At 38.9% G+C, this 288,358-nt stretch overlaps 3 protein-coding genes and 1 pseudogene across 4 annotated transcripts in view; all 4 read right to left on the minus strand.

Moving 5' to 3' along the window:
- The window catches only part of LOC140514555 (actin, alpha cardiac muscle 1), an 8,020-nt gene extending 4,651 nt beyond the window's left edge, over positions 1–3,369 (minus strand). The window contains exons 1-2 of the mRNA XM_072625028.1: positions 3,177–3,369; positions 2,024–2,174 (exon numbers count right to left, since the gene is read on the minus strand). Coding sequence (XP_072481129.1) covers positions 2,024–2,152 — 129 coding nt within the window. The 5' untranslated portion in view covers positions 2,153–2,174; positions 3,177–3,369. The remainder of the gene's footprint in view (positions 1–2,023; positions 2,175–3,176) is intronic.
- Positions 3,370–55,895: 52,526 nt separating this feature from the next.
- On the minus strand, positions 55,896–57,810 carry LOC140514961 (heat shock cognate 71 kDa protein-like; annotated as a pseudogene).
- A 17,463-nt stretch (positions 57,811–75,273) lies between these two features.
- On the minus strand, positions 75,274–203,225 carry AQR (aquarius intron-binding spliceosomal factor). The gene is made up of 36 exons (XM_072622850.1): positions 203,033–203,225; positions 183,049–183,287; positions 178,655–178,711; positions 177,218–177,258; positions 164,790–164,825; positions 161,216–161,336; positions 159,342–159,482; positions 158,912–158,980; positions 157,786–157,886; positions 153,421–153,497; positions 151,931–151,995; positions 151,008–151,124; positions 146,702–146,815; positions 146,065–146,168; positions 143,636–143,738; positions 140,965–141,085; positions 138,672–138,813; positions 136,175–136,353; positions 130,638–130,805; positions 127,686–127,855; positions 121,789–122,030; positions 120,133–120,279; positions 119,035–119,104; positions 111,266–111,376; positions 109,523–109,632; positions 107,206–107,341; positions 104,657–104,866; positions 104,004–104,141; positions 101,535–101,606; positions 99,578–99,765; positions 98,158–98,329; positions 95,554–95,724; positions 83,706–83,791; positions 80,128–80,302; positions 78,461–78,574; positions 75,274–75,743 (listed from the first exon to the last, which is right to left on the minus strand). The coding sequence occupies exons 1-36, from the start codon at positions 203,223–203,225 to the stop codon at positions 75,489–75,491; spliced, it is 4,755 nt and encodes a 1,584-aa protein (XP_072478951.1). The 3' UTR covers positions 75,274–75,488.
- On the minus strand, positions 194,239–203,160 carry ZNF770 (zinc finger protein 770). Of its 2 annotated transcripts, none has more exons than XM_072622851.1 (2): positions 203,033–203,160; positions 194,239–196,803 (listed from the first exon to the last, which is right to left on the minus strand). In XM_072622851.1, the coding sequence occupies exon 2, from the start codon at positions 196,728–196,730 to the stop codon at positions 194,676–194,678; it is 2,055 nt and encodes a 684-aa protein (XP_072478952.1). In that variant the 5' UTR covers positions 196,731–196,803; positions 203,033–203,160; the 3' UTR covers positions 194,239–194,675. The 2 variants fall into 2 exon arrangements, with proteins under 2 accessions (XP_072478952.1, XP_072478953.1); XM_072622852.1 differs by lacking the exon at positions 203,033–203,160 and adding an exon at positions 198,258–198,481.
- Positions 203,226–288,358: the final 85,133 nt, after the last annotated feature.

Here is a 288,358-nt window from a genome sequence, read left to right on the forward strand (position 1 = left end):
ATCAACTGTAAGATGGAGATAATACATGTACTATCTACTTGAGACTTTTTTTAGGAAAACATTTCATAAAGTGTCACATAAATGCAAGTCATTGTTAATAATAATACTATTTTGTGTATGTGTATATATGTATATGTATATATATATGTGTGTATATATATGTATATATGTTATATATGCTAAATAAGTGCAGAACTTATCTTCCCCACTATAGGAATGGATGAAGGAAACAAACTATAGAAAATCATTTCACTGAAGAAAACATAATAGGGACAGAACTACAGATATCACATAGTAATAGCTAGCATTTATGCAGCACTTTAAGGTTTGCAAAGTACTTTATGAATGTTATCTCATCCTCACAAAAGCCCTAGGAGATAGGTGCTACTATTATCCCCATTTTGCAGAAGAGAAAACTGGAGTTAAGTGACTCCAGGGTCACATGATTAATAAATGTCCCAGGCAGGATTTGAACTTATCCCCATTCCACACCTAGAGCTCTTGTCCACTGCTCCACCTAGATGCTACTAGGATATCTCTCATTTTGTAAATGAGGAAACTGTAATGAAGAGAGTTGAAGTGACTTGTTCAAGTTCCCATAGACAAAAATAGCAGAATTGTCATTCAAACTAAGGGAAATTATGTAAAAAGACTACTTTAATTCAAATGAATATATATACATATATGTAAATATATACATATATTTATACATGTGGGGGGGTATAAAACTTCCTTTATGAATGACACCTAAGGGGAAAAACTTTAGAATTCCCAGAAGGAATAAAAAATTACAAAGAGCTGGGCTATTATCACCCTAACAGTGAAATTTAATCTCCACAGAACCAATATAGCATTCATGTGTTATAAGAAGTTCTAACTAGACCAGCTTGGCAGCCTTGCCTGGTTGGCATGGTGCAGATACTCAGAGGGTGACATTTCTTGTAGTAAACAAGGTGGTATATTACTAGCACCATTTCAGTCACTTATTCAACGATGCCTGGATTTTTAAGAAGCCATAGTTAGAGATACGAGATATAACTGAGAGTTAGTACTCTCTTGAAGGAAGAAGGAAAATGGGGGTGCAGGCTGAAAGGAGTTTTATTTTTGTAGAATTCTGGTAAAAGACAGAAAAAGGAAGAGAAAGCAATGTATATGGGAAATGGAAAAGAAGCTACACTTTTGCCTGATAATTCCAGAGGGCATTCCAGTTGGGAGACAGTAGGTAATGGGTTAATACTTAGGAAATGGACTCCTTCCTGGTATATATCTATAGGGAGAGCCAGAGAAAGAACTTTAAGTTCACTGGGAGGATTTCAGTGAATCTGTTTTTGCTGGTGTTGATTTTGGTTTAAGTTTTTGCTTCCTTGGCCTTGGGACCAGTTAAGCCATCAAGGTTAGTTGGGAGGGTCAAAAGCCAGATTTGAAAGAAAGGAAGGAGATGTAGTGGAAAGAGCTCAGGATGTGGAGTCATGAACTCCCAGCCTCTGGCATTAGCTGTGTGGCCATAGGAAGTCTCTGAAACTCAGTTTGCTCAGCTGTAGTAAGTGTCTATCCCCAAGGGCTATTTTGAGGCTGAAATGAAATAGTTCACATAAAGTGCTTTTCAAACCTTCAAGTACTATACAAGATCATAGTTCTAGAGCTGAGCTGGATCTCTGAGGTTATCTAATCCAATCCTCTCATTTTGCTGATGAGGAAACTGAGACTGAGAGGTTAAAGTAACTTGGCCAGGGTCACATAGGTAATAAGAGGAAGAACTAGGATTTGAACCCAAAACCTCTGATTAAAAAACTCATACAAATGTCGAGCTATTTTGTTATCGTTCTTCTCCTTTTTGTTCTCGAAGACCAATGGCATCATGAGGGTGATGTCATTATTATTAAAGATACCGTGAGATGAGGGTGAGGAGGATCTGAGTAAGAGAAGAGGTATGGAGGTCAGAAGAGATGGGGGGAGGGGTTGCTGGTGGAGTAGAAGCTCCTCCAGGCTGCAGATTTGGATTAGAGATGAGTGCAAAGGTTACCTGGTGGCGGGGGCGGCCCACGATGGATGGGAAAACAGCACGGGGCGCATCATCGCCAGCAAAACCAGCTTTGACCAGCCCAGAGCCATTGTCGCAAACCAGAGCGGTGGTCTCCTCGTCGTCACACATCTTGCTGAGGTCTCAAGGAGTTCTGTGGGTGGAGGAGAGAGAGGGGAGGGTCACTCTCCAGAAAGTGAGATGGAGCTGGTGGGGGGTGTAGACATCAACCAAGGAGTTTCCCTGAAGGGGGGGGGGGGCTCTAGGGATAAAATAGGTGGGAGGGGGGCTGCATTTGGGCTCCCCAAAAGGAACCAAAAAAGCGATTGAATTGCAGGGGTGGGGCGTCTGAGAGAAAGAGGAGAGGAAAGCAAAGCAAGAGAGGATGAAAGACAAAGAACTGGATGAAAAAGCATTGGCTGGTGCTCGAGGAGAGGGTCACCCTTCCTTTCTGTGGGGTAACAAAAAGCTGTCAGGGACCAATGACAACTGTACTGAGCATTCCTCCGACTTCACTCCCTGGCGCCTGCCCTCAGCATCCCCAGTATCCCCATCCCCTGCTCCTGGACCAGATGCTGCATGGCCCTGGCTTAGGACAAAGCTCCTCTAACTCAGAGCCCACTCTTAGGCTGGGTCTTAGAGTCAGCCCATCCAGATTCCAGCCTGGGCTCTAGAAAGCTTGCTTTTCTCTATACGGGACGCAGGACGGTAGGCACCCCCAGCCGTCTATGCTCCCCAGTCCCGGTCTAGAATGGGAAACCGAGCAGCTTGCCAGACCCCTGCGCCCACTCAAGCTGAGAGAAGGCTGGGGAGTGGGGCGTGGGAGGGGTCGTTCCCAAAAGAACGAGAAAATAAAAGAAAACGAGAAATTCTCTGTCCATCCCCTATCCTATCTCCAACATCGCCCAAGTGGAAAGACCAAATAGGAAAGTCGGTACAAAGTCAAATACGTTTTTTTTTTTTCGGGAAGGGTCGCAGCAGGGAGAGAGACAGACAGAGAGAGAAGAAAACAGCAGAGAAAAGTAACTAAAAGGCGCCAGGAAGTCAAGCGTGCGTCCCCACTGCCCTGCTCACCCTCCCTCCCCAGCCCTCTGTCCCGAGCCTCTGGTGCTACTTGGATGGATGCGACGCTGCGCCAGGTTCTGCGCTGACTCACCAGTTCAGCACCCGCGGCTCCAGCTCCGGGGTAGGCAGACGCTTGGTGTCTGGGGCACGGCAGCCGCGCCGCTTTATACTGCTTTGATGGACGGTGTCAGTTGGGGCCGAGTGGGGCCAGGGGGTGGGGGGACCCAGGCTTGCCACCTTGCCCTTATTTGGTCGCCTTCACGCCATTAGGGAGCGCTGAGTCCATTCATGGAGCCAAAAGAAGGGGAGAGGCAGAACAGGGGGCCCCCAGACCATGTAAGGTAGGGGAGGGGGACAGTCAAGGGGATAGCCAAATAGGGAGTCCAGGGAGGGGTAGGAGAATGGGAGGAGGGGGAGGGGGAGGGAAGGTCACACATACCCTTTTCCTGGGGGATCACTGGAACGAGGGAGAAGGGTTTCTCATTGAATTTGGTTTGACTCTACAGAATCATAGATTTAAAGATGGAACAAACTTTAGAGGTCCTCTAGTTCAACACTTCATTTTACAAATGAGGAAACTGAGGTCCGCAGAGGTAAAATAACAAGGTTACAGTGGTGGTACCAGAATATTCAGGAAAGATCTCTTGCCCCAAACTTGGCACACTTGCCACCATGCCACTGTAAATTTTCAACCAGTCATAACTATGTAGCAGGGTTAAGGCCAATAAGTTATATACAGATGATTAAAGAAAGTCTGGCATGAGGTCCTCTTCTAGGAAAAACCTGGAAGCTGATCCATGTATGAAGAAAGTGGCCCCATCCTTCTGGTGTTCCTAAGCAAGAAATGGGGAAAGAGATAAAAGGTACGGTTTTCATGAACATTATAGTCTGGCACAATAAGGCCATTGAAAATCTGTATCTTCATGGCAAAGAGGCAGGTAGCTGGGTAGGAAGAACTACTGGGTTTCTGGAGATGAATAACCCTAGTGTCGCTATATACACTGCTGAGTGAAGATAGAAAAATAGAGCTGACTGCTTTGTGGTGAACAAAACCTCTTATTAATCAAATTTATCAGCTGTTATTGTACCCTATCACTAGAGGAGTGAGAGAGGAAGAAAGAGAATGAGTGATTGCAAGGTGGAGAGAATTTTCAAGTTTTGCTCAAGAAAGAAAAGCATTTATATTCCAACCCACAATTAATTAACTAGTTGAGCCCTAAGCCTATATCATACGTGAACTAGCTAGACTGTATTTGTGTGATTCCAGGGTCCTGGGAAGAGCTCGTCCCCCTATCTCTCTCTCCCCCCACCTCTGCCCCTGCAAATATTTCTCCCACCCATTCTCCGATGTTTGCTGGACATCTTTTAATGGTATAAAAAGCTTTCATTTCAGTTAGAGATGTCTTAAAATGTAAGTTCCCTTTGAGAAATGCAACACACTAACTTAAATTCACATGCAAGAAGACTGCCTTAGATCCTTTCTTGCTAAGAAGTTTCAGTGAGGATTTCAAAGAGAGGTTTTCGGTAAAGAAGGGTGTGAAAAGTTAAGGAAAGATCAACTTCATTCATAATTTTACCCAGCACTGATCCCCTTGGATCTATAAATCTTTAAAGGAGTTATATTTTGTTGTTTTGTTTATATGCAGTTTTCTTCTAGTCCATACCAGTTAAAAATAGAAGACCAGGCAGGCATCCCTCAGTGGAGTGGGCTTGGGAATGCTGAGGAGGCATTCAGAGTAGAGATATGGGTCCTAACTGAAAATATCTAAGGCCTGCCCCTTTTCTCCTCAACCATGTTTGGGTTGGTCTATGTAAGAAACAGATTAAGCCAACTTTGGTGTTGAGCTTGGCTTCTTTTCCTGGAAAAGACACCAGATGCTCATCTATTTGCATTCATATTACATGCAATGAGTATGTTATACAGGGTGTCCCAGAAGTCTTCAGTATGAATTCTGGGACACTGTGTATTTAAGGAAGGAGGAGTAGATGTAAAAGATTAGTTCTGCTTAACCATGTATACATGTAGACACAAGATGAAGTGAGGTTATAATCATGGTCATTCTTTCAGGCTCTATCAATTGGTCTTCCTTTTTTTAGAATTAAGACCATCTTCCCATTGCTTTATGGTATAGTGAAGCTACAGTTTGTTCACTTAGGACAGTAATAGAGCTTATTCCTCACTCCCATGATTTCCAATTGCAAAGTGCCCCTTAAGAAATCCCACACTGAGGTAAATAACATGGGTAGAAATGATGGCACCGTCTCCCCTTCTTGGGAGGCTCACTGGAAGCCTGTTCAGCAGCTTTTCAATCTTGTTACATAGAATCAACTAACCTAAAAATCTCCACCCAAGGAAGGACTAAAGGAGAGAGAGAGGAAGAAGGAAAAAGAATGATTGCAGGGGAGAGAATTTTCAAGTCTTGCTCGAAAAAGAGAGCAGTTATATTCCAACCTACAATTAACTAACTAGTTGAACCCTAAGCCTATACCATATGTGAACTAGACAGACTGTATTTATGTGATTCCAGGGTCCTGGGAAGAACCCATCTCCTTAACTCCCCTCTCCCACGCCCCCCAAATATCTATCAATTCCTCTTCCTTTTGTAGAATAGGCCCCAGGAGGTGACGTAGAAGACCACTGGAAGATACCAGATAGATTATAGGATCACATTTAGGGCTAAATGTTCTTATTTACTTGTTTGGGTCCTCAGTGCTTAGCACAGCACCTGGCATATTAGTAAGTGCTTTATATAGTTCAGCTGCCTCATTTAACAGATAAGGAAACCAAGGCCCCTGAACGGTTTAAAGTGACTTCACACAATTAGTCACACAATTAGTAACTGGCAAAACTAATATTTCAACCCAGGTCCTTTGACTCCAAATCCATTGCTCTAGGAGTGTCGGAGACCTTTCAGATGACCCCAAACTGGTCCAAATCACCTGGAAAAGAACAGAACTTTGACCCTTTGGCCTCCCCATACCTCTGTGAATAAGAGAGTAGAATGTCCTTTATCTGCACATGTACAGAAATTTGCTGAATGCTGCCTGTATCATCCTAGGTTAGATCCAATGTTCTTCTGTGACTACAAAAGCCAAAGGCCCTACATTCAGAATGTCCAGAAGACTGTAGTGCTGAAGTCAGGCCCTTTGCAGTGATAATGTGGTGAACATGCCAGGGGGCAGAGCTAAGTAGCAAAAAGAGGCAATGCCTCTTCGGATCCCTGTTTTTATTCTCTGATTAGAAGAAGTCCACATCAACCATCTATAGGGAACAGAAAGAATCATAATAATATTTATAGAGTCCATTCAGATTTGCTTAAAATAAAATATTAAATAAATATTGAATATAAATATTAAAGAAAATATTAATAGAAAATAAAATAGACTTAGATATTTTATCCTATTTGATCCTCACAATAACTCTATGAAGTAGGTGCCATTATGATCTTCATTTGACAGATGAGGAAACTGAGGCTGAAAAGTTCATTGACCTGCCCAGTTAGTAAGTGAAATAGAATTTGAAATCAGGTCTTTCTGACTCCAAGTCTAGTAGTCTCTACTACAGCACCAATAGAATGGACTGATAGATTAACAGTCACTTATCTCAGCTGTTCCTGCTTTCAGAGGTGCCACAGTATTTACATAGAAGCTGGTAACTGATAGCCCTGGTTGAATTCCTCTCCAATCAGACTCTCCCAGTCACATCCTGCATTCCCCTGACTGAGGGAGAAAGACTCCTGGGTCCAGATTGCCAGAGGGAGGAGGGGGGAGACAGCCCTCCCGAACAGGGACAGCTGATGTCCTTCACACACGTGTTTCTTTTTATTTCCTTCAGTTGGCATGTCCCCACTCACCAGTGCCCTCTGGCTGGAGCTGGTTTTTCACTTGAATTGAAAGAAGAAAGTGTGTGTAGGAATGGGAGTGGGGGTGGGGGAAAAGCACAGAGGGGAGGTCACATCATGAAACTGAGAATTCAATACCAAGGGACTGGCATTCTCTGAATATATTTTCCCACATTTTACGTGCAGCCCCCAAAGAGGCTGAGCACTAGGGAGAGCATTCCAAACGCAAATGGTTGTCTTCCCAGATAGCACATTCCTGTGGTCACTGTCATTTGACATGTTGGGGCCAACTGCAATCAGCTATTTACTAAGACTCAGAAAGAGGGGCTTAGAGGGGTGGGACAAAGAGAGGGAGAGAAGAGAGAGAGAGAGAGAGAGAGAGAGAGAGAGAGAGAGAGAGAGAGAGAGAGAGAGAGAGAGAGAGAGAGAGAGAGAGAGTCAAGATTCCAAAGTAGGTTGAGTCCAATTCCAGTTACTTCCTGGCTATTACCCTCTACCCTTTCAGGAGTCAGAGTCAACACACAGGGATTTCTAGGTAGTGTCCTAATTCCTTAAAAGGAGCTTGTCCTTCAGGAATGTTTCAAGAGCTAAAAAGCTCACAGGTTTGCTCCTTAATTTAGTAAGCTTCCTCTCTAGCTCAGACTTAACTGACTACCATGCTGGCAGTCATTTTATGTATGGAATTTCCATTTTTTGAGGGTTACCTGCAGCAACCCTACCTTTCTTGGACAGCCCAAGCTTGGTGTTAGCCTGCCCAGGTTTGTGTGTAACACCTTATTTACAATGAACAGAAGCATTAGAATGAACCAAAGCAATCAGTTGTCAATTCAGTGGGTGCTACCTCATGAGTTGGGAGGTTCTGGTGTTTTCAATGCCTTTGCTGACACAGGTAACCAATCAATTTTTAGGTACCAACTATGTGCCAGCCACAGTGCTAAATGATGGGAATAAAAAGAAAGGTTAGAAACAGTCAAGAAACTCACAAGCTAATGGAAGAGACAAAATGCAAACAGCTGGGTACCAACAGAGACACACACACACATGCATATATATACATATGTATGTGCATATACATACATACATATATACACACACATACACATGTACATCCATACACATATGTATGTGCATATATACATATATGTATATATATGATAAATTGAAGATAATGTTAAAAGGAAGGAACTGTCATTGAGAGAGACCAGGGAAGACTGCAAACGTATAGCAGCCAGAAGATCACCGTACTCAGTACTGTGATACTGCCTCAATACATTTCCCCCCACGTCTGTAATGTACTCTCTTCTTCCTTTTGTCTCTTAGGATACCTAGTCTCCTTCAAGACTCAGATCAAACATTGCCTTTTATGTGAAGCCCTTCATCTTTCCCAGTTCCTCGTGCCCTCTTCTGCCAAATCTCCTTGTATCTATTTTGCATATATATATATATATATATATATATATATATATATATATATATATATATAGAGAGAGAGAGAGAGAGAGAGAGAGAGAGAGAGAGAGAGGATGCTTTACCTACATATATGCACAAGTAACACCTGCCAATAGAGGGTAAGCTCCTTTAGGGCAGAGACTGTTACATTATTGCTTATTTTTCCCCACTGCCTTGAAGAGCACATAGGAGATGTTTAATAATACTATCTTTCATACCACCATTCATGTTTATCAGATTTGTAGATGACACAAAGTTTGGTAGTATGGCTACCATACTAGATGACAAAGTCAGGAATCAAAAAGATCTTGACAGGCCGAACATTGAGTTGGATAGAGTTAAAAGGAATTTAACAGGGATAAACATCAAACATTACCCCTAGGTTCAAAAATTTCCTTTGAAAGTACAAGTTGGGGGAGGCACATTTAAAAGGTAGGTTGTCTGAAAAAGATCTGAGGGCCTGAGTATACTGCAAGCTATTACAATAAAATAGCATTTTTGTCCTCATCCACCATTTTGTTAAGTTTCAGCTTCTGGGAAGTCATTTGATTTTGAAGAAGTCATAAGACTACTCCGTCTCCCAATTGTCACCAACTTAAGGAGTGTCACAAAAATACTCCTTTCCCTCTCACCTCAGTATCTCCCTCTCACCTCACCAATAAGAAACCAGATGTTTCAATCCCTATAACTCTGTTTTTCCTGTTTTTCCCTTCCCTCCAAATTATATATTAACTTTGTAGAAGACAATGGTCAGAGTCCTTGGCTACTTGTTTCTGCAACCACATGCAACCACAACAAACTGGTTGTCTGGATGCAACTTGGTTTCTTTATTCCACCATAACAGTTATATCCCACCATAACAAAAGCTTAGTATGAATCAATATTGTGATATAGTAAGCAATAATACTGTTGTACTCTTGGGCTACATTAGAGGAAACATAGCTTCTAGGAAGAAGAGGTGGTGATCCTACTATACTTTGTCCTGGTCAGACTACATCTGGAGGATTATGTTCAGTTCTGAGAATTGTGTCAGACATTAATAATCTGGAAGGTGATAAATGTTAAAAAAAAAAAAAATTTAAAAAAGGACCTTGAGTCCATGCCATGCAAGCATTTGTTGAAGGAACTAGGGATGTTAGTCTAGAGAAAACACTATGGGGAAAGGGGGACACATCAGTCAATCAATAAATATTTACTATGCACCTCACATGTGTCAGGCACGATGTTAAGTGCTTCGAAGTGCTAGGAATACAAGAAGTCAAAGACAATCCCTGACCTCAAGGAGTTCACAATCTAATGGGGTCAACAATGAGCAAAAAAAAAAAAAAGTTTGCTGTCTTCACACATCTGAAAGGGCTGCCAAATGAAAATGGAAATGGATTTGTTCTTTTTGACTCCAAAAAGCAGAAGTAGGAGAAATACATGGAAGTTATGCAGAGATGCATTTAGGTAGGGAAAAATTTCCTAACCATGAAAGCTAACCAAAAGTGTAATGGACTATCTTAGTAGATATTAGAATCCCTTTCAATGGTGGTTGTCAAACAAAGGTTGGATGACCACTTGTCAGGTGTGTTCTTGAGGGGAATCTCTTCTTTCAGGGATGGTTGGGCTAGATGATCATGAGGTCCTTCACCACTCTACACATCCGATTCTGTCACTTGTGATTTGCTTGGTTGACAGATTCATGTCTCAAAACATGGAGGAAAGAATTAAAGGAACTACTACCCTGGGTCTAATTCTAACCATGAAATGGAGGTGGTATGAATCTTGGGGAGGGGGGGGGAATGATTACATTATCTATAATTTACAACAGCCACGTAAGAATATATTACATGTGCTCCAAATATTTAAAAAGTAATCTTCAAAAGCCTTAGAGAAAAAAACATTGGCATGATGTTATAATCAGAAATTTTCTGAAAGGAAGAAGGGATAGAGAGAGGAGGATTTCCAGATCCTCTTGTGAAATTTTGATGGCATAATCATGAATCACTTATGCTCTCTCAGTCTCACTTTCCTCATCTATAAAATGGGGATAATACCCGAAGGAGTTATCTCACAGGATTGTTGTGAAAATTCTGTGTCCTCAAATAAGAACGTACATAAAGCACTTTGTGAAAGTTAAAGTTACTACATAAATGTCAGTTATTATTATAAATGAACCCTGAGGGAGGCAAGAGAAAAGTATTTAAAGAGGCCAGTATGACTTTACAGGGAGCTCTCAGATGAGCTCATGTCAAAAAATAAATGAAAGAGTGAAACAAACCTCTCCTATATTATCCATAGAAAGCAGGCACAGGAAGAGCTGAGGTCTGTGAAAATTTCTAAGGAGAGCTATTGAGGACTCAGCTTTTTAAGAGGCTAGAAGGATGAACGCCAAATGGATAAAGGCACCTCTTAGGAAAGATGCTACATGATAACTGATGATAGAAAGTAAAGGAGTTATCTAATTTGCCTCCAATCATTATCCTCAAGGAGTATAACTTTCAGACTATAACAAGAACAAAATGGGTAAGAAGGAATAGGACTCGAAGGTAGATGATGAGGTAAAGAACTCCCAGAAAATTTAAATAAACTTCTCTTGGCCATTCAGACAGTCAAGAAGAACTTAAGTGTCTACTTTGTACCAGGTGGGCAGCTAGGAGGTGAAGAAAAAGTTATGTGATTGCTTACTAGTAATATTTTATAAGGGTCTCATGGCCAGATTGTAGCAGCTAGGTAGTACAGTGGACAGAGTAAAGTCAGGAAGCACTCCTCTTCCTGAGTTCAAATCCAGCTTCAGCCACTTACTAGCTGTGTGACTCTGGACAACTCATTTAACCCTGTTTGCTTGAGTTTCCTCATTGGTAAAATGAGTTGGAGAAGGGAATATCAAACCACTCCAGTATCTTTGCCAAGAAAACTTCCAATGGGATCACAAAGAGTCAGACACAACTGAAACAACTGAATGACAACAACAACTTTGTGTCAGGTACTGTGCTAAGTTCCGGGGATGTGGAGAAAGGCAAAACAACACTATCCTTCCTCTCAAGGAGCTCACAATCTAGTAAGGAGACAACATGTAAACAGTTATTCTTTAAAAGCTATATAGAGGGTAAATGGGAGATAATCAACGGAGGAAAGGGAGTAGCATGAAAGGGGGTTGGAAAAGTCTTCCTAGAGAAGGTGCAATTTTAGCCAAAATGTGAAGGAAACCAGGGGAGTCAGAAGGTTAGGAGGGAGAGTATTCCATTTGGGGGTACAGTCAATGGAAATGCCCAGAGTAGGGAGATCATTGTGACAAATTAGATCTCAAAGCACAGAAAGAGGATTCTAAAGTGATATTTGAATGACTTAGTGATCCTTGAGAAATTGTGGAAAATAAGAAAAGTGCCAACAGATTAGATTGACAAATATAGTCTCAGTTTTCTAAAGGAATGTGGGGCAGAGCAGGGTAGGAGGAGGGGAGAAAGGAAAGTGGATTCAAGAAGCTACAGACTGGTCAGTTTGACTTCAATACACATAGGAATAAATTCTAGGATGATTTCTAAAAATATCATGTGAACATTCAGGTAAGCTAGATGCCAGGACAGATGGATTGAGATTCCCTTTTACTTTTAGCAGTTAGGAAACACATAGGATAAATAAATGATCTGGAAGGGACTCGAAGGTCATCTCATTCTAATTCCTCATTTTACAGTTATTACAGCAAACACCCTAGCATACGCAGGATGACCTGCTAGTACAGATTCTTTAATGTGCTTTTCTAAAGGAAAGCAATCTTAAAGGGGTCAACAATCTTCTTTAATTACATTCACTAGGGGAAAAGTCAGCACCTGGAATGTCAAGAAAATACAAACAGAGAAGATACAAGTAGAGAAATTAGCACAGAGACCAAAGGACAGGCCTCTGACAGCCTGAAATCAAAGCAATATTGCCATACACTTTACATACACCACAGAATCAGGAGAGCCTTTACATCTGAGCAGGAGGTGGGGGGCAGGGTACCTGAACATACAATTACTCACAGTCTCAACCAGGGAATAATAAGGTTCTTCTCATAAAGGAGTCACCAAAGCAAAATACTAACTCAGAGTATATATACACTTCTCAGAGCCAGAAGGCATCACAGCCCTCCTGACTCCCTGCCTAACTAGAAATTAGCAAAAGGTGTGAAGCTTTCCTACAAGCCTCCCTTAATGGGCTCAACATGAGGCCCATTACTGGGTAGGGAAGATCTTAAATCCCACTAACTTTACAACACATGAAGTAACTCAGTCCCAGAGAGATTAAGTAATTTGCCCAAGATGATCCTGACAGTAAGGGCAGAATGTATTCTATGCTGATCTTTATATGATGTGCCTTTTGGCTCTTTCCTAACTCTTTTCTTTCTATATACTCTATCCTTTGGTGATGTCATCTACTATTGAAGTTTCATTTTTACATCTGTGTTTGCATTTAACTCACAAAGACACCTGAACTTTTCCATATTCCTTAAATATCTTTGGGACACAAAGTTCCAATCTTCAGACTAGACTTATATTCCTGCAAATGCTAACGGGGTAACTCCAATCCTATGTGCCTCAAGCACCAACATGTCCCAAATTGAACTCACCATCTTCCCCTCTTTCCCTCAAACCTCCTCCTTTCACTTTCTTGATTTTCACATACTCTGCAATCCAGTATCACTGACCTCCCTGTTTTTCCTCTATTGCCAGACTCAGACATTTTTACTGACTATCCCCATATCTGAGATAGGCTTCTTTCTTGATCCCTTTCAATGTTAATTTCTTCCTTCTCTTGATTATCTCTGATTTATTCTCTACGTACCTTGTTTGTACATAGTTGTTTCCATGTTTCCTCCACCATTAGACTCTGACTAATCAAATAAGAGTAGAGGATTTTTTTTGCTCATGTTTCTTTTTTTGGTTTTGCTTTGCCTGGCTGTATATCCTCAGCATTTAGCCCGGTATCAGGCACATAGTGGGTTGATTAATGTTTGCTGACTTGCTTTGACTTTCTCTTGATCCTGCTGCCATCTCCCTAGTCCCTCAAACTCTTCAGCTTGGAGCCATCTTTACCTCTTCCCTCTTCTCCAATAGCCACATAAAATTAGTGGCCAGATCCTGTTGATCCTATCCCATCCCTCATCTTTCACATTTGTCCCTTACTTTACATTCACCCTGCCAACACCCTGGTTTCGACATTTATTGTCTCTTTCCTAGATTGCTATAATGGTCTCTTAAGTGGTTTCCCAAGCTCCAAACTCTTCCTCTCACTATTCCATCCTTCACTCATCCTCCAAGTTCTATCCCTCCTGATCAAACTTCAGCTAAATCTTTACTCTGTAATTCTTGGATTCATCCTTTCTTAATGTAACTTGGATTCTCCCAAGTAGGAAACTCATCATGACTTCCCTGAACCAAAAATTGCCTTTGGCCTATAAAATACTTAGCTGTCAAAATGTTTCAGGACAAATGTACATCCAAAAGCCTTCACTGGAGGCTTTACTCCAACCTCTAACTACCTGCCTGGAGAGAAGCCGCTAATGTATATTTTGAGCATACCCTCTTTCCTCCAGATAGAGGTTATGCCTTTGTCTTAAATGGTTTATGTCTGTTTCAGTCACAGTAGAACAGGAGATACAACATGGTAGAAGAGAAAAGGGTTTGGAGGCCTTGGGTTCATAACATATGAAGATCTCTTGAAGTAATTGAGCTTGTTAAAACTGGAGAAAAGAAGAATGGGAATCACTATATTCAAATATTGGACAGATTCTTTTGTGAAGGAGACATTACATTTTTTCTGTGTGGTCCCAGATTGCAGATCTAGAAGCAAAGAGCAGAAATTACAAAGAAGTCAATCTGGGCTTAATATCAGGAAAACTTCCTACCAATTGAAGTTGTCCAACATGGAATGTCTAGCCTTAAGAGAAGGTGGGTTTCTCTTCCGAGGAGGTCTTCAAGCAGAGGCTGAATAAGCACTCATTGGCTATGTTATAAGGGGGATTCTTTCACGTCTGGGTTGGATTAGATGGCTATGGAAGTCCCAATTTTTGCATTCTGTGACACTGTCATTTATTACCTATATAACCACTCTGGTATCAGTTTTCTCATCTGTAAAACTGGGGAGTCAGACAAGATGAACTCTATGACCACTTTTCAGCTCTGTAACACCTGCCAAAATATTTTTTCTACTACTTGCTCTGAAGAAGTCAGGTGGCATAAAGTGTATTGCTCTGGAATTGAAATGAGGAAGACTTGTATTTGAATCTTACCTCAGACCTTTTATCTGTGTCACTTAATCACTCTGTGTGCCTCAATTTCCTCATTGATAAAATGGGGATAATAATAGCACTTTTCTCACAGGGTTGCTATGAGGATTCCATAAGGCAGTCTATTGAAAGAAAGAATGAAACAGATTTGAGAGATATTGTGACATATGAAGATCTCTTGAAGTAACCAGGCTTGTTAAGACTGGAAAAAAGAAGAATGGGAATCACTATATTCAAGTATTTGAAGGATAAATTTTGTGGAGGAGGCATTAGATTTGGTTATTTGCACAAGATTTGATAGCTGTATATGTTGGGTAAGGAAAAGTGAGCCTTCAAAGATAAGATTAAACTTTCAAATCTGAGTGATTGCAATGATGTTGGTAACTTCCAAAGATGTAGGAATGTTCAGAAGAAGAGTGAGTTTTGCCTGCAGAATTGCCTTAGGTGCCTAAGTCAGGTTAGACCTAAGAGGCCTACTTGCTTGGGTGCAAGAAGGGACAGAATAAAGGAACATTGAACCAGGTTGAATAATTGTGTTGGAAACAAACCTGAGACTGGCTATGAAAAAAAAAAAAAGAAAGGGATCTAACTCATCTTCCCACCCTTCAACTGCTTGATCATAAACCTCTTGGAATAAAGCCACAGGCCACTTGGGGCCATTCCATGGCTCATAATTTGGAGACCCCTGTTTTATAGGATGAGATATGAATGTTTTTATCGGTGAGTGTTAAGGCCCTCCACAAAAGTATAGATTGGTATGCATTTCAGTTCAAGGAATCTTTGGGAATGTCTGCATTCATGTGGTTCTTAGAATTTTATCTATAGACTAGATGAATACCCCCAGGCTCTGCAATTTACTATCCATGTGGTCTTCAGTTCCTTTTCTTCTCTGGGCTTCAGTTTCCTCATATATAGATAAATTGGGATAGGTGGTATTAATTTCCTATTTCTAATATTCTGTAATTCTACAGTCTGACTACAATATACTTTTCCAGTCATATTCACGTCTACCCTTGTTACAGTCTCTGCATGTCAGCTAAATTATTTCCAGATTTCATCCTGCCCTCTCCCACCTCCCCATGTTGACACAGGCATTACTCCATGCTTGGAAAGCATTCCATCCACTTCTCTCTCTCTTGACATTCCCTGAGCCATGCAACAGAATGTGATATTTTCCTCTCCATGTTTCTTATAATATATTGTCTAGTTTATTCTTTTAACATGTCACATTTATAGGGCTTTTTAAAGTTGACAAAATCATTCCCCCCACAAGCTTATAAGGTGGGTGGCAAGTATTTCATTTTGTTGGTAAGGAAACTGACACCCTGAGAAGGTGTGATTTGCTCATGATCACATTAAATGGTGAGACTTGGACTTAGGTTTTCTGATTCCAAAGCCCGCACTCTATCTGCTGTGCCAAACTAGCCCTCCTTTGTCCCCTGTCATAGCTCATCTAGTATCATACTTATTTGATACTTCCATGCCCCATTAGAATAAAAACTCCTCAAAATAAGGACCATGCTGTTCTCCTTTGTATCCTCAATGCCTTACCCAGAAACATTTATTAGATTGAACCAAATTGAATTTGTTAATAAATGTAGCAACTTCATAGTGTCAATTATTTGGATATTTTGATCTCATGGTAAATACGTTGGCTGTAGAGTTGTGTTTTTAGGCACATGTTATAGCCTAACAAAAATAAGACTATATATGTGTGTGTATGTGTGTGTGTGTATATATATACATATCACAAAATCCAAGGGGCATTAACTTTCCTATCTAGTTACAATCATTGTATATGAGGAATAGACAAATAGCCCACTATTTTGGTACTTTGAAAGAATGTCCACTTGCTCTTCAAAGAGAGACATGCAATGTCTGGAATTCATGTCAAAAACATTGCTTAGGTTCTATGGTATAATCTCTATCATCTCAAGTCAACAACTGGAATCACACAGTATTAAACTGGATAGCAAGCCCTGTGACTTAAGACTCCACCACCTCTACCTTGTGTGTAAATTTTAGAGTGTGGATTTTAGTTTCTGCTTCAGCTGTTGAACTCTTTCAAAATGCCAACCTAAAAACAGCTAAGAAGAGACACTTACAAATATGGACTAAAAAATGGCACATAGAGAAATCCCATCAAAGCCTTGGGGCTCATCTTGTGGGATTCAAAGAAGCCAGCTTTCTAGTAATTCTTCCAACCTCTCTATCACTTTTTCTGTATGGTACAGGTAAGACCTCCTTAGTCAAATTCATGGTTTTTCCTGGGTCAACTTTTAACCATTCACCATTATTAGGAAAATGCTTCATCAATTCTACTTTTTCCAGACTGGAAACAGTCTGGAATGAGAAGAATACTGAATTAGTCTTTCAATTTTAGATCTTGATCAACTGAAGAGCAAAGAGGTTACCTCTTGGAGAAAAGACTCCTGAATTTTTTTCATATTCCTTAGAAGTCTTTGGAACAAGAAGGGAGAGAGAGGAATATGAAGGAAAGGAAGATACAGAGCAAGATGTTCTCTGATGCAGTTTGGATAAGAAAGAGAACATAATGTAACTTTTTAAATGGATAGAAGGGATCATAGATTCATAGACTTTTTTTCTGGAAGAGACCTCAGAAGGCATCTGGTCCAATCCCCTCATTTTACAGATGAGGAAACTAAGATCCAAATAGGTTAAATTACTCGATCTAAGGTTTTACAGGTAGTAAATGGCTGAGAATGGATTTTAATTTAGTCCTCATGACTCTTAAATTCTTTAGAAAAGTTCAGCTTGCTTTGTACTGTACCATGTCACCTACCTGGGTACATGGAGGTCAAAACGAGGAAAGATGTTACTAAAGGAAAGTGAGGAATGAAAGTATACTCCTCCAAAATCAGAAATGCCAATATCTAGAAATTTTGAAGATTTAGATCAGAGAATCATAAAAGTATAGAGCTGCAAGAGGCATCAGAGATCAACTATTCTGGCTTCCTTATTTTGCAGATGAAGAAGCTGAAAACTGGAAGGGTTAAATGAATTGACTAATGCCCCACAGAAAAAACATCAGGTAAAAAATCAGTGTTGGGCAGGGTTTCATTCAAAATATAAAAATACCCTTTTGGGTTTGTTGATGATTTCATCCAAATAAATTAACAGGTCCTAGGAAATTAATCATTAAAATTAAAAGTAGCATATCTGAGATGTGCACCTCCCCTCACAATTTAAGTGTAGTTCAAAAAAGAAGGGACTGTTGAGGTACCAAGATAATGGGTTAATTTCACAGATGTCTTCAAGCTGGTGGTCACACACTAGGATGAGATCAAATTTAACCTTAAAGAAGAAAGCAGGGGGAAAAACAACTTACTATAGCACTTAAAGTTAGCTACAATACAGAAAATGTTCTAACTATTCTTCACCAGCTCACAAATTACCACAATTGCCACAAAGTACTCCTGAGAGGGACTGTTCTTTCTACTAATAGCCATGTCTTTATTTCTCCCTTCCTTCCCCTTCCACATCACTTCCACCATCCTTCAGAGCTGAAATAATCTAGGACCCAGCTCCAGGGACTCAACCATATGCAGATGCAGATGCCCAAAAACCTTAAATGACCTGAAGAAAAAAATCAGTGACCAACTAGTTATACTGATTACATATTGAAGTAACTGAAGGATCACATCCAAGAGTTATGAACTTGTTCAAAGGCAGGCATAAACAAGGCAAAATAGTGATTTTCAGCAAGGTGTCCCATTTTCCTTTCTTCCTTCTTTGCCCTGCCCAATTCCACTGTTCTCTAAATACAACTTGGCTAAACACAAATAACTAAGCAAATTGTGGTATATGAATGTAATGGAATACTATTGTGCTGTAAGAAATGAAGAAAAATATGGTTTCAGAGAGAAGCAAGAAGACTTGCATGAACTGATGCAGCGTGAAGTAAGTGGAACTAGGAGAATGATTTATATTACAACAAACAATTGACCACAGTTAGATAGATGTAAGTTCAATATCTTTGAGACTAATGTTAGATAGGAGCTCAGAATTAACAGATATTCTCTGTTTTTCTTTCTTAAGATTTAAATGAGAAAGCATGGCCTCATAGATAGAGAGTTGGTTTCAAAATCAGTAAGTCACATCTCTGGCTATGTGACCCTGGGCTTAACTTCCACATGCAACCCAGTTGCAAAATAGTTGCCTATCTGTACAATCTAAATTGGTGGAGGGAGTTTCCTTACTGAGAGTTCCCTATACCAGTTAAATCAGCATAGGAGAATCAACAGAGGAGAAGGAAAAGAAGGAGGAGTAAGGAAGAGGAAGAAGGAAGGAAGGAAGGAAGGAAGGAAGGAAGGAAGGAAGGAAGGAAGGAAGGAAGGAAGGAAGGAAGGAAGGAAGGAGGGAGGGAAGGAAGGAAGGAAGGAAGGAAGGAAGGAAGGAAGGAAGGAAGGAAGGAGGGAGGGAAGGAAGGAAGGAAGGAAGGAAGGAAGGAAGGAAGGAAGGAAGGAAGGAAGGAAGGAAGGAAAGAAGGAAGGAAGGGAGGGAGGGAGGGAGGGATGAAAGGAAGGAGGGAGTAAGTAGAGATGAGAAGAAGGAAGAAAAAGAAGAAAAAGAGGAAGGTGAGAAAGAAGAGGAAGAGGAAACTGAACCAAGAGAGAGGAAATGACCTACCCAAGGTGATACATGGTATATGTATAAGAGCCAGCATCATGAATTTAGATCCTCTTGACTTTAATCCAGTGCTCTTTTCCAAGGTGACACAGTGTATTCATCTGTAAAATATGAGATTAATAACACCTGGAGCACTTACCTCAAAAAAGTTACTGTTAAAATCAAATGCAATGGTGTATGTAAAGCACTTTGCAAACATCAGAGTACTATATAAATATCACATTTACAGATAAAAATTCCTAACTAGGAACCTGTAGTTACTTACATTCCAGCATTGCGGTTCTCAGACTTTTTGCAATGTTAGAGCACTTCACCTGAATCAAAATTTCAGCAGCATCGCTCCAGAAAAAAAAGAAACTTTTCAAATGATTTTTTATAATTTCCACTACTAAAGAAGTAGAAACAAAATAGATGGCCATTGATTGAGAAATGGCTGAACACATCCATGCCGGTAACTGAATTAAATGGAATGAATATGACTGTACTCTAAGAAACGGAGATTATGAATCCAAAGAAGCATGGAAAGATTTACATGAATTAATGCAAAGTAAAATCAATAGAACCAGGAAAAATATACATTATGACTAAAAATGTTAATGGAAAAAAATCACAAAACAATCAAAAATGACTAATAAAAAATTACAAAGAATAAACTGGGTTCCAAAGAAGAGATCTGAGAATATACCTATCCTCACTCTTGCAGAGATGGTCCATGGATATGGAATATTACATATAAAGTCAGATTTTTTTAAATGTATTGATTGGTTTAGCTTATTTTTTTCTTCTTCTTCCTTTTCTCCTTTTTCTTTTTAAAAAAATTCTTTTGTTTAAAGATGGCTCACAGATTGGGGAAGTGGGAAAGGAATAGGAAGTATACAAGGAAAATCTAAATGACATAAAACAAATACAGTAAAAAAATTTATTTTAAAAAAAATCCCTCCTAATTTTGGTACCAAATGACTTGATACTACACTTCAAACATCTGAGGTTTCATAGGTGTGGGCATTCCCTTTATGCATATTTATTTTCTGATCTCTTGTGTTTGACATCTGTTTTTGCATTTGTCCCTTTTCCCCATTGGTTCTTTGAGAGCAAGGCCAGTATCTTCTAATTACTCAAGACAACCCCTATAGTTTAGTACGTAATGGGACCTATTGATGGACTGAAGCCAACAACCACAAAATGTCTGAGAGAAAATGAAATATGACTTCAGAAGGAAGGCTTGCTATATGCATCTATTAGAAAGGCTATCTGAATGAGGACAGAATTTTTATTATTTTTTCCCTTGCTACTGTTGTGACTCATTTTCCACTTTCTCTTCTAATCTTAGGTGAAACATGCCAGACATTACACACAGTGAAGAGCATGTCTAGGCTGGGGAGTGGGGAACACACTAAATTAGGTAAGCGTTGAAATCTTAAAAGCACATACACATCCAAAATCAAAGAATTATTCCTACTGGTTCCAAATTCAGAGAGATTTATTCTTTTGTGTTGTCAAGGATACTTGTCAGATTCCCTTGTCCAATTTCCAACATATATCAAATGTGCCTGTATCCTTGGTCTCTCAAGCAACTGATTAAGGTAGGAATATGCATATGTAACATGCCTATATTACTCCATTTAAAAATAATTAGCTTTCACAAAGTGAAAGAAGGTCTACAATAGTTAGAAACTTCACTCTAAACCAGCCTATCACTCTACTTTAGCTTGCTTTTCTCCTCAGACCCAGATTCCCCATACTGTGCAAATTTATGGAATCCCATCAGAAGGATGATAAATATCTCACCTAAAGAATGATAATTAGTGAGATATCTGATTAACAGAATTTATGAGAATATAGCAGAAATGAGGAGCACTTACCTGGAATCAAAATGGTTTTGCCACTACCACACATCTGTGAAAAGAAATATGATTATGAAGAGATTACTTTTCAGATGTCCCTTGTCTTGTTAAGGATTCTGGAAACTGCTGCCTCCCATTCTGTAAAAATAAAGGGCGCAAGATCTGGTGACAAAATACAAGAATGAACAAACGCCTTTTTTTTATTAAAAAAAAAATCTCATTGAGGAGATTTTTCCATTCATTCATTCATTCTTTTACTGATTATGTATTGAGCACACACTACACTATTGAGAGTAAAAGGGGAGTAGGAATAGAAGGGTAATAAGAGAAGAGAAAGACAGGGTATAGTGGAAAATATGTTGAGTCTAGCTTAAGGAGACCAGGGTTCAGTGTAATAAAGTCAGTTGGTTGGTAAACATTTATTAAGCATGTACTGTGTGCTAGGTACTGTGTTAAGAACTAAAAAGGAAAGGAAGTCCCTGTCCTCAAGTATTCTAATGAGGGAAGACAGAACACAAAAGGACAGTGCCTGCCACTGGTGGGGGTAGGTGCGGGGAGGACGTAATGGAGAAGTCCAAAGGAGTGCAGTGCAGCCTGATGGGAAATGAAGCCATGGCTAGCCTCAGAGCCCTCCTTAAGAGGAGGTTCTAGGAGCTCTCCCAATCCACTCTCCAATCAGCGGTAGGGTCCCAAGGAGAGAAGGCACTAAATGGACAGGGCAGTGTAGTGGATGGAGTGCTGGATGTGGAGTCAGGAAGACCTGGTTCAAGCTCCTTCAGCCATCTAACCCTAATCAGGTCTCTGGGATTCAGTGACCTCTGCAAAAAGAGGGAGTCTGGACCTCTAAGGTGCCTTCCACCTCAAAACCTAAAATTTTTACTTGTGTAATTGGGGACAAATTATTTAATCTTTCTGACACTTTTTTGAAACTGGGATAATAATACTTGTACTCCCTACCTCTTGGGATTGTTGCAAGGAAAGCAATTTATCATTAGTAAAGCTCTTTCTAAATACAAGGCAGTTCTCCTTTTACATAAATTTGAATTATGCAGATTTGACTCCCAGTGCTTTGGCAGCAGCACCCCCTCCTCCCCAACGCTGGCTGGGGCTCTGGTTCTGGCAGGCAGCAGAAGCAGTAGCCCCAGTGCAGTACCACACTAAGGATGGGGAGTGGGGGTCAGTCACTAAAGCTGTTCCAGGGCTGCAGAGCCATGGAGGAGAAAGGACCACATGGAACCCCATGAGAGGAGGGGGTAGTCTGCAGAACAACTATTTACATTTGACAAGAATTGACTGTATAACTATGTTTCACTGAAGCACAGACCTAGCCCTGGAAAGGACCTCAGAGGCCGTTGGATCTGAGCCCCTCATCTTACAGATGAGACTGAAGCCCAGGGAAGTTAAGTGATTTGTGTATTGAACGCTATTATACAGACCTTTCTTGCTTTACATAAATTCATATTATGCAAATTTGACTGTATGTGAAAAATTCTGAAAGAAATTCACATTCAAAAAACATCTATGCTAGCATTGTTGTTCTGTTTCTGCCACTGGGCTGGATGCTTTGAGGCTTAACCCCAACCCCACCAGAAATTTAACCATTAAAAAAATCCTCCAAGTAAAATTTGCTGTTTTTCATCCTTCACTTTCAAAGAGGACTGATGACATCATAGGGTGATGTCTTGACTTTCGGGTGAATTAGATTTAAGTGAGACAGAGGTCCACAAAGCCACCAGCTTCACTGTCTCTTCCTGAATCATTGAAGTCCAGTGGCAGGACAATATCAAGATGGTTAACCGTGGTCCAGAATGCAGTGGATGGCCATGGCAACTTCAACTAAGCACTTCACAGTGCCTGCTTCAGCCACCTTCATGGTTGTTAGAATAACAGCTAGAGCTAACCCGTACTAGAAAGGGCTTCCTAATGAAAGGGAGTGAACTCTCTCTAATGCTGGAAGGATTAAAGTAAAGAAGTTGGACAGCTGTGTTAGGAAGGGATTGTTTTCATTTAGGTGGGAGGGAATGGATAAATGGTCAAACATGATATATAATCTATAAAGAATCACACACTATTAACAACTATATGTAAGATTATTCCATATTGAATATAATAAGAGAAATTTTTGTCAAAACAACTCCAAGGTTTCACAGCATATGACAAAAATTATTGATGAGGTGAAACGAAAGCAGAATGGAGAGATTGCCACTGCCAGAAGGACGTTAAGTGAGGAGAATTTTGCCTGTGCTCCTCCCTGAAAATGCTAATGTCATCATAACTACATTGGACTTAAAGGTGTGCAAAGCACTTTACAAATATCTCATTCAATCCTCACATTTACCCTGGGATATAGCTGCTATTTCTATTCCTATTTTACTTATGGAGAAATTGAGACAAACTGAGGTTAAAGTGACTTGCCCAAGGCCACTCAGCTAGTAAATGTTTGAAGTGGAGTTTGAGTTCAGATCTTTCTGATTCCAGTTCCAATTCAGTACATCACCTGCATGCCTGTGATGTGCCAGGGAAAGAAACCCAAATGAATAAGGGGCACTGGGAACACCACACAAATAGCTATAATACACAGTTCACCTATTAGAAGTTCAACTCCTCTTAGAAAATGCAATGTCAAGGAGTGGTGAAACCTAATTAGACGTTAACATCTTACTGTGATTTATTCGGATTGGATCATTAAATTGCCTAATTCCTGAGAAACATGAATACGACTCTTGATTGAGGAAGAAGTATAGCCAAACAGTTCTGGAGCAAGGAGAGCTTCTGGGAGATAAAGAGTGTGGTGTCTCAGTTGGAACTCTGAGACAACTGGAGGATTAGTATGAAATCATTAGGCGCCTTGAGGGCAGAGGGAGTAAGGACAAGGATGCAGAAAGGGAGGTAGAAAGGAGCCATCCAACATCAATTTATTTGGCACTGTAATCATCAGTGTGAAGCTGCTTAAATGTAAAGTTGAAAATTTGTCACATTACATAAACCAGGAATATCCAAATCCCCTAGCAACCAGGGATCTACAGTTACATTCTGGCTTGACAGTTCTCATGTTTGGCGGGAGGGAAAGGAGGAGGAAAGGGCAAGCATAGATTCCTTCGCTTTAAACAAAACTTCAACATCACCACTGTAGAAAAGCTAAGAAAATCCTTACTACTTATCGTATAAAAACATACATTTCCATGGTTATCTATGCCAGAGCTTTTACAGAAATCTCCTCCTTTTCCTCACAGCCCTCTTTTTTTTCTCAATGGAAAGGGGTGAAAGAAATTATATTTTTGTTAAGTAAAAATAAAATAAAATTTTATAAAAGGAAGAAATTTGGTCCTTTTGCTCCTAGGCAACGCCCCTTTCTTACCCTCTTGGATGCACAAGAACAGAGGTGTGGGGGATTTGAGTGTGTTATCTTCCAAAATGGGGTGTAAGAAAAGCAGTCCACCCTATCCAAAGATTCAAAGACTGTCATTATCTTCAGTGTGAATTGGAACTAATTTTACTTTATCATCTAGTCAATGTATTATCTGGACAATTAAACTGAGAGGAGAGATGATTAGAGGAGCAACTCAACGAGCAGTTTTTAAGATTTTGAACTTATCCCATCTTTTCCCCTGACTCTGGAAAGCACTAGACTGGGAGTCAGGAGAACCTGGTTCTAGTCCCAACACTGTTACTGGTTAGTTGTTCGACCTTCAGCAAAGCACTTTCTCCTCTCTGAAAGTGAGTTTTCTCATATGTAAGATAATGAATGTAGACTATGATCTCTAACGGCCACTTCTAACCTCCTCCTAATGTCTTTCTGTAACTTCCTAAAAGGAAGCCATCTGATCACTTGGAATGAGAATGAGAAAGTTGTCCCCTCTTTACTTAATAATGACCCTCTTGCCATGCCATTTCAATATACTCTGAATTAATATTAATCTTTGATTCCAAATGGACAACTTCAGAGATCCTTACTCTCTACTTTCATATTGTTTATTAATGTGGGTTTCTATCTAGATGATTTATATACGTTTATTCTTTTTTTCACTTAATTTATTTCCTGTTACATTTTAAGTTCTAAGCTATCTCTCTCCTCCCTCCCTCCCCACCCTGAACTAGAGAAGGCCACCATTTGACACAGATGTACAGATATAGATATCTATGTACATATACATACACACATATATGCTTATATATTACATATATGTAAAACTATGCGACACATACTTCTATTTATCTGTTCTTTCTCTAGAAATGGATAATATCTTCTTTTATAGGTCCTTTGTAGTTTCTTGAATATTGGAGTTTTTAAAATAATTTATTTTTCATTTTCAACATTCACTTTCATAAGATTTTGAGTTTTGAATTTTCTCCCCCTTCCTCTCCTCCCCAAACAGTGTGCAATCTGATATAGGCTCTACGTATACACTCATATTAAACATATTTTCACATTAGTCATGATGCAAAGCAGAATTAGAACCAATTGGGGGGAAACCACGGGAAAGAAGAAACAAAGTCCAATTTGAATATTTATAATATTCTTCAAACAATATTGCTGTTACTGTATCCAAACTTCTCTTGCTTCTGTTCCTAATATTTCAGGCAAGTCTTTCTAATTTTTCTAAAATTAATCTGCTCATTTCATACAGCACAGTAGTATTCCCTCACAATCATATGCCACAACTTGTTTAGACATTCCCCAATTGATGGGCATCCACTCAATGTCCAGTTCTTTGCCACCACAAAGAGAGGGGCTATAAATATTTTAGACTGTATAGGCTCTTTTAATTCTTCTCTGAACACTTTGGTAAATAAACCTAATAATAATATTGCTGGGTTAAAGGGTACACATAATCTTTTTTTTTTTTTTTAGCACTTCTGGCATTAAATACTCATTGCCACCAGATAGATGGCTCTCCAAAATGGCTGGATCAATTCATAGTTCCACCAACAGTGTATTAGTGTCCCAATTTTTCCATATCCCCTCCAACATTTGTCATTTTCCCCTTCCATTATTTTAGCCAATCTAATCAGTATGAGATGATATCTCAAAATTGTTTTAATTTTCATTTCTCTAATCAATAATGATTTAGGGCATTTTATATGACTATATATAGCTTTGATTTCTTCATCCAAAAACTGCCTGTTCATATTCTTTGACCATTTATCAGTTGGGGAATGACTCATATTCTTGTAAATTTGACAGAATTCTCTATATATTTGACATGAGACTTTTATCCAAGAAAATGTCTATAAAAATTTTTCCCCATTTTCTGCTTTCCTTCTTATCTTGGCTATACTGGCTTTATTTGCACAAAACCTTTTTTTAATTTAATGTAATCAAAATTATTCATTTAATATCTTACAATGCTACCTCTTGCTTATTCATAAATCCTTCTCCTGTCCATAAGTTTGATAGATAACATGTTCTATGTTCTAATTTACTTGTGATATTTCCCTTTATGTCTAAGTCATATGTCATTTTGACTTATCTTGGTAAATGGTATGACATATTGATCTACATCTAGGTTTTACCAGACTGCTTTCCAGTTTTCCCAACAATTTCTACCAAATAGTGAATTCTTATCTCACAACTTAAATCTTTAAATTTGTCAAACATAAGGTTACTATAATCATTTAGCACTGTGTATTATGTCTTCTCTGTTCCTCTCATACACCTTTCTATTTCTTAACCAGTACCAGATAATTATGATAATTACTCACCTCATAATACACCTTAAGATCTGGTACTGCTTCATCTCCTTTTTTTATTTTTTCATTAATTCTTTTGATATTCTTTTTTATCTTTTAGCCCTCACTTGGACAACTCTGGAGTCAGAAGAGCTTGGCTCTGCTCTTGTCTGTAACACTTAGGGTCTGTGAAACCTTGTTAAAAGTCATTTAACTTTAACAAGTCTCAGTTTCTTTATCTGAAATATATGGGGGGGGATGGTTTGAACTAAATTACCTCTGAGGTGTCTTCTAGCTCTCTATCCATGAGCCTCTGATATTCCAGGTAAGAAAAAGTGCACAGATATCTTGGCTCAATTCCAGAGAATTATTTGTTACTTGTCAGTATTCCAGGAGTGTTGCTATGTATACTTCTGGCTAAATAAAGAGATGTGCTCAAAAATTCACATTCTAAAAGCAACAGGATGGGTTATAAAGGTTTCACAGTAGACAAAACAGCATCATTAACTGGGAAAACCAAAATGAAGATAGTTCTGAAACTTAGGAAACTGCACTTTTTGCCTTAGTTTCCATATATACAGACCCACAAAATTTATCTTGCCAACAAACCTTGATTCCCCCCAAATTTACATTTTAAAAAAACATTTTATTTAAAGTTTTCAGTTTCAAATTCTCCCTCCCTCCCCTTCCCCTCTCCCTGAGATGGCATGCAATCAGATATAGGCTATACATTTGCAATGATATAAAACATTTCCATATTAGTCATTTTGTACAATAAGAATCAAATAAAAGAAAAATGAAAGTGAAATAACAGTATATTTCAGTCTATATTCAAGCAATATCAGTTCTTTCTCTGGAGGTGTTAGTATGCTTCATCATTAGCTCTTTGGGATTCTCTTGGATCATTGCATTGCTAAGAACAGTTAAGTCATTCACAGTTCTTCACCAAATAATATTGCTGTTACTATGTACAACATTGTCCTGGTTCTGTTCATTTCACGATGTATCTGTTCATGTAAATCTTTCCAGGTTTTTCTGAAATCATCCTGCTATTATTTCTCATAGCAGAATGATATTCCATTACAATAATATACCACAGCTTGTTTAGCCATTCTCCAATTGATGGGCATCCTTTCAATTTTCAATTCTTAGCCACCACAAAAAAAGAGCTGCCATAAATATTTTTGTATAAATGGGTTCTTTTCCCTTTTTTGTATGTCTTTGGAATATAGACCTAGCAGTGGTCCTGCTGGATCAAAGAGCATTGCTGCACATTTTTATTATTATATTATATTTTGGGCATAGTTCCAAATTGCTGTCCAGAATGGTTGGATCCATTCACAAGTCCACCAACAGTGCATTAGTGTCCCATACATTGACTTTTTAGAAAAAAATTTAATCATACACTAAAAAAGTTTCATTTGGAAAAATCCTTTTTTGAAAGCTTTTACCAAAAAAAAAAAAAAAGCTAGTCCCTAATTTATCTTTCAATGAGTCTAGATTTTTATACACTGTACTGAATGTTTGAAGTGTGAAACATCTGTAATGAAAACAGTCAAAATTGCTATAGAAACAAGGGACTTGTTGGGCAATAATGATACTCTTTGATGGGTTCATATGACAATCACATTCATCAGTTCAGATCACAAGATACTGATACCTTCTAATCTTACACCCCTCTTCTTGTCTACCCATAAATCTTCTACCAAGGATCACATAAATAAGCTTTCCTCTAGCTCTTTTAATATTTTGTGGATACCAGTGCAAAACTTGGACCTCTGCTCTGTTATCTCTCACTATCATTACATATTGGTCCAAATTCTTCTTCAGTCATACATCTTTGCCACAAACATCATCACCGGTAATACACTAGAGACCACTTGGACTCATTTTCTATCATTCCATTACCATTACGGTTACTGACAACTATGCTATGTGATGGGGTTACTTGATTCTTAGCCATATGGCATTACCAAGAACATATTAGCATTTTTTTAAAAAAAAAAAGATGGAATTTTTGTAACAGTGAGAAGTTCCAGATAATTGAAAGCAATTTCCAAAATGTAAATCTGATTGATCTGCTATTCAATTCTGGACCTACTTCATCATCTGTCTGCAGTTTCTGTTCAAGATATTTGTTTGGTTGAGTTGGTTTTGTTTTTGGGAGGGTGGTCCAAGCCTCAGATTTTGTTGGTGTACAGAATCTTCCATGTGAAAACTCAGATCAGTCAACGCATCAGTAACATGGTTTTAGATAGCTACTGGGACCCTGAGAGGTTGTGAATTTTCTCATGTTAACACAACTGATATGTCAGACACAGGACTGGAACCCAGGTCTTGCTAATCCCTAAGTCAACTCTTTAATCTCTATTGCAGGTCATCTCAACTACTGATATGGATATACTAACTCAATGGAATTTCCACCCAACTATCATAAGAAGAGTGATATAGCCATTCTGTTGACTTTGTTTTTCTAGTCTAGATGGGTAGACCATTCTCTTTTGAAGTAATGTGGATATTACTGAGGAAGGTCTGTACCATTCCAAGCTTGATGCAATCAGCATATGACCAGCCATGAAGAGAAACATCTGGAGAACCTCCCCCATCAATAAGAAATTCCTCCTTTATTTGGACTTTAGGCAACACATCCAACCTTGAAGGCAGTGGTAAAACCATTGAGTAAATATGGCTTCCTATTTTATGGCACAATGGATAGAGTACCATGCCAGAAATCAGGAAGATTCATCTTCTTGAGTTCAAATATGGCCTCAGATATTTACTGGCTATGTGACCCTGGGCAAGTCACTTAACCCTGTTCACCTCAGTTTCCTCATCTGCCAAATGAACTAGAGAAAATTTCCCACCATTTAGTGATGTGCAACTGAAAAATCAGAAACTCTATGAAGAAAGTCAGTATGTCTTTTGAGAAACCAATACATATTATACAGTGCTTCCCTTTATTCTGGAATGTTCTTCCAGTCTTTTCCTTGTGTTTGCCTTACTGGTTCCTCTTGTGGCCTTCTCATTCCTAGGAATCATACCTAATCTTACTCAGAGAAATACATCTAACCTGATTTTCCTTAATGGGCTCTAATATATATGACAGTTAGGTATAAAGGAAAGAGGGACATTTAGGTGGCATAGTCAATAGAGCACCAGGTTTGGAGTCAGAAAGACTCATCTTCTTGAATTCAAATCTGGTCTAAGACACTTACTAGGTATGTGACCCCGGGCAAATCACTTAACCGTGTTCTCCTCAGTTTCCTCATCCATCAGATCAGCTGTAGGAGGAAATGGAAACCACTCCAGTATTTCTGCCAAGAAAACCCCAAAAGGAGTCATGAAGAGTCAGACATGAATGAAAAACAAGTTAATGACAAAATACCAGAAAGCATAGCACAGTAAGGCTGAGAAGACCTCAGTTCAAAGCCCAGCTCCAAACTTTACTATCTGTGTGACCCTGGGCAAATCACATAAGGTCTAGGAACCTCCATTTTGTTATCTCTAAAGAGGGGTTTAGCATCAAAGGACCTGAATTCAAATTCCAGTTCTGTTGGCACGAGTATTAACATGTCAGTTAATGTCACTGGGCTTCAGCTTCCTCATGTGTGCAGTGATGGGGCAGATGAGATAGCCTCTAAGGTTGCTTTCAGCTCTGAAACTGATGATTCTCCTTCCACTACTACCTCAGAGCATCACTTTGAGGAAAGAGCTTTTGTAATTATTTTTACCCTCATATGTGGTTGCTTGCAATCCATGACAACAGTATATTCCAACAGAAAAGGATTTCATTCATTTAGGGTTGCCATGAAGGTGGTAAAAGTGCCAGGACAAACTAAGGCCTGCTTGGCCCTGCACGCGATATTTAGTAGTTCTCTATCTGCTAAAGGAATTTCCTGGCTGCAGTGAGTTTAAACTTGCCATCGTAATGTTAGACTGACATGCTCATTTGCACTGAAATATTTAAAGGAGGAAGAAATTTCACTGAAGCTGTGAAAGACACATCACCGACGTGGGAAGTAGTTCAAGGGGTGCCATGTGTTTGTCAGAATGTAGGACGGAAATAGCCTCACTGTGTTATTTGAGGTGTCTCACATGGAGTGTATATATATATATGTATATATATATGTATGTATGTATGTATGTGTGTGTATGTATGTGTGTATGTATTTATATGTATATATAATCTATCTGATATCACACATAGAAATAGATGTGTGTCCTGTGCATTTAATTGAGAAAATGATCATAGAGTTATGTCTGAGTGTACTGTTCCAACCTATGAAAACAAGTGGAAACCCCTCAAATAATTGTGATCACAGAACCAAAACTTTCAGTTTATCAAGGAGTGTGGAAAGATTACTGGAACTCATGGAGCCATGCCTTTAAGTTAAGAAGAAAGAGCTGAGTCCAAATCTTGCCTTAGACACTCCTTAGTTATGTGACCCTGGGCAAGTCACTTCATTTCCCTAGAAATTATTTTCCTTTATCTGCAGTGAGGTAGTTTGACTAAATAAGCTTTGAGGTCTTCCTGAGCATTAAATTTACACTCTTAGGATTGAATTTTTATTGGGGACTGAGTCCATTATACATTTGATGTCCTACGTACGTGGCCATCACATAATATGTATATAACTTCAGAGGGAGAAATTATTTCCAATAAGAAAAAAAATCTTAAAAAGAATTGAAGTGAATTAACTCTGTAAATCAAAAGGTCTATTCTTGGGAAAAGAAAAATAGAACGGTTTTTATGACATTTTTGACAGGCAGTTGGAAGGGACCTTAGAGATCATTTAGTCTAACCCTATTGTTTTACCAAAAAGGAAACCGAGGCACTCAGATGCTTGTACACAGGTAAATAAATAGCAGAGTCAGGATTTGAAGTAGGGGGCAAAAAGATTTATTGTTGTTATTCAGTCGTGTCTGACTCTTCATGACTCCATTTGAGGTTTTCTTGGCAAAGATACTGGAGTGGTTTGCCATTTCCTTCTCCAGCTCATTTTACAGATGAGAAAACTGAGGCAAACAGGACTAAAGGACTTGCCCAGAGTCACACAGCTAGTAAATGTCTGAGACTGGATTTGAACTCGGGTGCTCTGTCTATTGAGCCACCTAAATGCCCAACGGGGCTGTGGTTTAATCCCAAAGAACATTTGATCCACTAATCAGAAGACAAGAAGATGGAGCATATTCTTTTTGCTATAATAGTTGTGAGGTTGCCTCCAGTATAGTGAAATCTACCCTTATTTCCCAGGCCTTCTCAACCCTGCCCTCTCCTACTCTGGGGCAAACTGCCAATGTGGTCATTTTAGAGCCAGCCATCAGCCTCTCAGGGCAGTTATAGAATTACAATCTAGTCTTTCCCTGGGCATCCACAGCAGCTGCTACACAAGTGTCACTGGGAAAATCCCACACCTGTACCCCTAACATGACCAGACTATGACCCTCCAGGTCAATAGGTACCCGTTGAGGGGTGAACCCCACAATCTGGGTCTCTGACCTGTAGGTAAGGGTTCTTTATCCTCTTTTTGTTTTGGGTAAGACAGGATGAACAGTTATTAACAAGCTGTGACCTTCTTCATCACTGATTTCATTACGTAACTGTGTCCCCAAACTTGAGCTTCCCCCAAGCATCTCTCATCCTTCCAGTCACCTCAGTTCACAACCACAGTGTCATCTTTGATCCCTCCCTCTCCTTCAGTCTACAAAAACAATCATCTTGGTGTTCCTCCCTCCAAAGCATCCCCTTCCCCCTCCTCCTGTCTCCACTCACATGACTACAACCCTGTTTCAGATTATTGCCGTACCATCCTTATTAACTTTCTTGCTTCAAGTCTCTTCCCCTCTCCAATCCATCCTCCACATACACAAAGGTAATTTTCCTGAAGTCCAGGTCTGATCATGTCCCCCAATAAACTCCAGTGGCTCCCCATTAACTCCAGTGTTGTTCAATCCATTTTCAACCCTTTGTGACCCCATTTAGGATTTTCTTGACAAACCCTTGACAAAGGATTTTCTGCAGTGGTTTGCCATTTCCTTTTACAGCTTATTTTTCAGATGAGGAAACTAAAGCAAAGAGGGTTCAGTGACTTGCCCACGGTCACACAGCTACTAAGTGTCTGAAGCTGGATCATCAGGAAAATATCTCTCTTACTTCAGCACTCAATCCACTGCACCACCTAACTGCCCTTATTAACTCTAGTACTAAATATGATTTCACCTTTATCTTATTCTTCCTAAATTGATAGTTTGTGTAAGTATTATGGCATGAATAATTATTAATATAATAAACCCATGTATAATTTATAAGTAAGCAAATATATTTGGGGTACATGATAAAAAAATTTAACTGATAGGGGAGGAGATAAGAAAAGCTTGGGTTCTTGTTCTAGACTCATTCTATATTCTTCATTCCTCTCCAGGTGACACTCTGGACTTTCTCAACCATGCCACCAAAACGTCTTCATCTTGAAAGCTAAGTCCACCCTGGAATTCACTCAATAGAAATACCCTCCCCTGTGATCTTTCCCTTTGATTAAATGACTCCTCCCAGAACCCCTACTTAAGGAGAGCACCCTGGTCAGCCATTTTCTTCATCCCTCTCCAGACTACACTCTAGACTTTCTCTACTATGCCCCTACTCTGAAGCCTTTTTAACTTCCCTTTAAGTGCCATCTTCCTTTATTAGGATGTAAGTTCTTAGAGGGTAAGGACTATCTTTCTACTTGTATTTGAATTCCCAGCAAAGTTTAAATCTTGCCTTTGATGCATACTAACTGTGTGATCCTAGACAAGTCACTTTAACCCTGTTTGCCTCAGTTTCCTCATCTGTAAAGTGATCTGGAGTCGGAAATAACAAAACACTCCAGTACCTTTGCCAAGGTACTGCCAAGAAAACCTCAAATGGGGTCATGAAGATTGAACAATAAAACACTGTGCCTGACACAAAGTAAGTGCATAATAAAGGCTTGTTAACTTGACTTGCCTCTATATACAATGTTCATGTCAAAATATCAAGAAATCATACTTCTAAAAGACAGGCTCACAGAGTCAAATAATCCCAAAATACCCAGTACTACTTGGGAACTCTGTAGGACAGATCTTACCTCTTAATTCCACTCTTTTTTTCAGATTGTAGCACTTATAAGAATGTATGTGTAGAACCCATTTAAGAATGCATGCTGTCTGGGGAAGGAGGAGGGAGGTGGGGGAGAAAATGTAAAACATGGAAGTGATTGTTGAAAACTGAAAACAAATAAATTAATAAAAAAAGAGAGAGGATAGCACTTAGCACAGTGCCTTCCATCTTGTGGTTACTCAACAAATACTGGTTGATTCATTGGTTGTCTATCTCCAGGGGTATACTGGAACCAGGTCTTAACCTGCTTCCAAAAGCTGATGGTTAACATTTTCAGTGTGAGAATTTACATATAGGAAATCAGTCACCAAATGCTAAAAATCAGGGCTTAATTGTTTTGTTGATTGTCTAGACTTAACACAGTGATGGGCAAAATGTTAATAATGCAGATTAAACTTTATATTATGGTTTCTTTCCCTCCCCCCCCCCCTGCCCTCCACCCTCACCTGAGCTGGTTGTTAAATATTTACCATTATCCTCCTGTCTACACATTTCCCATGCAACATTAAAATCACTTTTCCCCTGAAAAGAAATATTAGTGAATTTTGCTCAGCTGAAAATCTAATAGGCTAGAATTTGTGCAAAAGATGTCCAAACTGCCATTTTTTTGCAGGCTACTGTTGGTATTAAAACATTTACTATGGCATTACTGGAAATCTCTACAGGAGCCCTTAGGGTTCACATTTTAAATTCTTTTACAAAGGTCAATTTTGTCACCTGAAATATAAATAGCTGGAAGAGTATGTAAAAGTAACCTAGTTCAGCTTCCTCATTTTACAGATGAGAAAACTGAGGCCCAGAGGGGCTGTAATTTAGCCAAGTCATTGAGCAGCAGAGTTGGGGCCAGAACTTAGGGCTTCTGACTCACTGTGGAATGCTCTTTCCAAATCCCATAGTTCGATCCCTGCTAATGTTATATCTGGTATGATTACTCATAAGCTGGAATCCACAGTGTTTCTACCTGAATTAATTTGATGAAATGGCATTAGTTTGAATGTCAGAAAAAAACAGATTATTGAGGTAAAATAGGCAACTTTAAAACACTAACTCAAAATGGGAAACAGTTCCATAGGTTACGTGGGTAGCAAGTTTCTTGATCTCATTTTTGTTTAGTTCTGCTTTTTTTCCAGCATATACAAAAATATTCTCTGCTACTGGAAAAGTCAGAGAAAAGGCTGTTGGGCTAAAATTACATTATACTGCATATATTAGTAAGTGTGCGTGAGTATTTTATTGTATTATCCCCCCAAATTATCAAACCCCCTCCCTGCTGTCTTGCATGTTCAGGATGGTGGTATCCACCATTCTGTCTTGAGCTTGCTGTCTCTCTAGTCTGCTATTTGTCCAACTATATAATCTGCCCTCCCTCTACCTCACCATGCGTAACCTCTCTCCCTCCTATCTTATAGAGTGGATGGAACCAACTTTATTGCTAAATTAGCTCATTACTTGTGAAAACTAGGGTAGTTAGATGCTATCAAGACACCTCTGTAGATTCATTCTTCATCTCTTTTCTACTTAAGGCACCAAGTACATTTTTGGTATTTTTTAAAATAAGTTTTTATTGATTTTTTTGCTCCTTAAATCACCATAATATCTCATGTGTCAGGGTTGTTTTGATTTGCATTTCTCTTATAATTAGTGATTAGGGTCATTTTTCATGCAGTTGTGAACAACATACAGTTTTTGAGAATTGTTCATATTTTTGACCATTTATCTACTGGGGAAAGACCATTAGTTATAGATAGGTAGATAGATAGATAGGTAGATAGATAGATAGATAGATAGATAGATAGATAGATAGATAGATAGATAGATATAGATGCAATAATGTTGTCTATCCAGAAGCTTTTCTAGTTCAAATAATCAGTTATTAATTTTATCTTTTTTAATTACCCTTGCTTTTATTTGGTTAAGAATGCATCTCTTACCATAGCTGCAAAAGATAATATGGTGTTTCTCTTTTAATTTTTTTATGGCATAATCTTTACATGTGTTCATTTAGAATGTATTGTAGAGTTTGGTGTAGAAGCTCTTGGTCTAACCCTACCAGACTGCTTTACAGTTTTCCCATTGTTTTATTTTAATCATCAAATAGGGAGATTTTCTGTAGGTAACTTGTGTTTTTCATTTTATCAAATCCTAGGTTCTTGAATTGTATTGTTCTGAATCTTCCTTTTCTAGTTCTTGGTACATTTTGCTCATGAAAGTTATGATGGCATAGCCCTGCTGTCTGAGGGCATGACCATATGCTATGCTTTGGGACATCCCTCAAGGGCCTAGTCCACTTACTATCACCCCCAGGATCAAATATAAAATCCTCTGTTTTGTTCAAAGCCTGAGATACTGTCCCAAAATGAAAGATACTCATATGAAAGAATATAAGACCAGCATATAGGCTAGATGCAACTGATTGAAACTCAGCAGAGCTATCAACTTGTAACAACAGCTCTTGTAGTTGGACTGGGATTTGAAGAAATTTACCTTTTCAGTAAGGGAAATAGGTTCCACAATTCTCACATTCTTTGGATCATCACCACCCTCTCAAATTTCCTAGGAAGCATTGCTAGATATATCATTCACTTAGTTCAGGGGGAAGAGTCAGCAGCCTGAACTTCAGAGAAAATACAAACAGAAATTACAAGCAAAAATTGTAAACAGAAAGACCAACAGACAGGGCTTCCAACTGTCTGACCATAGACAATACATACATTGTTACCAGAGAAAGAAGCACCAAAGCAAGGGGAGGGTGCTCCTTAACAGGTACCCAGATATATATAGATATAGATATAGGTATAGGTATAAATATAGATATATGTGTGGGCCTTCATACAAAACAAGCCTTTCCTAATCAAGCTTCCCTTAATAGCCCTACCTGAGGCCTATTAATGGGTGGGGAAGATTTTAAATTCCCATTACAGCAAACTACAATCCAAAGGCCAAATCCATGAACCATTCCCCCTCAATATGCCCATGAACTAAGAATAGATTTTTATTGTATTTAACAATGTAAATTCCATTTGTAGCTCAGCAAGCAGTACAAGAACAATCATACTTTGCCTACCCCTACTCAGAGTCATCCAGATACTACTTAAAAACTAACAGTGATGGCAGTCCATTCCACTTGGGGAATTATTAGGCATTATTAATAATTAATTAATTAGTGATAATTCTTAATAATTAATCCTAACTATTAGGAAATTTATCCTTGCATTGAGCCTCTCCATAATTTGATCCATTGCTCCTAAATCTGCCACTTAAGGCCAATTGAGAAGAGTCTAATAAAAAAAACAAGTCTAATGTTATCATTTGACCCTCTCTGCAACACCAGTTGAAAGAAAGAATTGAGCGTTTCAGCCAGGAGATGTTGGAAAGGACTCCACTAGCGATTCCAAACAAACAGTATTGGAAATTATTAGCTGGCAAAGCTACCAAGGAAAGGGGGATCAATAGCTAGAGAGAAAAGGAAGGCTATTAGGAGGAATGTGGTGCAGTGATTGGGAGTCCTGAGTCACAAAGGGGTGATCGGGCTAAAAGGAGGTGAGCGGAAAGGGACAATGGAAGGAGATTGGGCCGTGAGCCAGAAACAGGAGAGAAGTCTTCAACGGAAGGAGCCAAAGTTAACAGGCAGCGAGCTACTGTGCAAATGCCTGCCAGATAACTCTCCCACAGAGGCTATGTTATGAGTCAGCATTCATCAGCCATTCATCTTTTCCTCAAGCCAAGACTCTGGTTATTTCTGAAAAACAGCTACGAGGGAGTCTTCTCCTCTTTCTTGGAGTAGATGTGAGCAGGAATTAGTTTCCTCTTAATGAAAGCCGTCGTGTCATGAAAGCTCATGTGATTTATTTGGCAAAAGTCACTATTAAAAAAAAAACAACCATGTCCACCAACTATGCTACCACCACGGCATCTGTTTTAGTTTGGAGAAAAGCCAGAAGCAGGGATATGAATTCTCTGCCCAAGAACCACTACAAGGTCTAAATAAATTCAAATTAAAACAAGCAAGTACGATTTCACACATAGAAGAGCTCATAGTAATGTCAACCGATCAACACTGCACATGCTTAAAGAGCTATAATGAGGGTAGAATCAGGGCTTTGTCCCAAGGGCCTCAAATTTAGGATTTTATTAAGCACAGAGAGCAGTCCTCCAACAACGTAGAAACAATAGATATTAGCACCTGCTTAGCAACACTAGATAATTAAAAGAGGAAGCAACCAAACAGGGTCATCTCCTATTCTGACCACTCTGTCCTCCTGCTCAGTTGAACAGACTTGGTGATGACTGTGACAGGCAAGTTTTGCTGTACTTGTGAGAGTGGAAAGAAAAGATCAGGTTGGGATATGTTATGAAGGTAGAAATGGCAAGATTTTTGGTAACTGATTAGCAAGCACTTGTACTGAGGAGAAAAATTCCTAGTTGCCTACTTAGTTAGTGATTTACCAAAAAAAAAAAAAAAAATAGAGCACACAGGGGTGGGGAACCTGCAGCCTCAAGGCCATATGTGGCTCTCTAGGTCCTTGAGTGCGGCCCTCTGACTGATTCTGATTTGTTCTATGAAGGTTGAATTCCATCAAAGGGCCGCACTTGAGGACCTAGAGGGTCACATATGACCTCGAGGCTGCAGGTTCCCTACTTTTCATCCAAGGTTCATGAAGTAGTCAGTTGAGGGCCAGATTCTTGAGCAAAAAAAAAAAGAAGAAGAAGCTTGGCTTTCTACCATTTCCAGCATCATGTGGTCTTTCACCACATCTCAGTTCCCCTCTTCCATGATGCTATTTTCTTTCTAGACACCTGTGTCACTCTCTCTGACCAATACCATGTAGTACAAGTGGAAAGGGTATTGGCTTTATAGCCAAGGACCTGCGAACAAATCTTAGCTCTGCTACTTCCCACTTGTGCACCCTTGGGCAAGTCATTTAACGTCTTGGGCCCCAGTGGAGGACTAGATAACCTCTAAATTCTCTTCCATCTCTAAATCTAGGATTCTATGACTCTGGGCAGCGTTGCCTACTTCAGAGCTTTCCAGATACCATTTCCTGTCAAAATAAATCTAGTCAGTGTTTCATTCCCTCAGGATTCTTATGTGTGATAGCTAATCTATTAAGCCAAGGTGCTAAAGTGTTAATGACTCCTTGTTTTGCATTTTAGCACTGCCACAACCCAAAGGATTTAGGCAGGGGCAAACAGATGCTTTTGAACAGGGAACTTTTCAAACACCTCCAATAGCTATGATTTATTTAACAATAATAACTCAGATTTTAACACTACCTTCCAAAGGGCTTTTCTCACAATGGTCTTGTGGCAGGAAGGGGGAGAAGGGCACCATTACTCCTATTTTGCAGATAAGAGAAGTGAGTTTCAGAGAAATTATGTGACTTCCCTATGATTACATAGCCAGGATTCAAATTGACTTTGACATCTCCTAACTCCAAGTCATACACTCCATCCACACCTTCTTCCAATGTACCAAGCAGGGTATGAAAATACTTCTAGGTCTTCCTTGATTGGACTTGTGTATAGACTATCCTAGACGTTCCACTTCTGCTACCCTCCCTCTCTTGGCAAGCTCATCAGCATCCATGAGTTTAACTATAAGCTCTAGGAAGATCACACACGCATACACACACGTGCATATACACACATATACACATGTTGTGTGTTATACAGTTGTTTTTCAGTCATGTCCAACTCTTCATGACCCCATTAGTATGTGAGCTCCATAGGAATTGGGATGATTTGATTCTTTGTACATATTGCCCCAACCCCTAACCTAGTGCCTGGCACGTAGTAGGTGCTTATTAAGTATTTATTGATTGCCTGATCACATTGACATGGCAGATAGAACAGTTTCAGGCATCATGCTGAGTGTGCAGATGCAGACTCAGGAGACTCCTTTGTTCAGGGAACTCTCTCAGATCGGTCAGTATTCAAGAAGTAAAGGCAGAGCCAGCACATGGCATGACTGCTTGCCAAGCAAGGTTAGAAAGCTATGTGCTACTTCCAGGAGCTTTGTGGCAATGAGAATTGACATCACAAAACAAATATCCCCATGCCATGGGGAATGAAATTTCCTGACACTAAAAGATCTTTATTTATAAAAAACAGTATTCAAAGGGTCAGAATAATCCTATCCTTTGACCTAATAATCCCATTACTCTAATGTGTGATCAAAAATAAAAAAAGAAATGCCTTTCCAAAATATGTACAGCAGTATTATCTATAATCAGCAAAGAACTGGAAGTCACTTAAACATCTGATGAGTAGTGAATGGTAGAATAAACCATATACTAGAAGCCACTGTAGTGAAAGGTCCAAAGAGACTAACGTCACCTTTCCGATATTACTTTCCAAAGTTTGCCAAAATAAATCCTCCACTGCAGTTCAGGTGGTCTTGACTCAGAGGCAGTACAATATGGCAGATAACAGGCTGTATTTGGAACCATTCTGGGGCAGGTAGGTGTCTCAGGGGATAAAGAGCCAGGCTTAGAGTTAAGAAGACTCATCTTTCTGAGTTCAAATCTGACCTTAAACACTAGCTATGTGACCCTAAGCAAGTCACTGTTTGTCTCAGTTTCCTCATCTATAAAGTGAGCTGAAGAATATACTCTATATATCTTTGCCAAGAAAGCCACAAATGGGTTTATAAAGAGTCAAACATGACTGAAAAGGGCCAACCACAATAAAAAGTGATCCTTCTGTCTTACTGTTACCGCTGGCAAGTCATTTAACTTTCCTGGGACTCAGCTTCCATGTCTAAAAACTGATAATAATAACAATACCCAAATTAAATCCTCCCAGGCAATCAATAATTCAAATGCACTAATACACTATCTAATTATTCTTCACTCTTCTCAAATACATCTCATCCTTTATAGGCTCTGTGTCTCATATATCCCTTCCTGTCTTCTCTTTCCACCTTCTCTCAACCTACCTGTCATAGTGATTTGTGCTTTCTCTCAACTCCTACAAGCATTCCTTATAATAATCATTTAGGTTTGGATGACTTGTTTCCCTAGTGAGTTTATACAATCAAGAATAAAAACCAATTAGCCACTTAATTAGCACTTATTAAGCACCTACTATGTGCCGGGCAATGTGCAAAATGCTGGGGATACAAAGATGGGTAAAAGCTTGCCCACTTGGAGGCTGGGTGAAGCTGATGTATCACTTGAACTTGGAAGTTCTGAGCTACAGGAGGGCTAGGTTAATCCATTGTCTAAACTAAGGCCAGGACCAGTAGAGTGAGTCCACAGGAGTGAATTGGCTCAAGTTAGAAACAGATTGGGTCAAAGATCCCATGCTGTCAGTAATGGAATCTGGTCATGAGTCACTCTTGTACTTCCAGCCGGGGTGAAATAGAGGAAAGAGGGAGACTCTACTGAAAAAGAGAGAGAGAGAGAGAGAGAGAGAGAGAGAGAGAGAGAGAGAGAGAGAGAGAGACCATGTTTTATGACAATATGTTATAATGCAAAAAAAGCAATGGACTTGGAGCTGGATGATCTGGATTTGAATTCTGCTTCTGCTGCTTACCATATAACCCTACACAAATCATTTGGATATTTTTAAAAATAAAACTCCAAACCATGCACCCACAGTGAAGTATACTTTAACTTAGATAAACTAGAAATCTTGACCTTCACATAAACCATATTCAAACAGTGTGCATGTGTGTATATGTGTGCTCATGTGTGCATGTATATTTGTCCAAAGAACCATCTTCCTAATTATGACCGGTTGCCTAATTTTTCAAGCATCCATCTAGCTTCCACTCCTCTGTAATGGAAAAAGACTTTCAAAAGAATAACCCTGAGGCACTACAAGATCCTAAATCATCACAGAACAAAATTGGATTCAGTCAAAGGACAGCACTTAAGGACCTAGAGGGCCACATGTGGCCTTGAGGGCACAGGTTCCCCACCTCTTAAACTCTTTTCTGTATATTACTTTTACTGAGGCAGCAAAATTTACAGACATCAGGCAAGGTTAGGAAGTTGAAACGTTTTGTAGTCAACACCTCCAACTAACTCCTCACTGTCCTTCCCTAAACCCTGCTTTAGTGATGGAAGTCTTCCTGTTCCAGGGGGGGCCAGCAGCTTATTCATCTCAGGGAAGGACCCAATAAATTCATTCACATTGAAGTACACATGACTAATGAGGTTTATTTAAATTATTTTCATTTTGATTTACTAGATTATAACATCTACTCTCATATTTTTGTTAAATTGAGTTGAAATGCATTGAGTTAAAAAGGCAAACAACCTGAAGCCAGAAAGTGAATGGTCAATGTTCACCTTAGGTAAATCAGTTCTCTGGGCCTAGGCTCCTTACTGGTAAAACGAAAGCAATTGCCTACTTGAGCTTTAAGGTCCTATGACATTAAAATAGTAGGATTTCAGCAGCATTTGAAAGGCCAGGGCCACTCCCCTTATAGGGAAATAACAACAACAGTGACTGACATTTACGTAGAACTTTGAAGTTTGTAATGTGTTTTACAATATTAGCTCATTATATTTTCATAATGACCCTGTAAGATTGGCATTGTGGAAATTATTTTCCCAATTTTTGTAAATGAGGAAACGGAGTCTCATTCCTATGGTCACACAGTTAGTACGTGTATGAAGTAAAATTTAAACCCAACTTTTCCTGACATCAAATCTAGCACTCTGTCCAATACGAAAGATTTACAACAAAAGGCTTGAAATGCAAAGGAGCTTCTGGCTAAACCAGCAAGTAAACAAGAAATCCAGCTACCCAAGCACCCCTATCCTTAGCATTCTGGTTAATCGAGGTTCCACTGTATAATGCTAAATTTACCCAAATAGATTACACCTGATCCTATAAATGGACCTGTTTAAGGCTTCGAATGCAACCCTATTTTATTTCTAGGACCTTGCTTTCTGCCAGGCGATTGCCTGGTTGTTTTCCATTTCAAAATACAAATAGTTCTCCCTCCACAACTAATGGGAATCTTGGCAGGGTGTAGTACACTCTCCAGCCCTCAGTGAAGCCTTTTGCTAAACAGTGTTAAGAGCTCTTCCCCTGGGTTATGTAAGTAGGGCTGACAGAAAGCAAGAAACACCATCTTGGGGTCCTATACAGATAAAAGAGTTTCAGATTCCTGGTGCTTGACAGATTCTGGTTTGACCCTAGATAAATAATTAAAAAGGATCATAGCTGTAGTTCCTTCCAATGTGCTGGTGAAGAATAATTTGTTCTAAATTAAACAAAATGAACAATAGATGTCTACAGAGATTTAGAGATTTAGCCAACATGGGAGGTCTCCGAGGAGTCTAAGGCTCTTGAAGCTAATATGTAAATAAATTCCCAACTGGAAGCCACTGAATACAAATGGTGTTACTGAAGTCACAACCCGTAATAACTGCCCAAATCAGACCTAGCTGAAAGCCAAAGCTGGGGCTTCAGAGAGAGGCAGAATCAGATTGTCATCCTTAAATTGACCTCCTTGGAAACTGATCACCTCCTAAGCAAGGATGGCCCTGGACAACATAGGGAAGGAGATCCAGTTTTGCCTTCAGGACTTGCTACATGGCCTTCCTGTCTCAATGCTCGCTCTTCCTCCTTTTACTTCCCAGTACCCCAATGATTTCAGACTTTCATGCTTTCTCCTCAGCCTCTCTACTCTCTATATATCTAATAAATCACTCACATGTAACTGTTACCTCTAAGAGAACATATGCATTTTGTAGAAGTCAAAGCTTCAAGCCAATGGGACAGATCTCTAATTCCAGGAGTTTCAGGTGGAATGTCAGGTGTTAGTGATAAATGACAGATATATTTTGGAGGATGGAGGTCTTCCTGGGGATCATATGAAAGGAAGGAAGGAAAGAAGGAAGGAAGGAAGGAAGGAAGGAAGGAAGGAAGGAAGGAAGGAAGGAAGGAAGGAAGGAAGGAAGGAAGGAAGGAAGGAAGGAAAGAAGGAAGGAAGGAAAGAAGGAAGGAAGGAAGGAAGGAAGTTTTTTCTCCATGTATAGCCCATCCTTAAGGAAGACAGGACAGATATGTTCCTAACTGACTTTCAGTCTTTTCCCTGGGCCTCAGGCTATTCTACACTGGACTTTAAGTCATTTTCTTTTTGCTCTTGAAGGTTTCTAGGCTCTAGCCCCTTTGAAGTGCTACTCCGCTCACCCTTGGCTGCCAGGATGAGAAATATACTTCCTTTCTAGTAATCTTACCATCACCTTCTACACCTTCTCAGAAATCCTAATTCTGGTCCCTGACCATTCTGACTCATCTCTAACCTCATTATCTCTGACCTTTTTGGTTTACCTGAAGCAAATTCACCATCCAATTATGAAGGCTTATTCTACACTTATCATGAAGCTTGTTTCGTTCAATTCAATTCAGCTGATCTAAGCTACATCATCTAGGTCAGAGGTGTCAAACGTGACTGTTAGGCTTCATGTGGCCCACAACTGTCCCTGGTGTAACCCAAACTAAATTAAAATGTAATTGGGAAATAGTTAACAAGATACACAAAGTACAATAAAACCAAGATAATATCACTTTTTAAAACTATGTCAATCTGCAGCAGCAAGGATTCTTAGGGTTGAATTAATGGCCCCTATTTCTATTTGAGTTTGACACCACTGATCTAGGTCAAGTTTCCCTTGGATCATCTTTGCCATGGTTCTTCTGACATCTGTCTCTTTCACATCTTTCTTTTCAAAGTTCCTGCTTGCATATGTAGAATGGACCACTTTCCAGTTGTTTTGCAGGGCTGAGATGATTGAGACATGCCAAGGCCAATGGATGAATCTACCTTTTCCAGCTTGGGTTATTGATTCTAACTGCTTCCCCAGGTTGTCCTGAATGACTCATCTCTGTGATGCTGACACACAGTTAAACACTCGCACCTCTCAGAATCCCATCATTACAGCAGAAAAAAATAAAATGCCTTCACAAAGAGGTCTAATATAGACAATTCCCAACAACTGCAAGAGAGGTTTTTCTATCTGTCTCCCTGTCTCCCGAATGTCAATTATTCTAAAAATAAGTGTGCTTGTCCCATGAAAGACGTTATGAGATTTCTACACGAGCTTCCTGAAGTGCCTAGGAATATACAACATGTCTTTCCTTTGTAGATCCTTCTAATTTAGGAATCAAAGACTGACAAGTTAGCACCTTTAATCTCTTACAAGAGTGACAGGTCTGGTATCAAGGACCTGTTTACACTCTTTTAACCTGGGTTTGTAATGCTCCTGACCTTTCCCCAGAGTACAGGAGTTTCATATGTGACTGGAGATGTGAGAGAACTGCCCCTAATTATGCTTCAAATTGGGCCCATAACAAAGACCTCGACACATATTAATGCATTTTTGGTGGTGCTGTAAATTGGTCTAACCATTCTGGGAAGCAATCTAAATTAGTCTAAAATGGGACTAAAAATGTCCATATCCTTTGATCCAGAGAACCCTCTGCTGGGTGAACATACCACAAAAAGGTCAGACACAAAGAAATGTCCTAAAATGTTTATAGTAGCTTTGGTGGGGGAGGAGGGAGGAACTAGAAATAAAATTAATTCTCACCTATTAAGGAACAGCTAAACAAATTGTGGTATAGGGATAAAATAGAATATTACCATGATAGAAGACACAGTTATTATGAAGAATTCAGAGAAATATGGCAAGACATCTGAACTGATGCAGAGTGAAGGGAGCAGAACTAGGAAAGCAAAGTTCATAACCACTACACCAATGTAAATGGCAAGAATGACTAATTGAAATTAAATTCCGTGTAATTACAATGATCAAGAAGAGCCGAGAAAACATCCTTGCTTCTTAGTGGGGATGGGTGGGGATATATATGCTCAATACTGTCTATACTGTCAGACAAAATGGATGTATTGGTTATTTTTATTGGTTATTCCACTAAACTGGATTTTAAAACATTTTCTTTTTAAATATTTGTTTTAAGGGAAGGCTTAAGAGGAAGGAAAGGAAAAGACATGTTTAGAAATGAATGTGACATTTTTAAAAAAAAGGCATAAGTATAAATACATTTACAAATACATACTCTGACAAGTTAAAAGTTTAGTCTGATCAAAGTGGAATCTAAAAATTGCCATTGTCATGGTAATGGCACCAGCGATTTCCTGTTGATTTTCCAAAAGCCAGTTCTTTTATTGCTTCTCCGTATACCTTTGCCCCCTAGAAGAAACTACTCTTTAATAAGGGTTGATGTATAGGACCAGATCTTGAAATGGTGGCCTCAGCAAAACTACTTGTAGCTAATTTCAGAAATTGTTCACAAAGTTTAATTTTTTAAAGGTCAATGATTTCTTCAGGGTGAGCACTCTACCTACCAATTCAATTGGATTTAACCAGCATTTTTTCAGTACCTACTTGTGTTAGATTGATGAACACACAAGAACAAAAATGCCTACATTCTAGGAGCTTATGTTCTACTGGGGGAAACATGTATCTGAAAAAATAAATGCAAGATGTAAACAAAATACGAAGTGATCTTAGGGAGTTCTGATGAATGAGAGGCTCAGGAAAGCTCTGGAGGTAGGAGCTAGGAGGTGGTATAGCTTACATGTAGCTAGGGATGCCAAGAGGCAGAGCTGAGAGAAGGCATGCGGGACATTCCATTCCAGGAATGGCAAACAGCCTTGGAGCCTGTACAAAGGTACAAAGAGAGGGGCGACAAGCTTTCGTATGTGGGGAATGGCAAAAGGCTAACACGGCTGGAATGTAAAGTACAAGAAGGAGAGACAGGGCAGGGGAGTCTAGAAAGTTTGGTGGAAGACAGATTGGGGAGGGTTTTTTAAAAGTCACATGGAGAAGTTAAATATTATATCCTCTAGACAATAGGGAACCACTAGAACTTCTTGAGCAGGAGTGTGACATAGTCAGACTTGTCCTTTAGGAATATCAATTTGTCTCCAGGATTAAATATAAAATCCTCAAAGCCCTTCACAGCCTGGCCCCTTTCTAGCTTCCCATCCTTATTACAGTTTACTCCCCCTCCCACTAAGTCTGGGATCCAGTGACACTGACCTCTTTCATGTCTCTTTTACATGACACTGCATCTCTCAACTTGGCATGTTCAATGGATTTTCGCTATGGTTAAAATACTCTCCTTCACTTATGATGAAAAATGCCATCCATCTCCAGAGAAAGAATTGCTGGTGTCTGAAAATAGATTGAAGGATACTTTTTTCACTTTGTTTTTCTTGAGTGTTTCTTTTTCTTCTCTGTTTTCTTTCACAATATAACTATTAGGAATATGTTTTGCATGACTACACATGTATAACCTATGTGGAATTGCTTGCCTTCTCAATGGGGGTGGGAAAGGAAGAAGGGAGAAAATTTGGAACTCAAAGTTTTAAAAATGAATCTTAAAAATTTCTTTATGTGTAACTGGGGAAAAATAAAATATTAAAAGCTAAACAAAGCTTCTAAAATTAAATGAAAAGACTTTCCTTCCTCATCTCTGCTTTCTGGCTTCTTTCACTTTCTTCAGGATCCAGCTAAAATTCTTTCTTCTATGAGAAGCCTTTTCTGATCCCCTTTCATTTAGCGAGTCCATCGATTGACTGTCTGCTCTTTATCCTTCATTTGTCGTTTGTATATAGTTGTTTAGGTCTTCTCTCCCACGTTAGACTGGGAGCCCCTTGAGCAGGGAATGTTTTTTGCCTCTTTTTGTGTCCACAATGAGCATTTAGCTCACTGTAGGCACTAAAAAACATTCATTGACTGACTGAGCAACAAATCAGGGAATGGATCAGAGAGGTGAGATGGTTCTGATTGTAAGGGGACCATGTAGGAAGCTATTATTACATCTGAGAGCAATGATGCGGGACCAAAATAAGGTGGGAGCTATGTGAGTAAAGAGCAAATAAGAAAGGTAGAATCAAAATAACGTGGCAACTGATAGGATTATGGAGGGAGGGAGAGAAAGGGCTTAAAAAATGACTCTGAAGTTGTGAACTTGGAGGCATTTGACAGAAGTAAAGAAATTAGAGTAACATTAAGAAGAGGGGTAAACTTTGGAAGAGTTTATAAGATCATAGATTTGGGGGTGAAAGAGACCTTAGAAGCCATCTACTCCTACACCTTCATTTTACACATGACAAAACTGAGGCCCCTGAGGTTAAATGATCTTCCCAAATTTAATCAGGTAAGTTAAGTGGCAAAGCCTGGGTTTGAACCCAGTCCCTGAGTCTAACTCCAACACACTTTCCATCATAGCATACTAAAATAGACTTCTGGTGAATAGGGGTTATTTCACTCTTTGTATCTATATTGTTAATGTCTGGCACATAACAGATGCTCAATAAATGTTTATTGATTGATTGATCAATTGACTGACAGCAGAGTTTCCTCTTCTATAAAACAAGAGGGTTGTACTCCAATAGCCTTCCATCTCTAACTTATTATCTTAAATTCTGTTTTGGAAATGTTGCATTTGAGATTGCTCTGGGACATTCAGGTGAAGCTGTCCAGCAGCAGGTGGTTGATGGTGTATTTTTGAGACCCAGGAGAGAGATGGGGACAGAGCAGATGAGAGACAGAGAGAGAGAAAAAGAGAGACAGAGATACAGAGATAGAGAGAGAGACAGAGAAAGAGAGGGGAAGAGAGACAGAGAGAGATAGACAGAGAGACAGAGAAAGAGAGAGAGGGGAGGGAAGGAGGAAGGGACAGAAAAAGAGATAGAGAGAGAGAAAGAAACTTCACTCCTTTCAGCCTCAGTTTCTTCATCTGTAAAGTGAGTGAATTGGATTGTGATTCTTTTTTTTAAATCTTTTTTAAAAATTTTAATTTTGGAGTCAAGGACAAAGACACAAATACAGAAAAGAAAGAAAAACATATAAACTTAAATATTGGAACTTAAATACAAAGTAAGAAAGAAAGATATGTCATGTGCATAGCAGAATATAAGAGAGGATTCAAAGTATGTAACAATAAATTTGCATTTCAAGGAAAAAAAGAGAGAGTAGATGAAGAGTATTTATTGATACACTTCTATATCAGGCACTGTGCTCAGTGATATGCATACAAAGATGAGACTTTTAAGGAGTTTACCTTCTTATGAGAGTAGACAACACATGTTGCTGCTGTTGCAGTTTCTCCTTCATTCTTGAACAACACATAAAGGGGAGGTAGAAAAGGGGGGCAGTTGCCCACATTGGGGCAGCCAGTTTGGCAGGAGCATTGGCTGGAAGGAAAATGGGAAGCATGGGGTTACTGTGCCCTCCCCAAAAAGAAAAGAAAAGCCATTATTTAGAGGTTAACCTCCTCATTACAAGCCTCCCCAGACTTAACTAGCTCAGATGACAAGAATGCACTGGTTACTAGACCTGTGCTCAAAACATTTCCTTAGTAGCACCTTCTAGAGTTTGTGCCTTGCTGTCATTATCTTCCAGACCTCAGGTCACTTCCATACAATAAAAGGTACTAGAGTCATCCTGTAGTATAGAAGATGCACACATAATATGTGAAAAATTAAAGTGTTTTAAAGTACTTTGACATTTGAAGTATGTCACAGAGTGAGTGCTGGAAGTGGAGTCTGAAGACCTGAGTTTAAAATTGAGTTTAGAGTTTTGTGACTTAAACTACTCTGGGGGGGCGGAGCCAAGATGGCGTAGTAGAAAGACGCACATACACATAGCTCCGAACCCACAACCCATAGAACAACTACAAAGAAGTAACTCACGGCGAATTCTGCACCCAGAGGCCACAGAACATTGGAGCGAGGGAGATTTCTGTTCCGGAGAGACCTGCAAACCTCTCGTAAAAGGTCCTTCGTGCCGCGGACTGGGCGCCGGGACTGGGAGCTGAGTACAGCCCGGCCGCAGCACAGAGAGGAAAAGATCCGAGCGGGCTTCAGGGACGGGATCTCCAGCGGCCGCACAAGTACCTCCACCCACAGGTGACGGGGGTCTGTGAGAGAGTCCCTTTGGCGGGTCGAGAGGGGAGTGGGGTGCCCCCATGGCTCGGGCCCCCTCGGGAGACAGAAGCTGAGGGGCAGCGGCAGACCAGGGCTCCCCAAGCAGGCAGGAGCCTGGATCCATTGTTGAAGGTCTGTGCATAAACTCCCTGAGGGAACTGAGACTGAGAGGCAGCCCTGCCCTCACCTGAGCATCTGAATTTAATCTCACACTGAATAGCAGCCCTGCCCCCGCCCAAAGCCCTGAGGCTGGAAGCAGTATTTGAATCTCAGACCCCAAACACTGGCTGGGAGGATCAGGAGGTGAGGTGGGTGTGAGGAAAATATTCAGAGGTCAAGTCACTGGCTGGGAAAATGCCCAGAAAAGGGAAAAGAAATAAGACTATAGAAGGTTACTTTCTTGGTGAACAGGCATTTCCTCCCTTCCTTTCTGATGAGGAAGAACAATGCTTACCATCAGGCAAAGACACAGAAATCAAGGCTTCTGTGTCCCAGCCCACTCAATGGGCACAGGCCATGGAAGAGCTCAAAAAGAAATTTGAAAATCAAGTTAGAGAGGTGGAGGAAAAGCTGGGAAGAGAAATGAGAGACATGAAGTCAAAGCATGAACAGCAAATCAGCTCACTGCTAAAGGAGACCCAAAAAAATGTTGAAGAAAATAACACCTTGAAAACTAGCCTAACTCAATTGGCAAAAGAGGTTCAAAAAGCCAATGAGGAGAAGAATGCTTTCAAAAGCAGAATTAGCCAAATGGAAAAGGAGATTCAAAAGCTCACTGAAGAAAATAGTTCTTTCAAAATTAGAATGGAACAGATGGAGGCTAATGACTTTATGAGAAACCAAGAAATCACAAAACAAAACCAAAAGAATGAAAAAATGGAAGATAATGTGAAATATCTCATTGGAAAAACAACTGACCTGGAAAATAGAGCCAGGAGAGACAATTTAAAAATTATGGGCCTACCTGAAAGCCATGATCAGAAAAAGAGCCTAGACATCATCTTTCATGAAATTATCAAGGAAAACTGCCCTGAGACTCTAGAACCAGAGGGCAAAATAAATATTCAAGGAATCCACAGAACACCGCATGAAAGAGATCCAAAAAGAGAAACTCCTAGGAACATTGTGGCCAAATTCCAGAACTCCCAGGTGAAAGAGAAAATATTGCAAGCAGCTAGAAAGAAACAATTCAAGTATTGTGGAAATACAATCAGGATAACACAAGATCTAGCAGCTTCTACATTAAGGGATCGAAGGGCATGGAATAGGATATTCCAGAAGTCAAAGGAACTAGGACTAAAACCAAGAATCACCTACCCAGCAAAACTGAGTATAATACTTCAGGGGAAAAATTGGTCTTTCAATGAAATAGAGGATTTTCAAGCATTCTTGATGAAAAGACCAGAGCTGAAAAGAAAATTTGACTTTCAAACACAAGAATGAAGAGAACCATGAAAAGGTGAACAGCAAAGAGAAGTCATAAGGGACTTACTAAAGTTGAACTGTTTACATTCCTACATGGAAAGACAATATTTGTAACTCTTGAAACATTTCAGTATCTGGGTACTGGGTGGGATTACACACACACACATGCACACACGCACACACACATAGAGACAGAGTGCACAGAGTGAATTGAAGAGGATGGGATCATATCTTAAAAAAAAATGAAATTAAGCAGTGAGAGAGAAAGATATTGGGAGGAGAAAGGGAGAATTGAATGGGGCAAATTATCTCTCATAAAAGAGGCAAGCAAAAGACTCATTAGTGGAGGGATAAAGAGGGGAGGTGAGAGAAAAACATGAAGTCTACTCTCATCACATTCCACTAAAGGAAAGAATAAAATGCCTACTCATCTTGGTATGAAAACCTATCTTACAATACAGGAAAGTGGAGGATAGGGGGATAAGCAGAGTGGGGGGGGATGATAGAAGGGAGGGCATGGGGAGGAGAGTGCAATTTGAGGTCAACACTCATGGGGAGGGATAGGATCAAAAGAGAATAGAAGTAATGGGGGACAGGATAGGATGGAGGGAAATATTGTTAGTCCTATACAACACAACTATTATAGAAGTCATTTGCAAAACTACACAGATTTGGCCCATATTGAATTGCTTGCCTTCCAAAGGGAAGGGGTGGAGAGGGAGGGAGCTAAAGAAGTTGGAACTCAAAGTGTTAAGATCAACTGTAATGTTCTTACCACTAGGAAATAAGAAATACAGGTAAAGGGGTATAGAAAGCTATCTGGCCCTACAGGACAAAAGAGAAGACAGAGACAAGGGCAGAGAGGGATGATAGAAGAGAGAGCAGATTGGTCATAGGGGCAATTAGAATGCTTGGCGTTTGGGGGGGGAGGGGAGAAAAGGGGAAAAATTTGTAACCCAAAATTTTGTGAAAATGAATGTTAAAAGCTAAATAAAAAGAAAAAAAAAAAAAAAAAAAACTACTCTGGATCTCAATTTCTTCATCTGGAAAATGAGATTAGATTGTCTCTGATTCCTTCCAGCTCTCAGATTCTGTGATGTTGTGTGATTATTTTTTCCTCAGGATTTTTCTGTAACAAAACTGGTTTTCAGCTCCAAAATGTGTTAATGATGACAAACACCAAGAGACAGTGGCAAAGACAGTGATAGGAAGCTTAGAAACTGAAGCTCAGCCTTCCAGGACTGGTGGATTGGACATAGCAACACAAAATCAAAATGTCTGCTCAAAGTTGAACTAACTCTCCCTTTGAACAATTCACCAGATTTAAGGCAAATGTTGTTTCACCACTTACTGCCTTTGTTTTAAAACAAAACACCACGACTTTATCGTAAATAACCAACATTTTCACTGGAGTACCTCCCCTTGATGCTTCTGATTGCACCTATTTCCAACCCAAATTAAATGCTAATTTGGCTTCCACCCAGCAGTGTGAACACTTGTGCTGTTATTTCCAAACTTGATTCTGATATTCCAACTCTAAAAAGTAATTCTCTCGTTGGCTTTGTTTCACCCAAGAAGAGAAACTAACTTTGAATCATTTTATGTCTTCCTTGGCTAGGGAAAGGAACAGCATTGGCCCAGGGAGAATACTCCCAAACATCAATCCCATCAATCCAATTCTGCTGTTTATTGGCATAAATTTAGAGTTGGAAGAGACCTCAAGTCGGTCAATTCATCAACAAGTATTTATTAAGGACTTACTCTGTTTCAGACACTGTGCTAGGTCCTAGGGGACATACAAAAACTGAAACAGTCCTTATCCTCAAGAAGGATATTCTAGTGGAAGAGGAGGCAACATGTTCATATGTAGCACACATCCATCCCCTTCCACCCTCCAGAACCACTGCAACTGGCAGGTTAGGTTTCCAGAGAGAAGAGTATGATGGTTTCACTCAGGATCCTAGGGGTAACCGTGAAGGGACAAGCACACATCTAAGTGCACTCCCCAATATTAATTTACCAGTTGACATCAATTAGTTTTTACAAAGTTTTTGCATTAGTTTTTGCTATATTTACTGGAAAAAAATATAACAAGGACTGAAGCTACAAAAAAAAATTCCATTTGCTAAGGGCATAGTTTCTCCCCTTCACTCCTCATTCCATACATACACACAAGGTCCTTGGGGAGGGTGGCTTCCAACTTGAAGTACAAAGATGACCCTATGAGTCCTTTCCTCCCATCACAAATTCCCTGCCAAGCCTGTTTCTGAGCATGTTAGGGATGTGTCACTCCTTGCTCATCTGGGTTAATTGTAGAGGACAGTATTACAATTGATAGGTCAATTCATTGCTGGCCTGAGTCAAGAAGGTCACTTGGCTGCTTCCCTGGCTTTTCCCTGGACTTAGCTACTACTGCTGCTTAGTTTTGATTGTTGGTAGGATTTGGTCTCACTAGGAGCCTCTGTGTACTCCTACCTCAAGACACAGGTTCACCTAAGATCAGGAAAGATAAACACCGAAGAAACAGAGATTCCAAGCACTCAATGACACATGGTAGCTAGGTGGAAGGTAGGGTAACTGCTGCCCTTGCCCTACTTATCACCTCACAGCTATACATTGTAGAACGTAGCCATTCCATTATCATGCTATTTCAAAGAGAGTGTTGGAGTTACAGAGGAAAAAAAATAGCATTCAGATTATTTTAGTCTGAGATGTAATCGATAAGAGTGCTAGATTTAGAGTCAGGCTCAAATCCTGGCTCCATCACTAACAAACTTAGGGCAAGTCACAACCTTTCTTAGTCTCAGTTTCCTCATCTGGAAAACCAATTAATGCTAACAGTTCCAGCTCAGCACCTCCCGGGTTATGTGCACCTCTAGCTCTGCAGTCAACCAGAAGACTCCTATTCACTAAACAACACAAACTCCTCAGTCACTCATGGCCAGAATTAGGTTCACCATGCTTCCACATGTTGGGTTGGAACCAAACAGGGTGTCTTGGTCATGTTCTATAAAACCCACCAGAAAGGGCAAAACTCAGCATGTGCTCAAACTGAGCCTCATTGGGCTGGTCACCCTATTTTACTCCTATAAGTGTGTACAAAATAAATATAAGATAAATTGGGAGGAGGTGGGCACAAGCCCCTGAGAGTTCTGGGAAGGCATCATGTGGAGCAGAAATGGAGTGCCACATATGAGAAATGGAAAAGGTCAGACATAGCACTACAAGAGGAGTAAAACATAATAAGGTGGGAAAATTACTTTGGTCCAGGTTTTGCAGTACTAGGTCTAGAGTCCAGAATAAAACATTGACAACAACTAATACAGCACTATGTGCCAGGCACTGTGCTAAGTGTGTTGCAAAGATCATCTCATTTGATCCTCATATCAACCCTGTGAGGCAGGTGCTGTTATTACCCCCATTTTACAAGTGAGGAAACGGAGACAAACAGGAAACCTCAATTAAAATCTACCTTCAGCTATCTGTTAGCTGTGTGGTCCTGGGAAAATCACTTAACCTGTTTGCCTTAGTTTCCTCACCTGTAAAATGGGGTAATAATGGCATCTACCTTGGAAGGGGATAGATGCAAAATATGCTGTGGAACTTAAAGAAATGAGAGTTGATGACTGATTAAATAGGTGAGGTAAATGACATAACACCAAAGGATGATCTAGTGAGTATTCTCTGGCCCCATTCTCTCCATTCTACTGCCCCCGCCCAGGGTTCTAGGGAGACTTCTGAGGGTATAGGGTGTCTATTCTCTAGTGTCCTTGACTTGTGCCCATATTGTGCTGTGTGCCCCCACTATTAACCACTAATGACTAGCACCCTAGCTTCATGTAAACAATTAATATCATTTAGCTTTTACAAAGTGACATTTAGTTAAAAAATGTGGCAAGAAGAGAAGTACATATATTTCCCACCAGCATCTCAGGGGCCCCCTCCCTTAATCCACTTTGTTCCTTGCAGAGAATAGACTCAGACTCAGCACAGTTTCTTCACATCATTGGTCCCACTAAGTTCATGCCCAAATGTGACATCACTTCTGGAGGAACTCGTATCTCTTTTACTACTGGACTGGGTCCCAACGGTCATTCCTCAGTCCTTGAATCCTCAAAGCTTGGCCAGCTAGAAGCAAACCCTAGCATGGACTGTAGTCTTGGACCTTGAGTGACTTACTCTCTTGACTTCTCAAAACTCACAAGGTTGTCTTCATGTCCACTTAGCACAAAAGAACAAATACCAAGGCAAAAAACAAAGGTCTGTCTTCACAGACCATATCTTAGCCATGGGTCAGGAAGACAGGCATTTTTAGCCATTCTACAATCATGACATTTCAAAAAGAAACATTGTTGTGTTGGTCCTTCATTCTTTTTTTTTTTATGGTGCCAATTTTAAATAATTTTTATTCTCCAGGACAAGAATTGCATTTCCACTTGTTTACAGTACTGATAAAGTGCTGTGTTGTTCACTTCTCTCCTCTCTGCACACATTCAAGTACTCAGAATGCCCAGATTTACACAGTAGCTTAAATGTTACTTTTAAACTGCTACTGCCTTGGCTACAGATTTTGAGTCCTTCAATCTTTGGGAAAGCTGTGTGGAATGCTCTTTCTTCTGTTGTTTAGTCCACCTCTTCAACGGTGAGTCCAGAAGAAGCACCTCCAGATGGGGCTGCTCCACCCCCTGGGAATCCACCAGGTGTGCCTCCTGGCATGCCCCCTGCACTCTCGTACAGCTTGGTAATGATGGGGTTGCAGACCTTCTCCAACTCTTTCTGCTGATGCTCAAATTCTTCCTTCTCAGCAGTCTGGTTCTTATCCAGCCAGTTGATTATTTCATTACATTTGTCAAGGCTCTTCTGTTTGTCTTCTTCACCAATTTTGCCTTGCAGCTTTTCATCCTCCACTGTAGCCTTCATGTTGAAAGCATAAGATTCAAGAGAATTCTTGGAAGACACTTTGTCTCTCTGCTTCTCACCCTCAGCCTCCTGGACCACACGCTCAATGTCTTCCTTGCTCAGACATCCTTTATCATTGGTGATGGTGCTCTTGTTCTCCTTGCCTGTGCTCTTATCCACAGCAGAAACATTGAGAATGCTATTTGCATCAATGTCAAATGTGACTTCAATCTGAGGAACACCTCTGGGTGCTGGGGGGATTCCTGTGAGCTCAAATTTGCCAAGCAGGTTGTTATCCTTTGTCATTGCCCTCTCACCTTCATAAACCTGAATAAGCACACCAGGTTGGTTGTCCAAATAGGTGGTAAATGTCTGTCTGCTTGGTGGGGATGGTGGTATTACGTTTGATCAGAACAGTCATAACTCCACCAGCAGTTTCAATTCCAAGGGAAAGAGGAATGACATCCAACAGCAACAAGTCCTGCACATTCTCAGATTTATCTCCAGACAAAATGGCAGCCTGGAAAGCTGCACCATAAGCAACAGCCTCATGAGGATTGATACTCTTGTTGAGCTTCTTGCCATTGAATAAGTCTTGCAGAAGCTTCTGGATTTTCAGAATTCGAGTGGAACCACCCACCAGGACAATGTCATGAATCTGTGATTTATCTAGCTTGGCATCTCTTAAGGCCTTTTCCACAGGGTCCAGCATGTCACGGAAGAGATCAGCATTCAGCTCTTTGAAACGGGCTCGAGTGATTGATGTATAGAGGTCAATACCTTCATAGAGGGAGTCAATCTCAATACTGGCCTGGGTACTAGAAGAGAGGGTGCGTTTTGCACATTCACAAGCGGTGCGAGGACAGTGAACAGCCCTCTTGTTCTCACTGATGTCCTTCTTGTGCTTTCGCTTGAACTCCGCAATGAAATGGTTGACCATTCGGTTGTCAAAGTCCTCCCCACCCAAATGGGTGCCCCCAGCCATGGACTTGACCTGAGAGATGCCATCTTCAATGGTAAGAATAGAGACATCAAAAGTACCACCTCCAAGGTCAAAGATCAACACATTTCTCTCAGCACCAACCTTTTTGTCCAAGCCATAAGCAGCAGCAGTTGGCTCATTGATGATTCAGAGCACATTGAGACCAGCGATGGTTCCAGCATCTTTAGTGGCCTGACGTTGGGAATCGTTGAAATAGGCTGGTACTGTGACGACGGCATTTGTGATGGTCTTCCCAAGTAAGCTTCAGCAATTTCTTTCATCTTGGTCAAGACCATAGAAGACACTTCCTCTGGATAGAAACTTTTGGTCTCCCCTTTGTACTCCACTTGGACCTTAGGCCTGCCTGCATCATATACCACTGTAAAAGGCCAGTGCTTCATGTCTGACTGTACAACTGCATCATCAAATCTGCAACCATGCAGACGTTTGGCATCAAAAACTGTGTTGGTGGGATTCATTGCAACTTGATTCTTTGCAGCATCACCGATTAAACGTCCTGTGTCGGTGAAGGTGGCATAGCTGGGGGGTCCTGTTTCCTTGGTCATTAGCAATGATCTCCACTTTCCCATGTTGGAAGACTCCCACACAGGAGTAAGTGGTGCCAAGATCAATGCCAACTGCAGGTCCCTTTGACATGGTTGCTGGGGAATCGGGGGTCGTAGCTGACCGCTGTGGAGAAACAAGGGCTGCTGCTGTGCTGAGTAGCTGGTCCTTCATTCTTGAAGAGGACCATGATATCAAGATGATGTCATGACTTACAGTTGAATTTGATTTGAGTAAGGGATGGCTGTGCAAGATCACCAGCCTCACTTTCTTCTCCTGAGCCATCTGGGTCCAGTGGCCTGATATTCATCAGGATGACTACAGATGGTTCAGAATACAATAGGAGACCCTGGCCCTTTCAGGTTAAGATCTTATCACATTCTCACTTTGAATGAGATACACCCACTCAATGAGAAAGAAACTACAGGAGTTGTGAAAAAAATAATGTTCAGATCTTTTTTAGTCTAGGGTGCAATTGATGAGTGCTAGATTTGGAGACACTAACTCCATGGAAATTTGGGCAAATCACTAAACTTTTCTTGGTCTCAGTTTCTCATCTGAAAAATGAGAGGGTTAGATTAGATAACCTCTAATGTCCCTCTCAGCTCTAAATCTATAATCCTTTTCAATTTAATGGATCCCAAACAAAAGTAAATCATTTTCCCTTTTAAAAGCGCCCCTCCTTCAAACTTCACTATTTTTGTTGATGACAAAATCTTACCAGTTACCCAGGTTTGCAAACCTTAGTCATCTTTGATTCTTTCCTCTCCTCTTTCCCCTCCACCATGTAATTACTTACTAAGTCCTATCAATTCCACCTCCACAATCTCTTTTGATTCTATCTACTTCTCCCAATTCATACTGTCATTTCCTCCCACCTCCCCCCACGACACAGAGACACCTTGTTCAGGCTCTCATCACCTCTGTGCTGAGCGATCAAAATGGTAGGAGTTCATGCTGATATAGTTTTCAGGTCCATACAACACTTTCCTTACAGGAATGTTGCTTCATGGGTTATGTAAACATTATTATACTCATTTTATAGAGGAGGAGCCTGAGGGTCATAAAAGTGAAATAATTTGGTTAAGGTCCCACAACTAGGAAGTGACAGAACCAGGACTCAAACCCAGGTTCTGTCACTCCAAATCAAGTGACTTCCATTATAACATACTGCTTCTCACAACCTAATTACTGTCCCTGCTTCTAGTTTCTCCTCTCTCCATCAATCCTTTACACAGCTGTTGAAATAATTTTCCTAGTGCACAAATCTGACTGTCAGTCCTCTGCTCCAAATTTTTCAGTTGTTTTCTAAAATAAAAGACATACTCCTTAGTCTGGTGTGGAGGTCATATGTTATAATAAAGGGTACTGGTCTTGGAACTGTGTTATCCTAGCAAGTCATTTACCTTCTCAGTGCTCTAGGGTGAACTTCTAAGAATATGGTTCACAAAGAAGAGGGTAACCTGTCTTAGTAGATGGAGTTTTCTCATTATGGAGTTTCTCTTACTGATGAAATTGGAGGTGCTATCCCCATGCCATAATCAAGCTCCAACCAACCCTTTCAGCCTCATTTCTCATTACTCCTCCCCAAACCTCTTACATTCAGCCCACATTTACTATTAACTTTTCCTGGTTTTCTGTGCATTCACATAGGCTACTCCCCATGCCCAGAACATATTCTCTCCTCAACTTATCCTATTAAAATTCTCTTTCTTCAAGGCCCAACTAAAGTTCCATCTTCTCTACAAAACCTTCCTTTGAACTCTTAAGTGAAAGTGATTGCTTGCTCAGTTTTTCTTAGATTTTATCTGGATCTCTATTATGCTTTATGTTACTTATTTTTTGTGCACATGTCATCTCCTCTTTCGCATTCAGTTGTGGGTTTAGTTAGAGCAGAAACTATGTCATTTTAATTTTTGTATTCTTCAGTGTCTAGCACACTTTGAGGGGTGACTATAACTGCAATTTCATTAGTATAGAGAACTCCCAGAGAGAAACTTCCTCTACAGAGATGGGACTGGAGCAGGCCTCATGGCATTGAATCATTACACCATGGTTTCCAGATTTCTCAAACCACAAACTCCAAAGACAGCTTCAAAGCAGTAGGAAAGCTTTCTTACCTGAGTGAGAAAGGAAAGTGGTCTGTCCCTGGTCCCAGCCCAACCCCAGGGCAGCAGCAGCCACTGCTGCAGCAGCTGGCTGATTCTGGAGCTATTGGTCTACAGATATTGGGGGAATTAAGTGGCTGATCTGGGTCCCAGTCCTGGGTGGCAGCCCTGGAGCAAGGAGGAGTGCTGGCTTGGTAGAGCTGATGGTGGCTGTGGAGAGGGAATCTCACTCACAGATTCAGAGCAGAAAAGAGTGCTTGTGGTTGCTCACAGACCAGAGTACAGGCCAGGACAGGAGTAGACACCGCTTCTTTGATCAAACTACTTTGGAGGAGCTAAGAATTTATAAGTCACTGGAGATATCTCTGAAAGTAGCTGCAAAAAGCCCCTGAAACTTAGGGCAGTGCACCCTCCACTTAATAAGGAGCTCAGAGGTCAAGTAATTGGCTGGGAAAATAACCAAAAGTGGGGAGAAATAAGACCATAGAAGGTTACTTTCTTAGTGAAAAGGTATTTTCTTTCAAAGAAGAAGATCAAAGCATATAATAGAAGGAAAACAGCAAGGTCAAGTCTCCTATAATCAAAGCCGCCAAGAAAAATATGAAATGGTCTCAGGTCATGGAAGAGCTCAAAAAGGGTTCTGCAAATCATGTACGAGAAGTAGAGGAACAATTGGGAACAGAAATGAGAGGTGCAAGAAAATCATGAAAATCAAGTCAACAGTTTGCTAAGGAGACCCAAAAAATGCTGAAGAAGATAACACCTTTAAAAAGAGACTACCCAAATGGCAAAAGAGATCCAAGAAGCCAATGAGGAAAAGAATGCCTTCAAAAGCAAAATTGACCAAATGGAAAAGGAGGTCCAAAAGCTCCCTGAAGAAAATAATTCCCTCAAAATTAGAATGGAACAGATGGAAGCTAATGACTTTATGAGAAATCAAGAAATTATAAAACAAAACCAAAAGAATGAAAAAATAGAAGAAAATGTGAAATATCTCACTGGAAAAACAGCTGACCTAGAAAATAGATACAGGAGAGATAAATTTAAAAATTACTGGTCTAGCTGAAAACCATGATCAAAAAAGAGCCTAGACCTCATCTTCCAAGAAATTACCTAGGAAAACTGCCCTGATATTCTAGAACCAGTGAGTAAAACAGAAATTGAAAGAATTCACCAACCACCTCCTGAAAGAGATCCCAAAAGGAATACTCCTAGGAATATTGTAGCCAAATTCCAGAGGTCCCAGGTCAAAGAAAAAATATTATAAGCAGCCAGAAAGAAACAATTCAAGTATTGTGGAAACACAATCGGGATAACATAGGATTTAGCAGCTTCTACACCAAGAGATTAGAGAGCTTGGAATATGATATTCCAGAGGTCAAAGGAGACAGGATTAAAACCAAGAATTACCTATCCAGCAAAACTGAGTATAATACTTCAGGGGGAAAAATGGAATTTCAATTAAATAGAGGACTTCAAACATTCTTGTTGAAAAGACAAGACCTGAATAAAAAAATTTGACTTTCAAATACAAGAATCAAGAGAAAAAATCGAAGATAAACAGGAAAGAGAAGCCATAAGGAACTCATTAAAGTTGAACTGTTTATATTCCTACATGGAAAGATGATTTTTGTAACTCGTAAGATCTTTCTCAGTATTAAGGTAGTTAGAGGAAATATATGTGTGTGTGTGCATGTGTGTGTATGTATATATGTAGTGTGTGTATGCATATATGTCATGTGTATGTCTATGTATGTCTACATATGTGTAGGCATATGTATATATGTATGTATATTTATGTATGTGTCCAGAGAGAGTCAGAGAGATAGAGAGCACAGGGTAACCTGAATTTGAAGAGAGGATACCTAAAAAAATCAATTTAAGTTTTGAGAGGAATGTACTGGGAGAAAGAGAAAGGGAGAGGTAGAATGTAGCAAATTATCTCACATAAAAGAGGCAAGAAAGAGCTTTTACAATGGAGGGAAAGAGGAAGGAGGTGAAAGGGAATAAATGAGCCTCACTTTCATTGGATTTGGCATAAGGAGGGAATAACACACATTCAACTGGGTACAGACATCTATCTTACTCTTCAGGAAGGCAGGGGGGAAGGGGATAGGAGAGGGAAGATAATAGAAGGGACAGCAGATTGGGGAAAGAGATAATCAGAAGCAAACACTATTGTGGGAGGACAGGTCAAGGGAGAGAATGGAATAAATGGAGGGCAGGACAGAACAGAGGGAAATGTGGTTAGTCTTTCATAACATGACTGTTATGGAAGTGTTTTGCTTGGTTACACATGTGTGACCTATATCGAATCACTTGTTTTCTCAATGAGGGTGGGTGGGAGGGAGGGAGGGAGGGAGAGAATGTGGAACTCAAAGTTTTAAAAGTAAATGTTAAAAATTGTTTTCGCATTTAGACAATGGGGTATAGAAATCTATTTTGTCCTACAGGAAAATAGAGGGGAGGGGAGTGGGAGAAGGGGGAGTGACAGAAGAGAGGGCAGAGTGGGGAAAGGGGTGGTTGGGGTGCACACTGTCCTGGGGTGGGAGGAGGGAAGAGATGGGGAGAAAATTTGGAATTCAAAATCTTGTGGAAGTGAATGTTGAAAACTGAAAAGAAATAAATTACATTTTAAAATGTTTAAAAAAAGAAACTCCCTCTATAAATGGTAATTGGCACCTACCCTGCAAGTTATAGTCTTAGAAAGCTGCATGGGCCATTGAAAGGTTAGTGACTTGCCCAAGATCACACAAAAAGTGTGTGTTAGAAAGGAGACCTAAACCCAGATTTTCCTAGCTCCAATCCACTATACCACTATACCTCTTGCTTGGCTCATAGTGGGCACTTACTAAGTTTTTGATTAATTGAATGAGGAGTTTAGGTGGAGTTCTGGATTCTAGTTTAGCTTTATCACTTATTCTGTGTGACCTAGGACAAGTCTCAATCTCCTTGATCTTCAATTTCTTCTTTTGTAAAATGAGTAGTTTGGACCCCTAAGGTCCCTTCCTCTTCTAACATGTAATTTCAATAAAGACTTTCTGAAAGCATAGAAAAATAAATATGATCTTATCAGCTCCTGCTCAACTGCAAATCACTAACATATACAATATGACGAAGGCTACTTGACCTCTCTCTTGGGTAGACTAAGCTTTGAAACCTCCAAGAATTGATGATCACATCAAAGCACACAGTAGGGATGAAAATAAAATAACTCAGCTAGAAACCAAATATGTTGAAGACTCAGTATTTCCTCTGGTCAACACCTAGAAAGGACAAGTCTGTGAAGTAAGTCTATTTTTAAAAACTGAGTTTAGCAATCCAGTTTCTCAAAGAAAATGTTTCTGAGCATTAAACTAAGGTTCCATACTCTTTTTATGTCGGAGAACTTTTGCTTTCCTCAAGGCTTTATGATCTCCAAAGACCAATGTAGCATATGTGTATACAATGCAAGAAAATCATCGAGGGGGTGGGAGTGAAATCAGGGAAAGAAAGGACAAACTAGGAGCTACTTAGACCTCTTAGATGTTGCCCAAGTAAGGCTTCAAGATCAACTGGTAGCTTGTGATTGGCCCAATAGGTTTCCATGAATTAAACATTCCCAACAAGATGTTTCTCTCAGTATTCTGTATTTTCCTTAATTTCATTCTGCTATTCCTGGTCATGTTCCCAAGGGCTGTGCTAAATAATTCTTCTTCCTTTTTAAAAATATTTGCACCTTTTAAGGAAGCAAGACAACCAACGAGCTGAGAAAATGAGATGTGTAGGTAATATGAGCTATGTGCTTTCACTGTTTTGCAGAAAAAAGGGGGGAGGGGAGCAAAAGGGGGAAGAAAGGCTTAGTGTTAAATCCTGGAGCTTAAAATGAAAATGTAAATAGGAAATGTTCAGTGACCTTTTCCCAGGGGACTTATATGAACTAATGCTAATGTCATGGTACATTGGTCAAACTGCTTTACTCAGTTTATTCATTTTATTTCAAGGTATTACTTATGTATAGAACTATTAAGGGTTTGAACTAGATAATCTGTAAGGTCCCATCCATCACTAACATTCTATTAATCTATTATGAAAATATAACACATTCCCTTAGTTTCTTCCTCAGGAATGTTTCTGTCCATCTAAGATTATTTTTTAATTTTTTTCTTATTAATCTATCCCTCCCACTATGCCCTATCCCTCAATGTAACAGCAAGGGTCCCAGAATACACAGGAGGGTCTGCTGTACAGGTTCTTAGATCTGCTTTTCTAAAAGGAAAGCAGCTTTCGAGCTGCTTTAATCAAGCACATATATCATTCACTTAGTTTAGGGGAAAAAGTCAACACCTGAACTTCAGGGAAAACACAAACAAAAATTAGAAGCAGAAATTACAAACAGAAAGACCAATAGACAGGGCTTCCAACTGTCTGACCATACATCACAGATCAACAGACAGACCCAACTGTCTGACCATTGCATACATACACAGTTACCAGAGAGAGAAGCACCAACATCTGGGTTTTCAAAGCCAGGGGGCTTCTCAGTATCTATCCAGAGTCTCATGTGGCCAAATAAACACTTGCAATGAGTAAGCCCCAAAATGAAACCTCACTTCAGACTATATATACATACTTTTTAGAGCCAGAGGGCATCACAACCCTTGAGAATCAGTGCCTTATTAGAAATTAACAAAAGGTGTGGGCCTTCCTACAAAACAAATCTCCCCTAATCAAATTTCCCTTAATGGGCAGGTTCATTAACGAGTGGGGAATATTTTTAACTCTCATTAACTTAATTAACATGACACTTGAGTAAAAAAAAATTAAAGAAAGAACCTGACAAATGAAGGCCTTATTACATAGTTGCAGAGTCCTGCAAAACAAATTCTCACATAGTCCATATCTGACAATATGTCTCTTTCTATACTTTTAAGTTCATTATGTCTCTATCAGGTCGTTCTTTTGAACTTGTGTTGATCAGAGTTCTAATGTCTTACAAAGTTGTTTTTCTCTATGTTACTATTATTGTATAAATCGTTCTAATTCTGTTCACTTTACTTTGTTCATAGTGGCCTTTCCAGTTTCCTATACATTTAATTTCTATCCATTTAATCATTTCTTATAGCACAATTACATTCCTTTGCATTAATATACCACAAGTGGCATATTTACCAGTACATCAATTTATACTAGTCATTTCTTAAAATGACTTTTGGCTACCACCGAAAGAACTACTCTAAATATTTTTGTACATGTGAGTGTTTTACCTCTATCTTCAATTTCTTTGAGGTGCAGGTCTGGTAGTACTGTAGATAATTCAAAGGATCACAATTTAGGCACTTTGGGGGCATAGTTCCGAATTACTTTTCAGAATGGCAGGACCAATTCACACCGCTATCAACAGTACATAAGTGTATCTGTTTTGTCATCCAGGGGTGGGGAACTTGTAGCCTCGAGGTCATACGTGGTCCTCTAGGTCCCCAAGTGTGGTCCTTTGACAGAATCCAAACTTTACAGAACAAATCCTTTTATTAAGGAGCATAGATCCTTCTATATTTGTCATTTTATTCTTCTGTCAACTTAATCACTCTGATGGGTGTGAAGAGGAACCTCAAAGTTGTTCTAATTTGCATTTCCCTAATTATTAGTGATTTAGAACTTTTTTCATATAGTTATTAATAACTTGGATTTATTCCTTTGAAAACTACCTGTTCATATGATTTGACCATTATTTGAATCAGTTCCTTTTGGATATGAGAAACTTGCTGCAAAAACTTTTCCCCCAGTTATGCTTCCCTTCTAATTTTAACTACATTAAATTTGTTTTAGCAAAAATTTAAAATTTTTAAATCAAAATTGTCCACTTTATCTTGTGTGATTCTCTTGCTTATTTAGTCATGAACTCTAGATCTGAAAGGTAATTTCTTCCTTGATCCTCTAATTTATATCACCCAAGGTTACCAAAAAAAAGACAGTGGTGACACATTACCTTCCAAGAAGAATCATAAGATCATAGATTTAGACTTGAAATGGGCCTCTGAGACCATCAAATTTATTCACCTCATATTATTCATGAGAAAACTAAGGGCTAGAGAGATTAAATAACTTGCCCAGAGTCATAGAACTAATAGTATCTGAGGAAAGATATGAAACCAGGTTTTTCTGACTCTAGTTCAGGGCTGTTACATGCTATTTCAAAATTCAGTTGTTATAATGAAATTTTAACGGGTCTAGAAGAAAAGAGAGTATTGGCTAGGTCATCCTTGTATATATAAAAGGAAGAGAGACCAAATGTTTACCAGGAGACAGAAAATGTTTCACCAGACAAATACAGAGGATTTGTCTTTCAAGTAGGATTAGCCATAGACAGGCAGTATTATGTAGTGAATAGAAAGCTGGCCTCAGAGAACCAGGCAGACCTCTGATACATCGTATATGTGTGGCCCTGGGCAAGTCATTTAACTTCTCAGTGCCCCAGGCAACTTTTTAAGACTGTAAGTTGAAGAGACTTTCAACCATAATAAAAGTGCTACCTGCTGACCTGACCATTATCTCACTGGGAATTCCCTTATATCAATGAAATCACGTCTCTGGACAAAAAGAAAAGAAAGAAAGAAGGTTTGGATATAGAAGATGAAGGAAAGGAAGGGAGTGAAGAGGATTTCCATAGTCCCCAGACTAACAGAGAGGCAATATTTAATATTGGCTTAAAAATCAGTTAATGCAAGTACTTCGAAATTAACACCTAACATCTAGGCTTTTCATAGGAAACATGGCAGTGCTAGAATCCTTCTGTTTCTTTACCTAGCATAATCAAGCAATCAACCAATCAAAAGACATTTAGTAAGAACTTATAAAATACCATGAATTGCGCTAACCACTGGAGACACAAAAAAAGCAAAAGCAACCTCTGACCTCAATAAATTTATATTCAAATGAGAGAGACAACATATACAGAAACTGGCCCATACAAGAGAAATAGAGAAGATGGGAAGTAGTCTTTTACGGCAAGGGACTGGAGAAGGGGGACTGGGAAAAGTGTCATATAGCAGATGGCACCTGGGTTGAGCTTTAAAAGAAGCAGTGGTCTAAGAATTGGAGATTAGGAGAATGGTATTCCAAGTATATTCCAATAAAATTTTTAAAATAAGCAACAAAAATAAGCAATAAATCTTTTGGTCAATTCTGTGAGTAAAGATTTTGCTGATGAAAATCATCTACAAGAGGTAGGGTGGGAGGAGAGGGCAAGTCTACTCCATGGGTGTGAAATATAGTATATAATATCAAAATTTTTTCAATGATTCTTAAATCAGTTTTGCTGAATTTTTTAAAAAATCTGTTCTAAGGAATGGTTCTGTGATGGCAGGAGGAAAAGGAAGAAATCTAGGTGATATAAAAACATGAAATGAGTAAAATGCTATTTTTTTAAAATCATCTTCAAAAGCTTGCCTGTTCTATTTTCATCAAAGATGTCTTTTATATCAATGCAGAGCCTCCTTATAAAAATTTTAGAGATAAGTAAGACATAATTCAGTAGTTTGATCATAGTCTTTGTATGATTCCCCCTGCCAATCATTTGCTCTCTTCCACTCTTTTTCATATGTTAAAGATTAATCCATCAATACTTTCAAAATTATGTCACCTCCAGAATAGATTTCTTCCTCGCATATCTGGTCTGGTTCTACCATTCTTCCCAATTTCATCATCTTAAGTCCCAGCTCCAATTACTCACATAGCACATTGGGTTCTGAGATATGCGACAGTTTCACTGTCATTTGTGATGAGAGTAGATCACTATGGAAATTCTCATAGATGTTTTCTATTGTCCATTTATCTGATATCCTTCCAGTTAAATCTATAAATGTTCTTGGTGTAATCTGGCTTAGTAGGGTCTCACACTGGGCTCTCTGAAGGCTCTCTGAATTCCACCACCCCCCCCCCCCGTACTGTTTTCCATTGTTTTGATAGGTGGTGTTGCTTACAATATTCTTCTATCCTTCTTGTAATAATACTGTGATTGTATCAAGTTCCATAATACTATATAGACTCCCGATGAGATCCATGGCAACTTGAAAGTTGTCCAACAAGCCACACAGCAAAAAATAAAAGCACATTTTTCAATGGAAGAAAAATGCCTATTTCCCAGTTGGACAGGCAATCCATTGTGCTGATTCCTTAGCACTTATATCTTAGACAGTTACTCCATAATGTTATGGAACCCAAATTGGAGAAAGTGAGCTGATTGATTGAACTTGGAACATTAAGCGTTTTCAATGTCAAGCTATTTTGGGATAGACCAAACCACCTTTGTAATACCAGTATCCTAGTGATGTTAAATCAAAAATCACAGATGATTCAAAGGGTAATGGAGAGATGCATGGTGGATGTAATGTTAATGAGAAAGTAAAAGATCTTCCCCACCCAATGATGTGCCTGATCATTAAGGGAAGCTTGATTAGGGGAGGCCCACATCTTTTGTTAATTTCTAATGTGCTGGTTCTCAAGGGTTGTGATGCCCTCTGGCTCTCAAAAGTATACAAATACTCTGAGGTGAGGTTTTACTTTGGGACTTACTCTTTGGAAGTGTTTGTTTGGCCAGATGAGACCCTGGGTAGCAGCTAAGGAGCCCCCTGGCTTTGAAAACCCAGAGGTTGGTATTTCTCTCTCTGGTAACTATACATGTATTGCTTATGGTCAGACAGTTGGAAGCCCCATCTGTTGATCTTTATTTCTCTGTTCTCTGAAGTTCAGAGTGATGACTTTTCCCCCTGAACTAAGTGAATGATATATGTGCTTGATTAAAGTAGATTGTTGACCCCTCAAAAGTTGCTTTTCTTTTAAAAAATCAGATCTAAGAACCTGTACAGCAGGCCCTCCTGTATGTCGGGGTCCTTGCTGTTACACCATAACTAAGCTAAAGCACATTATTAATGATGAGAAGGGATTTAATAAAGTTGGGAAAGGAGATGGGACAGTTGTGTACTGAGAATGAGGGATGGATAGCCCAAGTACTACATTGGAACCTACAAGATATTATCGTGTTTGTCCTTCGTTGCCGAAGAAGACCATGCCATCAGAGAAATGATGACATGACTTGCACTTGACTTTATTTTGAGTGAAGGAGGGCTGCACAGGTCACCAGCCTCACTTCTCCTCCACAGTCATCTGAATCCAGTGACCTGATATTCCTCAGGATGACTGGAGATGGCCCAGGATGCACTGGGAGACCTTGGGTCCTTTAGGCCAAGTTCTTTGCAGGTACTCACTTAGGGTGAGGTAATGCCCATTCATTGAATATTAGAAGATCTAAAGGAAGGCCTTCAGCCTCCTGGGTAACTTTCATGGAGAATTTGTAGGAAGATATGGACAAAGAAAGCACAAAATAAGAATGTGTAAGTGGATTATAATTGGCACTGATGGAAAAAAGGTAGAAGTAATATGTACCAGAGATTCTGCCACATGGACTAGGGTTGGTTTTTTGTTTGTTTGTTTGTTTTTCTCTAAAGAGAAGGGAAGCTGAGACTTGACCAAACCAGAGGACTAGGGTACAAGTTAATGATGTAACTCATCAGTCATCAGTGCCCCTTAGACTTGTCAGACATCCTATGATGAGAATCAAGTTACTCTTCTGATCAGATCCATTTCCATATGGAGAGAGGGGAGTTGCATCTTTCTAAACCAGCACTGTACCCTAGATAAAATTTTTTTCCATTCTGTGGCTAAGGAAACATCTTTTAGATAAATGTTAGATGGTCTATTTCCTATATGGTTCCAAACCCAAATACACATCCCTGCCCTCAAGGAGTTTACAATCTAATGGGAGAGAAAACATGCAAAAAAATATACAAAGCAAGCTACATACAGGAAAAAAATGGGAAATAGTTAAAAGAAGGATCTAGCCACATGGGTTAGGCATTTTCCCTTCAAAGGTAGGGAAGTTGTCTCTGAGACTTGATTGGTCTAAGGATTTGAGTCATTGATGTGGTTCTGGTCACCTGGCATATCAAAAGGCCAGCCCACAAGGAGTCAGTGCCCTTTAGATTTGACAGATGTCTTATAAGTCAAGACAATCTTCTGACTAGATGTTTATGCATGAAGTTGAAGGCAGACACATCTACCTGAACTAGCTGAATATCCTTTTCACACCATAGCTAAGTAAACTTCCTTATTTAGACATGTATCTCATTACATTCCAATTTTGAATCTGATCCACCTGAAAGGTCTCAATCAGGCTTGGACCACAAAGTGGGTTACCAAATCAATGAGATTACAAATCCATGGGAACACTGAGCTCTTAGAACACTCGGACATTCGGGCCATCCTTCCAATGTTTGGGAATATCATTTCAACTTGCACCTTCCACTCTCCTAATAGATATTACTCTGTTTAAACAAAGAGCTTTTAAAAGTGCTATCTCCTCATGCTCCTAATCCCTAACAAAATTCTTGAACAGCTTCAGACTGCATCATTAAATTTCCACAAACAGCTTCTTAAATTCCTATTGTGGATAAAGCACTGGTAGAGATACAGAAATGAAAAGTAATCTAGCTGGAAGATGGAAGTAGGAATCATGCCCTTTGATTATGAACACAATTTTTTAATTGGCTCCTAGTTTGTAAAATTGAAAGTATCTTTATATGCATTTTTAATTTAAAAAACCTTGAGATGTTTTCACATATGCTTGCATATGGAAATGAGAAAGCTGTGGCAACCCTCATCTGAATTTGTCACACGTTGGCTGCAGGCTCTGTACTATTTAATTCTGATTAAACGACTCCTCAATTTATGAGCTTGAGTTCCTCATATAGTCCACTGTGTCTCATTGGTTCTTCCAGTAACAATTTAAAAATAACCCAGCAGTTATTACTTTGACAAAAATCAATAACTTGCTGCAAATCAGAGAAAGATGTGGAAAGATCTTGGATCAGCTAAACAGTAATCTGTATTACTGAAAAAAAAAAGCTTATTTAATTAAGAAGATTACTGGTTTCCTTGTTTTGGTTGCAGGTATCATGACCCCTTTCCCTGCAGGGCAGACAGAAAAATCAATCTTTTTCCAGGAAAGACAGTATTACTTTAAAGCTGCTTTTCAACTTTGTCCATCCAGATACTCTTCTGACCAATGAAAATCATTTCGCCAGGCTTCTGCCTCACGTAGATGCCCAAACACCTGCTTTCAAATTCTTATAATCGGTGAAATTATATAACCGACTGAGCAGTTCAATCCTGATAGAAAAAGCTCCCTCCCACATACCCTCTGGACCCTAGATTTATCCTGTGTGGTTTTCTCAGTATTTCACTTATCTCATCATTCCATCACCTCAATTTCTCATCTTCCCATTAAGTCAGCACTTTCCCTGCCTGTGATAACTTTCCTTTAAACTAATTGGGGAATGTAAACATGAAAAGCCAACAGCACCCAATCTTAGATGGGTTTACATTTTAAGCTACTTATCTGGACCTCTCATTTTAGCACATTTGTAACGGGGAAGAAATGCTGGACTGGTATGGTGAGTATAATTTATGTAATATGAGGAGGGTGTTGAAGTGAGTAGATAGACTTGGAGTCAGTATGACCTGGGTTCAGATCTCATCTCTGACACTCGGTTATATGCTGGGTCAGTCACACTGTTCATGAGTGCATGAGGAAGGATTGGATTCAATTCCTCTGGACTCCCAGAGCCCAACCCTCTAGCTAGCTAGTCTCCTAAACAAGTCTCTTGTAGACACAAAAATCCTCATAGGATCCACCAGTCTAATACATCTCAATAAGTACCTGCTGAGTTCTTGGGGCCCTAACACTTTAATAAGCTTAAAACTGCACTAAAACTTTTGGGATACACTATACAAATACTACAGGGGACCAGATACTTCTCACACATTTTTCACAAAGGATTGAGTTATATACTAGTGAAATCTTAAAAAAAATAAATAAAAGGAACTATGTAACCAGAGTATTAAAATGTGATAAAGATAATGAGTTACAACAGTAAAAAGGGAGATTATACACATGGGAAGAATAGTTTAAAAGTCTTTATCTAAGTGGCAGGGCTTAAAATGGAACTTGAAGGCTAGGAAGGAGTTGAACAGGTAAAAAGAGCAATGTGAGTGCTCTAGACATAGCAATTTTTCATTGTGAGGGGAAACGGACGTGATAAAAATGATACCTTGGGAAGATACAACTAGTAGTAGTATGTATGATGGAGGAAAGGCTGTAACAATCCAGGTATAACTTGAGGAAATTCTGTATTAGGGTGCTAGGAGTGAGAACAGAGAAAGGAAGGAATCAGCCTAAGCTAAGTGGTTTTAAAGTATCTTGGAAAGAAATATGATATAATGGAAAGAATACCGGACTCAGGAGACCAGGTTCAAGTCGCACTAAGTCTGGATTTCATTTTCCTCACTTATAAGACCAGATGATCTACAAAGGTTCTTTCCTGTGCAATTACTCTGTCAGAATGGATAGAGCACCAGTGAAGGAGTCAGGAGGATCTGAGTTCAAATCTCACCTCAGACACTTGACACTCACTAGCTGTGTGACCTTGGGCAAGTCACTTAACCCCAATTGCCACATCCTGAGTCATCTCCAGTCACCCTGATGAGTATCTGGTCACTGGATTCAGATGGCTCTGGAGGAGAAGTGAGGCTGGTGACCTGCACAGCCCTCCCTCACTCAAAACAAAGTCAAGTGCAAGTCATGTCATCATTTCTCTGATGGCGTGGTCTTCTTTGGCAACGAAGGACGAACACACACACTCTGTCAGAATGTGTAAACCCTGCTCTTCTTGGAAGAAGGCAAAAGTTCAAATGCCAGCAATGAGAGACCACTGTACTGTGATGACTGTACCACAGAATGTTGTGAAGAAAAAAGAAACGAAGGATGTTATTGGAAAGGGTGCTAAGAATCAGGTTATAGAACATTAATCAATTTTAATTTGACGATTAGTTCACCGAATGAGATTTCCCAATAACCAGTGGGTGAATATAGTATATGAAGAGCTAAATCTTTTCAGTTTTGCTATTTAAAAAAAGCACAAAAAAAGACAGCTTCAGCTCAACGTGACAGGCATCTCTTGGGGATGCAACATTAATTGGGGTAGTAGGTTTTATCATAAGCTCAGTCAACAAGAAACACTTCTTCATGGGATAGTTAGTCATTATGTACTTCAATACTAAGTAGCTGCAAAATGGCCCCCAATGAAAATAACTACAGCTTATAGCCATCCATTGCAAAGCATAAAATGGCAGAAAAATTCTGAAGAACTTGGTAAGAATTTCCACATATATATGGAAAAGCCTGGTACAAGTACAAGGAATAAGAGGCCAAAGGCTTGTGGATGACACAGAAGCCTCACCTATATCTATTTTAAAAACACTTTTCTGAGAAAACAGTTGCATGGCAAGTACCAAGTAACACCATAAAGAACAAACAAGGTTATATTTCAAGAGACAGAAAAGATTTGTTATTGATGGCAACTTATTTGTGTAAAAATCCAAGGATGGGGGAAAAAAATCACATACAATGGAAACAACTGAACTACTTAAACAAGTGAACATCAAAATTATTAAAAGAACTGAAATGCCGTCAAATTGGTTCTGGCATTGGGTAGAAGCTTGTCTGATACAAATTAACTGCTAGTACAAGGAGGCCAAGAGAACCTGGAAAGTGTCTTAACTAGAATTTACCATACTTGCCAAAAAGACGGCTGCCAAAGGCAACAAGCGGGGAAGACATATTAACTTTTCATAAAATCTTAGTGATGAACACAATCACCTCACAGAGCAATCAACTGAGGACAAAACCAGTTTAAACAAAGCTTTGTAAGGTATCAAATTTACCTCAAGTGTTATTAAAGATAAAAATGGAAAAAAAAAAAGACTACATGTAGAAGAAAAAAATGGAAAAAATGCAAAACTCCTAACTCATTATTTTTTGCATTAATAGGAGTGGAACCACGACACTTGGACCTTAACATCACGGTCCTAAATGTGCTCATACATGAGGGAGAAATAATACTGAAGGAACAAAATAGGAAAAGCAGTCAGATTGGACAAAGTTTATATAAGAAAGACCCGTGCTGAAGGCGATACAATCGTAAAAATGTTGAGACCAATACACCAGGAATCTGAGGCAAGCAAAGATACGAAAAGCATGACCAAGAGATAAAGAGCTACTGACCTATATGACTGCTCTCTCACCTACACAAAATATTTCAGAAGCTTTTATATATAAATTGTGGGCATCCTGGATGAGGGTATTAGTAGGGAACAAGAAGGCTTTTGCAAGAAATATTGAACCATTGACCACTATATTTATAATTTCATAATTAACTAAAAAGATGTAAAGCATATAAGAGCCCATTATGCTTACTATTAGTTGACTCAAAAACACTTGAAAAAGGCATCTGATTCAGGATAATAAAACACTTTCTTAGGGATTTTTTAATAAAGCGTCTCCCAATTATATGACAAACCCATTTAAGATTCCTTGGGACATATAATAACAGAAATAATCCTGTTCAATGAACCTCTGTTAGTAAACAACAGGTAATGTATGAAACAAGAAAACGCATGCTTGACATATGTATTTGCCGTTGTGACAAAGGTCCAGTAGACATTCCAGGTCAAAGAGGAATTCCTTCTTTGGACAGTGAGGTCCTCTAAATGTTTCTGTTTGTAGATGGTAATATACTTGTACTGCCGTGGGCCCTAAAACTCCATTGAGCATTATGGAAAATATTTACATAATAAAAGGTTTGGTGTGTCTATCTACCAAGTAGATGAAAACTATCTATTATCCAGCAGATTTTATTTATATATATTGTTAGGCTCATAACTGAACAAGAAAGAGACTAAGTTGGAAAGACTTTGGGAAACTGCAAAACTCTTTTACTGGCCCCAAAAGTGAAGGCTCATTTTTTTTTAAATACTACCATTCTGCAGGTGTTGCTATATGGCAGCAAGACATGAAACATAACTATCTATGAAAAATCCAACTGAATATCACACAAAAGGCAATGGAGAGCTACACGGTATGAGCAGGCTGCACTATGGAACTTGGAAGAACAGCAGTACAGAATAGCATTATGGAATTTTATAGCTGGAAAGGAAGACAGCCCAGCTAAGTGGTAAGAATGAGGGGTGACCAGTGGTTTGCCACTCCACATGTAATGAGAAGGAGGTAAGGCCTCCGGCATATCAAGTGCAAGACCCTTCGATGCAAATTCATAGGAGGACAAAGACAAGAGTCAAGAGGACAGCCAGGCATGGATGGGTTACAATAGGCATCACTGGAAGTTCCAGATCAATGAGATCACAGATTCATTTGAGTATTGGGAAGGGAGAAAATATGCTTCCCCATTTTAACATCTAGTTGGTGTTTTTTGTTATTTTTTTTCAATGTACTTTGTTCTGCTTTAGATTACTAATTTGTGTTACCCTTTGTGAGACTTAATAAGTGAAACAAAGCTGCAAAATATATATTTTTTTAATGGAACCATGGATCCTAACATTTGGAACAGTAAAAAAAAAAAAAAACTATATACACCAGAAAGTGTAGCAATAATAGGAATACAGTGTTAAGTCAGTCCTCTCAAAGTAGGAGACGCAACAGGAAAGCGGAAAAGTAACCCGACATTCAGAGAGCAAGGAATAAAGTGTTCTCTTCCAATGGGGATGCCAGCTTTACTGATGACTCTCTGATGCTATGGGTGTGACTTCTGTCTCTGCTGGAGCAGGTGTGGAATCTGTCTCTGTGCCCTCTGACGCTGCAGGGGTGACCGTGGTGGGAGCAGCCTCTGCCATTGTGAGAACAGCCTCAGCTGTGGTTGGGGTAGTCTCTGATGGTGGATGGCTAGGTTCTACTTCAACTTCCATTTCTGCTTCCTGATTCTGAACTGTATCACTTTCTTCTACCATGGCAGGTGGAGGTAGCAGAGCCTGATGAGAAAGAAGAAAATATTTCAGCATGCCTACAAGTTTCAAAAGACAAACAAAAAAACATCGTTTATACACCTTCGTCCCTACTGTCACATTTCCTTCCCCGGTTACAAATATTGTTTATTCCCTTCTCTGGTGCCACGTACCTAGGCTTCTCTGATTAGAAATATCAGAATCACAGGATACTAGTCTGACTCTCTCATTTTACAGATGAGGAAATCGAGGCTTAGAGAGGGGAAGGGATTTGCCCCAGGTCACAGGAACAGTAAGAACTGGAATTCAAGGCTAGGTCACTAGACTCCAAACTCCAATCTCTTTCTACTTTACAATTGTTGCCTCTAAGCAAACAAAATAGTAATGTAAAGATGACACTGAATCTTCATAACAGAACAAGCCTGCCAAGGTCCAGCACACAATGCAGGCGTTTTATTCCCATTAATATTTGTGAACTGAAGCGATAAGAGAGCAGCATTAAACAATAATAATTACTAAGTACAGAGAGCGCTCCGGACTTCAGAGTAAGTACGGACACAGAGGTCTGGAGCCTGCCTCTGACTCTTAGCTTTTCAGCCCCAGGCAGGGCACTTCACCTCAGACAATTAGCTGACCTCAGCAGTGAGCACAGCATTTTGTAAACCATAATGGCCAATGCCATCAGAGAGTGGGAAGAGGAAAGAGGGGCAAAGGGACAGAAGCAGTAACAGCAGCTTTCTCACATGGACTTGACGAGGCCCAAGCACTTTACCATCTCCAATAACCCAATGCATTTCCTCAAAGAGGCATAAACACATTTGTCATGACTGAATCCCACCACTGTTATCATTTTACATTGGGCGTTCTTAACCTGGAAGTACACAAACCTCCAAGGGATCTAAGGACAGATTTCAATGGGTGCGTGAAGTTAGGTGGGAAAAACATTAGAACTTTATTTTGCTAACACCTCATTGTAATTTAGCATTTCCTTAAGGGGTTCACCAGACTGCCAAACGAGCCCATGACACAGAAAAAGTTAAAAACTTCTGCTTACATTCACTGAAATGGTCCTTTATATGATTCTCAACAGAATTTGGTTATGTGCATGAGGGCAGCAGCAATGTGCGTTTATACATTTTCTTTCTCAATTTAAACTGTGACAATGTGAGGGGGCGGGGAACTTGATCGTAACAACTAAATGACAATAAAGGACTGGGCATTATGGATTCAAACATATTAAGTTAAAAATAACAATGATACTTGGCATAGAACTTGGTTTTGATGATAATTCAATTAACTATTGTTCCTAATTAATTTTTATAACACAGAATAACCTCTTTTTTACAGATATCAAAACTGAAGCACAGAAAAGTGGGCTGAGTCGGTGAGGATCACAGACTGGCAATAACGCATTCAAAAAGGGTGCTACCAGGGCTAGTAGGGTTGACTTTTGTAATTCTCATCCTCAAATATTCCGAAAGGCATAAAATTTTCATTTAACAAAATTTCCAACATTCTCTGGAAAGTATTCATTTTTTTTTTGATCGTTCTATATTGCCACATTTGCTTCCTGGGAAAATGGGCATTTAGGGTTTACAAAGGCATTTCCTCAGACCTTTTATTTCAGGGGGGAGGGGCAAGTGAGAAGAAAATGGGTAATATAGGCTTAGAAAAGTACAGGAGAAAGAAAGCTCACAGGTTCTGGAATCAGAGGACCTGAGTTGAAATCTCAGGTCAGCCACCTCTCTGAGCCTATTTTCTGAATTGCAAAATGAGAAAGTTGTACCCAGCAGTCTCTGGGGGTCCCTTCAGCTCTTGACCCTATCTGTATTACTTGTGTGGAGACCTCAGAGAAGGCATTCCTTCTACCAATACAGATCAACAGTTTAGTCACTTGTGGACTTCAAGAACTGCCTTGGGCACTACGAGGTTCCACAGCCAGTATACATGTCAGGAGGTTGGACTGGAAACAAATCTTCCTGACTGAGGCCAGCTCTCGATGTACTACCATCACGCCACAGTCTCCAGGGTTGTGAGCAGAATCAGATATGTGCTTCACAAACTATGCAAACTCTCAAGTGCCATAGAAATGTGAGTCAGTATCATCATGTTTAATTCTACTAATGTGTCATAACCATGGCAGGAGTTGGGGATAGTGAGGAGTCTGAACTCATGATCGTGTTGGTACAGAGAACCTTCCTCAGATCAGACACTGTTTCTTCAGTTTATAGTTTTAGTCACCTAGGGCTGAGACAGAAGATGACTTGCCCAGGCAGCGTGTATCAGAGGCGAGATTTGGATCCAAGTCCTTGGCCCTAAGACTTGCTCTCCCATCCATCACGTCATACAAAGTTTGTCCATGGAGCAGAGATACAATACTAATAATTTAAAAAACCCTTTGATCTCAAATTGTGAATTCAGAAGGTGCTCGAGGAAGACACTAAAAATTATCTTAAAGCATTCTTTAAAAGAATATATTCTTTTAATGAAATATTACAAAATAGTCTTTTTTTAGATAGTTGGAGGCATCTATTACAAAGGAATCTTCAATCTATTGTTTCACTGAACCTTTCCTGATAGAGAATCCTAAATGAACAGATGACCAAAACCCTACAGAATTAAAAAGCAACACCAGACTGTGCACATTCAGCTCCTTCCTTGAAAGCCAAGCACCCTACAGACTACAGAATGACTGCATTATGCAAGACCCTTCTCTAAAGAGAAGCAGGCTCCAGTCACCTCACCTGATTATAATGATGCGTGCTCTGGATCATAAGCATGTACATGTTGTACACAAAGTTCGCCATCTGAGGCATATTTTTTATTATCTGCACAGGGTGAGATGGGTTCTCTCCATTCTGGAAAGGGAAGAAAAAGGAACGTTAACAACAGTGATGCCCCTTTACCCACCATGTGTGAGAAAAGAATTAGCTTTCAGAGGGGGTGAGAAAAACGGTCAAAGGAAGGAGCTTAGAGTATCCACTAAGGGCCTTATGGGTAGTAACTAAAACTGAAAATTAGAAAGGGATTCAAAGAAAACTTTGCTCAGTGGCTTTTCCTATACTTAGAACACTGTGAATCAATTTATTTTGTTCCACTCATAAAATTAACATCACCATGAGTTTAAAATGGGTATTACGGCATAATCATTTGTTCAGACAAGACTATTCCAACTGAATTCATGCAAAAGAGAAAGAAGAAACAAAAAAGAAGTGAAATTCATAAAGGCTCTTTCTAAGCCAGCGGGTCAAATGCAAATAGAAATGGGGGGCCACTAACCCATGTAGGCTGCATGACTGGTTTAGTTTTCAAATGTAATATTTATATTTTATTATACTTTTACTTATCTTGTTAAGTATTTCCTACTTACATTTTTATCTAATACAGGCCACCTGTAGCCCATGACATCTCTGACCTAAATCATACTGGACAAAACTCTACCATACTCTCTACTTTTCTATAAAGACTCACTTAGTAAGATCTAATTCAATTCTGTCATTCAGAACAGTGACCAAGGAGCCTCTTCCCGTGTACTATACACGATAAAAAGGCAAAATAAATTCAGGGAAAAGAAAACATCATTTTATAAGACTAATTCTAGCACTGGGGCCATATTAGCACTGGGAGCTTTGGCAGGCTCTGGATGGACCATGTGGCCTCCGAGATCCCTTCGAGTTCTAATTCTACAGGCCGATGGGGGCCACCAAATATTCAGGGAAAACAAGTGCTACGAGTCTTATGAATAACTCAGAGTCTGTGCAAGTGGGGTATTCATCAAATCCAAGGACATCTCAGAGCTGCCAGGGGTATGTGGTTCTCCAGAACACTGGTAGGCATTCTTTGGGTTGAAGATCATTTTCTGCCCTGGGCACAATATCTCAAGTGAAAAGAACATGCAAGTTATTTACAGGGCGCTCTGCTTTGGGCCACCTTCAAAAAACGCAATGAAAAAACAAAAGAATCAAACCAATGTAATTACAAAAATGTAATTCAAACCTGAGGAGTAAATGGATTATACCATTTGTTCACCTTTTACCTCTTGTGCAGCTCTCTTTAAAACCAGCACCTCTTTGCACATGCTCCTTCCCCATCGGGAATGTCCTCCAGTAATTCATGCCCTGGCGTCTTTCTAGGAAGTTCTCGCTTATTTATTCATCTCCTACCTTCTTCTCCACACTCACATACTACCACCTACATTGCTGTCTGAGAGCAGACATTTGCCAAAGGCATGAGAAGACGAGCTCTTCAGGGATGAGAGGTGACCTGTGATTTTTTAGTATTATCTCAAAGCACTTACTTGAGTGTTCTTTCCACAAATAGTGTGCACAAGAGGAAAAGTGGGGAAGAAACATCTATATATATCCCTTAGAATGTTTAATAACTGATGTCAGTAACAAAATCATCCACATACCTTTCTGGTAGTAGGGAAATGCTCTGTGGGAATTATCTGTAAATGAAGTGGGCGGGCTGTGAGTTGGTTAAAAGCTGGAGTTAGTTCGAAGCAGTTCTGGAAGAGGGACACTCTTGCAAAGATATAAAGTCCAAGTCTGGCTCTTGACATGGCCACCACTAAACGACGAACATCTCTTTGGGAAACAGAGAAGAAAGAATACATTTCCACTTTATTGCTATATTCTTACATATTTTTCTCATTAGGCATAGCAAAGCCTGCCACTGAACTCTAGTAAAGGAAATATGTCACAGTACTGCACAGCTAGTCACACTTTAATAAAATCATGTGGAACTAAACAAGACAAGTTAGTGTTTTGCTACTGAGTTCTATCTATAGGGAACAAATCAGGATGCTTAATCAGAGAAATAAATCATTTCACTGATACAAAAGTCAAAGCAACTGGACCGTACCATGGCAAAACCATACAATTTGGTTTGCAATGACCCATCCGTATGGTCCCCATGAGTGATTCAAACATGCTGCCAACTCACAATGGTCAGCTCAAAGGTCTGGCCATGCTGTGACCCATCTGTGTGTAGACACAGCCTAGCTCTTGTTTCCTTAACAACCAGTAATGACATTTCAAATTCTAAACATAAATTCTGGAAGGTCTATGAATTATCTATAATTTATAAAATGAAAAATAAAACAGAGTTCACATAAACTCATCCACCATATTACAAAAGCTCACAGTCCATAGTTATTCCCTACTATAGAAGCATTTGTTTGGATTGGAAGAAGCCATTTCAATCTCAACAACAAAGGGCAGTTTGGTGGACCCCCATTTTCAAATGGTGAATTGAAAGTCAGAGACACTTGCAAATGTGCTTCTTAGAGTTATTGAAGTATTTGGTCAAAATCCAATTTTCCACTACTTTTCTGACGACTACTTATATTTTTGAGTACCCTGTCAAGATAGAAGGTATCTTAAAAAACATGTCTGGCACATTAAATTCTATGGCCTGAAATGACTGTGAGAAGGGAAATAGTATAAGCTGGTTAAAACTTCCTGTCACATCATGTCAGTCTTAGTCTCTGTTTGTGGCCTCTTATCAGATAGAAAAGGGTAGGGAGAAACGTGCTCAAACATCACCCACACCTCCAGAAGCATCTGGTCACATTCTCAACTGAACAAAAAAAAAAACAGAGAAAATCCTATCTTAAACCTATCCTATTCCAGGCTTTGCCTAATAACTTACGTAACAAGGCATTGCTGAGACCTAGAAGAAAAGGAGGACAATAGATCTTCCAACAATTCATGACTAGGCAGGAATACCTTTGTTATCTTCCCTCTTTCTACCTCCTTCTAAATACCTTCGCCACGTCCGTAAGAGAAGCTCTGCTTAGGCAATGACAACCCAACCCAGCAACCCTATTCACTTATTGACCCTGACAGGCACAATCGGGGAATGAGGGAACTTGAGACAATGCGCAGTTGGGCCTGCATCAAACAAAGCTATTTGCTGTGGACATATACCAAAAACACTGTTTAAAGACAAGGTTAGCCGGAATATCTGGAACCACCTAATACTAAAGTGGCCACCATTAACTGCTTTCCTAGTCTTCAAACAAATCATTAAAGCCATTTTAGCTCTACAGGAGAGGCAAGCAACAAACCACCACTCTGGTCTAATTCCAACACGTGAGTCATGATGAAAAAGTCTCACTGCTCTACTCTGGGCCAACCACTTCTATTTAAAGCTGCCTGGTCCCTCCAAATGAAGTTAAGGGCCTGAACTATGGATGTTGGGAAAGCAGCCAGAATTCCCTACTTCTCTGTCTTACAAAGAGCATCATCCAGGCTTAAAAGAGGTTTTTGGAAAAGAAAATAGTACAAGGTGGGGTGCCATCCCTTCAGCTTACCATGTGTGTTCTAGGATTAAGAAGAAGATGGTATCATGGTGAGGGTGAAAGAGTGGGGTAAATAGAAGATGGGTCTCCTCCTTGTATGTCAAAGATATGGAGTCAGACATATAATACATTAGTAAGCTCACTGATGAAATGTTATTAATATTTGGTAAAAATTAATTTCTTCCCAGTGACTAGCAAATTGTTTTTCTTTACCTTCAACTTTCATATTTACTTTCTAAATGGAAAAATTTTATTGAAAGTTCGTGGAATTTGGTGACCAATCTAGCAGTGGCAACTAGATAAATGAAATCATGAATTCCAGTCTAACATATTCTCCTCTACAAAATGACAGCACAAAGGAAAAGAGGAAGCTGGCCACTCAAAAGAACATTTCAGCAGACTCTCTGATTCATCATCTATTACTTAAGACTATGATTTAGTGTATACTGATGGTTAATGTAAGAAGAAACTGAACTCACATCTTTTAAAACCTTTTTATAGAATCATATTCTCGTTAGTGCCTTTCCTTAGAAAGTAGGTAAGAAGTACAAGAGAGGGAGGCTGGAAGTTAAGGAAGAGCTCAAGTAGAGATTGAGAATACAAAGGAACCAATGTTTATTGTGGTAAGAGCATCACTGAACTCAGCAAAGTAAAAATAAAGATAAGACCATTCAGATCTCAGTCAACAAATTCCCCCTACTTGAAGCAGGAAATAAATACAGACAGACAGACAGACACACACACACACATACACACACACACACGCAAGCACATGCACACACACGCACGCAAGCACACACACGCACACGCACACACGTCTGACATCTCCACGAAAAATAAAAGCAGGAACAACCTGTGTTTAAAAATAGTAAGGACTTGAAGCAATTTCTTGAAACAGCATTTTTACTTACCCTTACATAAAATGTTATCAGACTAATGGGACCTGATTACTAGGTTAAGCCCCAAACAGATCTTGACTACAGTGGTAACTCTATGGGAGCTTGATTTTATTTTTAAGTATGGGCATTTATTACTCATCAGACAAAACAATAAAAAGAATTCTTACAGTTTTACTGGTAAGTCATTTGAGATGGAGGTTTACATAAAACTAAACTGCTGCTTGATAATAAGAAGATGCTATTCCCATAAATCTCTAACACATAAATACACCGCAATAAATGACAAAAATAGATTATGGTTTGTTTTGACAATTCTTAATCCTAGGAAGGCAAATGGCTCCTTTATCCTTTAACGCTGAGGCTGAAACATTCAGGGGGAAAAGTGAGGAACCAAGGCCAACCACAGCTCACACACACAATTAAAAACTTTCATAAACAGATTATTTTTTCACCTTCCAACTCTTTCAAATTTTGAGTTATTATCAAACTTTTAACTGCTTTGAGATGAGTTTTTAAGGATATTATGATATAATTCTCTATATACATTTCTTTTAAATGATGCATTGTTAAGTACCAAGAGACTTGGTACTTAGGATAAGGAATCTTATTTTAATGCATTTCAATAACTAGGATTAAAGCTTACCGTCACACTGAAATGCACAATTCTAACACCCTTTTTATCTTTTAAAACATAACAATGATATTATCCAACTAGAAAAGCTCAAAAAAGGCACCAATGCAATAGAAATATACTCAATACCTTAATCAGATTACTTCTTTACCTACCTCAGGTGGCCCACTGCTCTAGTTCGTACTAGAGAAAGAAGAATATAGTCGTTCTGCTGACCTTGGAATCTGTCCACTGTTGTCACCTAGAAAGGAAACCAACATGGACTTTTCAAAACCATATTGGAAATAGTATCATTTCTTCAGATCACTAGTATATGTGAAAATTAAAATATCCTATATACTTGAACCAAGACCTGGGATGGGCAGAATCAATAATGCTAAGGAACACTGTGAATATGAAGAGTGATACACTGCATAAAGAAAGCCCTGGTCTTTATTCTATTGCCTTCTGAGGGTTTTGACTTGTTTCTTTGATTCTAATAGAATACACTGATATTATGCTATCTGGAGCCCAAGAAAGACTGGCATGAGAGTTTACTGCATTAATGCTAAAAAAAAGTAATATTCCAGACATACAGTATTATGAATATGTTTCACTTCAACAATGTAACAAACTAAGAGCCTGCTCATTGGTTTTCCATCAATGTCCAATCAAATCCAGAGGGCTAATCCTAATCTAAATGTTTCTATTTAGTACAGGATCTCCACCGTTTCTCTTATTTCTCTATAAGCTTAAAACTACACTCGCTTTAAAATTTTCATCATTTCCCTCAATTCTATTCATGTCCACATTCGTCCAGGGCCTGGAACTTCTACAGCAATCTTTAAAACATTTGGCTTTCCTTCATTCATTTCTTAATTTGAAAAGGAAGCCATCATCAGGCTACCTAAAGCAAAATCACTTTCAACCAGGATATCTAAGAAGCAGTGCTACAAACTCTTTGTTCTTTTTTAAAATAAGAAAGGTAAGTCTGTTATGCCCTAAAGACACCAAAATGAGCATACTATTAAATAATCACTATTACACTAAAATTTCTGAGTGATTCAAACTCTTACAATTTGTAGTTTCCTTCTACAATTACATCAGAATTAATATACAAATAAAGAAGATTTTACCAAAATAGCTCTCTGAATTATGTTTTATTTAACAGGCCATATCAGAGTGAATAGCAGAAAGCCAGAAATTATCCCATATGTAGGTACTGATTTAGGATAGGCCCTGTTTCAAACTTTCCTTTCTATAAAGTGAGAATAAAACTTTCTTTCAAGGGATAGGATATGAGCTAATTAATAACTACAACCTACTTTGAAAATGTAAATAGTTGGGGGTGGAGCCAAGATGGCAGAGAAAAGGCTGGAACTCACCTGAGCTCTCCCCAAAATCCTTCTCAACAACTTTAAATAATGCCTCAGAACAAATTCTAGTGGGGGAGAACACACAAAAGGACAGGGGGAAACAATTTGACAGTCCAAGACAAATTAGAAGGTCAGCAGTAAAGGTCTGTTGCACCAGGGTGAAAGTGGACCTCAGTCCAGTGCAGGCTATGCCCTAGAACAGCAGCAGGTTTTGGGGAGGGCGAGGGCAGGGGGATGACACTAAATCAGTGGTAGCGGTGGTGGTTTCTGAACCTCTCAGCCCACAGAGAGAAAGGGGGCAGAAAACTGATCAGAAGGAGATTATAAGGGACCCTTTGCAGGCACCAGGGGCGGATCCTGTTGAATTGCCAATGCTTAGATCTAGGTCACTGTCCCAGATCTCAATCCCAGGGCAAGGAGGAACACTAGCACACCAGAACTTGTGGCCACAAGGGAACTAGGACCCTAGTCACAGGACCAGGCCAGAAAAGAGCTCTTGTGGTCACTCATAGACCAGAAGAGTAGTAAACATACCTATCTGTATATCATTCCACCTTAGAAGAACCCAGATCATCTCTGAAAACAGTTGTATAAAAAACTTTTAAGCTTGGGGTAGTACCCCCTCCACCCACCTTAGCACAGTTAAAAATCAAGAAATAGTCTGGAAAAACAAACAAAGAACAGAAAAAGATCCTGACTTACAGAAAATTACTATGGTGACAGAGAAGAAAACACAAACATAGAAGCCAATCAAGTCAAAACTGCTACATCTAAAGTTTTATAGAAAAATATAAAATGATCTTGAGTCATGGAAGAGGTGGAGAAGAATTCTAAAAATCAAGTAAGAGAGGTGGAGGAAAAATTGGGAAGAGAAATAAGAGTAATGCAAGAAAATCATGAAAAAAACAGTCAGCAGCTTGGTAAAGAAGAACAAAAAAATACTAAAGAAAATAGCACCTTAAAAAACAGAATCAGCCCAAAAGGGAATCTGAATGGATTCTGGAGGAGCAGAATCCAACAGGAGACGGCCTGTGGCAGATTCACAGTTCAGGACAGACTGAAAGGTCAACAGGAAGAATCTGCTGTGCAGGGCTGCAAGAGCTCACAGTACACAGGCTGTACTAGTGTGTCCCTGCCATGGCAGGGCTGAGCAGGAAGCCCTGGGTGATCTGAGGCAGTGGCCACACTCCAGAATCTTGGGCATCTCAGCGCAAGATGGGAGTTCAATGGAACCCAGCAAGTCAGAGTCCAGGGCCACAGGTATCTGTAGCGGCTGCTCCAGAGACTATCAGCCCACAGATTAAACGTCTGTAAGTCACCTACTTGAACTTCCAGGAGCCAAGATGGCAGAGTGATCAATAAATACTCTCCCCTTCTCATTGCTGACCTTGAAAGACCCATAAAATATTTCCCCAGGAAAAATCCTGGAACAGTGGAATCAGCCAAAGGGGTTATCTGGCCTGTGAGGCTAGGAAGATCGCTAAGGAGAGTCCCTCTTGCTGTGGCTGAAGGGGCCAGTGCAGGACCAGAGCTGTCCCAGAAAGCCCCACCTCAGCAAACCAGGAGAAGATCCTGAGCCTCCGGGGCGGAGGGCGGGGGGGGGGGGGGCGGTGTGATACTTGCAAATGCCAACACCAGGACCCCAGGAGTGCCTCAGCACTGCAAGGGAATCAGGGAGACACTAGCGCAGATCGGATCACCAACTGTTGACCTGGCCTATGCTCTAGCACAGCAGAGACCACCTCCTGTGGGCAGACCATCCCTCCCCCACACTTAATGCAGGTAGCTACAGGGTAACTCCAGGGAAACACAGAAAGACCTCACCTGGCCTCTGTTTTCAAACACTAGTCAGTTCAGCACCAGGTAAGTTGCAGCATTTTAACTTCTAGCTGAAAGAACCAGAGGCTACAACACACAAAGCCTCAAGTTCAAGGCACAAGAGCTGTGGGACAGAGCCCCTTGTGCCCCAGAAGCAGGGATCTACTTTAGAAGTCAGGAAAAGGGTGATCATCATCAGTAAAACGCAAAGCAGAAAAGACCATAGAACTTTTCTATGGGGACAAGGACCAAAACACGAATACCAAAGAGGTCAGCATTGAGACTGTATTCCCATCAGAAACTTCAGAAAGGAATATGAACTGGTCGCAAGCAAAGAAGCAATCCTGGAAGAGCTGAAGAAGGATTTTAAAAGTCTAATTAGAGAAACAGAAGAAAAACTGGCCAATGATTTTAAAAATATGAAAAGAAAAATCACAGAAAAATTTAAAAGGTGAATTGGACAAATGGAAAAGGAAGTACAAAACCTAACTGGAGAAAATAACTCCTTAAAAGGAACAACTGAACAGATGGAAAAGGCGATGCAAAAGCTAACTGAAGAAAACAATTTGATAAAAATTAGAATCAGGCAGGTAGGAGCTAATGACTCTATGAGACATCAAGAATCAGTCCAACAGAATCTAAAGAATGACAAGACAGAAGAAAATGTAAAATACCTAATTGGAAAAACAACTGACCTGGAAAACAGATCCAGGAGAGAAAATCTAAGAATTACTGGTATATCAGAAAGCCATAATAAACAAAAGAGCCTGGACAATATCTTCCAAGAAATCATGAAGGAAAACTGCCCAGAAGTTCTAGATCCAGAGGACAAAACAGTCATTGAAGGAATCCACCGTTCACCTCCTGGGAACTAGGGATCCCAAACTAAAAACACCAAGGAATATCACTGCCAAATTCCAGAACTATCAAGTGAAGGAAAAAATAATGCAGGCAGCCAGATTCAAATATCAAGGAGCTACAGTCAGTATCACACAGGACCATGCAGTTTCTACACTAAAAGACTGAAGGAACTGGAATATGATATTCTGTAAGGCAAAGGAGCTGGAACTACAACCAAGGATCAATTACCCAGCAAAGTAGAGCATAATATTTCAGGCAAGGAGATGGACATTCAATGAAATAAGGGATTTCCAGACCTTCCTGATGAAAAGGCCAGAACTCAATAGAAAATTCGATCTTCAAACATATGTCTCTAGAGAGGCATAAAAAGGTAAATGGAAAAAAAACCCAAAAACTTGTTATTCAATATGGGCAAACTGTTTACATCCCTGTAAGGGAAGATGATACTTGGTAATCTTCAGAACTGCATATCCATCATGATATATAAAAGAGATATACATAGAGGGAATGGGTATAAAGTAAATGAAGTGATGATAAAAATGTGATTTAAAGGTACGAAGAGATTGTAACAGGAGATGTGAAAAGAAGGAGGCAGAAAATGGTCAATTACATGACAGGAAAAGGCACAAAAATATATTACAGTAGAGGGAAATGGAAGGGAGATGAGCATTGTTTGAGATTTACTCTCATCTGATTTGGTTCAAGGAGGGAACAACAAACTCAGTTAAGTATAGAAATCTAGCTTTATAGGCAGTAGGAGGGCAAGGGGGAAAGAAAAGGGAGGGGAGGCTAAAAGGGACGAAAGAAGTAGTAAGGGAAAAGGCGAGTAAAAGGGAGTGGGGCTGAAAGAAGGAAGAGAAGACTGAGGGACGCAGTAGTCAAAAATTAAAACTCTATTGAGGAGGGGATGAGAGAAGGAAGAACTAAAAGCACAAATGGGGGGAAAGAGGATGGAGGGAAAGACACAGACAGTAATCATAACTGTGAATGTCAATGGGAGGAACTCTCTCATAAAATGGAGGTGGAGAGCAGAACGTTTAAAAAACCATAATCCAACAATATATTGTTTACAAGAAACACATTTGAAATGGGGGGATACACAAGGTAAAGGTAAAAGGTTGGAGTAGAATATATATTGCTTCAGCTGATGTACAAAAAAAAGCAGGGGTAGCAATCTCAGACAAAGCAAAAGCAGAAATAGATCTAATCAAAAGAGAAAGGGAAGGAAACTATATCCTGCTAAAAGGTACCATAGACAACAAAGCAATATCATTACTAAATATATATGCTTCAAGTGGTATAACATCCAGATTCTTAGAGGAGAAGTTAAGGGAATTACAGGAAGAAATAGATAGCAAAATTACACTAGTGGGAGACCTCAACCTCCCCCTCCCTCTCTGAACTTGATAAAACTAACCTCAAAATAAACAAAAAGAAGTTAAGGAGGTAAATAAAGCTCTGGACAAGATAGATATGATAGATCTCTGGAGAAAACTGAATGGGGATAAAAAGGAATGCGGTACATGGCACATATATAAAAAATGACCATGTACTAGGGCATAAAAACCTCACAATCCAGTGCAGAAAGGCAGAGATAGTCAATGCATCCTTTCTCAGATCATAATGCAATAAAAATTATATCTAATAAAAGGTCATGAAAAGACAGACCAAAAATTAATTGGAAACTAAACAATCTAATCCTAAAGAAGGAGTGGGTTTAAACAACAAATCATAGGCACAATCAACAGCTTCATTCGAGAGAATGACAATACTGAGACAACCCACTAAATCTTATGGGATACTGCAAAAGCAGTTCTTTGGGGAAGTTCTATATCTTTGAATGCCTACATGAATAAAATAGAGAAAAAAGGGATCAATGAATTGAGCATACAGCTTAAAAAGCTCAAAAAAGAATAAATTGAAAATCCCCAAGTAAATATCAAATTAGAAATACTGAAAACCAAAGGAGAGATTAATAAAATTGAAATTAAGAAAACTATTGAACTAATAAATAAAACTAAGAGTTGGTTTTATGAAAAAACCAATAAAATTGATAAACTTTTGGTCAATTTGATTAAAAAAAAAGAAAGAAAACCAAATTAGCAATATCAAAAATGAGGAGGAAATTAAAACAATAATTAGAAATTACTCTGCCCAACTATATGCCCATAAATTCGACAATCTAAATGACATGGATGATTATTTTAAAAAAAATATAAATTCCCTAGATTAACAGAAGAGGAAGTTGAATACTTAAATAACCCCATCTCCAAAAATGAAATTGAATAAGCCACCAATGAGCTCCCTAGAAAAAAATCTCCAGGGCCAGATGGATTTACAAGTGAATTCTATCAAACATTTAAAGAACAGTTAATTCGAATGCTATATAAACTACTTGGGAAAATTGCTGAAGAAAGAGTCCTACCAAATTCTTTTTATGATTACCGATAACGGTTCTGACACCTAAACCAGAAAGAGTCAAAAGAGAGAAAGAAAACGATAGACCAATTTTTCTAACGAATATAGATGTAAAAATTTTAAATGAAATTTTAGCAAAAAGAACACAGTGACTCATCATGAGAATAATACATTATGATCAGGTAAGATTCATAACAAGAATGCAAGGCTGGTTCAATATTAGGAACACTATTAGCATTATTGACCACACCAACAATAAAACTAACAGAAACCACATGATTATCTCAATAGATGCAGAAAAAGCATTCCTACTGAAAACTCTGGAGACCATAGGAATAAATGGAACTTTCCATAAAATAACAAGCAATATCTAGCAAGCATTATATACAATGGGGAAAAAGTTAGATGCACTTCCAACAAGATCAGGGGTGAAATAAGGATGTCCATTATCACCACTATCAAGCAACATGGTACTAGAAATGTTAGCTGTAGTAATAAGAGAAGAAAAAGAAACTGAAGGAATTAGAATAGGCAAAGAAACTAAGTTATCACTCTTTGCACACGATATGATGATATACTCAGAGAATCCCAGAGAATCAAAAACTACTTGAAATAATAAACAACTTTGGCAAAGATGTAGGTTACAAAATAAACCCACATAAATCATCTGCATTTCTATATATTAGCAACAAAGCCTAACCACAAGAGACAGCAAGAGAAATCCCATTTAAAGCTACAATAGACACTATAAAATATCTGGGAGTCTACCTGCCAAAACAAACCCAGAGACTATATAAACACAATTACAAAACACTTTTTGCACAAATAAACTCAGATCTAATAGGTGGAAAAACATCAGCTGCTCATGGGTAGGCTGAGCCAATATAATAAAAATGACAATTCTGCCTAAATTAACTGACCTATTCAGTGCCACATCAATCAAACTACCAGATAATTATTTTCTAGAGCTAGAAAAAATATCAAAATTCATCTGGAAGAACAAAAGGTTCAGAACATTATGGGAACTGATGAAAAGAAATGTTAGGGAAGGTGGCCTAATCCTACCAGATCTCAAATTGTATTTTAAAGCAGCAATTATCAAAACCACTTGGCATTGGCTAACAAACAGAGGGGTAGACCAGTGGAATAGGTTAGGTACTCAAGACATAGTAGTCAATGAATATAGCAATCTACTGTTTGATAAACCCAAGGACTCCAGTTTCTGGGATAAAAACACTGTCTGACAAAAACTGCTGGGAAAACTGGCTAACAGTATGGTGGAAACTGGGCATAGACCAATGTCTGATACTGTATACAAGAATAAAGTCCACGTGGGTACATGATCTAGATACAAAGATTGATACTATAAACAAATTAGTGGAGCAAGGAATAGTGTATTTGTCAGATTTGCGGAGAACAGAGAAATTTTTGACTAAACAAGAGATAGGTAACATTATGAAGTGCAACATGGATAACTTTGATTACATTAAATTCGGAAGTTTTTGCACAAACAAACCCAATGCAACCAAGATTAGGAGGGAAGCAAAAAACTGGGAAAGAATTTTTGCAACTAGTACCTGTGATAAAGGCCTCATTTCTAAAATATATAGAGAACTGAGTCCAATGTACAAGAATACAAGTCATTCCCCAATTGATAAATAGTCAAAGATATGAACAGGCAGTTTTCAGATGAAGAAATTAAAGTTATCTATAGTCATATGAAAAAAACTCTAAATCACTATTGATTAGAGAGATGCAAATCAAAACAACTCTGAGATACCACATCACACCTATCAGATTGACTAACATGACAAAACAGGAAATGATAAATGTTGGAGAAGATGTGGGAGAGTTGGAATACTAATTCATTGCTGGTGTACCTGTGAGCTGATCCAACCATTCTGGAGGGCAATTTGGAACTATGCCCAAAGGGCTACAAAAATGTGCATACCCTTTGACCCAGCAGTATTGCTTCTGGGACTGCATCCCAAAGAGATCATAAAAATAGGAAAGGGTCCCACACGCACAAAAATATTTATAGCAGCTCTCTTTCTGATGGCCATCAAGGGGATGCCCATCAATTGGGAAATGGCTAAACAAGTTGTGGTACATGAATGTAATGGAATACTATTGTGCTATAAGCAATGATAAACAGGAAGACTTCAGAGAGGCCTGGAAACACTTATACAAACTGATGCTGAGTGAAAGGAGCAGAGCCAGAAGAACTTTGTACACAGCAACAATCACAGTGTGAGAGGAATTTTTCTGGTAGACTTAGTCCTTCATAGCAAAGCAAGGACCTAAAAAATTCCCAATGGACTTTTGAGGCAAAACACTTCCATATTCAGAGAAAGACCTATGGAACTGGATAGCAGAATGAAGCAGACCATTTTCTTTTGTGTTATGTTTTGTTTTATAGTTTCTCCCATTCATTTTAATTCTTCTATTCAACATGACTATGATGAAATTGTATTTAATAGGAATGTATGTGTAGAACCTATATAAGATTGCAAGCCGTCTCAGGGAGGGTGTGGGGAAGGAGGGGAAAAAAATCTAAGATATATGGAAATGATTATAGAACACTGAAAACAAATTAAAAAACAAAAGCAAAACAGGCCAAATGGTAAAAGTTGCACAAAAATCCAGTGAAGAAGAATGTCTTGAAAAGCAGAATTGGCCAAATGGAAAAAGAAGTATAAAAATTCACTTAAGAAAAGAACTCCTAAAAATGTAGAACTGACCAAATGGAAAAAGAGATACAAAACCTCATGGAAGAAAATAATTCCTAAAAAATCAGAACTGGGCAGAGAAACTAATGATTTTATGAGACATCAAAAGGCAGTCAAACAAAATCAAAAGAATGAAAAATACAAGAAAATGTGAAATATCTCACAGGAAAAACAATTGACCTGGAAAATAGACCCAGGACAGATAATTTAATAATCAGTGTATTACCTGAAAGCCATGACCAAAAAAAGAGCCTAGATATCATCTCTGAAGAAATTATCAAGGAAAACTGCCCTGCTATTCTAGAACCAAAGGGGAAAATAGAAATGGAAAGAATCCACTGATCATTTTCTGTAAGAGATTCCAAAATAAAGACTCCCAGGAATATTATAGCCAAATTCCAGAGCTCCCAGAGCAAGGAGAAAATATTGCAAGCAGCCAAAAAGAAACAATTCAAATATTGTGGAGCCAAAGTCAGGATAACACAAGATTTAGCAATTTCTACATCAAAGGACTGAAGAGCTTAGAATATGATAATCCGAAGGGCAAAAGAGCAAGGATCACAACCAAGAACCATCTACCCAGCAAAGTTGAGCATAATCCTTCAGAGGAATAAATACACATTCAATGAAACAGAGGACTCTCAAGCACTCCTGATGAAAAGACCAGAGATGAATAGGAAATCTGACTTTTAAATAGCAGACTCAAGAGAAGTATAAAAAGGTAAAATAGGAAAGAGAAATCATAAGGGATTCAACAATGTTAAACTGTTTACATTCTTACATGGGAAGTGATACTTATAACTCCTAAAATCTTTCTCGTTATTAGGGTAGTTAGGAGTACACAAAAGACAAAGGGCATGGGTGTGAGTTGAATATGAGGGGATGATAATCTAAAAAAAAAAAAATTAAGGGGTAAGAAAGAAGAATACGCTGGGAGAAGGAGGCAGCAGCAGCATCTGATAGAAGGGAGAGTGGACTGGGAGAGGGAAAAGTTAGAAGCAAAACATTTTAGAGAATAGACAGAGTGAAAGGAGAGTAGGATAAACAAGGAAATAGGACAGAGGGAAACACACAGTAATCATAGCTATGAAAAAATTTTACAGCAAATTTTTGTGATAAAGACCTCATTTCTCAAATATATAGAGAACCGAGACAAATTTATAGAAATAAGACCTATACCTCAATTGATAAACGGTGAAAGGATATGAGCTGGCAGTTTTCAGAAAAAGTAATCAAAGGTATCTATAGTCAAATGAAAAAATGCTCCAAATCACTATAGATTAGAGAAATGTAAATTAAAACAACTCTGAGCTAACACCACACACCTATCAGATTGGCGACTATGACAGAAAAGGAAAATGACAAACGCTGGAGAAGTGAGAAAATGGAGACACTAATGCAATGTTGGTGAAGTTGTATACTGATTTAAGCTTTCTGTACAGCAATTTGGAACTATACCCAATAGGCTTTAAAAAGCAATATCACTACTTACTAGCTTTATTTCCCAAAGAAATAAAAATCAAAAAAAGAAAAAGAACCTATAATATTAAAAAAAAATTATAGCCATGCTTTTAGTGGTGGCAAAGAATTGAAAATTGGGAGGATGTCTATTAATTGGGAAATGGCTGAACAAGTTGTTGTACATGATTGTGATGGTAAATGATGAGCAGGATGATTTCAGAAAAATCTGTTAAGACTTACCTGAACTCATACAAAGCAAAATGAGCAGAACAAGGAGAACACTGTATACAGTAACAGCAGTAATGTATTATGTTCAACTGCGCAGGACTTAGCTCTCCTCAGCAAAACAATGATCCAAGACAACTCTGAAGGATATATGATGAAAATACTATCCATCTCTAAAGAAAGAACTAATGAAGTTTGAATGCAGACCAAAGCATACTTTTTCTTTATTTTCTTGGTTTTATTCTTTCATCTATATTTTCTTTTACAACATGACTAACATGGAAATATGTTTTGCATGACTACAGGTGAGTAACCTGTATCAAATTGCTTGCCTTCTTAAGGAGGTGGGAGGGCAAGAATTTAGAACTCAAAAATCTTTAAAAACGAATGCTAAAAATTGTTTTTACCTGTAATTGGGGGAAAAAAACATTAAATTTTTAAAAAAGAAAAAGAAAATGTAAACAACTACACAGTCTATTTGCTAAATACAATCCTTAAATCCTCACCATGACAGATTAAGTCTTCAATCATACTGTATTTCTGGTTTCCTTTTTCCTTCAACCTACACAACCCTTATCTAGAAGTTAGGAATCACTATAATTAATGCTAGTGCTAACTCATCTCATCACATGAGATGTAAAATAAGTAAAATGGTTCAAAAGGTAACCATGCCACCAAACATCTTACTAGGAAATCAATCTTATTCTTAGATGTCAAAAATACTGGCCACAAAAGTACAAAATTTAATAATTTTTCTGCAAAACAGATGAGTACATAAATTTGGTTCATCACCAGCTACAAAACATAAAAAATGGGCATTTCTGACATCCTCCCAAATAAAATTTCAATTCAGTAATGTACAAAAGACAACTGCAAAAAGATTATCAATTGTTCCTTCTCTGAGGTTAGAAAGTTGGGAAGAAAGAGGTATTCACAAATCACTAATATGTGCGAATCCTTTTTACTCACTAATAAGATCAAGGAGAGAAAAAGAATGCAAAAGGAAACCAAGTGGAACAATTTGAATTCATTCTTAATTAAGTGACAATTCTGAGCATTTCTTCCATCCACTCCACATATATACAATTTCCCCCAACATGACAGCTAGAGCTTTTATTTTCTTAATGGAAAATTACCTTATTTGGCCTTCCAATCAATGGGTTGCTCCCACAACGCTGGTTAATTATATCCCGAATGAGATGCTTCTGTCCATTATATGTTGTTAGAATGCTGATCTTATCTGCAGGATAACCAAGTAGGCACATGTACATAAAGAGTGCCACTACATATTCTGCCTCCCCAAGGTTCTGCAAAGCAAACAATCCAGTCACGAATTAGTGTCTTTCTTATTTTTAAACTTTTTGGAAGAACAGGTTAATTACATATAGCATGCTCTGTAGACCTTAAGTAATGAGAATTAATCAACTGGCCAATGAAGTCTTTTATAAAACTCATGAATAACTTTACTCAAAGGATTGGATCATAGATTCTGAACCTGAAGGAGATTCTGACATCATTTAGTCTAACCCCTTATTAAAGAGGATGAAGAAGTAAGGCCTAGAGGTGTCATGTGATACACCCAGATTCACTGAGAAAGTAAGGCACAGAGACAGGGTTCTAACCTAGCACTCATTACAACATTGTGTATTCTCAAAGAGATTATTAAGTCCAAAACATAAATGGTCAGAGATGTCTGCTACAGAATCCCCAGCAAATGGTCATTTGGCCTCTGTTTGAAGAGCCTCCAGCAAAAGGGCAGGTTGAATGGATGGATGGATGGATGGACGGACAGCATTTAATACATACTGACCATGTGCAATGCATGGTGCTAATGTCAGGGATACAAACAGTAGTTCCTTACCATAAAATCGATATCTACAATACCAACATATGCAGACTGTTTGTTACGATGTACCTAGAAACACTAACTTGTCCCTAGAAGGTAGGCAGTAAGCACTGGGTCTTTCTGCTTTAGCATATATTTACCCTGATTTTAACTGCACAGCATTTGATTAGCTTTTTTTAAAAGAACCTTTGCTCTTTACATAAGTTTCTTATCACTTCTCACAAACAAACAAAAAACCCGAATAGCAGTTCCTCTACTTTGGGATAGCTCAGATTGGTGAGAAGCTTTTCCATATTTCACCTCAAATTCTGACCCTCTGCAATTCCTTCTTTTGCCTCTCATTCTTCTCATAACAGACCTTCGGGTAGTTGTAAGTATCTCTCGCTCCTTCAATGTGGCCTTATATATTCTAGCCAGGCCTCTGCTAAATTAAAACGTATGGCCATCATGGTGGATAAAAGTAAGCCAAAGTATCTTGCCAACAACGACTGGCAAGCAACAGGTGATGGAAAGAATATAATCAAGGGCATTTCTGACCAGAAAAGGCAGGCCAGTGATGTAGTGAAAGGCATGTGAGATGGACAGCACAGGTACTCAGCACATAGAGTACGATTTTCATGATAAGAGAGAGGACTCACACCATCGTGACCATGGCTTGATCAACATTTAATACTCTTCCTTACACACAATAGTCACTTAATAATATTTGCTGAATGGAACTGAGTATAGCACTTTGCATTTTCAAAAGGGTTTGTGTGGGTGATATTAAAATAAAGATATGATAACAACTACCTAATGGTCCTAGTAACATACTAATTAGTAGAGGCTAATACTATAACACTGTATTACACTGTACTACGGATGTGGTAAAAATATTTTTATCCAAAGTTGTAAGACAAGAAATCCCAGTGGAAGACTCGGACGCAGACAGATTTGGGGGTACTCGATTTTTTCAAGGGAAAACCATACAGGTTTCCTTATTTTTTTGCTTGCTTGTAAATTATTTACTCTTGATTAACATAGTTAATCTGAAGAACAATATTCCCTTAGATGTTTAAATTCTGGTACATTTGCTTTAAAAAGATATTACTTAACATTTACAGTATATGTTTTTTCAGGACCTTAAAATAAAAACTAAATTTTCTATAGTATTCTAAGAGCCAAACAACTGAAATAAAATGAGGAAACTTATTCATAAGCTTTGGATTTATACAGTTGCATGTGTGTGTGTGTGTGTGTGTGTATAAATTTAGTACAGTGACACAGAAAGGAATTCTCAAACCATAATATTCTTCCCTTACAACTTACTACTTTCTTTTACCTTCTGTATCAGAAATATATACTTCTGTGAAAAACAAAGACACACAGAAAATATCCAAAGCTTACATTGTGCTTTAAAGCCCACAAAAGGTTTTCCATGTTATTTCATTTGAGGTCCTCAACAATACCACAAAATAGGTACTCCAGTGAGTATTATCCCCATTTTGTGGACGAATAAAATAGGCTAAAAGAATTTAAGTGACTTGTTCGTGTTCCACAGCTAGCAATTGCTATGGGTGGGACCTGAACTGACATTTTATTAAGTCCAGAACTCTAGATACTATGTCACATTACATCCTACTTCCTCTCCTCTCTCTCTACACACATAACATATATATCATACATATGCATGTTTTACACATATACCTATATATTTTATAATACATACATGCGTACCTGTGTATACGTGACTGTGTGGACACACATGCATGTACACACACACACACACACACACACAATCACTCTAGTAATTTCAGAGTCACCCAACTCTGGTCCTCACTAATTTAGACACTGATAAAGCCTAGTAAGTAAGAAATACAAGTATGATTTCATGATACGAAATCATCCTTCTTACCTGGTAAAAGTAAGGGTTAGGTTCAGACTCGCCTACTCCATGGAAATCTTCCACATTAATGAGCTGGAAGTCATAAAGCAGTCCAGCATTTGCTGTTCTGAACTCTGGCATGAGCTGCACATGAGGCAAGTTTCCCAGATTCTTGTAACGCCAGTTGTACAGATTGCACAAGCTTTCAAAAAAAAAAAAAACAAAAACATCCCCACAAAACAAAGATTAGTGACTTAAATTCCTTTCAGATCTACCTGAGGCATTTTTCAAAGACAAGATTGCTTTTTGACATTCATCTTACCCATACTCATCTTAAGAATAATTCTTTCCTAGTTCTGGTTGGCCCTCTTTAACTAAGGGCACAGCCAGGTCCATGGGATTAGAGTGGCATCCCTATGTTCAATGAGTCACCAGTAGAAAAATATTAATGTGCCAGCTTCTGAGTGGTATCCAGTAGGCTTTCCTTCACTATGGTAGCGACTGGTGAATGCACTCTGCTGTATACTAAATACCAAACAGCCCATGTACCATACACAGGAGGCAGGTCACACCTATTTGCTAACTTCTGCATTAAATCTTGATATGAATTTACAATTATGTCACCTTTATGCAATGTTTGCTTCTTGTAGGGTTTTGGGGGTGGTTTCCCATTTATTTTTAAAAGAAAATAGTAAACTACTAAATCCAAGCAGGTGAAAAATGCAAAGTCTCCATTACGCTATCTAACAAAGTAGGCCGTCTGCTGCATAGCACATAACAGGGGCTCAAGAAATGTTTGCTGAATGAATTCAGACATTACTAAAGGGTCTACCATGAGCAAATCAAGAATTTAAAATAAGATGCCATTTTAAAAAGGTCAGGTTTGACAAGATAACACTGAAATTATTTTTTAAAAATTAAAAAGAATTCTTAAATGTTCAATTCTGTCCGGTATCATGTCCTACAAGAAACTTAAGTGTTTCAAACCCTTAAAAGAGAAAATTAACTTTAGAGAAAGAAAAGAGTTAATAAGCTGTCTCAGTCACTCAAAAAAATGTCAGCAGATAAGGACACAATCCATTTTGGCTAAAATGGATTGTCCCCAAAACATAGATGACGACCCTGGATGATTTTTCTGACAGTCAACTTTGAGCAAAAAAAAAAAAAAAGTTAAAGTTAAAAATAAGGGGAAATGGACAAGAATTTAGCAAATGCTATCATGTACTAAATCTCATAATCTGTACTAATATTAGAAGCTTGTGGGGGAAGATTAGAACCATCTGAGCCTAACTCTACAGTGCGTCTTCTGATTATGTACTCGCTATCAACTTTAAGTCAATCAATTCCTTCGTTTAAAAAGTCTCCCATCTTAGTTAAAACAAAAAGGCAAACTCAGAATGGAAGATTCAGTAAACAGACAAACCATTTTTCCTTTCTCCTTTTCATTTACCTTGCCCGGGCTCGTCCTTGAGCATCAAGGTCCACAGTGGGAACTCCCACTCTAACAAAGCGAGTAAAAAGTGATTGTTCCATGTTAGAATACTTTTGAAAGGCCATATTTTTAATGACTGGAGGCAACTGATGATGGTCACCAATCATAATCCATCGTTTAAGCCTGCTGAAACCATCCTGCGGGTTCTAGAAATGTAAAAGAGAAATGATAATGCCATCATTGAAATGAAAAAAGATATTTTACTTACAAATGCAGTAAGGCAATCTTATCATAAACCTGCAACTTCTAACCCCATTTCTCCTGCCTTTAGATCAGCATAAAATCCAATGGTACACAAATATGGCAGCCTTTAACACACCTATCTAGTGTATTACTTTGGAGTCCTGTTACAAAGGGTGACCCAATTAATAAAATGGCTTCTATTTTCTAATGCTCAAAATACATTTTGAAAAAAGAAGAGAACCAGTCATCAATGCTAAAATTTTTACAAGGGTTATTTAGAGATACCACAATTACATCAAGATATATGGCATAAAAAGAAAATAATTTGGGAATTTAAAGTTTGTGCAATCTAGATTCAACTAATCTCTCCAGACTTATCTCACATGACTCTCTAATTAGCCTAATTGGAATATTTGCTGTTCTCAATACATGACATTCTATCCATCTCCTACCTCTATGCCTTTGAATTTAGTTGTTTGGGTCTTAGACCACAGGCCGCTACGTAGCATAACCCTAGCTGTACTTTCTGCCTGAAATTTTTCACTTTACTGCTATTCTGGTTGAAATTCCATCAATGCATTTAGGTTAGTGTACATCCTGTTGTTAAATGTAAAATCTAAAAGTTAAGTAAGTTAACTGAAATTAGATTATTTCCTTCTAATATTTAGGACAGTTAAGGAATGGCAGTTTGGATAAGGCTGTAACTGTAACACATGGAATATACTCCAAGGAGTAGGGCAGGTCTGAGAAGGGAGCAACAAGAAAGAACAAGGGTAAATGTCAAAGGGAAGTTTTGCTTATTTCTACATTTTGTACATAGTTAACTCTGTGCCCAACCTTCATGCTAGAATTATGGGGTGTGAGTTTTTCAATCCATATAGTTCCAGGTTGAAGAGCAATGTGACACAGTGGATAGAGAGCTGGCCTTGGAAAAAGACAGACCGAGGTTTAAAATCTGCCCCTGAAAGATACTAGCTGTGTTATCGGGGACAGGTCATTTAGCCTCAGAGAATCCCAGGCAACTCACTAATATCAGTAGTTTCGTACCCCAATAAAATCACAGGTCTGGACAAAAAGAGCTCTTGGTCATGTATTTTTTGGGCTACTCTGGGGACTTACCAAACATGCATATCAGGTTAAAATGTGTCCTAGGTTCCAAACAACTGATTAAAAGTTAACTACTGGAAGAGAATGCATTGGGGTCTTGAGAACTGCTTGTATTAATAGATTTGGAATTCCAGATTTTTTTTTCAAAACTTCAATTCTAAAGGGCTGTTAAAAATTAATGCACAGTAGGAAACACTTGTATCTCAGCATTTGGCTTAGGACTCATGAAATAAAAAAGGCAATATAATCTGCAACTTCAAAAACAATTCTAGAAATAACTTTGATGAAAGGAGAGAATTAAAAATAGCTTGTCTCCAAAGCACATAAGAGTGTAATTTTCTTTATTACAGTTACCATGTCTTTTCAAAATACTTTGCACAGATAAAATATGAATTTTTAAGTGGAACTAAATACCCCCTACGCAGCAGAACTAGAGAGTAATCAGTGAATGCATAAATGGAAGTTTACAAACTTATTACAGAATATTGGAAAGGATGAACAAAACCAAGAATATATCATCGTGGCAATTAGCACCACAAACTACTGTGCAGTTGCTTTATTACTGATGACTCCCCCACCACAATCTCAAAGTACTGTGTTTCTTATTTCAAACTTGAATTATTACCTGCAAAAGAAGGGGTATAAAGGTTTCTATCTCCAGAATCTGAGCAGACTCTTCCATCAAGATGTTGTCATACTGAGAAGAGGAGATAAAAAAGCTTATCAATCAGAAAGTCATAAAAAAAAATCAGAAGAGCAATCACGTTAGAAAAACAGAACATTCAAACAGCAAACGTGGTTCTTGCTTGGCAATGTTCTTTTTCAATGTTTTGATTCTGGAATACATCAGAGTAGCTCTTCAGGGATTCAACTCTAAGATCTCACATATCTTTACTAAATATGGCATCTCTTTCATATTAGTACTAACCACTAATGCTCCAGCACTTAAAAACACTAGACTATCAAAATCAGTTTGCGACTACATATGCATCCAATCTTCTATGGGTGGTTCCTCAGGGCACAAAGAGTAAGATGAACAAATTACCATATACTTCTCTATTCACCTTAACGTCTAAATAGTTTTTAAGCAAATGTTAGATGACTACATAAGTGTTAGGATCTTAAGTCACTCAAACACAATGAATAAGTGCATCTATTATGTGCTAGGCACACTGCTAAGGCCCTAGGATTCAAAACCAAGAGTAAAAATCTTGTTGAGTTTTATGTTTAATCATGGCACCTGAAGTTCCAACTCTGAGATTCTAATGTCTCTCACTGTTTGGAGGGACTTATAGAAGTATACTCCTCCTAAGGCTACTCCCACTGACTGCTAAAGCTTAGGTACCAGATACAACATGGCTTACCGGTATATGTGGTCTCTCTCTAATTGGCTGGAAAATTGGTAGACCCACTAAAAACAATCAGTGTTTCATCTCTTGATCTCCAGTCAGATTATAGGGGTTAAATGATGATATATGTATGCATAGCATGGTGGTGGGTGGCTTAGAAGAGGAGGGACTACTTCCTGATAATAAAGTCTTTAATAAAATTCAACTATCAGAAATGGAAGAGCTAAAGCACATTTAAGAATTCTGTTTCTTATGCACAAATGCTTAAATTCAAAGTGGAAATATGGAAGAGGAAAATTTGGCTGCTGCTCCAAGAAAAACTGAAAGATTTTGAGAATCTCTAGCCTTAAGAGAACTCTTTAGACATTCAGGCTATATGTTTCACAGTGCTGAAGATAGGTGAGGTAAAACTCTCACTTCTCTGCTCATAAAACATAAATACTGAATAGGGAACATCAAAGAGGAGACCAGAGTTAAAGTTTTCACTGTCTTAAGGACAACTGTGCAAATTAATAATAGTATACAGTCTCTAGGAACAAAGTAAACTAGATTGTGGCCAAGTAAAATATCGACAAAACAAAAAACCTAAAATACATCAATAATACTGATACTTTTGGTTACAGCTCTAATGTAGAGGGACTAATTACCAAGATGAGAATATGGCAATAACTTTTTGGCCACAGCAGCTCACCATCCATTAAGTCGTGGAGGGATTGCAATCTTCATTGGTGGAGGAAGTACCCACACCAAATTAATGACAAATGTTGAAGTACTTTTGCCAAGATTATTAAGTTTATCACAATTTATCTTAGTTATTCAAACTAACAGGTATAGAATCTCCTCTGAGATGACAATAACTATGGTTTAATCTTGAATTTATCTTCCATTGAGTTCAAATTATTTTAAAGTTATCTCCATTAACTACCAACCACTTTGCAGAAAACCTAGAAACATTAATTATAAAGCAATACACAAAGCCTTTATAGACAGAGATGCTCAAAGGCAGAGAAGTTATGAGATTTGTATAAAAGCATAGAGCAAATAAACAGTCGGGCTTCAAATACAGTCCAAAAATCCCAACTTTCTACCAAATCATTAGAATATGGTTATAGACGAGTCATGCATAGACTAACAGACTAACTGGCTTCTCAAATTCTATATCTTTATCATGATTAAAATTCGTCATGGCTGCAAGTGCCCCTCCTACTGTATATTTACTGAATGAACAGACAGGAACTTGACTTGAACGTGTCAACAATACAAAGGAGACTGGTATTTGATATAATGGAACCCATATTCCAATGCTATTTTCACTGCTTTTACTTTTGGCATAGACATTTTTAAGAGTTATTTAGTTACAACATCCTTTTATTAATTACTAGCTAGCCATAATTAATAAAACGACTGTCTAGAAATTATGTCTCTTAAACTTTTTCTATATCACAGCATAACATTTCCTGGTTAATAAATATTAAGGACAACTAGACTTGGATAGACTAGATTCAGTGTTCACTAATAATATAAGCTTAACATTTAGCAAACACTTTCAAAGGGGTCAATGAAAACAGCTCTAAATATGAACTGCAACAAGAGGTTAGAAAATTAAATTCTCAAAGTATGAGGCTGCATCATCATCGTCGTCGTCATCATCATCATCATCATAGCGCAAAAAAAGGAAGAACAAAAATGAAAATTGCAAAATATAATTCCTGGAAAACTTTTTTTTATCCAATACAAGTGTCTACCTTGAAACCCAATTCCACCAAGTCATGTCGTTTTAAGGCAGCATGAGTGCAGGTCATGGCTATAATTTTAGCCTCCTTCACCAAAAGGTATTTAGACCTGTCCAGTCCACTGCGGAGTAGTTCAAATGCTCTGAATTCCTATAAAAGAAAAAGGTCTTTGAGAAAAATAGACACCACACTTCAACATTCCACTTCCTCTACGCTCTGATCAATATCTGAGAAAGACTTGAAAACAATATTCAGCCTCATGATGCCATCCTGAAATCATGCCCACTGAATCACAGCCTACACATTACCAGCATTAGGCACTAAACAGTTCACTGTACAATCTGGAACTGGATTTTTAAGCCACAGGATGCACTAAATATTTCTATGTAGGGAGGGCAAATGCAAAGAGGGGAAAAGGTCATCAGGAAGGACGGATCCTCCTCTGAAACAATGCAGATGCAAACCGTGAATAAACTATATCTTACTCAATTTTCATTTGTGTTTCCTTTCTTGATTAATCTTGCCCTGAAACCAACTGCATACTCTCAACCATTTCAAACACAGGTAGCAATCCATCTTTCCAACTCATGACACTTCTAAAGCTATTTTATAATAAACAACAAAAAACTTTTCAAAAATAAGCCAGTGAGCTTGGGAAATCTCACCTCAAGTTGAGTGAAGATTTTCTTAATATGTCTGAAGCACCCTTCAGCAATTTCCATATCTTCTTCATAGGACTTGCTTTTGAAAATGGGCTGAGGTGCGTTTGCAAAATATTTGTGAAAGGGGAAGAAGTTGGAGATTTCTGCAACATCAGGCACCTTATTACTTTTGCTTTTAACTTTACTAATGTACTCTTCCCATCGAGACATTACCTGTGGGAAAGAGGATCCAAGGTTATATCACTCAATCAAATAGTAGATTATTATGCATTAAACAAGGCAACATCTAGAAAAGAATGGTCACCATTTGTCTCCTCCACTTCCTCACCACTCACTCCCTCAACTCTCTGTGATCTGGATTCTGTCCCCACCACTCTCATCAAACAGATCATTCCAGAATTACTACCTCCTTATGCCAAATGCAATGTTTTTTGTTTCTCCTGTCCCATCCTGCTTGCTCCATCTACGGGATTTCACACTGCATACAACACTGCTCCTCCTCTATGTAAAGTGCCCATATCAAAGTTGTCTCGATACCAAGCACCCCACAGTGTCCTCCTTGCCTCACACTGCCTGCCTCTGTGCTTCCTCTCATCCCGCAGACCATCTCTCTGGCTTGGCTCTTCATCCTACTCGTGCCATGAGTTTTTAAGTGCTGTTCCTTCTCAATGCCTTTCCCTCTCAATGGCTTCAGTGATCACCTCTGTGCATGTAACCTCCAAATTTCTGTCCCTTCTGTCCACCACCCCCTGGAGCTCCAGTACTGTATCACTGCCTGCTAGATGCTCATCTCAGTGGCCTGCTGCCCTTCAAATTCATAATCTTCCACTCCTCCATAAAGCTTTCCCAGCAACCTTGACATTGTTATTTCTATCAATGGTACCACCGTGTCTCCCAGTCACCTAAGCTTATAAATATGGAGTTATCTTTGACTCTCTCCTCTAAATCAGTTGCCAATTCCTGTGTCTACCTAGACATTTTCTCTTACACCTGGTCCCTCTTCTCCGTTCCCACCACAACCACCATAGTTCAGGCTCTTACAATACAGATTCTTAATCTTCCTAATATACCACTACAATAAATCCACCATCAGTGGTTCCCCACTGCCTAGCAAGTAAAATGATTGATTTGCTGCTTCAAGGCCTTATACAACCTACCTCCAAATTTACACGTCCAGTTTCATTTCATGCTACTCCCCTCTGTATGTTCTAATGTCCTACCCAAACTGGCTCCTCACCATCCCAAATGTTTGTCTTACCCTCTCTCATCAGTTTTTGAAGCCCCCGAATACTCTCCTTATCTCTAAGGTTAGGCTTAAGGTTCCTGAAGAAAACCCTCCTTTCCGGACAAGTCAGCTGTCATCATTCCAACTTTCCCTGATTCCCTCCAATGCAAATGATCTCTGTCTCTCCTCAGACTTCTCACAGTACTCTACCTGGAGTTCTCCTTTACGCTGACCTCACTTTCCCTTGCAGCACAGTCATTTGTGTATTTGTCCTTCTTCCAATTATACATGAAAACAGTATCTTTATCACAGCTCTCTATGTATAAGCAGAACCTATCACTGCACTATGTACATAAATAATATGATGCATATTTAACTTAGTTACTAACTCTACTGAATTACAAAGAGAACAAATGCAATTACACCAAATTCTTTATAAACTGTAGCTGTTCTTGGGCCTGTCCAAACTATCCACAATGTTTCTAAGTCTCTTAGTAACTAGAAAAAAGTCTGAATTCACGTATGCAAACTGCTGCTATGTCACTTTTATTAAGATGAAGCCCCCAACACCTCTACATGAAAACCTCACCTCTACAACGAGGGCACATATTATTATAATTCTTTTAATATCTGATCCCACTCTGTAGTCTGTTTTAAGCAACAGCCTATTTTCAGCCATTTAAAGAAATAGCCGGTTTCCTTTCCTCGATTAACAAACATTGAAATGGTTAGCTCCTGTCCTGAACGCTGTCATCAACAGCATAAACAAAAAATTACTGATATTTTCAGAGCTTAAAAGGAATATTCAACTGGAAACTGTGCCCAAGTTACTTTAAAAAAAAAGAGCTGGGGCAGCGGCCTTTCAATAGATGAGTCATCTGGCAAAGAGAATTAAAAATAATAACGCAAGCACTTAGCAGTCCTAATTACAGCTTTGCTTGCAGTTCGCATTCTCAGTTACCAAACACAAACACTTTCAGAGTAAACACGGTGGTTCATGTAAATCGATATCACACACACCGATATCTGGTCCTATTTCTAAGACCCTCTTTCTTGAGGGAAGCAGGATGTGCAGTGGGTAGAGTACTAGGCCTGAAGTCAGGAAGACCTGAGTTCAAATCCAGCCTCGGATACTTACTACCTACGTAAGCCTGAGCAAATCACAACCTGTATCAGTCTCCGTTTCCCAACTATAAAATAGGGATTACAGAAAACAAAGGCTTGTTGTGAGAACTAAACGAGATTATACTTGTAAAACACTTAGCACGGTGCCTGGCAGAATATTAGGCATTGCATAAATGCTTATTCTCTTCCCCTCCTCTCTTACTTGGTATAAGAAGAAGTGGCCTGCAGTTTCACAAGTGTAAGAGACATCCCCTGGAACGCCCAAACTCTCCTGCAACCTTCCAACTTCCTGTAAGAGTTCTAATCTTCGAGTCAGGACATAATTCACTCTTCCATACCTGGAAAACAATTAACATAAATTGCTAAATTATACAACATGCCAGGAAAAAATTCACAAGTGTTCTAGTACAATTAGGAAATGAAAGAACTGTGAAAACCAATGACAGAAAGGATAATCTTTAACAATACTATAAATCCTGGATTTCTTTTCCACTAGGTATCTTAATAGTAAACTGCGGCTAAAAACAAAAATGCAATAAAACTTTTACACTAGATTTTGAAAGGTTAAATTATTACAACAAAGGATGTTATTGCATCTTTAAGAAATGAGTTTTTATGCCAATAAATTAATATTGTATTACTTGGTTACCTAAGATTAAGAGTCTATGAATAATAAAAAAATCCATTAAACTTTTCTATGATGTTAAAATCGTTCTTTTATTATTTAATTACTATTAGATGTGATCTTAATTTGTTGTGCTAACATAACATTATATTTATCCATGTAGTCCCTTTTCTCTCACTAATTCCATTATGAAATAATGAAAACTCAGACTTCAGATTAGCAGTAGGAACAGACAATGAGCAGATTCCAGTGACTACCTACATAATTTCTCCCTTTTCCCCAATTTAAGAGGAAAAATAACTGCAAAAAAGAAGAAATTATATTTTAAAAAATACAACAGAATATGGCAATCAATTACATATTTTGGAAAGTATAGTTACCTAATAAGCACATTATTTCTGTAGATAATTATCTTTCTGACAAACAAGGCATATTAATATTTCAGTTATTTCTATGTGTCAAACCTTCCACAATAGCATTTGGGGGAAAAGAAAAAAGGAATGTTATTTATTTCACAACGTCTTGTCAGAAACTGGCAACATTTTAAGGTGCTTCATGATTTGTCTAGTGAAGAAAAGTAAAATCACACAATATTACAGAATATTAATAAAGTACAAAATGTTACAGAATAGCTAGAGAGCATTTTCAATATAATTCATAATATACTATTAAGTCATTTAATAAAAACTACCTTCAAATGGGATTATTAACATTTTCTGTGTAAGTGTATCCACCTAAAGAATTAAGTGTGTTAAATACCAAAACACTTAAATCAAATTCATTTTTCTAGCTGACCTAAAATCATTTGAAAACACTCTACTTCTATATTTATTAAAATATTCTTCTAAACTACTCATTCTAGTGTAACATTATAATTATAGCATTGGACATTTAAATAGCACCTTTATTATCAGCTGACTGTTATTATTAGGTTTTGGAGAAATGCCCCATTTCAGAAAATTAGCTTTATTATAAGTAAATAAATGTGGAAAGAAGTCACTCAGCACCACTGCTGAGCCAGAATTATAACTCAAGTCTCACATTCCTGAGTCTCGTGCTTTAGCCAAATCCCCGTCAAGGTTTACAAGTATTTACAAAGTCCTATAATCCACAAAGTTAAAATGACGCCACTTGATAATCCAATACTCCTACTTGTGACCAATGTGGTCAAAGGCCAGTTAAAATATCCAAAAGCTAAGTATGTTAATATGCCATATTAAGTACATAGAGCTGTTGGGCCATTCTATGAAATAATGCTCTGGAAATGACTTTAAATAACAGAATTTTAAAATCCTGCCCCAAAGCAAAAGGAATTCATCTCATAAAAATTTAGTCAATTTGCAATATTAAATATAAGTTGTGATGAAATTAATAATCAGGAAAGATTTAAAACTATGAAACTTGCATGATTTTAATCTTCAATCTGCATCTAATTTTAGAAAATTAACTCTTTAGCAAAATGTTCAAAATTATACCTAGAATGCAAGAAGGAATCAAGTATCTGGATGAAACAGGTGAACAAGAAATACATAGTTTTAGGAATTGGGGAAATTTAAATGATCAAAGAAAGTAAACAAATGAAAAGAAAGTGAAAGCAAACAACAAACCAAACACCACATGCCAACTCTTCCAATAATTGTACAAGTCTAAAGAAACAATGGCAGATGCCATCATGCCCAGACTAACAAAGGGGCAGAGTCAGAACAAAAAGAATCCTGGCTCCCAGACAATACGTTTTTCCTAGTACATTTTGCTAAAATCCTTTCACAAGGAAGTCAATTAATCTCCCTTTTCTCCTCGAGTTTCTTTAATAAAGAATAAAAGGTAAAAGAAAACACTCATGCTGGCATTTCTATTGTAAAAAACCATTCACAAACCCAATCCATGTCCTCACCTGCTGAAGTCTTTCTCTGTTTCCAGTTCTTCCTCTCCATGACCAAGACGCAGGAGATGGCGCTCATCAATATCTAAAGCCATGATCTTTTCAAACAGCTGGTTCAGCGCCTAAAGACCAAGAGAGAAAGCTAACGCTCTTCCAGGTAGAATGTGATTTATAGTTCATGAGGCTAAAAACGAATGGTAACACTATTGGAGAAGAAATCAAAACTATAGCAAATAGTAATACAAACCTTAAATTAAGTACTTCATAGTATTTAAACCAAACAGAAAAATTTCTGCTTTTTGAAATCACCTACCCAATAAACTTCTGCTTCTAAGAATGATAATAAATGGAAAAAAAGTGGCACTTGGTACCAATTCTTGAAAAAATGAACAACCACACTGAGTTCTGTTCTATTCAATGAGCATTTCTAGAAGTTGCTGGTGAAGCTTGTCTAGTTTGGGCCAGGATTTTTCCAGAGAGCATATAATCTAAATTGTATAGGTGGGAGACAACAACGGTGCTACATAAGAGAGATGTAAAGTAAAAAGACAATCTAGAGTACTTGGCGACACGTCTCATTCTGCTGCTAAAATTCTTCATAGGAAAAAGACAAGCGCCATGATATCACTGACTGGGAGCCAAGAGAAACTGGAATCCTGCCTTCTGACACTAATTAGTCATGTGACCCTAGGCAAGTCATCGATGTCACAGAGCCCCAGTTTCTTCATCTATAAAAGCTGATAATACCTGAAGTATCCAAGAAATAGCTGTAATCACTACAAAATGTGTGACGCTAAATCAATACAAAAGCGCTACAAAAAAGTGCTTTAGGGTCTCAAGTTCTGTTTGCCATGACTTATAAACAGGGTTCTAACAAATTCACACTGACCACTGACCCCTCCTCCCCAATAATATGCAGTGGGAAACATCAGTTTGGGCTGTTCTACATAACGAGGAGTTTGTCTTAACTATAAGGATACTTCCCAAAACATTAATTTTTCATGATATACTTTTCATATTTTCTACCTTCTTTGCCAGTCCAAATACAACGCAAAAATGAAGTAATGAAGATAATCACTGTTACTTTAGAGATTTAGATTTCTATATGGAGTTGATAAATTCAACAACTTAACTATCTTTCTAACTCTAAATCAAGAAAAATGACACTAAAGTCCACCTACTCCTCCAGCCTCACTAGGAAGCTTTAGCTTTGGTATGACAGAATTAGATGAATGACAACAATCCAAATATTTAATACTTTTTACATTTAGTCTCTCCTAACACTTTCTCCTTAGGATAGAAATTTATTCACGTCTGCTGGAGAGTTCTCTTGATCTCCTTAGCATTCAGTTGGTTGACACTACTTTTCTTGATGTCAGTGTGACTGAAGTGTACGATGTAAGACCACATGGAGGCAGACAAAGGATTCAAATTCCAGGTTCCGGTGCTTCTACACTGTCATCACGAACATGTCATTTAACTTCTCTGAACCGCAGTTTCTGCATGTTAAAATGGGAATGTTATTCTTCATGGCACCCTAAAGTTGAACAGGGTTACCATGAGGATCAGATGACATGTTACTTGCCATTCCCTTTGTAACTGCAAAGATAACGATAAGTTTACAACAATAACAATAACAAATTTATCTGCCATTTCAGGCACTCGGGAGAGAAACATGAGTTAGCTGGTATAATAGCAGAGGTGGAAAAAAAGACTAAATGGAGCTACCTTTCCAAATCCTACAGGATCATTTACCTGATTTGAATGGGTAACAATAAGAGTCCTCTGTTCTGGGAAGTTGTGGTACAGGTTGGATATGATCTGGACAGCAACATCCGTTTTACCTGTACCAGGTGGTCCCACAACCTACAAAATAAAATGAGAATGCAAAGCAAATTCCTAAGCGATGACAACACCCCAAGGCTGCCAAAGGACAAAGTACCAAGGTCAAACAGGGTGCTGGGATCCTACCACTTATGCTTCCAAGCTCAAAGCTGTAATCACATACACATGTTCAGAAAGTTCTAAACGGTAAAAAAATCACTACTCAAATAGTAGGATACGTTTTAAAATTGGGCTTGGGAAAAATAAATATTTACATGAGTCTGTGAGTACATATCTGCTGCTGAAAAGGGTCACGAAAAACAGCGACAGCCCTCTCACCCCTCCAAAAAGAATCAGGCATAATTAGAACCACATTCGAAGTAAAAGCTGATGAAGATCAAACAAGGTGAAGTGTAAGTAGGTAGTGTGTGAACAGTTCTATGGAGATACACAGATGGTAATGTATCACACTGCTTTTATTGGAAAGTTATTCTTACTGATTCATCAAGTTTAAATATTAACTAAGAATACACTATACTGACTATAAATCCCACAGGGTTAAAACAAAACAACTCCCATACCTAGACGCCTTCTTCAGCTTTTCTGTGCTGATTACATACCATAAAACAGGTCATTTTCTAGCCATTTTTGCAGTTGACAAGAAAGAAACGTTGGTCTGAAAGGAGATTCCTCTCCAAAGGGCTGGTATTCTTGCACCAACACTGTAATTATTATAAATCTGGCAGTTCAATAGATTTGTCCCCCAAAAGACTTAATCAAATATAAGTAATTTTTACATTGGTTATTTTTTAACTCCAGTAAAAATCATCTTATATTTTAAAATTAGGCTCACTGTCTCTCTAGTGTAATCTTTGCATAATTTAATTTACCTATTAATCAATGTTCTTGAAATACCGGTCTCACTAAGCTCACAGGCTGCTCCATTTTGCCTTGTATTATTATTTCATTTTTCTAGCACACTCTGTTATGATGCAAACCTAGTTTCTCCTATTGAGTCCTACTTGGGTATTTCATTGTGGTACAGAAGCGACCCTGGTTCTCCAATGCTACACCAGTATACTACAAACTCTAGAAGGTCTTATCTAAGGTGAAAAGAGCTCTGAGCGTGAGGCACAGTGACAGATGGCGTGTGTGCTATCTAAGGAGTAGGCAGGCTACTTACTAAGTCAGAGAGAGGCAGGGGTGGGGGGGGAGGGAATGTGTGATATCTGCATGGATGGAATATATATATCCATACTGACAATATCACAGATTCCTGAAATATTGAAATAAATATCTCTTCACACATGATCCCTTCCTTCCATCCCCCAAATTACAGAGCAGAGAATAACAGTGAAGGGGTGATATTCAAGGTGCGGAAAAACACTATTATAGTGTTGTTAAAAAAAAAAAATCGAACACTATCACTATTCTTAACCTTCAAATACAGTCTAATCAAACCTCTATTGAAGATATTATCCCACTGGTCTGTCATCCAAGTCCTCCACAATCCAGAGTACTCAACTTCATGAACTCTACAATCCAGGCAAGCTTGATTCCTTCTTTCCTGATCTTACCCTACTTTTTCCTCCTTTCAGGCCTTCATGTAGGTCAACCCTCACACCTGGAATGGATGTACCCCTCTACCATAATCCCATCTGCTAAATTTACCCCCTGCTTTCTTTTCCCTTTTTTAGCTAAAAATGATTCCCTACCCTTCCTCACCTATCTTTTGTCACTCATTTTGCAATTATCCTACTCTAAACTTGCATTCTCATTATTTGTGTCAAGATTTTATCCTTTCTCCAAAGTGAGACATCATGGTATTGTGGAAAGAGTCAGAAGACTGAAACTCAAAATTTGGCTCTGATACTTACCATCTTAGCTAGTTCAACCTCTCTAGGCCTAAATTTTGGACTAGATGACCTGAAAATTCCTTTCTACTTCTCTATTTATACTCTTAAAAATTAATGACATCTCATTGAGAGCAGAGACCTTCTACTTTCATATATGTGCATTGTAGTGTACAGGAAAGTTCTGTATCTCATCAATGAGAGTACTTTGTCCAATGGTATAGAGTGAAGCCCCTCAATACTTCTTCATACTGAAAGACTCCTGGTTTATGATCCTTTCATAAATCCTCCAATGAGAGGTAGATGGTGTTGGCCCATTGGCCCAATGTACTAGTGTTTTACTCTAGATTTCTTAACATAGAATGAATATCAATGGAATGTACAGACTATTCACTGGTTATCAACAAACAATATATTAAGCAACTACCATGCTCCAGAAACTAAGGGGTCTGAAAGGAAGTGAAGCCAACACAGAAATAAGTATATACAAAAGGAGAAAACATACATAGGTTTATACAAAATACATACACATGTAAAGTACCCTTGGAGAGAAAAGACACTCCCAGACAGGGGAGGTGAATGAGACAGGACCATGGAAAGAAGGTTCTTGTGATGAAGTGTTAAAGGAAACCAGGGATTCCAAGAGAAGAGTCATGTGTAATAAAGGTAGAAACATAGGATGGAGCCAGATAAATGCCAGAAGAGTTTATATAAGATCCTACAGGTAATAAATAGGAAGCCATTGGCATTTATAGGATGACATGATCAGACTTGCACTTTAGGAAAAATCACTGGCATCTATGCATATGGAAGGCAGATAGCTGTGAGGAGCCAATTAGGAGGCTATTAGAATTGTTCAGGAAAGAGGTAATAAGGGCTCAAAATAAAATAGTTGCTATGAGAGTAAGGAGAAGTAGATTGATACATTCAAGGTGGATGTAGAAATGACCAGATTTTGCAACGGACTGGCTATGTGGAGTGAATGAGAGTGAGGTGTTAAGGATGATGTCATGGTTGTGAACCTGAGTGACTAGAAGGATGGGAGCAGCCATGACAGAAATAGGTAAGTTTAAAAGAATGTGGATTGGTAGAGAATGCCAGTAAGTTCTGTTAAGAAAATCCAGTCTGACATACAATTTAAAATGCATAATAGGCAGCTAGTGAAACAAGAATGGAGTCTGGGAGAGAGACTCAGGCTGGATATGTAGACTGGCCATCATTTGCATAGAAATGATAATTAAACCCATGGAAGCTGATCAGGTTTTCAAATAAATAAGTTTAGAGAGAAAAAAAAGGTCTATGAGAGAGCCTGAGGGTATACCCACTGTTAGAGAGTGTGTCATGGATGATGATCTAGCAAAGAAAACTGAGAATGGATCAAAATGTAGGAAGAGAAAGCAGAGAATATACATGAAAACACAGAGAGGAGAGCGTAAACAGAATAGGACAGCTAGCACGCCTGATGCTACAGAAAGGTCAAGAACAATGAGGCTACTGCTCACTCTTCATAAATGGTCAACATTCTCTAGCCATGTATCTTTTTGGTGGTAGCTTTCATGCCCTTTACTTCTGCACAGTTTTTGGTTGTCAACATGTTGCAGCCTACTCATGGGAATGACCACCTGCAAAATGAATTTTTTTGGAACTGTTGTATTCCATGACCCATAGATATTCAGCATCATCTGAAGAATAATGGTGAGAAAATGTGCCTCATTTCAGGAAGAAGGGCCATCAACCTAGTTTAGTATCTTCCTCCTATTCAATGCTGGGCCAAATTCATAGTCCATCTGCCCTAATGGATCAGTTTCATGAGCTGTACATTGTAGTCTGGACAAGAAAAATTCTTCATCGACTTGATTTTTCCCATTGGACAGTTTGGCCAAAGTTGTTTGAGTGATTACAAATCTCATTTTGATCAATAAAACAGTATCTGTAAATTGGAGCTTCTTGGGAACCTTACCATTTATACAGAATTAATTTTTTTGGACTTCATGTAGGACATCCCTCATAGAAGTGGCAAACACCTTAGGTAAACATGCATCTTTCTGTTTCAATCCTAACTTGATATTAATAATGAGAGGGAATATATACAGTGAAGAAGTCTGCTTTTACTTCTTCCAAGCACTCTTGCATGACTGAACACACACATATGAAAGGCACCTTGTTGGAGGGATGTCTTTAAAGAATGTTTTTTTTCCTATCAAATCAGTCGAGGGTTTTTTAGCTTGCTTTTGTTTTTTGTTTTGTAATCAACAAATAAAAAGTACAGTGAAATCTTTTATTCTCAATGTTCAGTCAATTACATGACTGCAGTGCTGTGATCTGCTATGACATACTGCTTTTGAAAGCCTCCTTGGGTCACCTTTTCATACCTTCATTTAGATATACTCAACGATTATAAATTTAGAGGTAGAAGAAACCTCAGAAGGTCTGTTAGTAGAGTCTTTTCATTTTACAGATGAGAAAACAGAGGTATAGAGAGATCAAGTGAGTTGCCCATGTCAATTAAAGTCAATATGTAACATGATTTGAATCCAGGTCTCAGCACCAAACCACTGTACCTTGCATGGTACTACATTGCTTTCTCATTAAAAAAACAAATCACTTTAGAGAAAGTTGGTAATTATTGATATTTTCTGGTCTCTTTGTTGTTGTTAGGTCTTGAATTTTCTTCTAGGCATTTGGCGTCTTCGACTTCTTTAGGATAATTCAGTATCTCAAAACTGCGTCGCCCCATGCAGCACTGATTTCCTCTCTGTACCTCTGGTCTAGTCAAGTCACTCTTGCTATCTGCACTTTTGTCGTGCCATTTCTAGTTCATCACACAATGCACTGAGGACTATGATATTACAAAGTAAATATGGCTGCTAGACTCTTAATGAAAAAGTTGACATGTTACAGAAATCTTGATAGATATTTATTTTTAACTATTGTTGTTTTCCTTCTGCTCATCCTTAAGTGCTCACAAGATGATGTGACTTGACTGGGTCTCCTGTTAAGCTTTCTACAAATTTGGTTTCTCTCCATTGCTTCTTCCTGCTTTATAAGGAAATACTGCTCATAATCTTCTACTATCATGCTTCAAAGGTTTTATAAATCAATGGGTATTTTAAGTCAGTGTTTCTAAACTAAGATGCCAACTTTCCACCTAGAAAGGGGATCAAGTGTTAGCTAGTTAAGGCAGTCTGATGAAACTGGCTTAGGAAGTAAGTGACTAAGTTTGCAATCATCTATTTCTCATTTTTTGAAACCAACAGTTTGTTAAAAGAAGTCAAGTGGGAAATGTCTTACCTGAATGCTGTATCTCCACCTCATTTTTATTCCTTCTAGTTCGGTATTGATTTTGTCCTTTGTTTTAACAAACTGTGAGCTGAGTCCATAGACTGCTCCTGCAGAAAGGACTGCTACATTCAACTCAATTCAAGGAGCATTTATTAAGCACTTACTATGCACAGGGCACTGCGTTAAACAGTCCCTGCTTTCAGAGAGCTAAACTTTTATGGGAGATGGGGGAGGGGAGAAAGGAAGAACAGATACAGGTAAATAAATACAAAATATATACCAAGGTATTGATGAAACTCGGGAGAACACCAACCTCTAGAGGTGGCATGAGTGTTAGAAAACAGCTGATTTCACTTTTCTTAATTGATCTAGTGCTCACTCTGTCCAGTATCTGCTACATTCACGATATACAGGGATATGGTCTCTACAGAGTCTACAAGGTACGAGAAAAACAGTTTTGTCACTTCTTTTACTTGAAACCCCGGGTAACCTTATGTTGTTCTCATTTCATTTAGCTGTAATGTCCCTTTTGAACTCAGGTTTCACTCACTCACTACAACAAAGAGCATCAATAAATTTTAAGTGGGAGCACCACACGATGCTAACGTTCACCTGGTGTTGGTCTTTGTTTTCATGGGTGGTTGTGGCCAAAGAATTAGTCAACAAAGGGTCTGCCCACCAGTGAAGCTAAGAAAGTAGTCAAAGTGTTTTCAGAAGGGCACATGTCAGAGCTTGCACTGTTAGCATTAACATGGCCTTTGAGAATCCAAGGTCACCTCCACAACGATCAGAAATTCAAACAGGACTTTGTGGAAAACAATGCACATGACTGATATTCAAGAAATGTTTAAAACTGAATTTTTCATCTGAAAATAAGTAGCTAAGAATGTCACAAAGGTCTACCAAATGCACAGAATGCTAGAACTACTTTAAGTACCCACTATGAACTAATGTGATTACGAAGAAAAGAACGATGGATCTAGAGTAAAAAGATCTGGGTCTGAATCCCAACTCTGCTCCTTAATAGTTGTGAAGGGCTACACCAGTCACTTAGCTCCTCTGAGCCTTGGTTCTCTCAGTTTTAAAATGAAAAGAGTGGGTTCTATTGACTTTTCCAGCTCTATATCCCATGATTCTATCTTGATCAAGATAAGAGTTGAATGTTCTTCAAACATGATGAAATGCTACTTTTTTTTTTGTAGTAACAAAGAAGTGGAAACAAAGTGGATGGGCATCAGCTAGGCAATGGATTAGTAAACTGTGGTACAAAAACACAAAGGACTGTACTGTAAGAAACAGGAATCAGCTAGACGACTCAAGGGACAAGAGCACTGGGCCTGGAGTCAGAAAGACCTGAGTTCAAATCCAACTTCAGACACTCACTAGCTGTGTGACACTGGACAAGTCACTTACTCTCTGTTTGCCTTAATCTACTGGAGAAATGGCAAACCGCTCTAGTATCTTCGCCAAGAAAACCCCTTGGGCAGTATGGCCTACTGGCTCACAAAAGAATCAGACATGACTGAGCAACAACAATAAAACTCCTGTGAACTGAGGCAAAGCGAAGTACGCAAAACCAAAAAACATACACAATAACTGAAATGGAAAGGACAAAAAAAAAAAAAACTGAAACTGAATGCTGCATAAGTACACTGACCAACAACGGTCCCAAAGGACAGGACTACCAATGTACTTCCCTCTCTTTTTTGAAAAATGAAGGTGATAGTTGTGGGGCTTTTTTGAAAAACGAAGGTGATAGTTGTGGGGTTTTGTTGTAATGTTGGTTACTGCCTTTTCAATCCTTTTAAAACTCTTTGTTATACACTCAGCTGGGTATCTGACCCTACAGGAAAGTAAGGTGAAGGCAATAAGTGGGTGTAGGGGGGACGACAGAAGGGAGGGCAGATTGGGGAAGGGAGTCATCAGAAGAAAACACTTTTGAAAAGGGACAGGGACAAAAGAAAAAATAGAATAAGTGGGGCGTGGGATGGGATGGAGGGAAATATAAGTCAGTCTTTTACAACACGACTTATAGAAGTGTTTGGCAGAACTACACTTATATAACCTATGTTGAATTGCTTGCCTTCTCAATGAGGGTGGGTAGAGAGAAAAGAAGGGAGAAAATTTGGAACTCAAAGTTTTAAGAACAAATATTAAAAATTGTTTTTACATGCAACTGGGAAATAAGACATACAGGCAATGGGGTATAGAAATCTATCTTGCCCTACAAGTAAGGGGAAAAAGGATGGAGGGGGGGATAAGAGAAGAGAGGGCAGACTGGGGGAAGAAGTAATCAGAATGCATGCCATATTGGGGTGAAGGGGAAGGGAGAGATAGGGAGAAATTTTGGAACTCAAAATCTTGTGGAAATGAATGTTTAAAACTAAAATTAATTAATCAATAAAATAAAATAATTTGCTACAAGGGCTGGCTCTTTGAATAAGGACAAGAGGAACAAAATACTGGAAAACTAAGCCGATATAAAAACAAAAATATCTATAATTTTAATAGAGTACTTATTTTTGTGATCAATATAAGAAAATTCTTACACAGTAACTCTCTTACCATAGTCAATCCAGGCTGCATCCCAGCACGTATAGCCTCTATCTGAGTAGGTGTAAACTGAATAGTGTTGCTGTAAACAAAACAGTAGATTAAAACTGATAGAAAATATGGATAAATGACCTCATAACATATGCGAATCACTTGATGAATGTGTGCCATATTAACTATTACAACAGAAATTTAGACCAAAAGAGAAAGGACCTTCTTCCTTAATTATTTCCAAAATCCCTGAATATTACCATGCCCCACCAAAAAGGTGAAGCAGAGCTGAACACATCTTCTGGGGATGATCACCAACACTGTTATATTATCTACGGAGAGTCTTAGGGAAAATCAAGAATAAATCCCCTCTAGTACTGATTAGGGTGCATCTGTCATAGCACTGAGAACCCCAATCACACCCCGAACCACACAAAGAAGGGCCTGAGCTCCAACTCCCAACCAAGGAATACGGTATGACACAAATTAGGTTAAACAAGTAATATACCAGAAACAGTGCTAGATTATCACTAATAGCATACAGGTATGGGTACTTCTGTTTTTCAGGTGATATGGGAATACATTAGACTAGGCAAGATGCTTGTGTTCATAGGATCATTCATATAGAGCTGAAAGGAACTTTTAGAAATTATCTAGTCCATCTCCTCTCATGAGGAAACATTGGCACTAAGATTGTAATTGACTCATCTAAGATCATGAAAGATCTCATACCAGGCCAAGATTTGAATTCAGTATTTCTAATTTCAAATACAGATTTTTTTCTGCTGTACCATGTTGCCTCTAAGACTAAAATAAATTAAATACTGGCTTTTCTCTCCATAATTCCAAGTGTTTCTTTATGAAATATCCTAACGGTAGAATGCCAAAAAAAAAGTATGAGGTATTCTTTTGGTTCCCACATCTGAATAAACATCAGTTTTTACAAGGGCTTTCAGAAGAGTCCATTAACCTAGAGAATTTAAAATGTAGTTGAATTGGTAAGTATAACGACTGCCCAATTGCTAAGCAATAAAGTTAAGGTGATTTGTACCCAATCTAGATATATGTATACACAGTGTGTATATATTACACAGATATAATTGCATAAAGAGACATTACCGTTTTGGTTTATTATAAGGATAAGGACCTCTATTAGGAATAACATGAGGTTCAACAATTAAAGTTTCAGCTTCTTCAGTGTTTTCATCTTCTCTATCTGCTTCTTTCCGTTTCTTCCCTTTCCCATTTCTTATTGGGAAAGTTATCCTGTAACACACAAAATTTAATTACTTTGTGAAAGCTCAAGTTATCTAAATCTATTTTATATCCTGGCTGAATGTTATAGGCCCTAATTTCCAAAGGAGAAAGTGGCACTCATCTACAGCCTTGAGCTATCTTACCTACAGCATCAGCACTACTTTTAAAGATGAACACCTTTCTAGAGCTCAAAGCTGGGCAGCTCGGTGGTGCAGTGGATAGAGCACCACTGCAGGAGTCAGGAGGACCTGAGTTCAAATCTCACCTCAGACACTTGACACTCACTAGCTGAGTGACCTTGGGCAAGTCACTTAACCCCAACCGCCTCATCCTGGGTCATCTCCAGTCATCCTGATGAATATCTGGTCACTGAATTCAGATGGCTCTGGAGGAGAAGTGAGGCTGGTGACCTGCACAGCCCTCCCTCATTCAAAACAAAGCCAAGTGCAAGTCATGTCATTATTTCTCTGATGGCATGGTTGAACAAAGGACGAATACATTCAGAGCGCAAAGCAAAGTAAGACAAGGAGTCAACCACAACCATTTGGGCACTCACTTCCTTTTACCTCTACCCTCTTGAGTTTGGGACTTTCTGACTTTTTTAAACTAACAAATTTGGTTAATGAGATCAATAGGATTTAGAACCCAAAGGGGCCTTAGAGTTCACTCTGCTTGTCCCCCTCATTTTGTTGGTACCAACACAGGGGCTAAATAACTGGCCCAAGAAGACACAGGAAATAAGAATCAGAATGATGATGTGACATTCTTACTACAAGACGAAAGAAAGAATGAGATACAACAAACAGATGGCCTGAGATACTAAGTGAATAAGAGAAAAGTCTCAGGCAAGTTGGATAAATTCTTTGTAGACAATCTGAAGAAAAACTAAAATCAACAAAGGATAAAAGGGGTGAAGTGACTATAGTCTTCATTAATGGGAGTATTCATACTGATAAAAATCAAAGAACCTTCTAAGACCATAGTAAAATGTATTTCTTTAATATTAAATCACACTAGAAAGTGAGTGTTTTGTAATTTATGAGAGTAGAAGGACAGAATTCTCCCTTTTAAAAAAACCCCAAATCATTTGCCTATTTGGGGGAAAGATAACTCAGTAGTTGAGAAATCATTTTTATAGCATATGATATGCTACTTTATTGGAATAATGGCATGTTTGTGTATTCCACAGTGTATTCCACTTCAGTAAGAAGTTATTAACAGCAGCTCTCAGGCAACAAACACTGGCAGAACGTATGGCACCATACTGGATAGCTTTTCTTGATGTTTTCAAATAACACCTATATATAATAAGGTTATCCATGGAACAGACTCAACTAAACAAATTTATAACCACCAGTACCTAATGCATGGCAAAGAGGGAACAAAAACTCAAATAAAATCCTGCCACAATATTCAAATTTTACTTTAGCCAATAATTTCAACCTCCTTCCTTTGGTTGACTACAGAAATGGCAAGAAATCAATTTCTAAAATGCAGTGTTTGAGTCTCTGACCTTACCTGAAAGGGGGTACCTGTAGGGCTGGGTTATCCACAGTAACTTGGACATTATAACCAGGAAAACTGGCTTTTAAGTGATCAATGGAAAGAAATGTATCATTGAAGTCAAGACAGGAAATCTGATTAGGCATTTTTGAGTAATGGGCACTACTTGGGTCTCCATATCCTAGGATGATGTCGTGCAGCCAGTCAGGTACCACACAATCTGTATTCATCAGGTTTCGAATGGTCTCTAATACAGCCTGTCAGTAACAGAAAAAAATGATTGTGTTAACGTGACATCTCAAACATCTGAGCTTCACTGGCATGCAGAAATGGCTCTCTAAACTAATCCAGCATTCCAGAGTGTTTCAGGGCAAGAAGTTATTTTCTGCTGACAGGTGCTTGGCTAGACTGAATCAGCAGCTATATTTTCTACTGATACCAAAGACTGAATTAAACAAAAGATCAAACTTAACTAGAACAGTTTATCCATTAGGAGGTCATTTAGACATAATGACATAAATGAGTTCAGCACTTGGTTCCTAATGGAAAGTAGAGTAATCTGACTCAGGGTCTGCATAGCAACAAGTAAACATCATAGAAAGAGTCTATAAAGAAAAAGCTTCCACTCTGAAACTCTTCAAACTTTCATCTGCCACCCTAGAAAAAAAATTACAAAAACAACCAGAATTTCAGGCAAATATCGTGAAACCCAATAAGCTTGAAATCACCAGACATCAACAGAGAGAACTGTAGTAATATTTAACAAGAAACTCACAGAGGGATAAAAGCAATTAGCAATTGCTAATAACCAATTTCTTTGAAACTGACAAGAGGATCTGCAGGGTCTAAAATCAATCACATTTATGCTATGATATTATACAAAGGAAAAATATTTAAAACAGTGATAATGTTCTCTCTCTCCTTCCAAATGCTTCAGAACTAGAATACAGAATGTTATTTTTCTTCTAAATTTTGATTGAATTTCTTCTACTATTAAACAAGATTCATTAATCATTCCAAAGAACAAAGGGTTGTTTTTATCATGACAACCAAAGTCCAGTATAATTTTACAATGAAGGTCATCTGAAATAAATGGTATAAATAAGAAGAAGACTAAACCGGCCAAATGGAATTTACTAGCACACAACCAAACAGTAATGGATCTGATGTGCCAAGCTCAATGGGGAAGATGATTGCTGGGTACCTGAGTTTGGGAACACATGTAGCAGTCCAGAAGACTGGGCTGCCATTTCCTCACATGTAAAATTAGGCTAGACTAGATATTTTCTCTATTGTTTGATGATTCTCGGTTACAGAATTAGAAGATGTTAGAGCTGGGGACCTGAGCAGGCACTGCCAGATCAGAAGTCCAGCTCTTTTATTTATTCTACCTGTGTGACCTTGGACAAGTCACGTAACAACTCTCTGGCCCACACTTCCTCATCTGTAAAATAAAAGGGCTGCACTAGGTACTTTCTAATGGCCTTTCCAGTTCTAAATATCAAAGAGATGGAAACAATTCAACTGGACCCTTAGACTCGGGAGGCGTTTACCAATTAATATTTCAGAATAAGTAGTAAAAGAGAAATCTTCATTAGCACAACCTTCCATTCCTCTGTACCTAGAATATATGCCTAATAGAGGCTATTTTAGAGCCCAGGTGCTGGGTATAAAGTTAAACCAGTCAATTATCAAGTTAATTTGACGTTTTGGTAAGTTTTCTTGTGTCTATTCACCTATTACAACCCTCTCAGTGATTTTCCCAAGGTCACACAGGTGGCATCTGCCAAAGCAAGGATTCAAACTCAGGGGACAAACTCCAAATTCAGGATCCTTTCCATTGTCACCACACTAACTGTCTAAAGCATTTTCTTTGTTGTTGTTTTTTGATTAAAGGGGCCATCCCTTGAGTAACAACTTAAAGAACCCTATTCATTGAATGGGCTATCTCACTCAAAGTGAGAATGTGATAAGACCTGCCTGAAAGAGCCAGGGTCTCCCATTGCATCCTGGGCCATCTCCAGTTGTCCTGATGACTATCAGGCCACTGGACCCAGATGGCTGAGGAGAAGAAAGTGAGGTTGGTGACCTTGCACAGCCCTCCCTCATTCAAATCAAAGTCAACTGCAAGTCATGTCATCATCCTGATGTCATGGAACTCTTTGAGAATGAAAGAACAAACACAACAACAACTGTCTAAAGTGTTTTCTTTAGTTTCCATTTGCATAATATTCTTCCCCTCCCTGCCCTTTTCCCTTATTTTTAACTTTTCCAGCTCAGTTATATTCTAGATACCAGAACTAAGGCACTATGAAAAGCAAATTTTAACTTAGTATTACTGCCCTCTACTTTATATGAATTTAACTGGAACCAAATTGTGGAGAGAAGAGAATGTGGCTCTCCTAGCAATAAAAAATATGTACGTTTCCACTTTTTGCTATTTATTTCAAAAAGAGAAAAAGGGACAATGGGAATCCCTTAGCTGACGGTTGATGATACAGCTTGAGGAGGAAGGAGGGCAAAGCACTCTGCTCTTCTGGAGAGAGAGAATTTCAATTATAGGAAGTAACCTTAATTCTCAGAAACTTCCTCAGTAATTACAGTATAGAACAGGAATAGCCCTAAGCTGTTGCTTTAACATTATTATGAAAAAAATAAATTTGAAAAATACTTTCCGGGTGCCAAAAGACTAAAGCTTTTAAAGATAAACCAGGGAAAAAACAATATTCTTGGCTATAATGGAAATATATGAAGCCTCTGAATTTAAAGTGATCACAAACACTGGAAAATAGCACTTTTTCCATATCCACAACTACAAAATTACAAACTAAATCACAGAATTACTTTCATATAACTTTAACAACCTATGTTAAAAACAAAAAGGTTATGAGGGGAAGGAGAATAAAGTCCTTACCAAAAATAAATATTTTGGAAATTTGTGAACCTCATTTACCTAAGCTCTCTGTTCCCCTCACCCTCTTTTTCCAAATTAGAAGTCAAAAATCCAAGTTATGCTGATGAATCCTGCTCATACACACAAAGTCTATCAAAAACACAAAACAACATCTCCCCCAAAATAACAGTTCATGGTTCCACAATTCAGATACATTATAGCTTAAATTATTTCTCATGAAACACAGTTATTTTATAGTAAAAGTGTATTTTAATACAGGAGTGAGTCTACTTCCAGCTACAGGTTCTAAGCATACTTCAGTGCTTAATTACTGAAGTACTATAGCTCACTCATTGAAGATTATACTTCAGATTATTATCTAGAATTATGAATGATATACATAAGACATCAAAAATGAATGTTTAAATTTTTAAATCTTTATTACAGAAGTGTATTTATTATACATAACTCGGGCTGGTCAGAACCTGATGGACTTAAGTACTTACTTCACTATGCTCAGTCTCAGTAAGAAAATCGAAAAAAGTTCACCCACTCCCATTTGAATTGTCAATAGAACCAGAAGTTGAAATTCCAAGCAGAAACCAGAGGGATAAGAAGCAAAGCTCCCAAAAGCAAATAAAGATTCTCCATATAAGAAGAGTCTCTGTTATCAAGCTCCACATAATTGATCAGTTCATGGGCATTCCCAGCATGGAAGGGGACATGGTTGGAAATGCTTGCTATTAATACAAGTTTAAGATAGCCAGTAACTCTTCTACCTTTCAGTGACTGCCATGCCAGCACCATCTCCCAGTGATCCCAAGACTTCAAGGAAACAAAAATACGCCCCTGCGAGAAAAGTCTACTTTACAAAAATCAAACTCCAATGAAGTAACTGCCCATGCACAGAACAATAATCTTTTCTGAAAATTCATCCTCCTTTCTGTAGAGTTAATGGAACATGAATATCTTCCCCGTCCACTAACAGGCCCATGTGACCACACCCCACCAATCACAAATACATCTCATGCTGAGTCACACAAAGCCAGCTACACACATGGCCTCTTAAGTCTTTCCACGCTGAGCCAATCAGGTACCGAGTAAAACCATATACATAAAGAGTGTTGAGAAAAGGAGTGTGAAGAAGAAAAGGAGTGTAAAGCATTGAGCCTTGAGAAAATTAGTGGCAGCAGTAACAGGGGCTGGCCAGGCAGCAGGTACTTGTCGAGAAGGAAGGGAACTAGAAAGGGAAACTGGCTGCAGGGGAACCCAGCCACAGGAAGGACACTTAGCTTAAGACTCTTTTAAGTGGCTGTTATTCAGGAGCCTCCTGACTGTGAAAAGGAATTGAGATGGTGCTGCTCCCAGGGCTGGTAATGTGTGTAAATATTTTTGTTACCCCTGTTGAGCCTTGTTTTCCTATATTTCCATAGTGATATTTTTTGTCTGGTCTTAGTGTAGAGAATAAACATTATACTGGTTCAGTTTTAAGTGAAGAGTATTTATTATATGTTGTGATTCAATCCTTAAAATATATATACATATTCACAGCAGTTGCTCATATAGCACTGGCAATACACCTTCCCAAAGAAGGATATTTATTTTCTCTAAATTTTATTTAGAGAATTAATAAACATGCTCAAACTTGATTTTATATTAATAACTACTCTTCTCTGAAGAGCTAAAAGAGCTATATAATTCTGAATACTTTCAATATCCTTGGTAGATGGATCAACAGTCAGAATATAGAAAAAAAAATCTAGCCTTTTCATTCTCAGTGCACTGGCTTTTCATTTACTGGACCCCACCACATGCTGATATTGATCATAGTTTGTATGTAGTTTGAGTTGTTTGAACAGTAGAGGTGATGGGTTGCTAGTCAACCATGGTCCTATAAGGAGCTAGGCTCATTGTTCCTACTGCCCTTTCTTCTCTGTGTGTCCTTCTTTCTTCTATACTCTACTCTCCTGGCACAAGTCAAGATTCTTCTTTGCCTCTGCCAACAACACCAGATGAAGACCAGAAAACAATTTACAGATTATAAAATTGTAGGAAAGAGGCAGAATAACTCAAAAAAAAGGACACATTTGAAGAGGAGAGTTAGACTTGATATAAGGAAAAACTTCCTAATAATTAACACTACCTCAAAGTGAAATGGGCTGCCTTGAAAGTTGGTGGGGCCTTGGCTCATTAGCAGATGGTGACCATTTGTTAGAGATGTTACAGATGGGATTTCTCCTCATAAGTAGGACTTGATGGACTCTGAGATTCCTTCCTTTTCATATTCTGTGACCTATTTGACCTTGGGCAAGTCACTGAATGTCTCTGAGCTTGGAAATGGAGGAAGACTAAGTTATCTCTAAGGTCTCTTCTATTCTCTAAATCTCATAACACTATCTAGATGGCTCAAACAGGAATGAAGCCTAGGGCTGTGACTTTATTAGTTCCAACAAGGGAGTCAATCTCTATCAGGTCATAAAATGCACAGATACTATTTTGAAGGGAGGGGAAAAAAAGATGATATCAATAAGAGTTAGTTTAGAGATTAAACACTGAATCAAATAGTTCAGAGAGTCTTTTAATAAACTGTCATACAGATTATGGTGAGTCAGGACTAACTAGAGTGTGTCTGGAAAATGCTGTCTGAAGGACAAATTTTAATAGAAAAGACTCTTCTACTCTAATGGTAGGTATTGGCTGAGCAAATGGCTCAGAAAAAGGAAAAGCTATACCTTCAATAGGGCTCTCTTGACTTTTGAGTAAAATTAAGCAGTTTACATTTGAAAGTCACCAAACTCACTCACAAGAGTCTTCAAAGGACAAAGATTTTCATTTGGGTTTCTCCATTTTAAGTTATGCACTAAGCTTTTAAAGTAATGCTTTGTATTAAGGAAAGAGGTTTCTTTCACCAACCATTTTCACTTGTCAGAAGCTAGGTTTCTTCCATTTGTTACCCACTTTATCGTGTATAAAAACCATTGTAAGCCTAGAGTCCCTTGTTAACTATCATGCTGCATACCTTAAAGTTGTTTTCCTTTGGTTTTCTCCTCATGATGATGTTAAAAGTCTCATACACATCTTCTCCTCCATTCTGGATAGTATTGGTCATATCTTGTTGATACTGGTTTGGATCAAGAAATACTCTATAGGTTCTAGAATCTCCTCTTAGTCTAGGTTTAGGTTCAGGTCCTACACACACAGAAAAATAAACCAAATTAAACAAGATGCATTTGAAAAGGTACTAACTAAAAAGCACTTAGTACCTAAAATAAAAATAATCATGTTCAAGAATGCTATGACCACTGTGATTTTCCTCCCGTTCTTCCCCCTAAACTTTATTCATCCAAAGTCTACCTTACCCTTCCAAGTTCAGCCCAAATCCCTTTTCCCCATGAGGTCTCTCCCAGCTGATACATAATATCTGCTTTCTCTGGGCTCACACAGCATTCACCAGAGGCACCATTGACAGGATATCACGTATCACAGACATTTTTGTACATGAATATCTCTCCCAACTGTAAGATTCTGAAGGGCCAGGGACAGATTCTATACTTGTTTACATCTTCTAATGCACTTAATAAAACATTACATATAACAGATCCCTAAATATTTGCTAAACCAACAGATTTCAGGGTTTAATGAACAGTTTTTCCTATTCATTAAAGTCTGCATACTATCTACATCTCTCATCATAACATACTTCCACAGACAAATCTCATGTACATGAAACAAAATTCTAAATACACTGAAATGTAGGGCTGCTAAAAGGCTAACAGTCACAAATACAACTCCTATCAACTTATCTTCCTCCTTCCCCTATTTTTCTAATTCTTCTACTCTCTCTTTTTAAAAAAATTTTTTATTTTTTAGTTTTCAACAGTCACTTCCATAAGCTTTTGAGTTTTAAATTTTCTCCCTCTCCCCTCCCCAAGATGGCATGCAGTGATGTAGGATAAATACGCATATGCACACGCACACACACATGCACACGCACTCATATCAAACTTATTTTCACATTACTCACGTTGTAAATAAGAATTAGAACCAATGGGAGGAACCACAAGAAAGAAGAAACACAACAACAAAACTGAGAGCAGACAGTCTGCATTCAGACATAGCCTTTTCCATCCTGAGTCTTTTGGAGCTGTCATAGATCTTAGTCTTGCTGAGAGGAGACAAGTCTGTGAAAGTCAGTCATCACACGGTACGGCTGTTGTTAGGTACACTGTTCTCCTGGTTCTGTTCACTTCACTCAGCGTCAGATCACACAGGTCTTCCCAGGTTTTTCTGAGGTCTGCCTGCTCATCACTTCTGACAGCACAACAGTATTCCACCTTCTGCTCTCTTAAACATGGAGATTCTAATTCTAGCCACATATTCAATTTTTTTTTCCACTGCCCTTCTATGGTGGAGGGTAACTCCATCAGAGTTCTCAGTAACCTAACCAACACAAAATCATAATTGGGAGGCAAAAGTATGTCCAAAACAGGGTTCTGTACACTTCGTATTAGCTTTTGTCACCTAGCATTCAATGCAGCACAGTATATAATGTATCATAACTAACATATATGTGATATTATATCATCATATATGTAATATAAAATGATGCCTACTCTAGCTTAGAAACACCATGGCATGATGGAGTGACCAGTCAATGGAATCAGGAACACCTGGGTTTGAGTCTAGCCTCTGATATACTGCCATGTGGGCAAGGCACTCTAACAGTATAAGGTGTATATATATATATGGACTGCTGATCTGCAGAAGTGGTGGGAGTTTCCACTGCAAAATTCCTTTTTACTGATGAAACCACAAGTCCTGACAAAATAACAAACACTGATACTTATACAGCAAAATATCTTAGATATATTATCTCGGATAATCCTCAACAACAGCCAGCTCTAGCTTAATGTAAGTGGACCATTCTGCACACCTGCCCAGCCCCTTAGGCCTCCACAGAGCCCCAACCCCTCTACGGTCCTGCAGCCCCCCACAGACGGAGCTGCGTCAGTGCCTACTCCTACCCCCACCACAGCCCAAGCAACTTCAGTGTCTGGTGGCCCCCAACCCCAGCCAGAGTGACTTCAGTGATTAAGCAGAAGACCACTAGCAGGGCTACAACAGTACTGCCACCTCCTCCTACCAGAAGCTGAAGTCAGAGCCCAGGTCAGCAAAGCGTCCTGCCACCCACAGGCAGTCAAATTTGCCATAATGTGAATTTACATAAAGCAAGAACTGTCTGTACTCTAGGAATTATTATCTCCATTTTACACAGACGAAGAAACTGAGGATGAGAGTGATTAAATGACCTGTACACAACCAACAAGGGTCATAGATGGGACAAGGTCTTTCAAACTCTATTCAATGAGTTATTATCTGAGTTATAGTGGCAAAAGTCACCATTGGTGCCACAGCCAATAGCTCAAGGGAAGCCATGACTGTCTGGTCAGTAGCTGTAACAGGAATTCTGACTGGGACAGGGAGTTAGAGAGTGTCTACATTCTCTTGGAATCAGTTATAAAATAATGAGGAGTTCATGCTACAGTCTAAAGCAGTGGTATCCAACTTAAACGAAATGGAAGCCTGTAGGGTCATGTACTGACATTACCTATGTACTGTTACATATATGTGTATACACACACAGGCATACACACACACAGACACACACACACACACACTTTTTAAATTTTGTTAAACATTTCCCAACTCCATTTTAATCCGGTTCAAGCCACACTCCAGACTTTTGCAGGTCACAAGTCTGACACCTCTGGGAAGTGTCTCAATGAGCATACTATAAAACTGAGCCAACTAGTAGACAGACAAATGAGACAAATATATGATGGAGCAGAAGTAATCTGAAAAATTTTAAGAGATTTTAAGATACAAATTGTTCATGTTATATAGCTAAAAAGCCAAGTGCACTTTTTCCATGCAAAAATCTTTGCCCAAAAGTAACAATATATCATCGTACCATCTTCAATGACACGCCCTCTATCATCCAGCATGCCCTGGATTTCACAGCCTCTGACATACACCAGGCCAGTTTGCTCAACAAAAGGTCGCCTCCGGTCAAACTTGGTGCCGTAGGGCTTCGTGGGTCGTACCGTAATTAAAAAACAGACATCATGCTTGCGCAAACCTAGTTAAAAGAAGACATTTTTCAAGTTATTTAGCTAGCATGTAATTTTTACTATTATCTTTTGTCTAATTGTGGACTAAACCTATTTTTTGGTATGACAGTAAAAACAATAAATGCTAAATGTCATTAATAAGTTAACCACCATACTAAAGAATACCTTCTATAGTAAACATGACTATAGTTGATGTCTTTCATGCCACCTTTCCTACCTTTTATCTGCAATAAATATGGAAATTTTTCTTAATACAAATGAGGAAAATTTGCACCATAACCTAATTTCTATGTTAACATAATAGATTATGTATGTCACAGCTGCAAAAACTGGATCTTTGTCACATTCCCACTATCAGTTCACGTTCCACATTTAGAATTTCGCTATGTGGCCAAAAATATGGCTGGTGTGCAAACTGACGAAATAATATTTAGAAATTCTGTCAGTTAAAGATAATCTATCAGCATCACTTCAAGGAAATATTTTTAACGATGTGACTTGTCTCAAAGACCAACTAAAGTGTAATTCACCAGACAAAAACTCTTGATAACATTATCTCTACCAAGCTTATGGAAAAGAATATGGGGTTTCAGTTTGTGAATGTTAAAATTTGAAAACACAGAACAAAATAAGGTATTTATGTTAAATCTAAAGTTTCTCAATGATTACACTATAAAATGCATCCAACTAGTTTCTCCAGTTTTATTAAAGGGACACTATTAAGACAGGGAATCTAAAATTAGACTACACAGTATGTAACGTCAGACCATCTGCTAGCACTCCTTTCCTGATCTGTTCTCATGAACCGGCTTCGCACTAATGAGAATGTACATTTCATCACCCTGCTTGCTCAAAAACTTGACAGCAAAGTTTCAGCTAGCTCACCCAAAAGAGCAAACAGGGATTGCAGTTAACACCATCTCACAACAGTGGTCCAGGATGTGAAAACAAGACTACCCTAAATCAAAGCACTGTTTTGGTAGCATGTCAAATGGGAATAAAGCTAAAAATACCAAATCCATTCCAGAAAACTGATTTCACTGTTGTCTATTTCTCAAAAGAATTTAAGGACTCTTCCTATATAACAAAGCAAGAGGAATTAGTGGGGACATAGGCCTGGATTTTGGATCCTAACTTGCAGGGAGACTATCCACATCATTAGTATCATTGATAAAACCTTAAGACTAGAAGGAAGATGATGGGCTCCTACTGTCACAGAAGTCCCTAGTGGAGCATCCATCAACCAACCAACATTTACTAAATGCCTACTATGAGCCAAGTACTATGCTTGAAGATACAGATACAAAGACAAAGAATGAAATAATCTAACAGATACTTTATAAAATTCGTCCTTATGTTAAGCCAAAATCAGCTACTCTTTGAACTTATTTTCCAAACCCTAAACCTCTATTGAGTGCATGCACGCGCAACACACACACACACACACACACACACACACACACCATTACAAGCTATAGACTTGTAAGTTGGGGGAGGGGAAAATACATACATACATACACCCATGTACTCACCAATTTTCATGATTTTCTACTGACAAAACAAAGTACAAAACTATCTGATATGTTGTGAAGCATACAGACTCTTAAGTATTATATGCCAGACCCACTTAACAGTACAATCTAATACAAAAAATCATTACACTCCCCTCCTTTAAAAAAAATAATCTGAAGTAGTTCATTGGAGTGATCTCATCAATGTGGGATATTCCAACTCCAAAAGTATGGATTCTAATTCATCCTAACATCATTCTGCTTAACATTTGTGTATTAACATGAATCCCCCATAGCAGGTTTATCCCACTGGCTGGGAATCTCCCTCTAGGTCTCGGAACATTACATGGCCATTTGCCAGACATCTTCGTGCTATGCCGTCTAGGCTTCAGACCCTACTTCCATCTGGAGCTGACGGTCCCAAATCCTATTATCCTGGGCTCAGAATGGCAGGCTCTTAGCTTAACCTGCCTGGTCTCAGGACCATGAAGTCTTCTTGACCATCTCTATGCCGTGCTATCACTCATATACCCAACTCCATTCTAGCTAAGAATGATATTCAAAACAACACTGTTATTCCTAATAATGACATGCCAATCAAATGCCCTATGATTCCACTATCCACTCTGACTCCCCCATACGTTGTCTTCTCCTAATAGAATGTTAATGTCCCTATGGAGATGGATGGTTTTGCTTACTTGTATTTTCATCCCCAGCACTTTGCACAGTGCCCAGGACACTGTAAGGACTTAATAAAGGCCTTCATTCATTCATTCATTCATTCATTCATGTACCAGCAGAATACGAAGAATGTCTGTTAACCCTTGCTCTCATTACATGATCGGTCAATTTTCTTGTTTGATCACCTATCTCTTCCATGACTTGTATGTATTTTGTGCCATTTCACGCTTTCCCACAAATAATACCCTGGTGCCAATATCAGACATAAGCCAGAATCTGACCTGCAAGTCTGACCATAGGTGTAAATAACTCTATTAAGCAATCTTTCTTGGTTTGGACTATATATATTTTTTTATCCTTTAAAAAATAATATTATGATAAACTGCCTCTGCTGTATGAGGACCAGTCCAACTGGACTTAGTGATGAACAATTTGGCTATGAAAATTCATGAAAAAACATATAAAACAGATATATATAATGTGTGATCTCTGGTCTGTTTCTACAGAGACAGCAGCAGAATAGCAGAAAAAAGAAAGAGAAGAATTAGAGGTTTTAGGCTTTCTAAAAACACCAATTAAATTATTGTGATTTACTCGCAGAATCTCAGAGCTCTAAGTTATATATAAGCTCTAAGCTATATAGTCCAACCCAGATCTGAACAAGCCACATTTCCCTCCAACATCCCGAGTGTTTATCTAGCTTCTGTTTGAAGATCACAGTGAAGAGAAATCAGCTACTCTGGAAGGAAGGCTCTTTGAGGGGAGGAACTTCTGAAGAGTTTGAATTGTTATAAAGCTTTTTCTTTTACCAAAGGTACCATTATTCCTACTTCTGCCCAAAAACCTACATCTAATCTTTTTTTTTCTACATAATAGTCTTTCAAATACATATCTGATGACAGCTATTGTGTTTCCCCCCTAATTCAGATGGCCAGTATGGATCCAGATCCTCAAAGAAAGGCCTCGCACCACTCCAACATGGGCCTCAGGCACAAGACTGGGACCTGAGCTCAAGACCTAGGACCACACCAACCTCTGACATAATGACGAGGCCATGGGCAAATTACCCAACCTTGCAGAGCCTCAGTGTTCTTCATGTGTAGTCTCCATTTCACAGGGCTGTTGTAAGGATCAAATAAGATAACTTAAGTAAAGAGCTTTGAAAACCGTAACCCTTTGTTTCCAGTTTCTAAGCAGTTCTTTATCCATGACCAAATCCTTCCCTCTAATACATGATGACTCAATTGTTAAATAATCTTTGCTGTAGGATCTTGAAAAAGGCTTTCTGAAGGTCTAAATAAATTAAAACTACCGATCTCCCTGTGTCTACATGCTAATTTACTCCATCAAAGAACTCTAGTAGATTAGTCGGTATTAATACATTTATTTCTTTCCAAACACTCACAGATTGGTAATGTTTAATTAACTGTTCAATGATCCTGTGTTTCATTATAAATTCCAGAATTTTTCTCCAAATAAAAAGATAACTCAATAATATATAATTTTAGGATATACTTTCAGACCCTTTGCCTAGACAGGTGTTGCTGTGGTGACAATACATCAGGTCTCTGGGATAATGATTGTTTGTAATGCCACATTTTCACCAACAGTTCCACAACAAGAGGCAGAGTAGCCATGGGGAAAAAAGTGACAGTTGTTAAATCATAGGACTTTAGTGCAAACCCAAGCTTGGCCTCTTGCTACCTTCCTGAAACTTAGGATTCTCCTTTGGAAAATCAAGGGGCTGGAGGACATCACCATTAAGATTCTTTATAGTATAAACCTATGACCCACTTTAAATTTTTTCATTGAGTTCCTTCAAAATTCTTCATCTACTCTTAATTGGTCCCTCATACTGTTGTCATCAAGGGGTCAGCAATTTTTCAAAAATATTTTGCCAAACTTTTTAATCCAATATTTTTACAACTTCCTCCCCCTTCATTTTCAACATTATAGTCAGAAATTTCAACAAAGCAACATCCTCCACTCTTGAATCTTTTGCTCCTTTGTTTTTTAGATGACCCCACCCCGGGTCAGCAACACTGATTCCCTTCTTCAGTCTTGCTTAATGAATCCAAGCTAATTGGGTCAATTACCACACCATCTATCCTCATCCAGACCCTGATAGCTGCATGGCCATCTTTTATACATCTCTGATTATTTGCTGATCACACTTTGCAGAGAGGAATAATCTAAACCTTTTCTCCCAGTCCCTTAACTCTAACTCTACCTCCCCTCTCTAATCCAAAAGATGACTATTTTTCCAAGACCAATGAGAACTATATGATTTCCTCACCTCCAATTCTTCTACAAAATTTCTTCATGTGTTCAATCTCTTCCTTTTCTCTGGACTTAGGGAATAAAATGGCCTAGCTCCTGTCCAGAATTCAACCCTTTATTCATGCCCTAGATGCCCTGCACTCTCTTTCACAATGGTACCTGATAACCTCTTTCTCATCTTCAATCTCACCTCAGCTGGCCCCTCTTCCTCCACTTAAAAAACAAAAATACTTTGCTTTTCTCAACTGCTTTAAGCTATTAACTTTTATCTCCTCTCCCCTTCCCTACTAGATTTCTGGAATGAGAACTCTCCATTTGCTTCCACTTCCCTATTACCCACTGATTATTCAACCTAATGCAATATGGCTTCCATACCCATGGATCCAATGAAACTGCTCCCTGAGGTCACCAACATCCACTTAGTTGTTAAAAGCCAATGGCTTCTTCATCTTTCTGTCCCTTCCTTCACAATGATTCCCATTGGCTTCTGTGACACTGCTCTCTTGGTCCTTCTCCTGTTTGATCACTTCTCTTTCCTCTAGCTTATCTCCTTAGCCCACAACATAACATCATAACACACTGATTCTTCCCTAAAGAGGATGTTTATATTAATGCATACATAAAGCCCCAAAACAATTTATAGGTCCAAATAAACCCCAGATACAATTTACAGGTCCAAAATAAATGATAAATGTCTGATTCTGGGTGTTTTAGGACAACATTAAAAGTAGAGACTATTAAAACCCTGAAAACAAGTGTTCCCTTATCTTAGAAAGAATAGGCATTTTCAACATTACATTTGACACAAATGTATTACCCTTCCTCTGATATCGCCTTAGTGAAAGAAACCTGCATTACCACCTGAAAAGTAGAAGTCAACTTTAGTGTTTGAAAAACAAGAATACCTTGCCATTCATCTTTGATTTGGTCTCTGACATTCAAATTAATGGTAACATCTGCACGCACGCGGGTTGGCCAATTTTCACCAATGTTGGGTTTGGCAACTTCAACTACAGTGAAAGCCACAATGGGCTGAGCCATTCGAGCCCAACCACCAAACACCACACCTCCATACTCCGACTGCCTGAAAACCAAGAGGGAGAAATGATTAATTACACCAACAACAGTTATACTGCTACAGCAGTATCACAAATAAGTTTTGTGACCAGCTACCACCTAAGACCAGTATAGTCTTACTCCTTAGTATAAAGTTTCATAAAATTTTTCATCTCAGTCAAAATATCTTGCACTCTGCTATCCCTTCATTATAATAATGATAAGCTTCTAAAGAAAATGCTTAGGAAAGAGGAAAGAAAGCAATATGGGGGAAAAGATCTTTCTATGCAAGAAAGGGTCCTCACAGAGTTGAATCAAAGTTATAAGAGGATATAAGCCAACAAGACAACATGTGTGAATTTCCCCTTTATTTAATGCCACACAAACTTCTATTTAAGAAATGTGATTAGGGACTTAAAAAACACTTTGTATTGTTAAAACCAACAATACTCAGAACCAAACAACAGTATGACAAGGAAACACTCTATCCTTTCCTTGAAGATGGAAGCTGTAATGTGAAATCTGCAGAAGCCCCTCCTTCAGTAGGAAACGAATGACCAACAATGACATGCTGAAGGACACAGAAAACCTGTGCCCTTAGTGGAGGTTTCTAGTGTCATCAGCAAACAGTGAAGGTGATCCTTTAGAAGTGCAAATCCATAACACCAAGGAAAGGAAAGGGGGTGAGGGGAGAGTTGTGTTTCTAAGGGATGGAAAATTAGCTCTGGGATCCAATAACAACACTGATGTTTGAGACAGTTTCTTTAAGACTGGTTCAGAGAGTGCTTAGATTCTGGTGGAACCAGTCCCATATTTCCACTCATAAAATGTGATGTTAAAAATAGAGATTTCTTATAATCCTGGCTATCCTCCCTTGCTGGCTGAGCAGTCTCAAAACATGGTCTTTACAAGTGCCAAATAAAAATACATTTTCCTGAGTTGCCATCTCCAACATTCATGAATATTGAAAGGAGACTGGAACCTTTAAAATTTCATCATTTTTATCGCCTCATACTGGCCAACTAGAATCAATGGATTAAAGTTCTATCTTACAAATGTGAATGAATGTTATTTTCTTTCCCCCTACAGTAGCTATTTCAAAACAGTATCTAAAACTCTCCTTGATTAATAGAACACAAGACTGTGGGATCTAAGTAGAAAATAAGTGAATCACTGACGAATCCTAATTCAAGGTCTGAGACATGTCTATGGCTAGACTCAAAATCAGGACCTACCAGTTCAGGGTAGACATAAACTTGGGGCAGTCGCTCTACAGGGAGCCCAATATCCCTCCACCCACACTCATATAATGGGCAATAATTGCAGCAGCACAACTGTGGGCAGGGAGTAACAGATCAGCCAGTGGGTTCACAAATTCCCAACTGCCAGCCACATCCCTGCCTACTGACTCAACTGATTATTAAGTCAAAAATACTTTCCTTTAAATGCTATGCTTTATGGTCTCATCCAGAATAACTTTTCACACAGTAATTAATGGAAAATGTAGGGCTATGTATGAAGGGTAGCAAGAGAAAAAAAACAGACTATGATCATAAATAACATCTATATCGTTACCACCGGAAAATACTGGAAGTTACCTGAATCACTTTACAAGCAAAGAAATGGAAGCCCCCAGCAGAGAATGCTCTAGCAGATTCAAAATATAAAAATAATGAAGCTATTTCTATGTGAACTTGTAGACTCTGATACATGTTGATAAAAATGTCGGTCATATTTCAGGAACAGGACAGAAACTATCTTATTCCAGATATAATGGATGATAAGTAAATAACTTTATAAAAGTGGCACCTTAACTTACAAATTCCTTGGGAACAAATCTTTCTTTTTATGAAGTCAGCAACATCTAAATAAAAATAAAATCTTGATAAATAATACAAAGCATAGAATTTTGTGTTAACCTGCTGAAGGCCGAGCCGCAAGGGCTGATGGCAACGGTAGAACATGTACACGTCCCTTCATCACTGGAGTCACCTGCTCTAGCTCCGTTTCCTGACTAGTCTCCTCCTTTTAGAGTTTTCCACAGCCTTCACTACCCCTTTGCACTCCAACTTTAATAGAAGATATGACCCTAAAGCAGCAAAACTTTAATGCCTTCCCTTGATCCTAAGATTTTCATATGTGTATCTTACATTTTCTGGAGCACTTGACATTTTATTTAATGAATTTTTGCAACATAATTCATCCCTCCCACCTCCATGTGATACCTGAGAACTAATGCCTATGCCTCCCAAATAATTTTCAAATCTAGTTATGAAGTCAGTCATATAAGAAAGTATAACACTGCAAGGAGTCCTCATGGTTTAAAAGAGATGTCGAAGTACTAACCAAGGCTTCATTCTGCTGACTCCATCTTCAATATCCTGTCTTATTTCATATGTTGACTCTAACCGGAACAGATTGAAGTTTCTTAGCAGGTAGTCATGAAGAGTCAGAAACTGCAAATTTAGCTTGGGAAGAGCCAGACAACCTAAAAGGGAAGACATAAGGCATGGATGTACCTTCTGTTTTACGTCTTATAAAAATCTCATTAATAACATACAGCAACACCTTGTTCATTTGTATGGTGGATCAGACTTAACACCTAGGAATTACATACAGAGTAAAAAAAAAAAAAAAAGAGAGTCTATACGTTAAAAGACAAATTATTGATTCTGTGAGCTATAGCCACCAGAAAATGGTAACTGGTTTTCCATGAAAATTAACTTTGATGATGTGTTTTTTGGACTACACTGGTGATTATATCAGTAGAGAGAACACTCAAAGAGGAAACTTTATCTTTCCAATACAGTCATCCCTGTTCCTCACCTTAGGAGTTGTGTCTGGCCCTAAGAAGTAAAGGGACATATGGCCGGCAGGTTTAGAACCTAGGTCATCCTGATTCTGAGGCTGGTCCTTTATCCAGTATGCCTCACTGCCTATCAGGAAAATGAGTACATTACAAAAAAATTCTCTTTGCCAGGTGAGACTGACCTTTGAACATAGTTCCTGAGCGCCAAAAGAGACTTACGGCCAGCAGAAAATTAAATGAGTTGATGTGCTGCAGTAGACCCACCATATAGCTCTACAATGACATAATTCCTTTCTCCTGAACAGTTCTGTAACTTTTAAGTTCCCCATTAACTCTCTCTGGAGCTAAGGCAGAAAAGTCTTTAGAACACTGAATGCTAAATGGAATCTAGTTCTCACTTAGCTGGCTGACTTGAAAAAGAAGCAGCATCATAACCTACAAACACAAATTTTCCAGAAATCAGACACATTCCCAACTCTTAGACGTTCCCCACCCAATTAATGTTCCAATAGCCATTTCACACCTTTTCTGAAAGTAGCACAGATCTGTAAGAACACTGTAATTCTAAGGCTCAAAACAAGTTGAAGCTAGCAAAGGGTGTCAAGTATAAAAAGAGATTTAAAGTTTTCATTTAATTGACTTCTGCTGGTAACAAGATGATGATGAAAGAAAAGGACCATTCAAAATGAACAAGATGAAGAGTGTTATTAGAAACTATTTTATCAGAGGTAAGGACAAAAACAAGTAACTTTAAGGAAAATAAACATTCCAGAACTTGCAAATCCAAATGAAGGGTTCCCTCTCCAAAGAAATCTTCTTCAGAGCTATCTATCTGTTTTGTTACCACTGTTAAAACAGAGGCTACATCACGCAGGACCCAAAGGTTCTGCTGAGGAAAGGGGGCCTCAGCAGTGAGCTAGTCCTTACTGTTAACTTTACCGATGAAGAAACAAAGGCCCAGAAGAGTACGATGATTGCGTGATCACAATAATGACAGCTGATATTTACACAGCCCTTGCTATGAGCCACGCACTGTGCTAAGCACTTCATAAATAGCGTCTCATTGGGTGTTATTATTGTTCCCATTTTACAGATAAGGAAATGAAGGTTACACAGCAGAAAAACAGAGATTTTAACCCAAGTTTTACGACTCTCAAGTCCAATGTTCTTTCAACTGAACTACATCCTTAGAAGTGGCGAATCTTCATTCTTTGATAGTTGAGTTTAATTTTCTGAAATACTCTAAATAATACAAGCTAAGTCTGATGAATGAGATGCTGATCAAACCGGCTCATACCAGCTTGGATTAAAAACAAAGGCATACCCATAAAACTGTACATTTTCTTACGTGGCTTATAAATCAGAGTTCCAAAAACTATCTTGGACAATGAAAAAATAAATGAAGTAGATTAAGTTTTCTCAAGAACATAGGTCTAAAGCTAGAAGGAACCTCAGAGGCCATCCTACCTAACCATTTCACTTTATGGTTTAAGAAACTGAAGCCCAAGTTCGTTAAGTGATGTGTCCAAGGCCACAAGGTTGGGAAGCAACAGACGTGGTACTTAAAACTCAGATTCTTTGACTCCAGAGTCTATGCTAAGGTAATTATTATGAAGAATTAAAATCATTTCAATATATGTTTGAGTAGCATTGTTAAAAGTTAAGTTAATAAATTTAATAAATATCCTAGTCTCACTAGATCATGTACTTTCTAGCTGTCAAAGATAAACTTGAGAAGCAGAATTATTTTCTTGACTAATAAAATACAACTGTATTTATTCCCAAGTTCCATTTTTAAACCAAATCCCTCTACTTTTTCTTTGCACATACCTTCTCCAGAATAATACTCAGTTGGGACAATATTTTCATCCCAAATAATTTTCTCAGTTGGATACAAAGGCATCTGGTTAAGCTGCTGAATTTGAGAAATTCGACGTTCATGACGGGATACCTATTTTTAAAAAAAAGAGAAAGAGTTATTTGTCAGTAGAATCAATCCATTAGAAATCAAAGGAGAAAGGCTTTCATGTCTGTAAGCCATTATGAAACCATGGAATATACAATTATTTCTTTTGCTTTTTATTTTTTCAAATTTATATGATTTCCTTAATCAAAAGTCAGAAATGGATCTGTATGGCTTTTAGAAGTAAATTATTTTCATCAGTAGGTTTTTTATATTTGAGATGAATTTTAAGATTACCAGGGTTGTTTTCTTCATAATGATTAAGATACTCATTAGGCAGGGGGAAAATTAGTATTTAAAAATCCATCCCAAAGACTAAAATAAGTTTTTCAAATCAAGAATCCTTTATTTGAAATCAGTACTTATTCATTACTAAATGACTTTATTAAAAACATGTTTGTCACAATAATTCTATTTTATCTTATGGAATGGAATCTACTACTGACAACAACAGTTGTTCACAACCTGACTTAATATGGCAGACTTTAAAATATCAGAAAATAGTCGAAGGAATTTTTAGAAAGCAGTTATAGTCAAAAGAATGATTTGGAAATAGGAGGAGAATAAAGCAGGTCTGCTCCCCAGATCATATTACCCCATCTGAGACAATATATCAATAGCAAAATATTTTCCATGTGTTTAATATACTTTTACTTCACAAAAAAAAAACATCTACTAGGTATTTAAAAAGCCCTCAGAGAATTCTACCAAGCGTAGCTTAAACACCTGCCACAAAGGCTTAAACATTTGGCACTGAGACTTTAGACAGTTCTTTGGAACTAACTTGAAAACTAGTTTTGTCTTCTTGAAAACCTCAGTATATTAGCTTTCCGTTGAGATAAGAATTATTAAGAGCTACATTAAAATTGCTAGCTTGGAGCCAAATTTCTCCATAAAATCTTAGGTTGGAAAGAACCTTAGTGATCATCTGGTCCAATCTCTTTACTCCATGAAGGAGTGATTATAATACACATTCCTGACAAGGAGTCCTCTAGCCTCTGCCTGAATAGTCCAAATTATAAGGAATTTACTACCTCATAAAGCACCCAATTTCCCTTTTGGAGAGCTCTAAATGTTGAGACGCTTATGCTTTTACTGACCTGATCTTTGCTGTGTCTCTGTACTGTAAATTCATTGGTCCCAGCTCTACACCTCTGGAACAAAACAGAAAATCTAACCCCTCTCCCATATAACAACATGCCCTTCAAATATTTAAAGATAGCTATCAAGTCACTCCTTGACTCTTTCCCCTCTCCCATCATTCTTTTCTACAGATTAAACAACTCCAGTTCCTTCAAATATTCCTCATAACAAGGTTTTGGAAAGCCTCAATATCCTAGTCATTTCCCCTTGCACCCTTTGAATACAGCACCCAGAATCACACTGATTCTGTACAGCATACATTTATAACAGAGTCTATCTTCCCTGAAGTCCTCTGCCCCAGGGCCTCCACAGGGGATGGAGGTGAATCTGTTATTAACATGCCAACAAAGATGTAAGTTCTTGCAGGTCCTACCAAGATGGAAAAGCTTAGAATATGGGATTGTAGACATGCTATATCTATCAACTTAAATATGGAAAGACTCATTGCCAAAACATTTGGCACTTGTTTTGGCCAAAGTCTCTATGAACACCTCCTCCTACAGTAGACTACTGACAGACCCATGCCAATGAGTCACAAACCTTTTTAAATCATGAAGAATTCAATTTAAAAGCTTAGTAAGTTTTTAGACAATCATTTTACAATATGGACTCATTTTAGACTATAAAGATGAAGGAGTTTTCATGTTGCAGTCACATAAAAAATAGTAGTACCACTAACAAAAATAGGAAAGTTGGGAAAAAAGGCTGAATATAGGTAAAGGTTCAGTTTTATAAAGACTAAGCTTGAATTCAGTGGAAATATCTAGATGAAGATACCCAAAAGGCAGGAGAAAGGGAAAAAACAGGGTGTGGTGACTTCTTCTAAGTCATAAACACATTTTTTTTTAAAAGCATAGAGCTAGAGTCCTGTCATGTGTCACTCAAACCTTCCCTCAGGGTTAACAATAATACATTATTTAAAGCACTTTAGGTATAGCTATAAACTCATTCAGCTGTGTCATTAACCTGCCTATCATTAACCTCCATCCTGTCCACAAGAACATCAGTTAAAACTCTGTCAAAAACACTGATGAAATCCAGGCACTATTTCTAGAGCATTAACCTAACCCACAAGTCTATTAATCCTACCACCCCCAAAAAGGAGGGAGGCCCGCTGGTACTAATCACTTCGTTTGTCCGTAAGCTCTGTTTGCACGTGTAACATAAAGAGCTGATAGGGCAGATAACGAATGAATGAAAATCCTATTTGCTGAGTGCTCCCATGGGACAAAGACTGTGCCAAGTTAACAGTGCCGGACTTTCAGAAAGGCTACAAAAGACTGGCCTAACATTCAGCTGATCTAATTACTCCTGAGAGTCTCATTAGCTCAACATCTGCAAGAGGGAATCAAAGTAAAAAGAAGCTGAGACACTTTTTTTAAAAACATAATTTACCAGCAATTCCAGAAGAAATTCCTTGTCAAAGGTGGTTTCTTCCTTTTCAGGGAGGGCTGGCAATAAGCAGAGATACGATGCCACCTGGTGGAGTGTGTTTGAACTGCAACACAACAAAAACTACCCTTAGTATACAAGTTGATCATAATTGCGTACTGTGTTTAATATGTGAAGAATACATAGTGCCCAGATTACGACAGGCTGCTAGCTGGAGAGCTCCTTCATTTAATCCATTAATTCACACATGTTAGACAACCACTGAATACAGACAGTGGTCTGTAGGCAGATCCGAATACGAGTAAAGGAAGGTTTGGATCGCACTTAAAAAAAATCCAAAGAGCTTGCCATGATCCCACGTAGCTCCTTGCTGCAAGAGCCTAACATCCTCCTACTGGTGTTACAGGGCTGCAAACAGTGAAGCGGCTGCTTTATGAAGAATAAAAATGGCAGGTGGCCCAAAGGAGTATGGCAAGTTGAGTAGTAAGTAGAAACAGGTTGTGGCATATTTTTGAGAAGTGCTAAGGGTGGGCTTTGCCTCAAAGACCTTTCTACGTGGAAGCTTAGGTCGCAGTAGCAAGAAAACTCTTGTAAGGGACTGAGGCTAAATCATGAATATAGCAATATATAGATGTGAAGCTGCTGCTCAAGGACACCTGCCCATGAAAAAGGACAGCGACTATGCAGGTGACATGAGAGTAACTGCAAAGGGGGCAAAGACCAGCAGAGGCAGGACATCCAGGACCAAGGACCAAGTGACATGTGGGGAGGAATAAGGCATGATGATATCACGCTTTACCAGGAGGAAGTGCTTTCAAAAGGGAAGAAGCAGAAATCAGGCTACAGGAGAAGTACAAGGGATCTCCACAGCATTTTGCAAGAGCTACTTGGGAGTCCATAAATGTGTAACTATCTGTGGCACCTCGATGTTACTGAATGAACATGGATTTCTCTAAGACATGGTAGAGAGGCCACGACAAAAATGATCCTAGAGCTGATGAATCAAACAAAGTCTTGTGTGTAAGATGCAACATAAAAAACACCATCAAGTCATGAATGTGCAGAAAGGAGATGGGTTGGTTATGTACTGAGAACAAGAGGGAGTAGAGGAAAAGCCTGAGTGTTTCAAGGGTAAATCCTCCAGGCTATATTTGTGGACATGCATGTCACCCAGAATGAAGAGCAGATGATAAATGGGCAACAATCTGCAAAGATGATAAGATTACAGTAGTCTTAATGCTGAAGAGGAGGTACAAAAGTACAAGACTCACCAATCCCTATTTCCTTATCTCTAAAATAAGGAATAATCCCTATCTTGAAACAGGCAAGGAAGGTAGTGGACACAAGGAACATCAACGCTAATACAGTCAGGATGCCTGGGTTCAAATCCCTCCCCTGCCACTCACTACATGTTATCTTGTGCACAGCCTACCTTCACCTGAGTTTCCTCCTCAATAAAACAATGGGGTTGGTTAGACTCTTTGGCCTCTGTCGTCACTTCCAGCACTAAATTTATTATCACGTTATCATTATTATTAGCACATATGAACATACAGAATATATTCACAAACTGAAAAGTATCAAACAAATATGTTTAAGAAGCAACTTGACTTGGTGCTTTTGCTGTCAAGAAATATTGGTCTTGAAAAAGAAAAGATGTTCTTACTACTATTTATTTCTAAATAATAACGTATTCAATGAGCAAACCTCTTACTACCTCTTAAATACCTGTTCTATCTAACTCACGTGTGAATACCAAAAGCACAAAATTCCTGCTCCCTTCATTTTAAATGACCAATGACCCCCCAAAAAAAATTTTCTCCAGAATGAATGACTAAAAGCAGGAATGTTTTTACAGGTGGTTAATTTTTTATAGGCAGCCTGGAGTTATTGTTATCATCATCATGATCATCTGTTCCAAGCATTTAAAATTCAGTAAGTTATATCTCTATCAACCTCAATGAATATTTGATGTACGTCGAGGGCAAGCACAGCACTGTTTTCACAGAAACACAAATGACAGAAGGTCGAGCTTACTGTCCATGACCCCTATTCTGTGGACAGCATAAGGCCTGGAAAATTCTGCCTTACATTTATTTATATGGCAGAAAAAAAGGATAATAAAGAAATTCCCACGAAACAAGAAAAATGCAGGGTCTAACCGAAATAAAATGAAAATACAAAAGCGCTCAATCTTGGGACACGAGACGTCAGTGACTGTAAAAGAGACAGACCGATTCAAAATAAAAAAGCAGCAAAGTGAGGAAGTATAATCATAAAAAAGAAAGCTCTGCATATCCTAGCAGCTTAATTAGTGTTTGCAAAATCAACTAAAATAAGAAACGAAGAACAATAAAATAAAATTTAAAGTTTAAGCACTAAAGCACAATAACTGTATCACATAAAAATACTATTTTCTTTCTTTGACTTACCTAAGATGTCCAAAAAACTTTAACAAAGATTCACGAGTATCCACTGCTGCCACATTTGAGAGGGCAAAATCATATAATTCAGGGAAATGTGCAAAAGCAGCTCTCTAGAAAAACACCAACAGAAATCCCAATAATTTTCATACATTGATAACATCTTTCTACTTTCAAAAGTTCACCTTTTCACATTTGTTAAGTAAAAAAGAAATGCATAGTAAGAAAATTAAGCTACGGACAGTGCCAGTATCTTTAAATAACCAAACAGTCCAATTTGGTTATTTATGAATGGTAAGATTGTATGTCATATACAAATTTTATTATTAGAAATATTATATGTAAAGCATCTATAAATTTTACCTTTTAAAAATTGTTTCCAAAAATTGAGAGAGAAGAACGAGGAAGTGAAACTTCATGTGAAAGAAAATCACTACCTTTTTTTTAAACATCAAAATTAGAAATATCAAGGGTTCAAGTAGCCCTTAAAGTATTAGTAAGGTAACTTTTTCCAATATTACAAGCAATAAACCTACCCAAATTGTATGGTATGGTATGGGGCAGGGACAGAGGGGAGGGATGGGATGGGATGGGATGACCCAAGCTTACCTATCTGGGACATATGCACATAGAGCATTCAAATTACCTGTAAGGAAGTAATTCTATCATAGTGAATTGTTGTCATCTCATTTTCTGTCAAAGCATTCCCAGTTTGGTCATTAATTTCAAAGCCAGTGTAGAATTTAAGCACATCTAAAAGCTGAAATGATACAGTTAAATTAATGAACTGTGTGATCAGAACATATGGCAAAAGCAAAAACTAACATTGTGCCTTCTGTGAGCAGCATTCCTCATCACCAAGTACAGCCTCAGGGAGTACCTATATTTTGAAAAAGAAATTTACTGAAATCAAAACCCAAAAAGAAAACTAAAATATGTTCCAGATTGAAAAGTAGCTTGTGACCAGTTTTACAAACAATTAAATGAAAGTACTGTCAATGGTCCATTTAATCTAATTCTCCATGTAAGAATTCTAAAACCAGAACAAGAAAACTGAGACATTAAAATTTCTGAAACCAAACAGTTCTAAATTTCAATGAAATCAAGTTTTAAAGATGTAACACTAAAGAGTAGCACTGGGTATATTTATTCTGACCAGAACTACAAAAGCACTTCCAAGTCCAAATGGAAATGAACCTCCCATTTCTCTCCTACTCTCCTACTTAGCAGTGGCCTAGCAGGGGATGGGCATCATCTTAAATTCTGTGTGTGGTTCATTCCTCACCTCAGGCCACTGACTATAGACAGTGAAGCCTAATGAACTGCTGCGGATCATGGGACATATCTCTCCAGTTTCACAGATGAAGACAACACAAGAGTTGTACTAGGGAATGATGACACATAGTAGGTCCAAGATGGAGCTGATATTTAGTTGCACAGTAGGGCAGGTCATAAATCTGTAGCAGATTATCATATGTCAATTTAAACTAAGGGAAAATGTCCCCTCAAAATCAGAAAACTTGGGAATGAGTTAGATTTATGTTTCCAGAAGACTCACATGATTGACCATTTGCTCCCATATCAATACCAAAGGAAGAAGTGATGTTGACACAACCTTCTATTCTAAACATCAGGTGGTGACTTTGTCAACACCTTTCCTTCTGTCCTGGGGATGTATATCAATGCTCCCAGGTAACACTGAGAACAGAAAGGTACGGCAGAAGTCATTTGAAATCATTACTCACTGTCTTCTGCTATTCTCCTGCTGCACTGTAATTAAATGAGGGATGAAAACAAAGATCCAAAATTAGACTGCAAATTAATAGGGAAACCATAGAAATTCATTCTAGAGGGGACAAGAGGTGGCACAGTAGACGGTGCTAGTATGGGAGTGAGGAAGATCTGAGTTCAAATGTGGCCTCATAGACATTTACCAGCATCACAGTAGGCAAGTATGGTTTGCCATCTCTGGTTTGCCTCAGTTTTCTCACCAATAAAAACAGGATAATAATAGCACCTGCTTCTCAGGAGTTTTGGAGGCTCAAGTGAGATAATCATTATAAAGCACTTGGCACAGTACCAGGCACATAGTAAGCACAATATAAACGTTAGCTATTGTTACTATTGTTGTTAGGGTCAACTTGCAAGCAGGTTATCTATTCTGTACAGTAAAAGAGATTTTTAATTTAAAATAAAACTCAGAAGTATTGTAAGACAAATATCTCAACATTACAAGAGACCTATGGTCTCGCTGATTTGGATACTCCCTTCAATGGTGCAGAGTATTTTATCATTTTGTCCAACTGTTATCTATGTCCTCCCATAATCCTCTGGTGGGGGCTACCTGATATCCTGGTAGCCTTCCTGTCAAGTCTCTTATATTACAGTGGTAACAAGGCAGCATCCCAGCTACTCATCTTTATTACTTGCTCTCAGTACATGATGAGCCTACCTTCTTTTTCTGGACATATGACTTCTGTATGAAATACTGTAATTTGCTTTTCCTATATCTATGTCCCTATTGCTCTTTGGATAACCCATAACTCTGATTGGATTCAACAGCCATCTATAAACACCCTCTACGTGTCACGGTGCTAGAAGTTAGGGGTATAAAGACAAAAAACAAAACAATCCTAGTCCTCAAAGAGATGAATAAAGCATTTATCCCACTAGAGAGATGATTCAGGAAAGGCCTCCTGTAGGAGGTGATACTTGAAATAAGCCTTAAAGGGAGCTAGAGATTCCACAAGTCAAAGCTAAGTAGAAAGAGAATTCTAGGTACACTACACAGCCTTCTGTAAAGGGACCAAAGCATCACTGTTACCAAATCTTTAAAGAACTTTTTTTTTATAATTGTAACGAACAATAAGCATAATGAAAGCTTGCACTCTCTGCACCACTGAGTCAAATGTGATGTGAAAAATATGACCTGTTAGAGAGTATATTTTGAGAAAGCCTATCCCTTCCATTCTCATATCTTTAATGAAGATGCCCTCGAACCGTGCCGAATTCTCACAAAAATTCCTTGCAGGTAAGAAAGGAGACGTCCAGAAGGGCAATGACTGATGTCTTTGCTTTAACCTGTTACTGGCAGTCATTGTTTTCGCCCAGAATTGACGCTCTTTTCTTCTTTTAACTATCTCGATTCACAATCCTGCCCTTGATGAAGAAAAATAAACCATTAAAGAAATGCACAGCTCTTTTCTAATTGGTCTTTTTCTCAGGTTTATGCTTAAATATTCCTAAAAAAATCTGAGTCATTAGACAGCACAGAGCAGTAGACAAGGTGCTGGCCTTGCAGTCAGTATCTGAGTTCAAATCCTGCTCCAAACGTTTTCCAGTTATGTGACTCTAGAACAGGATTCAACCTTCCTCAACCTCAATTTCTCCAAATCTAAAATGGGGATAATAGCAATAGGAGAACCAAATGAGAGCGTGTGTAAAGAGCTCAGCCAACTTTAAGCTTCAATATAGATATGAGCTGTTTTTATCAAGGTGTCACACAAGCTTCACAGAATTTCATTTTCCCCTCTATCACTTCTCACTGTTTTGTGAGGGAATAATCTGGTCACACTTTAAACCATCCTTCTCCAAAATGTTTTGCAAATTAGTTTATACTCTAAACCTGTTTGGCCAGTGACTGCTATGACCTCCTTGCTAAGGTAAGTGTACGCTGCCTGAGGTAGTCATTGTAGGAGGTTCTTTGGTTCTCCTCCAGGAAGCTGATTTGTACTGGTTAAATCTCAGCTCCTGTAAAGCTGTAATAATGACATCTGTGTTGGCATTAATGGTAACTGCTCCTTTATCCATTTCCCACTTTTTGGCATTTCTAAATTAATTAGGTCAAGTCAAAGCTATTTTATTTGCCTACTATTATATTCTCATTTTTAATGCTGCTCCTAATTTGGGGTTGATTTTGATTCCTGCTCTAATAAATTAAGGATCGGACATGGAAATTATTTCTTTCAATTGACACAATTTCATTTTTATATTATTCTGTACCCCTCATATCCATTGAAATTTTACTTTCTTCTTGAAGTATATGTATATCAATACATGAATGAGGGCTGTGGAGTCCATAGCTTTTTAGCCTTTTTTCTTTTTTGATACTAATTCATATTACTCAAAATATCTTTGACTATCCTGATCTATACTCAGCTTAGCACTGAAGCTTAGCATTAAAATAGAAGCTAATTACATCTGGATTACTGGGGTTCTTCAGAGAATTTCTCCATCTCTACGTTGTCCATTCTCTACACTGGCCATAAGGAATGCTAGTATATGAACTACCATTATTTTTGCAGTAGTTTTTTTGCTTATGTGGATGTTTTAGAGGCTTTTAAAGAAATATTTTATGTATCTTGTGGCTTTGGGGCACATGATAAAACAGACTCCTGTATTTGCCTCTCCAAGAAAAACCTGTGAGCCATCCTTCCATTTAGTTGTCATTTCCTTATATTTTGGTTTCACTTAAGGAGAGAATGTAAATATTGAAATAATTCAATTCTTCCATGGGTTTGTCAATTCATTGGTCAATGGATAAGGATCTAATCTTAAAGAATTTAATTCAGGTTTACAGACATTCTAGAAATTGTGACTCAGTACCTTCTGTCCCATTTTCCTGCCACTATTATTTCAGAAGTGGGAGAGGAGCACATAGGACTGAAACTCATTTTGTCCTTTTCTCTGCTTCATCATGAAGTTGTAACCTGATGGTGACAGACCTCTCCATATGGAGATAGTCTGGTCTTAGGAAAGAAGTCAGTGTTACCAAGAAGGTACTCAAAACCTTTCAATATCTACCACTTGCCAGGGCTTGTACTTTACTGGTACAACCTCCTAGAACCCACAATTCCCTTCTACATCCCAATGAGGCACTGGATAAGCCTTCTGTGGAAGACCTTGTACAAGACACCAAAATGAACCATATGTTCAAGTACATCATAGCTCACCTGGGAAAAAAGATGACCATCACCTTCTCTACGAACAAGATTGGACAGGTAACAATGAACCACAAGATGGGAGTCATCTAACACTGTGTTAAACCAGCGCCGTGTAGGGAGCAAGGCCTAGAATAAATACCACAAAAACCAAATTTGCACATTCTCCACAGTTAACATAGAATTCTAAGGCAGCTAGGTTGTACAGTGAATAGAGAACCAGGCCTGGAGTCAGGAAGACTCACCTTCCTGAATTCAAATCTGACCTCAGTCACTTATTAGCTGTGTGACCCTGAGCAAGTCACTTAATCTTGTTTGCCTCAGTTTCCTCATCTGTGAAATGAACTGGAGAAGAAAATGGCAAACCACTCCAATATCTCTACCAAGAAAACCCTAAAGGGGTCATGAAGAGTAGACAACAACAAAATAGAATTCTAATGTTACTTAACAAGTGTTGTTCATAACATACAATGTATCTTATCACTATCCTGAGGAAAAAATTGACTTCATAAACCATTATTAACAGCTACATGAAGAATTTTCTAAATACTTATTCATCTCTTACATTTTGTTAAGACGACTCTGGCAGGCAATAATTCCTAAATATCAACCATTTTGACGACTATATTCATCATGTAGTTTTCTGTAAAAAGCAACCATGTGTGAATGAGCTATTATCTATAGCCACCTATACTTAGAAACAAATATAGACGATCCAGATATATATCTGTAAGTATAGGCATAAATACAGGTATAGATATCTGAGCTCAAGGACTAGGTATTTTTTAACTCCAATTTGACAATATGTCTGGGTTTCTTCCCATTCTGGAGACATTAAGGACAGACAGCTCAGAGTGAAACTGAAGTAATTAAACAGAAACACAGGCCCAACTAGGCCTCTGCCTCGTTATTAGAGATCCTCTTAGACTTCTTACCTCTAGATCAACCACCAGTTCAATAAATCGTTCACAGTAATGCACTTTGTCCATCGTGAGGGTTTCTAGAAGAAAAAAATCATTATTTTTATTGTATTCTGCCATCATTCCTACTCTGCTATGAAATTTACAGCCACTTTGAGACCTCAAAGTCTGGGTAAGCTTTCAGACGGGGGGTGGGAATGTTATGTTCAGAAGGTTGTTTCAATTGTGATTAAGAGTCAAGTTGTGGATCTCACCACAAACCTCAAATAAAAGAGATCGATTTCTTACCCTTACATGTATCTCCACTATACACATAATTGTAACAGCAAGCAAGATAGGATCTTTTGCTGTTTTTCTGGGTTGAGTTTTAGCCAATCAAGTGTCTTTGACTGAATCTTGCCTTTGACTGAATCAATCGAGAGTCTGATTAGAAACAGTGTATCTTTGTATCTTTTGTAGAGAGAGTAGAGAGAGAAGCAGAAATGAGAGAGGAGAGAAGCGAGCACAAACAGGCTAGGGGAACTTGCTTGTGGGGAGACCTAATGGAAAGAATGTGATGTGGGCACTCCGTCCATTGGTCTGTGTTACTTTTGCAGACAGAAGTCCTGTCTTGATGGTGCTGGTCACATGTATAAATATTGTTACAGCTCTGTCAAGCTTTGTTTTCCTAGAAACAAAGCTATGGGCAGGAGGCCCTGGAGCCTGCTGTCAGGCAAAAGCAGGAAGAGTTAGCCAGTGGAACAGTCCCCGTGAGCTGAGATAAGGGGCAGGAGCGGAGAGCTGCCTGCGTGTGAACCCAGGCAAGAGCTGGGAGTGGTCAGCCCACAGAGGAGGAGTCTGGGGTTTGGTCTGAGGCTCAAGTCAAGAAGAGGGAGGACTTTCAAGTCATTAGACAGCACAGAGTAGCAGACAAGGTACTGGGCTTGCAATCAAGCGTTCAAGTGCATGAGGAAATTCCATAGCACTTCTCTCCAAAGTCACAAGCTGTAATATGTCTTGGTGGCTTAGGGAATTTAAAGGTTTTCAGATAAAATGCTGCTCTCATCATTCATTAAAATGTATAAACTTAAAGGTCCCACAAATAATGGGTAGGAGGGCAGGGATGTTTCAATACTTAACTACAGTAAGGTGCCACTCTGACTAGTGTTTAAAATGCTCTCAGCACCATTAATTTGTTATTTCTTCAGGAAGTGAGGTTTGGGAAGAGAGGAATCCGCACCCAAACTCTTTTTTCTAGCTCGAAGGGCAGTGTGCCACAAGGTCATAGCTCCACTCTTGCCCACAGAGTGCCTTTTAGGAATAGTTGGGCAAAGCTCCTACTCATTTTTTATATTTGGATATGCAATAATGCTTTAAGATATTTACAATTTGCATGTTTCTGACACTTGAAATTATAAATTATCCTAAAAGTAGATTTGAAAGCTAATTTCAAAGCCCCATTTAACTTTATAAAATCACATGGACAACAATTTAAAAAAACAAGTTGAATAAAACAAAATAATTACCAGAAAGTGGAATTGATTTCAGCACAGATATGAACCTCTGGATGAGCTCTGAAAGGAATCTTCGCTCCTTATGGGCCCTAAAAATCACAAACATTTGATACATATGTATCTGAAAACACACAATCAAAAACAAAATTTCCAAAAACTGAAACATGATGATTATTACTATGTTTTATTATTACAGCTTGCTGGGTTCGTCTTCCTGCCCCAAATCTCTCCTCATTGCAGTCTATCCTCAGCGTCAAAGTGACAGGAAGCTAAAGGGAAGGTGCGACTATGTCGCTCTCCCAACTGAAAACTTCCATAGCTCCCTATCACCTCCTGGCTCACAGAGAAGATTTTGTTTGGCATTCAAAGTCCATCATAACCTGTCCCCACATAGACACTTTTCCAGTCTTCTTATACTTTGCACCTCTCTCCACCCTCTACTCTCTTTGCTACTGCCCAAGGAAGATGCTCCATCTCCCAACTCTGGGCACTTTCCCTAGCTGTCCTCCATGCCTAGAATTCTTTCCTTTGTCATCTCTGGCTCTTGGTTTCCTCCTCTGAGGGTCAGATAAAGATCAACATTTTAGAGGAAGTCTGTCCCAATCCCTCTTAATTTTACTGCCTTTCCTCTCTTATTTCCTCTTTAACCTTTATAAAGCTGTTTTGTACACACATCTGCCTGTTATCTCTCGCATTACACTGCGAGCACCTTGAGTGTATGGGCTGTCTTTTATGTTTTTTGTATTCCCAGAACTTAGCACAGAGCCTAGGACACAGTAGGTACTTAATAAACAGGTAACGCCTGACTGACTCTTTCTCTAAACTAGGAATGTATCAAGTTCTACTCCATTCTTTTGAATTCCCAGTTTGTACAGCATATCAAAGCACCGAATTAAAAATGTGAGGAAATCCTATTGCCCACCTTATAGAATCATTTAAAAAAGAAAAGAAAACAAATGTTGTGGTACAAATTGCTCTGGACTTGAAGTCAAAGGACATGTGTTCAAATTCTGGTTCTGCTAACTATATATGTGACTTTGGGTAAGCCAATTAACCTTTTTGGAGACTCAGTTTCCTCATCTCCAAAATGAGGGAGTTGTACTGGATAATCTCTAAAATCTCTTCTAGATCAAAATCTATAATCCTCCTATTGCTGCTAAAGATTTTTCACTGTCAAGTAACAGACACAGGATGAGAAGGGACTTCCCCAAATCATGTCAGTTTATGTAGTCATCAAATACAAATAAATTAGCCATCTGACATCTTAGAGGCATTTAAAGGCACACTTAAAGACACAAGAGTCTCACACCTATCATACTGGCAAAGCTGACAAAAATAAAAAGAATGACAAATGTTAAAATTGGTCTGTCATTCTGGAAAGTAATTTGGAACAATTCCCAAAAGGTTACTAAAATGTGCATGTCCTCTGACCCAGTGATACCACTACTAGGTTCATCCTTCCAAAGGCATGAAAGAAGATATTACATGTATAAAAATATTTATAGCATCTCTTTTTGTAGTATTAAAGAACCAGAAACTAAGGGGATGTCCATTAATTGGGAAATGGCTAGACAAATTATGGTACATGAATATAATGGGATATTATTGTGCTATAAGAAATGACACGGTTTCAAAGAAACTGGAGATTTATTTGAATTGATATAGAATGAAGCGAGCAGAACCAGGAGAACAATTTCTACTTTAACATCAATATTGTACAAAACAAACAATTCTGAAATTGTAATCAAATACGATTCCATGTCAGCTATGGTGGGGCACACCTATAATTCCTGCTACTAGGGAGGCTGAGGATGGCAGATCACTTAAGGATGAGAGTTCTGAGCTGTAATAAGGCTAAAGTCAACTGAGTGTTCACACTAAGTCTGGAACCAATATAGCCCTTGGAGCACAGGGGCCACAAAGCGACCTAAGAAGGGATAAACTGACCCTGGTCAGAAATGGAGTAGATCAGAGTTTTTGTGTGGACCAGTAGTAAGGTCAATCAGGCCCATGACTGGTCACTACACTTCCAACCTGGGTGAGAAAGGAAGGCTCAGTGTCCAAAAAAAAAAAAAAAAAACTCAGAGAATCATGAAGAATACATTCACCTCATGGCAGAGAAGTGATGGAATAATATGCAAAATACGATTTGAATTTTTTAGACACGACCAGTGTGAGAATTTGTTTCACTTGACTATACTTATATGTTACAAGAAATTTCTTATATTTTCTTTTCAGAGGAAAGAGGAAGAGAACAAGTGGGAAAAAAAAAAGTGTTTTTTTTAAAATTAGATTTAGAACACTTCATACCACATACCAAGAAAAGATACAAGGGGAATACGTAAAAGGTACAAAAGGATAAATAAATTAGCGAAAAAAGAATGACCTTCCCTTTAAAATTTGTGGATTAGAGAAGAGTTCACCAAACAAGGAACAGAAAGGGTAGCAGAAGATTAAAATGGACAATTTTGAGTATACAAAATTAAAAATATTTTGCAAAAACAAAATCATTTCAGCTAACATCAGAAGGGAAATAATTAACTGGGAAAATAAATCTGCCATTAGTGTGTGAGATGAGTTAAAGGAAGGAAAAATACTGGAAGCAAGGATTTCATAACAAAACTTGGACTTGGATAAGAGAAGAGATAAATAAGAAGAAAGAGACTAGAAGGACATTAAAAGAACATGAGAAGAGAGGGAAGAGCTAAGAATGACAGGCAGAAACAAATCCAGAAAGGTGCTTGTCTTGGGAAAAAGATGGTAAAACTGGTTTTGAAAATAAAGAGATCCAGTTACACATGTCCAATAAGTAACTGCAGGTACAGGATTGAAACTGAGGTAGACTCATAGCTAGAAATATAAACCTGAAAGTCTTAAGGATATAATTCTGAAAGACTTTTGTAATCAAAGTCAAGAGAGAAGATATTGCAACCTTACTTTTTGTTGTTGTTTAGTCATTCAGTCATGTCCAACTCTTCGTCACCTCATGGACCATAGCATACCAGGCTCTTTTTTTCTCCACTATCTTCCTAAGTCTGTCCAAGCTCACGTTCACTACTTCTGTGACAAATGCTCTATCTTATCCTCTGCCATCTCCTTTTCCTTCTGCATTCAATCTTTCCCAACATCAGGGTCTTTCCCAATAAGTCCTGTATTCTCATTATGTGTGCAAAGTATTTAAGCTTCAGTGTCAGTATCTGACCTTCCAGTGAATGGTCTGAATTAATTTCTTTAAGTTATTGACTGATGTGATCTCCTTGCTGTCCATGGGATTCTCAAAAGTCTTCTCCAGTACCACAATTCAAAAGTGCTGATTCTGTGGCACTCAACTTTCCTTATAATTGAATCTCACTGTATGTTCATATTTACAAGGAATAAAAAGGAAACACAACTAGGAAAAGACAGAGGGGAAATAGTCTGGAACACAGGAAGAAGGAAAAGACCAATACAGAACAGCTTCACAGAAGCAGAAAGGAAAACATTTCAAAGGGAAGGTTGTGGTCAGTGATGAATGCTACAGAAGAGACAAATGACGTTACAGAATACGGCAATCAGGAAGTTATTAGTGGCCCGAGAATGAAAAGGACAAAATCTAAACTGTTAGGGGTTAAGGAGTAAATTGAGGGCAAAGATATGGAGGCAATTCAAACAGATTTGGGAGGGGTGGGGGAAGAGGGTAGGAAAGGAGGAAAAAATAGCTCCAAGATGATTAGAGGTTCTTTTCCTTTCTCTTCAAAACAGAAGATCTGACTGTAATTATATGAGGAAGAAAAGGAGTCAGTAAGAAGAGAGACTGATGAAACAAAAAAGTGGAAGAAGGGAACATGATCAAGAACCCAAAGCAATTAGGTTTAGAAATAAATTAAGTAAGGGAACCTCTTCTGGAACAAAAAGGAAGAATGAGTAAAAATCATCACTTTTGAGGTGAAATGGAATGGACAGAAAATCATGGAGATCATGCTTCATGCCCGCTGTCCTCTCCACAATGTCGAACAAATCTATCCATAGGGAAGGGTTCAATTAAAAGATATGGAAATTTGGAACAACCATTATTAGAACATGGTAAGTCCAGGGGAACACCATTAGGAAGTGTTGCTTGTTGGTGTACAAACTTATCAGTGGTGAAGGGGGAAGGGAGAGAAAGCATAGGGTTACTGGTTTCTACTCCAAACAAAGACCTAAAAACATCAGTGACAATCTAAATACTATTTCCCCAAAACAGAATCAAAAACTTTTTAAATCACCCATTAAGAATATACCTGCATTTTGTACAGCACCTAGCATACCAGCAAGCAAGTGGCAGGCGCAGTTAATGCCCACAGGAAATTCAGAATTTTGGAGAAGCAAGTAACAAGGAATAAACGTTTCACTACATACTGTTCTCGTGCCTTTGGATCCATTTTTTCATCATTCTTTTTTATCAAGTTCCAGAATTTTCTAAGCTTAGGAGTCTTTTTCAATTCTAATTCCAAACGTGCCTAAAAGAAGGTGGAATATAGGCATTGGTGACAGTAAATTGCACTTAGCGTAGAAACCAAACCAACATGTAATTCATTTCTCATATTTATGTATTAGAGGCAAGTCACTCTAAGCAAAACCTGAACATACTCCAAAAGCAAAGCTCCTTATACTGCTCTCCAATTCTTTTATTATGACACTCAGAATGTTTGTTATGGAATTGCCTTTTCTAATAAAAATTCTAAAGAAGATTAGCAATTAAATACAGCTCATTTCTAAATTTGGATTTAGTGTGATGCATATCTAGGAAAGTATGCTAAAAACTTATTATATTATAATTATAGGAATAAAACATTATTTTCCACACATTATGCAAAAGTTTATTGTTTTATAGGTAAAGCTGTCAGAAAAAGAAATGGACAATCTTGTTTATGCTTTTATAGAATATTAGGAAATATCCATGTAATGGTATGACAAAAAGAATACTTTAAGCTAAATATGGTTCACTTATTTTAAAAGCTGTTCAGTCCAAGTGAGGTAAATACAAAGATTTAAGTTTAAAATCAGTCTAATACCCTGCGTGGGAATATGATAATAATGTTTTACATTTATATAACTATCTTCTAAGAATTCAATAAATAGATACAATTTAAAAATTCTATGTAACTGAATACTAAGGTAATGCTTTGAAAAAATAGAAAAAAATACTAATTGAGAGATACAATTTCTAATACAATATCTAGTTGGCTCAGTGGCTAAGGACTTGGAGTCAGGAAGACCTTAGGTCAAATCTCATCTCAGATACTAGCTAAGTGACCTTGGATAAGTCACTTAATATCTCTCTACTTCAGTTTGCATCTCTATCATATGGGCATAATAACAGCCCCCAGAGATTAAGTGACATTGTATAGTGCTTTGCAAACCTTAAAGTGCTATATAGGTGCTAGCTATTATTGTTTTTATTACCAAAAATCTTACATCCAGACAGCACAAAGACCAGTTATGAAGCATGCATATCTGTTTTTGAAATAGCATCACTACTCACAGGCTGCAGACCCAACCACATTGGCAGAGAGATAAGCTGTTGTACTTGACTCCGAATCAGATCCACTTCCTATACAAGATGTCAAGAAAATAAGTTTATAAAAATATGAGAAAAGCAAATTTTTCCCTTAAATTTTCATGCACATCTTTTAAGGGAAAACATCAATAGACTAAAGTTCAGAGACAGTATAATAAAATTCCTAAGGAAAAAGAAAAAATGAAACTCAAACTTACTTATTTTTATAGGTTTTAACAAAATGTTTTGGTGGAGGAGGCAGAAATTCAAAGTTAAATATAGTTTTGGTATTAACTACAGATTTTCCTGATCCTCTGTTACCATAAGACAGCTGACTATGCTTTTGATTTCCTCTAAACTTTATTATGAAGAAAAGAAAGTTTGAGGAAAAACCCCTGAGAAAGGTTAAAATTACCAAGCTATTGAAGCAATGATCAAGGAAGAGTAACAGGATTGTCTGTTCCTGCAGAGAAAACTCATCTTCATTTTCAATAAGTACTGATTCCAAGATGCACTTGAAAAAGAAAGGGAAGTGTTCGGGCTTCTTCTTAAAAATCTAAAAAGTAAAAGAATAAACTCATTTTGAATTAGTTTATTCACAACTACATTTTATCTTCTAGAAAATACAAGTAGTTATGAGAGTATATACAAATAGAAGATATTTCTTGAAGAAATATACATAGAGGAAAAGGATATAATTCATTCTGTTAGTTTATTTTCTATTACCCTTAGCCAAATTTTTCTTAGTTTTCTTTCCAGCTAAAAGCTAAACCACCCCAATTTAAAAAATCAAACACTGGAGCCATGGGACTTCTGACAGGTAATCATTCACCTTATCTTGACTGGTCCCAAACCCCTTAGACTAGACCACCTCCAGGCCATCTTTAGTTCATGTCACTGCATGTGTACCCTGCCCTACCCCAAACATTTTCCAACCCTTACTCTGAAGAACAATAACCAAAAGGACACTACAGAAAGGATATTTAATCATCTAAGACTCCAATCATCACTCCTCTGATTTTCGTGTCCCAAACACTCCTCCCTGGTCACCATTCACACACTATTAGGACATTCCTTGAGAGCAGGACTATCTTGCTTGCTTGGATTTTTAATCCTAGTGTTAGCACAGTGCCTGGCACATAGTAAACACCTAATAAATGCTTTGTCATTCTTTCAAAGAACCACAAACACCAATGTTTACACTGAAATTCTTCATTAAGTACTTTTGATTCAATCAAATTCTTCACATTTTTTTAAGGGCTCAAGTACTTAACAAATACAATTATAAAGGTATTAAATATTTACTGATGGGTTAAAATATCTACCTTCCAACTAGTCAGTGACTCTAATCTGTCCCAGATCTGCAATCACTTAATGAACCTCTGAGACAACAGTTTGTAGAACCTTAGTTTTTACAAATGGTTGCTGGATTTCCATACAAGAATGAAGTGCATCTTGGCTACCTCTAAGGAATTAGAAGATAATCTCTCTCTCTAAAAAGTCCTTTAGGAATTGGGCAACAATATTACAGGGCACATGCATGCGAACCCTTTCAGAAACAATTATTCCCTCTTTCTACCACACTTTTTCATACACATACACACATCTAAAAGAAACAAAACTAGCATTTCAGTTGATTCCTTGATAGCCTAGAGTCATTTCATACATTTCCAAATATAAGGACTTTCACAGGAAATAAGTCTGGAATCTCTGATGTTATGAGTTCTAAGAAGCAAGCACCAATGAGAAGTTTCAGTTCGCTGGAAAAAGAAAACTATCCCAAGTCAGGGAAAAAATTTGATAACCAAAGTTACGGCACAGAAATTTAACCATGACGCAATCTCAAACACCACTCTGTTCACATTAAAGTTACAAATATATTTCCTCAGGTGGGATAAAAAAGAAACTTACAGAAAAGAAATTATCACCTCATTTCAAGAAACAGCTATTTGCATTTGTAAACTGTACTTAGCATTCACTTGGAATCACAAGCTTTGCAATCCGTGTCAGAATAACTGCACAGGTACAGTTTTTAAATTTAGGAAGTAGCTTTACTGTGAGGAATGTTGAAAGAAAAAAATAAACTGGCAAAAAAGCAACCTTTCAAATAGACACTCTCTCTGTCAGAGCTACTTTTTCCACTGTGGCAAGTACTGTGCACACAGGCACTGTTTACTGTCAAAGTTAAAAGTTCTACTACTTTGTAAGAGTTTAACTGGACACAGTGTGAAGCTACAACTCCTAGATCAAAGTCAAATTCAAGCAAGTCAAGTAATTCAAAGCTGTTACCTCCCATGCAGGGACATTTTCTCTGAACTTCTCATTCACCATACAGCAGATCGACATTAAATAGGCCTTGCTGGACACCTCTGGGGAATAATTTATCCACAGGTAATTTTCAAGGTACTGGCTGTGGAGAGTGAAAAAGCACGGAATATTTCATTAGTTGCTACCACCCACAGTAATGTGCCATTCACCTAAAAAAGCATAATTATCCATGTTTCCCTGAAAGCATTCTGAAAATTCATATTTATGATCTAAGAACACTTCACAAAGTTACCTTTAATCTAGGTCACTATTGTTGCTGCAAACTTATTCACAGAAGATAAGAATTGGGCAGATGAGACCGTGGAAGGATCATCTTAGAAGGCACCAATGGAAAGTGGCACACATTAACTGTCATGTCATTAACAAACCACAGGAGATCTCCTTACCCAGTTTCCTTCACTGAATAAAAATAAGGATGCTCAACCAAAAGAGGCTGTGAGGGCACTAGCTGATGCCATGAAAATTTTAGCAGAGAGGCAGACGTAGCTGAGACACAGAAGCCTAGCACAGTACCTTGAGTGTATAACAAATAACTGCTGCTATGACTATCACAAACTAACTTTTTGAGGAGCCATTATTAGTAAAGTCACATGTCATCTCTCCAGTATCTCCAGATAAAAAGACCTTTCACAGTTCTATCTGTAGAAAATTGAGTTATACCATTAAGTTAAAGCTTTTGTTTAATTTTAATAATTTTTCTAAGATGCTTAACATAATTTTCTAACATCAAAAACAGAAGATACTAAACATAATTGATGGTTTGTTATGAATATCTATTATGCTACATTTTCTCATCTATAAAGAAAAATAATACTTGCAACAACTTCTCTCATAAAGCTGTTATGACAGTAACAGCTTGTAAACCTTTAAAGAGCTAAAAAGATGTGTAAGACTAAAGTCCAATTTTGAGACCTCTTTCTGACAAAGGAGTGACCATGAGTTCTCAAAGGGTCTATCTGTCAAGTACAAGACCTGATCTGATAGGGCTTATTAGGTTATAATAACTTTATGTATGAGACTAGCTAAAGACTGTATCCCAGTCTTACAAAAATCAGCCTAGCTAAAAGTTCAGAGGGTCATCACCGGAGGAATAATAGGGAAAGTGCAGGGGAGGGGGCAGATAGGATGGGGAGAGAAGGGAGAAGGAGGTGTAGTCAATAGCATCTCATGAAGAAAACCAACCAAGGCAGACACTGAAGAAGGAAATACCCATACCAATAAAATCAAATATCCTTAAAGCTATAAAACAGAGGTGCCTTGAAGGGTCATTAAAGGGTATACAGCAGTTTGCCTCTACATCTTTCTGGATAGACACGCTTATCAGAATGTATCATATTTTTCCACATCTTCCCTAACATGGGCCAGAAAGAAAACAACCAAAGCTACTCCTTCTCTCCATAGGCACCCCAGAAAGAAAAATATACCACATCCCATATAAGTGAAAATTTGACAAAATTATGCTACTTGTATTATTCAGTACCATACAAGGAACGTGCAACATTTAAAGATCATGGTAACTTGGGAAAGTTAATTTTACATTTACTAGATTTTGCTAGAACATGAATGTCATTCCCCAATAAAGCACTGGGCAACTTTTTAAAACACAAAAAGCCCATCAATAATCAGGAAAAATGGAATAAAATATTATTTAGGAAAACCACAGTGAGAAAGTCAGAAGAAAAATAAAGTTTGTATCTTCGACAGACTTTTCCATTTTATGTTCTTTGTCTGGTAAGGGGAGCTAGTATTAGATGATCTTTCCACCTGTCTACGGTGAACAAAGCATAGTTACACACACACACACTGAATCTAGAAGAGAAATACACTAAACTCAACCAGGTATTATACTGAGGGAGGGCAATACTGGAGAAAGAACAGTCACAAGCAAAACAAATTTCAGGATCCTGAAGGAAGAGATTAAAGGGGGGGAAGAAAAGGAAATGATTATGTCTAGTGTCTTTGATTCACCTTAAACAACTGAGGAATGGCTGAACACATGGGTGTAATGGAATGTTACTGTGCTGTAAGAAATGATAATGGATGATTTCGAGAGCTTGGAGCACTAACAAAGGCAGAGCAAAGTAAGCAGAACTAGAGAACTATTTATATACAGACAGAAATATTGTAAAGAAAGACAAACTGAAAGACTTACGCACTCTGATAACGCAATGACCAACCACAAATCCAGAAGACTTATCCATGAAGCACACTGCCACCCTCCTGACAGAGGTGATGGGTATGAGGCACAGAGATGCTCACTTTTGGACACAGCCACTATCTGGATTTATTCTGTTTTGCCTAACTGTGCCCATCTGTTACAAAAGTCTGGTTGTCTGGGGGTTTTTTTTCTATTTTTCTCCCAGTTTATAATGAGAAAAATGGTATGGGAGAGGGGGATTAGAAATGGTGATGCCCAAAAAATGCCACTGTAACATTTTTTAAAAGTTCAGAAGGAAATAATATCAAAGCAAAATGGTCTTAAAAGTAACAGAGAATTTATTACATACCTTATTTTAAAAAGCAAGCAATAAAAGTCACAGTTTCACAGAAAAATCCTCCTTTTTGTCTTAAGTATATGGTAAAACTTTTTTTTTAATGTTTAAAAAAATTTAACATAGTTCCAGGTTTGGTTCATATAAGTAAGTAATGACAAGGCAGGAGATCAAGCAACAAGTAGGCAGTCTTTGGTTAATAAAACTTACTCTCTTTCTAGGTGGATCCATGTTGTCAAGACCTCTGACCATGAGGTCTGTGTAAGTTCAGGGCAGCTACACTTGAATCCTGTACAGAAAGTTCTTGGGCTGACCTCCTGTCTGGATAATACACTTATCCAGGCCTTTCCTTGTCACGAGCCCTGAAGTTGCTTTCCTCCCTATACAAGTTCTGGTTTCTGGCTGTTTACTATGGCCCATCTACAACGTCCTCCTGACTTCTGACATGCTGACATCTCATACCAGTTTGACTAGAACATCTTTGCTTCCACTTCCCGGACCCTGGAGACTCACCCTACACTCCCAAACTCTTGCTACCAATGGAACACTCATTTCTATGACCTAAAATGCTATGTGATTCTTCTGTTCAGATTATTTATGAAGGAAATGCTACTAATTGGGTCAAAAGTTCTGCATGCTCAATCTCTAAACTATCCAGTTAAGTCTTAGAGAAAAATTCTGTTCCATGGTCATAAACTATGCTACTGACAGGTTCTTATAAATATAAATAGATCATGAGGAGACCAAGGGAAAAATCATGACTGATTCAATATAATCCATTAATAGCTACCAGAAAAAGAGCTCACAATTCAGGTTTTACTGAGGATGTGTTTTACTTACGCATGTGATGGGGAACATCCACATATTCCAAATAACCAATTCTAAAACTAAGATCCTTCTGTATTTTCAAATTCTTTCCTGTTTCAATTTTAAATCCTTTACAGGCCTTTCAGCTCTGAAAAAAATCAGTTATTGTATAGGAACAAGTATATCGACTATTTTAACTTTAGTCAAAACAACTTAAAGATTTTTTTTTAACTTACCTAAATTCCAGAAGCATTATTTTCCGAATGGCAAATCTAAAAGGCAAAAATAAAGCATATTTTTTTAAATGTGAGAAATTATTTCTTCCTATGGCTTCACTACCAATATTTCAAAGTCATTACTATACCTGCACTTTTCAAATCTTTATTTTTATATAGAATTGCCATTTTATGTGCAATTTGCCCATAAAATTTACAAAGGCCAGTTCATTAAACTTCTAAGCATTTTTATAATACACCTTCTATACATGATTCATAAAAACAACTATCACCATTTTGCGGATACCAAATCAAAGACATGGGGAAAAAATACACATAACAAAGCTTCATTAATACTCATATCACCTAGTTACCAGTCAACCTAAGGAGGCTTAGAGAGATGGCTGGTTTCATAGAAAGCTATGGATAATGGATGCAAGAGGAGTTAGAAGGAAACGGACTCAAGATGCTGCATGAGATAGGCATTCTAAATATGATTATAATATCCATTTGCTTTGCTGGACAATACATTTGTTCCAAGGAAGAGTTTCTATTCAGGAAGGGACTGAGGTAGGTTAGTGGGCAGAGACAGAGAACAAAGAGCATCAATAAAATGTTCAATGCACAGAACACAAAAAGTGCAGAAGAGAACACAAACAGAAACGCCTTGTTATTTCCCAGAAAATTTAACATATTTTACAAACAATATAACAGAAATTCAATTTCTTCTATAAGCCTCTCGTTCTCTCTATGTATATACAGACAGAAAGACACAGACAGATATATACAGGTACAGATATCTGTCTGTGTTTCTTGATAATTAAGTTCAAAATAAAACAATTTTTAAAAAGGTTCCAAGAACAAAGGGTTCCAATCACCTTCTTTCAGGGTCATAAACTACAGATACAACTTTTAAAGAATTAGATGACTTTTTCCCATTTATTGCTATTTCTTGAGCTTTGTGCTCTCTACAAAACACAAAGGAAACATGCAATGCTGTTGAGGGAAAAGGAGTAAAAAATTCAGAGGGATCATTAGATTTTTCTATTTATTACACTGTTCTTTAGTTCTAAAAAATTATTTTATTTAAATAGATAAGATGATGTTGGTCTTTATATATCTTTCCAAAAAGCTAGTTCGAATATCTACTAATTTAATTTTTTACCATTTTGTATAATGGCAATAAAGCAGCCAGACCAGAACATTGCCACTGGATCATGGTCTCCCATTTTGAAAATTAAATGTGTAGGCATTATGAATTTATAATACCCAAGAGACCATAAATCCTATCAAAATCCTATTTCACTGCTTTCTGAAACAGTCTCACCGAGCAATCTATGCCATAGAGCTCTGCTGAGCATGAAATGGTGAAGGCTTTCAGTTTGTAAAAGCCTAAAGAGAAAGCAAGAGACTAACTCCCATAGCTACACAGGCCATTCCGCAGGTGTGACATCCAATGGCACTCAGGATCTCTAGCTGCTTCACAGCGACATTTCACTTCATTTCATGTCATAATCCATCCACATTTATCCAGTGGCCAAGATGTACAAGCTTAGTAACAAGTGCTATAAGAAGACAGAAAACAAAAAGAAGGCATATTTCTCTAATTCAGTGCAGTATTCCATGCACCGCTTGGGGGAAGAGATGAGATAGTTTTCTTTTTCATAAAAATGGGTAGTCATTCTTTACCGAACCTGACTAAAAAACTTCACTCTTTATTAATGCTAATTTATGTCATATTAATGCTAATTTATGTCATATTATTAAATCTGCTTTTTTTCTAATCCAGAACACCATATTTAGGAATACATAGTAATTCCTTACTTGACCACTTTTTCTAACTTCCCCATATTCCCTTTTTCCCTCAGACTAGCTAAATTTTTTATGCTGTTAAGTCACTGAGTTCCTGTAATTTGCAATCACTTCTCAGAAGTGTGTATAGCAAATAACGTCCGTTTTGATGTGAAACTAACATAGAAAAGTTTACAAAAGACTTTTACAAAAGATTACACATGTTTATAATGGTCCGTGGGAACGCAGAGCTTCCCTACAGCAATATCAAAGAGAAGGATGTCTATATGAGGCTGAATCTAATTTGACACCTTTAGAAAGTGAGGAACTAAAATAATTGGCTTTATTCCTTCCTTTAAGTCACTTTTTCTTTTTTAAACCAAATCTGTTTCTTCAGAATATATGAAATGAGAGTAATTATAAAATGCAAAACAATAATATGTGGTCATCACAATTTCTCAACTACTTTTTTGGGTCACCTTTCAATGTTTTCTACTTTGTATCAAGGTAGCAAGACAGCTGAGGAAAAGGTAAGTAGGAATCTCTAAACCAGATTTTATTGGAAGAAAAGGACTTATGTTCCAAAGAAGAATAACACTGTCAAGACCAAAATGGCACTTCTTTCTCAAAACCATAAAGCAAAAATGACTCCTAAAATGGCTATCTCTTTAAGTCCTATGATGATCAACATATAAGATAGAGAAAAAAAAATGGGATTATAGCAACACTGGTGTCAGTAAACAGATAGAGAACATCATTTCCCATCAATACACAACTGGGGAACATGAGAGGAATCATAATTTCCATCACAGCATCCAGGTATCTGCCACATTAGGTCTATAAGCATGCAAGACAACTTTCAATATCCTTCTTGGACTAGATAGGATGTACAATGTGCTATTTTAATTAGCCTAGGAATGGAATGTAAAAGTATTCATTAAGTCTTCATCATGTGCCAAACATTATGCAAAGGGCTGGGACTACAAACTGAAAGCCAGACAACAGCTCAAATTCTATTTGTTGGATATAAAATGTATGGGAGGAATGGTCAGCCACAGGACAGCTGGAAAGGCCCAGTCATACTTTGGGTTCAACAAGAGAGCTGATGGAAAAATCCGAAGCTCCTTATGCTGCTGTTTGGAAGGGGAAATCAAATTAGGCTCAGGGCAGGCAGGGTTTAAGTGAGGGTAGAAAAGGTACAAAAGCATCCTGCAGTGATCCAGGGACTCTGCCTTCTGGAAGCAAGGTTGCAGGGGAGGGCAAGTCAAAAGAAGTCTTGTGGCAATCCCCACGAATTCCTCTCTATGCTTCTCCAGAGTGATCTCTGGTCCAACAAAATGTAGGAGGTCCCATGGTTACCGAACAGGTTCTGCTTGCTGGTACACAGCAGTGGATCAGGGTGAGAGGGAAGGAGAAAGCAGTGTTCAAGGTGGGGGAAGGCAGAGGATATCCAAAAAGGTAATACTGCCTTCTGGTAACCTTGTTTCTAACCATATACATAAAATTCAATCCCTTTGTGCTCCATAACTCCTCTTCCAAAGGTAACGTTTTTGCTAAGTCAATAACTGAGCTAAGTAGTATTTGTGGGTTAAAAAGAAATAAAATCAAGCTTTTGATTTATATAAACTTCTGTGGTGCACTAGAAAAAACTCTTTTCATCAAATTTTCCATCTGAGTATGTAAGGGCAGTAAGCTAGGGAAAAAAGCTTAAAACCCAAAACATCGCCTTAAAATGACCTATTTTCCAAACACAATATTGAGTTCAAAAATTTGGACAGATTCTCTCCTCTCAGTTCACAAAGTTCCTACCCTGGTGCAGGCCTCATGTCCTCATATGTGGACTATTACAACAGCCAGCTGGGTGATTCCCTTGCCTTATGTATCCCCCTTTTCCAGTCTACTTTTCTCTTAGCTATCAGTGACTATGTCGGCCCCTATAGCGATAAACTCCAGAGGCTCCCTATTACCTCCAGGACCAAATATAAAGTCCTCTGTCTGGCATTCAAAGTCCTTCACAACCTGGTTCCTTTTCTTACACTTCACTGCCCTCTGCACACTCCACAACCCCAGAGCTGGCCCTCTTCCTGTTCCTTAAACATGATACTATCATCTCCCAATTCCATGCATCTTCACTGGCTAGCCCCCCTTCCTAGTCTGCTCTCCTTCCTCACCTCCACCTCCTGGATTTCCTCAAGAGTTAGCTCAAATCCCATCTTCTGCAACAGGCCTTTCCCAGCCCTATCTCCCCAGTGCCAATGCTTTCCCTCTGAGATTACTTCCTATCTCCACTGTATCTATCTTGCATGTACATAATTGTCTATATGCTGTCTTTCCCATTAGAATGTGAACTCCCTGAGGGCAACTGTATTTTTATCCTTCTTTGGATCCCTAGAGCTTAGCACAATGCCCGGCACACAGAGAGCACTAAAGGTATACTTGGTGACTTGCTGACTTGACTTTCTGATGAACATCTACAGGTCACTAAAAATGGTGTCATACAGCATAGGTTAGCTATAAAAAAAATTCTACAGAAGTAGAAAAACTATCACTTGGACATTTTTAAAAAGAAAATCATTACAAACACTTTTACAATCTTACAAGTTTGCAGTAATCATTTAAAACAAAATAATAATGAGGACTAACTACTTACTACTAATACACTTCCTAAGGATACGGAGGAGGCTGAAAGAAAACTGTTATGGATTGGGAAGCTGTCTTATTTTTCAAGGCTATCCTATTCTAGACAACTACTATGGTCAAAAGTGACAATATTTTCCTATTACTTGCAGTTAGATACCAATACAAAGTACTAACCACAATACATTTTAAGTAAATTACAAAACTTTGACTTAAACTATTAAAACATCTAATGCTTCTAGTTAAATATTAAGGGCACTTTATGGCAATAAATTGTCTATCATGACAGACTAGAAACAAGTTAACAAATCTTACATCAAACTATTCCCACACTACCCATGACCCTCAAATCATCATTGTTCAGGAAAATGGCTACCTTAGGCAGTAGACTCCAAAATGGCCATTTAAATTTTTAAATACACTTTGTATCTGAAGTGTGCTAGAATGCTTCTTACACTTCGGGGCAGAATGTAGTCAGTTCAGTTTTTCTTTAAGCATCTGAAAATGTGTAAAGGGTGAGGAAATAACTATTAAGATTGCCATTATAAATCTGAGTGGGCCTGGCAAATGACAGTCCCTGCCTTCAGCTGCTACAAGTAACACAGCCAAGTCTTCACTGCTTAAAAATAACTGGTGGTTTTTAAGTCATTTTGTTATTTGCACACCAACAAAAGGAATCTTAAAACCAAAGTTTTACATGTGCAAAAAAAAATTATGGAAATTTGTTTCTTCTCTTGTTTTAAACTATTTTCCAAGAAATGGTCAAAAAAAAGTAGTGAGAATACAACAAATGCTACAGAAAGAATGGGATGTTGGCAGAAAAGTCTCAGAGCAGGGGTTTTCAAGATGAGGGCCATGAATCTGGGGGGCTCTGTGTGTGTGTGTGTGTGTGTGTGTGTGTGTGTGTGTGTGTGTGTGTGTATGTGTGTAAACATACACAAAGAAACTATTTCAATATAACCTGGTTTCATTTATAATACTACATAACTTATTCTGTGCATCTGCAAACATTACTCTGAAATGGGGCTATACAGGCTTCACCAGACTAACAAGAGAGTCCATGACTCAAAACAGTTCAAAGCTCCTTAACTTAGAGGGGCAGCTTTAAATATCATTTCTGTGAAAGAGACTGGTCTTGTTTTGCTCAATGTCAAAAGGCAGAAGGAAGGACAGCCGAGGACAGACGCAACTGAAAGGCAGATTTGGGGCTCAATATCAAGAAAAAGCTTCTAAGCAATTAAAAATCTCCCACAGTAGAATGACTGGCTGCCTTCATTCTAAAATGACAGGAACAAAGCTTTAGATCTGGAAAGGACCTCAGACGTCATACAGTTCAACCTTGTCCTTTCCCAGATGAAGATTCAAGGTATAAATGAAGTGAAGGTTCAGAGCAACTTGGATAGACAGTATATATTTGGTAAGTGAAAATCCTAAATGACACATCCACCCAGAAGAAACTTACAAGTGAAACAGTAGCAAAGGAATGGCATATTTGTCCCAAGTAAATCAACAGAAGAAGTGGTAGATTTAAATAAAAGCCTCAATTCTAAAAATTTAGTAATCATAGCAACAGATTCCAATATTGAACATTTAATTATATTACCTTAAATCTTATTTTACTCTGCCAGTTTGAGGTACATAACTTGGTCTTCTGTTAAAGCAGAAATTACATTACTTATCCCAAAATGTCAATTTACACCTTCGCATTTACAACATTTTACTCCTTCTTTCCCAATATCTTTCCAAATGCACTTTCTAAGGATAAATCACACAAAATAAGTTAAAATGCACTGTACTTTAAACATCATCTGCTACCCTGTGACCATGAATCTCACTTAGAAGGCTTGGTAATACATAACGGCTTACTACGATCAGCACAAAATCAGCCACAAATGGGTATCTGAAAGATTCCCTCTTTAAACTGGACGTTGTACTGGACAACTTCTAGGACTACAGCTCACAAAGGAAGGGTCCACAGGCATTTTTCTGTGTTGCATTCATCAAAACATTCTGTACAATTGTAGCATATGTATAAGAAAGGCACCTTGTTGAATGAGAACCTAGAAGGTTACATTTTGGCTCCACTTCATCAAACACTTTTTTTTTAGTCAACAAACAAGCACAATGCAATCTTATGTTCTCAGCACCTTTCAGTCAACTGTATGACTATAAAGATGTGGAAGGACTAAGTAAGAATATTACTTTTTGTGAAAGCCTGCCTATTTCCTTGTTCTATTTCCATCAAGGATACCCACAATATACATGTAGGTTTTCATAAAAATTTTATAGAAATAAAAAAGTAAGCATTAGGGTTGACAGGTACTGATGTCCTCCTGACTGCCTTTTTTTATTAGTACCACTGTTTTTTCACATCATTGGTACCCTCCCTTCTTTCAGCTTTCTTGAAAATTGAACTTTCCATGTGTGCCCTAAAATTGCATTCCATCCAGGACAGCCCTCCTACTCTGTGAACACTTGGTCTGGTCAAGATGCTCCTCCTGTCTTCATTCTGGGTACTGCCATTTCCACTTCTTCAAAAAGCACAAAGCACCAAGATGTTAAGAATCCAAATGTAATAGTGATAGCTATCACTTATAAAGCACTTACTATGTGCCAGGCACCGTGCTAAGCACTGTATGATTATTCTCATTTGATCCTCACAACAACCCTGGGAGGTAGTCGCTATTATTATTTCCATTTTACAGCTAAAGAAACTGAGGCAAACAGATGAAATGACTAGTCCAGGGTCACACAGCTAGTATGTGTCTGAGACTAGATCTGAACTCAGATCTTCCCGACTCCAGGCCCAGAGTTCTATCCACTGCACCACCTAGCTGCCTAGGAGGCAAACGTAATGGTTTCACTAGCAATAATGACAAAAGTATGGTTATTATAAAAATGATGACGACATTTTCTTCTATTCTTATTCTGCTTCTTGTTCTTCCAGTTTTCCTTAAATGCTCTTGTAATAAGTTAATTTTACTGTTCTGGGAACAAAACTTTCTGAAAACTCATTTTTCCTCCGCTGCTTTTCAATGTTCTGTAAGATGCTGCTGCACAGGACTCTGCAGGTGACTTTATAGTGGAAACGTGCATTACCACTGCCTGCCACGTAGCTTAACTTGACAAAAATCAAGTTTCTGACAGAATAGGTAACTCTGGCCTCTTCGCTGCGAGGACTGCTTGACATTACACTTCAGCAGGAAATGGTGATGATGACAGTAACAAAAGACGCTGCTGATTCACATCAAGATCTGTTCCTTTTCCTACTTTTCGGCATGAAAAGCTCGTATGAAGAGCTGCTTTAACAGAAGAGTAACTTTCATTGCGTAGTACTTCTTTTCATCTTTATCTTTTCTTCTAATTTGCTGTCAGCCAAATGGGCATTAATTATTCTAACAAATCAATGGTCGAAATGTACACAAGGCAGCCCATTCAGACTCCCCTATCAGTAATCCTCATTTCTTTTTTTTAGTTACTGTAGTTTATTTTTTTAATTTTATTTGTTTCCAGGGTTCTACAATCACATTCATATATCTTAGATTTTTCCCCTCTCTACCCACCTACCTCCCACCCCTCCTCGAGATTATACAATTTTATACAGGTTCTACATACACATTCCTATCAAACACATTTTCACCTTAGTCATGTTACATAGAAGAATTAAAATGAATGGAAGAAATCATAAAACAAACCAAAACATAATACAAAAGAAAATGATTTGCTTCATTCTGCAATCGATTCTGTAGTTCTTTCCCTGAATGTGGAAGGCATTTTGCCTTAAGAGACCATCTGGGAATTATTTAAGTCCTTGCATTGCTACGAAGGATGACCAGAAAAATTCCTTGCACACTGTGGTTGTTGCTGTGTACAAAGTTCTCCTGGCTCTGCTCCTTTCACTCAGCATTAGTTCATATAAGTCTTTCCAGGCTTCTCTGAAGTCTTCCTGTTCATCATTTTTCTTATAGCACTATAGTATTCCATTACATTCATACATCATAATTTATTCAGCCATTCCCCAGTTGATGGGCATCCCCTTGATTTCCAGTTCTTGGCCACCACAAAGAGAGCTGCTATTAATATTTTTGTACAAATGGGACCCTCTGCCATTTTTATGATCTCTTGAGGATACACAGTCCTAGAAGCAATATTGTTGGGTCAAAGGGTATGCACATTTTTGTAGCCCTTTGGGCATAGTTCCAAATTGCTCTCCAGAATGGTTGGATCAGCTCACAGCTCCACCAACAATGAATTAGTGTTCCAACTCTCCCACATCTTCTCCAACATTTATCATCTTTCTGTTTTGTCATGTCAGCCAATCTGATAAGTGTGATGTGGTACCTCAGGGTTGATTTGATTTGCATCTCTCTAATCAATAGTGATTGAAAGCGTTTTTTTCATTATGACTATAGATAGCTTTCATTTCTTCCTCTGAAAATTGCCTGTTCATATCCTTTGACCATTTATCAACTGGGAAATGACTTGTATTCTTGTACATTTGACTCAGTTTTCTACATGTTTTAGAAATGAGGCCTTTATCACAGATACTAGTTGCAAAAATTCTTTCCCAGTTTTCTGCTTCCCTCCTAATCTTGGTTGCATTGGATTAGTTTGTGCTAAAACTTTTCAATTTAATGTAATCAAAATTATCCATTTTGCATTTCATAATGTTTTCTATCTCTTGTTTAGTCAAAAAGTCTTCCCTTCTCCACAAATCTGATAAATACACTATTCCTTGTTCCACTAATATGTTTATAGTATTCATCTTTATACCCAGATCACGTACCCATTTGGACTTTATTCTTGTGTGCAGCGTCACGCACTGATCTATGCCTAGTTTCCGCCACACTGTTATCCAGTTTTCCCAGCAATTGTTTGTTAGCCAGTACCAAGTGGTTTTGATAACTGCTGCTTTATAATACAATTTGAGATCTGGTAGAACTAGGCCACCTTCCCTAGCATTTCTTTTTATTAGTTCCCTTGATATTCTGGACCTTTTGTTCTTCCAGATGAATTTTGATATTATTTTTTCTAGCTCTAGAAAATAATTATCTGATAGTTTGATTGGTATGGCACTGAATAAGGAAATTAATTTAGGTAGAATTGTCATTTTTATTATGTTAGTTTGGCCTACCCACGAGCAACTGATGTTTTTCCACTTACTTAGATCTGACTTTACTTGTGCAAAGTGTTTTGTAATTGTGTTCATATAGTCCCTGGATTTGTTTTGGCAGGCAGACTCCCAAATATTTTATAGTGTCTACCCTAGCTTTAAATGGGATTTCTCTTTCTATCTCTTGCTGTTAGGCTTTGTTAGTAATACACAGAAATGCAGAAGATTTGCGTGGGTTTATTTTGTGACCTGCAACTTTGCCGAAGTTGGATATTATTTCAAGTGCTTTTTTACTTGAATCTCTGGGATTCTCTGAGTGTATCATCACATCATCTGCAAAGAGTGATAACTTAGTTTCTTCTTTGCCTATTCTTATTCCTTCAACTTCTTTATCTTCCCTAACTGCTACAGCTAACATATTGAATAATAGTAGTGATAATGGACATCCTTGTTTCACCCCTAATCTTACTGGAAATGCATCTAGCTTGTCCCCATTGCATATAACGTTTCTTGATGGTTTTTGGTAGATACAGCTTATTATTTTATGGAAAGTTCCATTTATTGCTATGCTTTCCAGTGTTTTCAATAGGAAGGGGTGTTGTATTTTGTCAAAAGCTTTTTTTGCATCTATTGAGATAACCATGTGATTTCTATTAGTTTTTTTTGTTGATACGATCAATAATGCTAAGAGTTTTCCTAATATTGAACCAGTCCTGCATTCTTGGTATAAATCCTACCCGATCATAATGTATCATTCTCGTGATAAGTTGCTGTATTCTTTTTGCTAAAATCTTATTTAAAATTTTTGCATCTATCTTCATTAGAGAAGTTGGTCTATAATTTTCTTTCTCTGTTTTGGCTCTTCCTGGTTTAGGTTTCAAAACCATATTTGTATCATAAAAAGATTTGGGAGGACTCCTTCTTCCCCAACCTTCCCAAATAGTCTATATAGTATTGGAATTTAAAGTTCTTTAAATGTTTCATAGAATTCACTTGTAAATCCATCCAGCCCTGGAGATTTTTTCATAGGGAGTTCTTTGATGACTTGTTCAACCTGTTTTTCTGAGATGGGGTTGTTTAAGTATTCGACTTCCTCTAATCATCATTTCTTAGCTATAAAGATAGACTCATTAGTTTTTATATATATATATGTATATATATATACATATATATAGTTAGTACGATGTGAATTGATGCAAAGTGCAGTGAGCACAACCAGGAAAACACTGTACACAGTATTAGCAACACTGTACTATAAAGAACTGTAAATGACTAGCTATTCTGGGCATTACAATGATCCAAGACAATCCCAAAGGACTAATAATGACGCATACTGTCTGCTTCCAGAGAAAGAAGTGATATTGTCCGAATACAGACTAAAGCATGCTATTTTTCACTTTCTTCCTTTCTTTCAATCCTTTTTTTTAATTCAAGTCTTCTTACACCACATTACTAATTAGGGAAATGTTTTACCTGATCACACATGTATAGCCTACATACGATTGCTTACTGTCTCAGGGATGGGGGAGAGAAGGGAAAGAAGAAGGGACAGAATTTGGAACTCAAAACTTTAAAAAATGTTTAAAAAGAGTTTTAACATGTAATTGGGGGAAAAAAACAAAAGTTTTTTTTTTATAAGAGTCAACATGATGTAGTAGAAAGAGAGCTGACCTTGGACCCAGGAAAACCAGGTTTCAAACCCTAAGCAAGTTACTTAACTTCTTAGTGCTCCCAGGCAATCCAAGTTCACATATTGCAAAAGAGGTGTTTGTCTGCATTGGTGAAGGAAGTTCCTTAGACTAAAAAAATCACAAATTAATTGAAAAGAATATTTTTTTTCTCTTCTGCCCCTCTTTTAATATTATTTGGAACACAGGATAATCAGGGACTTCCCAATTCTCTTCCTGAAAAAAAGTACTGTTGAGAGAGACATGGATGGATGCATAAGTTATATATCTATCCATCTTTCTATATGTGGGTATATATATATGTATGTGTGCATGTATGTTCATGTGTGTGCATACATATATAACTAACGTGTGTATGTGTGTACGCACAAACCTTTGGCCTCTTTTAGTGCTTTAAACTGTATCATGCTTTCCAATTTACTCTTCATCATCCTCCCTCATAATCGGCTTTGATATTAAAGTCACTGATTATTAAAAGGACATGTTTATTTAATTTGGAGTCTTTACTGAGTCCTTTATAGGATTTCTCTATTTCCTTATCACCTGCTACAGATGTTGGCACCTAAACCGCAATTATTTTGCAACAGTCTTTTTTATTACACTCAACATAATCCTAGAGGAGATGATGAAGCATTACACAAAATGGTGTTTCCTGTTGCCTTTGAACACACAAGGAGAAATATGTAAAAGACATGGTCCAAGATATATATAATTGGAAAAAGAGGTAGGCTGGTCATGTAGCTAGATATATAGCTCAGGTACTATGACAGTACCTATGAACTGTGAAAAGACCTAAAAGAAAGCCATCCACCACTACCTTAACTTCACAGGCCATCTGTGAAGGACCGGGACAAAAGTCAGTCAAAAAGGGCTTCAGTCACTCATCTGATAAATAATTATTTCTAAACTTTAAAATGTAGGACCAGAAGATGTTTAAATACCCTCACTCCTAACTCATGAGTCTACTCTGAAAAACAGTCCCATAGGCTTAGTGATCTTTCCCCCAACTTCCAAAAAAAAAAACAAACACAGTTGTGCTGAAACTTAATTCCTCCAACCTAAACCAGAAACTGGGTGGCAGAAAGGCAAAGCAGGATTCTTAGGAGTCTTCAGACAGGTCAAGCCACCCTTCCAGCACAATTACTTCCAAAATACAGACTGTGTTAGGAAGATGAAAAAAAATCAGTCAGTCCTAAAGGTGAAAACAAGACGTTGCCTACCTTGACCTGACGATCTCTTTTTCATATATGGCTTCAATGACCTGTTAACAAAAATATAAGTATGCAATACTGAATCAAAGCTATTTTGATATATTCTGTTTATTTTTCAGATAGTAATTCAGTTTATTTAATTAGTAGTTTTCAGCTCCTGAGATTACACAAGACAATCTGTTTTAGAAACAATATATAATCATTTTAACCAACATTTCACAATACATGTTAAATGAAAGAACAAGTTAATATAAAACTGCAGGACAAAAAAATAGTGTTAACCCAAACAGAGGCTGCACCCCTAAAATGAAGTCTCATTCACAAACACTGAAAAGTAAAAAATACATAGTAGCTAAGAACAGTTCTAAGTTGCATCAAAGCTTTGTACAAGTCAAACTAAGGGGAAAAGTGCAGCCTATATCTGGACTAACAGGATAAAAAAACATTTTAAGGTAGTGCAAAAAAATCAAATCAAAACATATGGCATGTTCTGGAAAAATAGGTGACAAGACACTTTAAAATATTTATACGGTTTTCTACATCTAAAATTCATAAACAATATTTCAGAATTCAGACCCAAAAGTGTAATGCCTACCAGAAGCAAATCATTAAAGCTATGGAAAACATTTTGTTAACATATTCAAGGATGCTTCAAGCTTTCCACTTAGTGCAGTTGGAAAACATACTCTCCAGTTATTCATGTAGAATAACTGAAATGCATGTAGCAGTCTTTAAAGTTCTAAGTAAAAGTCCTACATCCTCAGTGTACTATCATATATTTTGATTTCTGCAGATCTTGACCAATCAGGATGGAATTTGTTGGTGACACTTCTGCACCAAATTTCAATTAAAACAATAACAGGATATATCAACTAGGGAAATATTATATTTCTTCTACCTTCCCAAAATTAGTGATAAAATGGCATTGACATTAATCAAAGTGATCTGGGAACTCAATCTTTCTAGTCCCTGAATCTAATGATGCTAACTAGGCATTTCTGTAACAGAAGGAAAAATTCACTAAGGTCGTAGGTACAACCTAAATCACATCACGGCAATCAACATCTATCCTATTTAAGGACCATTTTTAAATAGAATTCCAATATTTATCAAATCATCTTTAGGAATTCATTCTTTTGGCCTGTATCTCAAGCTGAACTAAGTTTAGGTTACTATCATTCAGTAGCACAGCAAAGATCTATATATTTGCTTACATTTGTTAAATAGTACTCTCTATTTTAACTTTCCATCCCTTCACTGAAACTAAGCTTCCTCAGGCCCTCCCTCCATATTAAGGAATTTCTATTCCTTTAGATTTCCCTCACTGGTTTAAAAGCTCAAGCTACTTAAACATAAATATTTAAAGCTAAATTGCACTTATGTTTACAAAAATAGGAGCTCAAAGTTTTATATTATCTAGAAAATTTGTGAACCAAAAATGCTTACCTTTGAATCAAAGGGGGATTTATTCTTGACATGTGGAGCCCAATATTTACATGCTAACTGGAAATGTAAGCAGAAAGATACACTTTTATTATATTATACAATCAGAGAATTTTTTTTCTAACTGTAAAAGACCTATAAGATAATTTGGGTCTAAAACCAAACCCATTACCTTTTTTCCAAAACCTTCTTCTATTCAACTCACTATTTTTGCTAAGGGCAGCACCATTCAACCAGTTACCATCCTCAAAACTAGTCACCTCTGATCCCTCCCTCTCTTCCTCACATCATAGATATGATTGAAAGGCTTGGGGATGGGGTTGTCTTCTGCATTAATATTGTGTATTGATTTTTGTTACTATGACGGATTTGGTTCTCTGGTATCTGAATAAATGTTTTGGTTCTGTCTTCCACATGGAAAGTCTCTTGTATTCTGCGATTCAGAACTGCACTGGCATATTCATGGCCACCATGAGTGCTGTGAATATTGCCTTGGTGCTACCTCATCTTAGGCAGTCCGTTCTGAAGCTGAATTATCCTGACTGGTGAGTGAATGAGTAAAACAATCACCTAATCTACTGTATCGAGGCAGTCCAGGACCATGTTTCACAGCCCATCCACAAGGACACCAGGGTCTACGCAACATGGACACCTTATCATCTGTGTGACATTACTCCTGCTCTGAACAAGGGATAATAAATCAGTGCTACCCTTCCTGCAGGAAAGGATATAACAAGTGACTCCTCCATTCAAAATCCTTCTAACTTCCTGAAACAAAATCACTTTTTGTTATACTCACTTACGCCCTATACGCACCATGGCATCACAGTACACAGAGTGTTGGTCCTGGAGTCAGAAAGACCCGAGCTCTAATCTGGCCTCAGACAATGACTCTCTATATGTCCCTGGGCAAGATGCTTAAAACTGTTTGCCTCAGTTTCCTCAACTGTAAAATGGGGGTCATAAAAGCAATGACTTCACAGGGTTGCTTCGAGCATCATATTGGAATAATATTTGTAAAGCATTTAGCACAGTACCTGGCACAGAGAAGGCACAATATGGAAGCTTATTCCCATTCACCCCCACCCCCACATACCCTCTTACTAGAATGTAAACTTGAGAGGAAAATGTCACATATTTGTATGCTCATGGTGCTTGTTCACTCATTCACTGGCAACACTGATAAATACTGATACATAAAAATGGAAGAAAGAAAAAGGAAGTATACTGTGCTATTTCCATGTGAAGGAGGACATGGTATTTTGCTCCTGAGCAACTCTCAAAGGTAGAAAGGACTGTTCACGCACTTGGTTGAGCGAATGTCTGTTACCTAAGACAGTGAACTAAATCTCTCATGACCCCAAAATAAAGGTCCTCTACAATCTGGCTCAAACCTACCTTTCCAGCATCATTCATGTTATTCACTGTAATATATTCTGTCCTCCAACCAAACCAGATTATTCAACATCCTGAATATATTCTGAATATTTTCATAACTGTACCAATGGATCACACATTACCCATGCTTGGAATGCCCTTTCCCCTATCCCTACCTGTTGAAATCCTATACATTCTTTAGGTTTGCCCCTACCTCTGCAGCCCAAACCAATCTCCCTCCTTTGAATTCATACACATAGAACATAGCATACCATATTTGCAAAGCTCTTTACAAACTGCCTTAGCATCATGCACATAGTAGGTGCTTGCTACTCCTCTTATAGAGAATCATATTCTGCTAGGCAATCCAGACTCCACAAGGATATGTCCTGAACCACCACAGCTAGAACTGGCACCAAGAAGGGCTGCCTTCCCCCATCCACCAGTCACCCAAACCTCATCCTTAGTGCCAATGCTCCTTCCTTTTTTCTTCCTTGCCAGATGTTTATCCCCCATTCTGATCACTACCAAAGGTAATCCAAAATCCCCAATTCTTCCTTAATCTTAAACTCACTCTCCCCATCCCAATTTCCAAAGGTGTTATAAAAGAACCGATTGGGCTTCTCACCCTACATGGAAGACCTACTCTGAAGACTCTTGAGCTTTTCCATATGCACTGCCACTGACCCTCCTACATGTGCTGTCTTCCAAATAGATAATGAACTACTTCAGAGTAAGACTGGCTTCTTTTTTCTCTTTGCATCCCAGTAATTAGCACAATGTTGGTCACATATTAAGTATTTAATGAATGACTTTTAATTCCAGTGAGAAAACGACCCTATGTTCTGGGCCGCGTATCCGCACCTGCTACTTCATCACTTGCCTGTTGCCACAAGACTTTGAGGTATAATAGTAAAATGGTATGGGTAATGTCATGGAGCAGGCAATCGCATGGTGGCCTGAAGAAGCCATACAAGGACACCCTCAAGGTCTCTCTCAAGAACTTTGTATTTGATTGTGCGACATGGAGACACTGGCACAGGACCACTCAGCATGGTGTGCCCACATCAGAAAGGGTGCTGTGCTCCATGAACAAAGCAGAATGGAAACAGCATAAAGGAAACATGGGATGTGCAAATTTGGAGTAACCATCCCAAATGTTCACACAGACTATCTGTGCCCAATCTGCGGTACAGCATTCCGAGCTTGTACTGGTCTGATCGGCCACAGCTGTATACCCTGAAACTTCACTTTATCATGGTGATGTCATTTTGGTTCTATTTGAGAATGAAAGACAACAACCAACCAACCATTTAATGAATGATTTTTAATTCACTTATTCATTTCACGTGTATATACAAATATGAGGACCTGTGATGAAGAACTCTTCGTATAAGAACCTGCTCCAGCATCTACTAAGTTGATCACTTAGGGAACTTCTTTTGGCACACAGTAGCCTTGCCCGGAGCCACAAAGCTAATAAAGGTCAGAGTCAAAATTTTTATATGTAAAAATCTCATCTTGGACACTTACTATGAACCCGTGAGCAAGTCATTTAATCTCAGTTTCAATGTTCTCATCTGAAAAGATTTATAATGATACCTATATCTAGCTCAGAGTGGTTATGAAGATCAAATAAAAATGTGAAGTGCTTTCTAAACGCTAAAAGCCCATTAAAAACCAATGGGTAAAAGCCAGCTATGTATATATCTTATCACTGTCTCCCTGAGAAGATCATAAATTTTTTAAGGAGACTAGTATCTTATACCTCTTCTGAAACCCCTCAGAGAGCCTTAGGATATGCTAGCCTATAAATATGGACTATTCCGGATTTGAATACTATACCTTGTACGTAATTTTATACTTTTCAAAACACTATCATGAAAATTAATTATTTGTTCTTCACAAAAGACCAGAAACTGAGGACAGACAGGAGACAGTGAGGAAAAGAAGAGTTAAGTAATCTGTGTAAGGTCCAGATCTCCTGATTCTTGGTCCATCACACTTCCTCACACTTTGTTAACATCCTCTACTTATATAAAATCACCAGCAATGTAACAGCCAAGTCTGCGCGCAAGAATAAGCAATAGTCCGTACCCGTAGTCCCTCACATTTAAAAAGAGGAGAGGGGAATACATTTTATCAGCAGCTCTCTGGGCTTCAGTTTCCTCATCTGTAAAATAAAGAGTCTGGACTCCACTGCCAGTAACTAAGGAGGCTTCAAAAGACGGCCAAGGTACTACCCTTACTCTTAAAAATGTATAATCTCGTGAAAGAGACAATTACTCAGGTTCATACACGAGGTTCTAAAGTTTACAAAGGCCCTTCCAGCCCCGAATGCGCGCTCCTCCGAGGTACTTTATCAGGAGTGACCAAGGGTTTGCACCGATCCATCCACGCACCGATCCATCCACGCACCCGTCACAAGGGGCGCACTCAGCAAAGCCTTTTTAACGAGTCAGTCCTCTTTCCCGGCTCGCGGGCGTCGGAAGGCGCGGTGTCCGCCGGCGCCGGGCACGGAGCTCGCTGGCCGCCGAAGGACGGCGCGGGACCCACGACCACGAACGGGTTCAAGCGATGCTCCCGAAGGCCTCCCGGACGCCCGCTAATCCCACATTTACTCGGGTACGCGGGCTCTCCTCCGGGCACACATCCCGGCTCCCGGGTCCCAGCCCCGTAAACGCTCGCTCCGGGTGGGCTGGCCTCCTCCTCCCTCCGCACCCGGAGCCGTCCTCCACAAGGCAGCTCTGCCCCTCCCCTCCCCGGCCCCACGCAGGCCCGCGGGGTCTCTGCCCCTCCCCTCCCCGGCCCCACGCAGGCCCGCGGGGTCTCTGCCCCTCCCCTCCCCGGCCCCACGCAGGCCCGCGGGGTCTCTGCCCCTCCCCTCCCCGGCCCCACGCAGGCCCGCAGGGTCTCTGCCCCTCCCCTCCCCGGCCCCACGAAGGCCCGCCCCCGGCCCCACGCAGGCCCGCCCCCGGCACCACGCACGCCCGAGGGGTCTTTGGCCCCGCCGCGCTCACCTGGGTCACGAACTCGGCGTTGATCTGAGACACCGTGGGGGCCAGGATCTTCTTGGGCGGCGCGGGGGTCGCCATGGTCGGTCGGCCCTCGGTCCAACCCTGGGAGCAGCTGGAAGCAAGGCCAGACCGCGGGCTACCCTGGCGCTCTCCCTCTCTCCACACACACACACACACGGCCAAAGGACTGCCAGCCGGTCCTCCGGCACTTCCGGGATCCAGTCCGGAGCGGAAGTCGTCACCTTCGGGGGCAGACAGAGAGAGAGAAGAGAGCCTAGGGCTTATGTTTCCCGCGGAGGAACAGAGGGACCGGAAGTGGGCATAGAAACGCTGTGGGCTAGAGAAGCGAGAAAATGAAGCGATCGCCATCCACGGCGCCCCCTAACGGCCGACTGAGAGAAAGCACGGAGAGCCGTTCGGGCGCTGGCCGCGGGAAGGGTGGTGCTGAGATGCACACAGGCCACGAGGGAGCAAGGCATGGAGTCCGCCCAGCCATCCGCCCCACCCCGTCCCAGTTGCCCCATCTCTAGCGATGGGTGACCCACCTTCCCCGAGTCCCTAGGAGCCCAACGGGGTTATCAAGAAGACTGAGTCAGGATCCCGATAGGGAGACAGAGATGCGATATGAAGGGTTTGTAGACTTTTTACAGTATTTGAATAAAGCATTTTAACTAATTGCGAAAATCCTGAGTGCAGTCACTCCCTTATTTATAGAATTTTGTAGAATATAGAATTATCATTATATGATATAGAATCTTATAGATTTGATTATAGATTTATGTATTTTATTATAGATTTAGCTTTGAAAAGGACTTTTTCAGGTATTTTAAAAGGTAATTTAATCCATTTCCCACCATTTACAGATGAGGAAATTGCAACTGAAGTGGTTTGTCCAAAGTAAATCTGGCAAGGCAGAAGTCTGAACCTGGGTTATCCTAGTCCAGTAGTTATAAGGTCATAAATTTAGTGCTAGAAGGGACCTTAGAGATCATTTCAATCTTCATTTAATAGTGGAGGATACTTACACCTAAAGAGGTTAGGTGACTTATCAATGGTCACACAGGTAGTAAGTGGCAGAATCAGGATTTGAACTCAGATCAAGTACACAAGCAATCCATTCATGGGTTGGGGCCCTCTTTAGATGAGACAGATGTACCTGGCTATCAACTCCCTTCAATTTTGCAGTGGAAGGATTGGTCAAGAGGACTTGATATGGTCTTTTCCACCTGGGCTAAAGGTGTTCTTGTGTAAATGTATTTTCTAATAGACCCAGTCTCCAAATTCCAGCTGCAAAGTGGACTGATCTGAGGCTGGATCCCTAGGAAATGAATGAGAAACAAGATGTCTAAGGTCTCAGCGATTTTGAGTGAGCCCCCAGCAGTATATCAGATGGGAAAATTTGGTGATGATAGAGTCACCATGGGGCAAAAGGAGGGGTCTCAGGAGCCTAGTGGTAATCTCAAAGGTGGAAAGGGAAAACTTTCCAAAAGGATGTTGTCCTAAGGTTCAGAAGGACAAAGGGAAAAGTTCTGGACCAAGGCAAACTCAAATCATTCATAAATTTGGCAAACTGGGCCTTAATAATCCCATATTGTAATCATACATGGCTAGAACACATACATCTTCCCCCACCAATATTGGCAGGCCAAACTAAGCAGTCTGTCAGAGCCCCAGAGATTCAAGGAGTGCAAGTATTCCATCACCGCATGACACTGAGAGTTGGGGAGAACTAGGTGGCTATTTGATCCATGTCAGAGCCCACAGTTTTTGTTCTGTGTGCATCCCTCTTGTTCAAGCCTGTCCCAGATGGGCCAGGACATGGTCTCTCAGACCAAAGCAATTTCTGCCATGGTCATTGTTAATTTAGGGGTAAGCCCCTCAGATTCAGAGGAAGAAAGGCCTATGAGGATTGGGGGTTACAGAGAAGCATGCTTGGTATGCAGGTCAGCAAAAACATTACCCTGGGCATGGGGAGAGTCCTTGGAGAGTGTCCTTAAGTGACCTTAATAATGGCCATTGCTGCTGTCAACAAAAGGGAATGAAGCAATCTCTAGACTTGCATCCCCATTCTTAATGGGGGTGCCAGAGAAAGTCAAGAATGCTCAATATTTCCACAATATCGTGAAGTCATGTGCGACCCCAAAGGGATATACGTTTTCTGTGTAAATATTCACCAGTTTTCTTTTTGCTAATTCACGGGCTCAGGTCAATACTTCAAGTTCAGCCTGTTGAGCTGAAGAAGCTGAGAGGAGAAGTCCTGCCTCAACAACTTCTTCAGTGATGGTGATGGCATACTTGGCCATCAGGTTGCCAGAATCATTTTCAAGGTAGGAACCAGGAATAGGAGTTGGTGTACCAAGAATAATTTGGGTTTTCTAGCTTACTTTCCTCTCATGGGGTTAAAACAGAGTCAACAATTTTAATACAATTATGATCCTCAGTGTAGTTGGACTCCCTGCCTTCTGTGTCAAGGAGACAGATGACTGGGTTAAGAGTCTTACACTGGGAGATGGGACATCTGATTTGGATAGAAGGGAGGCCTCTAGTCCTGCAAGGTAGCTGGTGGAGAAATTCCAGGTGTGATGAGACTTTAGAAGAGTCTCAATTGCATAAGGAATATGCAAGGTTAAAGGTGAATCTAAAGTCACCTCTTCCACTAAGACCAAAATTCAGAGGTCACAACAACAGCTCAAAGGCACAGTGGGAGGCCCGTGGCAACTGAATCAAGGACGTTTATATAGTCAAAAATTGTCCCCATGTTTCTGACACAAAACACCAAGGTTATTCCCTTCTTTTTCCACTAGGAAAAGGTGAGGAAGGAGTAGTTAGGGTAGTTGATAGTCAGAAGACATGAGAGGTCTACTTTGAGACTGACAAATGCAGCCTTGGAGACTGTGTCCCAGGAGAGCAGTTCAGGAGCAGAGTCCTTAAGGAAGTCTGTCATAAAGATGACAAAAAAAGAAAAATAACAAATATTGTTTAGGTCATGGGAAAACAGGCACATTAATGCTCTCTTAATGAACCTACAAACAGATACAACCATTCTGGAAAGTACTTTAGAATTAGGATCAGAAATATACTAAATTACCACATAGTCCTTTGACCTAGCTACATCATAGGTAGACTAATACCCAAAAGAGATCAAGGAAAAGGTACTTTATACAAAACTATTTTTTTTAAATACATACAAATAAGTATATTTACAGCATCTCTTATAAAAAACTAGAAACTAAAGGGGTACCTATCAATTAGTGAATGGTTGAACAAATCGAGTAATTTGTTCTATGATTGTGATGGAATATTACTGGGCTCTAAGAAATGAGGGAAAAATTATTTCAAAGATAGAAAGACATGTATGAACTGATGCAGTGATGTAAGCAAAACCAGAATATATTATAAAAATTAATAATTTTGAAGACATTTATAAACTGACGAAGAGTGAAATAAGCAGAGAAATAGAACAATTTATTTATACAGTAATAACAGCATTGTAAAGCCAAAAACTTTCAAAAGCTGTAAAAGCTATGATATATGTAATGACCATCTGTGATGCCAGAGGATTAACTGAAGCAGGCTGGCAGAGATATGATCAATTTAGGGTACAAAATAAGACATTTTTTAAAATTTGTTTTTCTTGATTATGCATATTTATTACAAGGAACTTTCTTTTCTTTTTTTTTCCTTCCAGTGGGCTGGGGTGTGGGAGGGAGAGAAAACAGATTTCTATTAATTAAATAAAACTTTACTTAAAGAGACACATACACATGGAGAGAGAGAGAGAGAGAGAGAGAGAGAGAGAGAGAGAGAGAGAGAGAGAGAGAGAGAGAGAGAGAGAGAGAGAATGTGCATTCCAGCCATAGATTCTTCCAGTTCTCAGAAGCTTGGGAGGGTGATGGTCTTCTTCAGAGAAAGTTGTGTGACTATGCTGGATTAGGCTCCATTTTGTCTGACTAAGCAGGGAACAAAGAGTTGGCACAGGGGAAAGAGTCAAGGAGGTAAAAGGCACTAGTGACAGTGAGTAAACCAGGGACTAGACAGACTGTTGGAGTATGACATAGAAGTAGCAGGTATACTGTGGTAAGACATGTGGGGCAGGTTGGAGCCCATCTTGGCTTTTCATTCTTAATGGGACCAGTCTACTAAAGTTCTCAGATCTTCTTTTCCAGACAAACTACAATCTAACCATGCCTCTTTCCATTTTATGATGCTGATTTTTTAAAAAACAAGTATAAAACTCTATATTTATCCCCCTTCTGTTTTATTCGAGGCCCAATATTCACTGTCAATAACTTTTAGAACTTCAAGTCTGTCATCCAGCATATTAACTATCTTTCCTAATTTTGTGTTATCTGCATATCTGATATGCCTACACTTAAGTCATTGATAAAAATGTTAATACAGAACCAGACTGTAAGACTGGAATCATCCTGCAAAGTCAGCATCAAAGCATCAATGAATATGCTTTGAATTAGGCTATTCAACTAGTTCCAAATCCCAAATGTACTATCATCTGGCCCACAAAAATAGCACAAGAGACTTTGTCAAATGTTTTATTAAAATTAGTAAATAGGGTCCAGTAGTCTAATAATTAGGATCTAATAGTCTAATAACCACATTTTAAAAAGGATATACAATTAGCCTGTGATCTGTTTTTGGTGAAGTCATGCCTTGGTTATCACTGCTTCTTTTTCTAGATGCTTACAAACTATAACTTTAATACTACTTCTAGAACAGGCCTGCACAACCTATGGCTATGAGCCACTTACAGCCTGTATGCTACTTGGAGCAAGCCAAAGGATTTCCAGCAGACTGGGAAAAATATAGAGGAAAACATACTCTGAACATAGAGGAAATCTTTTGGTGTGCCACAGGTTGTGCAAGCCTGTGCTGTCCCCAGTATTAAGCTCACAGACCTATAGTTTGTAGACCCTATTCTTCCTTTTCTAATTGAAAAACAAGACATTATCTGCCCTTTCCCAATTCTTTCTCCTATTCTCATCTTTTGAAGGTGACTGACAATAACCTTACCTTGTGATTCTTTTCTGTATTTTCTTAACAAATGCTCCTGAGTTTCTATCCAACAAATTGGAGGTTTTAACCTTATTCTTTCAGTATCTTGGAGGTACCAGTGTACTATTCGAATTGTCCATCTTATGCATGTGTGTTTAGTAGCAACATCTTTACCCTTCCTTCTATGCAGGATAGGCTAGCTTTTCCTTGAAAGGCATCGAGACATTCCTCAAGACTTGGTTGGCTTAGGAGACTAAGGGCTCATATATCATTTCCTAAATGTTTGAGTACAAAGCAACCACAAGGATCTAGAGGGGCTTTGAGATGCATGGCTGGTGGAACACCATGGCAGCTTCATTCAGCCTGATTCACCAAAAGGGTTCTCAAGTGTATCCTTGTTGAATGTACTTTGCCAACACTAGCTCAGTGTTTGGGAGGCTCCAAAGAAAAGTATGGGAGAGAAGAGTTATTAGACTGACTACCAAACTAAAGGTCTACAGAGCTGGTGTGCTGACCTCATTGTTGTATGTCTGTGAAACATGGACAGATTACCAGTGCTATGCCAGGAAATTGAATCACTTCCATTTGAACTGTCTTAGGAAGATTCTGAGGATCACCTGGCAGGATAAAGTATCAGACACCAAGATCCTTGCTCAAACTAAACTGCCAAGCATTCAAACTGTGCTTCAGAGAGCGCAACTCCAATGGGCTGGCCACACTGTTCAAATGCAAAATGTACATTTGCCAAAAAGACTGTTTTATGGAGAACTTGCATGGGGCAGGCAATCACATGGTAGTCAGAAGAAGCAATACAAGGACACTATCAAGGTCTCTCTCAAGAACTTTGGATTTGATTGTGCAACATGGGAGATGCTGGCACAGGACTGCTCAGTATGGTGTGCCCACATCAGAAAAGGTACTGTGCTCTATGAGCAAAGCAGAATTGAAAAGTAGGATGCACAAATTTGGAGTAACCACCCCAAATGTTCACACGGACTATCTGTGCCCAATCTGTGGTAGAGAATTCTGAGCTCATATTGGTCTGATCAGCCAGTCAGACACACTGAAACTTCACTTTATCATGGTGATGTCATTTTGGTCCTCTTTGAGAAGGTTGGACGACAACAACCAACCAACTTTTACTGCTATGGTTAAGTAAATTACCTTTTGTTAATTCTTAAGGAATTCTATGTGTTCCCAAATCAAACCTAAATTACCAGGAGTGATTTGAGTCAGGGCTAGCCCAACACAACATGCAATGTCACTCTCTGTGACTGGTTTGTCTCCATACTTATCCTCTATTATATCTCTAATCATACTTGTATATGCAAGATGCCCTTGGTAACACAATGTAGCACATAAAGCCACTGTGAATCTTCTTATTGCCCTCATTTTTAAATCAACAACATGCTAAGTGTGAAGATTAGCTAAGGAAAATAAATAGAAACCCCAGTGAAATATTACTAAAAACATTGCAGTTTGGATTTTACTAATTAAAATGTTGCAATTCAAATGCCACACACTACTCCCAACTTCATTCATCTAGTGTAGGCAGGCTATGACCTGAGGGTCATACAAAAGTTGGCCCATAGGCTTTAGTTTGTGGATCCTGATTTAGTCTAGTTACTAGATAATGCGGAGATGAAAAGTAGGGGTGGTGATGAATATGACACAATCCCTACTCTTATTTATAATCTTTTTTATAATAGAGAATAGATATGTTTAAGACAGTAATTGTAAAACCACACAATCTGGCAACAATGGATTAGAGATGGGAGAACTTATAGGCTGAGAAAACAGGTTATTGCTCTGTACAAGTAATGAGAATTTGAACTAGTGTGGATCATAGTGGCAGTGGACTAGAAAGGAAGCTTTCATGATATACTGCAGAACAGAAAAGGTGGGAAAGAGTGGGTAAACAAACTCTAGATAGGGAGAAACGAAGTTTAGATGAAAGAGTGCCTGCCCTCTTGGAGTTTAAATCTTCCAGGAGGAAACAACATATGCACAGATAATTCTAACATAGGATAGGCTGGCACAAAGCCTAGGAGTTTTGTTGTTGGCTACGTATACATAATAAAGGCAACAATTTGGAGTGAAGAATTGAGGTGAAAGTTCATGCCTCCAAATGTAGCATCCCATTTAGATAAGATATCTAAGGGTAAGGAGAATCACAGGGCATCAGACACAAATAGACCTTTTGGATTTGTTGGAAGGCAGTCCTTGAAATCATTTCAAAGGAATTCAAGCTGGAAATTGGAGGCACCTAGGTGGCATGATGGATATGGTACCTGGCCTGGAGTCAGGAAGACCTGAGTTCAACTGTAGCCTCAGATCTTATCAGCTGTGTGACCCTGGGCAAGTCACTTAACACGATTTACCTCAGTTTCCTCATTGGTAAAATGAGCTGGAGAAGGAAATGGCAAACCATTCCCATATCTTTGCCAAGAAAGCCCCAAATGGGGTCACAAAGAGTTGGACACAACCGAATAACAAGACACCGGCGATTAGGAAGTAATGAGCAATTACAAGACTCTTTAAACCTAAGTCAGACAGAGGGACAGAGACTTGGATTCTTCATGCAGGACGTAGATTCAATGAACAGACTTTTGAGTGCCAAGGACTTGCTGAATCCTAACATAGGCTCACAGGTCTACAGCAAGAAGGGACTACTTCTTTTTACTGATGACCAATTGGAGACCTTGAGGGCTGAAGTGCTTTGCCCAAGGACTCACAAAAAGTCACCGGAAGCAATGGGCTTCAAACTCAGGTCCTGGGATTGCAGTTAAACATTCTTTCTACTGCTCCATATGGTTTACAATGTAATGGGATAGGAGACAGCTGATGGGTGTTCAGGAAGTGACAGCAGAAGCATGCAGCTTGTGTCAATGGCAATAAGATGAGCTGACCCAGACTGGGTATTTTGTAAAACAGAAAGGAAACGGTGGCAGTCATGAGGCACACTGCTCGGTCTGCACAACTGGACAGAAATCTTCTTAGTGAAACATTGGTGCTTCAGGGTAGCCATAACAACCTTATCATTGATTATACTCTCTGCCCCTGAATATGGTGGTCCTGGGGCTTCCAAGGTGGGGAACTTTGCTTAGGGCAGATTAAACCCACATCTTACCATATATGTACTCAACACGAGGGAGAATAGGGATGGAGAGAGGGAAGGGGCTATAAAGTGTTATATTCCATAGAGAATTCAAGGCCCAAGGTAGAGAAGAAGCTAATGTTTTGGGACTGGAAGCTACTGTTGACCTTCTAGGGAGTAATCTTCTCAGAAACCAATACATTTGTACAATTTTCCATAATTTGGAGAAATTGTCAATATAAGAACTTCCTCATTTTTTTTTTTTTTTACTTTTCTTCAGTTTAACTAGTTTTACAGAAAACAATTCGACAAGCTCTACCAAACTTCCATGTAACAGATGTGACTGGCAATCTATTAATACATAACAACTAAAAAAAAAAAGATCCAGTACTCCTAAAAGAGTTTTATGAAGTTTATTCTTCTCAGAAACAAAAAACAGTTGATTCTAGCATGCAGCAGTCCATTGGTTATTTTGACATCTAATGCTTAATCTTATTAAAATAAGATTTATGTAGTGTATATTCACATTTCTAAAATCTCCACATAAAGTGTACAACACAAATAGATGATCTGTTACAGGTACTTCAAAGCTCTACTTTGACAACTTTTTAGATTTTTGCAACTCAAAAAATAGGCAGAAAATTTATTTAAATAACATTTATAGATAAGTAAAGAGCTTTACTCCTTTAAAAAAAATTATATAAGCCTGTTCTGATTCTATGTAGTTTGGGAGTGGGACAAATTTCATCCAAACCAAATTCAATCAATAATCTATACAAAAGCAAATAAAAACTATGATTCTTTATTAAAAGGTCTAAAGAAAATTCATCACCTTCCTTTAAATTCATCCAGACAAAATTAAATACCATCATGCTTTGTGTAGTAGTGTATGTGTGTAACCTTTAAAGTTCTGTGTAAAACGAATTTTAACAACTGAAATCATTTTTCCTGTATCAGCAGAATTCAAGATTTAAAGGAAATATTCAATTTTTTTTAAAGCATATAATGTGTCCCCGTTACTTGGGTGTTTTTATTGGAGTAATTGTATAAAAGCCAAATTTCTATTTGTGTGTGTGTGTGTGTGTGTGTGTGTGTGTGTGTGTGTGTAAACATTGAGCCAAAAACTAGGGATGCTCTCAAAATAGGGTACAAAACATTTCATTCTTTCTTAATCTGAATTCCCTTTCAGAAATGAGCCCCTTAAAAAAAAAAAAAAAAGAAATGAAGCTCTTAAAGTGTTTAAGTGTCCTATAGGTACTCACCTGGTGTTTTAATTCCATCGTATGAATATGCTGGTTCTTTCCCTTTAAGAATATCACTGATTTTAACTGAGTCCAACAAAGTACACAGCAACTTCTCGGTAATTCCTTAATCCAAAGAAATTGCCTGAGGCACAGAGAGGTTAAATAATTTGCCTGGGGCCACACAGCTAGTAGTAGCAGGCCTAGAATTTGATCCCAGGTCTTCCTAATTCCAAGCCCAGCTCTCTGTCCCCTAGTCCATGCTACCTCTAAACTTTACCTTTATTTACCAGAAATCATTATTTCAAATAGGATTAAATCCTTAAATCCAAAAAAAATCTTGCATTCACCATGCTGCCTTTACAGCTTCATATTAATATAGTTTTCCAAATCATGAGTTTTTTTTGTCAAGTGATGACCACCTTCTTATGATGAGCATCTTATTAACAGGAATAATCTCCAAATACATAGGATTATAGATGTAGACTTATAAGAGACCTTAGATTATCTAGTCCAACCCGGGTTCATTTTCCAGGTGGGCAAGATGATAACCGGAAATATTAAATAACTTACCCACATTCAGCCACAAAACTGCCTTCCCTCAACTCCAAATCAAATTTGCTGTCAAATATATCCGGATACTGCATAACTGTCTAAGAAAGGATAGAACCAAAGCATTATCTAACATAAGAATTCTGCAAGAGGTATTAGATGGAGGACGAAATAACAAGCATTAGATGCAGTCACTGATAGCGGCTGGCACCACTATGTGAAAAGCAGAGCGGACAGTTTTATGAAAAGGAACTCAGATATGAGGGAGACAGGGCTCACTGACAGGTGTACAGATCTACAACTAAGTACTGTTGGGAGACCTAGCGAGTAGTTACCATAAAGTGAGCTGACGAGTTTTATTCTGTTTCTAAAATGAAAATCTGGTCACCACTGTCAGAAAGCTTAAGGAAGCTGTAGAATATTTCATGATCTGGTCACTGAACTTGGCCACTTTACCACTTTTCAAATATATTTTAAAAGTATAACCTTTGCCTAGATCAGGGATTCTTAACTTTTGGTCTGCACTTTCTTAATATTTTGGTAACTGTAATTCAATGTAATTGGTTTATGATTCTATGTATTTTGTTTTATGCATTTAAAAATATTCTGACAACAGGTTTCATAAGATTGCCAATGGGGTCCATGACACAAGAAAAGTTAAGAACCCTTGGCCTTAGACCAAAGCAAGTGATGGAAAAAGTTTGCCTCTATCTCCTGAGAAGAAAGGTAATATTATTATAGGCAATTCAATTCAATAAACATTTCATGTTTCCTCTTTGTGAAGAAACCTAGGGTTCAAAGAGGTCAAATATGCAACCAGAACGTTGCTGTAAGAATTTTTCATTAATTTTTACTTCCATTAATTGCTTTTTTTAAACGCAACCAGAGAATTCTGCCATGAAAACTGAGCAGTAAATGGACAACAATGGTCAAAGACCTGATTTTCAGCCCAGGCCCACTGTACCACTATACACATACCTGTGTCACCACGGGCAAAATCACTTGATTTGTCAGCATCAATTTCCTTATCTCAAAACAGGAGGTAATGCCTGCACAACCTACCTCAATATAGTGTCGTGAGAATCAAATACATGCTCCATCTAAAGCACTTTGTAACCATATAGCACTATATAAATCTCAGTTATACTTCCAGGTCATATGGAATACAAAGGGACCACAGTCAAGACTGCTTATTACTTCCACATGGGAACCACCTTCTGCCTCTTGGATTTGTGTGTACATGTAAAGAGATGGCACACTGTAAGGAATAATCCCACTAAAATGAATATCATATTGTGATTTTCAATAATACTTTTAATATAACCACCACATATATTTGCAACATTAAAATAAAACACTGGACACTCAAGTATCATTTTTTTAAATGGGTGGATACAATATATTTACTATTTTCTCATCCTATGACCTTACCATGCATGACAAGCAATTGCATATTAATTCACTCAATTTCAGTTCCATTCAATTCAACAAACACTTGAGGCCTAGTATATGCAAGGCACTATGCTAGGTGCTGAAAGGCATGCATACAAAGATGAATAAAACATAGTCCCTGCCTTTCAGCTAATACAGACCCACTGATAATCACATATTTCAAAAGCAATAGACTTTAAAAAGAAAATCTCCAGGGATACTGCCAGCGGTCTGCCTAGCACCAATTGTGTTGGCAAGTCTGTCAGTCACATAACCAAATTTAAGACAACCATATTTTCCTAGGGTCGTTCTTTGAAATGAGTAAGCTGGTGCCTCTTCCAGTGGGGTGCCTGTCTAAAGGTTTTGCCACACACTGAACATTCAAATGGCTTCTGTCCTGCATGTATTAAATAGTGTCTTTCGAGTTTGGATGGAGACCTGAAACTTTTAAAACAAACACTACACTGGTAAAGCAGGCCTTCATTCTTCTCAGCACTTCCTGAATAGCCACGGTAACGGCTGTAACGCCTCTGCTCTGTCTCCAACAGTTTCTTAGATAGATAGGGCTGCATGTTTCTACCATGGGTGACAAGAATGAAATCCCCTGCTTCTGTACTAACTTTGAATTCTGACACTTCATTTGAGTCAGTCATCTTATATTCTTGAGCATCAGAAGCCTCAGAATAAACCACCAACTGAGAACTGTCTCCTTGTTGAGTGAAAAGTTTGTTTAAATTTTCAAATTCTACCTGGTAAATAGGTCTTTTAAAAGGGATCTTTTCAATGTGAGTGAGCTTATGCCTTTTTAAGTGAGCTGACTGTCTGAAAGACTTCCCACAAACATTACAGCCAAAAGGTCTCTGTCCAGTGTGAATTAGATAGTGTCTTTGAAGTTTGGATATAGAAGGGAAAACCTTCTCACATTTGTCACATGGACACATTTTATGTCTTGTATGCAGCTCGTCAGTGGGAGCTGAAAGCGCATGTTGAAGCGCTTCAGGATCATCAAAGAATTCCTCACCAGATGGACTATAAATCATTATGTCATTATTCACGGAATCTTCTACATTTAAAATTCCTTCACTATTAATAGTACCTTTCAAATTGATTTCTGCACTAGGGCTCTGCAGTTGCTTTTGCCAGGAAAATGGCAAATGTCTTTTCTTTTTACTACTACTAACTTTCTTATACGACCCAAATTTGCCATGAGGACTCTTAAAAGTTTTGGGTGAGGTATTCTGATCCGAGCTTTGCTCCCCAAGAAGATCACGATTTTTTAAGAATCTAGCTTTAAACTTCTTTTTGTCAGACCGAAAGGCATCTAACGTCTTATCCCCACCTCGCCTTAGCTTAGTCAAAACTTTACCTTTAACGTTAGTTTTGTAGTTGCGTTTTCTTTTGATGCCGTTTGTATTTTTAGCACCTCCTGCCTGCAAACATTTGTGAACACTGAGAATCTGCTCTGATTCAAAGCACTGCTCACATTCTGGACACTGAAAAGGGACAATATAAATAGAGTCCACCTCAGGAGCATCTTCCTCGGGTTCCTGTGTGTCACCATTTTCAAAACCATCCTGCCTTAAATTTAATTTAATTGGTGCTGAGTGTGGTTCTGGATTCTTTTTCTTGAATGAAATAGTCTGAAAATTCTTTTTTCTGGTATGAATTTGTTTATGCTTTAGAAGTTTGCTCTGAATCTTAAATCCCTTTTGACAAAAACAACATTGAAAAGGTCTCTCTTCTGTATGTGTTAGCTGATGGATTTTCAAATGAGTTGACTGTCTAAATGACTTACTGCAAAGAGAACATTTAAAAGGTTTCTGGCCAGTGTGAATAAGTAAATGCCTTTCCAGCTTTGAGCGGGATGGAAACATCTTGCTGCAGGTATCACATGCATGGATTTTCTTCCTTCTCCTTGCAGTGCCATACACATGATCTGACTTGGAGGATGGGTGTAATACCCACCTTTCTTCTGTCGAAAAAGAACGGAATACCCCATAACTTGGTTTCTCTTGCTTGGACTCCACCAATCTTTTGACTTGCTTTACATCATTCTGGTAGTTTTCGTTGTGGAGCTGCTGATGTTTCAAGAAGGTTATTAGATTTTTAAAGTGTCGCTGACAAATACTACATTTAAATGGCAGCTTGTGAGTTAGCTGATGTCTTTCCAGATGAACTAGCTGCCTAAAAGTTTTATGACACACATGGCACTCAAATGGCTTTTGACCAGTGTGAATAAGATAATGTCTGGCTAATTTTGATGGTGTTTCAAAGTGCTTGAAGCAAATATTACAAATATATGGCCTCTTCCTAGGTAACTTGTTAGACACCACACACTGTTGAACCTTTACCATTTTAAAACTTCAGTCACAAAATTTTTCAGTGAATTCCACTGAGATCCATTGCTTTCTTAAACTCCATAGGTTGCTAAAAGTTAAAAGAAAAAAAGTATTATTTCAAGGACTTTTTGGTCATACTAAAAAGATGAATGGGATCACAGGTTAAAAATACTATGCTGAAAGAAAAACCTGAGGTTTTTCTGTATTTAAAAATAAAATACCAATTCTAGAAAACAAGAATCATAGATGTATCCTTTGAAATAATATTTTGATTTTGGACATCCTAAGAAGTAAGTTTTTTAAAAGAAAACACTTTATAACTCTACTAAATCCCTTAGGAATGTCACATTTCTCTAGAAAAGATCGGCCACAGCCATGGTACTGAATGAAGTAACTAAGTTGGATTTGTTTCTCTCATTAAATTAATATAATTTCTAATTTAAGTTTTTATAAAAATTTTAACTTAAATAACATTTTTGGAGACAGGAAAGTAATATTACCACTATAAAAATATGCTTACACAAAATATGTTGCAGCCATTAGGCATGACCTGCCTGGTGAGAAAGGCAGCTCTTCTGAAACAAATTCTTTGATGAGCTATTAGCACATTCTTTTTGACATTCAACAATTTCTGTATATGGAAGAACACCACAGGCAGTAAGAGGTACCATGGAAGATTCACAGCACTAAGTCATATTTTTGATTCTGGCTCTCCCTCTTAGTAGCCAAGTGACCTTGCACAAGTCATTTCAACTTCGAGGCCTCAGTTTCCTCCTATGTGAAACAGGGAAAATAGCACCTGCCCTGCTTACTTCACAAGGTTATGTTATAATCAAATGGAACAACATGGGAAAGTTATTTGAAAACTGTAAATTGATACATAAATACAAGATACAAAAATGCAAGACATATACAGTAGGCTCAGTGATGGCAGGGACCATGTGTTCTTAACCCCTAATATAGAATCTTGAACATAATGGGCACTTAGCAAATAATTAATGAATGAATAACTTATCAGAGAAGCTAACTAGTAATTAAACTGATTGGTTAGAGTTGTAATTTCTTTTATTTCTCTGTAGTGGGAGTGACTGAGAAGGAAGATGGAAAAGCAAAGGACCTGGATAATTAGCTCCAGAGGGGCCTAAAGTTGACTATACACTAAAGTCAGTCAATAATAAACAGGTGGCATGGTGAGTACAGTACTGGACTTGAAGTGAGGTAGACTTTAGTTCTAACTCTACCTCAGACACTCACTAGCAGTATGACCCAGAGGGAACTGCCTTGTATATCTAGGTCTCAGTCTCCTCATTCATAAAAATGGGGTTAGTAATAGCACTTATCTCAGGATTGTTATGAGAATCAAATGAGACAATATAATTAAGCACTCGGCAAGCCTTAAAGCAGCATGTAAATGTTAACTATTGTGATTATTATTTTGGATGGCATCTCACTCGGATGTCCTACACTCTCGCAGTTTTCCCTGTGACTCCACAATCAATTTTATTCTGTCCCCACAACTGCAAAAAAAAGTTTTCCACTCACCCTATGTTCACCTCTCCTTGGGAGGAAGGAATCAGAGAAGTTGCTGCTGCTCTGGCCCTCCTTTTCAATTACTGCCAGAGGAGAAAGAAGTCTAATCATGGTGCAGCTAGGTGGGCCTGGAGTCAGAAAGACACATGCTGCTGGGTTCCAATCTGGCTTCAGATACTTACTAGTTGTGTGACCCTGGTCAAGTTACTTAACCCTGTTTGCCTCAGTTTCTTAATCTGTAAAATGAGTGGGAAAAGGAAATGGCAAACCCGTCTAGTATCTTTGCCAAGAAAATCCCAAATAGGGTCACGGACATGACTGAAAACTTATTGAACTGAAGGAGGTCAGAAATGTAGTTATGCTTTGTTAGCAGCCATTTGAAACATGAGCCTTTGTCTTTTCTAAGTTCATGTCTTTCACCTAGAATTACTTAACAAAAATTCCCTTCCCATCATACCCAGCAATTTTTTATCCAGCATTTTCTTCAAGAATTCCAGAAATAGGGAAACCACCACCTCATGAGATAGCCATTTCCATCTGCGCATAGTAGCTCTGTCTGGAAATATTAAGTCTAAATTTTCCTCTCTGAAACTTCCACTTCTTCCTCTTACTTCTGCCCTGTGCATTCAAGCAAAACCAATCTAATCCCTCTGCTATGTGATAGCCCTTCAAATACTTGAAAAGAGCTACAATGTCCATTGTAAGTGTTCTCTTCTCCAGGCCAATTCCTTCCAATGATACTCATATGAAATGAAATTCAGGTCCTTCACCATGCTAGCTGCCCTCCTCTGCAAAGTCTCTAGCTTGTCAATGTCTTTCCTGAAATGCAAACTGAACAAGAACACAAGACTACAGATAGTCTGACCAGGGCAGATGCCAAGTGGACCATCACCTCTGAAAGACCAGACATTAGACCTAAGATTACATTTGCCTCCTTGGCTTTCGTATCATACTGCTGAATCACACAGCCTCTAGATCTCTTTAAGACAAACTGCTACCTAATCCCCGACTTGTACTTGTAATATTGATTTTTTGAACTCCAAAGCATAAGAATTTATATTTATCCCTAACAAATTTAATCTGGTTTGATTGGGTCTATTATTTTAGCCTGTCAAGATCTTGTTAACTACTCCCTCTTCCCCTCCAGCTTTGGATTATCTGCAAATACGATTAGAATGCAATTTTTGCTTTGATTCAAGACACTGGTAAAAACATCAGACAGCACAGGACCAAGACATCCTTCCGAGATGACACTGAACCATTAATGACCTACTATCTTTTGGTTCTAGCCATTCAACACAAAATGACTCATATCCATTTTGGTTCTCCTCAGTTACCTACATTAGAAATAACATAAGAGCTATTTGCAGTTTATCAACAGAGCAAGTATATTTATATAATTTCCCAAGAAATTCTGATCTAGAGCGAGGGAGAAAAATGGAGAAAAATAAATGTGGCAGCTTTATTCAAAATGACCAAGTAGCCTATTAAGCTGAAATGACTAGAATCCTAATGAAGGCCAGAGCATGTCACAGCTGACCTGCATTCTTCCTGATGATCTATCCTATCCTATAAACTGAAACAAAATGCTTAAGAACAGAAAGAAACAAAAAGAAACAAAAACAATTCAGTGACTAGAGGAGGAGCAACATAATACATCACACAAATCCTTTAATATTAAAGCAATTAACTACCTGTTGTTATTTTTGATATATCTAGAAACTACAGGTTTTCTCCTTAAGTTTAAAATCTTATGTAAACTTCCAAAATTCCCACCGTGAACACTGAGCATGGGATACAAGTGATCGAGAGAGGACTAGGGTGTAAGAACGGCGAACAGCTGCCCAGGGCGGGGAGGCATGCGGTGAAACGCACACTGTAAGATCAAGGAACAATTTTAACTTAAATGGATATGAAGAAAAAGTGATAAATACACATACTTTTACTATTATAAAATTATATGCTCCATGTTACAAGGGTATTTGTTTTGTAACAAACTGCCCAGGTTATAGCCAAGGCCCTAATTTTCCAGTGAGGACAAATAGTTTATAGACCTTGTCTCTGAGTGTACAAGTACCATGATCTGGCTCTGGTGATCAAAAGTTTTTAAAAATGTGAATCCAATGGTTTGCAAAGTTGCTTGACTTCAGCGTCCTTTCTGTGAAATCTTTTTGCAATGGTCAGTGCCTGAGTTGCACCATCAGAACCCAGAAGTTGGAAATCTACAACATTCATGCCAAAGATGTCACACATGCTCTGGTTTTTTCATGGTGTAGCAATGGTACCTGGCCCTATACATCTAAGAACTCTCATTGGTTGAACCCCAGAAGGTTTGCACACTGACTTTCTTAGGATCTCAGACTGAGAACTCAAAGGGGGCTCAGAAGCCACCTGGTCCACAACCCTTTGTAAGTCCCACTTTTCAGAAGTGAGCTGGTAAACCCCTAACAATCCCACTCCTCACCCTCTTCATTTCAAGAGTCACCAATCATCTGAGCTCCAGGCCCTCACTCCACAATTCAAAACAAAAATTATTTCTTCATCAGCCCTAAGAAAGGTTGGATTATGTCTTAATTAGATTTAGTTTCTCCTTCAACATAAATTACAACTCTGCAAAAAGGTGCTTTAAAAAAAAGCACTCTGAATGAATGGATGAGGACTCAGGATAACCCCTTTTCATATTTCCAGTGAGAACCAGGAGACAATCTCAGTTGATGGCCTATAGTCCTCCTGAATGTCAAAGAGGCTGGGTTTGATATATCAGTTTTGTAATGCTGTTGTAAGGCTGTTCACCTTTCAGATGAAACTTAATTTCCTTCTTGTATATACCAGAAAATGCTGCAACATGTGATCAGCTTTTCTGGAGAGAATAGTTCTTAAAAGAAGAAATTTTGCAGTTCTTCCTATTCTAAATGAAAAATCAGAGATATCATATTTTATCAAGTCAAGTCCAGCCAGAAAATTACACAGAAAATTTCACATTTATGGGATAGCAAAACTGTCCTTTACGTCCTGACAATTTAGGGATGTATCTAGCATGGCAAAAATTTATAAGAATTTTGGACATGGAAATGATTGGTCTGGCCCCCTCACTTCACATAATGAGAACCAAGACCCCAGAGAGATAAGTGGTATAAGTTCACAGAAGCAGTTTAATAGCATAGCCAAAACTGAAAAACAAGGTCTCCTCCCAATCAGAACAATTTTTCACATCAAATGACCCGGACCACTTTGATTCTTCTTTGTTAAATTATTCTTGGCTTTTAACATCTACAAATTTATCTAAACACTTCTTGATTCTCCTGAAGAACACCAAAGCTGTCTTTAGATAACCTGTTAACTTCTCAAACTCCTTGATTTATATGTGTTCCTACAGCACTGGTCTTGGCAGTCAAAAACCCTGAGTTCACAGTAATGTGGACCATCTACTATTGGATGTATGAAATCAGGTCAGTCACTTAACCTCTCTGAGTCTAGATTTTTTTATCTGTAAAACAGGGCGAAAGGAATATGTATTTATTAAGTGCCTACAATGTGCCAGGTTAACAAAGGTTAAATGACTTCTCCAAGGTCACAGAGCTAGTAAATATGTGGCTGGGTTTGAACTCAGGTCTTCCAGACTCTAGTAGGCCCAGCTTCTCCTAAGGGATAATTCTTGCATTTAAAACACTACATAAGTGTGGAGAAGGACTTGAAATCAAATCAAAAAACAAATAATTTAGACTCAAGTAATTTTTGGACACCTAGAGCAATTTCTAGTGGCATTTTCCTTAGCTAGATGCAAATACATAACACAGTGGAAAGAGTCTGAGCAACTGGGATTCAAATCTCATGTCAAGCACTTACAGCTGTGTGACTCTGGGCAAGTCACTTAACCTTTGTCTGCCTCAATTTCTTGACCTGTAAAATTCGGAGAACTGACAATACCTCCTAGTTACCTTTGCCCCCTACACCTATTATCTCCCTGGGTTGCTGTGAAAATAAAACTGAGAAACTGAAAAATGCTTTTCAAACCTTAAAGCACTTCAAAAATTTTAGTTATTATTAATATGTTAATATCTCAACTCCACCCTTTCCTCCTTGGCCTTGTCACACACACAGTTACAATGTTACCTAACTCGTGGTCTGGTGCATTTCCTTTTCTAGGTAGGTACCCGCTTTATCCTCCTACATCTACGTCCCAGAGTGGTTATGAAGACAAAATGAGACATTTGTAAAGTGCTTTTCCAACCTTAATGAGCTTGATGGATGCTAGCCATGATTATTTATTATTATCATCCTCGCGACTCCGCCCACCCGTCCCTGCCTTTCCTCCTTGGCCTTGCCACACACACAGTTACAATGTTACCTAACTCGTGGTCTGGTGCCTTTCCTCCTTGGCCTTGCCACACAAACAGTTACAATGTTACCTAAATCGTGGTCTGGTGCATTTCCCTCCGATCCCTACGGAGGCTGGAGAAAGGGGTCAAGCTGTCAAGCTGGGGAAGGGAGAAAGCTGCTGCGGGGTGGGGGCCTGAGACACCGCCCCCGCCCCGTGCCGGTGGAGAACGTCACGCACACACACTCACGCACGCGCTCGGGGCAGGGACGCGGACGGGGACGAGGAGGGGGCGGGGGCACTAAAAGCATCAGGGGAGGGGGGGAAGGGAAGGAGTCCTGCCTCACCCCCCCCCCATCCCCGCCCCCGCCCGGGGCGGGTCCCTCTCCCGGTGGCCAGACGGGCAGGGGCCTCCCCACGCGTGCCGAGCTTGCCCCGCCCCACCGACTCTGCCCACTACCCCACGCACCTGGAGTCGGGACAGCGAGGAGCTGAGGAAAAGGAGAGCGACAAGCCCCACAGGAGCAGCGGCTGAGGCTGCGGCGGCGACGGCGGCGGCAACGAGGCTCAGTGCGCAGCCGCAACTCCGCGGGAGAGCCACCCGGACAAGGTTCCGGGCAGAAACACGCTCCGGCTTTTTCTCCATCGGGTTCCGAGCTCATTAGTGGTGCCTAGAAAAGGGTGTAGGCCTCAGCCTCTGCCCACGCCCCCGACCCACACGATGGGACAGGCAGGTGTCACCATTCCTACTCTCCAGACTGTAAAAGGTGGGGAGGAGGGCGGAATCTGACTCCCTCAGGCCTAGGCCGGCGGAAAACCACCTAACCGGAAGTAGGCCGCCTCAGCCCCTCTGGACCGGAAGGCTCTGTGGAGGGGTCCGGGATGAAACCTGTTGTTGTTAATATTCCGTTCCAGAGCTTGGACGCTCCGCTCTTAAAGCCAAAATTTGAATACTAGCATGTATATGGCACTTTAAAGTTCGAAAAGCGTTTTAGATGCTTTAGATTTTATTTGAGGTGCTATCGATGTGATTAATAAAACACTAATAAATTGCGATGCGATACATCAATAGAACCTTTTTCATCCCCACCTCCCCCCCAATTTAAATAAAATTTCCTCCTTTCTCAGTGTAATGCAGAGAGAAGGCTGCGTCGTCCCCATTTTACAGAATAAGGGACTGAGGGACAGAGAGAAGTGACCCAGAAAGGTTCCCAGAGCAAGGCCTCTGGATTCTAGAACTTTGATTTTCATCCCCCATCTTGCGGCCTAGACACAAATTCATGCGTTTAAAATGGGGTCATTCAAACAGTCAGTCAATAAGCATTTCCTGTGTGCCAGACCCTGTGCTAAGCCCTGGGGATACAAGGAAAGGCCAGAGACCTCCCTTGTCCTCCAGGTGCTTCCTGTGCAGTGGGGAAGACAGCGTGCAAACAGCTAGGTCCAGAAAAGCTGAAGAGGAGATGAACTGGAAGTGATCAACCCTTAAGAGAGGCTGGGAAAGGCTTCTTGCAAAAAGTTGGTTTTTAGTTGGCCCTTGAAGAAAGCCAAGAGGTGAAGATGAGGAGGAAGAGCATTCCAGGCACAGAAAATGCCTGAAGATGGAGTGTCTTTTTAGAGAAGCAGGGTCACTGGATGGGAAAGTATATGCGAGGAAGGATGGCGGAAGAAACCTGGAAAGGTTGGGAGAGAGGAGCAGGTTATGAAGGCCTTTGAATGCTGAAGAGATCCTTCAAGTCGTTGGCAGTCAGTATAGTTTATTGAGTTGGGCCGGTGGTGGTGACATGATTAGACCTTGGTTTTAGGAAGATCACTTTCAGCAGCTGAGTGGAAGATTGACTGGATTGGGAAGAAACTTGTGGCAAGAAGACCCATCGGCAAGTTGTTCCAATGGTCTAAGTTAGGTGATTAAGGCCTTCCAGGGTGGTTAGCCGTATCACGGGGGAGAAGGGAGTGATGGGGTTCAGACTCTGGGAGCCTCCTTGAGCTCCCCTTGAATCTTCCCACTTAATCTGGCCTTTCTTACTCAAATCTAATCTTCCCATTTGTTCTGAAAGGCTCCGGAAGCTCATCAAGATCTGTATTCATTCCTGTACTGCCCCTATCAAGATCTCTGGATTGTCCCACCTGCTTCCTACCGAAACCCTCCATAGTCTGATATCTCCTGATTAGCCTCCAGCTGTCTCCAGCCTTTGACCCTCCTTGGATTCTCTCCTTGGACTTCTCCTCAAGACCCTTCCTAAACCCCTCCTCCCATCACCCTGGACTATCAGACCACCCCCCAGATCCCTCCTATACGCTTTTCTGTATTTAAGTTCCATCTTGCCTCCATGCAGGCTCTCAGATTCAATCCAGCTCAGACTCTGTCTAGCTGGGATTCTGTCTGGCCCGTTTGTGAATACAAGTGTTACAAATGCTTAGGCTACTTGAGAGGCAACCCAGTTTGGCAAATCTTTAATAAACTTTGTTTTCTTTGGCTTTAAGAAGGCTTGAGTCAAATTCATTCGAGCACAACCTGGACTGTCGGTATCTTGGGGTCCACCATCACCCCAAAACCTCTTCAGGAGCACATGGATGAAAATGTTATGAAGGTAAAAATCAACAGGTTTTTGAACTGTGAGAGTTGCCAAGACCCTTAGGTCCAGAGGAGCATCGTCTAGCAAGGCAATATCCAGTGGGAAGCAGGCTCAGTGAGAGCAGATTGGAAGTGTGGGATAAGACAGAGTAAGAGATGTCTAGCATGACACCTAGGTTGTCAGTTTTGAGGATAGTGGGACCCTTGACAGTAACTGACAAGTTAGGAAGATGGCAGCTTTTGGGATAATGAGTTTAGTTTGAGTTGTGGTGAGTTTAAGATGTCCTTGGGACATCCAGTTTGAGATGTACCATAGAGATGCAAGTGTGGAGGTTAGGAGTGGAAACACACAGAAGCAGGCCAACTGTGAAAGTGACACTGAATTTTTATACTTTTTAAGAAGGAGACCATAAGTAGAAGAGATTTATGGTATCATAGAATCGTCTTTTCTACTTGTATATGAAAATATTCTTTTTTTAGTGCTCATTAAGTTTAGAAGAAAAAAGAATAAGTAAAATGTGCTTTGGAACAAAAAATATTACAAAGTGGTTATTGAACTGGACAAAAACTAAATAGAAAAAAATGGAAGAAAAGGGGACTATTTCTCTGAATGATGGAAAGAAGACTTTTTCTTCAACAAATAAAATTCTTGAAGCTTGAGGCCAAGATAGGTGTGCTTGCTGTAAAATTTAAAAACATTCCGTGCAGCAGAAAATGTAATTAAAAGAAAAATAACAGATTGGGGGAGATATTTATGACAGACATGAGAGATAAAAATCTGGCATCGAAAAAAATATGAAACTGTTGAAAAAAAAGTGGTAACTCTAGTCCATGATAGATAAATGGTCAAAAAATATGAACAGTCTATTTTCAAAAGAGGAAATACAAATTGTTAATTCTCACTTGAAAAAAGTGCTCAACCTCAATAATCAAAGAGGTGCAAATTAAAACAAGTTGGAGGAACCACTTCACACCCATCAAAATGGAGAAACTAAAAATAATGAAAGTGTGCTGGCCTGGTTGTAGAAAAACATTTGTTTATTGCTGATAAATTTCAAGAACAACTGGGTAATATTCAGCAGATATGATGCCCTTTGACTAACTAATTCCATTGTTAGGAGTATACCCTTTGAGTATTAAAAAGAGAAAGATATTTTTTCAAAGATTTAAACTGCAAGCAGTTTAGAAGTCCAACAATGAAGGAATGATTTGTGTAAAGATGTCAAAGGCTTTTAGTCTTTCTAGGCTGTATAGACATGAGAAGCCAAGTCTACTAGGGCCTCCGAGGTTTAGCTTTATTTCTATGTCTTTACCTCATCCACTCATCTATGAAGGAAAATAGATTTGGAATTGGAAAACTGGGGAACCCTGAACCTTTAAGCTATTTGACAGATATTAAATTAATAACTCTTGCATCAATATTAACCAGGTATAATCTTGGCTTCAGAGATTAAAATCAAGATGTATAGGGAATCCTCACCATAAACTGGGGCAATAAACCCAAGATGCTAGACCATGAAGTGGGGTCCAAAGAAAAAGCTAAGCTCTGAGGGCATAATCTAGCTGGGAAGAGGAACTTGATGCCCAAGAAGCTCCAACTATATATAGCTGAAATTCAGTCTAGCTAGAATGGAAACAGAGGAAGGCTATTAAAGAAAGAAAAAAACCAGAATTTTTTCTAGGGATGTTGCTGGTGTAACAGCAACTATTTGTATTCCTCTCCATATATGTTAATAACCATATATACTCGTTATGTGTGTTCACTTTTTCTACTGTTGGTATATGTATTTGTGGGAGAGTGCAACCCAGGTTTATTGGGGGAAATTATGTTTAAAAGCAACCCTTTCAAGACTGGGTCCTCTGTTCCCATCCCCTCCAGCACCATTCATTCAACCATCAACTACCAACAGAGAGTCATCACAGTCCAGTGGCAGGATAGAATCAAGATGACTAGTGATAGTTCAGGTTACTGTGGACGACCTTGGCATCTTCAGTGTGTAACCAAGGTCTAAATGCTCCACGTCACCTGCTTCAACTGGCTTCATGGCCTTTGAAACAAATTGTTCTCATTGGTCCATTCCCCCAGGGGAAGTCTTCACATGCTTGGGGTAAACATCCCCCAACTCACCAATGAGTTTGAGACCCCTTGATAACCCTCAACCTGATTTGGCCCATCTCCTGAAACGGTATACCAGGGTATGGCCACTGCACATGTTACAGCCTCTTGGATCCACAGGTGAGTGTTAGGTGGAACAGGTGGACACCAAAGGTGGAAAGCAGCCCTGAAAAAGGCTTGGCAGCCATCTCACCAGAGGTACTGGTCCTTTCTGAATACACCCTACACTCCTTGTTTTATGCCTGTGAAACATGGACAGTCTACCAGCGCCATGCCAGGAAATTGAATCACTTCTATCCGAACTGTCTTAGGAAGATTCTGAAGATCACCTGGCAGGATAAGGCACCAGACACTGAGATCCTTACTCAAACTAAATTGCTAAGCATTCAAACTATGCTTCAGAAAATGCAACTCTGAAAGGCTGGCCACATTGTTCGAATGCAAAACATATACTTGCCCAGAAAGACTATTTTATGAAGAACTCATATGGGGCAGGCAATCACATGGTGGTCAAAAGAGGCGATACAAGGACACCCTCAATGTCTCAAGAATTTTGGAATTGATTGTGTGATTTGGGAGACGCTGCCACAGGACCCCTAAACATGGCATGCCCTCATCAGAAAAGGTGCTGTGCTCTATGAGCAAAGCAGAATTGAAACAGCATAAAGGAAATGTAGGATGTGCAAATTTGGAGTAACCACCCCAAATGTTCATGCAGACTATCTGTGCCCAATCTGTGGTAGAGCATTCCGAGCTTGCATTGGTCTGATCAGCCACAGTTGTATACCCTGAAACTTCACTTTATCATGGTAATGCCATTTTGGTCCTCTTCAAGAACAAAGGACAACAACCAACCAACAGAGAAGACAAACCAGCTTACACCGCCACTACTCCAACCATCACCTTCTCTCAGACTTGCTAGTGTCTCATTTTTCCCATCATTGAACTTGAAATAAAAGAGTTGCCAAGATCCTTAAGTCCTGGTGTTAAAGCCACCTCCAACATTAGTGTTTTACCTAATGAATGTGTTTTTGTTCACTCATTAAACCTAGAGTAGCCTTCTTCCAGTGGACCTGCCCTGTGAGGTGGGAGTGGGGGTCCCCCAAGCACTACAACTTCAATAACATATTAATGTAATAGAAAACTATAAAGCAACTAAGATACAATTATGGGGAAGACATAAGGGACCTAAGTTTAAAACTAGGTTCTGCCACATAAGACCTACAGGAGCTAGCTCAAGTTGCAGTAATGGAACTTCTCCAAGGCCTCATTTTCCTCATCTTTATTTTTCAATATTATTTATTTATTTTTCAGTTTTCAACTTTCACTTCCACAAGAATTTGAATTCCAAATTTTCTCCCCATTTCTCTCCACCTGCCACCCCAGGACAGCATGTACCCCATCCACCCCTTCCTCCAGTCTATCCTCCCTTCTTTCAACCCCCTCTTCTATTTCCCTCCCCTCTATTTTCCTGTAGGGCAAAATAGATTTCTATATCCCATTGCCTATGCATCTTATTTTCTAGTTGCTGCAAAAACAATTTTTAGCATTCATTTTTAAAGCTTTGAGTTCCACATTCTCACCTTTCCTCCCTCCCTACCCGCCCTCTTTGAGAAAGCAAGCAATTCAGTATAGGTCATACATTGTAGCCATGCAAAACACTTCCCTAACAGTCATGTTGTAAAAGACTAACTACATTTCCCTCTGTTCTGTCCTGCCCCCTATTTATTCCATTTTCTTCCTTGACCTGTCCCCCCATGATAGTGTTTGCTCCTGATTAGCCCTTTCCCCAATTTGCTGTCCCTTCTGTTATCTTCCCCCCCTATCCTCTTCCCCCTTGCGTTTCTGCAGGGTAAAATAGATTTCCATATCCAATTGAGTGCGTGTTATTCCCTCTTTAAGCCAAATCCTGTGAGAATAAGGCTCACATTCCCTTTCACCTCCTTCTTCTTCCCCTCCATTGTAAAAGCTCTTTCTTGGCTTTTTTATGTGACCTGATTTGTTACATTCTACCTATCCCTTTCCGTTATTCCTAGTACATTCCAGTCAACAGTAAATTTTATTTTTAGGTATTCTCCCTTCATATTCAGCTCACCCTGCAGCCTCTGTCTATGTGTGTATGTGTGTGTGTGTGTGTGTGTGTGTGTGTGTGTGTATAATATATATGTATGTATATGCATATATACATAAACACACATATATAAACACATATATACATATACACATACACTCATATACATATACACACATATATAATATACACATACATACATACATACCTATGCACACCTCTATATATTCCCTCTAACTACCCTAATACTGAAAAAGGTCTCGTGAGTTACAAATATCATCTTTCCATGTAGGAATGTAAACAGTTAAACTTTAATAAGTCCTGTATACCTTCTCTTTCCTGTTTACCTTTTCATGTTTCTATTCAGCGCTGGTCTTTTCGACAACAATGCTTGGAAGTCCTCTATTTCATTGAAATTCAATTTTTTCCCCTGAAGTATTATACTCAGTTTTGCTGGGTAAGTGAGTCTTGGTTTTAATCCTAGCTCTTTTGACCTCTGGAATATCATATTCCAAGCCCTCTGATCCCTTAGTGTAGAAGCTGCTAAATCCTATGTTATCCTGATTGTATTTCTACAACACTTGAATTGTTTCTTTCTGGCTGCTTATAATATTTTCTCCTTGACCTGGGAACTCTGGAACTTGACTACAATATTCCTAGAGGTTTTCCTTTTTGGGTCTCTTTCAGGAAGTGATTGGTGAATTCTTTCCATTTCTATTTTACCCTCTGGTTCTCGAATATCAGGGCAGTTTTCCTTGATAATTTCTTGGAAGATGATGTCTGGGCTCTTTTTTTTTTATCATGGTTTTCAGGTAGACCAATAATTTTTAAATTATCTCTCCTGGATCTATTTTCTAGGTCAGTTGTTTTTCCAATTAGATATTTCACAGTCTTCCATTTTTTCATTCTTTTGGTTTTGTTTTATAATTTCTTGATTTTTCATAAAGTCATAGCTTCCATCTGCTCCATTCTAATTTTTAAAGAATTATTTTCTTCAGTGAGCTTTTGGACCTCCTTTTCCATTTGGACAATTCTGCTTTTTAAAGAATTCTTCTCCTCATTGACTTTTTGGACCTCTTTTTCCATTTGGGTTAGTCTTTTTTAAAAGTATTATTTTCTTCAGCATTTTTTTGGAGTAGTCCTATTTTTCCCCCTTTTTTGACATTTTTCCAGTCAATTACAAAGGACTTTTGAGTCCTTTGTCAAGTGGAGGGTATACAACCCCAAGCTTCAGAGATTTTATGCAGTTTTTCTCTGAGATATCTCTACAGACCTGTAAATTTTCTGTTCCTCCAAAGTGGCATAGTCAAGGGAGAAGTATTTACTCCTCTCCTGGCCTGCACTCTGGTCTGTGAGCAACCACAAACATTCTTTTCTGTCATGGAGCTGCAAATAGGATTCCCTTTCCACAGCTGCCACCTGCTCTGCCACACTAGCACTCTTCCTCATCCCAGAACTGCCCCTCAGGACTGAAACCCAGATCAACTGCTTGATTCCCTCACAGTCTGTAGGCTGAGAGCTCCAAAAGTGGATGCTGATGCTGCCCTGGAGCCAAGGCCCGGGCCTGACTAACCTCCCCTCTTACCCAGGTGAAAGAGCTTTCTCACTGACCTTTGAAGCTGTCTTTGGCATTTATGGGTTGAGAAATCTGGAAACCACAGCAGTGGTTTCCCATTATTCAGTGCCCTGAAGCCTGGTCCAGTCCCATCTGTGCTGACACAGCCAACGCTGGGCTCTGCTCTGCTATGAGACTGGTGCAGTAGACCCTTCCAGTCAGCCTTCCAGGCTGTCTTGAGCTGGAAATCCATTTCACTCTGTCATTTTGTTTCTTCTGCTGCTCTAGAATTTGTTTAGAGTCATTTTTATAGGTATTTTAAGGATTTTGGGGGCAGTACTTAAGCAGATCTGTGCTTCTACTCTGCCATCTTGGCTCCACTTCCCTCATTTTAAAATGAGGGAATTGGACAAGAGGACCTTTAAGGTTCCTTCTAGCCCAAATATATAAGCCTATGATCTCTGATCTTAAGACCCTTATGAGATAATACAAATCCAAAAAATCAGAAACAGAAGAGTCAAGTACTGACTTTAATCCTATGAGGGAAAGTAAATGATAATGCAGGGACAAAGAATTCTCAAGGGGACTTGAAAGAATAGACCTTTTTTGCATAAAGTGAATTAATTTAAAGTAAACAGCTACTAAGCAAGTACAGTTGTTATCAGTATTTAATATTTCTAATTAAAAATTGGTCTAAAAAGCATAAAGCATTATACAAATATGTTATTATAAGAGAAGGGACATGGTTAGCAGGCATTGTTCTTATGCCTTTTTCCCTCAAGTACATTTAAGTTAGAAAAATGGAGTCTTCCTCCTATGACCAACCACCATGACAGTATTGTATTATTGAATAAGTGTGTCACTGGAGGGGAAAAAGGAGACAGAACAATATTCGAAGTTCAGAGCATCCACTGTGGCAATATAGCAGGATTGTCAAAAATACAGATTTTTCTCTCTTTAGGGGATCATTTCTGTCAGGTATTTTGAGATCTCAGAATCCATTGCTCATGACAGAGCTGCCATTCTGAAGTCTAACAATGCCAAAATCATTCTATCCCATATGAGCAACTCTCTATGGGACATTTCCAACTGGATGACTGACTCACAGGCATCTCAAACTCAGTAAGGGCAAATTATAGCTCATCTATTCCAATAAGTTCATCCCTTTCTCTTCCTAACTTCCCTGTTTCTCTAAAGGGCAGCACTACCCTTCAAGTCACCCAAGTTTGCAACCTCAAAGACATCTTTGACTCTGTCCTCTTCCTCATCTAATATCTAATCATTTGCCAAGGCTTGTTAATTCTACCTAAAGCAACATCTTTCTCATCTGCCCCCTTCTCTGTGCATACAGGTACTGCCTTCATTCACACCTTCAGTGTCTTTGGCATGGATTATCACAATAACCTCCTAAATAGCGTTCTTGCCTCCAGTACACACTTTTTTCCAATACCCATTTGTCAAATAAACATTTCTAACGTCTAGGTCTCATCACAGCATTCTCTTGTTCCCATAGATTAAGTGGTTCCCTCTAACTTCTAGGACATACAAACTTCCCTGTTCGCATTTAAAGCCCATTGTAATCTACTTCCGACTTATCTTTCCAGGATGATTTCATATTACTCCTTCTCATATATGCCACCATTCATTAAATTCTCTGTTTCTATATACACAACATTTAACATGTTATTTCCTCCAGTAAAATATAAGCTTCTTGAGGGCTAGGATTATTTCTTTTTCCTTTTTGTTGCCTTTGTAGATACTTTGCCAGCACTTTTCCATACTAGGTGTTTAATAAATACTTATTGAATGAAAGGATGAATGAGGAAATAGAAATCCCCTAGCACACAGTCTTTACTATTACAGTTGAGTGAAGAAACAAAAGAGATGCATATTACCACCATGGTTGACCTTTAAAGTATATAGTTAGCATCAGAGGCAGATGTAGAAAACAAGGCTTGTGGACCTAGAGATAGTGGTTATCCAGATTAGACGGCTATACCAAGATGCACATGGAACTGTAGGGAAGCCTGCCATCCATCCTTCAAGGGAAAAAACCCACACCAAATGGGAAAAATTAATAAACCAACTGCAGAGTGACATGTTGTTAATCTTGAGGCAGATGACTTTGTACAGTCCTCCCTTACTTAAATCCAGCTCACTAACATGTCATGGCATCACCTCCTTGTTGTCATGGTACTCTTTGAGAAAGAAGGCCAGACAACAACAACGAATTATGTAGACTGTGATTAATGTAGAAGATGGTTAATGTAGAAGTTTGAGCCACACTGAGCAGTAATATAAGTTGGAAATGATAGATAGATAGATAGATACCTATATGAAGTGGGAGAGTTTTACTGAATGCCTATAGGCTTGGGTGTGAGTTTTTCCTATTTCTTTATTGTCTGAATCTTTGTGTGTCTTATTAGCTTGAGTGCTTGCAGGAAAAGAGAGTGCCTTTTCAGGAAGGCAAATTATTCAGATCATTAAGTGCTTTAGATTTTCCTGAGTGGGGTCACAAGACAGATATTTCTGAATAGCGCCTTCCTCCATTACGATAGTATAGAAATGAAGGAAAACATCTAGTATAGTAATTGAAATAAATGGAGAACTTAGGAAGAGCAGTAGTAAAAAAAATTATGGTATTTTAAAGTTATTGCTAAGAGAAATTCTAGAAAACCTAGAGCTTCTGGATTATAAATGAATCATAGGGGAAGGAAAACACAATTTTCTGAACAAAGTGTTCTGTTTTGTTAATGACATAGGATGGTTCACATAGTAGAAGATTTCCATTACCTTACCTTAAGATTTTTTTTAAAATGATATTAAAAATTAATAATTTAAATTAAATAAATAATAAATTAATAAATAATTATTATTAATTAATTATTAAAAATAAATTAATTAAATAAATTAATTAAAAAATAAATTAATAAAAAATTAAAAATTAATAAAACCACTCTTACTACTATCAAGAACTGTCTAGGTAGGAGTGATTCGGTTTTTCTCCATATCCCTCAGTTGCTAATGGCAGCCTCAGGACAGAGGCACATTTTAGTTACTTGTAATCTTATCTCCATGACCTGAGAGACGGTAAAGAGAAGCAGTGACTGAATCTCTCAAACATGAAGCCCTTGGAGAAGATGGAGCCATGTGGCAGGGCATCTTACATAGAGGATGAAGGAGTTTTTGGACTTTGAATTCTGGAGCCCACTCTTCTAGAGAGAGGAGGAGGGATTCTTGGTTATCCTCATTTTTGGAGAGATAAAGCATATGCCCCTGGATTTGAGAGAATGAGCCATGATATGGAGGGACAAAAACTTGGATTTTAACTCCAGATATGTCCTTGAGTTATTGTAAAAATACAATTGCCTTTCTGGTGTAAATGAAAGGCATAAATGAAACTTCTGGTTAGTTTCTCTTCTGGTAGTACTAGAAGACTAAGCATATCTTTGAGTCAAAGGTGAGAGTCACCAGAAAATAAGGAATTGCCTCTGCAGAACTCCAAACTCATTTTCCTTCAGGGGGGAGGGAGAGTCTAAATATTTGGAGCAGTAATATAAAGTTGGAAGATCATATGGGTCTGGATTGAAGGTGGGACTCCCCAGAAATAGGAGAATTATATTGATTATTTATGAACTACTGTGAGTGCTTTTCTTTCACGTTGTCTTCGAGGTGAAAGAAAGGCTGCCATTCTTTACCTGATGATGAATTGTTTCTTTTAAGGGCTTACACAAGAACTGGAAACCCTTTTGTCATCTCAGTAGAGGTCTGCTCTAGGTGAGGTAAACTGAGTCAAAGAGATACAATTTGTAGGATAATCCCCCAGGATCAAACTTGGTCCATGTAACCCCCAGAGTTTAGGCCTCTAGGGGCAGGAGTATATCTCAAATACAGTTAATTATTTATGTGCGTAAACCTGCTTCCCAAGAATGACTATAAAATAAACCACATAACTAGGTTCTAAAAGTAACTATTTGGGGGAAAAATCACTAGTCTTTAAGATGTTGGTGTTCTACTTTCAAATCACTTCAGTAGCCTGAAGAGTTTGCTTTCCATCTGAATTGAAATTATTGTTTGTTTTTCCATCTTGGCTCATGGGAAATTGAATGGCTTTTGTATATTTTTTTATTACCTGTTGTATGTCTTTTATTTTCCTTTGTAATGGGACAGTTTAGGGATTATGAACTGAGTACAGAACAGTTTATTGGACCATGCTATGAATCTGATTTGTTTGTGTATGTTCAAAGTGTATTGGGATGAGCATAGTCACTTTCCAGACAAATGATTTAGGGTTAACCTAGGGTTGACACTGGCTTTGGGAAGAGGTGGATTAGGCAGCTTGAATGGATGAGTGTTCAGAGGAGGGAGAGAAGGTGAGTGAAGTTAAACAGAAGTAAGTGACAAGAGAGTCCACCTAAATTTAAAGGTCACAGGATGGGAGACAAGGACAAAGACATGTAAAGCCTCAGCTCTCTGGCTGTGTGGCAGTGGAGTAGGGGAAATCAGATATAATTTGATGGTCAAGGGAAGTGTACAACCCTATACATCCAAGGAAAAACTGTATTTATATATTTGCACCAATCCCTATTTTGTATGTTACTATGGATGGGAATGACTGTGAACACTGAAAGGAATGTGTGTATGTGGAGGCAGCCTTTTTTCACTCCCTTGTCCATAGGAAGTCATTAAGACATGGGGCTGACTGAAGACAATCTTTTCACTGTGCTGTCAATTTCCAGGTCGATATCTGTGTTTTATCAGTATCAGCAGGTGTGGGGAAGGGCAGAGGTATCCAGTGGCTAGCCATCACCAAAGGACTAACTAACCACCAGGACCGTGGGTACAAGTGTGTCTAAGAACCAAACCCTTCCTAGTCTGGACAAAACTGTGTGCTCAGTAAATTAATTATCCTTGGGCTGGGGCAGGGGAAGATGTATAGATGTGTTGCCCGGTGCCCAATCCCATTACTAAAGGAATATCAAGGCTACTGGCACCAAAGGGCTTTCAGGGAAACCCTTAACATTTCAAGGGATGGAGATAATTGTTGCTATGCTGTCACTGCTTGGGGTTTTAGCCAGACAGAAGAGAGACATGGAACAGCTCACTGTCTGATGCTTAGTGAACTTAGCTGTTGCCGTGGAGACCAATGAAGGCAACTTTAGAAAAAATTGGAGGATCAGTTATGACCTGGCATAAAGGCACACATGCACATACAGACCAACAATGGGGCAGGTGAGAGAAATCTGTCTCTCTCAGCTCCCTCTTTCTTCCTGGTGCTGCACCACTGAAGGCTGAGCTCTAGATTTCACCCCTGCCGCTTGGACCTTATTTTATCTTCTGCTTTTGATCCGACTTTTATTTCAGATACCACTTTTTGCCATTGGCCCTTTAAACTTCATTACTTGTCAGACTGATTCTCGAACTTAGCTTGTTCCTGCTGCACAGTTCTGACCTTTATCTGTATAAGAATTCTTAGCAGCAACACCTTTCTTACTTCCCTAGCTAGGGTTCTTAATGGAACCCCACTAAGTAAGAAAGTGTCTGTTGAGCCTACAATTTTCTCTAAAGTTGCTTTTCTACAGGGAAGGCAGCTAGGAACCTATATGCACTGGTCCCCTTCTCTTTTCCTTCCTTCTCTCCCAGATCCAACAAGCTTCATTTATCTTTGAAGCATGGGGCACATTCTACTTGGAAATCTTCCTCAAGAACCAGAAGATGTATCATAGTGATAGCCCAAAGTCAGGAATCTTGAGATTGCCCTTGCCTCTAATGCCAATTTTATTGACATGTGTACCTCTTCCAGAAGATGCTGCACAGATCATGATATTCACTGGCTACTTTTCATCTTTACTGGGGACAGAAGGAATTAACATCAGCTTGAAAACCATTTGAGCTTAAAATAAAACCTGCCTGCCTGCCAGACTTAGGAAAGGGGAGATCCTTGGTTCTTCTGGCTTCCGGCTTCCAGAGAGGACTTATGAGTTTCTGGACTCTCTCTGCAGGGAGTGGTTTTTGGAGGGAGAGAAAGAGAACCAGTTGATACATTGAGGAGTTAATGCCTTGAGCATGTCCCTGCTCCTAGTTTGTCTCCCAAGAGACTTCTGGGAATTTCCCTTTGGACAAGATTGCCTACTTTCAGAGGGAAAGTTTATTCAGTCTTTAGACTGTCTGGCATATTCTAATCTGTATAACTTCTCTGATTTCTGTTCTTGGTTTTAATAAATAGGTTTATTTGCTATTCATGATCTCTGATGGTCTTTGTGTAACTAGCATTTTGTGGGAAGTCTTGCCTTTGAATATATAGCCTGGGGACACTCCTTCCCTAGTAAAGGAGTGGTGATCAGGAGTATAGCTTGAACTTAAAAATCATTCCCCATAGAGAAACAATATTTAAGGGGATGAATGAATGTTATTCTACCCCAGTACTCCCTCATGGAGGAGAGCAGAGCAGCCAGCCTCATGGCCCCCAATGTCTTCCTCTTCTGGCCTGAGTCAGTATCCTTTATAGAAAGTTGGGCAGAGGAAACTCTAGATCTATATCTCTCTTTGAGCTACTTCTACATATACCCTTACAGACACAACAAACTGTGTGTGCAACCAGACACACACACAACTTACACAAAGAATTTCCGGAAGGAGTGATAATTAACTGAAGAATGCATTGTTACTAAATACAGAAGGATTTTATCTGTAGAGTTGGTTTTCGTACAGGTCTGGGGGATAACTACGTTCCTTCCCTCTCAAAGATTCGACAATATAATGATGTAGGGATTTCTGTGGCATTTTTTTGGTGCCAGTTTCTAGAATAAGTGGCCATATTACACCTATATAATGACTAATAGGTCATTTAGTGCTGTCTTAGGGCAGAAGCAAATTATATTGCCTCTTTAAATGAATATACAAATGCTACACCTCAGTGATAAAGTGGAGTCCGTGGCTGGGTGTACATAATTTCTCCCCTCTTTTGGAGAAAAATGAATGAGTTATGAGGGGAGGGGGCATTGACTTGATGAAATTTCAAACTAGGTTGGCCATATGGTCAATGGGAGCTTCTTATTTCTTGGTCTTGTCCCTTCCCTATTCCCTGGAAGAGAAATAGGTATTCACAACCGTAGAAAAGCAAAAAAATACCGTACAATGGATCTTGAATATAAAACACTGAGCTAGGGTCAGAAGCAATTACTCACAAGTAAGTATAAAGCAATGGGACACGTGTCTGCTTGGTGAATAGCTTTACAGATTGTAAGGCATTCATTTAAAAAATGCAAATACAGTGAAATCGATACCTCGAAGCACCTAATGAGTCATTATTTATCTCATGGTATTTGGCATGGCCCTGCCATCTATTTCTAGGTAAGAGTCAATCTCATTTACCACTTGATAGTTTGGGAGGAAAAGGAGATAAACTCTCTAGCCTGATGATAATTTCAAGTTAGGATGAACCTTTGGCTCAGTCCCCTTAATCTCTAAAATCCCTTAAGAGCCCCTGCTTGGAAACTGGTTGCAGGCAATATCAATTACACCTATTTAAATGGACAAATTTAATTACTACAGAACAGCAATTGATTTTTTAATTACAACTGATTGCTCTGTGGGTATCTGGGTGTGCAGATTGGTACATTTTGACTCTCTAAGGTAATCAATTTATTAATTAGTCTAAAGATTGGCAGGAAAGGTAGAGAGATTTATTTTCTTTTTCTTCCCCTCCCCTGGATACATTAAAGGCTATAAGCCATGGCAGCCCACAATATCCACAATAAAAACACAGACTAGATTGTGTAGAGGTCCTTTGGCATTTTTTTTTGAGTTTTCTCAATTTGTATTCTTTCTTTTCTTGGACAACATCCTAGACTGAGGCAATACTTTATGCTTCCTAATTAATGAAGCAGTCCTTGCTATGTCACCTACTCCTGTGCATTAGGCATTAACCTTTTCATCTATTCAAGGCCATAGAGATAGGCTGACAGCAAATCAGGCCTTGGTGATAATGACAGTTGGAAAGAGACATGAATCGGGAATGTAGACACCTGGGTTCTTTTTCCCAGCTTCATCACTTAATTGAGAGGAATAAATTCTATCCTAATTTCTTCGTAAGTAAAATGAAAATTATATGCTCATAGATTTAAAGTTGAAAGAGACCTTAGAAAGAATATAGCCATATATCTCAATAATCAACTTATAAATGCATCCTATATGCCACTGTGCGCCAGAAACACAAAGACATGAATGAAATAATCTCTCTCCTGGAGAAGCTTACGTTATATAAGGAGAATCAACATATACACATAGTAGTAGATAAAAAATATGTACAAGATAATCTGGGGTGTAGGTGGAGGTTTAGCAGCTGGGAATCAGAAAAGGCCTCTCGTAGTTGAGCTGAGCTTTGAGGGAAAGTGGGGCTTCTATGAGGCACAGCTGAGGTGGGAGCACACAAATTGCTTTTAAATAGCATATATGAAAGTTCTTAATATGAATATATACATGTCTAGCAGTGGTGGAGTGAGGAGACTACCTTGTTCAGGTGAGTAAGACAAGTCAGTCTTTCTTACTTGTTCTCATCCTCATGGGGGGAGAAGGGGCTGCTCCTTCCCAGCCACTCTCCTAGCTCTTCCCTCTAGCAAGACTTTTCATAACCAATCCCTTGTCCCCTCCCCTCTGGAGGAGAGGTTTTACTTTCAAACTGGCCACTGGAAGCAATGAGGTGGCCAGTGACCTACTTCCTAATTCCAACCAACTCATCACAGCCTCTCTCAGCGGAAGTGTTAACTAATTTAATTTTCCTAGAATGATCTGGTTCTAAGATTCTTTCATGATTCCGGAAAGTTATAAAAATGATTCAAAAATTATTTTTTGTTTGCTTCAAGCCCCGAGACAGAAAATTCTCACTCTGGCAAAATACTGCAGTTTTAAATCTTTTTCTCTTGCCACTTATTATCTCTCTGCTGCATTCCAAAAAGGAAACATATAGGTGGATAATGCAAAGATTACCCACATTTCTCTTAAAACTGACTTTAAAGACAAAGTGAGTAGGAAGGTAAATGTGCTTTAAAGGAACAGAAATACATTTTTAGAAAAGGCACAAGCTCTCTTGGGGGAGAAAGCGAAGGAGAGGGGAGAAGGAGAATGAGGAGAAAATCACCACCCTGAGTCTTCCCTCCGGATGTGACTCAGTAAAGAATCTGGTCTGACATGACTTGTGACTCTGAAATCTGGTGCTGCTGACCTCCTTCACCTCTTCCATGGCAATTCCTTTCCATACCTTCTCTACCACAACTTTGCACAATTATTCTGTTAGTTTGGCTCAATTTGCTTCTCCTTGTGATTACCACCCTGTTCAGATTCTGTCCCTCTGACCCTCTCTCTTAGCACTCTCTTGCAAACTGCCTCTCCCCCATGTTACATCTGCTTTTGAAACTCCTTAGGACAGAAAGGTCTAGATTAGTTTAGCAAGTCTAATGATATCAGTCCAGGGAGAGGGTAAAGGAGAGGAATTGTAGGAACTGTCTTCACTTACAGTGGGTTACCTGGACTAATCCCTTAATTGCATCAACTGCTTTTCATTTTCCTCATATAGACAATCTATATACTCAAAAGAATAGTAACATTTTACTTGTAACTATTCTGAGAAGAAACAGGAAGTTTTTTGGCAAGTCACTCAATTTGCCCAAGCCTCAGTCATCACATTTATAAAATGAAAGGGCAGCATTGGAATCAGGTATCATATTCACAGTTTATCCCGAGTCAGATTGAAATGTAATGGGAAAATGTTCAACAAAATAAAGTATAGCACTGATAATGCTGATTTGTCGTTTTCGAAGCCAATATGCAGAATATGGGGATCTGTTTCTACTTGAATTTAATATCAACAGATTGAATAAGATCCCTTCAGCTCTAAATATATACTCCTATTATTTTATATGATATTAAACACTTAGATTAACCCTCACCCCCCTCAAAAAAACGGTCAGACAAAACATTGAATGTTTTGGATGAACTATACCAAGAACACAGTTGTGTTGGATTGATCAATCTGAACCAGATGTTGGACACATCCTCAACAAAATGCACTGTGCTCATAGTAACTCCTGAATGATTCCCCATCACCTTCACCACTACCCTTCAGTTTTTATTTCTTTCCCTCTTGAAATTTTTTTTTCTTATTTTATATATACCGTATACTTAATTAGATGTATGTTGTACCTCCCCACTAGAACACAACCTTCTTGAGGGAAATGTGTTTGCATTCCCAGTGTCCAGTACAATGCCTGGCACTTAATATTGTAGAAATAGATTGAATTTAATTGAATTCTGGACTGGGGCAAAAGGAATTCTCCTAGAGAGAGAAAGGAAACTCTTGGGGGGCGATAGGTGTCTTCTCATTTCTAATTAGGCTTAAATTTAGGCACTGGAAGAAAAGACAAAGTGGAATAATGCAGCTCTGCACTTGGCATTATGCTGATTGTTACAACCTCTCTGTCTACACTGGCATCATGTTTAGGAACATTTTTTGAAGGTTGCCATAACATTTCCTCAAAGGTCGTATTGTAGCTTAATATCATATTTGGCAACCAGTCTGAAAAGACAGTATCTAATCCCACACGCTCATTTTATTTGCATATCATTGTTAACCACTTTCCTATAGTACTTATCCAGTGTGTCAGATTGTTACAATCTATTTAATGACTTAATGGATGAGACACATTGTTCTTAAATTCAATTAGACCCTTTGCACCTCTGGAGTTAAGGTCGTGACAGCATTTCCATTATAGAAGTGCCTGGTTTTAGCAGTTTATAACTGAGCTATAAAAATTGGCTTCCGAATCAAATCTTAGCAACAAAGGTCACTGCCCAAGAGAGATATATTTTTTTTAATGGAATCTTTGGAATATATGGTTTTATGTGTATCTGGTGGCTATTTTTTTTTCTTTTAGGAAGAAAATTTCATTAAGGTTTTAAGAGGGCAGAAGGGAAAACCTTTCCCACTTGTCCCTTGCCTTTACAAGATAGGGCCCTTTATCTTTGAGGAATGATGGGCACACTCCTTAGGCACTCAGTTCTGTTAAACAATGGAGTATGTAAGGACAATTTAACAAATTGGGGGAGGGGAATTACCCTTAAAAAGCGGGGATGCTAAGACATGATTAGTTGGTCTTCAGTTTGTCAGCATTAAAACATTTTACTTCTAATTGTCAATAATTTTTATTTTTTTTTAAAGCCAAAGAAAACAAAGTTTATTAAAGATTCACCAAATTGGGTTGCCTCTTAAGGAGCCTAAGCATTTGTAACGCTTGTATTCACAAGCGGGCCAGATAGAATCTCAGCCGGACAGAGTCTGAGCTGGATTGAATCTGAGCGCCTGCATGGAGGCAAAGTGGGACTTAAATACAGAAAAGAGTATAGGAGGGATCTGGGGGGTGGTCTGGTAGTCTAGAGTGAGGGGTGAAGAAGTTCAGGAAGGGACTCCAAGGAGGATCAAAGGCTGGAAACAACTGGAGGTAATCAACAAACATCAGGCTAGGGGGCGCCTAGGGGGGAAGGAGGGAGGGCAATCAAGAGATAACAGACAATGGTCGCAGATTTGAGTATGAAAACCCAGGGTCTGGAGGATATTCAGGGAGAGCTCAATCTGAGTATGAAAAGCCAGGTTAAGTGAGGAGATTCCAGGGGAGCTCAAGGAAGTTCCCAGAGTCTGAACCCCATCATTCCCCCCTCAAACAGATTGAATCCAAATTCTTTTGGGGTAAAGGGCGAAGGTCTCACTTTCTGAAACTTCTTCCTGCTGGCAAGGGGCGTAGAGCTGTCCCTGACTTGATGGGTCCTGTTCAAGGGGTCAGACTTCAGAATCTGGGTGGTGCCAGGTCCAGTGAGCTGGAGACCTTGGATTCAGTCAGAGGTTGGTATATAGCCTGGGCTGTCATCTGGAAGTTAATGGCTCGGACCCCGGAGGAGACAAATCTGGCCAACATATTAAGCAGACAAGGACCAAATAGGCACAAAAGGATTATAGCTAGTAGAGGAATAAGAATAGGAGGAAGTAAGGATAGAAGCCAGGATTCCCATGAAGAGGATGAGGTTCTCAGGGGCACTGAGGTTCTTTAAAAGGTTCTGAGTTTGGATGCCCCAGGGATCAGAATGGTTGCACATATCTTCCCATTTCCGAAGGCCAAGTGTATTTGAAGTATTGGGGAGCAAGAGGAAAAGGATTAACACTATCATGTCAGTTTAAAAGGAAACAGTTTCACAAGAGAGAGATAGAGGGAAAATAATTTCCCTGAGGGGGATTAAAGTGTAAATGAAAAGGACAAGTGCAGATTCACTTCTCTTTATCCACCTGTTTGCTGGAGGAGGGCAGGGCCTTTCTAAACAGTAGCTTGAGATCCTCCAAGGGTTCACAGGTATACTCCAGAGTTTCTTCCAGTTTGAGCAGAAGAACTTGAGATTAGCAGCTTTTCCAGATCAGGGAACCATAAATGATGAGGTTGAGGGGTGAAGGGGGACCCCAAAATACCAACAGTCCGGGTTGTGCTCTAATGAATTCGACTCAAGCCTTCTTAAAGCCAAAGAAAACAAAGTTTATTAAAGATTCACCAAACTGGGTTGCCTCTTAAGGAGCCTAAGCATTTGTGATGCTTGTATTCACAAGCGGGCCAGATAGAATCTCAGCTAGACAGAGTCTGAGCTGGATTGAACCTAAGCCTCAATAATTTTTAAAAGGCCTTTTAAAGACTCATTTTCACTTTAAAATTTTAGTATTTCTCAGGACTATGACCAGGAATCTTTCGTATCGTAGACTTAGAAACAGAAAGGGCTTCAGAGGTCATCTATTTCAATCTCCCATTTTACAGATGAGGAAACTGAGGTGCCTAGAAGGGGAATGAATTACCCAAGTGACTTGTGTGACTACAGGTGACCAGTGGCCGAGCAAAGATTTGAACAGACCCTAAATCCAGTGCATTTTCCACTGGACTGCAAGAAAGGGCCTCCAAAAGCCCCCGTTGAGTTTTGCAGTAACTATTAGCACAGTAATATCAGAAGGTGCCGTTTAGTTTTTAGTAAATAAATACTTGCAACAAACTCATGAAGTATCTCTCATTTTCAAGATGATGGGCACATTTTCCCTTTGCAAAGTCAAAACAATTTATTGAATGACTCCATTTCTTTCAATCACAAAACAATTAGTTCAGTTTTTACTTAACCAAAGGCTAGTTTTACTTGAACTAGTGGAGAAATATACCCTCAAGAATTTGAAAGATTAATCTTATAAACTGGAAGGTACGGACTGAAGTTCTGCCTTCTTCCCTTGGCACTTGGAAGCAAGGAGTTCATTTGAGGCCTGCTATAATCTCCATGTTTCTGCTGATGACAGTTCTGTGTGGTGTCCTATGGACCCTATACAGGCTCAGTTTCGCTTGACTCTCCGGAAACTATTTATAGGTTGGTTTTATGGGTATGTGGACAGATAAGCTGGTCAAACAACAGTGAGGGACCTCTTTTCATAATGACAGAAATCACTGTCAGAATCAAGCAAATCTTTGCCTGAGGGGAAAAAAGAAATTATTGTTTTATGTTATGTGAATACCAAACATGCCAGATTATAAAGCTGTAGTTCCAAACTATCTTTCCAGATTGATTTCACATTACTTCTGTTAAAACAGAAATTCTGAGAGTTCGAAGCAGGATTCATTTATTAGTAAGGCTATTAATTACCAATAAATGGGGCCAATGGCCTCTTGGGTGAAGACTGACAGTGTCTTTTATAATATTAGCAAGATGGCAGAGCAGTATAGGTGTGTCTTCCGATTGGCTATTGATGACATAGTCAGAATTGAAGTGACATCATTTGATGTAACCCTTCTTCTGAAACTCTCTTAACCACAGCCAAGTGTGATTTGAGTCACAAGACAAAGATTTTCAGATGATGAGATTAGTCTGCTGGTGACAGGAGTTGCTACAATAGTTTAAATGATGAGATTTGACCTTTTAGGTTAGTCAAGTTTTTTTGGAAAATGGGCGATGAGTGGGGTTACAAAGGTAGCGGTGAGTGGAATAAGTTTAGTGAAGACTTATCAGATTGTAATTCTTCTCCCAGGGGTGAGGTAAGACCGAGAGGCTCAAGGTTACAATATTTTTAGAGTAAAATAATTCCATATAAGGATATAAAACTGTGTAGTACATTAGGGTCTCAATGATTGGATAAAACTTACATAATTCTTCAATGTCTTCATTTCAAAAGGGATTGGTTAGATTTCACATCTAGAATGTAAGATCATATTCTCAGCTAATGAGAATAATTGTCAGTGGCGGGGGGAGGGACTGGCGTTAGGGTCTATATAAATCACTGCCTTTTCTTTGTCTTCAGCTTTTTCCTGCTCCAGGTGAACTGGTACAGGAATTGCCCGATTCTCGAGAACCTAGTAAATAAATCTTTCTGTCATCACTTTGAGAGGGCTTTGAGTAATTAATTTAAGTAGGGATCCGAGCCATCCCACACAGCAGTAATTATGGACAAAAGCTTGACCTTTCAGCAAGTTCTTCTGGAATGTGGATGGTAGTGAAGTGAAACAAAACTCCCATTTTGTTGTTCACTTGTTTCAGTCATGTCTGACTCTTCGTGACCCCATTTGGGGTTTTCTTGGCAAAGACAGTGAAGTGGTTTGTCATTTCCTTCTCTAGTTCATTTTGTAAATGAGAAAACTGAGGCAAACAGGGTTAAGTGACTTGTCCAGGGTCACACAGCTAATAAGTGTGTGAGGCCAGATGTGAAGTCAGGTTTTCCTGACTCTAGGCCTGGCCCTCTATCCACTGAGGCCTGAAGAACCCCAAAGAGAGCATTAAAACTAGCTTAAGTCTTAGCAAAATAGAAATAAAATCCATTTTCAATTTTGTACTTCCCCTGATGTATTTTATATTCTAGTCAAACTAGAATATAGTTGCGTGCTCTTCCCTATATTCAGCATTCCATTTCCTGTCTCCACGTCTTTGTTCAGGCTGTCCTCTGTGCCCAGAATGGACCCGATCTTCATCTGCATTTCTTGGAATCCCCCTCTGCCTTCAAGATCCAGCCTTTCCAGATAATTCCATTCTTACTACCTTCCCTCATCCCCAAATTACTTTGCACCAGAGATATAAATATATGTATGTAATGTATATTTGTATATATGTACACACAGACACATGTATGCTTATGTCCATGTATATACACATATATTAAGAAGCAATTAAAATGATGGGTAAAGATCTGGCTTTGGAATCAAGTTCTCCCTTCTGACATACTAACTTATGGATCCTAAGTAAGTCATGTAAACTTTCATTGCCCCAATCAGCTCTCTAAGATACAGAAAAAGTGACATTTGGAGCAATAGAGGAAGTCCCTTCATTGAGAGTCCCTTCATTGAAATAACAGATCCAGTCCCCATATTTTGTATTGACAATTTGTCTCTGTCCCTCTTTCCCTCCTTCCTCCTCCCCTAACCCTAACAGTTTCTTGATGGCCAAGATTGTTCCATTTATTTCTTTTGTAGAATCAGAACCCAGCACAGTGTTTGGTACGTTAGTAAATGCTTAATATCTGCTTATCGAGTTGAATTACAATAAAATTTGGTGGTTATTTTCCCTCTACTCAAAGCTTTGGGCTGTTCCATTTGGAAAAGTTCTGATACTTTGTTATTTCTACCAATGGCATAATGCAGATCACACTCATCCAACTGCAATCTGTTGTTTTCACTATGCTATGATTCAGATAAATGTTGGAACTAGAAGGTTCTAGAGAAATCATTTGGCTCAGCCCTGGAATTTCTGGCACATAAATGTTTAAATCATTCAGCACACACAGTTATCTAGTCTTTTTTTGTACCATCCTCCTCAATAAACTACAATGAGTCCCTATTACCTCCAGGATCAGATACAAACTTCATTTAAAGCCTTTCACAAACTGGCTTCACATAACTTTTCGGACTTACTATATGATACTCCCCTTTATTCACTTTACTTCCTGTTCAAATTAACCTTTCTGTTTTCTACACAAACTATTCCATCTCCTGATTCCACCCATGATTTGGGCAGGCAGTTCTCATGCCCAAATGTGATTTCTCTCTCTCTCTCTCTCTCTCTCTCTCTCTCTCTCTCTCTCTCTCTCTCTCTCTCTCTCTCTCTCTCTCTCTCTCTCTCTCTCATCTTAACAGCCTGACAATCAGGAAGTTCTTCCTATGGACAATCAAAATCCCTCATGCTTTAATTGTTGGTTCAATATTGGTATAATTGGTATAACATAGAGGGTATCTCAAAAGTCTTACTGCAATTTTAAGTTATTAATGCTTAAGGCTATTAAAACTTAAAATGAACTAAAACTTTTAGGAAACTGATTCTTTAAGCTCTGTGTCTCATCAAACTGCCTTAAAACTTGGTTATTACTATATCCTTAGGTTTTTAGTTTTTATCAATGAGAACAATGAGGTGTTATAGAAAGGGTCTTGGCTTTGTATATAGGAAGAAATAGGTTCAAATCATACCCTTAACAAACCTACTGACTACATTACTTTGGTTAGTCACTTAAGGTTTCTGAGCCTCAGTTTCCTCATCTGTAAAATGGAGATAACAGTACCTGCAGAACTCAAATCCCAGGGTTGCTTTGAGGAACAAATGAGGTATTTATTACTTTCATGCTATACATACTTTTTTTAGATATGGACAGCTCCCTGAGCAAGTTATGGCTTAGGAATGTGATAAAATACTGGTGCATTATAAGAAAAGATGGAGGACACGGCTGCAGAAAAATCTGGGGAGATTTATATGGATTCATGCAAAGTGAAGTGAGCAGATCCAGGAATGACAGCCATATTATAAAGATAATCACCTGTGAAAAACTTAGTAACTTTGATCAATAAAATGATCTACCACAGTTCCAAAGAACTCATGATATAAAAATGCCATCCATTTCCAGATATAGAACCAATGAACTCAGAGTACAAATTGAAGCACATTTTTCCCTGTTTCTTATTTTTCTTCCTTTCTTCTCCCCAGGACATGGCTATGCTGAAATATGTTTTAAAAGACTTTATGTGTTATTGTGGGCGTCAGATTGTCTCTTGCCTTCTCAATGAGTAAAGGAGGATTGGAAGAAGGGTTGAAACTGAAAGTAAAAATTATTTTAAAATATATGCACATCTCAAAGTTGATTAAGACATTTAGTTTTCAAAGTGCTTCTACATAGCATTATTTTACTTCATCATCACAATGAAAATATTAACCCCATTTTACATGTGAGAAAGGAGAGAAACAAAGAAGGTCAGTGACTTTACCAAGGTCACATAGCTATCAAATGAACCATGATTAAAATCCAGGCTTACTGACGCCTCAACCAGTACTCTTTTCACTATTTCACATTGGTTTACTTAATCATGGCCCTTCTATAATTAATATATTTGCTAATTCTGATATTTTGTTTTCTATTTTAGCTACTAAGCTTAGCATGTGGACAAGTTAGTCATACACAGCCATATTTTTCCTTCTGCTTATTAATAATAATAATTGTCATTATTATTTAAGATATTTTATTACCAGATTATTAAATTCTACACCTGTTTCTGCTCACCAGATGCAAACTTCTTCTCCCCTCTTCCTCAGCTCCTATCACTTAGATGTCTTCTTTTGCCTCATCTTACATAATAAAGTAGCCTTATTCCTCATCTGGGCTAAACCTTCTACTCATTCAAGCAATTTCGTTCCATCCTGGGTCCTCCAAGAGATGGACCCTTCTGTCATTTCTGTTCCATTCTGTCTTTCACTTACTTTCAATCCCTCCCTCTCTACTGGCTCATTTTCTACTGACTACAAACATGATCATGTCTTCTCCATCCTGAAAAATCCCTCATTGATCTTTCATCCCTGCCATTTTCCTGTATATTTTTCTGCCCTTTGTAGCTAAACTCTTTGAAAAGGTCATTTACAATAGGTGCCTCCACTTTGTCTCCTCTCATTTTCTTCTTCACCTCTTACAGTCTGGCTTCTGACCTTATCATTCCACCAAAACTTCTCTCTCCAAAGTTACCAGTGATTTCTTAAACACCAAATTCAATGACCTTTTCTCAGTCCTTATTCTTTTTTATCTCCCTGCAACCTTTGACACTGTTAATCGGCGCTGTTGATCACTGTCCCCCCCTTGCTTCTCTCCTCTCTCTAGGTTTTTGGGACATTACTCTCTTCTGGTTCTCCTCCTACCTATCTGACCACTCCTCTGTCTTCTTTGCTAGATTCTCATTCAGATCATGCCCTCTAACCATAGGTGTCCCTCAGGGTTCTGTCCTGGGTCCTCTTCTCCCTTTATATCATTTAACTTGGTGATTTCATCATCTGCAATGGATTTAATTAACATCTCTGTAGTGATGATTTTCTAATCTATCTCTTCTGCCTCAAATTCTCTACTGACCTCCAATCTCACATCTTCAAATGCCTTTTAAACATCTCAAACTGGATGTTTGGTAGAAATCTTAAACTCAATACATCCAAAATGGAACTCATTATCTCCCCCCACCCCAAACCCTTTCCCCCTCCTACCTTCCCTGTTACTGGAGAGGGCAATAATACCATCCTCCGGGTAACTCAGGCTCACAACCTTGGAGTCACCCTGGATTCCTCACTATCTCTCACCTCACAAATCCAGTCTGTTGCTTATCAATTTCACCTTTGTAACATCTCTGGAATATGCCTCTTCTCACCTGACACTCATCTTCATCCTAACCACCTCATGCCTGGATTAATCCAATAGCCTGTGGTGGGTGCCTGCCTCAAGTCTCTCCCTACTCTAATTCATCTTCCACTGAGCCAAAGTGATTTTCCTAAAATACAAATCTGAACATATCACCTCCCCCACCCAACCCTCACCTCTACTGAATAAATTCCAGTGACTCCCTATTGCCTCCAGGATCAAATATGAGGCCCCATTTGGCATTCAAAGCCCTACATAATCTAGCATTTTCAGTCTTTTTACACCTTAAATCCCCAAATATATTCTTTAACCCTGTGACACTGGCTTCCACAATGTTCTCCATCTCTCTGCTCCAGGCATTTTCTTTGACTGTTCCTTATATTTTGAATGCACTCTCTCTTTAATTCTGCCTGCTGAATTTCCTGTCTTCCTTTAAGTCTCAACTAAAATCCCACCTTCTACAGGAAGCCTTCCCTAGTCCCTCTTAATTCCAGTGCCTTCCTTCTGTTAATTATTTTCTATTTATCCTGTATATGGCTTGTTTTGTATATATTTGTTTGCCTGTTGTCTCTTACATTTGATTGTAAGCCTCTCTTAAAGACAGGATTGTCTTTTGCCTCTATATTCATCCCTAATGCTTAACACAGTGCATGGCACATGGTAGGTACTTAATAAATGTTTGTTTATTAACATATTTAAAATGTATTGTCACCAGATTACAAAATTCAACTGCCTCTATCCACCTGGCACAAACCTCAATCCACAATCTTTTAACAACTAATAAGGCATTTGTATGAAACTTGAAAACTGCAAATAATTTTATGTACATTATCTTATTTGAGCCACACAACAACAAATCCTGCAAAATAGGTACTGCAAGTATTATTATCACCTTTTTATAAGGATGAAATCTAAGGTTTTGAGATGCTAAGTAATTTGCCCATAGTACCATCACTAGTAAATGCCAGAAGTAGGATTTGAACTTAGATCTTTTTGACTCCAAGTCTAGATTGCTATCTGCTATGCCATACTGGCCGTCATGTAGAAGGAATGTCTGTCATATCATGGAAGTCAGTCTAACTTGAAATCTAACATTAGGCACTGGAAAGATTCTGGAATGTCTAAATAGGAGAATATCTCAAACTGGAGAAGAATTGCTGGAGTACCCACAGACGGATTGAAGGCAAAAAGAAGTTTATATTAAAGAGAAAATGTGAGATACTTGTATTGACAAGAATACAGTAATGAAGACCTCCATGACTATTGATCCTTTAACATACTACTTTAAAGAACGTATCTCTTTATATGTTCTCAGTAATTGGGCTGGGGTTCCCGTGGAAAACTTTTTCCCCCTGGGGTAACTTATTTCATTACAAAGTTATTCCTCTCTTGGCTGCTACATGTATTTACCTTTCTTGTATTTCTATTCTGTTCACATATCAGGTTTTCTTTGTAGGAATGCTTTAAAATGCTTCCCTTTTATGGAATGCTGAGCTTTTTCATTGATGGTTAAGCTCAGATTGGCAAGGTAAATTGCCTTGGATTGCATCTTTAGCTCCTGAGTTCCTCAGGTATACATTATTCCATTTTCTTCTTCAGTTTCTTGTGGGTGCAGAATAGTCTTATGTTATTCACATTTCCTTTACCTCACATTTGAAAGTCTTTCTCCTGATTGCTTACAGAACTTGTTGTTGGCCATTGAAAAATGACTAAATTTAGCCACTCTATGTGTCTTGGAGTTTGCGCCATAGATTTTTTTTTTCTGAAGACAACTTTTAGTTCTTTTGAATGGAATATTGTTTTCTATGTGCAGAACTTCGGGGCAGTTTTCTTGTATTGTTTTCTTAATTATAATATTTGGGGGGTGGAGCCAAGATGGCAGAGTTCAAAGATGCACATACACTAGCTCTTTCCCCACAGCCCATAAAGCCCATTAAATACCTGTAAACAAAGACTCTCAACAAATTCTAGAGTTGCAGAAGCCACAGAACAATGGAGTGGAAGAGATTTCCAGCCCAGGGTGACCTGAAAGGCTGACGGGAAAGGTGTATTGCACTGGACATGGAGTGGAGCTCAGCCCAGCCTTGGCAGCGTGGCATGGCTCTGGGAGAAGGACATGAGCAGGCCTTGGGGGCAAAATCCCCAGTGGCAGTAGCAGAGGTTTGCAGATCCCTCAACCCACAGACACCAAAGGTCAATGAGAGGGTTTTATCAGCTGGCAGAGAAGGGAGGCCTCAGGCAGCAGCAGTGGCCCCATTGGGTGGCAGCAGCCCGAATCCATTGTTGGATTGTAAAACCCCTGGGGGTACTGAGCAGCTGATCCTTACCTCAGCTCTGCACGGAGGCTCTGCCCCACCTAATGCTCCTGGAGGAATTGAGCAGTTGATCTTTATCTCACACTGAATGGTGGCCCTGCCTCCATCAAAAACCCTGGGGGAATCAAGCAGCTTATCTGAATCTCAGCCCCCAGGGTTGACTTGGTAGAGCTGGATGCCAGGTGTTTGTGCAGAGTAAACTACTACTCACAGATTCTGGGCACAAAAGTTTCTGGTAGCTCCCAGACCAGTGTACATGCTTGACTGTGCCACCTTGGAGGAACTGAGATCTTACAGATCCCTAGAGCATACCCTCCTCTTGACAAAGGACCCAAAAGTCAAGTAACTGGTTGGGAAAATGCCTAAAAAAAGGAAAAAATAAGACTACAGAAGGTTACTTTCTTGGTGAACAGATATCTTCTCCCATACTTTCAGATGAGGAAGAACAATGCTTACCATCAGGAAAAGACATAAAAGTCAAGGCTTCTGTATCCCGAACATCCAAAATAAATATTCAATGGTCTCAGGTCATGGAAGAGCTCAAAAAAGATTTTGAAAATCAAGTACGAGAGGTGGAAGAAAAATTGGGAAGAGAAATGAGAGAGATGCAAGAAAAGCATGAAAAGTGAGTCAACAACTTGCTAAAGGAGGCCCCAAAAAATGCTGAAGAAAATAACACCTTTAAAAACAGGCTAACTCAATTGGTAAAAGAGGTTCAAAAAAGCCAATGAGGAGAAGAATGCTTTAAAAAGCAGAATTAGCCAAAAGGAAATAGAGGTCCAAAAGCTCACTAAAGAAAATAATTCTTTAAAAATTAGAATGGAGCAGGTGGAAGCTAATGACTTCATGAGAAACCAAGAAATCATAAAACAAAACCAAAAGAATGAAAAAATGGAAGATAATGTGAAATATCTCATTGGAAAAACCACTGACCTGGAAAATAGACACAGGACTAACTGAAAGCCATGACCAAAAAAAAGAGCCTAGGCATCATCTTTCATGAAATTATCAAGAAAAATTGCTCTAATATTCTAGAACCAGAGGGCAAAATAAATATTGAAAGAATTCACTTTTCACCTCCTGAAAGAGATCCAAAAAGAAAAATTCCTAGGAACATTGTGGACAAATTCCAGAGTTCCCAGGTCAAGGAGAAAATATTGCAAACAGCTAAAAAGAAATAATTCAAGTGTTGTGAAAATACAATCAGGATAACCCAAGATCTAGCAGCTTCTACATCAAGGGATTGAAGGGCATGGAATATGATATTCCAGAAGTCAGAGGAACTAGGACTAAAACCAAGAATCACCTACCCAGCAAAACTGAGTATGATACTTCAGGGGAAAAATTGGTCTTTTAATGACATAGAGGACTTTCAAGCATTCTTAATGAAAAGATCAGAGCTGAAAAGAAAATTTGGCTTTCAAACACAAGAATTAAGAGAAGCATGAAAAGGTAAATGGAAAAGAGAAATCATAAGGGACTTACTAAAGTTGAACTGTTTACATTCCTACATGGGAAGACAATATTTGTAACTCTTGAAACTTTTTTCAGCATTTGAATAGTTGGTGGGATTACACACACACACACACACACACACACACACACACACACACACAGAGCACAGGGTGAGTTGAATACGAAGGGATCATATCTAAAAAAATGAAATTAAAGTGTGAGAGAGGAATATATTGGGAGGAGAAAGGGAGAAATGGAATGGGGTAAATTACCTCTCATGAAAGAGGCAAGAAAAAGACTTTTCAACGGAGGAAAAAAGGGAGGTGAGAGGGAAAACGTGAAGCTTACTCTCATCACATTTGACTCAAGGAAGGAATAAAATGCACACTCATTTTGGTATGAAAACCTATCTTACAATACAGGAAAGTAGGGGAGAAGGGGATAAACAGGGTGGGGAGGAGGATGAAAGGGAGGGCAATGGGAGGAGGGAGCAATTAGAAGTCAACCCTCTTGGGGAGGGACAAGGTCAAAAGAGAGAATAGAAGAAATGAGAGACAGGATAGGATGGAGGAAAATAGTTAGTCTTACATAATATGACTATTATGGATGTCATTTGCAAAACTACAGTTATTCCTTGCCTTCCCAGTGCAAATGAGTGGGGAAGGAGGAAGGAGAAGTTGAAACTCAAAGTTTTAGGAACAGCTGTTGAGTATTGTTCTTGTATATGACTGGGAAACAAGAAACACAGGTAATGGGGTATGGAAATTTATCTTGCCCTACAGGACAAAAGAGAAGATGGGGATAAGGGAAAGGAGGTATGTTAGAAGGGAGGGCAGATTGGTGGTAGGGGTAATTAGAGTGCTTGGCACTTTGGGGTGGGGGGAAGGGAAAGATGGGGAGACAATTTGGAACTCAAAATTTTGTGGAAATGAATGTTGAAAACTTAAAATAAATAAATTAAATTTAAATTAATTTAATTAATAATTTAAAAAAATTATATTATTCAGGTTTTTTGACTTGTGTTCTTCTAAAAGACCTATAATCCTTAAATTGTCTTTATATGTCCTGTCTTCAAGATGAATATGTTTTGCTTGCATAGAGATCATGCTTCTTCCAGATTACCCATCATTCCCAGTTATTCTCTCTTTTCTTTATATGATGAGATTTGATACTATGGATTTAAGTTTTTCTATTTTGCCTACTGTGACTACTATACATGCTATAAATCCTGCTTTCTTGCTTCTTATTTCTCATGAACCATTCAGGAACATCACACCATGGTTCCATGCTCCTTTAAGAATCTACAAAGTCCCTCTGCCTCATCATTTATTGTTTCATTCTCCTTTGCCTTGAAATATTCGTTGAGACGTTTGTATTCATTTACATGTCCTGAAGACTCTCTTCCCTCCTGTTATTAATATCTTCCCTGTTGGTTTATCATTTTGTTCTCAAAGTTTTTAACCAAATTTCTTGGTGATCTTGTCATTTCAGTCTTTTCTCCCTTCTCTCTCTTGTATTCCTCTATTTCTCATTTTTGGACTCCTTCCTTTTTGTAGATAATTCCCTGAGAGCTGGACCTCATCTTAACCTTTCCCATATTGGGAAATTCACTTTTCATTGACATCAGTCCTTGTCCCAAGTGACTTATGGAGGGATAAGCCAGTTCCTTTTTCTTAAGAGGCCTAATGGACCATGTCTGCCCCACTCCCCCATACTGGTGCCTTGCCGCAGTTCCCTCTGTCTCCTGGTTCTCTTAAACTGTGGATCACAACCCCATATAGGATCACAACCCACGGTTTAAAAAGTTCTGAAGGGGTCCAGAGTGGAAAAAGTATAAGAAGCCCTGCTCCTACAGCACAGTGTGTTGCCTCTGCCATCCCGGGCAGAGCAAGCTTCTTACTTTCCAGTATCTCCATCTCTACTACACAAGGGATTAGCAGAGTTTAATTTTTTTCCTCAGAATGGTAAAGTGACAGCAGGGATTTTGCGGTAGGGAGTGGAAGGGGTGCACTGGCACAAATCGCCATAGCAGCAAAGGAATTGTTGAGTCAATACCAGAGCACAAACCATGAGGTGGTTTTGCTGTCCTGTAGGAGCACTGGGGCTACTGGGGGAGAGGGTGCTAAATTCGAGAATAGGGATTAGTTTTCTGTGCTGTTGCCTCATTAGGTGTTGTCTCATTCAGGTTCTTAGTGTGTTAGACTGTGACAACAGCTTCAATTACTTTACCTCTTGCACATAATTCTTATTCTGGAGTTGTTTGGAGGGGTCATGAGGGTCAAGGAAAATGTCTAGTCCTCCATTTTAACAGTCACATGACCTAGAAGTATTCCCCATGACAAATTTTAGGGGAAGATATGGATAAAAGTTACAGAGCAAGAGTAGTAATGAATCAGTTTCAGACTGCAACATTGGAAGGAGTATGCACACCAGAGAGTCATGCACTCTATTGTAGTATTATAGAACTTATTGCATAATTACATTCAATCAATCACAAGATATTTACCAGAGAAGAATAAGGCAGATGTGATTCAGGATTCTTAATAATAACCATATGCATTCTGATGGAAAACTAATTAAAGAAATTAAGAGGAATAATAAATATTATTTCTTTCTATTTCTCCAACTTAGTTGAATTCAGCACCAGTCTGAGACTGTAAAAATGATTTGTGAATAAATCTCACATATATTGATTCCTTAGAAGCGATCAATATCAAGTATACAATGGAGATTACAATGTTCAGCTATCCATGTTGAATCAATATCTGAAAGACCTAGACACAGGGTGATATGACAGCTTCAAAGCTCTTTGTTGAAGACGTGGAAGCATCCCTTGGCCTAATCAACTGGGAGTGGAATCATCTTAAATGATAAAGATCTAATTTATTGTTTTCTTACTTTATCTGCCATCAACGTAGCAGGGAAAGTATAATGCAGCATTTAAAGTAGAATTATATACAATTGAATGGAGAACACATTCATCAAACTGAAATCAGCATGCAATGAGCACACAATGAGCAAGTCAAGATCCATGGCAAAGAAATCCCCAAACTCAGTTGCTAAATTTTTCTTGAGCAGCAAATCAACACAACCAGATTATTTACTAGAAATTGCAGTGGAAGATGAGAGGCAGCAAGGGACAATTCCAGGAGAATAAAGACAACATGAAAATCGAAAATGATCTCTTTAAACCATCACTCGTCCCAGCTGTGATCTATGGTGTTGAGTGCTGGTCTATTAGCTCAAAGAAAATGACTAGTTCTTATTCTCAGGCAAAGAGGAACGTATGAGTAGATGTGCAAAATCTTGCTTTGCAAACACATGTCAAACACAGAAGTTGGTCAACATATGACTACAACAAGTGTTATCCAAGCTGCTTATGATGCTTGTGATGCCAAACACAGATGGGATGGACATGTGATTCATCAACAAGACAAGAGGTAGGATTTGTGTGTGTGCGTGTGTGTGTGTGCGCACGCGCATGTATGCATGCATGCACAACCCAGATTCCCACTGACCAAAAGTGCTCCTCTGGCAGACAAGCATACACGGTTCTGTTCTATGACAAAATTGAAAATGGTCCAGATCAACAAAGGTCATTGATTTCTTTTCATGGCAAAATCTTCAGGTAATCCAGCGGATGAAAATGTCAGTGACATGTAGTGTAGTGGAGACCACAGTGGACAGGAAATTAGAAAACTTAAGGTTCTAGTGTCACCTTGGAATCCCTTTTCAACAAATTATGGCACTGAAAACTGTGGGACTGTGGGTTATTGTTTTCTCTTTGATAAGGTGTCAGTTTTCAAAATTAAAGTGCTTTTGATTCAGAGATGAAAAGCATGACCTCTCCTAAATGATAGTACAAATTTTATCGTGTCATTCATTGATCAAAAATACCTAATGTTTGCTAAGACTGCTAAAGAGTGCTGAGTACAACTGTACCTTGCTTTACATAATAGACGTGTTCCTGCAAACCCTGGGAATCAGATTTTTGTGAAGTAGTGGAGTAGGATATTTAAAGGGAGCTGGCATCAGAAGTCCTTCCTTTGAAAGTGAGAGTCTTTTAAAATGACAGTAATTGCTTCTGAATGTATTTTTTTTAAAACTTCAGATTTTGGGAAATCCTTTTTTCACAAAATAGAGTACATCTATTTTTGGAATGTTGAATAACAAAATACATGACATAAGTCCTTCGTATGTCATTCACTTTTGGTTCTTGTTACTAGATCAAACTACCCTCTGCATGAGATTTCCACAATCCATTTTGGCAATCCACTTCACCAGCTTACATCTTTGATTGAGAGAGACTCTTTCTGAAACTGAATCTTCAATTTTAATTATTTTGGGCTTGTTCTCTCCTTAGTTGAAACTAAAGTCAACTGATCATCATATCCAATGCACCAGCCTTTGTAGTTGTGGACTCATTAAATTAGCATTCCCAGTTTCTTCAGTCTTTTTTGTGGGGACTATTATCTAATTGTTGAATAATTTTTCTCTTATTAACATTTTAAAAAATTGTTCAAATTTCATTGTAGCTGGAAGCTGAACACTGAATGAAAGAATCTAATAAGATTCGTACCATATGAAAGAACTGACTTCAATGCCCGCCTTTGTGTTATCATCAGCAAGCATCTATTAAACACCTACTATGTGCCAGACATTGTACTAAGTGTAGGAGATAACAAATACAAACAACAATAGAAATAGTCCCTTCCCTCCAGGAGCTCACATTCTAACTGGGGAAGACAACGCATTAAAGGGAGATTAAAAAATAGGGCAGGGTGGTGGGGCAGGTGGGGGTTAGGGGGAAGGCGGAGAGATGTGTCACCACTCAGGGGAATGGTGACAAAGTCCAGAGAGTAACAAGGACAGCCAGGAGAGGAATGAAGGATGGCCAGCCTAGGATTCTTCTTGAAAATGGAAGCTGTGGGAATAACTCCCCAATGGAAGAAGGGGGTTATAAGGACAGGGTGAGAAGGTCACAGGGATGGGGGATATTCCATCCAGTTCCTTCTCTTAATATAATAGATTTAAAGCTGAAATGGATCTTGTAGGTAGGTGCATCTACTCCAACTCACTATTTTTGTAGCTGAGGAAACAGAGGTCCAGAGATGTTACTGACTTAGGTCCTAAAGCTTGAAAAGTCTAGGATTCAAATGCAGATCTGACTTCATATCCAATGTTCTTTCCACTGAACCAAGTGCACATACATCTGGGCCATGGAAATGTCTGTATGAGTTATCAGCTTTGCATTTCCTGCTCTCAATTGACGATTTTGTTTACCTCACTAAAAGTGTTCCTCCGTGCCACTCGAGATGAATGCATTTTACGCATTTATTGAGATCTTGAATTCCATTGTACCTTTCAAGCAATAGCCCATACTCTTTCACATACTCAAAGCTTCAAGCAAAATGAAACACTCCCCACTTCATCTGGCTTTCTCCTTCCCATCTGCTTTTGCCCATTTCTTGAACTTGATTACTTTCCCTTCCTCCCAGTTTCTCCCTATTAAATTTTTTCCTTTCTTCAAGGCTTAGTAGCACAAATGCTACCTCTGCCTTGAGAGCCTCCTACATGTCTTCATTCCCCACGATAGCTGATCCCAGCATTCTCGTAACATTTTGTTCAGACCCCTTCGAGTATTTACACATTCTAATTTTTATTTTACATATTATTTACTACTGTGTATATCTCTTTAGTCTTCTTTATAAGATCAAAAGCTTCTTGAGGGTAGGGACTTACTTTTATTAAGTGGAGTATCTTTAGCACAGTAAGCAATTAATAAATTATTTATTGAGTGAATGAATTAATTCTAAGGCTGCTTTCCAAACTATAGAACCATGACTAGCCCAAGGCCACCTGGACTTTGCCTTTGGATGGCAATTTTAGAGGGTCATGACAGTGCCAGCCACAAGTACACTTCTTCACCTGCTCACCCAGTCCCTGGTGATGGCAGCCTTGTCTCAAGAGTTCTTACTTGCCTTTAATCAACCTCAAAAATCTAATAGCAACCCCAGGGAAATCTTCCATCCTTCAAGTCACACATTAGGCTATTTCCTCCCCCAATCCCAGTCTGGCAGCTTGCTCCACATGCAAAAACATTTTATGTGTGGTTCTATTAGCTACCCATTTATCTAGTTTCTATACATAAATTTAATGGGCATAATCTCAATTCCATCAACTACCTCTTCTGACACACATGCTGGTATGGCCGATAGGAAACAGCGCAGAAATACAGTAATAACAGACATCTACATAATAAAAAGAAATAATAATCATAATTTAATTCATTAAAAACTCAACCATCAGTTCACTAAAAAAAGCTACCATAAACTCTAAGTACTTTGGCTATCAGCTGTAATGGAAATGGAAATTGGGGGGAACATAAAATGTCACTAGGGGTTAAGACTTGAATGGAGAACACAAAGAGTTTGGCTAAAATCATATATACTTTCTTATCACTGACATAATTAAACAGTTTGGTAACTTGCCACTCACCCTTCAGACACATGTCATAGCTGTCTGTATGTTCACTATCCTCACCTTGCTCATTTTTTTAATACAGTTTTTAATATGAATATCAATTCCTTTTTTCATAAACGCAACCCATAAATGCCACAACCCCCCCTCCCCCCAAGGAATTTCCTCAGGCTTCATTTAAGGCTCCACAAAAAAGGATGTAAAAGAGACCTTTCTTTTGTAAAGTGATCCTATAATTCTGTCCAATATCCATCATTTTCAAGGCCAAGTAATCATATTTAATAGATCCTAAATTACATTCTGTCAGACAAGGATTCCCTTGGTGATATTAACCAGAACGGAGGTACTGACACTCAGAGGCCTGAAAGTAAGATATTGTTCTACAAAGAAGCTTACAAGTCTTCTTTTTTCTTTCATGGTGGCTGTTACCACTAAACCCGGTATGGTAAAGGATTTGTAAAACTGGAATCTCTGTTTCCCTACATCATACGGAAAAGTCTTTGAATTCCTTTCCAAAAGTAATATATAAAACCTACTTCCACAGCAGATCTTTGACCTTGTCTCTTTCCTCTATGGAATTCATCAGTGTGAATTATGTTTTTTACACTATACCACTGAGACAAGTAGACAGGTCAACACCTTTCTATTTCTCCATTTTGTCCTCTTTAGAGGAGCCTGAAGTAGGGAGTCTGAGTGAGTTAGATTAGGAACATAGTTTTTGTTTTTGGTTTTTTTTGAGATGAAAGGGAATTTAGAGGCCATTGAGTCTAACTCCCTCATTTTACAGAGGAGGAAACTAAGTTACAGAGAGGTTAAGTGGCCTGCTTAGGGATACACAGCTAGTAAATGAAGCAGGATTCGAATTCAGGTCTTTCTGACTCTATTTCAATATTATATCTACTATGCCACTTAGTTTGCCTAAGGCCATGATTGTCATGTGGAGTCAGGTATTCACTGATCATCTTGTGTTCATGAACAGTACAGTCTCAATTTGAAAATTTCCCTTTGCCTGAGTCACCATGCTGAATATTAAGGAAGAAAATCAGATATATCCCTTACAGAGGTCAAAGACAGAAAGAAAGGACTCACATATACCCAAATATTCAAAGTAACCTTTTTATGTAGCAAAAAAGTGGAAACAAACTGGAGAGAAGTTGAACAAGTTATGGTTTATTATTTGCACCATAAGAAATTATGACTCTAAAGAATTCAGAGAAACATGAGAAGACATTGAGAGTAAAATAAGTGGAACTGGGGGAACATTGCATGTGAAAACTGCAATAGTTTAAAAGAAAAGAATGCAAAAATGAAACTTCATTAACCCACCTTGATCCTATAGAAAAGATGAAAAGTCCACCTGTTTTCTCTTAGTAGCAGGGTGAGGAGAAGGAGGATTTATAGAATGTTGCACATTCTGTCAGAAAACAGTTGGTTTTGCTCCACTCTTTATTTGTTGAAAGAGAGGGTTAGGTGTGTATTGTGGGGTGGGAGGGCAAATGAAGAAATGCCCATATAAAAACAAAAAAGCTATTCATTTTATCTAGAAGAATATAATCTCTTTGAAGGCAGGAATCAAATCTTATATGAGAAGCAACTTGGTGAAATGGGAAGAGGACCAGATTTGGAATATTTCTGAGTTCTGTCTTTCCCATGTCTTAGCTGTGTGACTTTGGGTAAGTCACTTAATTTCTCATTTTTCTCATTTGTTAAATAGGTATAATTACATCTCCTCTGCCGACCTCACAGGGTTGTTGTGAGAATATTTAGAATGGATGTGAAAGTTCTTTTTGATTGCAAAACATTGTACAAATATAAAATATTGTTACCTTTTTCTATTATTGGAACCTAGCACAGTGCCCTGCATACAGTTGACTCAATAAATGATTATTATTAATGACGAGAAGCCGGGAAGAAGGATGATGGCTTAATTTAGTCATATTGGCTTTCTGTACCTTACTCAAATTCATACTAATACACCTCTCAAAGAGTGCTCAGCATAGGCAGCAAACTAGAAAAACAAAGAAGCCCACTCATTGACTAAGGAATCAAAATCACCAAATTAGCTCTCTGACAGATTGGCTGTGTAACCTTGAACAAGTCACATTCAAAATGAAGATACTCCTCATTTGAACAATTTTCAAGCTTTGGTGGTATGCAAATTACTTTGGACAAGCAATAATTTTAATATAATTTCATTTTGTGACAAATGATCGTGCATATAAGCTTCTATTAATACTAAGCTGATCCCGAATGTCAGATCTTGAGGACATGAAACCACTGTTAGTTCTGCCAGTTACATGTTAGGTTTCATGCCATATACAAATGTCTCATTGTTCTCTTTTTTAATTCTGTTGCTTTTAAGAATGGTTACTCCAAGGAAATGTACAAAAGTTGTAGCTTTTAAAGTGCACACTTTAGTGACGATTAGAAACATTGTAGTAACTGCTGATAGAGGGAAGTAAAGAATTTCAAGAATCATTTGCGCTCAGGATTGGACTACTGCATCACAGAGAAAAATGTGATTGAAAATGAAAATCAACACCAAGAACTGGACAAACCATTTCTGTAAGTTTGCCAAATCATTTCTCAGAAAATGTGGCTACAGTGAAGGTTGCTACTGATTTCTTTGTAATGCAGAATAAAGTTCTTTAAGTTGGAAGAACAGCAAGAAGATCAGTAAAAAACAATAGTACTGAACTATTGCTATGAAGGAAAAAAATCTTGTAATGAAAGCATTTGCAAAGCCTGGAGTACTGAAGACCGGAAAATGGCATTTTTTAAAGATGACTTATTTTTTCATTCAAGGCTGTACCAAAACCATTGTCAGAAGTTCAGGCAAGCTACAAGTTCTGAGCATCTTCATCAGGCTGTAAAATATTCATTAAGTGATCTTTTGGGGATTTTTTTTTTTTTACTTCCAGTGGGTTCAGAAGTCTTGGTTCCACTCTTAAAAAATACATTGAATATAGTGACAAACAGAAAATTTTCAGTTTATATAAATTCCTAAATGGAGATAGAATGCTACATCTATACTTTATAAAGAATGATATATTGTATAACCTCACACCATGCCACATATAGTGAGAGGTTAGGAAATTTGTTTAAGAGAAATTGATAAATGTTCTTTAATGGTCTATAAATTGATCTGATTTAAACCCATTTATAATCTTTGTGTTATAATTAAAGTCAGACATAAAAAATGAACTTTTTGGTCAAAGGTATGCTTAGTATCCAAGGTGACATATAGTTTTATGATGAAGAATTAAGAAAATTATGTCAAAATTTTGTGAACTCAGTTCTAAATTCAAACAAATGAATTATACAAGAAGAACATGTTACATGTTAAGTTTTCTTTTAAGATGTAAAAAAAGTTTTAAGGTTTATTGCAGAAGTCAATAAATTTCATTATATCCTTAAAGTTACCTGATGGAGACTGTTGTGGGAGCCCAGGCAGCTGTAAGCCCTTCTGGGGAGAGTCTAAGCCACTGAGCTCAGGAGGTATAGTGCCATCACCATATTCACAGCACCTACGGCAGCCATGAATATCCTGGCACAATTCTGAATCCCAAAATACAATAGACTCTCCACATGGAAGGCAGAATCAAAACATTTAATCAGATACCAGAAAGCCAAATCTATCTTAATAACAAAAAATCTATACACCATAACAATGCAGAAGACAACACTAGCCCAAGCCTTCCCCTTGCTAGGCTTCCCACACACCAGCTCCATTGAACAAATCACAAGCAGGATCCCTTAAACAAATCACAAATGAGCTCTTTCATGCTAGCCAGCTGCCTGCTTGCCTGTATCCTTACTAGCTCTGACTAAACTCTGACCAATTTCTTCTCAGCTCTGCTCTAGCTCCACCTCTTCCTGTTCCACCCATTCAACAAACTTCTTCCACCACAGGCTCCATGTGACTCAGGCTCCTGTGATTCAAGTTTCCATGTAACCCAAATAGGTCACACGGGCCTATTAATGAATGAGGAAGATCTTTCCATTTTAAATAATCATTGAAACCATGGTGTCAGTTTTCACGTCTACCAACCAACATAGTTAAAGCAGATGCTTAGGGATATTCTAATAATTGTAAGCAGATAAATGTGTATATTCTAAAACAAAGAGACTATACACTGTCATTCTTATTAAAAGAGCAATGAAGGACATCCATTATTCTGTCAGTCCCAACCAGAGTACAAAGCAGCAAGCTGTGGGAAGGAAATCATGAAGACTGAGCAGGACCACATGAAACTTTGATTCATCCTACCTCTGAAGGAGAGGAAACAGCTAAAAGGAAAATTCCAATCACTGATCAAGGTGATAGAAAGTGAAGACTTTGGTGATCGGTGAGAAATAGTGTGCCTACTTGACCCTGGATGCGTTGGAGAAATTGATAATCTGTTGTTTTTTTGTCTTTCCTTCTCAAAGAAGACTAATGCTATCAGGAGGTTGATGTCTTCACTTGCAAGTGAATTGAATTTAAATAAGGCAAACCTGTTCAAAGTCATCAGCATCACTCTCTCCTCTAGGGTCATCTGAGTCTAGTGGTGAGACATATATAAGGATGACTGGAGATGACCCTAAATGCAGTGGGAAACTTTGGCCTTTTTTAGCTAGGGTCTTTCCCAGGTCTCACTTTGTCTAAGGAAACACCTATTCAGTGATTTAAGGCTAGGCAAGAAATGAGGCAAAAGATGGCCTAGTTTATCTAGTCAAAAAACAAAAAGCAAACTGGAAGGGGAAGACCCTCATGACTTCTGGTCAGAACAGAAGCAATGACTATTTACACTCACTCTGAGTCATCAAAACCCAAACAATGACCAAGTGAGGCTTGGACTGGGGTCTATTATAGGCCAATCAGTAAAAGCCAGAGTGATTTGGGTTTAAGGCATGGTCAGATAGCTCCATTTGAATCTCAATGGGCCTTTTCAAAACCTATTTTTTCAGAGCTCTAGTTCAAGAAATCATAAATGGAACTATATGTCCCATGTAGTTTCATTTGAGCTGATGCAGAAAGACAGAAAAGGAAAAGGTTATTTGGAAGTTTTCAGCTTGAAAGATGTGCAAGAAGGAGATGAGAAATTTGAATGAAAGCTTTTCACTGCCTCTTCACTTATAAACACAACAATAAAAGGTGTTTTTACTTCCCTCAGCACTGTTAACTTGGTTTTTTTCCCCTGCCAAATACTTTTTCAGACTGTAATCCGGTACATGCGTTTAACTAAACAAATCATTTACATACAGAACATTCAGCATAAAATATCCTAATGTGGGATAGATGCATCCTGACTGCCAACTTGGGCTGCTAATATTAAAATGCAGGGTGAACCTCTTCTTGTTGCATTCTACCTGGGCATCTGGGCTCTCTGTGTCATCTTAATTTTTGACAATGATTATTCTTTGTTACTTTTACATCCATGAAAGTTGTCTCAAAGTTTATACTAAAAATTCATGCTTTTGAAATGTCCCTTGACCGAAATGGAACGTGTGTAGAAAGATGTAAGTCTGCATCATTTCTATGTGACAGAATTTCAGTAATTTTAATTTTTCCCACTATTAAGATGGGTGTTGTGACTTCCCAGTTGATACAACTTTTAGAGCTGCCAAAATATAAAGACCATCTTTGGTTAAAAAAAACAGAGTCATTCATGACAGTTTTAAAAATTTATAATATATGTTAATACAAATGAAGTTATATGTAATAAATAAAACCTCTATTTTTTTTTTAAAGCCAAAGAAAACAAAGTTTATTAAAGATTCACCTAATTGGGTTGCCTCTTAAGGAGCCTAAGCATTTATAACACCTGTATTCACAAGCGGGCCAGATAGAATCTCAGCTGGACAGAGTCTGAGCTGGATTGAATCTGAGCACCTGCATGGAGGCAAGGTGGGACTTAAATACAGAAAAGAGGATAGGAGGGATGGGGGTGGGTGGTCTGGTAGTTCAGGATGATGGGAGGAGGGGTTTAGGAAGGGTCTTGAGGAGAATCAACAAACGTCAGACTAGGGAGCGCCCTGGTGGGAAGCAGGTAGGGCAATCAAGAGATAACAGACAATGGTCACAGATTTGAGAATGAAAAGCCAGGGTCTGGAGGAGATTCAGGGAGAGCTCAATCTGAGTATGAAAATCCAGGTTAAGTGAGGAGATTCCAGGGGAGCTCAAGGAAGTTCCCAGAGTCTGAACCCCATCATTCCCCCCTCAATCAGATTGAACCCAAATTCTTTTGGGGTAAAGGGTGAAGGTCTCAGCTTCTGAAACTTCTTCCTGCTGGCAAGGGGTGTAGAGCTGTCCCTGACTTGATGGGTCCCGTTCAAGGGTTTAGAACCTGGGCGGTGCCAGGTCCAGTGGGCTGGAGTGGAGACCTTGGATTCAGATAGAGGTTGGTATATAGCCTGGGCTGTCATCTGGAAGTTGATGGCTTGCACTCTGGAAAAGACAAACCTGTAAAATCTCTATTTTTTTTAAACAATGACTGGTGCATTTTAAACAATATCTTCCCACTTTTGTCAGTTTTATTGACTTTTCCCCACTTTTCATTTTATATTGCACCAATGGGAATTTCTACAACTCTCCAAGAGATTGTTTCAGTAGTTTTTGTAACTCACTCATTTTATTCAAGGAAACGGTAAGACAAAGACTTGATAGCAGGCAAGTAGGCTTGCTATGGTATCCTTTTCAGTAATCATGGAGCAGAGATTCATAGAAAGGGACATTAGAGGCCATCCAATTAAGTCCCTTTATTTTACAAAGGAGGAAATTGAAGAGTAACTTGTCCAAGGTCACAGGAGTAGTAAGTGGCAGAGTTGGTATTCGAACCCAGATTCACTGACTCCAAATTTAACTCTCCTTCCATTGTAGCATGCTTCTTCCTTGGGCATCCTGGGAAACTATTTATATCATCACACAAGGATATAGCTGTTCTCTTTTCCTTAATGAGATCTCAGGATATACTCAAGTCCATATGATCGCATCACTTCAAACTTTTTAATGATCACCATACTTATAATTTTGAGTAATTGTCCCTGGCTTCCTACAAGTCTCAGCTAAAAGCTTACTTTGTACATGACGTCATTCCCAATCTCCCTGAATGCTAGGACCTTCCTTCTAAGATTATCTTCAATTTATCCTGCACATACCTTGTTTGTATATGGTTGCTTGCATGCTGTCTCCCCTATAAGATTTTTGAGTCTTTAAGGGATGGAACTGTTTGTCACTTAGTACAGTAAATGGCATTATAACAAGATACAATACAGTAAGCATTTATTAAGCGCCCACTCCGTGTCCAGCATTGGTGCCAAAACAGTCCCTACCTTCAAGTAGCTTATGGTGGAGTCTAATGGAGGAAGATAACACACAAAAAAGGAAGATGGAGTGGTGTGGTACGTAGGGTATCCGGCTTGTGCCATGATGATAGTAGAGTCAAAAACCAAGCAGTGTATCTGGTCAAAAATGAAAAATTGACTGGGTTCCTGAGTCCTCTTTAAAGAGATCTTTGGGAGGAGTTTTTTGCTCTCCAATTTGACGGATAGAGGCAATTAAGGGTATCAATGTGTTGTAAGTGCCAAAGCTGAAGCAGTCTATGTGATGATGATTTTCTGGTTGAATGGGCTTGGTGGTGATGCTGGTGATGGGGCGGTGGTGATGATGGTAAGTGGAAACCAAGCAGTGCAGCTGGTGGGAAATGAATGGTATATAGTAGATGTTTAGTAAACGCTTGTTGACTTGGTATTCTTGAGATGGATTGTCATCTCCCTGGAATATATGAACTCCTTGGAGGCCTTGGCAAGAGTTACATAGTTTGCGGTTGCAATCTGTATCTCAAGAGGGTACAGTGCTCAAATAAATAAGAAAACAGATTCATCAGGGGCCCGGAATTCTGGAGATTATCCTCCAGATAGCTTTGTTCCTCTTTAAAAACTATGGACCTCAATAGTCTTATAACACAGATTTACTGATGTAATTATTTCTTCGAGCTCAACCTTTCCGCATCTCAAGCAAGACAGAGGGGAGACTGTTAAGATACAGAGCTTAATTAGGTGTCAGAATGTAATCTTCCAAAACAAAGCAGTGAGCAGGAGAGCAAAAACACGACTGCAGATTCTCATAAACTATCTGTTCCAGGGGGAAAATGCAATTTTGAATTTTGTTTTACACCAAAATATAAGAACTTGCTCCTGTCCCTTTAAATAATCAGTTGACATTTATATGACACTTTAAATACATTTCCTCATTTGTGCTTATAACCCCCATGTGAGGGAGTTACTTCAAGTATTATTCCTCCATTTCACAGAGGAGGAAATTGAGGTTCTTAGGTGAAACCAACTGCCCACTAATAAGTGCCAGCAGTTGATTGGAAACTCAGATCTGTCTGGAAAATGACTGTGAATGAATTACGAAGCCCTTATTAAGCACTCATTGTGTGCCAAGTCCATAATACTAACTGATGGAGATACAAATAAGGGAGCACAGATAGTCCCTGCCCTCAAAGAACTTCCATTCCGGTGAGGTTAAATAACATAGGAATATAGAGGATGTTCGGGAGGACTAACACTTCTGGTGGGAGGGTTTGCTGAGTCCTTTCAGGGCTGCTTATCCAGCTTTGGTATCCACCTCTCATCCAACTCTTACCTGTAGTTCCAAGAAGCTGAAGCATGCCCAGAGGCCACACCCTGGGTAACTGACAGGCCTCAAAACCATTGGTGAATTGGGGTGGACAGGGGTACACCCCAAGCATGTGAAGATCCCCTGGAGGAATGGATAGATGTGAACAGTTTGTTTCAAAAGCCAGGAAGGTGGCTGAAACAGGTGCTGTGGAGGGCTCAGAGCCTGGTCAGACATCAGACACTAAGGTTGTCCACTGCATCCCCGGCCATCATCATTCTTCTTGATTTTTGTCTCACCACTAGACTTTGATAACGTTGGAAGACAGAGTGAGATTAATAACTTTGTACAACTCTGTTAACTTAAATCCAATTCACACATGAGTCAAGACATCACACAAAGAGGGTTAGGATGGGCCAGGAATGATGAGTGAATTAAATCACCCTTTCTATGCACAATGGTGGAGATGATTTGGTGGTTCGGAGTTCCAGAACAGGGGGGTGGTAAGGAGGGAGAGAGAGCGCAGACAATAGAAAGAGGGGTGAAAGAGTATAGGGTTAGGCAAAGTCATTGGGGAGGAGATGGCTAGAGAAGAGGGAGCTTCTGAAGGATATCAACTGATACAGTAAATCAGAGTGTTGGGCCCAAAGTTAGGAAGACCCCAGTTCAAATTTAGTCTCAGACACTAGCTGTGTGCACCTAGTCAAGTATTTTAACCTCTGTCTGTCTCAGTTTCCTCAACTGCAAAATAAAGTTAATAATAACATCTGCCTCCCAAGGTTGTTGTGAGGATCAAATGAGATGATTTGTAAATTGCTTAGCACAGTGCATGATATGGAGGTGTTCATTCTTTGTTCTCAGAGAGAACCAGTGACATCAGAGGGGTGTTGTCTTAACTTGAAAGGAACAGGATTTAAGTGAGGGAGAGCTGTACAAAATCATCAACCTCACTCTGTCCTCCAGAGTCATTGGAGTCCAGTGGCAAGACTTGGGTCAGGGTGACTGGAGATGGCCCCAGATGGAGTGGGAGACCTTGGCCTTTTTAAGCTAAGGCCTTTCTAGGACTCAGTTTGCATGAAGCAACACCCATTCAGTGATTAAAGGATGGGTAAGAATTGAGGCAAAAGATGGCCTAGTTTGCCTGGAATATAGAAGGCTTTTAATAAATATTTATTTCCTTCCTTCTTCCCCAGGCAGAGATTTCTCCAGGGTACAAGGTGGTTAGTGAAGAGGAAATAGCTACCAAATAGGCAGTGAAATGAAGCATGGCAGCTGGAGCTTTCCTGAAATAATGATCCAGGAGAAGCAGTCACTGATCAGGACAGTGAGACCCAAGGCTGAAGCTTCTCCCAGGTGGAAAGGTGAGACTTAATAGGAGGCAATGGCCAGAGATCACCTTCTCAGTTGTGCTGTCCTCCCAAGTTTCTGGCTTCTAGGCTTTCTATCCTACTGGTCTCATTCCTTTCCTGACTTCTTCCCCTCCTTATTTCATTACCCTTTGGGTCAACAAGCAGTTATTAAGCACCTACTATAGGCCGGGTGCTCTCTTAAATGCTGATGATATAAAGATAGGGCAAAAAATTAGTCCTTAATGTGAAGGAGCTTACAATTCACTTGGGGGAGATAATATGCAAACAACCATGTACAAACTACACACACACACTATAAATTGGAGATTATCTCAGCCTTTACATGCTTCTTTCTCCTCCACAATTGTTTATTTTGTCAAGTTCATTCCATTGTCTCTCCCTTCCCTTTTTTTCTTTTTTGCCTTCTTCCCCTCAATCACTCACTCTATTCTCATCTTTTGGAACTCAACTTTCTTCTCTTTTATTTGGAAGGCAGTTTGCCCTCTAAATAGCCAGTCCTCTAAAGGCAGTCAGTACAAAAAAGAAAACCTGTGTAGATGCTGGTTGAGTAAAGTCATAGAATGAGAACCAGACTTGACATAGGTTTGAGACCTATCTCGGATACTCTCTAGTTAGGTGACCTTGGGCAAGCCATGGGATTTTGCAGCTGGAAGATACCTTAAAGATCCTCTAAATCCAACCACTGATTTTTATGCATGAGAAAAGGAAACAAGCCCAGAGAGGGCTTGCCAGCTTGGCCTAAGCCTTAATTTCCTCATCTGTTAAATGGGGATAAATAATATTTGCACTGCCTACCTGATAAGATTGTGAGAAGTATGCTTTGTAAGCTATATGGCACCACAAAAATATAAGCTATTATTTTTCATGTGACTGTTTTAATTAAAAAGGTAAGTCACTTTGATATTTATCTTAATAACTTCAAGTCTTTTCTCCCCCTTACCACCTCCCTCCATTCCCTTTCCCTCTCTTCCTATATCTAAATTAACTAAGAAAGAAATGCAGACAAGAAGTTTGTGCTTCTTGTGTGTCCGCTTTTCAGGAAGCAATAAAACGCAGGTGCAAAAACTGAAGGATGGATTTGGCTGATTTCATTACAGATTCTTCCATCTTTCATTCTCATTAACTCCTTTCACTGTTCTCCTTCTTTACTTCTTCCTTAACAATAAGTCACTTCCTTCTTTACAATAAATCACCAAGGCTAAGACTTAAAAGTGGTTTAACATATTCTGCTACACCACAGTGGTTTAATTTTCATATCCGTCTAAACCAAATTGTCTTTCTTTACGACAGAGTTCAGTGGCCACCTCCTTGCCTGCTGTGCCTGTCAAATAATCCTCTGTCAAGACAGTATAATTGCAGCATTATTGGGAAGTATTTTCAGCATGGTTAGATATGTCGGCTTTCTTCTTTAAAAATTAAAAAAAAAAACCCACACTTTAGAATGATAGGAGAAGATTTAGTATTTAGGCAAGAATAAAAACCAAGATTGCTGTTGAATCACTTCAGTCACATCTGACTCTTCGTGACCCCATTTAGGGTTTTCTTGACAGAGATACTGGAGTGATTTTCCATTTCATTCTCCAGCTCATTTTACAGATGAGGAAACTGAGGCAAACAGGGTTAAGTGACTTGCCTTGGGTCACATAGCTATTAAGTATCTGAGATCAGATTTGAACTCAGGAAGATGAGACTTCCTGACTCCAGGCTTGGAACTCAATCCAATGTACCATGCCATAATAGAAAAAGCACTAGGCTTGAAATAAGTTCAGATTCCTTAGCTATATGACTCTGGGAAAGTCAGCAACCTTTTTGTGCCTCAGGCAATTTCCCAAGGTCTTATCTTTGACTTCAGAGTTGGGTTGCAATCAGTTATCTGTTGGTGGAGGGAGCTCTCCCATAGAATTCTCTCCATAGATGAATCACATATTACTTATATAGATGTAATGCAGCTTAGCACAGTTCCTGGCCCATAGTTGGTGCTTAACAAATGTTTATTGGCGGACTGACAAATTGCCTAACAAATAATAGTAACGATGATAATAGCTAGGATTGATAGAGTACCCTCCATGTGTCAGGCATTATGCTAAGTGTTTACAAATATTATCTCACTTGATTCTTAACAACCTTGGGAGGTAGGTTCTATAATTGTTTTACAGTTGAGGAAACTAAGGCTGACAAAGGTTAAGTGACTTGCCCTGAGTCACACAGTTAGTTGGTGGTTGAGGCTGGATTTGAATACCAGTCATCTTGATTCTAGGCCTTGGGGTTTATCCTTTGGCCCACCGAGCTGACTAATGCCCTGAGGCTGTGTATCATCACTTTTATACTTTTCAGATGAATTCACAAATAACACCTTTTTGGATCCCAACAACAGTCCCATCATGAGGTAGATCTGGTAGGGGGATGGTAGGAAATAATATAATCTCCATTATGGAAATGAAAACACTAAGGCACAGAGTGCCTTCCCTTTAGTCTCTCAATAGCTTAATGAGAAAGCCAGACAGAACTCTTATTTCCTGTTCCTTGGGAAGTGCCTATGATGATGAACTTATTGGAAATGTTAACAAAAATGTTAATGTTTGAAAAGTTGTTGCTCAGAGATTTAGAATTTTGATTAGTAACTTCAAGTAGCCAGAAGTTTCTGGGTGATGTGTGAATCACAAGGAATAAATCTGCCATTTGTAGACCCTGTGTTGGTTAGCCACATTTAATGATGTAAGGAGGTAAATAGAAATAGCATTAGGTGCATATTTAATTCAATGAACTTTATTAGGCACCTACTATGTGCCAGGCACTGTGCTTGGTGCTGGGCATAGAAAGATAAATATGAAACTGTCTTTCCCCTTAAAGAACAACATTTTCTTTTGGAGTTGCAACACAATGCAAGGGGAATCCAAGAGGAGATAGCAGCAGGATCAGGGAAGGTTTCATGGAACAGGTGGCAACTGAACTGAGTCATGAAGGAAGATAAGGATTCTAGGACAGTTGGTGAAGAGGGAGTACATGCCAGTGGAGTCCATGTATGCTTTGAGAATCACCATCCCAACTCCCACTGACAGTCAGGTCAGGTCCTTGGTTTGGCTAATATCCCCTTTGGTGTTCTAGGGATACCCCTGAGGAGTCAAGGGTGAATTTCTAATGCCATCATCTCAAGCTCCCAGCTCGTTTCTCTCCAAGATTGTCAGTTGAATATTGTTGTCTGCCAGCCTTACTTAGCTTTTAGAGAGAGGTATTTACAACAGTTGTACAGTAAGAACTGTTGGTATAAATCACCCTCTACCATAGTCAGCGAGTAACTCATGGCTCCTGGTTGCTAGAAGTTCTTGTCTTCCATTTGTGGACATATTCAAAAAGTCTTCTTTAAGTATGTGGTGTCTATATGTTCTTGCCTTCCAATGCATTACTGTCATCAGTTGATCCTGGGGAAATGGGAGTTCCAACATCTTCCTAACCCTTTGAAACTCACAAAATCCTCAGGAAGGAACTTGCTGATTTTTAGATGACTCTTAGACTGACCAAGTTTCCTTGGTCTTTTTAAACACAATTCTTGTGTATAGCATCATCATAGCTCAAAAGGACTTGCTCCCTCTCCCCCAGTCTAAAGCCTTTAGTTGATTGATTGAGACATGTTCTTATTTAATTACCAAGGCTAAAATGGGGTGGGATGATTTTGACCCCACCCTTACACCAGGCATGAGGCATGGCCTTAATAAGAGAATGTACTAACCAAGTTTCAGAAATAGTTACAGGGCTCTTAACAATATAAGTACTCTGCATGATGAATGGAGGAATCTAGCTTGGGCCCAGGCCTCACTAAATGGGACCAATGCTCTCTAATACCTTTCATCCTGTGAATAGGTCCATAGAATCACCATCCCTCTACTTTAATCTGATCCCTTCAAATAATACAGTAAGAGTATCTATCAATCTAACCCTAAAGCATTGGTTTGTTTAACACTGGTTTCAAAAGCCTTTTCCACATAAGGCTACCATTACTGTTACTAAGTCTTTAAGGGCCAAATGGAATGATGTGGTGGGAAGAATAGTTGGGGACATTATTAAAAGTGCTAGGTTTAGAGAAGCTAAAAAGACTTTTCCTGTCATGGCTGGAGAAAAGCTAGAGAGGACTGAGAAAGAGGATAGAAAGAGACTTTCTTTTTGATGGAACTACTTTAATATTTACTTTATAAAGAGAGTGAAGAGAATGCTTATGAGAAGTCATTGCTTGTAATCTTAAAGGAACTGAAGGAGTTGGATTATATCCTGAGAAGTGAAGTTATCACCCTTTACTGGGAAGGTTTTACACTTTGGTCAGGATCTTCACGAATCTTTTTTGTGCTTTGCTGGGTCAATCCCCAGATATTTTATGCACTTCATAATTATTTGGAATGGGATTTCCCTTTCTATTATTGCTTCTTGTGTTTTGTTATTATTATATAGATATGCTGTTGACAGACCATTCACTTTTACTGTACCCTTGCATAGCTTATTATGGTGTGGTTTTTCTTAAATAGCATTTGAGGACCTTCTGCTTTTAGGCCACCAAATGTTCCAAGGGAGGGGGGTCCTTATCTTGTAAGTCCATCAAAATGCTTCAAAATATTGTGATTTCTATTTTCCCTCACAGGAGCAAACAGCCTGATGACATCCCCAAAGACCATGAGAAGTTCCACAGTGTTGGAGGTATCATTTGCCTTGGCCACTTATGGTCCTTGGCCACAAGTATTCCCTGTTCCCCTCCTTGTGTGTTCTCTAGTCACATGTGTCTCATGCATGTGTTCCCTCCTCTAGTATGGTTTGGTCACCAGTTGAAGATTGACATCTTACTTGTACTTATTTTGGAATTCCGAATGACTAACTATATTTACTTTGAATTGTTTCCTCTGATTAGCCTAGTAAAAATAAACACATCACTAGGTACTCAAGAAACATGCATTTTGATTGGCTGCTAACCATCAAAATATTTTGTACCTGGAGCATATGGGCGAGGAACTGGGGAGTTACACATACTTAGAAGACAAATTACAAGAAAGAGAAAACAGAGACAGTCTCCTACCCGCACAAGAGTTGCCTGAAAAAAATCTATTTTCACTTAATCTCTTAGATTCCATGCTCATAGATGGGTAGGTTAAGGTAACGTATAGAACAAAAAACACAGAAAAAGATTCCTTTCCTTTAGGAGGTTATGGTTTTGTAACCTTACAGAATTACCCAGGTGATCTCAGAACTTAGTTTCCTCATTTGCAAAATGATGATCTGTAGGTACCCTTCAAAACCCAACGCTGATTCTGTGATTACATCTAGTGTCTGCAAAGAGCTTAAATAATGAAAGATTTTCAACTCTTTACTAAAGGACAGTCAAGATAAGCAAAATTCTAAAATCTAAAAGCAATTAGTTGTAGAAATTAATAAGCACAGTCCTAAACAAAGTTCTGGAAGGCAAGGTGGTATAGAATTGTGGATGAGAGTAAAGATGCCTTCATTCTCATTACATTAAAGAAAGGCAAATGTTTTCTTGACTGGTAAGGGAGCATTGCATTAGGAATCAGGAAAATCCGATGACACAAAAGCAAAGGGGAAAGCTAACATGAGGTCACGGTAAAAATAGCAGAGATAGTTGATGCTTTATTTTTCACATCCGTCCTCAATTATTTTGAAAGGTCAGTTGTGATCAGACAACCATAGCAGGCATTATATTTGATTGAAGGATAGAGGTTCAGGTATGTGTACTGAGTGGTGGCCCCTAGAGATTGTTGGGAGGCCTGCCATTATTTAATATTTTCATTAATGATTTGGTTGATTGAAGAGAGGGCATGCACATTAAGTTTGTGATGACAATAGGCTGGGTGGGGTGGCTACCACCTCAAGATTCAAGTGGAATTCAAAATGACCTTGGTAAGTTGGAGAAATGATTGACAGAATGAAGTTCAATAGAGAGACATGGGCTTACTCGGGTACTAGATGATGAGTGACGGGCGATGCACAAGTAGGTCAGACAAAGATCGAAATATGAGTCAGCAATGAGTTGGTGTTATAAAAACACTCTCACCAGGATGCTGGAATTCATTAGCATAACTGAGATGTAGAACATACAAGTAGTGGGCATTGTTATCCGGTTTGATCTCCACAGTTCCCAAAAGATATAATAAACCTGGAAAGCATCCAGAGAACAACCACAGTGATAAAGGAATGGAAAATAGAACCTGTGGATAAAGTTTAAAGGAATTTAGATAATAATGTGAAATAAGTATATGACTAGCTGCTTTTAGGGAATGAATGGCAGTGTGGTCTAATGCAAAGAGCATGAGTCAGAAGACTATCCGCTATGTGCTTAAAGACAAGTTGTAACCTCCCTCAACTAAGGTCAACTAGGTGGTGTAGTGGATAAAGTGCAAGTTCTGGAGTTAAGGGAGATCTGAGTTCAAATTTGACCTCAGACACTGAGTAGCTGTGTGACCCTGGACAAATTACTTAACCCTGATTGCCTCAGTTTCCTTATCTGTAAAATGAACTGGAGAAGAAATGGCAAACCACTCTAGGATCTCTGCCAATGAAACCCCAAAAAAGGGTCATGAAGAGTCAGACACAAATGGATAACAGCAATAGTAGGACTGCTACTTATGTTGCCTACCTCATGGTATTGTTGTGAAGAAAGAACTTGCTAAGTCTTAAAATGCTATACAAATATGCTCTATTATTATTACCTTTAGATGAATATTGGTTAGCTAAGCCCATTTCCATTAAAGACTTGTTCATTTGTTTCACTCTGACTCTTCTCAAGCCCATTCGGGTTTTTCTTGGCAAAGATATTGGTTTGACATTTCCTTCTCCAACTCATTTTACAGGTGAGGACATTGAAGCAAACAGAGTTAAATGATTTGCTCAGGGTCACACAGCTAGTCAGTGTCTGAAGTGGGACTCCAGCCCTCCTCATCCTGGCCCCCTCCCCCTATATCCACCATGACATCTAGCTCCCCTCTAGTTCCACGAAAGACAAAGCAACAGAAAACGGGACATAATGGTACTAAGAGATAATCTTGACCGATGAAGAACTTTACAATAGGGTTGTTTAAATGTCTACTCATTTTGCTTTTTATTATTTCATGCAAATCTTTCCATATATTTCTAAACTCGAGTTCATCATTTCTTACTAGCACAGCAACATTCTGTCACAATTATATACTTCAACTTGCTCAGCCACTCCCCAGGTGATGGGAATTCCTGCAATTTTCAATTCTTTGCCACCACAAAGAGAGCGGCTATAAACATTTTAGAATATATAGATTATTTTCCTTTTTTCCCTAATCTTTGGAAATAGACAAAGTAGTGATATTGCTGGGTTATTGTATACAGCAACAGCAATATTGTTTTAAGGACAGCTTTGAGTGAATAAGTTATTTTGTCTATTATCAACCCAAATTAACTATAAAGGACATATGAAAAAAAGATATCTGCATCCAGAAAAGAACGGATAAATAGATGTATATATACAATACATACATACCTGTGTGTGTGTGTGTGTGTGTGTGTGTGTGTGTGTGTGTGTGTGTCTAATGTAACCATCTCCAGGGTTGGGGGGAAGAAAAATCATTTACATGATAATTTTGTTGTATACTTGAAAGAAGTAGCAAGTTGTGCATAGCAGATTTGCAGTTTAATGTGCAATCATCTTTTTTATTGTATTATGTTACAGAAATGCATCTTTTATTCCATAAATTAAAAATAAAATAAAAAATGTCTAAAACACTAGAAACTTTGGGAGGTTGTAAAATCCCTTTGCCCAGCAATATTAAGGAATATTAGAGACCTTTATCTACTCGTCCGAGCATAATTTAGAGATTGTCCAACCCAGTCAAAGAAAGCTAAACTATATAGCCTCTTCAGATCATTTGTTAAAGGCTTATTATGTGCCAGATGGTGGAGATGTAGTATGGCTTAGTGGATGGAGAGCTGGCCTTGCCATAAAGAAAACTTGGACTTTGATCATACTGGCTGTGTGACTAGTCATTAAGGTGGCAAGTCACTTAATTGAATGTTAAGGCAACTCTCTAAGACTAGGAGTTATAGAATTGAGTGTGGATCTGCCTCAGTAGAGGGACTTCCCTGTATCAATGAAATCACAGATCTACATAATAGAAGGGAAAGGAAGGAATTAGCATTAAAGCTGTTTGCTTTAAACATTTGATTCTGACAACAACCCTATGACATAAGTGGCATTGTTATCCTCGTTTTATAATTGGGGAAACTGAGACAAACATAGGTTAAATGACTTTCACCTAGGCTGGGAGAAGAGTGTAGTCCATTGTGGGCCATGAGTGCACAACGGGAACCTGAGCCGGTCTTGGAGAAACTGACTCTCTCTCACTTGTGGTGGTTTCCAGACTTCATGACCCCAAAATGCTGAGGATAAATTGGAAGGTCAGTGGGAAAAGCCTATGGGACCAGTGCAGGAGAATGGAGTGGTTTGGCCCTAGTTCCAGGGGATGAGGCTGAGGAATCTGAGGCAGCCACAGCAGCAGGAGGGGCAGCTTCAGTCACTGTTTCTGGAGCTCTAGGCTCACAGATTGTGGGGGGATCCATCAGCTGACAGCATACCCTCACCCCCACAGGAAGCAAAGAACTACCTTGACAAAGAGCTCAAAAGTCAAGTAAATGGCTGGGGAAATGAGCAAAAACTAGTAAAAGAATCAGATAATAGAATCTTACTTTGGTGACAAGGAAGACCAAAGCATGCAAACAGAAGAAAATATAGTCAAAGCTCCTCCATCCAAAGCCTCGAAGAAAAATATGAATTGGTCTCAGACCATGGAAAGGCTTACAAAGAATTTTGAAAATCAAGTAAAAGAAGAAGAGCAAAAATTGAGAAGAGAAATGAGAGTGATGCAAGAACATCATGAAAAACAAGTCAACTGCTTGCTAAAGGAGACCCAAAAAATGCTGAAGAAAATAACACCTTTAAACATAGACTAACCCAAATGACAAAAGAAGTCCAAAAAAAAGCCAATGAGGAGAAGAATGCCCAAAAAAGCAGAATTGGTCAGATGGAAAAAGAGATTCTAAAGCTCACCGAAGAAAACAATTCCTTAAAGATAAGAATGGAGCAGTTAGAAGCTAATGACTTTATGAAAAATCAAGAAATTATGAAACAAAACCAAAGGAAAGAAAAAATAGAAGACAATGTGAAATATCTCATTGGGAAAAAAAACTGCTCTGGAAAATAGATCCAGGAGAAACAATTTTAAAATTATAGGACTACCTGAAAGCCATGGCCAAAAAATAGAGCCTAGCCATCATCTTTCATGAAATTATCAAGGAAAATTGTTCTGATATTCTAAAACCATAGGGTAAAATAAATATGGAAAGAATCCAATGATCACCTCCTGAAAGAGGTCCAAGAAGAGAAACTCCTAGGAATATTGTAGCCAAATTCCAGAGCTCCCAGGTGAATAAGAAAATATTGCAAGCAGCCAAAAAGAAACAATCTGAGTATTGTGGAAATACAATCAGGATAACACAGGATCTAGCAGCTTTTACATTAAAGGATTGAAGGACTTGGAATATGATATTCCAGGTCAAAGGATCTAGGATTAAAACCAAGAATCACCTACCCCAAAAAACTGAGCATAATGCTTCAGGGGAAAAATGGTAATTCAATGAAATAGAGGACTTTTAAGCATTCTTGCTGAAAAGGCCAGAGCTGAATAGACAATCTGAGTTTCAAACACAAGAATCAAGAGAAGTATGAAAAGGTAAACAAGAAAGAGAAATCATAAGGGACTTACTAAAGTTGAACTGTTTACATTCCTACATGGGAAGATAATACTTGTAACTCTTGAGACTTTTCTCAGTATTTGGGTAGTTGGAGAGATCATATACATATAGACAAAGAACACAGGGTGAGTTGAATAGGAAGGGATGTTATCTAACAAAATAAAATTAAGGTGTGAGAGAGGAATATATTGAGAAGAAAAGGAAGAAATGGAAGAAATGGAATGGGGCAAATTATCTCTCACAAAAGAGGCAAGAAAAAGCTTTTTCAGTGGAGGTGAGAAGGAAAAAGTAAAGTTTACTCTCATCACATTTGGTTTAGGAGGGAATAACATGCACACTCAATTTGATATGAAAAATCTATCTTACACTACAGGAAAGTAGGGGAGAAGGGGATAAGTAGGTGGGGGGATGATAGAAGAGAGGTCAAATGGGAGGAGAGAGTAATTAGAAGTAAACACTTTTGGGGAGGGAGAAGGTCGAAAGAGAGAACAGAATAAATAGGGGGCAGGATAGGATGGAGGGAAATATGGTTAGTCTTTCACAACATGACTTTTATGGAAGTCTTTTGCATAACTACACATTTGTAAGATATACTGAATTGCTTGCCTTCTCAGTGGGAATGGGTGGGGAAGGAGGAAGGGAGAGAAACTGGAACTCAAAGTTTTAAAAATGAATGTTAAAAATTGTTTTTACATGTAACTGGGAAATAAGAAATACAGGTAATAGGGTATCTATCTTGCCCTACAAGAAAATAGATGAGATGGGAACAAGGGAAGGGAGGAGTATGATAGAAGGAAGGGCAGATTAGGGTCAGGGGTAATAAGAATGCATGGTATCTGGGGGCAGGGGAGTGGAGAGATGAGGAGAAAACTTGGAACTCAAAATCTAGTGGAAATGAGTGTTGAAAACTAAAAATAAATTTATTTAAAAAAAGAAAAGTTAGTTAATGCCTTAATCAGAGTCTCACTACCATTATGTGTCAGATGCAAGACTCCCAACTCAGATCTTTCTGGCTTTGAAGGTTCCTTCCTACCCACTATGACATGTTGACTCTTTTTATATAAGATCTATACAAAATAACTGTGTATGCTAGCTCACATGCCAACCTATGAGTCAGTCTTTCTGTGTTACCTTGGATTTTTAGTGTAATTTTAGGAAAACCAATTAACTTCTAGAAATAATGGAGTGAATAGAATACAAAACTCCACAGAGAAGAAGGGTACAGTGTTCTGAACCCCAAGGAAATAGGTCCTCATATGTACATAGAAGGTGGAACTTTGAAATCAAGAAACATCTCAACTTTTCAGTTGATGAAATTCTTTGATTTGATGCTGCCAATGTATGGAGACTATTCTATGAAAAGCATACTGGGGAGGAGAGTTTCTATCATTCTTTCAGGGCTGGAAGGAATCTTAGAAATTGCTTCTGTTTGAATTGTCTTAGGAAGATTCTGAAGAACGCCTGGCAAGAAAAAATACCAGACAGTGAGGTCTTTTCTTAAGCCAAATTGTCAAGCATTCAAACTTTTATAGTAGCGAGAACAACTCCAATGGTCTGGCCACATTGTTCCAATGCCAATATGTTTGCCTAGAAGGCTATTTTATGGAGAACTTACAGAAGGTGGGTGCTCACATGGAGATCAGAAGAAATAATACAAGGACACTCTGAAGGACTCTCTGAAGAACTTTGGTATCAGTTGTGAGACACTGGCACAGGACTGTCAAGCATGGTGTGCCAGTATCAAAGAAGGCGTTGTGTTCTATGAGCCAAGTAGAATTGCAGCAGCTCAAAAGAAACACAAGATGTACAAATTTAGAGACATCTCCATCCCAGATGTTCATATGGACTATCTGTGCCCAATTTGTGGTAAAGCCTTCTGAGTTCGTATTGGTCTGATCAGCCGAAGCCAGACACACTGTACATTGATCCCATCATCATGATGTCATTTTGGTCCTCTTTGAGTATGAAGGACAATAATGAATGGATGAATGAGTCCAGGGGATTCTTAATCTGGGATCTGTGGATTTTTTTCCTAATATTTTGATAGCTATATTTCAATATAATTAGTTTTCTTAATCCTAATTCTTAAGATAATTAATTGGTAATCCTAAATGTTTTCTTTTATGCATTTACGAGCATTGTTCTGAGAATGGGTTCATAGACTTCACTAGTTTAACAAAAGGCATCCATGACACAAAAAGGGTGTAAACCCCAACTTCTTCATTTCGTGGATAACAAAGCTGAGGTCTAAAGGAGGGGAGATAGCTTGTCCAGAGTTCACCCCTTTAGCAAGTAACAGTGCTGAGATTTGAACACAGATCCTCTGCTCCCCAATCGCCATGCTCTGCCCTAGGCAGATGGATAGGGTAACAGATGAGATCATCACAGTCTCACGTGCCATCCTTATGGTAATCCACTTTCCTGCATTCTGGAAATATGAACTATGGATGCATCCCAAGTCCATGCTGGGAAGCTCTATATCTCCCTAGGAACACATTTAAACCACATGGCTCTTGGTTAGCATCAAAGCTGCCTCCTCTGCAGGAGTTGTGGTGAGAATTCCTTTTCCAACATGCTCATGGCTCCCGAGGCTTCCCAGTGACCAAGAGGAGTTTGGGAAAGAAGGGTTTGGTGTCATAGGAAATCAGGCCAGTGGCTGCCAGCATGTGTCCTTTTGCTTCGAGCAGAGAGGACTTCCTGTGAGACTCTTGGTTTGGGGCAGCGTTGCCTTTTTTCCTTTTTCTTTTTCTCAGATGTATGAAAGAGTTTCAGTGCAATAGCTTTCCCACTGTCAGCAACCCCAGGAAAGAACACGACCCCAACACTCAACAGCATGTTTCCTGTGAGGACTGAAACCCTTGCTTTTGCTCTGTTGGCGTGTGAGGCTTCGGTGCCCTCTTCCCTCCTGGGATCTCACCACATGCCAAAATGTGGAGTAATGTCTAGACCGTAATTATAACCTGGCTCAAAGACAACCCTGTGAGTAAGACTTCCAAGTAACCCGCTCTCCCTAACACACTCAACGCAAACTCCAGCTCTGTGGCCACTGCTGTGTTGTGATGCTGAATTGTAGAGGGTACTGTCTGCCTTCACTGATTAGGATGCAAATAGAGACACAAAGATACAAGGGAAACTGCTTGACTGCAGTCTTTAGTAAACATCCCCAAAACACATACACACACACACACACACACATACACACACACACACACACACAAAACCCTCTCCAACAAGCATAATAAACATATATTCTTCTTGTAGGGTATGACAGAAAAAGCATTAACTCTGGAGTCAAAAGATCTGCTATACTGCTGCCTGTGTGACTGTGGGCATTTAATTTAAAGTCATTTAATCTCCCAGGTTTCAGTTTCCTTGTCTTTAAAATGAGAGTATTGGACCAGATAGGTCAGCTGGGTGGTGCAGTGGATAGAGTGCCCAACCTGGAATCAGGAAGACCTGAGTTCAAGTCTGGCCTCAGACATTTACTAGCTGTGTGACCCTGGGAAATTTGTTTGCCTCAATTTCTTCATCTGCAAAAATAAGCTGGAGAAGGAAATGGCAAACCACTTCAGTATCTTTGCTATGAAAACCTCAAAATGGGGTCACTAAGAGTCAGACACAACTGAAATGACTGAATGACAACATTGCACCAGATGGTGTCTGAGGTCTCTGTCTTCTCAAGATCCGTGACACCATGAATTGGCCTCATCTAATTTTGTTCCTGTTCATTTCTGGTTCTTTAGCTGCTTTGTTCAACCCTACCTTTTGATGTTACTTCTTTTTACAAAACTGCCATATTATTATAGCATCATAGATTTAGGATGAGAAGGGATCTTACAAGTTATCTCGCTAGTTGTTCTTAGTTGGATAACATGAACAAGTTACAACCTTGTCTGTAAAATTTTCCTCATCTGTAAAATGGGAATTAACCGAAAGGTATTGATGATGCACCTACTATGTGTCAATCTTTGCATTTGCTAGAGTCTGGGCATACCACAAGGATAGAGAACGAAATAATCTCTTCTCCCAAGGAGATCATATTCAAACTGGGGCGAGGGGAAGGGACAGAAAATATATACATCAAAATATGAAGTTAATAAATACAAACATACACAAAGTAATTCAATTTAAGGGAATTTGTGAGCAAGGGCAGTAACAGCTGGGAAAGGTTTCATGAAGATGATGGTGTTTGAACTGTACCTTAAAGGAATAATAGTCTGCTCTCTCTCTTACAAGATTGTTATGGAGAAAGCTTTCTGAACTTTAATTCACTTTACAAACACAGGTTGCAAGAGGGTGTGATCAATAATACCTAGAACTGGTGTGGACATTTTTACTACAAGAAGAGAAGACAAAAAAAGAACATAGTGGGACAGATGACTCATATTCTGTTTTCTTATTTCTAGAGAATACCACTCCAGTCCAGACTAAAAGGTCTCCAAGTTCTTTCTGTTCAGAAAAGTGCTGAGAATTATGGCACAACCAAGGCTTACACGGAGGCCGCAGGATCCTGGTAAAGCTTATGTTTCTGAGTTTATTAGGTGGACAAGATAGGGATAATTACCTGACTCGAAAACCATGGTGCTGGTATCTGACAGCATATGGTAAATTGCAGTGATCGTCTATTGTTTTTGTTTCGTTTTGTTTTTTGACAAGGTAGGGGTTGGTGAGATTGGTTTTTCTGTCTTTCAGTGGTTAAACTGCTGAGTAATTCCTGGGGTTTGGGGTAACAGAGAATGGGAGTGAAAAAAGCATAGAATTACTATTAGAATAATAATTAATTATTACTAGAATAATAAATAAATTAAATTTTTAGAATTTATTAACTGGTTCTAAAGAACCCTAACAAGTTCCAAGTTTCGTCTGTTGTCAACTGATCAACGCTTCTCTACCATCACAAGGCAAAAATAGGGGTGAGGGAGATGGCCACATCTTGTCTTTACACTTGCCTCAGGCTACATATTACTCTTCCAAGACTTCTTTTCTCTTTCAGCATTATTCCTGGTGTTCATTTAATTTGATTTTGCCTGTGTAAATACTGAGAGTAAGGCAGGTACACAATGTGATTTGCCTTGGGACTAGGGCCCATGTGGCACTGGAAAGTTCCAGGCATGCTCCTCTGAGTGAATTCTAGCCATGTCTGATCAGGTGGTTCCTCTGATTACACCCATTGCATGTATTCACGCACTTTTCTCTCTTTTTTGTATCTCTTTCACTACCTACAAAGTAAGCCAGCCTGCCCTGAATAGGAAACCTCCCTTCGCAATAGCAAGCATAGTCAAGCAAAACAGACTAACAGATGGTCCCTGTCTGAAAATCCAGATTCAATTCTTATATAGTCCTTCAGTATTAGAAGTTTATATTTTATCATCTAGGCAATAGGGATCCAGAAAAAGTTTTTGAGTAAGGAGCCAGAGGAGGTCTGACCATGCTAGACCTGTACATTTAGTAAGATTATCTTGGTGGTTCCAGGGAGTACTCCTGTGGAGAGTGGAGGAGTAGTCCTGGTTGTGGAAACTCCCCAGTGTGGCCCAACCAGATTAACATGTAATTGAGAAATATTTCACAGAAATAAGTAAAAATACAATTCAATGTAGATAATATCAACTTATGGTTTTCCAATCGATATGAAGTCTGTAGGGATCTGTTCCTTAGAGTTTGATGCCACTACTCTAGAGTACATGTGTGAGAGTCGAGGGGCTGGCAGCAGAAGGTGAGGGGCAGGAATGTGCAGAGATTTGCCATAGGAAACTATTTTGTGGGACATAATTTGACTTGTATATTTTAACCATATATTAAGAAACTGTGTTACGTAGGGATTCAATCACAGAGGACCTTGCTTTTTCAACTAACCCAGACTACTGTAGGCTGAAAGATTTAATAATAAATCATTTGCTCAATATTTTTAAATGATATTTCCTATCCTATGAAAAGAAGATTCTTTAGAATCCCATAAAATGGATACAAATATGTGTTCATGAATGGATGGGCCTGGCTTCTACTGCACCACATTTTATGTGGAACAAAGGCTTCTTGGTGAATACTGGGGAGTTTAAGGACCAGGGGCATCATCTATGGAGAGGAGAAGGGGACTCCATCACCTGCCAACAATGCCAGGCCTATTTATACGAATGCAGGTTAGTTTTCTCTTTATATTTCTGGGGGAAAAGTTGTTTTTAGGGGAATGTAGAATAGGATTTAAGGGACAAATGGGGGCAGCCCATATTTTGAATGAAATGTAGTTTGGCTTCCGATTTTCTGAACTCCTTAAGTTTCTTCTGAGCTTTATGTACATTTTCCCCTTCACCAGCTTAGGGAAGTCTAGAGTTGAAGCCATTATCCTCCCTTCCAAAGATGGACCCTGGTGGAATGACTTGGCAGGGTGTGGTTGACTTGGAATGGGAAGGAGCTGGGTCTCAGGTGCTTTTCAGACATGGGATCCTCAGTTAAGGTGCTCTTGGATAAGGGCACCTCAGTCAGGGTGTTGTAAATATGAAGTGCAATAAGGAAGGTCAATCCTTTTGTAAACCTTAAGTGATGTATAAGATCTCAGAGCTAGAAATGGAAGGAGGGTCAGCGGCTTTCTAGTTCAGTTCTATCATTTTAGAGATGAATAAATTGAGACTTATAAATGTTGAATGACTTGCCTTAGGTCATACAGGTAGTAGGCATCAGAGGCAGGATTTGAACCCAGGTCATCTGACTCCAGAGTGGGTATGCTTATAATAACATGCTGTTAGAAGCAACTAAGTGGTACAGTGGGTACTTGGAGTCAGGAAGTAAGACAGGAATTAGAATCCCACCTCAAATACTTACTAGTTGTGTGACCGTGGGCAACCTCTGCCTGCTTCATTTTCTTCAACTATAAAATGAGGATGATAATAGCACCTACCTTCCAGGGTTATTGTGGGGATCAAATGAGATGATATTTGGAAAGTGCTTGGTACTCATGTGCTTGGCACATTGAAGGTTCTTCATAAATGTTTTTTTCTTGTTTGCCTGTCAGTAAGTAATTAGCATTCAGAAATGGGCTGGAAGCAAGGACGCTTACTTCCTTTTGGCTGCTCTGGTCCTAAAGCTACTGCCATCATACATTCCATGGACTACATGATTATGAATGAACGCTAGGAATTTCATGAAGAAAATTTCAACATGAGTATGTTCAGACCAGGACTGTAGCCAGTTCTTCCTATATACTTATTAGAGAAATGCATGACTCCCTTAGAGGCATAAGATTGTGGATTTAGAACAGGCAGGAACTCAGAGATCATCTAATCCAATCCCCTCATTATTACAAGTCAGGCAACTGAGTCCCAAAAGTGACAGAAACTTGCTTAAGGTCAAATAGCTATTAAAGAGTTGAGCTTGGAGTCTGGGTAGAAACCAGATTCTTAAGAGAGTCTGTTGGGGGTGGAGGGAGGCAAAGGACATCTAAGGCAAATTAGTTAAGGAAATGCCCTCAGAATTTGACTAAAGGGAAAAGGATGGAACCAGAGGGCAAAAAAGGAATTGAAAGAATCCACCAATTACTGCTGGAAAGAGATCCCAAAATAAAACATTATGGCCAAATGATAAAACTATAAGGTCAAGGAAAAATGCTGCAAGTGACCAGAAAGAAACAATTCAAATTTTGGGGAGCCATAATCAGTATTACACAGAACTTAGCAGCTGCAACTTTAAGGACTGGAGTTCATGGAGCGTGATATTCCAGAAGGCAAAGGAACTAGGAGTACAACCAAAAATCATCTACCCAGTGAAATTAAGCATCATATTTCAGGGGGGAAAATGGTCATTCAGAGAAATAGAAGGATTTATAACTTTCACAAGGAGAAGACCAGAAATGGCCAAAAAAATTTGATCTGCAAAATCGAGACCCAAGAGGAGCTTAAAAAGGTAAAAAGGGAAAAGAAAACATAAGGGATTCAATGGAGCTGAACTGTTTACATTTCTTCATGGGAAGATGATACTTGTAATTCTTAAAAATTGTACCACTAAAAATATAACCAGAAGGAATATACATAGAAGGTATCTAATATCATATAAGGTGGATTTGGGGGAATGACATAAAAAATAATAAAAGGATGGGAAAAGGAATATGAAGAGGGAAGGGAAAGGTAGAATGGGGTAAATCATTTCACATTCACATTTTATGTGAAAAACCTATTACAATGGAGGGAAAGATGGAAAAGGTGGGTGATGAGCCTTGTTTGAACTTTACATCAGTATTGACTCAAAGAGGGAATAATATATACCATCAGTCAAGTATAGAAATCTATTTTTCTAGGAAAGTAGGAGGGGAACAGATTAACTCAAGTGGGTGGGGACTGACAGAAGAGAGGGCAGATTAGGGGAAGCAGTAGACAGAAGCAAAACACTGTCAAGGAGGGAAAGGGTCATAGGAGAGAAGGAGAAAACAGGAGGAAAAATAAGAGATGGGAATACACCATTAGTAATCACAACTGTGAATGTGAATGGAATAAACTCTCCCAGAAAATGGAAGCAGATAGCAGAGTAGACCAAATAACAGAATCCTACAATATGTGATTTACAAGAAACACAGTTGAAGCAGAGAGACACGCAGAGAGTAAAAGTAAGGGCCTATAGCAGAATCTGTTATGCTTCAGCTGAAGTAAAAAACAAAACAAAACAGGGGTAGCAATCCTGCTCTCAGACAAAGCAAAAATAGATCTAATTAAAAGAGATAAGGAAGGAAACTACATCTTGATAAAAAGTGCCATAGGCAATGAAGCAATATCAATATTAAACATATATACACCAACTGGTATAGCATTAAAATTCTTAAAGGAGAAGTTAAGTGAGGTACAGGTTCATGACCAAACAAGCGATAGAGAGTATTACAAAAAGTAAAATAGATAATTTTGATTACATTAAATTAAAAAGCCTTTACACAAACAAAACCAATGCAGTCAAGATTATAAGGAAAGCAGAAAGCTGGAAAATAATCTTTATAGCAAGTATCTCTGATGAAGGCATCATTTCTCAAATATGTAGAGAACTGAGTCAAGTTTATAAGAATATAAGCCATTCCCCAACTGATAAATAGTCAAAGGATATGAATAGGCAGTTTTCAGATGAAGAAATCAAAGCTAATTATAGGCATTTGAAGAAGTGCCTTAAATAACTTTTGATTACAGAAATGCAAATTAAAGCAACTCTGAGGTACCACCTCATGCCTATCAGATTAGCTAACATGACAAAAAAGGAAAATGATAAATGTTGGAGAGGATGTGGAAAAATTGGGACACTAATGCACTGTTGGTGGAGTTGTGAAGTGATCAAACCATTCTGGAGAGCAATTTGGAACTATGCCCAAAGGGCTATAAAACTGCAGGTGCCTTTTAATCCTTCAACACTACTACTAGGTCTGTATCCCAAAGTGATCATAAAAAAGGGGAAAGGACCTACATGTGCAAAAATATATATAGCAGCCCTTTTTGTGGTGGCAAAATATTGGAAATGGAGGGGATGCCCATCATTTGGGGAGTGACTGAACAAGCTGTGGTATATGAAAATAATGGAATATTATTGTGCAATAAGAAATGACGAATAGGCAGATTTTAGAAAAGCCTAGAAAGACTCGTACAAACTGATGCAAAGTGAAATGTGCAGAACCAGGAAAACATTCTACATAGTATCAGCAACACTGTCTGATGATCAACTACGAATGACTCAGCTTTTCTCAGTAACACAAAGATCCAAGACAAATACGAAGGACTCATGAAGGAAAATGTTATTCACATGCAGATAAAGAACACACATTGAAGCATACTTTTTTCATGTACCTTATTCTTTTTTGTGTTTTTTTCACTTTTGATCTGTTTCTTATTTCACAACTGTGACTAATGGAAATATGTTTTACATGATAGGACATGTATAACCTATGTCAAATTGCCTACAATATTTGGGAGAAGGGAGGGAAGAAAAGCGAGAAAAAATTGGAACTCAAAATCTTATACAAATGAAAGCTAAAAATTGTCTTGACATATAATTGGGAAAAAATACTATTAATGAAGGAAAAAGGAGCAAAGAGAGGAGGTCATGGAGGGAAGAACCTAGATCAGAGTTATATCTGGAATTACAACAGTACTTGCTCCCCATGGCATCTATTTCTTACCTCACTGTACATTCCTATTAAATCTTACAGAATTTTCTGTGACTGATTATTTATTTGCATATGGTGTTTTCTTTGTAGTTTGGGTAAATTATAAAAATGTATTCAAAGTAAAGTTACTGATTTGAATTTCAATAAGAGTGACTCTCTGTCACTTGCCATCTTCAAGCTGAGTAGGTGTAATCAGTGTTGGAGATTCTGTAAAAAAGAATTCACGTTCAGGTACAAATTGGACTGATGTCCTGGATTCTGATGGTTCGGTGAGTGGTCCTGAAGTGTCAGTGATTTTGCAGTTTTACTTTGAACGCTCCATTTTATTCCTACCACACAGATTTATTTCCATTAGAATTTTACTCCAATCCCCCAATAGGGATAATTAATAATTTTTTCTTCCCTAAAAAGATGAGATAGTCTCCAATGGGTAGTGCCTCATTGAGAGACAATAATTCAATTTGCAGTTGTACACTCCACTGCAGAAATATCTGACTGGTTCATCTCTTGTCAATCATTACCTATAGTTTTCTAACTTCCAGACCATTAGATGAACTAACACCTTTGCCTCAGAGAGAGATCACAACAGCCACAATAATTTCCCCAAACCTCCCACTCACTACATAACAGGAGCCCAAGTGAATGGATTGTCTGTCCTGGTGATCAGGCCCGGCCTCGGAGGGCCTCTGACTCACAGACACAGACGCCTTTCTCAACTGGGGAGTTTTGCCTTCCAATATCACCGCTGTGGCCAGTGCATCCAACGTGTGTCTAGATGAAAAGCCTTCCTGAGGCATCATTCAGAGCCTGAGAAAGAGATCAAAGTGAGGTCCCTAAAGTTTATTTGATTTATATCCTTCCCCCTCCTGTAATTTCAAAGTGGGAATGATGATTTATTCATTCGTACAGGGACTGATATGCCATTTCACTGTTGTCATCATTAGGCCTTTTTCCCCTCATCTCTAAAAAGTAAAACTCTAAACACTGTTAGAATATTTTTTTTGAGAGAGAGAGAGAGAGAAAAGGAGAATGAAGTTGATCCTTCAAAAGGATGCAAAGTAGAAAGGGTGATACTGAGAGAGAGTCGTACCTGCCACAATTTTAGCACCAGGGTCTGTTTGGAATGACTCCTGGGGAGAAGAGGTGAGGGAAGGGGAAACTAACAGGAAAAAGAGCTGCCTCAACTTTTATGTTTGGAAAATATGTTTTTCAGATGTTCTTCCATGCCAGAAAAGTGTCTGTATGATAAAGAGACAGCTGTCTGACCTCAAAAGGTGACCACCTGCCTCCTGGAAATCCCGCTGCTGTCTGGGGCCTCCAAACAGAGCCATCTCAGGATGAAAACGTCCTTCTCTCCCTGCTGGATTTTCTCTTGGAGCCTTTGAACAACCTGCCAAGGAGGAGGGAGGGGAGCGTTTACACCAGATGTACATCACTTTCGAGAGGGAAAACTTTCATCAGTTTCTCTTCCACCTGTCCTGGGGAGATAGAGTCCTCGGGTTACCTGGGAAAACTTAGGGAAAAATTACTCTGCTTTGTTAGAATTTTTCCCTGGTTTTTATCTTAAAGGAGGCATACCTCATACCCATGTATATGGAAATGTGTCTCCACGTACCTAAAAGCAGAGGAGTGATGAGAAGCGCTATCTCAAGGTGGGATGGGTAATTGACAATAACTCAGACTGAAAAGTCCCAACAGCATTAGGAGAAAAGAGGAAGTTGATAATGTCATTCAGAACAAAGATTAAGGATGCCAGAGAAAGAAGAAAGAGAAAAACTTTTTACTTCCCTTCTTTTACAGTGTTGATGTTAATGATAGCTAATATTTATATAACACTGAGGTTTGCAAAGCGCTGTACTAATATCTCATTTTATCCTTAAAAATGTATTGAAATCTTTTGTTCATTTTTGAATATATCTCTCCCTCTACCCTCTACCCAGGGAACAACCCCTTCTAACAATAAAAAAGGAGGAAAAAAAGTAGTTCAGCCAAAATAGTCAATACATCAGTAGAACCTGGCAGTATGTTTCACTTACATAGCACCCACCTCTACCATGAAGGGGATACATTTTCTCATTTCTGTTCTGGGGGCCAAGTTTAGACATTGTAATTCTCTGTCTCTCTTATGAATACACATAAACATATGTATTTGTCTATCTACCTATCTTCTCTCACTGAGCTTTGGTACCATGTCACCAAAGGCCTGTTGGACATTTCCAGATGTCCTGAAGACATCTTAAACTCAGTACATTCAAAACTGAACTCATTATTTTCCCCTCAGATGCTTCTGTCTTCCCCCGTTCTGTCAATGGAACCATCATTCTTTTGGTTTCCTAGGTTTATACCCTCAACTTTATCCTGGGCTTTCTCATTTTCCTTCAGTCAGTCATCACATCTTGCCGTTTCTACCTTCACAACATCCCCACACCCAACTTCCATCGTTTCTGCCTAGATAACTGAAACAACCGCCTCATTGGTCTCACTGGCTCAAGGCTCTAATGCCTCCTGTCCATCCTACCCACTGTAGCCAAAGTAAATGCAGATATGATCATGTGGCCCTCCTACTCAATCACCTCCAGCAACTTCCTATTTCCTCCAGGATAAAATACACAAACTCCTCTACTTAGCTTTTAAAGCCCTAAAAACTTGGACCTACCCTATCTTTGTAATCTCTTTGAATATCCTCTCTTTCTTTCTCCTTCCTTTCCTTTTTCCTTTCCCCTTGAAGGAACCTCAAAGATTATCTAGTCCCCCACCTCTCATTTTGTAGATGAGGAATTTGAGGCCCAGGGAGGTGAAATCATAATAATTATTCTTCTTATTTTAACAATAATTATAATAACAGCTAGTGTTTACATATATGGCACCTACTATGTGCTAGGCACTGTATTAAATATTTTATAAATATTATCTCATTTGATACAATAATTCTGAGAGTTAGAGGCTATTATCTCCATTTTACAGATGAGGAGACACTCTGCCCAGGAGGACTGATAACTTTCATATCTGCAGGACTTCTGTCCTATTTGACATGCCTTCTCTCTACCTCCACCCCCACTGGTGAGTGCCTTAGTGACCACTGTATCTATGCCAGTTCCAGCCATGTTTCTCTTTACATCCTGATCACCATCTTGCCAGCCACCCCTTCCTCTACTCTTTCCAGTTCTGGAACCACAATCAAATCAGAATTGCCATTGCTACTGGAAAGAGTATAAATCTACTTCCCTACGGCTTGAGTCACCATCCTTGTAACTTTCCAAGCCTGGATTCCCCTTCGGCTGCAGCCACTTAATGCAATGTGAGATCATTGAGGGTAGGAACTATTTTGGCTTTTGTATTTGTATCCCCTAGAGCACTGTACTGTGTGGACTTGGCACAGGGAAAGAGATTAATGAATAATTTTTTACTCATTCACTCCTTCATTCATTCACTCATTCTTTTTCAGATAACTTGCCATCGAGTCACACTGTCCCCACCAAGGATGTATAATGTTAAATTTTTAAAACCAGGTTTAAGATTTTATACTGATATCTATTTAGTTTCATCTGTTGGATTTTGCTCAGTCTTCTAGCTTCTCAAAATCTTTTTGTACTCAGACTTCATCAACGTGTTGGTCAAAGACTCTATCATAACATGCTACATAGGTAGAGTCCCATGAGTCCTGGTTAAGTGTGCGTGTGCGTGTGTGTGTGTGTGTGTGTGTGAGAGAGAGAGAGAGAGAGAGACAGAGAGAGAGAGACACAGAGAGATAGCAATTGTGGTAACTGTACAGATGAGACAACTGAAGGGAAAATGAAATAAGCAGAATCCCACCCAGTGCGTTGTTCCTTTATGGTTTTTCAAGGCCATTGTTGGTTGGTGGTTTGTTTATTTATGTCATTTTTTTCTCACATCAACTTTCCTTCAGTAAGTACCTCGGCTAGAGCTGAACAGGGTTTAAATCTCTTCTTTCTGTCACTGCCTTCTCATTCAAATGGGAGGACAATGGGGAATTCCTGCTGTGTGATAATAATCTTTTGCAAGTCATTGCAACACTATTTGACCCATTCATTTATTCATATATGTACATATAAATATATATACATATAAATACTAGGTTTTCCTATCTCCTTCAGCCTGGAAATGCAGTGGCCACTCATTGATTCTCCTATATTAAAAGATCAAGAGAGAGAAAAATTGGTAAGAATTTCTAGCCCAATCCATTGGGCTCTTTTTTTGGCCAGTTCCATGTCTCAATTTTTGGTTCCCTAAGCCCTTAAGGGCATTTAATTTTGCTTTCCTCATTAACTGAATTTTCTTCTCTGCTTTTCAGGTCACCTTGATTCAGTCACTCCCCTAGAAGCTTTAAATCATCCTCAAACAAAATTTCTCTTGCTTATAAGTTTTTGGTTTTTTAAGTCCAGACTTCTGATTTCTTCAGTGTAAAGGACTCCAGGTATGGAAACTCTTCCCACCCAAGCAGATTAACAGCTCAGCTGTCGCTTAAAAGTCTTAGAGACTTGATTGGGGAGCTCTGAGAAGTCAAGTGTCTTGCTTGGTCACACTGCTAGGATAAGTCAGAGGTAAGACTTGAACCCAAGTTTTCTGACTCCAGGGTTGGCCCTCTATCTTCAGCATCATGATTTCATACACTGTTACTCTGTTTCCACATTTCCAAAATCACACATTAAGTTGCTGGACTGTTCTTGATCTTGTTCAGTAGTGACTGACTCTTCGTGATCCCATTTGGGGTTTTCTCAGTAAAGATACTGGAGTGTGCCATTTCCTTTGCCTCAGTTTCCTCATTTCCTTTTCCAGTTGAAAAGGAAATGAGGAAACTGAGGCAAACAAGGTTAAGTAACTTGTCTAGGGTCATCCAGCTAGTAAGTGTCTCAGGTCATATTTGAACTCAGGTCTTCTTGACTAGCACTCTATCCACTAGGCCATCTAGCTATCCTGATTCTCAAAAGGCTACTCAATTAAAAAACAAATATAATGAAAAAGAAAAAGTAAACAAAGAATGGCATAAAATGCCTCCTTGAAGGCGGGCTCTGTTCCACAAATTCTGAGGTCCACTCGTAGCCTCCTGCCCTTTCTTCTGCACAAACTACACTCCAAGTTCTGCCTTTGCACTGGAGACTTTCCCTTGTGCCTGGAACATGCTGCCTTCTCAGTTCTGCCTCTTGGCATCTCTGGCCTCTTTCAAGTCTCAGCTCAAGGGACACTTTCTGTACAGCCTTTCCTGATGCCCTCGAGTACCCCTTTTATTCATTTTCTTTATGTTCTGTATACACATTAGAATATAAGTTACTTCAGGGCAGGGACTGGTTTACACTGATCTCCGCATCCCCAACATTTAGCACAGTGCCTGGTGCCCCAAAGCTCTTAAAAAATATTGTAGATTGATTGATAGCCCTCTCTTTAAATCTTTGCCTGGAGGAATCCAGGTCAGACATTTTTCTGAAAGTGCTTTGGGCTGCACAGAGGGAAGGCACTGCAGAGTCTGCCAAATGTGTTTTATTAAGTGTCTTAAATCTTGATAATAAGACAGTCAAAACCATCCCCATGATTTATACATGTGCTGGTTTGTAGGTATTTCTGTGTGTCTGTGCCACTCCAAGACAAAAATCTGTTGGGAACTGGGCCACCTACATTAGTGACCTAGACCTCATGAGTGCTCTCTGGAAACAGCAGTCATTCTGCATTGTCTCATGCACTGATTTCCCAGGTAATGCTTCTAGAATCACCTCTCTTCAAATCCTCCAGCTGTTGAACAAAGGATGTGCTTGCTAGGGCTTGAGAGAGGACAACTGGTAGGTGGTACCCTGATCTGTAAAGTTAACCTCTCATTGTTAACTGGTCAACTCATTTGAGGGATGCTTCTGAGCCCAAGCACCCAGTGTTGCTTCACGAAAATATTACCCACCATTTATCAACAAGCATTATTTGCTGAGCAGTAGTGGGTCCATTCCTACTGAATTTGAAAATGAATAAATAATAATGGCAGCTCACATTTAACTTTGATTTATGCAAATCATGCATAGGTGATTTCATTTGCTCCTTATTAAATAACCCTGTGAGGTAGATGGTATTATTATCCTCATTTTACAGATGAGGAAACAGATTCAGAGAGATTCAGTGGCTTCTCTGGGGTCATATAACCAGTTTAAAAAAAGCACAAACTGGTTCAACAAAAAGTCCTGTGTCAATAGGGAAAATCACTTTTGCAGAGAGGGTTGTACGTTTCTGGGTTATGCTTCTGAAAGCAGGCTGTTATCAGGGCAACAAGATAGTTGACTTTGTACTCGAACCTGCTTCTATATATAGGTAGCCTTTTGATGACCCACAACATCCTGTAGATCCCCCTGGAGTCAAATAAGCAGAATTGAAGAGGGGTTCTCATATTGCGGTATTGGGGAGAGTTATTTCTTAAAAGAACCATTAAGAGGCTGAACCTCCATCAGCAATTTGACCCATGCTTCCTCTGACACAGTGTCTGTTATTTGTTGGAAATCACAATATGACACTGAACGTGTTGGAGTCAGAGGACCTTATGGATACTCCTACTAGTCAAAAGAGCCTCAACAAGGAGCATCGGCTTTCACTATGTGGCATCGACATAGGATGGGGTGTGTGTTTTTCCCCCTGGCAGTGGTCCTTTGGCATCCATTAGATTGTGAGCTCCTTGAGAGCAGGGACTGTTTTTTGCCCTTATTTGTACCCTTAGTGCTTAGCACAATGGCCAGCAGGTGGTATTACGCTTGTTGACTTTCTGACTGCCATCCCTGCATTTTCCCATTCTCTTCTCCTTATGCCCCATGGCATAAATTCCCCTTATTTCTCTTCTTGAATCAGATGACCACCTCAAGAGACTTACTGCTGTGGTGCCCTCCTGGTAGGGCCATTCTTCCAAGACCCTCAACAACCAGTCACTGTCTGCTGACACTTCCCCTCCTAGAAAAAGTGAGAGGTTGTTGGCCATGCTGTAGCCATGTAGTATTCTGGCCATGTTATTGGCCAGAATCTCTGGGTGATGGGTCACTTCGCTCTTCTCTTGGCCTATCTGCATTTGGGTTGAGCTATTGACTGTGTCACTACTACCCTCTGCATATACCCCTTCCCAAATGAATTTGCTCCAAGAAATAAATACAGCTCATCCTAACTCTATATTATGTCACCTTGGGCAAGTTAGATCACCTCTCTGAGACTCAGGGCTTAGCACAGTGCCTGGCACATAGTAGGCATTTGATATAGGTCATTTGATTGGCTATTTCTCCTCTTTAATAGGAATAATGGTATTTACAGCTACCTGGCTGTGAGGATATTGTATGTGAAAGCACACTTTATGCATAGATCCTACATGAATATAAGCTATTATTAATTACTATTACCATGATCTTATTTTCAGGGTCTCTTCTGTTATATTTTCTCTCATAGGTGTCTGAGCAAGTACCTATCTCCTTTTGGTGGAGACATAGGAGGAAAATTCTTCGGTGCAGTGAAATGAATATGGAATGGAGTGGTCATTCACACATCTGGGTCTTGGTTTCCTCATCTATAAAATGGGCTAGGCAGACTAGATGACCTCTGCCAGCTCCAATCAACCAACCAATTAATCAACAAGCATACTTAGTGATGGCTATGTGCCAAACACGTGATAGGCACTGGAGACAGACAAAAATGATACAATTCCTGCCTCAAGGAGCTTATTATTGGTGAGGAGAAACCATGCATTTATTTATAAATACATGCAAATGTAATAAAAAAGAATAGGACATATTTTTGAGCAGGGGAGATCAGGAAATGCCTCCAGTAAGCTTTGGGGATGGGTTTTGAAGGAGACTAAGGATTCTAAGAGGTGGAGGTGAGGAGGAAGGTCCTTCCAGGTATGAGAAATCATCAGTGTGAAGGCATGGAGATGGGGTGAAGGAGCATTGTATGTGAGGAATGGTGAGAAGGATGGTAAAGGTCAGCATGGAGAGAGGTGATGGGCAATAAGTTCTAGGTCTACGACTTGCAAGAATGGTGCTCAAACTTCTTCATTCTGAGATACCCTAAAGTGTTCCCTTACATGAACCCCTCCATTAAGAAGGAAATCAACAAAAAAGGCTGCAGTTGCTTGAATTGTTAGCAGGTTTCTACCCAGCTAGAGAAGGAAATGGCAAACCACTCCAAAATCTTTGCTAAGGAAACTCCATATGGAGTCATGGATTCCAACATGGAGTCAAGTTGGACATGACAGAAATGCCTGAACGCTGCCATCATCAAACCACTACCTCTTGGCATCAGAGTAGATTTTAATAATTGACCCAGATAGAATGAAAATACGATCCTGTTCATGGAGCAGATAACTCATTGTTGACACCACTAAGCAGCTGTTCAGAACTCTCTATCCACAGTTTTGCCAGACTTCTTAGAACTCAGTGAAACTGGAAGAATGATGGTTTCGGCATCAGTCCTTGAGCTAATCACAGACTACTCAGATTTCAGTTTATTTCTCTCTAAAATGAGTAGATCGGTCTAGGTAGTCTCTAAGATCCATTTTCTCCCTACATCTATGATCCTATACCCCTTAGGGATGTGCCTATACCTCCAATTTGAGAATGGACAATAAAAAAGGACAAGATATATGGAGGAATTAAGAAGAATACAGAAGAGAAAAAGAGCCTGGGATGAGTACAGAGAGGCAGGAAATTCTGATAAGTGAGGAAAAAGGAAGTTGTAACTTGGTATTATGAAAGGAACACTGACTCTGGAGTCAAAGAATCAGGGTTCAAATGCTGCCTTTATGTTTACTACCTTTTTGACTTTGGAAAAATCAATCAACTGCTCTCAGTCTGATTCTTCATCAGTGAGACGATGGAATTGGACTTTGATGGCCTCTGAGGGTCTTCTCAGATCATAGGATCCTATGAAGAATGAGAAAAAGGGACAGAAATAGGAGAGAAGTAATTAAGAACAGCATACCTTGTGCCAGCAGAAGAGGTCTGGGCTGGAAAGCTCTCGTTCTATTTACATATATTCATATTTATACTTCTGTATATAAAAACAAATATAGAACTGCATACAAACATATAAACACAAACATATATGTGTATAGACCTACACATATTTATATGCACACATATTTTTATATATAAAATAGGTACACGTGCTTGCACACACACACGAATGGATGAATGAATTAGATGAGGAGCCTGGAAGCGAATTCAGCCACTGTGAGGGAGGAGAAGGAAAATCTGAGAGGAGCTGGCTGGGGAGAGGAAAGAAAGGGCTGACAGGAATTGTCTCTGGGTAAATCCAAGTGGCAGTTTGGAAGTATTTATGTTTTAGAGGAATTTTTAAAAGGGAGTGACATGCTTTCTATACACATTTTGCTTAGCAACACCAGTCCCAAAAGCCATGTGTTCTAGTAGGACTGTCAGTAGCTCAGCTCATTAAAATATTAACGGGAACACTGATGACAATTAGCCAGCCCTGAGCCTTCTCAGCCGCCAAACGCGCTTTTTCCATGCATAACAAAAACACTGAGTTGAAAGTTTATTTCTCCCTTGTATTATTTTACCCAGCTGTGATTCCCCACCCATTTACTTGTCCAGGTTAGACAAGCCCCTGAGGGGTGAGGGTGGGTGTTCAGAGTTTCTAGAGGCTTGGGAAGGTAGGATGGATGGGGAGGGTTTATTCAATCCATGCCTGGGGTCCTGGTCAGTCCCTATGGCAAATTCTAGTGGGTCAAGAGGCAATGCATGGCCAATAGGGGCCTGATGGAATTTAGGATGTTCTCAACTCCTGTTCTTACAGAAATATTTTGGCTCTGGGTATCTGGTGTTACAGCAGCGTGGGCCTTGCATCTTCTGTCTTGATTCTCCCAATAATTGTGTGAGCTAAGGAATCATTCTCTAGTACTCCAGTGGCTCTACCATGCATCAATGTGGGTATTCCTTTCCACCATGCAGACTGTAAACCATCCATGCCCCTACAGTTCTTGACCATGACATTTAAAATATGTTTGTTGAGGGCATCTAGGTGGCACAGTGGATATAGAACACTGACTCTGGAGTCAGGAGGACCTAAATTCAAATGTAACCTCAAACCCTTAGTGCTTCCTAGACAGCTGGGCAAGTCACAACCCAGATTGCCTCATCTAAACAAATAAAATGAAATATGTTTGTTGAAAGAATGAATGATGGTCATCAAAATGGTAGCAGGAGGTTTGAGCCCATCTCTGGCCTATTGCTAAAGGACCCAGGAGCTTAGCTTGGTTTTGTGATCTCCTTGGAAGCCTGATTATGCAGAAAAAAAGGTCAAAGCTTGGGAGCCATTGCCCAATTCAGAACAATATCCAAAAGTGGAACTTTGGTTAAAGTTCATTCTCTTAGGGTTCAAGACAAGGGTATAACTGATGTACCTCCAAATCCCTATCACTTAGGGGCTACCAGGAATATCTCATGGACTTTTGAAATAGGCCAGAATGTCTGGAGAGGTTTTTGAACTCCTTGAGAATTCAGTCATTCACTTATAACTGGATGCCACAAAGAGCACTTATTACAGGACATATCAAGTCCAGAAATGTCATTTTTTTGCCCCGATTATGTCACTGGCCCAAATATGATATCTATTTTGGGCCCAGTTTCAGAGTTTTGCAATGCATAAAGGTTAAACCCTACCTCTTACAATACCTACTGTCATTTTCTATTTCCTTGAAGATTTTTCACTCCTCATCTGCTCTCCAATATTTTTTCTAGCATTTTAATGAGTCAGTCTGTAGTCATACAAATTTGGGGTAAACCAAAAACTTGAAGAAGGCACATTCATTTCTTTACTGTATATCCTTGGTAATGATGACCCATTTAGTCAACCAGGAAAGTAGTGACTAAGTACTTCGGGAACTGAAATGTTAGATTCCACCCCTATTTACCTGGAGTAAAATTCCCCATGGAAGAGCAGCCTGATAATGTGGAGGTCAGTAAACCTTGTCATGCTATGCTTGCTTACATGTTGGCATGTTTAAATGAAATTCTGGAGACTAGTTTAGCCTTAGAGTCGGAAGCCCTGGGTTTGTATGCTCTGTTTTCTTTAAGGTCAAGTAGCCTTGGGGAAGTCACTTAACTGCTCTGAACCTCAGTTTCCTCACTTGTAAAATTAGAAAAATAAGCTCTTCCTTTCTTACCTCACAAATTTTGGGAGGATCAAGTGGGATGATGCATACAAAATATTTGAAAAAACATTATAAAGTCATATAATTTCAAAGAGGGTAGAAGAAAGATATGTTTGATTCCCACCTTTGACACATACTACTTATGTGACTCTGGGTAAATTATTTAACCTGTCAGTGCCCCTAGAAATTTTCTAAGCCTATAAGTTGCATCTATGAAATTATATGTCTCCAAAAAAGAGTACCATATGAATATAAGATATGACATTTAAGTCTATTTTGTGTTTCAAGTCTATGATCTTACCTAGGACCAAATTTTTTGTCTTTAAATGGTGAGTAAATTCTGTGAGAAGCCACATGATGTAAAATTATCCAATCCAATCCAAAAAAATAGATCTAATTTCTCTTCCAGATGACAGCCCTTGAAATATTTGAAGACAGCTGTCACCTTCTTCCTAAGTTTTCTCTTAGCTAGGTGAAACAACTTAAGCTCTTTCTGCTGATCCATGTGTACATAGGCTCTAGATCCCTCACCAATACGGTCATCTTCTTTTGGACACTCTCCAGTTTATCAACGGCTTCCCTAAAATGTGGTCCTCAGAATTGAAAACAAAATTTCGGGTGTTGTTCAAGCAGGACAGCAAGCAAGACCTGTGGGATGACAATCATTCTTGTTCTGGACACTATGCCTGTCTTAATGTAGCCTGAGATTACATTAGCTTTTTGGCTGCCATGTTGCAGTGTTGACTCATATTAAGTCACATTAAAACCCCCAGATCTCTTTCAGACAAACTATCATCCATCCGTGCCTCTGTTACATGCAGGAACAAATATGAACTGCTCTGTCTGACAATGAAGGCCCTTTATAACCTAGCCATCTCCTACCTTTCCAGTCTTCATTTGATCCAGTGACACTGAACCAGCCTCTTGGTTGTTCACAAACAAGATAATTCATCTCTTGGCTCGTGGCATTTTCTCTTGTTGTCTCCCATGCTTGTAATGCGTACTGTGTCTACAGCATTCCTTGATTTGCCAGGGTAGTAAGCCTATCAAGAAAGGAAATGGAGTTAATTTGTCATAGCCTGATCTTGACGAATCTCTTAATTCCCTTTCCAAATGTTCACAATCCATCCCTTTAATAATAGTTCTAGAATTTTGTTAAGGATCAAAGTCAAGCTCATCGACCTATAGTTTACAAGAATGTTGGCAGGTAAAATTAGGTTATTTAAGGCACTAGCCAGTCCACAGTAGGAGGTGTATAAAAGTATAATTGACTCTTTCCATAAAAGCTATTCTAATGGAAAGAAATCAAATAAGATCGGCTAAAGCTCATGATGTTTATCAGATAATTTTCACCAATAGAAAGAGGATAGAAAGGTAATATCACTAACCATGGCCTTACTTGTGAATAAAGGAGAGGGTCAAAACTCACAAATTCTGGCGTCTCTGGGAAGTCAACTTGAGTGAGCAGTGGTAGAGATAATAGGTCACTCTTTTGGATATACTCACTTACAGAGAAATACTGACCTATTCCCCAAATAGTCTACCTCAGTCTACCCTATAGACAGATATAGTCTACCCTACAGACAAATGACTCCCAGGCAAAGAATTGGAAATTGCAGGGATCCCCATCAACTGGGGAATGGCTGAACAAGTTGTGGTGTATGGTTGTGAAGGAATACTACTGTGCTATCAGAAATGATGAGCCCAATGAGATTGGTAAGGTATGGAGAGACTTGTGTTAAATGGTAAAGAGAAAAGGAACCAGGACCCTGAGAACACTGCATACAGTAAGAGCAATATTGTTTTAAGGATGATTTTGAGTGACTATGTCATTTTGACTATTATAAACACACCAGTTAAAAATAAAGGACATATAAAGAAAGACACTATCTGCATCCAGAGAAAGAACTGATAAATAGAAATATATATAGGATAATTTTACATATACATATATATACACATATACATACACACATATATACATACCTATTTGTGTATAATGGTAGCTGTTTCTAGGAAGAGGCAAGGAGGAGAAAAGAAAAAAAGAAATTTGCATGATAACTTTATTACATATTTTATATATTTATGTAAATAATTTATATATTATATATTTAAAAAAATAGCAAGTATTACATAATAGATTTGCAGTTTCATGTGCCACCATCTTTTTAAAATATACTAGACTATGGAAATTCTTGTTTTATTTCATAAATTAAAAACTTTCTTTTTTTTAAAAAAGAAGAAATTAGTGTAGGAGACTTCAGGGGGCAGGGCAAGACAGTAGGAGAAGACAGGTCCTGAAACAGGGGGTGTTACTGTGATGGGAATATTTACTGCATGGTACAAGACCAAAGAAGGATCTCTGCAGTGAGTACACCCCTGGATGTTGGTAAAGGCTTTGTCACTCTGCCATAGTTTTGGCTTTGTTCAATGAAACTGTGATCTTTTTTGTTAGTGGTAGTGAGTTGCAAGTGGCATACCTCTACATTATAGTTAAACCTTTACCTGACAATGGGCATGGAGACCTTAGCAATGTCTGGTCTATGTTCCATATGCAGTCAGACACAAATGTGAATGTGCCACTGGTACAATTACATCAGCCCAACTAATTGGTTTCCAAATATCAACTAGAACTCATGGATTTTCTTAGTTACTATTTAATTCAATTAAACAAAAACTAACTGAGTGCTCTCTAAATGTTATAAACAAGACCTGTCCCAGGTAATAAGGAGGGTACATAAAGGTGAAGAGATACTTTCTTCTCCCAAGAAGTTTTCAGACAGGAAGAGAACACAACAGAGCTACACAAATAACTGTAATACATAATAGGGCATGATACGTACACAATTGAGGCATAAAGCACTAATAGAATTCAGTAAAAGGAAAGATTACTTCTAGCTGGGGATGTGGGAGTTGGGGAGGAAATCAAGGAAATCTATCCAGAGAAGGTCAAATTTGATCTGGGTCTTGAGGATGAGTACGATTTCAACCAATAGACATGGAGGGGGTGGAACAGATCAGGGCATTCCAAGAATAGGGAAAAGAATGAGCAAAGGCTGAAAGTGTGGGATGCAAAATGAGTTTCTGATTGATTTTCTGTATTTTTCAGTTAGATAGGGGCAGATCAAAACTTCAGATATTCCATAGTTCCTGGCCAGAAACCTGCTTGCACATTATGCAGGGATTCAAGCAGAAAAACAGTAATAGAACAAGTTCCCACCCTACCTCTTTACTCGGATGAGGTTTACAAAGTGAAGGGTCCATTTTTCATACAAAAGATGACTGAAATTTTCCGGATTATATGGCAAGAGGAGATTATCCCCCAGGAGTTCAAGGACACTTCCATTGTCCATCTACATAAAGGTAGAGGAAATAGATTGTCCTGTAACAATCATGGGGAGGGAGGGGGAATCTCTCTCTTAGTCATTGCTAAGATTCTTGCCAGAGTCCTCCTTAATAGGCTGATCTTTCACCGGGAAGGTGGTCATCTACCTGAGACCTAGTGTGGCTTCAGAAAGGGCCAAGGAATGGTCAATTCGATGTTTGCTTCCTGACAACTCCAAGAGAAATGCCTGGAGCAGAACAGATATCTTTGCACAATATTCATCAATCTGACCAAGGTCTTCAATAGTGTCACTCGTGAGGGCTTATGGACAATTATGTCAAAATTTGGTTGCCCAGAGAAGTTCATCAGTATTGTACATGAATTTCAGGATCCTATGCTTGCCGGGTTCTGGATAACGAACGATGCGCTTGTGCATTCCCAGTCACCAATGGAGTAAAACAAGGCTGCGTGCTTGCTTCCATGCTTTTGAGCATGATATTTTCCAGTCATATTGTCAAACACCTTCAATAAGGACAAAGACACCATCAAGGTCAACTACTGCACTGATGTAAGTTCTTCAACTTGAAAAGGCTCCAAGCCAAGACCAAAGTGGAGGGAGTGGTGCATGATGTTCTGTTTGCAGATAACTGTGCACTCATTGCAGCGTCTGAAGCTGAGATGCGACAAAGTATGGATCTATTCTCTGTTACTTGTACTAATTTTGGCCTAACAATTAACACCAAGAAAACACAGGAGCTCCATCAGCCAGCACTACACCATCCATATGTGGACCTAGTGGTTACAGCAAACGGAGAAGTTTTGAATGCTGTGGATAAGTTCACTTTCTTTGGTAGTATATTTTCTAGGGATGTACAAATCGATAATGAGGTTGATGCACACATTGCCAGAGCTAGCTTAGAATTTGGGAGACTCCAAAGGAAAGTATAGGAGAGAAGAGGTATTAGACTGACTATGAAACTGAAAGTCTATAGAGCCGTTGTGCTGACCTCATTGTTGTACGCCTGCAAAACCTGGACTGTATACCAGTGCCATGCCAGGAAACTGAATCGCTTCCTTTTGAATTGTCTTAGGAAGATTCTGAAGATGACTCAGTAAGTACCAGAAACTGAGGTCCTTTCTTGAACTAAACTGCCAAGCATTCAAACTCTACTGCAGAGAGCACAGCTAAGATGGGCTACCCACATTGTTCGAATGCCAAACGTACACTTGCCAAAAAAACTGTTTTATGGAGAACTCACACAGGGCAAGTATGATGGTCAGAAAAATCGATACAACGACACTCTCCAGAAATTTGGAATTGATTGTGACATGGGAGATGCTGGCATAGGACCGCTCAGCATGGCGTGCCCACATCAGAAAGGGTGCTGTGCTCTATGAGAGAAGCAGAATTGAAATAGCTCAAAAGAAACGCAAGATGCTCAGATTTAGAGAATCTGCCCCAAACGTTCACACGGACTATTTGTGCCCGACTTCTGGTAGAGCATTTCAAGCCTGCACTGGTCTGACTTTAACAGAGTGATGTCATCTTGGTCCTGTTGGAGAACAAAGGACAACAGCTGACCAACCAAGAAGTTCCCGTCCTGGTTCTCTCTGACCTTTGCTGACTGAGGATAAGAGATATAGAATCTGTTGGTCTGTCTGCATAATTATATCTACACCTGTCTGCGCCATTTTTCAAACCTTTAAGGAAGTACTGCACAAGTGTAAGCTATTAATATACAAATATACGACAGCATGATTCCACTTTCCCCCTCCTATGCCATGATTCAATATGATGTAGCTGGAGCTTTGAACAACGCAGATAAAACAACCAAGGCTACTCCAAAGGAATGGGCAAGTTGTATGTTTTGTCTTTGGTAGCTACTGGGAAGCACAGTGGTTAGAATGCTGGACCTGGAGTCAGGAAGACCTGAGTTCAAATCCCGCCTTGGATGCTTACTAGCTGTGTGCCCCTGGACAAGTGACATAATTTCTATTTGCCTCAGCTTCTTGACCTATAGAGTAATAACACTGACTTCCCAATTGTCAAGTGCTTAGCACAGTGTCCGGGCACATAGTAAATGCCATATAAATGCAAGTTATCATTATTATTTTTGAGAAGAATATTATTTTAGGGGTGTAAAACAACAGGGAGAGGGTCATGGAAAGTCACGGAACATTTCTAAGTTGAGGACCTAGAATGAGGTCAAATTAGCAATTTTCTTTACAATTTCACAGTTGGCAGGGACTTAAAAAATACCACCTCAAATAACTGTACAATCTATTGGAAGAGAGGTTTGGACTTGTGCTTAGGATTTGCTCTCATGACCATTGGGCACTAGAGGGCAGCATTGCCCACCAAATGAAGTCCACTGACGCCTTCCAATTGAAGACTTACCGAGCCCTACTTGGTTCATTTCCCGCTGATCCCTGCCTACCCCTCACACCCACACCTCCGGTGCCTGGCAGGTTTTATGTTTGGAGGGACTCTCTGAAGCTTTGGGGGAAAATCAGCCCATTTTAGCAGTGTTACCTTCCCTGGCCAGGACCTTTCTTATCTTTTCAATAGGCATCAGGAGTATTCTAATGGAATCTTAGGTTACATTAATTGAAGGATGGTGTCTTGTCATCTCTGCCATAATCTTTACTTCTCAGGCCACATCTAGAGCTAAGAAGGAAGGAAAGAAGCATTTATTAAGCACCTACTATGTGCTTAATATAGTCAGGCACTGTGCTGAGTGTTTTACACATTTAATTCTTAATACAACCCTAGGTGGTAGGTGCCATCATTATATCCATTTTACATTTGGAGAAAGTGAGGCAAGGGAAGTTTAAGTGATCTGCCCAGGATTATGAAGCTACTAATTATCTGAGGCAGAATTTGAACACCAGTGTTCCTGACACCTAAGAAGATTGTGTCCACTGTGGAGGATCAGTGGGATAAATGCACACAAGGGTGAGAAGGATGTGGGGTTTTGTGAAATAACTTTGCAAGAGGAATAGATAAAGGAACTGGAAAAGAGAAGATTTGGGGGAATTAGGGTTGTATGGCTTTAAATATCCCAATGGCTTAATGTGGAAGAGGGCTTGGGCATTCTGGATAACTCCAGAAGGTCCAAGTAACAATTATATATTCTGTTTTAAATAAGGAAACTCTTCCAAACAATTCAAAGCCACCTGAAAACATAAGGGTGGGCTTTGTGAAGTAATGAGTTCCCCATTACTGGTGGTGTCCAGGTTACTGTCAGGGATGTTGTATAGTATATTTATATGACTTCGGGTCTCTTCCTACCCACAGATGCTATATTCTCTGTACGCCTTTGAAGCAGTTGCTGATTCATTCTTTAGACCCAATTCCTGCCTCAGATACTAGCTATGTGGTCTTGGGCAATACACTTAAACTTCTCAGCCTCTGTTTCCTCATCTGTAAAATAAGAATCACAATATTATATTTCTTAACAGAATATTGTGAGGATCAAATGAGGTATTTGTAAAATGCTTTGCAAATACGAGAGCATGACACGAGAGCTTCTAGCTGCTATCACTCCTTTCATTGTTGTTTAGTTAATTAGTCATGTCCAACTCTTCATGACCCCATTTGGGTCTTGCTTGGCAAAGATACTGGACTGGTTTGCCATTTCCTTTTCTAGCTCATTTTACAGATAAGGAAATTGAGATAAATAGGGTTAAATGATTTGCCCAGGCTCACACAGCTAGTGTCTGAGGTCATAGTTGAACTCAAGTCCTTCTGATTCCAGGGCCAGGGCTCTATCCACTGTGCCACATCAATCACCATGTGTCATCATCGTCATCATCACCATCATCGTCGTCATCATCATCACACACCTGGGGGGAAATGTGCAAGTTTGGGGTAGAGTAGGGTAGTACTTCTCTGCCAGAGAAAGAATCTTGTAAACTGGCAAGAGAGTCAGTGTTATTCCAGGAAAAAGTGAGTGGAATAAGTGACCTGGGTCCAAATCCTGGCTCTGGGCAGCTGTGTAGCTAGGTTCCCGTGTCCTGATCTATAAAAGGAGAAGTTGGGCTCATTGACCTTTTGAGTCCTCTTCCAATTCAAACTCCTATGATGCTTGCAGGTCTAACTAAGAAATAAGTTATTTTGCATCGGAAAATAGATTTCCATTGTCTGTTCGTAAGTCATAATGAATTCTGCTTATTTCTCATTTGATGCTGAGGCCT

This window comes from Notamacropus eugenii, chromosome 7, assembly GCF_028372415.1.
Source record: "Notamacropus eugenii isolate mMacEug1 chromosome 7, mMacEug1.pri_v2, whole genome shotgun sequence".
In the NCBI taxonomy this organism is placed as follows: domain Eukaryota; kingdom Metazoa; phylum Chordata; class Mammalia; order Diprotodontia; family Macropodidae; genus Notamacropus; species Notamacropus eugenii.

Bases quoted from the DNA above. Each gene is read 5' to 3' on its own strand.
- AQR (XM_072622850.1), bottom strand. From the start codon at position 203,225: ATGAGCTCGGAACCCGATGGAGAAAAAGCCGGAGCGTGTTTCTGCCCG. The intron at 146,816-151,007 runs GTGAGCTATGAT...GTATCATTTCAG, and splicing joins ATGGTCATCTTTTTTCCCAG to CTTTTAGATGTGCTTAAATT. The intron at 111,377-119,034 runs GTAAGAGAGTTA...TTTATTTTGTAG, and splicing joins TGCAGCCTGGATTGACTATG to GTTGTGGGACCACCTGGTAC.
- ZNF770 (XM_072622851.1), bottom strand. From the start codon at position 196,730: ATGGTAAAGGTTCAACAGTGTGTGGTGTCTAACAAGTTACCTAGGAAG.